Source organism: Patella vulgata, chromosome 5, assembly GCF_932274485.2.
Source record: "Patella vulgata chromosome 5, xgPatVulg1.2, whole genome shotgun sequence".
NCBI lineage: Eukaryota > Metazoa > Mollusca > Gastropoda > Patellidae > Patella > Patella vulgata.
Window position 1 is genome coordinate 79,451,578 of NC_065883.2, and position 288,358 is coordinate 79,739,935.

General features: G+C 35.7%; 7 protein-coding genes and 1 long non-coding RNA gene across 11 annotated transcripts; 4 read left to right on the forward strand and 4 right to left on the reverse strand.

Moving 5' to 3' along the window:
* Positions 1-5,330: 5,330 nt before the first annotated feature.
* LOC126822671 (ciliated left-right organizer metallopeptidase) lies at positions 5,331-31,547 on the reverse strand. The gene is made up of 17 exons (XM_050551676.2): positions 30,729-31,547; positions 27,710-27,788; positions 26,246-26,300; positions 25,347-25,496; positions 23,567-23,698; positions 23,053-23,131; positions 21,734-21,885; positions 20,542-20,613; positions 19,461-19,563; positions 17,335-17,401; positions 16,377-16,470; positions 14,720-14,818; positions 12,296-12,424; positions 11,042-11,165; positions 9,921-10,130; positions 8,797-8,929; positions 5,331-7,665 (listed from the first exon to the last, which is right to left on the reverse strand). The coding sequence occupies exons 1-17, from the start codon at positions 31,030-31,032 to the stop codon at positions 7,350-7,352; spliced, it is 2,298 nt and encodes a 765-aa protein (XP_050407633.2). The 5' UTR covers positions 31,033-31,547; the 3' UTR covers positions 5,331-7,349.
* A 213-nt stretch (positions 31,548-31,760) lies between these two features.
* LOC126822674 (THUMP domain-containing protein 2) lies at positions 31,761-38,834 on the forward strand. Of its 3 annotated transcripts, none has more exons than XM_056100843.1 (10): positions 31,761-31,989; positions 32,741-32,885; positions 33,743-34,005; positions 34,839-34,916; positions 35,073-35,125; positions 35,409-35,496; positions 36,281-36,352; positions 36,492-36,600; positions 37,275-37,395; positions 37,933-38,834. In XM_056100843.1, the coding sequence occupies exons 3-10, from the start codon at positions 33,892-33,894 to the stop codon at positions 38,786-38,788; spliced, it is 1,491 nt and encodes a 496-aa protein (XP_055956818.1). In that variant the 5' UTR covers positions 31,761-31,989; positions 32,741-32,885; positions 33,743-33,891; the 3' UTR covers positions 38,789-38,834. The 3 variants fall into 3 exon arrangements, with proteins under 3 accessions (XP_055956818.1, XP_050407644.2, XP_050407645.2); XM_050551687.2 differs by having other exon boundaries at positions 31,761-31,963; XM_050551688.2 differs by lacking the exon at positions 35,073-35,125 and having other exon boundaries at positions 31,761-31,963.
* A 683-nt stretch (positions 38,835-39,517) lies between these two features.
* On the reverse strand, positions 39,518-53,508 carry LOC126822682 (L-2-hydroxyglutarate dehydrogenase, mitochondrial). The gene is made up of 9 exons (XM_050551707.2): positions 53,367-53,508; positions 49,224-49,351; positions 48,727-48,878; positions 46,625-46,756; positions 45,773-45,967; positions 44,586-44,753; positions 43,349-43,506; positions 42,583-42,714; positions 39,518-42,217 (listed from the first exon to the last, which is right to left on the reverse strand). Exons 1-9 carry the CDS (start codon positions 53,495-53,497, stop codon positions 42,022-42,024), a joined length of 1,392 nt encoding a protein of 463 aa, XP_050407664.1. The 5' UTR covers positions 53,498-53,508; the 3' UTR covers positions 39,518-42,021.
* Positions 44,749-46,035, forward strand: LOC130012852 (uncharacterized). The gene is made up of 2 exons (XR_008788107.1): positions 44,749-44,970; positions 45,479-46,035. It is a non-coding gene; the product is annotated as an uncharacterized LOC130012852 (long non-coding RNA).
* On the forward strand, positions 53,290-241,157 carry LOC126822672 (E3 ubiquitin-protein ligase TRIM9). The gene is made up of 8 exons (XM_050551677.2): positions 53,290-54,408; positions 149,428-149,523; positions 172,731-172,964; positions 201,432-201,588; positions 223,535-223,674; positions 231,087-231,225; positions 233,078-233,302; positions 234,368-241,157. The coding sequence occupies exons 1-8, from the start codon at positions 53,449-53,451 to the stop codon at positions 234,673-234,675; spliced, it is 2,259 nt and encodes a 752-aa protein (XP_050407634.1). The 5' UTR covers positions 53,290-53,448; the 3' UTR covers positions 234,676-241,157.
* Positions 241,158-243,162: 2,005 nt separating this feature from the next.
* LOC126821392 (radial spoke head protein 4 homolog A) lies at positions 243,163-251,126 on the reverse strand. Its single transcript, XM_050549803.2, has 10 exons — positions 250,820-251,126; positions 249,862-250,051; positions 248,917-249,192; positions 248,436-248,493; positions 247,436-247,549; positions 246,702-246,799; positions 246,052-246,193; positions 245,415-245,524; positions 244,677-244,936; positions 243,163-244,124 (listed from the first exon to the last, which is right to left on the reverse strand). Exons 1-10 carry the CDS (start codon positions 250,963-250,965, stop codon positions 243,893-243,895), a joined length of 1,626 nt encoding a protein of 541 aa, XP_050405760.1. The 5' UTR covers positions 250,966-251,126; the 3' UTR covers positions 243,163-243,892.
* Positions 251,127-251,190: 64 nt separating this feature from the next.
* Positions 251,191-264,370, forward strand: LOC126820922 (scaffold protein salvador). 2 transcript variants are annotated; one of them, XR_008788317.1, is made up of 8 exons: positions 251,191-251,805; positions 253,070-253,588; positions 255,482-255,949; positions 257,139-257,328; positions 258,523-258,695; positions 259,268-259,329; positions 260,228-261,893; positions 261,942-264,370. XR_008788317.1 is itself a non-coding variant. In XM_050549104.2 (7 exons), the coding sequence occupies exons 1-7, from the start codon at positions 251,700-251,702 to the stop codon at positions 260,414-260,416; spliced, it is 1,707 nt and encodes a 568-aa protein (XP_050405061.1). In that variant the 5' UTR covers positions 251,191-251,699; the 3' UTR covers positions 260,417-264,370. The 2 variants fall into 2 exon arrangements, 1 of the variants encoding a protein (XP_050405061.1); XM_050549104.2 differs by having other exon boundaries at positions 260,228-264,370.
* A 9,705-nt stretch (positions 264,371-274,075) lies between these two features.
* LOC126820921 (coiled-coil domain-containing protein 42 homolog) lies at positions 274,076-284,794 on the reverse strand. Its single transcript, XM_050549102.2, has 8 exons — positions 284,607-284,794; positions 283,051-283,270; positions 280,442-280,599; positions 279,822-279,904; positions 278,703-278,812; positions 277,776-277,946; positions 276,393-276,515; positions 274,076-275,180 (listed from the first exon to the last, which is right to left on the reverse strand). The coding sequence occupies exons 1-8, from the start codon at positions 284,681-284,683 to the stop codon at positions 275,043-275,045; spliced, it is 1,080 nt and encodes a 359-aa protein (XP_050405059.2). The 5' UTR covers positions 284,684-284,794; the 3' UTR covers positions 274,076-275,042.
* Between the last annotated feature and the right edge of the window lie 3,564 nt (positions 284,795-288,358).

The following is a 288,358-nucleotide window of genomic DNA, read 5'->3' on the forward strand; positions in this document are numbered from 1 at the left end:
TATCTCAATAAAATGATATGAAATGGGGTTTAACGTCCTACTGTTCTGCTCCTATGCTGGGCTAATGAAGACGGGCATACGCCATACAGTGTGCTACGAGGGAAATTTTGCCCGGGCAGCGGCACTACGGCCTATTCTTATATTGAATTCCAACTGTCAAGGGATCTTTTACGTTCTGCTCCAAACTGGGCTAATGAAGACGGGCATACACCATACAGTGTGCAATGAGGGAAATTTTGCCCGGGTAGCTGCACTATCGCCTACTCTTATAGCGAATTCCAACTGTCAAAGGATCTTTTACGTGCATTCCAATGTATACACATTTCATCTCATCCAAAGGACTAGACAGCTGTCCTTGTCAGGCCCTCCGTTCTGCATCACTGAAAAGGGGGAAACACACCGGAAAATATGGATGAACTTTCTCGGCCAATGCAGGGATCGAACACCCGACCTCCAGGATAGCGAGCCAGCGTCTTACCCACTTAGCCACGTGATCCCCCTCTCTCCATCTAAATGGTCAAGTTAGTTATTATAAAAATATAATTATATATATAAAACCACAGGTGTATAGTAAGAGTGATAGGTGTAAAACACAGGTGTAGTAAGAGTGATAGATGTAAAAACACAGGTGTAGTAAGAGTGAAATCTAAAGGATTTATCCTCCGAGAGGTCTTCCAGTATTTTATGAAGGAATTTTGGCGAACAGTGGCGCTATGGCCTGCTCTTTTTTCGAATCCCACCTGAATTATAGATGTAAAACCACAGGTGCAGTAAGAGTGATAGGTATAAAAACACAGGTGTAGTAAGAGTGAAATCTAAAGGATTTATTAATAATGACTAGCACCAATTTCTACAAAAAAAGGTTAAATTTTATACGGTAAAATATTCCAGGTATAAACATGTAAACAAACAAACATGGTTTATAACATAACAAACTACAATCACATGGACTTGTAACATTATATCAATTAATCAAACAGTTGATTACTGAAACAAAGGACAACTGCACAGTCCTTCGGATGGTACGAAAAACCGAGGTCCCGTGTAATAATTGGCATGCACGTAAAAGATATAAGAGTTGGCCATAGTGCCGCTGCGGCGTTGAGATGTACTTGACACAAACCTAGTCAGTTCGGGACTAACACATAGTTCAATTTTATTTCAACAATTCGCTTGTGCCTCGGTGTCTTTAGCAGTGGGAGGAAACCGAAGGATTCTGAGAAAACCCACGACGTTGGACAGGCGACCGACCCTACTCCTTGTACGGTACAAGCTGGGAATCAGAACTCTGACACTTGACTCAATCACAGACCTTATGATGCAACGCACACGCTAACCATTCAACCCCCACCCCCTTAAATAACGTAGCATGGGTGACAGATAGCCTAATGTCATGTGCTTTCAAATCTTATTGTATATCATTGAGTCAACCTCACAGCTGTGATTTCGTCCAGTCTTCATCGATTTCCATCTGTCAAGGGTCCCTTAAGTGCACACCAACGCACACAGGACCTCAATTTTTCATCCCATCCAAACGACCAGACACTGTTCCTGGCGAAAACTCTATCTATATCATTTCCGACCAATGCATACAGTTTTTCGTCCCATCCGAACTGCCAGACACTGTTCCTGACTAGAACTCTATCTATTTCATTCCCAACCAACGCACCAACCAACCTATCCAAGACGAACATCGGAGTTCCAACTGACCAATGTAAAACAATTGTTTGACAAATTGACGATGATATCAATCACAATAAGTCGGAGATAAAAATAACTTGCATAAATATACATATAATAATAATAATCTGAAATATCTAATAAATAAATAAATTAATAAATAAATACTAGATAAACACTAAAACATTTAATATCATTTGGCAAAAGGTGCAAAAATATTGCAGGACAGGTGTCCTCTCAATCCCTCTGAAAAATTCTAAAACCCTCTGAAAAACGTAAATGCTGGGTTGGGCAATTCTTCTGGTCACAAGTGCAGTCACGAACGTTCATCAACATAAAGCATGGCTCAAGACTGTTCAACAGCGTAGCCAATTCAATGAAATGGGGCTTTATGGCATGTCAACTCAGGGCCTGTTTCTGATCCAACAAAGCTATAACAGTTTCTAGATGGAACAGGCTTTTTGATACAAGTGAGCTAGAAACTAATATAAAAGCACTATTGACATATAGAAAAAGTCAACATGTTATTATAAATAAACTATGAATATTGTTATAAATAAACTATGAATATGAGAACAATCACTTATTGAACAAGGTTTATAATATAAATGAGCTCTAATCTAATAAAGCACTTCTGACATTAGAAAGATTCAACGTGTTTTTATAAATAGACTATAACATCTCCATATTATTTTATGTGCAATAATATTTTAAAACTACAAAACATAACAATACATATTACAGCATGGATACCAGAAAAACAAAAATCTAAACTCAACTCTGGTGGGTAAGGTTGCAGTGACCGGACCTAAGGATACTGTTCAAGGGGTCATCAACTGTGAAGTAATCATAATGCAGTTAAAAATTACAACAGAACTTAAAAGAGACGAATATGTTAGTTACATTCACGATAAGAATTAGTTATTTTTCTTTGTATAATTTAGGTGGGAGGTCGTAGAACAAATCAGATATTTATAAAGTTGACTAAAATTTATAAACATATTACCCGTGCTTATTGCATATCTAAACTGATTTGATTTTCATATAGCGAGGATATAGATATATAAATACATAGAACAAAAAATTAATGCCTTATTGTTACTGATGGAGTTAAATCATACCATATCATCATGGTTATCGACAGGTACACACATGTTGAATTCTATTTTAATTTGATTAAAATACACATCTATATAACTTTCATGGCCTCTACTACATGAAGATCCGACCAGTTGTAGTGGGAGGTCGCATCAGAGGTCATACGAGCAGCTTTTGACCCTATGACATCAGACTTTTGATAAACCAATCAGCGTTGATGTTTCTATTGAGATTCCCACAGTTCTGTGCACAGCACGCCAAGAACTCGATGCAATAGACCATTGCATTGGCTAATCCCTCATCAACAAGAGATCGGGATATATAACAACTCTTCCAGATCCTGGCTGTAGTGAAGACAATTAAAACGAGGAAATTTTGAACTATAAAAAAAGAAACGAAATAGGATCTGTGTTTTAATCAGATATAATATTTCACAAACTATGACAGACAAGTGCCACAAAAATCTGGTATTATCTTTATGTGAAAACTGATGACAATACCTATCTACCTGCGTTTATGACTCTTAAAATAGGATATTTATGAATTAGAAATGAAATGGGTTTTAATGTTTAATAATGTCCTTCACCAACCGGGCTAATGAAGATGCTGGTTGCTAATGGAGATCTTTTGTCTGGGACAGAATCCAGTACCTTCTGGTTAGTGAGCCAGTGATTAAAACATAACAACCCTAAATCCATGGAAACGGATGGTAACTAACACACTGAGTCACCATGACAACCCTAAATCCATGGAAACGGATGGCAACTAACAGACTGAGTCACCATGACAACCCTAAATCCATGGAAACGGATGGTAACTAACAGACTGAGTCACCATGACAACCCTAAATCCATGGAAACGGATGACAACTAACACACTGATTCACCATGACAACCTTAAATCCATGGAAACGGATGGTAACTAACACACTGATTCACCATGACAACCCTAAATCCATGGAAATGGATGGTAACTAACACACTGAGTCACCATGACAACCCTAAATACATAGGATGATTTTATAAAAATAATCTACTGGTATCTTTAAGATATTTTTCAAACGTGCTTTGTACTTGTTGTGATATGAATATTATGATATGACCTTTAACCTGGAAGTATATACACCTCCCTGCTAAAACTACTCACTGTACATGAACAGCATTACTAGCCAAATGCGAATAAAAATACAAATTTCCATCTTTGCCAATTCAGAAAAATTCCATGTATTCCGATGGAATGATCTTTAAATCTTAGTCGTTTTAAAATTAGAATCACACAAATACAAAATCCCACAAATGACCAACCAGTCTATAGGGTTACAACGGACTGATCAACCAGCCTATTGGGTTACAACCGATTGATCAACCAGTCTATAGGGTAACAACCGACTGATCAACCAGTCTATAGGGTTACAACCGACTGATCAACCAGCCTATAGGGTTACAACCGATTGATCAACCAGTCTATAAGGTTACAACCGACTGATCAACCAGCCTATAGGGTTACAACCGATTGATCAACAAGTCTATAGGGTTACAACCAACTGATCAACCAGGCTATAGGGTTAGAACCGACTGATTAACCAGCCTATAGGGTTACAACCAACTAACAAACCAGCCTATAGGGTTACAATGAGGGCTTTCATTTTAAAAGTTTGCCAGTCTGTCAATATTGTAAGTTATTTTATTTACCCCATATTAGCCAGATATTTGTATCCAATTATTTCAATATACTTTTAAGTGTTTTATAAACAGAAGACCTATAAGTTTAACTATATTTAATTTGTTTTAAGCATAAAAAATAAGGGTTTAGACTATGAAATTTGTATCGTGAGACTGTCTGATGGACAGACCGGCCAGAGACTCCATCTGTCCAATCACTAAGCGAATTTCATCTCATCCGCTCAATCGAACCTGTTCTAGTCTCATGCTACAGCCAATCAAATTACAGGAATTTATATAATCATAATTATAACATAATATCATAAGCATAACATCATTGTTATAACATCAAAATCATAACATTATCAGCATATAACATAATTATAACATCATAATTATAACATTATCATACCTATAGCATCATTACTATAACATCATAATTATATCATAATCATAACATTATCAGCATATAACATAATTATAACATCATAATTATAACATTATCATACCTATAGCATCATTATTATAACATCATAATTATATCATAATCATAACATTATCAGCATATAACATAATTATAACATCAAAATTATAACATTATTATACTTATAACATCATAATTATAACATCATAATTATAACATCATAACATTATCATAATTATAACATCATACTTATAACATCATAATTATAACATTATAACATCATAATTATAACATCATCAGCATAATATCATAACATTATCATAATTATAACATCATAAGCATAACATCATAACATTATCATAATTATAACATCATAATTATAACATTATAAATAAAACATCATAATTATAACATTATAAATAAAACATCATAATAATTTTACACATCATAAAATCATAATTAGAACATCATAATTAGAACATCATAATTAGAACATCATAACATCATAATTATAACATCATAATTTCAAATCACATCACGGATATTGACTTCATGTTTTGGAACCCACGTATAAATCACTCAGTCTAAACCCAGCTTTAGTACAAATATTTCATTTCAACTTGAATAAAATTCTAAACTAGACTAATATTATTTACAGATTATTTCTCAAATTGAGAATAAATATATTTATAAACAACAAACAAATGAAAGTTTAAAACCCTTTCAAACAATACTCCGAGATCTTAAAATGATAAAAAGAAAAGGAAAATACATATATGTTAAAAAGATCACATATACTTTAATCTAATATATTTTACAGGGAATATACAAATATGATACAAATCACTCTGTTTATTATTTCTGATATATAGTATATCTCACAGTGATATTTTCTACTATTTTCATAGACATCTAACAGTGATAAATTCTACTCTTGTCATAGACATCTGGGCCATTTTAATCTCACAGTGAGAAATTCCATTGTGATAAATTCTACTATTTTCATAGATATCTGAACCATTAATATCTTACAGTGATAAATTCCGATGTCATAGACATCTGGGCCATTTTAAAATATCTCACTGTGATAAATTCTCCTGTTGTCATAGACATCTGGGCCATATATATCTGACAGTGAGAAATTCCACTGTTGTCATTGAAATCAGGGCCATATACATCTGACAGTGATTAATTCAACTCTTGTCATAGACATCTGGGCCATTAATATCTCACAGTGATAAATTCTACTCTTGTTATAGACATCTGGGTCATTTTGAAATATCTCACTGTGATAAATTCTCCTATTGTCATAGACATCTGGGCCATTAATATCTCACAGTGATAAATTCTACTCTTGTTAGAGACATCTGGGCCATTTTGAAATATCTCACTGTGATAAATTCTCCTGTTGTCATAGACATTTGGGTCATTTTGAAATATCTCACTGTGATAAATTCACCTCTTGTCATAGACATCTGGGCCATATACATCTGACAGTGAGGAATTCCACTGTTGTCATAGATATCTGGGCCATTTTAAAATATCTCACTGTGATAAATTCTCCTATTGTCATAGACATCTTGGCAATTAATATCTCACAGTGATAAAGACCACTCTTGTCATAGACATCTGGGCCATTAACATCTCACAGTGATAAAGTCCACTGTTGTCATAGACATCTGGGCCATTAATATCTCACAGTGAGAAATTCTCCTATTGTCATAGACATCTGGGCCATTAATATCTCACAGTGATAAAGTCCACTGTTGTCATAGACATCTGGGCCATTAACATCTCACTGTGATAAATTCCACTCTTGTCATAGACATCTGGGCCATTTTGAAACATCTCACAGTGAGAAATTCCACTCTTGTCAGCGATTTACACATCTATATCAATATTTCATATGAGAACATTAAAACATGTCCACGTATGATCTCAATGTCACAGATGTCTGTATTCACATTCAAACCACGCAAGTTGCATAAAAATTACAAACTTCCCAAAATCACAATTTTTCAGAAGGGATAGCAAATGACCAAGATGTTCATTAGCTTCTACAAACCACAAAAATACTTTTACCAAAGTAAGGATTTTAGATTAACCATAAATATCAACTGGGACGAGTTTCACAAAAATTTCTAACTTTGAGAAGAGATAAAAAATGACTACATGTATATATTAGGTTCTCTTTTTCACTTCTGATACAAACTTTCATGACACTTCAAAAATACTTTCATCAAAGTAATAGGTATTATAGATATCTTTTCTGTAAATTTCTAAATAAATTGTTTGTATGAAAACATAGACTAAACCTATCTTTATATGTATCTTTCTAAACAAAAGTATAATTTTTAAAAGAATTGAAATGAAAATCGGAGATATCTTTGATACAAAAACAATATGCATTTCTGATCACCTTAAAACAAAAGAGATCTCCGAAACATTTGATATTCAGCCAACATTTAATCATAGCACCGATTAAATCAAACAAGGACCTCTATAGCTTGGCTATCATCTATCTCCATAGGAATAAACTCCTGGCTCTCTTCTATCGACGGCATCGATGATGCTCCAAGAGCACGATTTTTTCTGTAAGGACTTGGTCTGGGCGTGGCCGGGGACGCGGAAACTGACGATATGTCCGGACTAATCATTATATCTGTCGTCTTCTTGTTGATTAATAAAAACACAGAAATAGCCAGCGCGATAAAAACTATAGATCCTACTATTGTTCCTATTAATATATCACTCTTTAAACCATGGCCGGGATTATACACTTTCTTCTCATTTAACCATATACTGAAAATATAGAACACTCATTTAAAAATATAGAACACCTATTTAACCATATACTGAAAATATAGAACACCCATTTAACCATATTCTGAAAATATAGAACACTCAATTAATCATATACTGAAAATATAGGACACCCATTTAACCATATGTAAACTGAAAAAAAAACAACACTCATTTAACCATATACTGAAAATATAGAACACTCATTTAATCATAAATGGAAAATATAGAACACCCATTTAACCATATAATGAAAATATAGAACCCTATTAAACCATACACTGAAAATGTAGAACATTCATTTAACCATAAAATGAAAATATAGAACACTCATTTAACCATATACTAAAAATATAGAACACTCATTTAACCATATACTGAAAATATAGAACACCTATTTAACCATATATTCGAAATATAGAACACTCAATTAACTATATACTGAAAATATAGAACACCTATTTAACCATATATTGGAAATATGAAATGATATGAAATGGGGTTTAACATCCTACTGTTCTGCTCCTATACTGGGCTAATGAAGACGGGCATACTCCATACAGTGTGCTATGAGGGAAATTTTGCCCGGGCAGCGGTACTATCGCCTACTCTTTTATTGAATTCCAACTGCCAGGGGATCTTTTACGTGCATACTAATATATACACAAGATCTCGGTTTTTCGTCTCATCCAAAGGACTAGACAGCTGTCCTTGTTAGGCCCTCCATCCTACATCACTGACAAGGGGAAACCACACCAGAAAATCTGGATGAACTTTCTCGGTCAATGCAATATTGGAAATATAGAACACTCAATTAACCATAAAATGAAAATATAAAACACCCATTTAACCATATAACGAAAATATAGAACACCCATTTAACCATAACATGAAAATATAAAACACCCATTTAACCATATAATGAAAATATAGAACACCCATTTAACCATATACTGAACATACAGAACCATAATTTAACCATATACTGAAAATATAGAACACCCATTTAACCATATATTGAAAATATAGAAAATCTAATTTTATGTCAAATTAACAGAACGAAAGACCGGCCAGATTAAATTGAAAATTATATGTGGAACACATAACAAACCAGAAAAAAGGGGGTCTTACCTAATTTCAGATCTATTTGAGATTCCATTTGCATAAAAAGTGGAATTCTTTCCATCAGCTTCAACATGAACCCAGAATCTACCGTTGAGAACAACCATCTCGAGTTGATATTCTATATCTTCAGAACTCACATCTACAAAATCAAATGAAGTTTAACATCTTACTGTTCTACGCCGACTGAACTAATGAAAACAGGCATACGCCATACAGTGTGCTATGAGTGAAATTTTGCCCACTACGGCCTACTTTTATTTTGATTTCAAAATGTACTGTACACAGGACCTCAGTTTTCTGTCCCATTCAAATGACCATACCTTGCCCCTTGCTAGACACTCTGTCCTACACTGCTGAACTTATTCGTTCTACACAGGGATCGAACGTGGGACCTCCAAGTTAGCAAGCCAACATCTCACTCACTGATCCACCACGTCTCTAACGCCCACCCATGTCAGTACGCCCACCCATGCCCATTAAGGTACACACATAAAGCATTAAATGAAAGGACAATCCAACAGTCAATAAATAGATGATACTCATTTATCAACTGCACGTTTCTTTATACAAAGGAATCAACCTGATTAAAGTACAGTTCTATATTTCGTTTCGTTTATTTATACTTTCGATGACCTCCACTGCATGAAGATCTAACCGATTGTAGTGGAAGGTCGCATCTGAGGTCCTACAAGCCATAACAGACAATTTCATTGGCTAATCTCTCACATCAACCAGAACACGGGTTATATAACAACTCTTCCAGATCCTAGTGTAGTAAAGACAATCAGATTGTAAAGCCAGCAGCAATCTGAATTTTTTATCACATCATCAACAGGTTATTGAGGTATCGTAATTACCACATCTCATCATTCACACTCGATCAGAATCAGATATATCATGTTCCAAAGAATCAACAACAAAAAAAAATGAGCGTTATCGAATTTAGTCAAGACTTCACTTAGTAAACATCCATAAGAAGTTTCAACATTCTACCTCATTTAAAAGCAGAGTTATTGTTTACCAAAAAGTGTGATGGCCAGACAGACAGGTCGACCGACCGACTGACAAACAGACCAACCCATTTCAACAGTCCCCTGCTTTCTCTAAAAGGCAAGGGATTATAAACTTACTATTTAATACATTGGGTGGATGAAGCCAGAATGTAACAGTGTTATTTTCAGGGTCAGCTGAAAAGTTCTGGATTCTGTCTCTTGACACGGGAATCACAGATATAACTTTACGAATGAAGGAAGCTTCAAACTGGGAACGGAATGTTGGATCCATAAGTTGTGTCAGGTTGTCTTGTGAAAAGAAGATTTTTATTGGTATGGCTTCGAAGTCTGAAAACACAAAAACCATAACCAAATATTGAATTATTCTATACTGTATAAGTATGTTATTCTATTTATTTAGAATTTTTTTCAGAAAAAAAGGTTTTAATTAAGAATAAGAGAAAGAGAGGGAGAGAAATGGAGTTTAATGTCCACTTGCCACACACTAGGTCATTTCGGGACTAACATATGGTTCAATTTATTTCAATAATTCACTTGCACGTAGGTGTCTTTAGCTGTGGGAGGAAACCAGAGGACAGTGAGGTTTGTCACGAACAAGCTGGGAATCGAAACCACTAGACTCAATGACACATCTTGTAATCTAATGTGCAATATGTGTTAACCATTCAGCCCCCTCCCCCTCCCTTATAAATAAACATATTGGCAAAAGATTAAACTATGATAAGAACACTCTCCACTTCTCACCTGCCTTTTGGGACCAGGAACAGGGCCCTAAGCACTGCTCTTCATTTTCTTGTTGGGTAATGAGTTCAATATTATTTGTTGATTAACAAGTCAATTAACTTGTCAGCTATAATAACATTAATTAGCGCTTAACAATAATTTTGATAATCCAGTAAAAATACTGGATCATGTATTCTGTGTATAGTAACCTGTATATATTTACCTGTGTATAGTAGATTGTTTATTATATATTTACCTGTATGTAGTAGATAGTGTATTATATATTTACCTGTATGTAGTAGATAGTGTATTATATATTTACCTGTGTATTGTAGATAGTGTATATGTAGTAGATTGTGTATTATATATTTACCTGTATGTAGTAGATAGTGTATTATATATTTACCTGTGTATTGTAGATAGTGTATTATATATTTACCTGTATGTAGTAGATTGTGTATTATATATCTACCTGTATGTAGTAGACAGAGGTAGATTGTGTATTATATATTTACCTGGATCACGGATTCGGTGTGTAGTAGATTGTGTATGAGCTGCTGTTGATGTTACTAGTTGATCTTGAGAACACAGGATATGAGGATTAGTTGGACATATTATACTACCACTGTAACCTGTAATCTATATCAAATATACAATAACAAAATATACAATATCTTATAATATAGAATGATATACAATTTCTTATATATAGTATATTATACAATATCTTATAATATAGAATGATGATATACAATTTCTTATATATAGTATATTATACAATATCTTATAATATAGAATGATGATATACAATATACAATTTCTTATAATATAGAATGATGTACAATATATATAACCTATACCATATAATATACATAATACAATATCTTTATATAGTATAATATACAATATTTACACGTATATAACCTATACAATATCTTATAATATACAAGATATATAATTGCCTTTAATACAAGGAGAGAGAAAAGTTATACATCCGTTCAAAATTTACTAGATCAGTTCTGTTTACAAATCTTGACAGAGTGGCACAGTGAAAATGAAATGGGGTTTAACTTCCCACTGTTCTGCTCCCATCGGGGCTAATGAAGTCATGCAGTCAGCTTGGACAGCAATTGAATTCCAATTATCAGGGATTCTTCTATGTGACTGCCATTTTTTTGTCCCATCCAAATGACTAGATGATGTTCCTTACAAGGCAATCCGGCCTACACTCTGACATTTTAAATGAAAGCCCTGCACCAAATTCACCAGGGGGGTTGGATGGCCGAATGGTTAGCATGTGCGTGCTATATCATAAGGCCTGTCATTGAGTCAACTGGCATGGTTTCGAATCCCCGGTTGTACGTGACAAGGAGTAGGGTGGCCTGTCCAGCCTCGTGGGTTTTCTCCTGGTCCTCCGGTTTCCTCCCACTGAGGGGGTGTTAACGCCCACTCAACACAAACTAGGTCATTTCGGGACTAACATATGGTTTAGTTTTATTCCAATAATTCGCGCATAGGGGTCTTTAGCAGTGGGAGGAAACCGGAGGACCCGGAGAAAACCCACGAGGTTGGACAGGCAACTCTACTCCTTGCCACGTACAACCGGGGATTCGAAACCACCCCAGTTGACTCAATGACAGGCTTTATGGTACAGCGTGCACGTGTTAACCATTCAGCCATCCAACCCCCCTTGTTTATATGGAGATATAAATATAATTTGTTTATTGATTATACAGAGATATAAATATATAATATAAGGAGTTACTCACCTGTATAGTACTTCCAGGTAAACAATCTATCCAATCAGATTTCCTCAATTTAATTTGAACATGACCAGCACGTTTACATCTATGTTCGTAACATCGACCAACGGATTGAATTTCACTCGTATTTAAATACTACAAACAAAAAATAAAAACATGTAACATTTTTATCATCTGGAAATGCGGCAATACTATATACCGGAAAACACCGGAATACAAACGGAAAACATAGTATGGCCCCTGGAAATGTTACAAGATGCCAGTATCAGGAATCAACATAGAATGTCCACACCACATGTACGAACGACGAATATAAAACACATAAAATTTTAACATCTGAAAATGCGACAAGATGATGGCGTGAAAATCAAAGTTTGAAACCTCTGACATTGAATACACACACCATGTGAATTAAAGAGGAATACTCCAGAGTAAGGATAATACACAAATGTTTCACTCTGACAGTCAATGATCATCATTAATGAAGGAATTTGAATCAAAGCATCCTCTGAACATGACAGAAATAATGATTTTTCATTAGCGTTCTTTTCCCAAAATATGTAAAACACATTTTGTTACTTGCAATTTTCAGACAGTATCTACGCTATGTACGGTACTCAAATGAATCATTTAAAATCTAATCACGAACACAAAATAACAATACCAATTGCTTGGATGAAAATCAGAACCAGTGACTGCCAGGCAGGATATGCCCACATTTTGAAAGAGATAGATAGAGAACAAGCTAAACAAAAAGTGATTTTTCGTACAATCAAGTGCCATAATTCAGCCAGTTACGATCTGATATGCACGAATATCGACAGGAACCAAGACCTGTGGGTTATGAAGATATATTTCAAGTTTCATCAAAATCGGATCAAAATTGTGACTTCTAGAGGGTTCACAACCTTAATATACCATATTTTTTACACTATTTTGTCCGGCAGTTTTGGTCTGATTTTCACAAAATTCAAACACAGCCATCATTAGGGTGTAATGGTGATATATTCAAACGTTTTTTTACCTCTAGAGTGACCACAAGCTAAAAACGCGATTTTTCGTACAATCAAGGGCCATAATTTAGGAAGTTACAATCCGATATGCACAAATTTTGAAAGGAACCAAGATCTTTGGGTTATAAAAATGTATTTCAAGTTTCATCAAAATCGGATCAAAATTAGGACCTCATTAGGGTGTAACGGTGATATATTCAAACATTTTTTTAAATCGGATAAAAATTGTTACCTCTAGAGTGACCACAAGCTAAAAACGCGATTTTGCGTACAATCAAGGGCCATAATTCAGGAAGTTATGATCCGATATGCGCAAATTTTGAAAGAAACCAAGATCTTTGGGTTATAAAAATGTATATTAAGTTTCAAGAAAATCGGATCAAAATTAGGACCTCTAGAGTGTACACAACCTTGATATACCATATTTGTACACTATTTGCGAACGAGGGGCGTCCATTTGAACTCAAGCGTCATTACAATGTAACGGGGATATATTCAAATGCTTTTTTAAATCGGATAATAATTGTGACCTCTAAAGGTACCACAAGCTAAAAACCCAATTCTTCGTACAATCAGGGGCCATAATTCAAGAAGTTACGATCCAATATGCGCAAATATCACATACTAGCAGGATACCCGGCTTCGCTCGGGGGTCATAACTCCGAAACCGGAAGTGGTAGACTAACGCCACCTGGCCTATGTTACTCCCCGGTCCGAGCTAACCCTATACCCCAAATTTCAGACTCGGGGCAGACCTAGTGTAGCCGCCAACCCCGAACAGACAGACAGACAGACAAACGACAGTCACAAATATATATATAGATAGATAGCCAAGATCTTTGGGTTATAAACATGCAATTCAAGTTTCATCAAATTCAGATGAAAATTGTGACCTCTAGAGTGTGCATAAGCTAAAAATGTGATTTTTCGTACAATCAGGGGCCATAATCTGTTATGGTACAATATATGGAAGACAGACCTAAATTTTAACTTTTGTCAAAATCAAATAAAAATTGTGACCTGTAGAGTGCCCACAAACAAATTGTCGACGGACGGACAGAGGCGACGACAATATACGTCTGCTCGTGAGAGATATTGGGAACCTAACATAAACCCTCAGATCATAATCAGGTAATGTTAAAATTGTTTACCTCATAAAATAGGGGATCACGTGGCTAAGTGGGTAGGACGCTGACTCGCTAGCCTGGAGGCCCTCCATTTTGCAAAACTGACAAGGGGAAACCACGTTGGAAAATCAGGATGAACTATCTCGACCAATGCAGGGATCGAACACCCGACCTCCAGGCTAGCAAGCCAGCGTCTTAACCACCTAGCCATCATGACCCCTGATTCCCTAAATACTGACCAGAGACTTTAGGCTAGGGTTAGGGTTAGGGTTTAATGTCAAATTATTTACCTTAGGAAAAAGACTAGAAACAAAACATCTACTTGATTCGGAAAATGTTTCTCCATAATCATTTGAATATCTGACACCAAACTTTTTAAAACATTGGTCCTGAAAAAATTATCAAGCTTACAGAATTATCCACTTTCAAAATAATACAGTTCTTAAGACTTAAACATACATTATGCAAGAGGTAAATCTGTCTATTGCAGGTCTTTCTTTAGGCCTGAAATGTTATCTAAATTATTAATTAGACATTAATTAACTTATCCAGACCATAATCAACTCTAGATGGCATCGCTAGCCTGCGATCTTAAGTGGATTGTGATCCGATTTACTGTATAACTTTCCTTCTCGATTAAACGATTAAATGGATAACCGAGACTATGCTGTTTAACGTACTGACTTTAGTAATGATGACCGAGGCTAGGCAGAAATTTCATTCGCTTAGTTCTCAGTTCATAGTTGATATATTTGAATGAAATTTTTAGCAAATTGCCTTTACGTTATCTAGTTTTTATTTATTATAGTGAGAACTGCCAACTTTTTATCTAATCTCCCATAATGTATCTTTAAAGATTTAGGTCAGTGAATTATTGAAACATGTAATTCCTTAAGGCAGGACACTACCTTATAAAACACTCTGTATAGATTGATCTGTCAAATTTTGATATCAGCTAAAATTGCCCAAAATAGTTAAAATTTGTTGATTTTTCAAGTCGTGTCCAGCCTTTATATTATATAGTGTTAAATATTTAGTCATTTGTATAGGTAAATCAAATTTTTAACTTTTAATTTGCTTTTTTCCGTACTCAATTTTTCACCCATTTCAGGTCTTAGAAAATCAAATTCTCAAAATCTATGAGAGATAATGGTCTTATCTTTGGAATACGATTAGTGCTATAGCTACTGTTTGCAATAAGGTGATTTTCAAAGTGTTTGTTATACATTTGGACATTTTATTGTACAAAATCCTTTTAGTGGTGTGTTCGGCCACACCCACTTGTTTTATGTGGGATGCATAATGTTCTTTATTAACTTTCAAATAGTAAAATTTATGCCTTATTGCACTCTTTGATGCCTATATATGTTATTCCAAATCACAAATAGTTTGTTTCAATAAAATTGTTGAAGATTTTGATTTCCTAACATAGCCACCGTGAATATATAAAAAAATCCAATATGGCCACCATTTCCATGACAACAAATAAACATTTTGCGCTCAAATTATCAAATCTGATTTTGGACATCATATACTAATATTACACTAAATGGCAAGTTTCTGTTATCAATGTAAAATTCTTAGGTAGTGTCCTGCCTTAAATAATTTTCAGGATATTTCAGTCCAATTTTCACGATTTTCGAACCCAACTATTTATGCAATTCCTACTAAGTTGTTCTATGTGAATCCTAACGAGTGCACCTTATTTTTTCGTGGCTGGAGAATTCTTGAAATGGTTCCACTCATACCTGTGATGTGGGTGTATATTATCTGTAGCTACCTGTGTTTTACTTGATGTATATAATCAACTTACCAGTGTTGAGGGTGTATATAATCAACTTACCTGTGATGAGGGTGTATACAATGTTGTTACCTGTGATGAGGGTGTATACAATGTTGTTACCTGTGATGAGGGTGTGTTTTACTTGAAGTAATTAATCAACTTACCTGTGATGAGGGTGTATATATTCTACATGGTTTAATATGAGTATCTGTCCTACAAACACCTTTATCTAATCCCATATAATCACATCCATTACCACTGAAAATATACCAATAAACATATACCTGAATATGGATTACTCAAATATATATATATATATATACCTGACTAATTAATTACTCAACACCTTTTGAGAAACTAAACAGTTATAAACCCAACACTATCACCTCGGTGGAAGCGGACGTAAAATACAACTAACTCATCATCATATCTAAGAACAGTTTTCCAACAATAGTTTGAAACTAAACATTAAATACAGAAACTCCTGCTAAAACAGGATACCTGAGTTACCTCAGTTACCTGAGTTGTAGTGATAGACTCGCCAATAGAAATGAATCAAAGTAAAATGAGATTTAACGTCCTACTGTTCTGCTCCGACTGGGCTAATAAAGATGGGTATATGCCATACAGTGTGCTATGAGGGAAGTTTTGCTCCGACAATGGCGCTACGGCCTACTGTCAGGGGTTATTTTACATGTACACCAATGCGTACCTCGTTTTTTTCATCCTATCTATCGTGGACCAGTGAGTGACAAGAGGTACTCGAAGGTATCCAATTCGTACATAGGATCTCGGTTTTTCATTCTAGCCATCGTGCAACATTGTCAAGAGCTACTCAAAGGTATCCAATGCGTAAATAGGATCTCGGTTTTTCATCCTATTTATCGTGGACCACTGACAAGAGCTACTCAAAGGTATCCAATGCGTACACAGGACCTTGTTTTTTCATCCGATCTATCGTGCACCAGTGACAAGAGGTACTTGATGGTATCCAGAAAAATATATTTTTTAAACACTTGTAACAAATATATAATAATCCATATGAAATTTGTCTGCGATACACGACAAAGAATAAATGTTTTTTTTGCTAAATATCAAGGATAAAATAATATATTTATTTACCTTCCTTGACAGAAGAATTCTCTTTGACTACCACAGTATTCTTTTAAACCAAATTTACAACCTTGTCCTGAAGAAATCAATCAAACTTTAAATGAAATGAAATGAAATGAAATGGGGTTAACGTCCTACTGTTCTGCTCCTAAACTGGGCTAATGAAGACGGGCATATGCCATACAGTGTGCTATGAGGGAAATTTTGCCCGGGCAGCGGCACTATTGCCTACTCTTGTATCGAATTCCAACTGCCAAGGGATCTTTTACGTGCATTCCAATGTATACACGGGACCTCAGTTTTTTGTATTATCCGAAGGACTAGACAGCTGTCCTTGTCAGGCCCTCCGTCCTACATCACTGAAAACTGTAAATAACGTAGATAAACATACATTATGTTAGATTAAGATAAAGAGCTGGTCATTCTTGCTATAATAGTTCAAAAATAGACTGCGAAATATGTATATATTGAAAATTTCATTCAAATTTACTCTGGGGGGATCACGGTGGCTAAGCCGGTAAGACGCTGGCTCGCTAGCCTGGAGGTCGGGTGTTCGATCCCTGCATTGGCCGAGAAAGTTCATCCAGATTTTCCAGCGTGGTTTCCCCTTGTCAGGACTGAGGGCCTGACAAGGACAGCTGTGTAGTCGTTCGGATGGGACGAAAAACCGAGGTCCCATGTACACATTGGCATGCACGTAAAAGATCCCTTTTCAGTTGGAATTCGGTATAAGAGTAGGCCATAGGGCCGCTGCCCGGCACAATTTCACTCATAGCACACTGTATGGCGTATGCCCGCCTTCATTAGCCCAGTATAGGAGCAGAACAGTAGGATGTTAAACCCCATTTCTTGTCATTTCATTTCTTTATTTTGGGCGAAGTTATCAGTTTGAAGATGTAGCGTAGATCGTTTAATAGTGGAGTAACAGTTCTTGAGACAACCAAGACTTAACCTTGATTATCCATTTAATAGTGGAGTAACAGTTCTTGAGACAATCAAGACTTAGCCTTGATTATCCATTTAATAGTGGAGTAACAGTTCTTGAGACAACCAAGACTTAACCTTGATTATCCATTTAATAGTGGAGTAACAGTTCTTGAGACAATCAAGACTTAGCCTTGATTATCCATTTAATAGTGGAGTAACAGTTCTTGAGACAACCAAGACTTAGCCTGGATTATCCATTTAACGTTAATTCTTTAAATCTCGTGGGAGTTTAAATCCATTTAAATCTCAGCCATCCGATGGTCTAGAGAGTTGATTATAGGCCTGTCATGTTAACAAATGTTTAAATAATAATTTCAGGCCTAAATAAAGACCTGCAATAGGCAGATTTAGCTCTTGTAATAATAGTAAATATCATAATTTGCAGATTAGAGATCTCCTTTCTATGTATTGTTCTTACTGAGATATAGAGAGAACAATGGGGTTTAAAACTACTGAACACAGACTAAGTCATTTTGGGACTAACATATGGTAGACTTTTATTTCAACAATTCGCTTCCGTATACAGGTACTATTAGTAGTAGGAGGTAACCGGATGACCCAGATAAATCTCAAAGTGTGGGCACAAAAAGATGCCACTTGATTCACATCTTCAATAGAAGGAAGGATCTCACTGTAACTCTGTACGCCTTATCAAGGCTTTCACGTAATACCCTCCATATTTTGGTACTAATTTCGATTGGGTACTCAACCAGCTGGGGAGCCTATCAGATTCCTCGGTCATCACGGATACCAAGTCTCATGCTTTACAGCTAAATTGTCTACCTGTGATAATCTAGTTGCAAAGTTCAAGGCTTGTTCAATGTCAAGGTTTCCGTGGAGTTCACCATGTTTGATTTGAGTCTGTCACAACCTCTGATTGGACGCCACTGTTCGTGTGTTTTCGGTAATGGGAGATAACATAGCTATAAGGTCGGGAATTTCAGACCAGTCTAGCAACATCTAGATGTTATAAAAGCCGTGGTCGTTGCTTCAGGAACATGCTCGACTCAATGATTTAAAGCTCTCACTATTAACATTCTGCTTCATCCATCGACCCACCCCCACCCCCACCCCCACCCGGCCCCGCTTTTTAACAGAAGAAATTGATACCAATAGAAGAACTACAGAATAAAAAGATTTAATTTTACCTTTCCCCCAGAGAAAACGATCAGCTTGACTATAATCTACTTTATACCATCCTGAATCTTCAAATACAGCTAGAGTTATCTCATCTATATAGGTTAGGTGTGGCTAGAATTATAATATATATATATATACAGCTAGAGTAAGGTAAGAATTTGATTCAAGGAAATGAAATGAAATGAAATGGGGTTTAACGTCCTACTGTTCTGCTCCGAACTGGGCTAATGAAGACGGTCATACGCTATACAGTGTGCTATGAGGGAAATTGTGCCTGGACAGCGGCACTACGGCCTACTCTTATATCAAATTCCAACTGTCAAAGGATCTTTTACATGCATGTCAATGTATACACGGGACCTCGGTTTTTCGTCCCATCCGAATAACTAGACAGCTGTCCTTGTCAGGCCCTCCGTCCTGCATCACTGACAAGGCAGAACCATGCCGGAAAATCTGGATGAACTTTCTCGACCAATGCAGAGATCGAACATCCGACCTCCAGGCTAGCGAGCCAGTGTCTTACCCACTTAGCCACCGTAACCTCTTGACTCAAGTAGAATTGAACAAGAGCTTAATGCATTACGTTTTGAGTCTTATAACTGAGAAACAGTGCTCAGGTTATGAGAATATATACGATTTTGCAGCGACTGACATTTTTGGTCACAAAGGGTTTTGACTCTGATCAGTTACCTTTTATTAGCACCAGTTTACACATATTTAACCTCTTGACACTGTGGCCATAGAGGTTTTTAACGCTAACCAGTTACCTATTAATTAGAGAGGGGGAGAAATGGCGTTTAACATCCGCTCAACACAAACTGGGTCATTTCGGGATAAACATAAGGTTAAATATTATTTCCATAATTTGCAGTGCGAGGAAACCGGAGGACTCAGAGAAAACCCACGAGGTACGACAGGCAACACTACTCCTTGCCACGTACAACCGGGGAATCAAAACCACGCAAGTTGACTCAATGACAGACCTTATGATACTGCACACAGGTGCTAATCAATCGGCCATCCAACCACCCTTCTTCTGTGAACGAAACGTCGGTCTACCCTTGACATTAAAAATCTAAAAGATATTACCTGTATACTCTGTGACATCATCAACGAACCGTGCATTATCCTGGAGTCCCAGTGAGATGTGATGATGTCATTCTGTAAAACAAAATATAATAAAAACTTTATTCCCAATGAGATCTATCTTCAATAGAAGGCAAGATCTCGCTTAAACTACTTACATCTTATCAAGGCCTTTGCGTAATACCCTGCATATTTCGGCACTAATTTCGATTGGGTACAAGCCCAACTTGTGAGCCTATCAGATTCCTCGATTGTCGCGCTTTCAAGCTAAAATGTCTACCTGTGATAATTGAGTTGCAAAGTTCAAGGTTCATTCAATGTCAAGGTTTTCGTAGAGGTCGCGATGTCACAACCTCTGATTGGACGCTACTGCTCAAGTGTCTGTAGATATCGTAGCTATAAGTTCGGGAATTGTGAAGTAAACAAGCAACGTCCAGATGTTTCAGGAACATGAGTGAGATGTGATTACTGACATCTTATTCTGTAAATAATAATCTAATATTTTCAATAAGAAGAATATCTAACAAAGTAGGAAGCCGAGTTGACTCGGTGAACGGGAGGTCTTGTGTTCGTTCGATCCTGGTGTTGTCAGAGATCGTTCATCATGTTTTTCCTGCATTGTTCCACCCTTGTCAGTGGTGCTGGACGGAGTAGCTGGCACGGAACAACATACAGAAACTGGGCTAATGAAGATGGACATACATCATGAAGTGAGCTATGAGTGAAATTTTACCCAGACAGCGGCACTACAGTCTACTCTTATATCAAATTCCAACTGTCAAGGGTACGCCGATGTGTACGCATGGGACCTTAGTTTTTTGTTCCATCTGAGTGACTAGACAGATGTCCTTGTCAGGCCCTCCGTCCTGCACTGATTAGCCAAACCTAGGCTTATTTCAAAAGCTATGCACTATGGGTTAATCCCATATCCTATCTCTTGGCCATTTAACGGGATAAAAGACCCAAGCTATGCACCATGGGTTAATACCGTATGCTATCTCTCTGCCACTTAACGAGGTAAAAGACCCAAGCGATGCACCATGGGTTAATCCCATCTCGGCCATTTAACGAGGTAAAAGACCCAAGCTATGCACCATGGGTTAATCCCATCTCAGACGTTTAAGGAGGTAAAAGATCCAAGCTATGCACCATGGGTTAATACCGTATCCTATAACGAGGTAAAAGACGTACTAACTTTTGAATCCATGGGACCACCATAAATAGCCTCTGTCATACAAGCGAAGTGTTGTTGTGTTTTTTGTTTAACAGATGGAGTAGTCAGTCTAGTAACACCATCGACAGGTCGTAAAACTGGTTGAGACCGGGTTGGACAGTTTGTACCGTCTGCTGTAAATATATAAAAACAAATAATTTAATTGACAGTAAAAAAGTAAAAAAACAACAAGCACATGTACCAAGCATGACAACATCACAGCCATCTTGGGGGTTGGATGGCCGAATGGTTAGCACGTGCGTGCTGTATCATAGAGCCAGAGTCAACTGGCGTGGTTTCGAATCCCCGGTTGTGCGTGACAAGGAGTAGGGTCGCCTGTCCAACCTCGTGGGTTTTCTCTGGGTCCTCCGGTTTCCTCCCACTGCTAAAGACCCCTACGCGCAAGCGAATTATTGAAATAAAATTGAACCATGTGTTAGTCCCGAAATGACTTAGTTTGTGTCGAGTGGATGTTAAACCCCATTTCTCTCTCACTCTCACAGCCATCTTGGTAATGTGACATCATCCCAATTATTCAATGAACTAGCATGTTAAGTTTAGTGTCCATTGTACTTGAATTCGCGGAGTCTTGGACTTTTTGGAAGAGAGAGAGAGAGAAATGGGGTTTAACGTCCACTCGACACAAACTAGGTCATTTCCGGACTAACATATGGTTGAATTTTATTTCAATAATTCGGCCATCCAACCCCCCCTTTTTGGAAGAGCGTCACCTAAAAATAACAAGAAGATAGGTAGCACTAGGTCTTGCATTCTCTCTATCCCAGTAGTATCGTTGCGTTGTACTGGGTCCATCCACAGGGTCTTAACGAATTCAAATTACCTGCCCTTGATTGTAGCTTAATTCTACGAACCAATCAAAAAAACAGTTTACGGTACATACCAGTCTTAGCGGCATTATTTATGTTCACCACAATAATCTTAGTTGCAATAAAATACCAGTTACTTTTCTTAACCCACTCGATTGGTCGATAAAAATAGGAGAAGTATCAAGGGCGGTTAATTAGTATATGTGTCTCCTCCATGGATGGAGCCAGAGGTTAGTGGAGTAGAACAGAACGATATCACTGAGGATTCCGTGAACAATTTCTTGGAGCAAAAATCTTTCTAACTATCAGATTATTTGATCGTAAAATAGTCAAATTTGACAAGCAGTTACAAGATTTAATAAATTTTTATAATTATGAAATGAAATGATGTTAAATGGCAGGGCCTGCAGTTTGGTGCAGTTTGTCATCGTGAAAGGTATTCTATCACTACAGACCATTAAAAACATTAAATACCTGATTTCGAGCAATCTTTAAATTCTGTAAACATCGTTTTTGAAAATCCTAAAGCATGGAACATTTCATGTAAAGCAGTCTGTGAAAAAAAAGAAAAATATTATATTTTATAGCACTACAGTGTATAACATCTATAATTCAATGATGGACCTTATGATCTAAAAATCACATGGTAAGACCCTCCTACAAATGAGAGAGAGTGAGAGAGAGAGAGAGAGAGAGATTCTGTCACAAACTAGGTTATTTCGGGACTGTGGTTCAATTTTATTTAAAAAATTTGCCTGTGCGCAGGGGTCTTTAGCAGTGAAAGGAGGGTTGGACAGGCGACCCTACTCCTTGTCACGTACAACCAGCCAATCGAAACCACGGCAGCTGACTCAATGACAGACCTTATGATACAACGCGCACATGTTAACCATTCGGCCATCAAATCCCCCTTAGAAAGAAAATAAAACGATTTCTTATAATCCGATCGTGTATTTCATTAAATGTGATAAAATATTAAAAATCTTACTATGTACAGGTGGTCTTGTGTGTATTCTTTTGATTGTTTTAACGTAGCTGGACAAAAATTAACAACTCCTGCTATTGGTCGGCCATTTTGGTCCACTTGACAATTAGCAGCGTATCCATATACCACTCGATCCTGTAATAAGTTATAACAACAATATTTAGAGTCGCATTAGCGTTGCGCTGCAATCAATCTGATTAGAACACAGATCTATATTTCGTTTCGTTTTTATAATTTTTTTCGATGGCCTACACTACACGAAGATCTGACCTGTTGTAGTGGAAGGTCATCTCAGGGGTCAAACGAATGGCTTTTGACCCTATGACGTCAGACATTTGATTAACCAATCAACGTTGATGTTTCCACCCACAGTTCTGTGCATCGCACACCAAGATCTCGCTGCAACAGATCGCTTCATTGGCTAATCCTTCACAGTAACTAGAACGCAGGTTATATAACAACTCTTCCAGATCCTATTGTAGTAAAGACAAGTAAATCGATATTTTGAACTATAAAAACAAAATGAAATATGATCTTTGTTTTTTCATGTTATTCGGCAACTTAGATCTTAAATATGATGAAAGCTCAATCTCTCAATGGAATGCTTCAATTACATTCAGAATTTATAAAGATATGGTGAATAAAAAAGTTTGAGTATACAGGTGACAATTCTATGGATTACAATTACTGCTTATTACTGAGCGACGTTTCGGCTAGGCTTCTTTAGTCTTTATCAAGCAATTTTGAATCTTACCACATTCTCTAAAGACGATATAAACAAACATCCACAACATGGGGGTGCTCAATTCACAGTAGACGATATAAACAACCATCCACAACATGGGGATGCTCAATTCACAGTCCAGAATGTCCCGAATTGACAGAAATGCAATCGAGTAATGCGGAATTCAGTCATGTCACACTTCTGTCAGTCCTGACCACAGAAATGAAATGAAATGAAATGATGTTTAACCTGGGCTAATGAAGACGGGCATACGCCATACGGTGTGCTATGAGGGAAATTTTGCCCGGGCAGCGGTGCTACGGCTTACTCTTATATCAAATTCCAACTGCCAAGGGATCTTTTACATGCACGCCAATGTGTACACGGGACCTCGGTTTTTCGTCCCATCAGAACGACTAGACAGCTGTCCTTGTCAGGCCCTCCGTCCTGCATCACTGACAAGGGAAAACCAAGCCGGAAAATGGGGATAAACTTTCTCGGCCAATGCAGGGATCGAACACCCGACCTCCAGGCTAGCGAGCCAGCGTCTTACCCACTTAGCCACGTGATCCCCTCCTGACCACAGAGGAGGTGTGAGTGGAATCGTGACGTAATTAAACACAACGAATATATTTCAGCTGTCATGGTTGGTTGAGATCTTTTCTTCTGCAGTCGATGCATGAGTTGTAGCGACAAATCACCCTTTTTACTCGATTGTCACTTTTTTGGGATTGAGAGAATTCAATTCCGGAACGTTCAATCGAGTATCCCCCTTGTAAATATTGGATAAAATCTTTTGATGGGCCTCTTTATAATCCAATTGTATCAAAGTCGGGAGATTATTTTGAATTTCGTTTTTTTAATTTTAAAAATGTTAAATAATCTCTCTTACTATTATTAGCGTGGATAAAACCATGGAAAATCTGATGGTGTAAAAAGATAAACCATGGAAATTCGGATAGTGTAAAAAGATAAACCACTGAAAATCTGATATTGTCAAAAGGATGCAAATGAAAATAAGCAGCTGAGAAAAATATTTTTTCATTTGTATATACTTACACCACGTTGACAAGTAGTCGTGGTTTGTGATGTGATATAAAGAATAAAATCAGCGTCTTGTACACCAACACCCTGTTCATAAACTTCATAGGTAGCTGATATATTAGATCGATCATATAGATTAAAACCCTCTAGATGTACCATAGGTATCTATAATATACAAAATATACAGATTAAAACCCTCTAGATGTACCATAGGTATCTATAATATACAATATACACAGATTAAAACCCTCTAGATGTACCATAGGTATCTATAATATACAATATACAGATTAAAACACTCTAGATGTACCATAGGTATCTATAATATACAATATACACAGATTAAAACCCTCTAGATGTACCATAGGTATCTATAATATATAATATACAGATTAAAACCCTCCAGATGTACCATAGGTATCTATAATATATAATATATAGATTAAAACCCTCTAGATGTACCATAGGTATCTATAATATATAATATATAGATTAAAACACTCTAGATGTACCATAGGTATATATAATATACTATATACACATATTAAAACACTCTAGATGTACCATAGGTATCTATAATATATAATATACAGATTAAAACCCTCTAGATGTACCATAGGTATCTATAATATACAGATTAAAACCCTCTAGATGTACCATAGGTATCTATAATATACAGATTAAAACCCTCTAGATGTACCATAGGTATCTATAATATACAGATTAAAACACTCTAGATGTACCATAGGTATCTATAATATACAATATACAGATTAAAACCCTCTAGATGTACCATAGGTATCTATAATACATAATATATACAGATTATATATACATACCTTGTACTTCTAAATGTCATTTACAGAAGTGATACAAACATACAACAATCACCATGACAATAAAATAAAACTTACTCTAAAATGTTCCAAACAATATTCTCCTCTATATCCTTTTTTCATCTTATAACATCTGTAAACAATAAAATATATGATCATTTCGAGACTAACATATGGTTCAATTTTATTTCAGTAATTGGCTTGCTTGTAGGAGTCTTTAGCAGTGGGAGGAAACCGGGATTAAGAAAAACCCTTGATAATTACAAAATTTTGAAAGTGGAATCTATAAAAGCAATGTCTGTCTAGATGGATCAATTCCATTCGTTGTTGATAAAGATATGATTGACCGAGAAAGTTCATCTGGATTTTCCGACGTGGTATCCCCTTGTCAGTGGTGCAGAACGGAGGGCCTGACAAGGACAGCTGTCTAGTCCTTCGGATGAGACAAAAAACTGAGGTCACGTGTATAAATTGGAATGCATGTAAAAGATCCCTTGGCAGTTGGAATTCGATATAAGAGTAGGCGATAGTGCCGCTGTCTGGGCAAAATTTCCCTCCTAGCACACTGTATGGTGTATGCCCGTCTTCATTAGCCCAGTTCAGAGCAGAACAGTAGGACGTTAAACCCAATTTCATTTTATTTTATTTCATTATAAAGATATGAGGAATTGAAAATTGATCAATCCTCGGTATGCAGGATATGGTCAAAACTAGCAAGCACCATCTAACCAGTATAATATTCGCTTAAATCTCTTGAAAAGTCTCTTTTAATCCAACCGATTCCAAGTTGGAGGGGCGCCTGTCCAATCTCGTGGGTTTTCTCCGGGTCCACCGGTTTCCTCCCACTGCTAAAGACCCCTATGCGCAAGCGAATTATTGAAATAAAATTAAACCATATGTTAGTCCCGAAATGACCTAGTTTATGTCAAGTGAACGTTAAACTCCATTTCTCTCTCTCTCTTTCAGTTTTAATGCAACCGTTTCCAAGTTGGAGGATAATCTACTGATAATATGTTAATTCTGTTTTCTTTAATTAAATTGTAAATAATCAACATGGGTAGATATTATTGAAATTGATACAAATATACATGTTATCAGCAAGCCTGGAAATAAGGCACCTGTCTGTCACAGACAATGTCAGGCACAGATTCAGGCTTTATCAGGGCCCTTATTCACGAAAACTTAAACTAAGATACAATCAAAATTTTAAGAAATACTGCAATTCGATTGGCTGACCAGTAAAATCAATTTGCATATATCCAATGAAGTTGTAGTATTTCTTAAAATTTCGGCCCAGGCACTAAACCTCTGGTACCTGTCATTTTGTCCGGCACTGATTTGTCTTTTTTATTGACATTATTAATACATGTCCAGCACTAAGTTGAAAATGTCAGGTACTATTTCATTAGTGTCTGACATTTTGTCAGATGCATCTAAAACCGTTATTTCCAGGCCTGATTATCAGTAAAATATTTCAGCCTCAGAATTAGCTCATAGTTAGCATCTGTTTCACCTTCGAAAAGTCAGGCCTGGGATAATTACCTGTTTTTATTTGGTCCTTCTTTCCACATCAATAAACAAGCTGATCTCTTTAATACCAAATTACCTTTTACAGGTAAAACTGAAGAAAAAAAATATTATTGTTTAATTAATAATCTCAACATAAATTAAAGGAAAGGGTGTTTAAATTTAAACTTCCTATGTTTTGGCACCAACTGGGCTAATATAGACAGACATATGCCATGAAGGAAATTTTGCCTGAGCAGCAGCATTTGTCTGCTGTTTATTGAATTCTAACTGTCAAGGGTTCTTTAACATGCACGCCAACTAATACACACACAAGGCCTTAGGTTTCATTCTATGCGAACAACTGATGAATGAAAGAGAGAGATAGAAAAATAAGGGAGAGTTTACCATCCACTCGACACTTCTTAGGTCCTTTCAGGACTAATATATGGTTCAATTTTATTCACATTTGCTTGCGCATAGGGATGTTTATCAGAAAACCCAAGAGGTTGAACAGACGACCCAACTCCTTGTCACGTACATGCTAGAAAACGAAACCACACCAGTCAGGTCACTCACATGTTTGGAACTAAGGCATCTTGCACCAATTCAGACTTTGTAAGGCACCGACAGCCCGTCTAATGATGTCATTTAGCTGGCACAGATTTGTGTGTTTTCTGATATCCTCAATACATCAGGTTTAAAATGCCAGAAATTTGTAACCTATAGTTCAATAATTTGTCAAATAAGTTTACATGTACGGTAGACTATAACTAAATTCATTATTTAATTAAAAGACTGCACCCATACAATTAAAAGACTGCACCCATACAATTAAGTAAATCTGTAGTTCACTGGAACAGCTCCGTAATTTGATTTGAAAATTTCAGACCAAGGAAATAAAATGGACTATTTAGTCACATTTTGGACTTTAAATTTCTACATTCTCAAAACCACAATTATTCCTGATGCCCGGTGAAATCTTCGCCTACCCCTTTAATATTTTTAATGGATGTCATTTACATATTCGATTCAATGAAAATGATAAATTGTTTACTGTTTTTGATGCATTTTGAGATTTCTGGATCAATATTTACTTCCATTATCTGTTTGTTTATTTTGAGACTACCATTATTTGAGTTCATTGAATTAATTAAAGTTAGTCAATATTTTATGAAGAGACAAAAAGCTGATTATATTCTATTAGTTTTAATTGACATCGTATAAATGAAAACGAAAAAAATCAATTCAAGTAGCCTGGGAATAACAGTGGCGGACCCAGGGTTTATTCCAGGGGGGGTGACTAAAAGAGGTCAGGGGCGAAGCGCAATCGACCAAAGGAGGGAGCACTAGAAGGGGGGGGGGCATAGGGTGTCCAAAGGGGTTAAAACTATTTTGTGCTATCTGAGGTATCTTCTGGGCAATAGTTCTCAAAGAAATAAAGTGAAAACCCCAAAAACTTGTCCGATTTTGCGTGTTTTAAATCTCTCAGAGGGGGTGAGTCACCCCCCTGGATCCGCCACTGAATAAAGCTCCTGTCACAGACACTGTAGGCTCAAATAGTCAAATTTAAAAAATGAAATGGAGTTTAACGTCCTACTGCTCTGCTCAGAACTGGGCTATAAGTGTGCTATGAGGGAAATTTTGCCCGGACAGCAGCACTACGGCCTACTCTTATATCGAATTCCAACTGTCAAGGGATCTTTTACGTGCAAGCCAATGTGTACATGGGACCTCGTTTTTTTTTTTTGTCGCATCCGAACAACTAGACAGCTGTCCTTGTCAGGCGCCCCATCCTGCATCACTGACAAGGGGGAATCATGCCGGAAAATCTGGATGAACTTTCTCGGCCAATGCAGGGATGGAACACCGGATCTCCAGGCTAGCAAGCCAGGGTCTTACCCACTCAGCCACCATGACCCCCTGCTCAAATTTAGGCAATAGCTTTGATTACGTGTGGTTGAGATAAGCATTCTGAACTGTTCCTGGCCGTGATAAAAAATTAAGAAATTGCATCATTTACGAATTTGATTATTTTGTTGACACATGATTTTTAATTGTGGTCTAACACCACCTGCTTAAATAACGATAAGAGTTATGCCCCTTTATTTTGGGTAAAATAACCAATAACCAATCTCGATACCGTGCCTGGCATGTTAAATATGGAACTCTTCCAAGTAAAGTTACTTTCAGCCACGGGGAGGGGGAAGTACGAAAATTTAACCGTGTACCGGGCCGAGATAACCTCACTTCAGTGGTCAAGATTGGCATGGTTATTTTTTACCCATTTCGTTCCTAGCACGCTATGTCATACACAATCCCTTTTGGTGTCACAGATTCGTCTCTTGTCAGTGTTTATAATACATTTCGGACTTAAAGTTCATAATAGCAGGTATGGCCTACTTCATTAGTGTCGTACATTGTGGCGGGCAGGCCTACACAGTGGCGGATTAAGCTCCACCAAGGCCTGAGGCGGCAGTTGCTGGAGGGCCTATTTAGTTTTTAAATAGGGCCTATTTAAAATGGCGTAGGCCTAATTAATTTCGGGTCAGGGCCTTTGTTGATTCCCGTTGGGCCTAAACCCAACCCCCCTAACATTCATTGTCTATGCGTTTTTAATCGTATCAGACAAGTCTAAAATTTTTTTTTTTACAAAATCTTTGGGCCTGAGGCTGCAGCCTCATCAGCCTCACTGATAATCCGCTACTGGGCCTACAACTAATATCAGTCGTTCCATTCCTGCAAAAACATGCAGCCTTGAAACAATACAAACTGGGTAATTTCAAGACAAAAATATGGTTCAGTTTTATCTCAATTACAAACTTTGCGAAAACCCTTGGGGCTAGACAGGCAACACTAGTCCTTGACAAATACACTCTAGGAATCGCAAACTACGCCAGTTGACTCAATGGCAGACTTTATGATCTAATTAGCAGTATTCCTAAACAGCATGCATTAAACCATTTGGCCCCCCACCCCCTCAAACCTCCACCCACAACCTTGATTTCTTGAAGAACTATTCCAATTAAAAAAGTTTTAGTTTGTCTAACCATACCTGACAAGAGTTTTTTAATTTTTCCGTTGGCTTTATTAATGGCTTCTTTCACCGATGTTTTGTTTTCATTCGATAATTCAAAACTTAATTCAAATATTGGATGAATCCGTAAAGGTTTATAAAAGTTTTGCGGCACACGTTTACTTCTGGCTGATTTCACGTCACCATAATTAACGTCTTTTGTAATTAATGCTGGCTTCGGTAGCTCGTCATGAACACATTGCGGAGTAATATTCGGAATGAACTGCACCAGAAAAATTAAATAAAGATAGAGATATGCCATAGTCGTTAATATCTTTGCCATCACACGTCACTGAGTGAATTTGTTTCAGGATATTGTTGTAGTAATTGTTCATGAGATGAGGATTTTCTTTCGTTAAAATCATATTGTTTTCTCATTGATGCTTTATGAATAAAATCACGAAGAAATTCTGAAATATTGCACGTCGATGTTAACCAGTGCATTTATGTCAGAACGAACTGATATTGGTAATAAGATCCTAAGAGCTTATGTTATAGTAATTGTAAACATTGAAGTTAATGTCTGCCGACATAATCCGAATTTTAGCAGATTTTTTGGTGATGAATATTCCCATGTGGACACCAAATCCTCCATAAAACAGCTATATCTGTGTTATGTGACTCTCTAATATCTTAAAGAACTCTCCTAAATGGAACAACATCACTAAACCGTGTCTTGGATACTCCTTTCAGAATGTTAATCGCAAGTTCAGAAATTCTGCCAAAATGTGGAACTGATTCCTGTGTTAAGTTCCTGCAAGTCTTGTACCAGGTGGCGCTGTTATGTTTCTCGCAAAATGCTCCTCACTACTCATGTGTTTATCTCATAGTTTAAATAATTAAATTCGATGATGCATTCACTGAATTATGATTGATTTGATATAATTCTGCAAATAGATATTATCGAACACGTCATATCGAGTTTAAAATATAATAATGAATTCTTAAATAGAGTTATTCCCCTTTAACCATTTTGTTATTTAATTTTGCTCTCCAACGTAGAAGATCGAATTGGTTGGTAAACGAAAGTAGATCAGAGATAACCAGAAAAGTTTCTTAAGGAAATTGCAAAGTAGTAATGATATTATCCTGAACTGTTTTGCTTATATATGTTAAAAAGAAAAAAGATGTCTTTGTCATTTATCTGCACGGCTGGTCGTGGGACGGAGAAATTTGTGGAAGAAGAATTGAGAACAAAATTTAATTGTGTTGACGTAATAAATATTAAAGGACAATCTTGGTGCCTGTCATTATAAAATATGTGATAGAGCTGGTTAAACACATTCCAAATATAATTTTAACACAGAGATCATTGCTACGATAGCTGAGTAATACAGGTTTCCTGAATCGGAAGTGACGAACGGCAAAGGAAAACACGAGTCATCCCTCTATATAACTGACTGATGTGATGAGTAATAACAGATCCATGGCCAAATTTCTGCTCTCTAATAATTCCTTCAAAGACCAGGAAACCTGTATTACTCAGCTATCGTAGCAATGATCTCTGTGTTAAAATTATATTTGGAACGTGTTTAATTAGTTCTATCACATATGTGATAATGACTGACACCAATATTGCCCTTTAATTTACTTACCTTACAGTATTTACACCCTTTTCTTATTTTATTATATTCATTATCATGCCAAGACCCCTCTAGGCATTATGTCATAGAGACTGTTTTCCAAAGTAATTTGCAGTTTCCGACTAGACCTTATATATGGCTCAGACTAGTCGGACAGTAGGCCTAAGCTGTGTTGGTTGTAGTCAAAGTAATAGGCCTATATAGGCTAAATTAGAATAAATCATGGTTCACAGTTTTCCATCAAACTGCAAATCAGAAGGACTTTTTTTTATTTATCAACATCAGATTATAAAAAATATATTATTTATGTTATCTTTCTATATAACCTTTTAAAATATCTGATGGTAAAATATATTTCTATATTACAGTTAAAAATATCTGATGGTAAAATATATTTCTATATTACAGTTAAAAACATCCGATGGTAAAATATATTTTGATGTTAGAAATGAACAGGACATACAACTTGATGATCTGTTAAATTTAAAAAGTATAGAAAGGATTTTCATCAAAATAAATAATTTTAAAACCAGTAGATTACCGTACGGAAAAGGTGAGTGAGATCTGATGTATTAGTAGTAGTAGGCCTACCAATGGGCTTTAGTAGTTATATGATTGTATTCTGTTTAAAATTCTATTTAGAGCCACGGTGGCTCGATGAAAAGGGTGCTGTCTTACTAACCAGGTGGTCCAGGCTTCATCCCGGGTTCGATTCCGATGTAACTTGAGAACGTTCCAATGCAGGAGCAAGGAAGAGTGTCATGTCATTTGGATCGAACAAAAAATCAAAATCACTTGAGTGCTTATGAATCCTTTGCTTATGACTATATTGTGAAAGATGAGTCTCTCAAATGAATATCAGTTCAAAAATGGTTAAATTCCGTTAAATATTTACAAAGATATGATACATCAATTTTCCCAACATTCTACCGACGTTGTAAACAAGTCAGGTGAGCCTCTTTTCAGTATCACTGAATCCAAACCAGGAGGTTATCAATCGGTGATCTTTTGTTTTCTTAACTAAAGTTTCCAACTGCCAAGGAATCCTTTATGAGCACGCCAATGTATACACGGGACCTCAGTATTTTGTCCCATCTGAACAACTAGACAGCTGTACTTGTCATGCCCTCCGTGCTGCACCACTGACAAGGGGAAATAACGTTGGAAAATCCCGATGAACTTTCTCGGCCAATGCAGGGATCGAACATTCGACTTCCAGGAGAGCGAGCCAGCGTCTTACCCACTTATCCACCGTGGGTACATATTAGTGTGGATTAAGCGTTGAAAGAAATTAGTTATTTTCTAAAAAAATTTCTCGTGAGGATGAGAGACTCTAATGATATAGATTTAAGTAAACGGAGCTTTGAAAAATGAAATCAATCTAAAACCAGATTTCATGATTTTTTTTAGGTAAAGGCCAGTTTTTGAATGCGTTAAAGAGAAGATTAGTGAAGAAAGACAAACTTCTAAAATCTTTACAGACATTTACAAAGCTTCACAGAGGATTGAAAACACGAACAGATTCCCTTGAACCAGCCCCTAAAAAATGTAAATTACATATGACATCATCTCCGTCTGTGTTGGATGAAGACAGGCAACATGAGGACGGAAGTATAAGTTTTCGAATTTGTTGTAAACTTTCTGGTCAGATATGTGGATTAATAACATCTCAGGTTAGTCAACGTTCTTGATTAAATATTCTGAACTTTTATGCACCAACTAAGCTAATGCCATTGCATGGAAATTTAGCCCTGGTAGTGGTCTTCCGCCAAATTGTCAAGGGATCTTTTACGTGCAAACTAACTAATATATAAGTGGGCCCTCAGACTAAAAGATCCTGAGAAACTATCTCGGCTAATTTCAGGATTGGCGTTTAGTCATACTGATTATTGAGAAAGAACCTCACTCACTGAACCACCTGTTCAAAGAATTGGTAAATTTGTTATTAAAGTTTGTGTCAAGGGTTGGATTTAAAGTTCCATGAAACAGGTGCCCTTTATATAGTGTTAGATATTGTTTATCGTTTTTAAAATATATTTTAGTTGGTTAAATTTCATTGTAAATCTGTCTAGTGTTGGATAGCCTTCCCAGGTATATTTCATGATGCGATTAGTTTCATTCTTACAGAAACACTGCAGGCTTAAGTGAGATTGTTGTTGTTGTTCTTAGTGTTTAACGTTCGATTCCACCAAATGTGTTATCTTAGCGCATTCGCAGGGGTCGTTTCTGTGGGAGGACACAGAGTAAACCCATGAGGTTGAGAAGGCGCCCCTATCTCCAAGCCACATACGCTCACACCAGATATCGAAACCACAACCGCAAGACAGAGGTGACCGGACCAGTGAGATTGTGCAACTGTTCCCTTTATTTTGCCCTTTGGGACTAGAAAACATTTGAAGTTTTAGGCGGATTGGATTGGATAATGATGAGATTTAATCCCAAAGGGTTGCTACCCTCTTTGTATAGTTTGGTAAAGTTTTGTTATATTTTTATTTTTTACATGTAGGAAGTAAATATTGAGTTGGGGAAACATATTACAAAGATAACTGGTTGGAAAGTAGATTTAACATCACCATTATTAGAGGTAATAATACTTGTTATATTCTAACAGATTATTAATTACATGTTTATTGTTAAGTGTTTTTGAGAAGGCTTTTTGGAAATGACGCTTTATAAAAATTTTATATTCAAACATTTATACAGATAACAGTCCATATAAATAACAGTCCATATTTTACAGGTAACAGTTCATATGAATGATGAAGTTGTTGTAACAGGTGTACCTGTTATAAGGTAATATATATAGATATGTATGTCATCAGATGGTTTTTAAAATTTGGTATGGTAATTTGAAAGATAAGATAGATGAGGAATATTTTTGATTTACAAATCTCTCTGGTTGTCTGCCCTTATTGATCAGTTAATATGAATATTAATCTGAGTCCTGACCTATTGGTTATTTCTAGATGAAATGGGGTTTAATATCCACCTGTACAGACTGGGGTAAAGAAGGCGGGAGCTGGGTTACTATGGTTATAAATATTGTAAATAGCAATTTCATCTTTTTTTTTTTCAGTATACCGATATCGAAGAGAAGTTATATTTTACACCATGGTTTACGATCTACTGTAGCTTGGATAATGTCTCACCTGGCCGATATACAGGTAAAGTGATAAAATAGATGTATTATTTACACTAGCTTGGGTTTAATGTCCCCTTCCATCAAGGATAATATCGCACACAAGAAATGAAATAAAATGGGGTTTAACTTCCCGTTCTGCTCCGAACTGGGATAATGAAGACGGGCATACGCCATACAGTGTGCTATAAGGGAAATTTTGCACTATGGCCTACATCCCATCTGAACGACTAGACAGCTGTCCTTGTCAGGCCCTCCGTCGTGCATCACTGACAAGGGGGAACGTCTTACCCGCCTAGCCACCGTAACCCCTCGCACACAAGGGAAATATTATTAATACTATACTATTTTGATACTGGGTTGCACTCGAAACACTTCCTGGAATAAAACTACTCTTATTCTCATAAAGTCATGTCAAATTTTGTTGCTTGGGGAATCTTACCTATTTAGAAAGGTATCAGAACGATTAAAATGTCTGACAAACCTGTTGATGCACTCGATCGGTTACATCAACTCATTTCCTATATGTGCTTTAATTTTATATTTAGAATCTTTTTAACCAATTCTATCATATATATACAATTCATGGATGGTGGTATTGATGTATTATGAGATGGCTAATTGTCTAAATACATGTTACCACTCTGTACTTCAGTAGGTTTTCTCCTGGTTGTGCGGTTTCCTCCCACTGCTAAAGACCCCTACGCACAAGCAACCATATGTTAGTCCCGAAATGACCTAGTTTGTGTCGAGAACTTGATTAGAATTCAAATTGATATATTGATAATATACTAATTTGTTTGTTTTAGTTTAATGATGTAGTGGTTGATCCAATGTGTGGTAAATCTACGATATTAATAGAAGCTGTTAAATTACAACCTGTAAGTATTAGATATTATATGTAATGGTATTTATAGGGAGGTGTATATAGGATGTAATGTGTTATATATTTATAGAAAGGTGTATATATAGGATGTAATGCTGTGTTATATAGGATGTAATGCTGTATTATATTTATAGGGAGGTGTATATATAGGATGTGATAAAGACAAACAACAATTACGATATTCTATATTAAACCAACAACATGCTGGAGTAGATATCAACTTTTTACATACAGATACTTTACGTAAGTTTAAACTGGTATCCTTGATGGGAGCCAACAGAAACCAAATGGGGTTTGGGTGTAACATATATATACTTTGTGAATGGGACCCTGATGTCTTTTTGGATTCTAATTTATTGAAAAGTCATGTCAAAAAAAGACAACTGTCTTCCTTTATGCAGTTTTAATGAAAAACTGTAGTTCGCATTATATGTCCAGTTTTTTCCTGAACATCTTTGAATCTTAAAGATACATTATGGGAGATTAGATAAAGAGCTGGCAGTTCTCACTATAATAGTTAAAAACTAGATACTGTAAAGGCAATTTGCTGAAAATTTCAGTCAAATTGATTCACTATGAACTGAGATTTTAGCGATTGAATTTTCCGCCTAGCCTCGATCATCATTACTAAAGTCGGTAGGATATAGAAGCTAGTCTTGATTATCCATTTAATAATTAAATTATGAATGGAAGTCGAACAGCAAATCGGAAACCTAATCCAATAAACATCGCAGACTAGCAATGCCATCGAGAGTTAATTATGGTCTGGATAAGTTAATTAATGTCTAATTAATAATCTATATAACATTTCAGGCCTAAAGGAAGACCTGCAATAGACAGATTTAGCTCTTGCATAATGTATGTTTAAGGAAATATTGTCGTATTATATTAGCTGATAAAATGTTTTTTTTTTCTAGATCTACCATTAATAGATGAGAGTGTTGATAAAATCGTGTGTGATGCTCCATTTGGTCAAAAACATAAAACAGACGAAGAAATTAGAACATTTTATATAAAATTATTACAGCAAATTTATAGGTGAGTAAAAATGTTTAACACATGCAAGTGTTGTGGTTTATACCCCGCTTATACGTGACAAGGAGAAGAGTCGCCTGTCCTATCTAGTGGGTTTTCTTCGGGTCCTCCTGTTTCCTCCCACTCCTAAAGACCCCAACGTGCAAGCGAATTAATGAAATAAAATTGAATCGTATGTTAGTCCCAAAATGACCTAGTTTGCCCCAGCGTCCACCAAGCGAATTAATGAAATAAAATTGAACCATATGTTAATCCCAAAATGACCTAGTTGGTGTGGAGTGGACGTTAAACCCCATTTCTTTCTCTCTCCTTGTCAGTGGTGCAGGACGGCAGTCTAGCCGACAAGAAAAAATGTATACAAGTAGTATGGGAATACCCTGTCAATTGACGATCGTAACAAGATTATGGCGTATAGGAGCTGACAGGGCAATTCACTTCATTCCATTTTGTTAGCAGAGGAACCAAATTGACAATAGTTTCATTCATAACACTTGACTAGACAGAAACAGATTGAATATATATGAGTTTTTAATTTTTCAGGGTTTTAAAAGTTGGCGGTAAAATGGTTCTATTGACGAGTTCGCGTCTACGATTTCACGTTTTACAAAAATTAAAACAACCTCACAAAGATATAGTACCGAACATTCAACCCACCATTACTCATTGTGATAATATACAAGAAGATATTCCAGAAACATTTAGTAAGAAAGGGATTCAAGATTTAAAACAACCCCGCAACGAAATAATATCGAACATTCAACAAGTGGCTACTCATAACGATAAAATACAAAAAGATATTCCAGAAATATTTAGTAAGAATGAAATTCAAAGTTGCGTGGGGAATTTTTTGGAGACTAAACATCACCGTCCAATTACAGAAAGCTTGCCTGACGACAATTCATTGAAAACATCTGTAGAAAAGTCATCTATAATTCCTAGTGAAAACGGTAGTTTGGTTGATAATAGTGAAGTACCGGTAATTATTCCTTCTAAAAGTGAATCTGTTTATACGAGTACATCTTTAGCACCAGATATACAACGTAGAGAAAAACATGTGTCTATTACATCAAACGTCTGTGACGACAATTATAGTGAAAATGAAAGTAGAAATGATAGCCATTGCTTAGCAACAAAAATACAACACAAAGAAGAACATGTGGCTATTACATCAATGTGTGCAATAGATGAAGGGTTTGACAAAAGTAAAAATGAAAGTAGAAATGATAGCCAGTGCATCGATCCAAAAATAGAACACATGGATAAACATGTTACATCAAAGTGTGAAATAGCTGAAAGTGAAAGTAGAAATGATCGCCAGTTATTACATTATGTAGAGGATCATTATATAAAGTTAGGTGAAACACACGCTTATATTAATGTTGCGGTTAAACTTTGATATTTTTCGTATTTTAGGTCTAATAAAAGACAATTTATCCCAAGTAGCTCTAGGGGTCTTTAGCAGTGGGAGGAAACCGGAGGACCCGGACAAAACCCACGAGGTTGGACAGACGACCCTTCACCTTGTCACGTACACCCAGGGAATTGAGAGAGAGAGAGAGAAATGGGGTTTAACGTCCACTCGACACAAACTAGGTCATTTCGGGACTAACATATGGTTTAATTTTATTTCAATAATTCGCTTGCGCGTAGGGGTCTTTAGCAGTGGGAGGAAACCGGAGGACCCGGAGAAAACCCACGAGGTTGGACAGGCGACACTACTCCTTGCCACGTACAACCGGGGATTCAAACCACGCCAGTCGACTCAATGACAGACTTTATGATACAGCGCGCACGTGCTAACCATTCGACCATCCACATCCCCGCCAGACAAGGAACAGTATCTAATCAATGGGATGGGATGAAAAAGTTGGTGCGCATGTAAAACAAAGAACCATTGACAGCTTCCATTCAAAGTAAACAGTAAACCATACAGCCCCTGTCCAGACAAAATATCCCTCATAGCACAGTGCATGGTGTAGGCCTGTCTTCATTATCCCACTGCATGGTGTAGGCCGGTCTTCTATAGCCTAGTCAGTGCCGAACAGTAAGAAATTAAACACCATTTCATTGTATTTCCACTTTGAATCAATATGTCGTAATTAAATCAAGTACAATATTATATTTGTAATAATCAATTTTAATCAGGTAAATCAATAACAATCAATAAATCAATAACAATATATAAAAATCAACATATATATAGTACAATATCTACTATTAATATATTATGGCAGGTTTCCTTATAAGGTAGAGAACTCATCATGGCCCCCCAAATAAGGTTATATTGCAGAAGAACTTTTGGATTTAAGACCAGTCATTTATTCCCTATTGCCTTCAATGTTCAATCCATAATGACATTTCTTAGTACATAACATATTTTCTTACATTTCGATGATCTGAAATGTTTATAACCACAAAGAGTTTAACATATCACCTGATATAAATATTGCAAGTGGTTGATCCATTTTGATTTTTTTTCTATACCAGCTGAAAGGCATCTATAGGTCAAGACCCTGTTATCACAGGTGATTTCCCTAATAAATGTCTGTTTATTTCTTTCCACCTCAAACATTATGAATATTTATCAAAGCCAGACCGAAAATATAAATTACCATTCAAAATATAAATTACCATTCAAAATATAAATTACTTTGCAAAAGGTGGCTAAGAAAGGTTCTCTATAGTAAACAGATGATCTACATTCGTTGGTAATCAATACAAGTGGAACAGTTTTAGACGATTGTGTAAAATATAGATATAATTTTAAATGTGGTATTTTCCCTGATCAGTTTTATACTTGTCCATATCAGTTTTACCTATAATGTAAATAAGATTTGCTATGACACACTTGTAGCCTGTGTAATATTAGTTTTACCTAATTTGTTATGACATACATGTACCTGTCTTTTAAGAATCCATATAGAAATTCTCATCCACAGTGGCACTTTCCCTTGATCTCGAGCGCGGCACGAATATTGCTTAACATATTATTAGGCAGTGCTTACTATGAAGCCGTGTGATGAGTCACGTAGGCTATTAGTCTCTATTATCCAGAAAAATATTCTACGAATATGTTGAAGACTAGTTTCTGGGTGACCGAGACTAGTACGCACCCAGCAAAATAACAAAAAGGGGAGGTGCTACCAATAGCTATATGAGCAGAAATTCTAACGTATTTGTAGGCGTCAATCATTCTGCTGTGTTGCCTATAATGCCTGTCACTCTGTCGTGACTATGAAAGAGTGGTTTTCGCTGAAGTTAGCTGTGCCTGTTTACAAGTGATTTAACTATTTCGAAAGTTCTACATTCATTTGCTGCCGTATAAACGAAGACACGTAATTCTAAAGGAATATTATGGTTGTGAATTTGATGCCGAAGCAGGATCGGCAAGCTTTCATTCAACATATCACGAAAATGCTTAATTTTGTAGGACATTTACTGACATAAATTTGAATGCCGTACGGGAATTAAGTGTGAAAAATAGCGAGGTCACCAATTTTTATTACGTACGGGATTTGAATATTTTGTTGACATGTGGTTTTTAATTGTGGTATGAATTTAATACTGTACGGGAATTAAATATGAAAAATAGCGAGGTTCACCTATTTTTATTACGTACGGGATTTGAATATTTTGACATGTGACTTTTAATTGTGGTACGAATTCGTCTGCTTAAATAACGATAAGAGTTATGCCCCTTTATTTTCGGTAAAATGTCCGACAAGTAAAATTTTGAAATCCCATCACTGACCTGTAGCCTGTAATGTAAATAAGATTTGTTATGAAACACCTGTAGCCGATGCTGCCTGTAACACAATTTGCCCTATTTGGAGTTGAGATATAAACATAAAAAAAATAGCCTGTTATTTTTATTCAACGTCAATACCTTAAAATAAATTAAATCTTATTTTTATCATAATTTCAATCAAGAATATTTTTGGAGGGCTTCAAATGTTTATGGATAATTCATTAATTGCATTCCCTTGTCAGTGGTGCAGGACAGAGGGCCTGACAAAGACAGCTGTCTAGTCGTTCGGATGGGACGAAAAACATAGGTTCTGTGTATTCATTGGCATGTGCGTAAAAGATCCCTTAAAAGAGTAGGCCATGGTGCCACTGCCCGGACAAAATTTCCCTCATAGCACACTGTATGGCGTATGCCCGTCTTCATTAGCCCAGTCGGAGCAGAACAGTAGGACATTAAACCCCCATTTCATTTCATTTCAGTAATTGCATATTATTAAAAACTGATTCTATCTTATCATCATTTAACTTTATTATGCAATCTTTTCTAAATCACTTGCTCTATAAATTATGACATGATATACAAAAATTACACTGTCATTCATTCTTGAAATTTTATATGTTTATATTCATCAATTGCATTTTATAAAAATAAATCCTATCTTATTCTCATCATCATTTAGCTTTATTTTACCTTCTATTTTTAATCATTTACCCTATAGATGATGACACGATATACAATTATTACCCTGTCATCCAGTCGTTACATGATATTTATGTATACAAAATAATCTGATGTTTATATGGATATAAGGTTCGGAGACTGGCCGAAATACCTTCCCGATAAATCCCACAAAATGTCTTCCTATTGATTTCGTCCAATCATCATAAAGAAAACTGTTGTTGAGCTTTATCAGCCACCATTTTGGCTATTGATAATGAAGATGTTGCCGCGGGAGATGGAGCGTTACGAATGTGTAAAATACGAGTTCCTATATCACCCTCTCCGCTATCAAACACAAAATCTTCTACCAAGTTACCCTCTCTATCTAACGCCTGGGCTCGTACTCCTGTTGGACCCCTGAAATTAAAAAATAAACACTGAAATCAAGGCAAAAGGTCTTATTTAACAAACTCTACAAATACAATTGGTCTTATATATAGGACTCAGTCATATTTATAGAACTCTAGGTCTTATTTATGAGACTCTAGGTCATTGTTATAGGACTCTTATGTCATATTTATAGGACTCCAGGTCATATTTTAGGACTCCAGGTCATATTTATAGGACTCTAGGTCATATTTATAGACTCCGGGTCATATTTATAGGACTCTGGGTCATATTTATGAGACTCTACGTCATAGTTAAGGGACTCTAGGTCACAGTCATAGGACTCTAGGTCATTGTTATGAGCCAAACCTTGAAGAGTTGAACATGTGACTCACTTTATAACATCCGCTCTGTTTAAACTAGGAACGTATTTCTGTAGTTTTTTAACTTGAGCACCATAAAATATACCATTATACATTTCACCCATACCATAAAATAAATGACGAAAGGCTAATTTTCTTAAACCCCTGAAAGAAAACATACAATTGGTTTTCAACACTAGAGGAAGATAATTTGATCAGGATTTGAAATCGGGATGTTTAAATTCAAATTTCTAATGACTTAAATATTTTTTCTGGTAAAATGCAATGCAATGGGCTTTATTACAGCCAATGAAGATATACACCATGCTAGATTCCATGAGGGAAAGTGTTCCCTTACAGTTCCTGTGTTCTGTTAGAATATTTGAAGAGTCCAGGGGAAGAAAGATCTAAGTTACATTTTTGTCTTTCAGCCAATTTAAGGTCAAATAAATACGATGGACTTGTATTTGTCCAGCAGGCCATTTCAGAAGGGCCTTGGTTTGATGTGACCCCGATTGTTTTTACCGGAAATTGATTGTTCCACGGAAAGCTTATACAATTTGCTACCCGATACCGCCATTAACTGGGGTTCGTTGAAAATGTGACTTAGATCGTTCTTCCCCGGGGGCTCTTCATTTGTGGTACGGCGTTTTTAGAAAGAAGTTATGTTTGTCAATGTAAAAATTATTTGATACTTCAGCCAATTTAGTGACCTGAATGTGCATCAAATTATTTGTTGTTAAAATATTTTAAAACCCGAGTAACTCACGTAAAATATTTTAAAACCTGAGTAACTCACCTAAAAGCCAAGGCATCATATAAATCTTTTATACTAAAATCAGTGTAGGAATATCCTTCTCTTTTAAACGCTAAAACAGCATTAGGACCTAACCACACACTTCCATCCATACGTGGTGTAAAATGAATACCGAGAAATGGAAATCTTGGATCTGGGACCTGCCGAGAAAAAAAAACAACATAATTAATTCATGTGGATGTACGTCAAATTTCTGTAAGATTAAAGATAGTAGTATAAATCTAAGGACAGGATACTAGGGTTAGGGAGATATTTTATGCTTCTGTTCTATTATAAGTTCATTATTTCCATTATCTGCTTTCAATCATTTACAAGATAAATCATTTACCCACATTTGTTGGGAGATCAAGTGGGTAAGACGCTGGCTCGCTAGCCTGGAGGTTGGGTGTTCGATCCCTGCATTGGCCGAGAAAGTTCATCCCGATTTTCCGGCGTGGTTTCCCCTTGTCAGTGATGCAGGACTGATGAGACGAAAAACCGAGGTCCCGTGTATACATTGGAATGCACGTAAAAGACCCCTTGGCAGTTGGAATTCGATAGAGTAGGCGATAGTGCCGCTGCCCGGGCAAAATTTCTCTCATAGCACACTGTATGGCGTATTCCTGTTTTCATTAGCCCAGTATAGGAGCAGAACAGTAGGACGTTAAACCCCATTTCATTTCATTTCCCACATTTGTTTCCCATTCCTAGATTCATTATTTACCAAAATTAATCATTTCCAGGATTAATCATTTACCAGATGAATCAGATACCCACACTGTTTCGCTGTACCCAGACTAATCATTTACCCACATTAATCATTTATCAATGCCTCAATTAACCATTTACTAATACATGCATTAATCATTTTCTCATACCTAAAATAATCATTTACTCACATAAACCATTTACCCATGATAATCATTTGCCCATACCTAAATTAACCATTTACCCATGATAATCATTTACTCATGATAATCATTTACTCAGGTACCCATAATAATCATATCATTTGCCTATACCTAAATTAATCATTTAACCATTGTAATCATTCACCTACGTTGATTATCCTGTACCTAAATTATTCATTTACCCAAATTAATCATTTACCCACACCATGATAAATCATTTACCCGGATTAATCATTTATATATATTAAACATTTCAGCTTTCACTGGAGTCAAAATCTCTAATTACACAACATACTGGTCCTAATTTAAAACAATGTATGTGTACTTACTGGATAGATATTGCCACGAACAAGATTACTCTTCTCAGGTTTCAACATTAAATATTCTCCACGGAACGGAACTACTTTAGGCTCCGGATTACAACCTGATTTCTCTGCTATTCGGTCTGCTTGTAATCCTGCACATGTTACAACATATTTACAGTTGACTTGCTGACTCTAAACACAAAAAAAAATTAACATATAACACGATACGAGAAGAGGGACGGCAACAATCCCTTATCAGGTTGACTAAAGCTGGACAGGCTGATACATCTGTGTGAATACTGGATCAAGAAAGAGATGCCGGCGGGTACAGCAATTGTCGAGGTGGTTTTCTCAAGAAAAATAAAAGTTTTTCTTGTCATATCAACACATTTCTTACAGTAATTTTGAGGTAAGCAAATTAATTTAATTATCAAAGATGAGAAGGACAACAACAGACTTAAAATTCTAATGTCATACAGGGGAGGGGGGGACAGGTGGCCGAATGGTTAACGCCATACGGGGGAGGGGGGGACAGGTGGCCGAATGGTTAACACAGGCTCGTTGCATCAGGTCTGTCATTGAGCCAAGTGGCATGTTTTGATTCCCCGCTTGTACATGACAAGGAGTCGGGTCGCCTGTCCAACCTCGTGAGTTTTCTCCGGTTCAGCCTGTTTCCTCCCACTACTAAAGACCCCTACGCGCAAGAAAATTATTGAAATACAATTGAACCATATGTTAGTCCCGAAATGACCTTGTTAGTGTCGATTGGTCGTTAAACCCCATCGCTCTCAACCCTCTTCTTCTCTTTCTCCCTCAAAAGCCATCCTTTGGCCTTAAAGATGACTGCAAATGTTTAAACCATGACATTTTTTGGCCCCTTACAAAGGATAATAATATTTGTATCTTTCTATTTACAGTTTGAGAAGCTATGGGGGAACTACAGTCTACTCTTATATTGAATTTCAACTGCCAAGGGATCTTTTACGTGCACACCAATGTGTACATGTTTTTCGCCAAATCCGAACATCTATACGTTATGCCAGGCCATCTGTTCTGCACCACTGACCAGGTGGCACCACCCCAAAAAATCCTGATGAGCTTTCTCGGCCAACACAGGTTCGAACACGGGACCCCCAGGTCTAGCGAGCTGATGTTCTACTCACTGAGCCACTGCGACTCCCAACAAGATTAACATCTAAACCTTTGATTACCTGCTGTCCTCCTGTTATAGTAACTGGATAATCTAGACTAGTATTATCACCACTTTCTTTTACAGTGCCGAACTTTGATGCCTCGAAATTAGTGTAGATTTGACCTCCGTGGTTTTTAAACGATTCACCGTAATGTTTCGTAACAACACCCCAATCAACTATACCAGTATGAGGGGAGTGTATGGCTTTTAATCCCTGAAAAAAAAAAAAAGTATTGATAATTTCATAAACAACTTTTAAAGAGATATTATACAAAACCTAAATTTTCCTTTTGTGTTTTTCTGGCTTCAAATATATATATACCATCAATTAGAAAATGAAATGAAATGGAGTTTAACGTCCTACTGTTCTGCTCCTATGCTGGGCTAATGAAGACGGGCATACGCCATACAGCGTGCTATGAGGGAAATTTTGCCCGGGCAGCGGCACTATCGCCTACTCTTATATCGAATTCCAACTGCCAAGGGATCTTTTACGTGCATTCCAATGTATACACGGGACCTCGGTTTTTCATCTCATCTGAAGGACTAGACAGCTGTCCTTGTCAGGCCCTCCATCCTGCATCACTGACAGGGGGAAACCACGCCGGAAAATCTGGATGAACTTTCTCGACCAATGCAGGGATCAAACACCCGACCTCCAGGCTAGCGAGCCAGCGTCTTACCCACTTAGCCACGTGATCCCCCCATCAATTAGATATTTATTGACAAGTCTATAATCAGCTCTCTAGATCATCTGACAGCTCAACATATTGGGTTGGCTCCCACTGATATAAAACCATCTAAAAAAAAAAGTATTTGTGTGAATGGTAGGCTAATTAAATAATTTAATAAAAAAAACAAAAAAACTTACCACACAATTGGGTTCAATATTTTTTATTTCATCAGGTCCAACCATTTTTAAATCTTTAACACCATTTTCTAAACCTCTTTCATATAATTTATCTAATCTAGGAATTTCATCAGGAGTTACAGCCACTATTAGCTACAAAAATAAATAAATGTTTACCATATACATCTACTCACAATCTGATTAAAATACAGATCTATTTTTCGTTTTGTTTTTTTTATACTTTCGATGGCCTACACTACATGAAGATCTGACGGGTTGTGACGATAGGTCGCATCAGAGGTCATACGAGTGGCTTTTGACCCTATGACGTCAGACATTGATTAATCAATCAGGGTTGGATTACCCACAGTTTCATGCAAAACACACCTAAGGCTCGCCGTAATAGCTAATTGGCTAATAGCTCACATCATTGAGAACACGTCGATGATAACAACTCTTCCAGATCCTAGTGTAGTAATGACAAGTAAAACTAAATTTTGAAGTATAAAAACGAAATGAAATAGGATCTGTGTTTTATCAGATTGATCTACTCAGTGAACCAAAGGGAATTCCCAATGACCAAGTCAGTAGGATTACATATAAACAACACAAGACAACACCGGACACAGGAATTTTTGCAGGAGGGGGTTTGCCAGTTTCCTGAGACAATGTATCCCCCCCCCTTCCCGCATGGTCTCTATGGTCATTTTGGCGTATATACATACACATTGAGAATTTTAAACAGAGAAATTCAACACTTCGTTTGATGTCAATTTTTATTATGAATTAATACAATGACTTTTTCATTCAATTTCATGGATGCAAAGCATTAATTGAGATATCACATAATGTCTATATCATTATCTCCGTGCTTTGAGTGCCCATCCTGTCCCACATCTGACGATAAAGGATAAAGCACACGGCCCAAGAAACTTTTCTCATAAAAAGTACTGATTTACAAAAAAATTTATGTAGCTGGATCCGCCCCTGGGATGCCACTGTTGAGAATCAAACCTGCGGCCTCATTCATTGAATCCATACACCTTTACTCAGTCAGCCAAATGGGAATTCCCCACAACCAAGTCAGTAGGAAACAGGACTTTTATTTTGAATTTCAACTGTCAAGAGTTTCTCTTCGTGCAGGCCAAAGTGTACACTGACATGATCTCGTTTTTTTTCACACCATCCTAATAAATATTCGAATCCCTGGTTGTACGTGACAAGGAGTAGGGTCACCAGCCAACCTTGTGGGTTTTCTCCGGGTCCTCCGGTTTCCTCCTCCCACTGCTAAAGACCCCTATGCACAAGCGAATCATTAAAATAAAATTAAACCATGTGTTGGTCCCGGAATGACCTAGTTTGTTTCGAGTGGACGTTAAACCCCATTTCTCTCTCTCTCTCCTAATAAATAGACACAGTTCCTTGCCAGGCCCTTAACCTTCCACCACTGACAAGGACGAAACGACATCTTGATCGTAACGCAGTACCTCACTCACTGAGCCACCCGTACGTAACTAACGTACGAAAATTAATTGGTGGCTAGCTTTTTTTTCGCACGTATACAGTGAATGGCCATTTTGCTCAGTAATCCCAGCCAGAATTTGGCTATTTTCTAAATTTGCGTTAAAGTTTAAAATAATAAAATTTGTTTTAGAACTGAAACACATTAACTATTAGTCAATCTCAACGCTAAAAACATCAACAGAATTGATTGTGTATATCTGAAATAGACCCGACCGACGCACAAAATAGTGCAATATGGCGGCCTCTATGAACAACCCTTGCAGACGCTGTCATTGAAGACAACGTCAATTCTATGAGTTGTTGATGTTATTTTTGTGAAAAATCATTGGAAGAAGAGAGAACATGTTGGGACTGTACGAATTATATAGTTTTTATGGGTGCAACGGACACAATGCTGAAGATAAACCTATTGTTTACAATGTTGACCTCATGACCCATTGACGTCAATGTCATGACCTGTGATGTGTAGATCACGTGATACGGATATCATGGCTATTGACTGTGTCTGAGATACTTCTCCGCAGGTAGCGTGTCTCAGATGTTCAGAATGTGAGCCACCATAGCTCCTTTGTGGATGTATAAAAATAGTTCCAACTCACCTTTCCGCATTTATTATATGGTACATTATGTTTATCACAGTATTCATACGCCAAATTTAATCCCTCGACACATAATTTAGCTTTTAACGATCCGGGTGTATAATACATGCCCGCATGTATTACTCCACTGTTTCGTCCACTCTGGTGGAAAGCTGAAAACGAAAAACAAAATGGTTTCTCTCAGACAGAATGCAATGGAATGGAAATGAGTTTTAATATCACTCCAGCAAAATTATTCAGTTTAATGCTGCAAGGAAAAAAAACCTGTTTTTCTGAGACAGAATAGAATTGAGTTTAACGCCATGTCAACATAAGGTCTAACACAATATTATTATTTAAGATTATCTGGTAACCTGTGTATTGCAAAAAGGGAGAATTTTGCCCGCACAGTGGCACTTCTGCTCATCGTAATGTCTCTCTCTCACTCTCTCTCTCTCTCTGTTTCTCTCTTAATATGGGAGATAACTCTTCCGGTCTTATTGACAAGTTGTACATACCCAGTGTATCCTCTTTCTCCACCACAGCAAAGGTTAAATTAGGATGTCTGGTTATTAATTCTCTAGCTGTTGCCATACCAACAATACCCCCACCAACAATAACTATATCATAATTACCACTGGTGGCACTGAAATGTTAAAATAATATCTCTAGTCCAGTTGACTTTCATTTAGAATTGGTCATGGGCTCGCTCCCGGTGTTGGCTGAGAAACTTCATCAGGATTTTCCGGCGTGGTTTCTCCTTGTCAGTGGTGCAGGGTGGAGGACACGTAAAAGATCCCTTGGCAGATGGAATTCGATATTAGAGCTGGCCGGCTAAAATTTCCCTCATAGCACACTGTATAGTGAATGCCCGTCTTCATTAGCCCAGTCAGAGCAGAACAGTAGGACGTTAAACCCCATTCCCTTCAGACATCAACTCTGTGCAATTTGTGGGTATATTCTATTACTTGGTATGAAATGAGATGGCTTTATCGACTAACTTTACGGTACCAACTAGATTATTGAAGATGTCAAGACAGTGTGCTACGAGGTTAATTCTACCAAGGCAGCAACACTACAACCTACTCACTGATAGGATTCTGTAACATTCTACCAACATGCCATCCTCGAAATCCCTAGTGGTCTCCTTCTGTTCCCCTTCAAAAAACCCTGGGTTCATCAATGAGGGAGACACATATTCAAATTATCTGCCCTTGATGATTGTGCTATTTTTATCTACCAATCAAAAAGTTTGTTAAATACATAAAAACTGACATAAAACATTTTCCCCATCCAAAAGTTGTTTTAGGACATCTTTTTGTGTGCACGTCGCTTCTCTTATATTAAATTTCTTGTAAACGTCTGATAATCGAGTGAATAACCCGCCATATTATTGTGTAAACGTCTGATAATCGAGTGAATAACCCGCCATATTATTGTGTAAACGTCTGATAATCGAGTGAATAACCCGCCATATTATTGTGTAAACGTCTCATATCGAGTGAATAACCCGCCATATTATTGTGAACATAAACAATGGGGCTAAGACTGGTTTTTAATCTGTTTTTTGATTGGTTCCTAGAATCAAGCTGCGATCAAGGGTAGATAATTTAAATATGTGTCTCCCCCATGGATGAACCCAGGGTATGGCCGAGTAGAACGGAATCAGACCATTGGGGATACACAAGCTGCCAACATGCACATTGCACCTACGACAGATACGGGACCTGGGTTTTCATCCCTGCATATCAACGTTTTTCTTTGCCAGGTCCGTGGCTTACCTGACCAAGTGCACTAGATTGATCCTCCCCCTGTGCAAGATTATCCCAGAGTTAATGTGATATTAGAATTCCGTAATCATTAAATAAGGGTTTTATCTTTTGAGTCAACTGGCGTGGTTTTGATTCCCTGGTTGTACGTGACAAGGAGTAGGGGCCCCTGTCCAACCTCATGGGTTTTCTCCGAATCCTCTTGTTTCCTCCCCCTGCTAAAGACCCCTACGCGCAAGCGAATTATTGAAATAAAATTGAACCATAGGTTAGTCCCGAAATAACCCAGTTTTTGTTGAGTGGTCTTTTAACCCCATTTCTCTCTTTGTCTCTCTTTCACCATTATAAAATTAAAAGGATTTTTTTCAGTGATCACTGTTTGGTGAAAGTGGATGTTAATCTACACCCTAAGTCAATTTACAACTTTTGCCACAAAAGATTGTTTTTGAGTTATAACTTTCCATTGCAGATACAAGATAAACCCTAAAATATGATATGTAATGAGTGGGGGGGGGATATAGATACACGTAGACATGAAATCTTTCATCGTCATACTTCATACCGGCCATTAAAACTAACTTTACATTACTACATCGTAATATCTGATTACATCGCATAACTTCTACACGACAAAATAAATAAAATTACCCACAATTATTGTACTTTTCTTAACTTTATCTCGCTAAAACATCCACGATCGTATTTCTTATAAAAACTCACTTGTCTTCGAAAATCTCTCGCAGGCCGTCTTATCCTAATATCTTGTTTTATTTATATTGAAAATAAATAATAAAATAGAAATGAATACATCTCTATCTGGTTCCATTACTTTCTCGAGATTTTATTTTTTCATTTCTTTCATTAACTTCTCGATATTTATTTAATAAATAATCTAAGGGTTGGATAAAACTATTAAAATTTTTAATGTGGGTGCTTAAGTTTCCTGTATGAAGCCAAAATTTCAAACAAAAGCAGCTTTGATGAAATGAGATGTAAACAGGAAAAAATAATTTCCTCAAGGTATATGGGCGTACAATTTTCACATTTCACTGTTCCAACTTTACAAATCATAACGTTAAGTCGACAATACCAAAATGAAATGGGGTTTAACGTCCTACTGTTCTCAGTGTTCTGCTCCTAACCTGGGCTAATGAAGATGGGACGACAATACCAATCGTGCATTTTATGGACTATATGCAATTCTACTTGGTTTAAAGATACATTATGGGAGATTAGATAAAGAGCTGGGAGTTCTCACTATAATAGTTTAAAACTAGATAATGTAAAGGGAATTTGCTAAAAATTTTAGTGATTAGGGGTTTTTGTCGCTATGGAGAACCCAGGGCTGATTGAGATAGCATTGGGCTGTAGCATATGCTATATATAAAGGGACTTTATATTGTAATATAATATGCAGAAATATTAAAACACATATCATCATATTATGTACGTTTGGTATATGTATAACCAGGGTTCCGTGTACACATTGGTGTTCACGTAAAAGAACCCTTGACAGTTGGAATTTGATATAAGAGTAGGCCATAGTGCCGCTGCCCGGGCAAAATTTCCCTCATAGCACACTGTATGGTGTATGCCCGTCTTCATTAACCCAGTCGGAGCAGAACAGTAGGACGTTAAACCTCATTTCATTTCATTTCCCATTAATTACTGTGTTAATTTTATCCCAATTTGAAGGATATAATTTGCTATAATCCCTAGTTTTAAATACTCAAGACCTCTGTAGACCCATCGACCCTAAATAGGCTGGCTACTCTCTGTAGGATGTTTCAGCATGGACTTTATAATGTATTATAAGGTCCATGGTTTCGGCTACCAACATATATAAATCTAACCCCAGCAGGACCAGTTAGCACATTTCTAGCCGGGGGTTTAGATGGCTGAATGGTTAGCGCATGCACACTGTATCATAAGGTCTGTCATTTTGTCAACTGGCGTGGTTTCGATTCCCTGGTTGTACACGACAAGGAGTAGGATCGCCTGTCCAACATTGTGGGTTTTCTCCGGGTCCTCTGGTTCCCTCCCACTGCTAAAGATCCCTATGCCTAAGCGAATTATTGAAATAAAATTGAACCATGTTAGCCCCGAAATGACCTAGTTTTGTGTCGAGTGGACGTTAAACCACATTCCTCTCTCTCTCTCACATTTCTAACCTTTTTGACAAAAACCTCAGTCCACCAGGCAATAAATATCTTAAGTTGTTTCAAACAATATTATTCATTAAATAAGATAAGAATATGTTTTTCAAGCTCTCTTAAAACTTCAGATTAAACAAATCATAAAAGTTTGAAATTATCTAAATAAAAAGATCAAGCCATTATAAGCAATAAGATAGTAAATGGCAGATTTACCTCTCATAAAAAAAAATTTCCGACACATGTCAACATTTGTGTCGTCAAAAAGTGGTTTTTAACACAGGTAAATAAATATTGGTTTATAAAAACCCAATATTTACTTTTTAGACAAAGGAAAAAAAAACCCAGATAGTCAGCTGATGACAAACTTTAGATGACAAGCTTTATATTTATTTATGAATGTACTTATATCTAGAGAAGTTTACAAACTGACAAAAACAGAAGCCATTTTATATCAATTGATAAGGTTAAAGTATTATACGTGACGTTTAAACTTTGTTTTTAATAACATCTTAATTAGACTGACAAGTGGAATTGGACACTTTTAGACGAGGGAGAACCACAAGCTCCGCCCCCTGGTAGAACGTGCCACTGTTTGTCAACAATACGAGACAATCGCTCAGCCAATCAAATCGCGGGAAATCCTACACCGGCTGCAATGTAGAAATAATGTGAACTTGCTTGCCACTCGAGTTTTTGTCGAGTTGACATGAGGTTAGTGTATTAGCGTGTGCATTACCTGTTTGTGAACGTGTTCTTGGAGTATATTTGTGTGGAACATGCCGATACTTTGTTGTAATCAGGCCTAACTGATCGCAAAGATGGAATCGAAGGACGGAGCAGTCGAAACACACTTGCCGATGAAGCCATTGCTCTCCAATTTTAACACCGCGAGATTCTCACTCTCAGCGAGATTACCTAGTCGCTCGCTCAGTGAACCGGCTTCTTTGAACGGTGCGAAAACTCCAGAAAAACGGAATTCTTCAGGATCTGCTATGGAGGAGGAATTAAAATGCCCGGTATGTCGGAGATGGTACTGCAAACCGCTTTTGCTTCCGTGTACACATTCTATTTGTACTGCATGCGCGGTTGCGGGACAGGAACCCTCACAGAGTTTGGTTCCTCATCCCGTATCCGACGAGGGTCAAGCAAATGGTCCCGTTATCCAGGATGCGGATAATTATCCAGAAATTGACAAATTAAGTATGGTCAGTGAAGCGGACAGTGGAGTCGTGTGTAATAGTCGACCAAATAGTTATCTGGGAACACCGAGTGTGTCAAATATATTCACCTCCTCGGCCCTTCAGAGCTGCCCCTACGGATTGCGGTGCCCCGTGTGTAATAAGATTGTACTATTGGATGATTTCGGGGCCCTGTCTCTACCAACAAATAAGGTCCTGGAGGCAATAGTGGAGAAATATACTCAAAACAAACAACCGAAAAAGCTGGAAATTAAATGCGAATTGTGCGTTAATGGGGCCGATATTGCGACAGCAATGTGCGAACAATGTGAGGTCTTTTATTGTGATACATGTCGCGATAATTGTCACCCTTCTCGGGGTTCCCTGGCTAAACACAATCTAGTGGACCCGACCCAAGGCAAAAATATTCTACAATCAAAAAGGAAAAGAAAGGAAGCTAAATGTAAAGAACATTCAGAAGAATTATTGAGTATGTTTTGCGTGGGATGTAAAATACCCGTTTGTTATGTATGTTCTCAGGATGGTCGCCATATAAATCATGATGTACAGTCTCTTAGTGCGATGTGTAAAGCACAGAAGGTAAGCCTATATTTTATACATAGGAGAGATGGAGTGGATGAATGAATGGGTGAATGAATAGCACACTAACCTTCCTAATATAGCATTGGCATAGATGTAACAGGAATGGAAAGATTGGATAGATGAATGAAGAAATGAATGGATGAATGAAGAAATGAATGGATGAATGAAGAAATGAATGGATGAAAGAAGAAATGAATGGATTAATGAAGAAATGAATGGATGAATGAAGAAATGAATGGATGAATGAAGAAATGAATGGATGAATAAAGGAATGAGGGAAGGAATGAATGACCACATAATGAAATGGATGGATGAATGAAGAAATAAATGGATGAATGAAGACATGAATGGATGAATGAAGACATGAATGGATGAATGAAGAAATAAATGGATGAATGAATGGATTAATGAATGGATGGATAGATGAATGAATGAAGAAATGAATGGATAAATGAAGAAATGAATAGATAAATGAAGAAATGAATGGATAAATGAAGAAATGAATGGATAAATGAAGAAATGAATGGATGAATGAATGGATGAATAACAAAATAGGCAAGCTTTATTTATATAGGATAGACCAAAGAAAAATAACAATGGAGAGATTGTGGAATTTGAGAAGGAATGAAACCCCTTGAATGAATGAATGAATAAATGAATGAATGAACCATCAAGAACTAGAAATATGAAAAGACAAATGAAAATTATCTAAAACAAGATAAAAAAAAATTACCACCATGAAATGGCTGGATGAATGAAAGGAATGAATTGAGTGAAAATTATTTTGTTCTTTTAATCTCTATAATCACCTGTCTAAAATAGATCAGGGTTGATTGACAGCTCTGTTAACGAGATAACTGATTAATTGATTAATAATTCAGAGTTATTAAATAAATAATTAACAGGCAAACACTCGATCAATTTTACTCCCAACCATGCACTTATGTACCTAATATGCTATTTACTATAATAGGCCTACCCCCCCCCCCCCCAAATTGTACAGGGCAACAATACAATAATAGGCCTAACCTTACATGCACAGGGCAACTTACAATACAATCATAGGCATATCCTTACATACACAGGGCAACAATACCTTCATAGACATATCCTTACATGCACAGGGCAACCATACAATCATAGATCTACCCTTACATACACAGGGCAACAAAACAATAAATAATAGGCCTAACCTTACATGCACAGGGCAACAATAAAATAATAGGCCTATCCTTACATACATGTACACAGGGCAACAAAACAATAATAGGTCTACCCTCATTCACATACACAGGGCAACAAAACAATAATAGGTCTACCCTTATTCACATAAGAGCAACAATACAATCATAAGCAGAGTAGGCAGTGAATTAATTTAAAAACACAACTACAAACACTAAGGGTACAGAACCAATTAAAAATGCTTTCTAATACACCAGTACATGGATCCTGACAAGAAGTTTGGAACAATATCGAAATTCTATTCTATAATGGGAAAGAATTGATTATGTTGTTGGAAGTAGAAAAGATTAGGAGGGCTGTGTGCCAGTGTATGAGTAGTACTGTATCTGGAGAATTGCATGCACCATATTTTTACATGTACAATGTAACTGACTAGCTATGGCTGATGTATTGGATATTCAGCTGTGTGTTATCCTAGAGCTGAAAGCTGTCGACTTAAATAGCTTCTAAAACCGTTAGCTGTAATACAGGGATCTGTGGCATGCTGCTAAGACTCTAATCTCTTTAACACAAAATATTACATTGTAGATAGAAATGGATGAAACATTAAACTTCATACTTTCTCACATACGCTATTCGTTTTTTGGGGGTTTTTTTCTCTCGCTGTCGGTAATAAAGAAAATTGGCCTAATGAATTCAGCATTTGGTGAATTGCAAGCAAACTGAGTTTTTGAACCCCTTTTCCTCACTCTTTAATACATTAACACATTATTATTAAACTTTAAACACAATTTCTTAGAAATCCCTTTTTTAAAGATACAGGTTATACTTAATTAGTATATTCAGGAAAACCACACCACATACAACAAATAAATAGTAGCCCAGAAGAAAAAGATGACAAAAAAAGTGTAATCAAAGTAATGGCTGGATTTGAGGGGATGTTCAATCCTCTGTAGCGTTATATTATTTGTTAATAATATCTTTAACATGGTTTCAAACTTCTTTACTCAAAATACAGGTGCATATGATTTCATGAAAAATCTGATAGGTAATTTTGAGAAAAGGCAAATATAAATTGTGGTATATTAGATATACCACAGATAATTTTACAATATGATTTCTTTGATAAACCACCACAGTATGAAAAATATGACAGGGTTTTACAATAATGCACAGAATTGTGGTTTAAACATGCAATATTCAGTATTTTGATGCATGGCATGATAGAAAGCATGGTATATTAGATATACCACAGATAGTTTTGCATAATGCAACAGACTGGATGTTTTGAAGAGAGGTAATATTTAAACAAGTTATCAATATTATTCATAGATGCAAGTGTGCAATATCAAATATAACCCATGATTGATCAGTTTTTAATAGGATCATAAATGATTGATACAGGGTGGTGTAGATGCTAGCTGTTATCGGGTTATATATCACAATAAACTCACTGAGGCAGCTGAGCTATGGTATATGCAATAACTACCAGATAATAAAAATATGGCCTATTGGTAATTCATCCAGGGCTGTTGTTCATTGATTTGAGAGAGAAATGGGGTTTAATGTACACTCAACACAAACTAGGTCATTACGAGACTAACATAGATTGTTTTGGGTGTTAAGGATCTTTGGATTTGTAAAGAAGATTGAAAACACAGTGTAAAGAATTTTGATGTTCTAATGAAAAATCATAATCCAGGAAATTGTGTAATTAAAACATAGGGCTAAAAATACAGTAACACATCATAGTAGTTAGATACATATTAAAGATATAAAATACAGTGGAACAAGTTTAGGTGGCTATTTATTAATCAATACCCTGAAGGATAGAAGATAAAATGGGCGTGGTCATTGAGATATACATAATAGATAGATATACAGAGAGCATTCTATTGTTCATATCTATATACATGTATTGATAGAATAAACATCCAGTGATAATATTGATAGAATAATCATCCAGTGATAATAAGTTCATAAATAATAGACAATAACAATCAAGGTGTGTTTTGTCCTCACCATAAAGATGAATAGTTGCGTTAATTGACCAAAAGAAAAGTTATTAATGGAAGTCAATTCTGATCATTTACTTCACAGTATGAAATAGATGTAGATAATTGTCTTTTAATTGATTTCAATAAATAGTCAAAAACATGTTATTCACGGTTTCTAGGCGAAATTAAACAATCCATAAAGAAAACTTGATTTTTGAAGTCAGAGGGTACCAAAAATAAAAAATACCAATAAATAAGTACTGTTGAAAAATGGCGAAACATGTTATTTATTGGTTTCTTAGAAGAAATTGTTGAAACATGTTATTTACTGGTTTCCTAGAAGAAATTAAACAATGCAGTGATGCTATACATTAATGAAAACTGTTGATTTGAAGTCAAAAGGGTACCATATTAATCGTACTAATAATGGAAAAAATAATGAATAAGTACCCTTATGAAAATGGTATGTTATAAGGGTTACTGAATAGATATATTTTTTTTAAACAAAGATATAAAAAAATAAGATATTAGCATGAAAAGGGTTACTTTGTCTGCAATATCACCTCGGTGGAAGCGGACGTAAAATACAACTAACACACACACAAAAGGGTTACTGAGTTGAATTTTGCATATGTATAGCGAACCCAGTGCTGAATCAATATTTTTTAAAACATTAATGCCAACAGCCATAGAGATCTAAAATTAACAGTGACTAGCGACTCGATGGTAACGTGCCAGTATTCCAAGGTAATTTGTAAAACTGTAGAAAGAAATCCATTCTCATGAATACAAGTTGTTTTATTGGCAATAATTAGCTGGTGTTGCCTCCTATAATCTTGGTTGGTTTAACTTAAATTTATGGCTTCACTCATGACAGTTTCTCTGCTTTCAAAGTTAATTTTCTTGCAACTAGCCAACCTAAGAAATATTGCATTTCGAAACACCCCTTTTTCTCTTCAAAACACAGAAACACTTATAGAAATGTGTGCATTCTTTTTTGTGCTGATGGGAGAATTAATTTAAAATATGTACCTCTATCGGACTTGTTGATAAATTGGAAAATGTACATCTATATATGTAATGATTTGGATATTATCACAGAAAATATATGGATTTTAAGATTGAATAGGTTAATTTTGAAAAGAACATTTATTTAGGAAAGATCACAAATTCTATCGGAACTTTCTGACCAAAATATCTATATCTGTTAATTTCATTGCGGTGTATATTCTGCAAGATGTCTTTGTTGTAGTTTTATACCAACTTGACGAAAGCCTACTTAATTTGATGTACAACACGATGGCTTGATATCTACATCTAATTGTTTTTCGACTAGTTAGCCAGGCGCCAGTCGTAATCTACCTTGACGACTGAATGGCTACCTGAACACACCTTGTACCTTTAATATGTGACTAAATAATTTAAACCATTTCACCTTTAAACACCCCTACCTGTGGTCAATACAGGTGAATGTTTGACCACTACATTTACCTAAAACATTGTATCAACACCTTACTTAATGAGATAATTTAACTCCTCAAAAGACATCTTTACCTAACAGATTATCACCTGCCCCTCAGGGGAAGCCTGTCTAGACTAGGAGGCTCGGATGAATATGAAATGGGAGGTTACCTGGGCATCGAAACATAATTAAGAATGAGTCAAATGGCATGGTTAAATGGAATTTCAAAAAGAGGGTTTTTTACTTGATAATATAAACTGGGTAATATCACTACATAATTCTATATTTGGAAAATGAAATTTCTGTTTGATACTAGCTGGCATACACAATTAGACGAGCCTGCAGTGTACAAAGCTGTAATATACATGAATTTACAGTAGTATTAGTACACATTGTATTCTGTATATTGGTATAAGTATACATGCAATACACAATACCATGTATACACCAATACTGTACATTAGACTAATACATGATAGTGTATACTCCAATATTACACATTAGACCAATACACAATACTGTAAACACCAATACTGTATTCATAATAACACAACTTTATGGATTTACAACTTCTTAGTTTATTACATGCAACGTTTCAATACTCTTACAGGTATCTTTATCAAGCAATGGTAAAGATAAAGATACCTGTAAGAGTATTGAAACGTTGCATGTAATAAACTAAGAAGTAGTAAATCCATAAAGTTGTGTTATTATGAATATTGTACCTCTACTTCTAAATGTCATTCAAGGAATATACCAATACTGTACATTGTTAACTAATACACAGTGTTAGTTACTAAACAATAGCCTTACCAAACACAGGTTGTTTACAGTTTTAATAAGGAACTATGGATATTACTGAATATAGCCTACAGGAACCCTAGAAGATACAGGGTAGAATACATAAATAAACTTCTGTGTTCAAAGTTTAAAGGTTTTAACACAAATATAACAAAGACTTCTAGTAAAAATAAAACAAAGTTAAAGATTTTGTTAGAAGAAACTGTACAGTTTAAACATTTTCAACACATTTAGCTATTAACCTTATATTGGCTTAGTTAAAAATGGGGGGTTGGATGGCCGAATGGTTAGCACGCGCGCTGTATCATACGGTCTGTCATTGAGTCAATTGGCGGGGTTTCGATTCCCCGGTTGTACGTGACCAGGAGTAGGGTCGCCTGTCCAACCTCCTGGGTTTTCTCCGGGTCCTCCGGTTTCCTCCCACTGCTAAAGACTCCTACGCGCAAGCAAATTATTGAAATAAAATTGAACCATGTGTTAGTCCCGAAATGACCTATTTTGTGTCGAGTGGACGTTAAACCCCATCTCTCTCTCTTATTTAAAAAAGAATGAAGAACTAGAATAAGTATACAACACAACACATAAATAAATATGTGAACAATATGTAAACAATATGTAAACAATTTGTTTACCTGTATAAATAAAGAAAACAAGGTGTGTATTAACTGGTAGTATATATAGTTTATAGGTATTTATATCTACCTGTAGTATACAATAGGTATAGGTATATCGTAGCTGACAGGTATATCGTAGCTGACAGGTATATTGTAGACATATTTATATTGATGGGCTTACAATACAAACATAGGTATATATCATAAATATGATTGATTAGCAATGTGAACATAAAGTGTCTGCTTTGATTCTTTAACTAATGGTCTCTAGTTTTTCAGATGGGATAAAAAAAAAACATAGGTATATACAAGCATACATACATAAATATATGATTGATTAACAATATGTCACCGTTATAATCTGTCTTCTTCTTTAACTAACAGTGTCTAGTCACTCGGATGGGATAATAAAAACACAGGTATATCATAAATTTGATAGATTAATGACATGTCACAGGTATAATATAATATTATACTACCTGTCATTCAGTCTTTCGTCAAGACTGGCAGGGTTTCGAATCCCCGGTTGTACGTGACAAGGAGTAGGGTCGCCTGTCAAACCTCGTGGGTTTTCTCCGGGTCCTCCGGTTTCCTCCCACTACTAAAGACCCCTACGCGCAAGCGAATTATGTAAATAAAATTAAACCATATGTTAGTCCCAAAATGACCTAGTTTGTGTCGAGTGGACGTTAAACCCCATTTCTCTCTCTCTCTCTCTTTCGTCAAGCAAGGTGAGTGTGATTTTAGAATTAGGATTATCCAATTGTCCTCCCCGTCACACTGCACTCGTAGAAATATTAGACATGTACTGCACATTTGTTTCATAATCTGGGTCTAGTTGTTCGGATGGGATGAAAAAAAAGGATCACATGTACACCTTGTCGTGAATATAAACGAACCCTTGAAACAACAATAAATTTAACCCCATTCCATATGATTCTGAAACCAAACTGTGTGCCAGAGACAGTACATGTATATTTTCCCAAAATGTACCTTTTTTCCACTGGATGATTTTGTTTTTGAAGCAGTAACATTTCTCTGTAAGATCATTTCTGAGTTGACTTGACACATGAATGTTTTTTGTGTATTTTCTTTCTATACCCTATTTCTTAGAAATATGAATCTCAAAAAAAGGTTCAAAAAGAAAAAATACCCAAAAAATACATGTACATGTAGGTAGAGCCCATTGATCTTTATGGGGTAACCATGGAGAAATGTACCTATCAAATTGGCACATTTTCTTCTAAACTGGTTTCAGAATTAAAACATGCACCTTCCCTTGATAAATAATCACTCAAGAGAAAGAATATGTACCCCTGAAATGAAGAATATCAGTCCTTCATGTTTATAAAATTAGGGAGCCATAAAAAGCTCCTAATACCTTGAATATATGCAGTTTAAAAGTAAACAAAAACTGAAAGTAGTTTATTAATCTCAAGGAAAGCCGACGTGCGTCGAGAGGAGCAGGAACGAAAGCTCCCCTTAAACGTGAAGGACTGGAATATTAAAATAATATGTTCTATGTTCTTAGCCTGTAATTTAAATAAAGTCAACTTGTTTATTTTAACCGAAGGATGTCAGACATTTTCCTGCAGAGCTGTTTTCTGTGGTTGGATTCCTAGCAACATGTAAGTGTTTGTATTGGTTGCACTTCACGCTATAAGGTCATACAGTAAATATTTGTTAGATTTAATTGTGTGATACTAACACACTCAGTCCTCTTGCTAAACACTCATCAATGGCTAACCACACTAAATTACAAGTAGTGGTTGTAAATGCTGAATCTTTACTCCCTTGACCACCCTTCATTTAAGACAACTGCTGATAAATCATCAAACGAAATTCCTGGATAAACTGGACTCCCTTATCACTGGTTGATCTATATAACGGCTATTTATGTGAGCTGTAAAACAGCAGGGGGTACGATGGGTCCACATGCCGCTCTACATGTCTGAATAGGTACATGTTGTTAAAGGAATTAACCGCCACGCTTCTAGATTAATGATTTCATACCCTGACAAGATAATTCTCCTTTCCTTTGTAAGAAACCAGCAGATATAAATGAAGGTGTCTGATACAAGATCTCACATGTTTAAATTCATTGTATTTTATTGATATTAAAAATAAAAAACACCTTTATATGGTGAAGTGTAAACAGTTTTTTGTTAGACCTTAGTCCCGACATGCATTTGTTTACACAATATAATGTTCTTAATTCTGCCGATGTTGATTTTAAAAAAAGCTTTTTTCATATGAAATGTTTAAAACATGTTGAAATATAGGAGAAGTGTGAATAATATTTTGTATTTTGCAAGTCGCTTATTCCGATCATGCCTTTGTTTGTACAAACTTTTTTGTATAAAATGTCTAATACATGCTGATAATGCTCCCCCTACAATGCCCCCCCTATACACAAGTGAATTATTGAAATAAATGTGTAGCATTTGTAAGTTCTGAAATGAACTGGCTTGTATTTGTTAAACAATAAACCCCATTTCTCTCTCTCGTTTTAATACATGTTGAAAAGGTGTGAAAGAAGATATTTTAATTTATTACATCCTGAAAAAGCAAGAGCCGTTAACAATATTTATATTTAAAATTGCACAATATATCTATTCTTGCAGGGCGTAAGTTGGGTTAGATGGCCGAATGGTTAGCATGTGTACACTGTATCATAAGGTCTGTCATTGAGTCTACTAGCATCATTGGTTTCAAATCCCCAGTTGTACAATGAGTAGGATCGCCTGTCCAACGTCGTGAGTTTTTGTCCGGGTTCTCCAGTTTCCTCCCACTGCTAAAGACCCCTACGCGCAAGCTAATTATTGAAAAAAAATTGAACCATATGTTAGTCCCAAAAGGACCTAGTTTGTGTCGAGTGGAGGTTAAACCCCATCTCTCTCTCTCTCTCTCTCTCTCTCTCTGGGCAGAATTAACATTAGAATGTACTTTAATTCATTATTTAACATTTAATTAAGAAAAAAAACTCCAATATCCGTGGTAGATGTAACTAATCTCCTTAGAAAATAAAACTCATCACACAGTAAGTAACCTCCCGTCTAGCATTCAATCAAATTAAAAAGATACGTCAATGATAATCACGGACTTAAAAACCTTCACACTTCATAAACCTTTTAACAAAATCATATTGTTGGAGAAATAATGAAACACAATTTCTTTTATTAAACATTGATAGTATTAACTTTATTATATTGAAATAATACAATGAATGTTGATAGTATTAACTTTATTATATTGAAATAATACAATGAATGTTTGTAGACTATTTTTATAAAATGAAATGGCGTGGGGGGGGGGGGGGGTAACATCCTACCTTTCTGCACCGAAGATGGTTAATAAAGAAATGAAGTGCAATGAAATGGGCGGTTTATCGTCCTACTGTTCTGCTCCTAAACTGGGCTAATGAAGACGGGCATACGCCATACAGTGTGCTATGAGGGAAATTTTGCCCGGGCAGCGGCACTACGGCCTACTCTTATACCAAGGGATCTTTTACGTGCACGCCATTGTGTACACGGGACCTCGGTTTTTCATCCCATCCGAACGACTAGACAGCTGTCCTTGTCAGCCCCCTCCGTCCTGCATCACTGACAAGGGGAAACCACGCTGGAAAATCTGGATGAACTTTCTCGGCCAATGTAGGGATTGAACACGCGATAGTGGCTCTCCACCCGACCTCCAGGCTAGCGAGCCAGCGTCTTACCCACTTAGCCACCGTGACCCCCTGGCTAATAAAGACAGGATGATATTTGTACCATAAAGATAGATGAATAATAGATGTTATACATGAAGAGTGGTTAGTATATTGGAATGTCTTGAAACCTGATAAAATGTAGTGGTCAGTATCATACTGGTCAGTATAGTATAACACTGGTCAGGATGGACTCTATAATATAAACACAACATCTTGATTTAATATAAAACTGTAAAACATGGTTACAATCTTCGTACTCTGACTATACACCGGTTCAATGTCAGCTCCAGGCTCATCTAGTAGTAAACATTTACTAAGTATCTATCCACCATTTCTCCAGAACCTCCTCCACAGATTTCCTTTATAAAAAAATGCCCAATATATTTATTCAACAGTGTGGATTATCATCCATTTTAGCTCACATTCTGATTTCTATGTTGAGGGACCCCTGAACCTGAATTGCCCAAAGTCTAACCATCTTCATTACCCCCTCATGGAGGCAGAAAAATGGGATGTTTAACCCCATTCCGTTTCCCTAAGTATAATATAAATCCAGTCCCTTGGGATGAGATGATACACCAGAAAATTTCTACAGGATAAAAATGTACGAAATATAAATGGGTGTAGCTAAGAAGAATGTAAATGTAGGTACAAGACTTACATAGGAAACATGTGGCCAATGTACATTGTTGTTATAAAGTGTTCAAATCAATGGACATCAAAGGGTTAATGAAGTGTAATAAGAGATTAACCCTTTAGGTACTATCAAGTGTGAAATGTGTATAGATGTTAAAATGTTGTATCAATTAAATCGGTGAAAGTGTTGAGTTGTAATTAAAGGAAGTGAAGTATGGTGGTAAACCCATATCTATAAAAGTAGGGTTAATTAAAAGGGCGTTGAACATGAAGTACGATACTTTATTTTAAGGGTTTCCTAATCTTTTAAACTTTAATAGTTTCAAAATCAAGGTAATTAAATTAAAGTGAGGTGTGACAAATTAGTTGTAAACTAATAAAACTAATTATTAAGACATTGGACATGAAATAAGATATTTTAAGGGGTTTTTTAATCCTTTAGGGAGAGTTAAAAAGGTTCAAATTAAGGGTTTAGATTTACACAAATCGTCAAGCTGGGAATAAGTACTTAATTGCCAGTGGTCACATCAAATGATGATACTATTCAAATTTTTAAGACTTAATAAACCACAGTAAAATTTACTTCAATATTTAACGGTCAATTAATTAAAAAGAAAAATCAGCATCACTAATAGATATTCTCTTTATTTGAATTCAGTAAAATTAAAAAGACAGTAGAGACATTTCCAACATTTCAACTTCTTTTACGACTTCCAGTGATAAGAAATAGGATAGGATTGAGCAAATATATGGTAGGCTACTCCACTGGGATAGGATTTCCAGTGATAAGAAAAATCTTGGATAGAATTGAGCAAATATATAGTAAACTACTCCACTGGGGTAGGATTTCCAGTGATAACAAATATCTTGAATAGAATTGGGCAAATATATGATACTCTACTGGGATAGGATTAAACAATCTACTGGGATAGGATTTAACAAATATAAATTGATATTTTCACACTATGTATAAAATATGATTAATCCAGTGTATACTGTATTATATTTACTGCTGATAAAACTTGATGATGATTCCCTCATGTCTTCATTAAAACATTCTGTTATCACAGTTCAACTTCTCTCTTTTCATTTTATACCTGAGATTTTTTTACCCAGGTGACCTGTTATTACACCTTATATATAAAAAGAAACTAACGAGATTTGATGTACGTCTTTCAGGTGTTATTCCACGCATAGCTGCACCTAACTAACATAAAAACCAGCTTCGTTTCTTGTCTGTACGTTTAGAGTTCCGAGACCTTGCTTTTAATTCTTCAATGTTTTGGTGTTTTTTATTTTATAACCAGATTTTTTCACACAGGTGACCCGTTTGGTTATTACACCTTTTGACGCTAAAAGAAAAAAACCTAACGAACTTTGAGATGATCTTCTCAGGTGCTCAACACACATCGATGCACCAAATCACACAAAAAAAACCTCAAGAACAACAGCCTTGTATCGAGTCTTTGTTTGCTTGATTTCCGAGGCTTGATTTAAATTTTAAGCTCGTTTTTGTTGCGTATGTAGACATTAATGGATTATAAAGTGTGTGCATGTGTGTGTTTATGTACGTTACCTGACTAGCATATTTGTGATGCGTTTCACACTAATGCACATGTTAATGGTGTCTTACAACATATTGCATGTGCATTTCAAAACCAACATTAACGAGTTTATAATGGATTAGCAAATTTTTGTATAATACTAATTTCGTATGGTAATAACACCCATTAGTACATAGAATCACTTGCCTTTCAATTTTCATTTTACTTCAAAGAGTCCCACAATTTCTTTATTTAAAACTAAAGGACCTACCGATGTTTCATGATATGTTCAGATTAGTTATATACAGATCTTCATTTTGTTTTTCATTAAAGATGAAAAGTTTTGAAATTTTCTCCTAATTCTTCACATAATTTAATTCACATTTTCTCACTTCAAAGTTGCCCCACTTAGAAACCAGCATGACTCAGAATTTACACAAAAAATTCCTCCATGGCTGATTTGTGGTGAAGGAAAACAAAATATGGAGAGTTAAAGGGATTTTTGCGGCCCTTTGAATGAAAGCTGTTAGGAAATGGGGTGTTTAATTTGTATAAGTCTTGACTTGAAGTAGGGTTAGGGAGCTGGAAGGGTGAATGAATGAAATAACGTCAGCCCCAGGGTTAGAATAAAATATTTAATCTACTAACATCTCAAAGTATGCTCATCACCTATCGTGCTTTGATGTGAACAAATGTTATTTTGAAAACCAATGAATCCAAGAATAAATGTTTTCAACCATTGTTTTCAAGAAGTAGGGTATTTGTAAGATTTGATAAGATTGTAGATGACCATCAATTAAGATGGTTGGTTTTTACAAATTAATAAGAATTTTTCTACTTAAAACATGGTGAAGACAACAAGAGGTACAGTTTGATGATCGTGTGTACACATGTTTCATACCAGGAGTGTAAGCAGGAGATATTTTATCTGGCGCCGAGAGTCTGACTGAGTTCATGGTTTTCACATTGACTCTACCGACTGATACCCCCCTTCTATAAACTATACACTATTGACTAATGCTCTAACTTTATATCAGTATACTGTGACCCCTAGCATCCCTGCATGACCTTCACAGTATCCCCTTACCTCAACTTAAACCTAACAGTAAAATAAACCACAGACCTTCTCTCGTTTTACAAATAAAAAAATAACTTTTTCTCTCCGTGTTATGTGTTTAAGCCGTGCCATTGTTTTTGGAGAGTATTTTTAGATGATGTCATAGAAGTTGAATCAACAGGAGTGTGGCGTTGTGTTTTAAGATTATCTTCGATGGTTTCACTTCATACCACATGTAAAAACAGTGTTGGGGACTTTAAGTTTAAATCAGACTTTTCCTCCCCATAGCTGTTATGATGAAAAAAGTAAAAACAGAAAAATAAAATGAACTAGGCTTTAACGTCCACTCGAAACAAACTAATTTTTTTTTTTGGACTAACATATGGTTTTTAATATTATTTCAATAATTCGCTTGTGCGTAGGGGTCTTTAGCAATGTGAGGAAATCGGAGGACTCGGAGAAAACCCACAAGGTTGGACAGGCGACCCTACTCCTTGTCACTTACTATTATAGCAAGAATGGCTAGATCTTTATCTAAATCTTACATAAATTATCTTTAATTTATCAGTTTGAGTCGATTTTTACCGTGGATTAAGACAGAACGAAATAAGACATTGTCGCAAAAATTTGAATGACGATGAGCAGATTTAAGTGTCATATTTAGGACATACATGATGATTTAATGAAATTAGATATGTTCACATACTGATCCGATCACTTGTCATGAGATTAAATTATTCATGAAACTTGAAATAAAGGAAGGACGATTCTGATGGAGTTTTACACCTTTGAGCAAGCTGGTTATATCAAATTAACTTTCTATTGAATTATCACCTCCTTAAAGATTAATTAACGTTCCGTCCGGCGGACATGTTGTTTTAACTTTGTCAATTCCTGTAGGATGTTTTCGATAGTGGGGGAAATTTAAGTACATTTGTCGGACATGTGTGTAGATCTGTGTCTGTTTGTATGTATGTGCATCATGTATGTTTATCATCAAGTGTGCACGCACGTCTGTGATCAACAGACCAGCAATGATTTACAAATGTATAGGGTCAATATCTTGCACCTTGATCGTCGTCGTTTCATAGATTAATGATCACAAGATTGAATTTCCGCGTATCTGAAAGGATTTGAGTGCAGTATCGTTTTTCAATCAATGTATTTGGACGGAACACAGACGTTCGTAGACGACCTTCAGCTGATCAATGGATGAAATAAGATAAAACAATGGCTACTAATGGCCTGTTTTATTTCTTTTTTAAAGGAGAACCAACTAAGGTAATCACGAAAATAAGCTGCTACTTGGATAAGGCGTAATTTCTGTCTGTGGCTGAGCATGATGAATTTATGAACAAAATTAATTTTACAACATGTGACATTCTCTGCGGACAATGTCAGCTTTGACTTTCGTGAAATATTTTGCTGGACCTATTATTAATACGAGTGAATCTAAGCTTGGAGCTTATCCAACATTGATAATGTGCTTTTGGTATTTTAATTCAATGTTAAATGATCAATCTGAGTCTATTTAATTTTAAATTATCAATCGGGGCCCTTATTCACGAAAACTTAAACTAAGTTACAACCGAAATTTTAAGAAATACTGCAACTTCATTGGATATATGCAAATTGATTTTAATGGTCAGCCAATCGAATTGCAGTATTTCTTAAAATTTCGATTGTATCTTAGTTTAAGTTTTCGTGAATAAGGGCCCTGAGTTTATTTAATGATATTTTAACCCTAAATTATTCCAATGGCATTTATTAATTAAACTAAAGATATACAGGTGACAATTCTGTGGAATACAATTTTACTTTTTATTACTGAGCGACGTTTCGACTTTGCTTGATAATGACAAGAAAAGCCTAGTCAAAACGTTACTCGGTAATTAAAAGTAGTAATTGTATTCCATAGAATTGTATATGAACTGGTGAAAAATGAGATAGTGACTTTAAACCTCATTCATTCTATTTTATTCCAAGATTGATCTTTCGTTCAGACCTGTCTCTTTGTCATATTCATTATGAATTCTCAATTTTCTTGCCCATTGATTTTTCAGAACGGTTCTGAAATATATAGAAATGTTTTCCGTTTCAATGGCATAGAATTGTGAAAAGTTTTGTAAATATAGACTGGAAAGTTTTTATAAATAGAGACCTCCCAAGTCTTAACAAAAAGACACAGCAATAGTATAAATAAAACGTATCGATCTTTAGACTTCTATGTTCGTATATATATAAACGTTTTTATTGATAAGCATTTATATACCATGGTTTATAAGTCTTTGTCTTATTATCCTCGATAGATTTTTACGGTTCATGTGATGGATGAGGAGTTAACAATTATTTTATTGTATTATTTAACTTGTTCATAAAGTACATTTTACTTCTGATTTTATATTCACATGTACTCAGGTTTATTCTGGTGTATTTAAGTGTACATACAGGTTTATTCTGGTGCAGTCATAAAAGTATTTGTTTTAAATAGATAAAGTCGGACATTGTACCATATTTACTGTTATTAAATGGAATTAAAATATTTCTTTTTCATCCGATCCAAATGACTACACAGCTTTAATTGTCAGTCCCACCATCCAGCATCTCTGACAAGGGGGAACCACGCCGGAAAATCTGAATGAACTTTCTCGGCCAATGTAGGGATCAAACACCCGACCTCCAGGCTTGCAAGCCAGCATCTTACCGACTTAGCCACCGTGATCCCCAGCTGATGATACATGGATATAATCACAACAAGCCAGAGCCACCTGTGAATTTCGCTGAAATCTTTTGATTGGCCTCATTTTAATCCAATTTAATCGAAGCCAAGGGATTATGAACAGCTGATATTTACGATGATGTCGGCATTAAATAATCAATTTGAGGAATAATTTAAAGCGAGAATTTCATATTTTCTAAGAAATTCAAAACATAATTATTTCTATGTCTTTTGCTCAATAGGTTGTCAACTCACTATTATACGATCATAGGTATCATTATCATTATAAAATCATTCACACAGGAAATAATTACACAATTACCTCCCTTGTTTTCCTATTTACCCCATGGAATAGCTATCTTCAAACGTTTGAATTTGAAGTTGAAAATTATATTTTTGCCAATTTCTCGACTGGCAATAGTGAATTATAGGATTAATAGGATTATTCTTTAACAAGGTAGGACTGTTTATAGATACCATCTATTTTAAGGCTTTATTTTAATAAATTTTAGAAATATAACTTAAAAATATAAAATTGTAACTTTAACAGGACTTATAAGTGGTGAAAGAATTAGATACTGTTTTAAAAAAATGGAAATGATGACCAGCAGCTGTAAGACATGCAATTCTGTTTTTATCATGGTTATATCACTGGATTGAAATATTCACAAAAACTATCAGGTTACAAGAATTTATTAAATTTCATTTTGCATTTCATTACACATCAGACTATAAACGATTTAAATTTAGCATGCTAAATGTAGCTATCACTGGCTTGTGAAGATGTACATACATGTATAGTGAATGATACCGGTAATTAATATTAATTTACCTGGCTTGTGAAGATGTACATACATGTATAGTGAATGATAATTATTAACATTAATTTCCTTGGCTTGGGAAGATGTACATGTACATGCTAATTAACGTCCAATACCCATTCAGCATCAATACTCTTTTCATTTCAGGATTTCATATCATCTAAAATATGATCTCCTCATCTAAAATTCTTTAATTAAACTATTTTAATTAACATGAACGTATTAAACCTCCCACTAAAATCGACTAGTGTTGTAGCAACAATTGAATCCATAATAAAACCGTATCTTGTCTTCAGCGTCAACATTTGTTCATTTGAAATGTGATCCGAAGTTCTATAACGATGCAGAAAACTTTAATGATGGGTTGTCATTATACATGCCGAGATCACGACTCATAGAATTATCGGCCGTGTCAATTTATTCAAGCGGTTAAAAGTCATTACTCTTTATTTACTGCAGAATGCGTGGTTATTAAAGTATCGTTAAGTTTAAAGTGTTTGTTCCGTCGATGCTGGTATAAAGATGGATGACTGTTTTATTTGTTAAAACGTTGTTGATCAATCAATGTAAGTCGGTCACTATTAAACGATAGATGGACTCGTAAGTCATGAACGAGAGATATATATCGTAAAAATAAACATGAAGAAAAACAAACAGTTAAATCACAGGCATGTGATAAAATACTGGACGAATCGACTCCAGCGAAGTCATGATCTACGTTATTCAATAATGTAATGGAAATGTTAAAAGTATCCAAAAATAAAAAAAATAGCCATGTTAGAAAGTAATTGAAATGTATTTTCAAATTATTTTTTTTTAAATCCTGAACAAGTTGCTTGAAAATGATAACTAGAAGAAAGATGTGAAAGGAAATAACAAAAAAAAAAGGTTACTTCTGTCCAAAGTAAATCAATTTGTGTACAATTTAATGTGAATTAAGCCATGAAAAATTAAATATTCTCCAAAAAAGGCACAATCTTGATTGACTTCATTAAAATAGGGCGAAATTTGCATAAAATATGAATGATATGAGGAAACTAGATATTCAATGATCTACAATGAAAATGAATAAATGTTTATCTTTGTGTATGACCTACATGTATTATAAAACAATAGCCCATTTGATAAATCCGAGCCTATTATCTTTAATATTTATCAATTGATCTTTACAACATGTGTATTTCTAGTTTTATTATCAGTAGAAAATGCAGGTTAGTTCTCCTTTCTTAATCACATGTTTATTTTTAAATCAGGTAGTCAAGCCCTGTTCAAACTTGTCAATAGAAAATGGAGGTTAATTCTCCTGTCTTAATAATCAAGCCCTGTTCGCACTTGTCAGGGGAAATGGCTGTGGGATAGACAAAAAACAGTCTGCCTATTCATTCAAATGGGAGAAGAAACTAAAATGCTTTGTACAGAATTTGGGTGTACAGAAAAGATTTTCTGATGCACCTGTACGTACCTGTATAGGTGAAAAGATTTTGTGATACGTTTATAGATATAGGTGAAATTTGAAGAAGAGTAGAAGGACATGTCACTGCCTGGGCTAGATTCTCTTCTACACTGTATATTGCACACACTAAGCCAAATCATCCATATATATCAAGAGATAAAATTCTATACTGTTCTAATATACGATTAAAATTCATTAAAGATACATTATGGGAGATTAGATAAAGACCTGGCAGTTCTCACTATAATAGATAAAATAAAGGGAATTTGCTGAAAATTTCAGTCAAATTGATCCACTCTGAACCGAGATTTCAGCGATTGAATTTTCGGCTTAGCCTCGATCATCATTACTAAAGTCGGTACGATAAAAAACATAGTCTCGATTATCCATTTCATGATTAAATCATGAATGGAAGTTGAACCTAATCCAATAAACATAGCAGGCTAACGATGACATCAAGAGTTGATTATGGTCTTGATAGTTTATTAATGTCTAATTAATAATTTAGATAACATTTCAGCACACGTTGGGGTTTTAAGGGTATCCAACTCCTACAGAAAATCCCTTCATTATTGAACTTGTATTTTCACATATTAGGGGTTTTATGGATATTCAGCTATGACAGAAAATCCCTTCAATATGATGAAAGTAGATATTTTTGAACAAATTATTTCCCATTTGTTTATGTATAATTCTAGGTAAATATTTATATTCTCTTTAATTCTGTGACAGATCGAATAATGATATTTATTGTGTAACTTAATAGAAATGTAAAATTGATTATTTTTATAACAAAAACATCTTGTATAATATAAATATTTATTGATTCTTTACTGTACATGTAAATGGTATTATTGTAATTCTATTAGTTTAAACAGACATTAACACTTTCCCCAATGGTATTAGTTTAAAGAAACATTAACACTTTCACCAATGGTATACAATTTAAAGAGACATTAACACTTTCTCCAATGGTATTAGTTTAACGTTATACTCCTCTGCTCTGACTGGGCTAATGAAGACAAGCATTCGCCATACAGTATGCTATGAGGGAAATTTTGCCTGGAAAGTGGCACCTGCTCTTATATCGAATTCCATCTGCTAAGGGATCTTTTACATGCACACCAATGTGTAAATGGGACCTTGGTTTTTCGTCCCTTCCAAACGACGATACATTGTCCCTTGCCAGGCCCTCTGTCCTGCATCAATGACATGATTTCAAGAAAAACATAATCCATGTACCTGTCACAGGTGGGAACTCGAGAACCATGACTCAGACTAGAGTCTGACTTTAACTCGCACCAAAGCCCCATTTTGCAACTGGACTTAAAATATTTATTGATAGATTCTATGCAGAATTCTTCCTCCTGACACTCTTTGTCCAGTGTCGTTAATTAGAAATATTTTTTAACCGATCGGCAAGCTCTACTTTAAAATAACACGGCTTAATATTATTTATACCATTGTGGCTTACAGTCTACAGAAACAAACCTTTTAGGCGACAAACATGTCATATATGTGTCATTACACCAAATCTCGCATTCGCAATTTGAATGAGTCAAGCGATTTACATAAGATTCTCGCTCTCTAGTACAAAAGGTTGGAAGAACTGATTTTAATTTTTAAAAAAGTCTACGAAAATAAACCATCTTGGCAACAAAAATGTCAGATGTCAGTCAATCTGCAGAAATTCAATAAGATCAGTGAATCACCTGAAATTCATATATCTCTGATTCTTATAATTAATTTTTTCGAACAATATCAAATTTAATCATCACTAAGATGTCAGGGTGGATCAAGAGGGGGGGGGGCTCAGCTACATAAATTTTTTTGTAAAACAACCTTTTTTATGAGAAAAGTGTCATAATTGTGCTTTATCCTTTATCGTTCGATGGTGGGACGGGATGGGCACTCAAAGCGTGAGATAATGATATAGACATATGTGATATCACAATTAATGCTTTGCATCAATAAAACTGAATCACAATGTCATCGTATTAATTCATAATAAAAATTGATGTCAAACAGGATGTTGGATTTCTCTGTTTAAATAGCTCAATGTGTATGTATATACGCCAAAATGACGATAGAGACCATGTATTTCTCAAAAAATTTCAAGCCGAGGGGGGGGGGAATACATTTTCTCAGGAACCTGGCAAACCCCCTCCTGCAAAAATTCCTGGATCCGCCCCTGGATGCGTATGTAAAACATTATTTAAAGGGACATTAGGTAAGATTAGATAAAAAGATGACAGTTAAAAAATAACTTAGTGAAAGATACATTATGTAAGATTTAGATAAAGAACTAACCATTCTTGCTGTAATAGTTCGAAAGAAGATGATGTAAAATGAATAATTTGAAAATTTCATTCAAATTACTCTATTGCAAGCGAAGATATTAGCCTTTGAAGGTTTGACAGACGTGTGCAATAATTTCAACCACCGTACTGGTTGATCGAAGCTAAGTCTCGGTCCTCCATATTTGATTAAATCAAAGTATCGCTGAACCATTCTAATCTATTTAATATCGGAGAAATCTGATGTCATCGAGAGTTGTTTAAGGCTTGGATCAGTTAATTAATGTCTAATTAAATACTTTAGAAAACATTTCAGGCCTAAAGAAAGACCTGCAATAGGCAGATTTATCTCTTGCATAATGTATGTTTAATATGATTAATACAATGACATCATTATTAATGAAACGAGAATATGCTGAAATTTCAGTCACACCAGAAAACGTATTTAAATCTACTTAATATCAGAGCCATTTGATGGCATCGAGAGTTGATTATTGTCTTGGTAAGTTAATTAATGTCTAAATAACAATTTATATAACATTTCAGGTCTAAAGAAATACTTGCAATACATGTAGGCATTTTTACTCTGCAATACTCATTGTCTCCAAATATGTCCGAAAATTCACGGCAGAATCATGTTGCTCAAATACTACATTAAAAAGAAACCTTTTTAGTTAGTGGCTAAGTGGGTAAGACGTTGACTCGCTAGCCTGGAGATAGTGTGTTCAATCCCTGCATTGGCTGAGAAAGTTCATCGAGATTTTCCGATGTGGTTTCTCTTTGTCCATGGTGCAGGAAGGAGGGCCTGTCAAGCACAGCTGTCTAGACATTCGGATGTGACGAAAAACCAAGCTCCCGTGTATACATTGGTGTGTACGTACAAGATCCCTTGGCAGTTGGAATTTTAAGAGTAGGCCATAGTGCCGCTGCCCTGGAAAAAATTTCCCTCGTAGCACACTGTATGGCTTATGCCCGTCCTCATTAGCCCAGTCGGAGCAGAACAGTAGGACGTTAAACCACGTTTCATTTCGTTTTTCATTTGCCTTTCTAGTTACAAATGTTCTGATTATCATTTCATAGATAGTAAAACAAAAAAGTAAATTTGGTGGAATCACTCCAGTTTTATTACACTGTTTTTGTTATTTTTAAGACCCAAGTGTGTTTTTGTAAAGTTTTTTTTATGTGTTTTGTGCCATCAACAAGTACAGACCAACGTACCCAATCCCCTTCAATTTATTACTCATTCCTGTCTTCAACCATGGCTCTAAATCGACGGGTATGTTTTCTTTTATCCAGTCTCCTAGCACAATTACACATTACCTGCTAAAACTGTTCTTCATTGATTGGAGAGCTGTTCTATGACAGATGGTTATAGCCGGGGCTGGACATGACATTATAATCCAAAAGCCGTTCTTTTACCAATAACCATGGTGCCAGACTGACGGACAATCTTTAATGGCGTTCATCAGTTTCATATCTAGAGGTTAAAGTGTTGAAATAAGTAGCTTTGATGTGTTAGAAAGATAAAAGAGATTATTGGTTACAGCTTGACTTGGGGGAAATATTCTTAGTCATAATTCTTGTCATATTTTAGTGTAAGAGCAGGTTCTTTTCTAGCCATAGTTCTTATCAAGGTATCTTAAGTTATTGATGTTTTTAAATTGAGGTATCTTATGTCATGCTAGTTCTATTCTAGACACAGTTCTTATCATGATCAGTAGTAGAAAGTTTCACAAGTCAGAGATCTTTCTAAATTCTTAAAAGCATGGACTTTAATATTCAAACGACTTAATTGTTTTACAGTTGTGTGAACATAATTTAGGTGTTGATTTGTGAACGTAACTTAGGTGTTAAGTTGTGTGAATGTAACTTAGGTGTTAAGTTGTGTGAACGTAACTTAGGTGTTAAGTTGTGTGAACTGAACTTAGGTGCATGTAAAAATGGTTTTGCCTCTCCGAAACAAAATAATTTTGGACTTGTGTAAATTAATCTCCTGTACAACAACAAGATGGTTTCTCTATCAGCAATTAGATTAATTCAAATCTTTTATTGGAATAAACAAAATTATTCACAGACGAATCTATTTGTTGAAATTTTAATCCAGTAATATTACTAACACGCGCGTACGCGCTGCCATACGCTCGTATATTCCCCACATGCATGCTGAGATATGGACGGCACATGCACGCACTTGCATGCTGACATTTAATTATATAAAAATCTAACACCTGGATTTGAAACATTTCTTCTTAATTTACTGGGTTATTGTTTATATATTGAAGGTATATTCCCGCTGGGGGGTGTCTAATTTAAAATTAAGTAAACATGGAAAAGGTGTGATGACTATATAATAGTTAGCAGACAAACTGATGTAAGATGTTTAGGTCTATCATACTTATAAATTACTTACAGATTTAATATACATATTTACACTGGTATACCTTTAATCAGTAGCCACGGTGACTGGTATACCTTCAGTATATATACCTCATGTACTAGTATACATGTACATGAGTGAGAGAGAAATGGAATATAACGTCCACTCAACACAAAGTAGGTCATTTTGGGACTAACATATGGTTCATGAGATAGGGTTTTTACGTCCATTCGACACAAACAAGGTCATTTCGGGACTAACATATGGTTTAATTTTATTTCAATAATTCGCTTGCGCATGGGGTTCTTTAGCAGTGGGAGGATCCAGAGAAAACCCACGAGGTTTTTACGTCCATTCGACACAAACTAGGTCATTTCGGGACTAACATATGGTTTAATTTTATTTCAATAATTCGCTTGCGCATGGGGTTCTTTAGCAGTGGGAGGATCCAGAGAAAACCCACGAGGTTGGACAGGCGACCCGCAGATTTTCATTAGTCCAGTTCGGAGCAGGACGTTAGGACGTTAAACCCAATTTCATTTCATTTCGGTCTTCATTAGCAAGTCGGAGCAGGATGTTACGACGTTAAACCAGATTTTATTTGTGTATAGATTAAAGCAAGACTTGTATGGATCGGTGTTTGAAGGTCAGAATTAAACATGTAAGGGAGATAATTGATCACGTCGTCTGTTTAAGCCGTGTGTGTGTTTTAAAGGGATTTAGGGATCAGTTGATATGTAAAAACAACATTTATCTTTTAATGCACTCAGACTCTGTTCGTCCATAGATGGAGTCATTACGCCTATTCCGATTGGATTAAATTGTCACAAGTACTCATTTGGTTCCATTAGATCAATATCGTGACATTGGAACAGGAAGTACATGGCTGACAATGCCACTCTACGCGGTTATTTACTACCATTGATTCTCTTCAAATCACTTTCACATGTTTCTATAAAAACTAATTATAGTCCAAACAACACCTTATACAATCGACTTTAAAAAAAACCCCTTCAGACTTTCTTTTAAAGGGATGAATCTGATGTGTTTTAATGTATGACTCTCTTTTAAAAGGGATGAATCTGATGTGTTTTAATGTATGACTCTCTTTTAAAAGGGATGAATCTCATGTGTTTTAATGTATGACTCTCTTTTAAAAGGGATGAATCTCATGTGTTTTAATGTATGACTTTCTTTTAAAGGGATGAATCTCATGTGTTTTAATGTATGACTCTCTTTTAAAGGGATGAATCTCATGTGTTTTAATGTATGACTTTCTTTTAAAGGGATGAATCTCATGTGTTTTAATGTATGACTTTCTTTTAAAGGGATGAATCTCATGTGTTTTAATGTATGACTCTCACAAATGATGATAGGTTTTGTTTGTCTTGTTGGGGTTTTTAAATCCAGCGACTTAGATATGTTGCGTTTCTGTTTACCCGTCTTTATTAGCCCAGTTGGTGCAGAAAAGTAGGACGTTAAACCCTGATTTCATTTCCTGTATTGGAATATAAAACATTTTGATACATGTATTTTGATGTGGTTTATTTTCGATGTATACAAATATTTGATACACAAACTGCAGTTGTACGTGCAGTGTATGCTGAATATTAATGTTTTTTTCCAAGATACCAAAAGTAAGCGTATTTTCAAACCTCAACTCGCAGGCTACATGTTTCTTTAATGATCACCTATCCCGTCAAAAGTCAAAACCTAGTAACTCACTTTTTTATCAAAATTGAGTTAGGACCAAATTTGTAGTTATTAGGGTATGTGCTTCCTGTTGTTGTACTAGATATTCCAATCTTTTGATTTTGTAAGCAGTTACACCCATGACACAACCTAGCAACTTCATTCATTTGCCTAGTATACCACAGCAAAACCTAGTAACTCAATAGTCAAATCAATGGATGAGCTGGGGTTTAATATTCATTTATTACGTTTTCCTTTGTTTTCTCAAAATAAGAAAAAAGTGAGTTACTAGGTTTTGTCTTTTGACGGGAGACCTATCCCAACCTTTGTTTTATATAATTTAACAAGTAAGGTCTAAAACAAAAGAAAATGTTGAGTTTTTTTTTCACACACTTAACATAAAATCCCCAAATAAAAACAATAGACAGGGTCTTTCAGTACAAACATTCCCCTCCGGAAATTTGTGTCCCTTAAAGAATGCGTTTAAAATGCAGAGAGGGTCACGAGAGACGACCATGTTTGTTTAACTGATTCGAAACAATCCACTTGTCTCTGCTACAAGTTTCAAAAATATCAACCTTCATCCAAGACTGGCAACATTAATATCAGTTCTTTTGTATTCTCATAGAAATGTGTCTGGACGTTCATTATCCCTGGGTATTCTCCGTCGTCAAACAATATTAAATTTATTAATGTATTCTATGACCCTTTTAACTCTTCTTTCGGACTTCCGTTTGAATTGACTTTGTTGTAGTATTGAGTTGATTGAACGACAACGCAGGGGTTTTATTTATTGAGACTCTATTGTATAAAAAGCTGTACAGACAGTGTATTATATGCTCAGAGCTTTTAGTAGATTTCCCTATAATTATCATAAGAATAGGGGACTAATTAAAGGCCCTTTCACCTATTCTATAGCAGGGGTTATCTATTGAAATATGGTGAATTTCACATTGTATCAATATTTACTGTTATTCTTAGTCCAAAAGGATATTCTTCCCTTCTTGGAATATTTAACGTTAAATAAATATGCAATGTTGAAATAATTCGCGTAAATTAGCTGCAGAAATATTTATTTAAATCCACCAGCTGTATCGATACATGATGTGTTCGTATTGTATCCGAAATGCAAGCTTTTGTTCGTCTTTGGTTTGACTAATATTAGATCAAGACAATTTGGCTGTTTGCTGTTGTATTTTTTTAAGGAACAGCTGAAGATCTCTACTCTAACTCCAATACAAATCAAATGTTGAGGTGGCAAGAATAAAAATGAAGAGCCCAGGGGAAGAACGATCTAAGTCACATTTTTGTCTTTTCGCATAAAACGCAAAACAGACTTTTGGACGAGAATGTTTAACATGAACAGAACAACGAGTGGGTTTAATTACAACTTCAAAATGATGTTTAATACGAATCATAATTACCAGTACAACTGACTTCAACTTTTCAGCCAAATTAAGGTCAAATAAATAAGATGGACTTGTATTTGTCCGGAAGGCCATTCCAGAAGGACCTTGGTTTGATGTGACTCCGATCGTTTTTATACCTGAAATTGATTGTTCCACAAAAAGCTTATACAATTTGCTACCAGATGCCGCCATCAACTGGGGTTCTTCCCCAGGACTCTTCAAATATAATTCAGACAAGTTTTGTTGAATGATTGTCATCAACGAAAAATTAAAGATTCTGTCACGACTAAAAGCAAGCATCTTTAATAACCAATTAAGAAAATAATCACAATCACTTAATTTTGAAGAAAATGACATATTTTCAGAATTCAAAACCATCTTCTTTTCAATTCTATGATTTTTATCAGGAGGTTGGGTGGGGGAGGGGGCAAGCAAATGGCAAGCAAATTATTGAAATAGTATCAAACCATATGTTAGTTCCGATATGACCAGGTTTATATCGAGTGGACGCTAAACCCCATTTCTCTCTCTTACCAGTAATTGTCAACTCTAAAAAGAGATAAACGCAAAATTCTGTAAATTTTTAATTGATATTACAAAAAAAAAATATGTTGGCGGCTTTTGTATGTCTACTTTAAATTTATAGATGCTCATTAGAGATAATGATAATTTTAACAGATCATCTTTGTTGAATCTTTTATTTTATTAATATTTATCGTTTGTTTTTTAGAATTCAATAATGAATGAAATGTAATGTGGGTTTAATGTTCTACTGGACTTATGAAGACAAGATGTCAATTTATTTTCCTTATTTGGCTTGTCTTTTTAAGTGGATATAAGAGAAGCCTATCTGATCGAATGTTGAATTTAACAGATTCGCAATCTGTATTATCCCTCTAAGTGGTTTGAGAGGTGTCAACTATTAATCTCTTTAAACCTTAGGTAGAATTCAAGGCTTATCACCATAGAAACAGTTTATGATTGACAGGTGAGAGGAGAGAAGTAGGTGTCAATCTTAATTATCGTGTCTAATCACACTCGTATCTTGATAATATCAGGATTTAAAATCAACAACAACCTCTCGTTCTCGCCTTCTGTATTTATATAATAGATTTAAAATGATAAGATGGCATCACACATCCGTCTCCACGACAACCAGGGACAGAATCCCACCCTTTAGTTGCCAGGTTTCCATCATCAGTAACAATCAAGCACCAGTTTCTGTTACTTCTATAGCTCAGATATCCATACATATGTTTAGTTATCTTGAAGATATTCCTGGATTTAACAACCTAGGATTTCAATGGTTGACCAAACTGACTTCTATCAACTTCATTGACTGAATTAATAATTTAACGTGTGGAGAAACAAACAACAAGAAAATTACGGAAACAAACTTTTCTTTAAATATTGAAAAGATAATCCTATGTGTTATGAAAGAAAAATACATTAAAATTTAAGGCATGTTATTGCATGTTCAGTTCGGACGGAAAACCGATTTGCCCATGTCCTGGCTGGCATACACAAATGAGAAATCTTGACAGAATTTATTAAACCCCGCTGTTCCGGTAAAATTCTCCCTTATAGCACACTACATGGTGTAGTAGGACATTAAACCCATTTCATTTCAATCATTAAGGCATGATTAAAAAAACGTGCGATATGCATCACTGTAACCCAGGTATCATTTAATCTTGTGTATCTAGCACTAATTTCTTTCACATTCGTTTAATATTCAATCTTTGTTTAAAAATTTGTAATAACTGTTTAAAATCACCATAAATACACAAAATTAAACGATACCTGGGTTACAGTGCATGGTGTTTGCCGTTCTTCGTAAGCTTAGTATGTGCAAAAGTAGAAGGTGAAACCAGATTAAATTAAATTCATTATTGTATGATAAAAAAACACATGGTCAATATCAATGAAACCAAATGATTCAACAAAGATGGTCTGTTAAAATTATCATTGTCCGTAATGAGCATCTGTAAACTGAAAGTAGAGATCCAGGCAGCGTAGACCCCTGTGATGTTTACATGTAGGAAGTAACAGACCCCTGTGATGAACAAGTGGATAGTTCTACTCCTGACCAATGGATACTCTGGCTTCCTGTATCTAATACAAACAAATATTTAAACAATTAGGGATACAGATTTATTAGTTTACAATCAGGGGGTTAGGACCACTGCGGTGAAAGCCTGTGTTCACTTGTCCTTTTATTTGCTACATCATCCTTGTTTGTTGGTGTCTTGTCTTTACTTCCTGATATGCTAATTAGGAGACAGGTGATGAGTGTTTGATTATCCCCTAATATGTAATTCCTTCAAGGACCTGCTGTGGGAATTTAAATTAAATAACTGCCTCAAGTTTAAATTTTACGGTTCACTGAACTGTTCCTCAGGATATAGCCTACACCATAATGTCATTCCTCATGGAATCCACTGGGGATAATTAAATTGAATCAAAGTTTGAATTTTATGGTTCACTGAACTCAATCATGAAATGAAGATCTCCACACTCTATTGGATCGATCTACGTCTCAAAGGATTTCAAAGTTTTTAATTTTATGGATATATAATCGCAGGCATTCTGTTTTTTATTCAAGATTTAAATATGCTATCCATGTTTTGAAGCTTTCAATATTTTATTTGAGATTGGTCCTCATTAAATTAAAAACACTTATATGGATATACTACTTCTGAATTTATTAACATGCTACGTTTCGATACACATACAGATATCGTTATCAAGCAAATGTATGTGTATCGAAACGTAGGATGTTAATAAATTCAGAAGTAGTATACCCATATAAGTGTTTTTAATTTGGGAAATCTACCTCTATATGTCTTATAAGGAATAAATGGTTCTTTTGTTTGATAAAAGGGGGGGGGGGTTGGATGGCTGAATGGTAAGCGTGCGCGCGCTGAATCATAAAGTCTGTCATTGAGTCGACTGGCGTGGTTTCGAATCCCCGGTTGTACGTGGCAAGGAGCAGGGTCGCCTGTCCAACCTCGTGGGTTTTCTCCGGGTCCTCCGGTTTCCTCCCACTGCTAAAGACCCCTACGCGCAAGCGAATTATGTAAATAAAATTAAACCATATGTTAGTCCCGAAATGACCTAGTTTGTGTCGAGTGGACGTTAAACCCCATTTCTCTCTCTCTCTCTTATAAGGATTATGTCCTCAATAAATATTAAATTGATAATAGTCCACAATATAAAGTCAAATAGACTTCCAGACTTTGGTTAAAAGCAGTTTTATCAAAAAGCATATTGGCCCAAGCAATCCTTATGTTAGTTATGGCCATCTAAAATTCCTTGGACCATGTCATTCTTTTAGAATGTCAGTCATCTGCTGAAGAATAAGTTGTTTCTATGCACAAACATTTGTGTCAGGATGGCATTTAAATCATCTAAACAACAATATTTAGGTCATATTTTTGTAACAATTGTAAGGACAATGACTGTTAGCCTTCTGGAAGATTGAAGCTGATTATGGCTTAAGGGCTGAAAGGGAATTCCATTAACTTATCTTTGGTCATTCCCCATGATTTAGCTCATGTTATAAATCAAGCTTGGTATTATCTATGGTATGATGTCATCCAAGAACCCACACATATACAAGCATTTCACAAGTTTCTATCAGGAATTTTAGAATTTCCTCGTTTCATGCGGCTCAGTTTGATATCAACAGCTATCGTGAAATAATTTCATTATGTGCTGGTCGAAGTAGGTATTTGTTATTATGTCAGATTGAAAAGCGAATTAGATTTTATCTTAATTATTTGTAGATATCGGTGTTTAAATTATATCATATGTCGGTCTTGCCGTTTGTAGTTATCGTCAAATTGACGCCAGATTGAAAGATTCTTAAATATTATGAATTTCTAAATACAATATTTTATTTGAGGAATGATTTCCTATGACTAAGATATCTTAAGAATTCACCTCGGGTATGCAAAGTAAAATTATTTGAAGAAACAGGTAAAAAGCAACATTTTTAATTTTTCTGGTTATGTTCTTTACTCTATAGAAAACAGATGCTGGTTGGGTGAACTGCTATTTCATTTTTATCCAAAACACAGCAAAAATTTGTATACAAATGAGAAATGATACCATTTGTTCTAGAATGATAAAAATTTCTCTGCCAGTGTATAAGCGTGGAGGGGGGGGGGGGGGGTTGGCACTAGCCACTAGTTTCAAAATGTTTGGGAGGGATTTCAGTATATATCTGCTCTTAAAATGTATCTCAGAATCTACAGTCAAAATCTGTCAAAACATCTATGGTCAGAATAGAATCTATAGTCAAAATGTATCAAAATCCTAGAATCTAGAGTCAGAATAGAATCTGTAGTCAAAATGTATCAAAATTATAGAATCTAGAGTCAGAATAGAATCAAAATGTTTAACATATATTTTAACATTCTATCTATAAAAGGGTCCAATGATTGAGTTGGCTGTTTACAATAATAGTTCCAAGATTTTACTATAAAATTTAATTATGAAGGAACATACATGTAGCGATGACTAAAATGAAATTGGTAGAAATTTATTTATTTTCCACATGAGCTGAAACAAGAAACAGAAGGAGGTTGAAAGTCTTTTCTGTATCTTTAAGTTGATTTCCCTGCTGACTTTAATAAAACAAACCATCTATAACCTCTAGCTACTAGAAATATCCGCAGGGTCTAAACCACTATACTTGGGTTGAATGAATGATGGATTGTTCAAACAAGTTCAATAATTTTCACGTTATCTTTATAAACATTGTCCAGTCTTATGTCTACATGTACACAATGATGTTCGGTCATGCATTAAAAAGCTCTTGTGTTCCTTAGTGATAGGAGACAATAGGGATGTTAATAACTCCCACAGTTCAGTTCGGTTTTACACGGCAATCAATTGATACAACAATACATATCATTATACAAGATATAGACGCTATAGAGAAAGGGTTTGAAGGGGTAGACAGACTCCCTGCTAATAGGCAGGCGCCAGTCATTAAACCGCTCCACCCCTAGGGATCAAGTGACAGTCCTAAGGGATGTAAGGTTTCTATTGATAATGGGAGGCCTTTAGGGGACAATGGCGGCAATATGAGTTAATAACATGACATCCCCATCAGGGATCATACGAGATCAGCAAGAACCCGTAAAAAAGACGTCAATCTTGTGTTGCCCCGTCTGCTTGTAGCACCTGTCAAACATGTCGCCAATGTGACTCTGGGTGTGACTAGGGTCCTGTGTTTAACTAATAGGGTTATTGTAATGGATGACTGCTGTTAGTCTCTAGTATACAGGATAGTCTATTAAACGCCTGTATAACAAATGGCTTCTTTTTAAGGTCAGACAATAAAAAGGATCTGTAACAAATAGGGCTTTAAAAATCCCAAGTGTTAAGAACGACCCCGCTGGGTTATTAAGATACTTCTAAGTTATTATATTCCAGTAAAAAGTTGACAGTGCAAAGGTGCCTTTATCAACCCCTAAAAAGATCAAAAGTGACAGGGTATTATTAGATTTTTGTAATGATTTTAGAGAAAGAGAGAGAGAGAGAGTTCAAATTAGGTCATTTTGGAACTAACACGTGGTTTAATGTTATCTCAATAATTCGCTTAAGTGTAGGGGTCTTTAGCAGTGGGAAGAAACCAGAGGACCCGGAGAGAGAGAGAGTGAGTGTTTAACGTCCACTCGACATAGACTAGGTCATTTTGGGACTAACACATGGTTCAATTTTATTTCAATAATTTGCTTGCACGTAGGGATCTTTAGCAGTGGGAGGAAACCGGAGGACCCAGAAAACCCACGAGGTTGGACAGGCGACCCTACCCCTTGTCATGTACAACCAGGGAATTGAAACCAAGCCAGTTCACTCAATGACAGCCATTATGATACAGTGCGCACGTGCTAACAATTCGGCCATCCAACCCCCCAGTGTAAATGTACCTTTGAACTAAAATTAAAATGTTTTAATATCCTTTGAAATAGAACAACTCCAGAATGTATAGTAATGATATTTTCTCATGTTGGCAGTTATAAGAGTAGGCTGTAGCGCCGCTGTCCAGACAAAATTTCCCTCCTAGCACACTGTAGGGAGTATGTCTGTCTTTATTAGACCAATCGGAGTAGAACAGTAGGACGGTTAAACCCTATTTCATTTCATTTCATACTTTCAATAGTATCTGATTTTACAGAATTCTCTTTTATTTTTCTGTTCAAGGACAACGGTTTCTAGAGAAAAGCGCCCACTACTTCCTGTTTTTCTCAATCGTCCATAATTTTGTTGAGTTTTTTATGTTCAGATCATTTCCTTGTTGGTTACTGAACAATAAACGCTTGTCAGTGATTGGTAGGTTGTTGTGTTTAAACCAGTTACGAGCATGGCTTGGAATAAAACACACTGACGTAATAAAGATATATTGAAATTCTCTCACAGCCCTGGAGCAAAACTTGTTACAACTTTAGAAATCACCAATTTTCAATTATTCCATGTGAAATAAAGTTCACCACAGGATATCGTCTACATTTCTGCTGTTTTTACGTTAAAATCGCGAGAACGAACAAGGATGTAAATTAACTTACATCTAAATGTAAGAAAATTTGATTAAAATACAGGTCTAGATTTCGTTTTTTTTATACTTTCGATGGTCTATGCTACATGAAGATCTGACAACTTGTACTGGGAGGTCATGTCAGGGGACATATGAGCGGCTCTTGATCCTATGACGTCAAACATTTGATTAACCAATCAGTATTGATGTTTCTAGTGGATTACCCACAGTTCCGTGCACCACATGCCAAAAGCTCGTTGTAACAGATCGTTACATTGACTAATCCCTCACATCATCCGGAACGCGTTTATATAAAAACTCTTCCCGTTCCTAGTGTTGTAAAGACAAATAAAATGAAATTTTGAATTATCAGTGACGAAACGGAATAGGATCTGTGTTTTAATCAGATGGGTTGTAATGGAAAGTCTATGTATAGAACCCAGCGGAATTATTCATGATAGATTGTGTCAGTGACATTGCCACAAATGGTTATATGAAAGTTCTATTATTTTCTTTTTTTGACAAAATATCACTGCCATTTCAAAGTTCATTTTTCAAACGTGACGAGTAGGTTCGCCTGTCCATACTCATGGGTTTTCTCTGGGTCCTCCAGTTTCCCCCCACTGCTAAAGACCCATACATGCAAGCGAATTATTGAAATAAAATTGAACCATATGTTAGTCCCAAAAGGACTTAGTTTGTGCCCAGTGGACGTTAAACCCTCTCTCTCTCTCTCTCTCTCTCTCTCTCTCTCTCTCTCTCTCAAAACGTAAAATACATTTATAAAGATGAATGGTAATTTGATGATTTTGAAATTGGCTTCGTTTACTTCCTAAATCACTTCATAATTTTTGTCGGGTAACTTTAAGTTTTTGTGTGGATGACAATAGGTTCTAAAAGTAGACCAAGCTGTCCCAATTGAACGAATATTTCAGGTTTCACACTCGCTATTGTGTCCTAATAATTTGAACAGGATATAGCAGTTTGTAAAGGGATAGATATAGATTTTTACAGAAAAAAACGGGAAACGTGACACAGTTTGTCGATAAAAATAGACATATGTATTAAGGGCTGTAGGTTTTCTATAGAATAATTTAAAGGGGTTTGTAACACCCGATAGAAACGATGAATAGGGATTGTAATTAAAGTATAAAAAGCGGTGATTAAACATGTATTGACTGGAGCACCATCTGGTGAGAAAAAAGGGTCACTAATCATTAAACAGGTCAGAAGGTGATAAGAAGGAGGTTTTATTAAGATAAAGGGAGGGTTTATTGAATACAAATCACCTGATATACTCTATGAAAGATGGTCAGGTTTCAAGCTGTAATGTGAATTTGAGGATAAAATTGACAGATATGTTGATGTGTGTTTGGAGTTGACCATCTGGTGCGAGTGACCTGTCGTGTTGGCTAGGTTACTAGTGGACATAGACAGTAGGTCGTTGGTCATTTTCTCGTATTCATCAAGGTTCTGTCTGGTTATTTGATGTGTTTGTTGTTAATTCCAGGTGTTTATGACAGACGGTTGTTATTATGTAATGTTTTTATTTATAAATGTAAAGATCTGTACCAGTTTACTTGTTCTAGTCTGGAATGACTGACAGAGATTGAAACCTGACACTTAATTTATGTGTCATAAAATTAGAATTTCAATGAATTTAACATCAAAATCACTATAAATACAGTTAAATTCATAAAATACATTTACCAAATTGGGATAATCCTAAAAGTTTATATAGCTTTTTACCAAATTGGGATAATGTTAAAAGTTTATATAGCTTTTAAGTGTAAAAACACTTGAAAATATATTTGAAAATTAGCATAATGCTAAAAACACTTAAAAAGTTGCAACAATAATGCTAAAAATTATCATATTTCTTGGAACAGATATCTTGCTAAGACGAATTAGATGATATCAAATGGAAACATTTTGAATTGAAAGCCCTGTTTGACCTGCTGTATTAAAGAAGATAACACAAGAGTAAATATCATTATAACAACAAAATAGCGGGGTAATTTTACGGGTGACTGACTGCCCTTTAAGTATCTATAATAGCTTTTCTGCTATGCTTCAGTCGAGTTAAGGATTTTTCCGTTGCAGTTTGTGAAAGTTACAGAGACAAAACAAACATATCATTCCCATGAAAATCATCACCAAAATAACAATATCTCTTACAGCAAAAATACAGAAATGGAGTCATAACAAACGATACGATAAGAAATAATAATAGAATATGGGAGTCAAAACACATCAAAGTCTTTCAGTTAACTCGTAAAATTTGTCATTAAATTGATGGAAAGTTGGTTTAAAAGGTAGAAGAGTCTAACCATGGTTAAACCCACCATCTCTCGACATGATCTATAAGCCCAATACCTGGTTTCGAATCCCTGGTTGTACGTGACAAGGAGTAGGAAATGAAATGAAATGGGGTTTAATGTCCTACTGTTTTGCTCCGAACTGGGCTAATGAAGACGGGCATACGCCATACAGTGTGCTATGAGGGAAATTTTGCCCGGACAGCGGCACTACGGCCTACTCTTATATCGAATTCCAACTGTCAAGGGATCTTTTACGTGCACGCCACTGTATACACGGGACCTCAGTTTTGCGTCTCATCCAAATGACTAGACAGCTGTCCTTGTCAGGCCCTCCGTCTGGCATCACTGACAAGGGGGAACCACGCCGGAAAATCTGGATGAACTTTCTCGGCCAATGCAGGGATCGAACAGACAAGGAGTAGGGTCACCTGTTCAACCTCGTGGGTTTTCTCCGGGTCCTCCGGTTTCCTCCCACTGCTAAAGACCCCTACGCGCATGCGAATTATTGAAATAAAATTAAAACCATATGTTAGTCCCGAAATGATCTAGTTTGTGTCGAGTGGACGTTAAACCGCTTTTTCTCTCTCTCTCTCTCTCTCTATAAGCCCAATCCAAGTTTTAAGACTGAAATACAAGTTTGTTTCATTCTAATATGTATATATATTTGTATATTGCTAAGATCATTTTCATCTTTCCAGTCATTAATAAGTTTTTTAAAACTCCATCCATCTATATTAGCCCGGTCGGAGCAGAACAGTACGGTAGGAGGTTAAACCCCATTTTGTTTCATTTTTAAGATTGAAATATGAGTTTTTTTCTTCATTCTTACATGTAGTTGTTTATATTAAAGATACATTATGGGAGATTAGATAAAGAGCTGGCAGTTCTCACTATAATAGTTAAAAACTAGATAATGTAAAGGCAATTTGCGGAGAATGGTGCTGGGGAAATGGTATTAATATACAGTACAAAACACAAATACTCTTTAGGGTTTTAATTCCTGTCAACACAATACTATTGTTATTTTGAGACTAACATGTTGATGTATATTTTTAACATCAGATGTACATCGGAAGGTTGGATAATTTTGCCCTAACAGTGGTATTTCTGACTTTCGGCTATCAGAGTCTCTTTTATATGAGGATGAAGTTGACAGATGTTTAGCTGTAATTATTATATAATTGTCTGGGTATGTTTCTTGTTGTTATGACAACACATAACCACGTAACTATTCCCTCAAAGCAATACAAGGGGTTTAAATAACTGTTTTGACGAAGGTCTGTTCATTGTTTTAGAGATTACCTGAGTTTACCATTTACTTACGACAGGTGTAAATATTACCTTTAGGTGTAAACATTACCGCAAACTGTAAATACTTTGTACCTATGATACCATAGGTATTTTGGCAACAGTTTTTAAAAGCTTCAAGCAAAAAACTCGGAAATATTTTCAGCTAATTTTATCTGGGTATGTGCAGCAATTATCTGCATTGTTCAAGTTTTTGAAACGGGTGGTCGAAAGATTTGCCGATCTGATTTCTAAAACATGGTAAGCTGAACCAACTTCTGTCGATGTAGGTGTATAAAGCAGCAATTTGCAATCAATACGTCGTACATTCATTGAGAAAATAAAGGTATATTTTCTTTCCAGCTCTCTGTGAGTTATCAATTTATAACTTCTTACGTTGTAGACCTACCCTCTCCCTTGGGGGTGGGGAGCCACGATCGCGTGTTCGATCCCTACATTGGCCGAGACAGTTCATCAGGATTTTCTGGTGTGGTTTTCACTTGTCAGTGGTGCAGAACGCAGAGTCTGACAAGGACAGCTGTCTAGTTGTTTGCATGGGACGAAAAACTGAGGTCCTGTATATACATTGGCGTGCACGTAAAAGATCCCTGGCAGTTTGAATTCAATATAAGAGTAGGCCATAGTGCCGCTGCCCGGGCAAATTTTTCTCTAATAGCACACTGTATTGCGTATGCCCGTCTTCATTAGCCCAGTTTAGGAGCAAAACAGTAGGACGTTAAAGCCCATTTCATTTCATTTCATTTCTTTGTGGTGGGGGGAAGGGCAGAGGGGTGAGTGGCGATGAGGGGGTTGAATGGTCTAACACATGCTTTTTAGCTCAAAAGATCTGTCATTGGCTAAAGAGGCTTGGTTTCAAGTCAACACTTGTAAGTAGAAAAAAATTCTCTATTTTAAGTTCAGGTTGATTTTGATCTGGTTTGTAAGTTAGAAGGACTGGAAAGAGAAATAGTTTAGTTAAAAATACTGCAAAGATCTGATTTACATGGGTTTTTACCGGGTGTTTTGTTTTTGTCTCGTTTCAAGCGTAGGTAAAGATTATATTCAAGTTTTACGATGCTTTTATCGTAGTTGCCTCGTGTCAGTAAAATTACACTTGTTTACTTGCTACAAGAAAAAAACCTGTAAACTTTTTAAAATAGTTCACTGAAGAATATGTGAAATGTCATCTGACTTAGTTTTGTATAAAATATATAGTTGCCAAGATTGAATAAATAGTTTTAGAAAGGTTTGGGTGATTTGTGAGACGTTCCTTTCCGTGTGAATAACCTTCTAGTTAAATAAAGAATCTGAATATACAATATTGTAATAATCATGTAATTGATTTTATAGTGCACCAGAAATTAAAAGAGCTAAATCGCTAATATTTGGGACCTAGAAACTGACAAAAAGGGGTTGCAGTGCATATAATAATGTAATATGAATGTATATAAACTGATTTACATTCAATCGTTTCCGTTTTTACTGTAATTTCTAATCAGTTATGTTTGGCGAAATATGCCAGAAGTCTCATGTGAATGGCAATCTTTAGCGTCTGGTTTTTCCAGTATACACCGATGGTATTTATTGCGCATGCTCTCCAGATAAGAATATAGTGTCACCATTTGACGTGACTTGTGGAATATGTCTAGCCCTGTTCTTTGAGTCCCTTGTTCCAAATGACGCTGAAATGCATTATGGTACACGATTTGTGTACCAATGGTAAAATGTTTATTTTGTCTTGAATATTGGATATCAAAAGCCCATCTTTTCCCTGTAAGATCACAAGACCAATGTTGATTTGAATTGACAAATAATTTGTGTTTTCAATGTCGAAGATTTTTGATGATATTGAGTTAGAGACTTAGCTACTTTAACCATTGACTAGCAACATCTTGATCATTTGTGGCATTTATCCTCTTCATCATCATATACCATTATAAATATAAGAATCATCATCATAAGATAGCAACATATTAATATATCATCATCATCATCATCATTGTATAGTATAGCAGCATGTAGATCATAAGCTAGTGACATCAACACCAATCATCATTGACTAGCAACATCTCTATCATAACCTATATCATCATCATTGACTAGTGACATCTCCATCCTTAGCTAGAATCATCACCATCATCAGCTAGAAAATTCATCATCATAAGCAATAATCATCATCATCATCCACATCATCATTGACTAGTGACATCTTTATTATAAGCTAGCAACATATTGAGTGACATCATCATATACCTTTCATCATTCATTTGTCCATCATTCATTGTCCATCATTCATTGTCCATCATTCATTTGTCCATCATTCATTGTCCATCGTTCATTTGTCCATCATTCATTTGTCCATCATTCATTGTCCATCATTTTTCCATCATTCATTGTCCATCATTCATCATTCATTGTCCATCACTCATCATTCATTTGTCCATACATGTAGCTCTCTGCAATTTAGAGACTAGAGCATATAATCATTTCTCCTTCTTTCTATCAAAATAACAACAAAGAAACTACACTGTGAGGCATTGCCATTGTTTTGGCCTCACTCCACTTTCACTCTAATCCTGTTAATGATTAGAAATATTGTTTCTGAGCTTCATATTTTTTCACCCCAGACCTCACGCCAAACTTGACACTGGCTCCACCACAGACCCTCCCCCCCCCCCCCCCCGACACAAATTGCTAAACACGCCCCTGAATTGTAAAGTTAAATGGTATTTTGTCTATTAAACAATATATTTGTCAGGGTAATCTGTAATGTCAGTTAGCGGCTAGATATTTGCTTCCTTTATATCTCGGGGCTAATAAATCTTATTAATGCGTCTAGCCTTTTAAAAAAGATATGGCAGTAAAAAAAATAGTGGGAGAATATCTGTTAAAGCACAGTCGTTCATAGACAAAAGGTAGAAAGGGAATACATGAGCTATAGCCTTTTAAAAAAGATATGGCAGTAAAAAAAAGTGGTGATTTGTTGTAGACTTGGTTGTGAGAATATCATTTATAGACAAATGGTAGAAAGGGAATACGTGAGCTATAGCCTTTTAAAAAAGATATGGCAGTAGAAAAAATATGGGGATGTGTTGTAGACTTGGCTGTAAAAGCACAATCATTCATAGACAAATGGTGAAGAGGAAATAAGAGTCGGACCGCTATCTTTGTTATGAAATTTAATCTGGTGTCCGTTATAGTCTGTAAAGTTATTCAATAACTATGGTAATATAAAATAGAAGATATATTGTCTTGGGTCCAGACAACCCTTAATTGATTTAAGAATCACTCGGACTCTTTCCAATTATCGTAATGTTTTTATAGTTGTGTTTCTAAACGCGGACCATTTATCCTTCTTCGTTTTATATCAACTAATAAGGTCTGTTAGAAACAGACGGAACTCACAGACATGTTAAAAAAAAAAAGGTTAATTTAAAATCCCTACAAAATACAGAGATATTTGGAAATCTGTTAAGAAGTGAATTATCCAATGAATTTTGCCAACTTTACAGTAAAAAAAGTTAATTTTACGTAGACAAGTGAAATGGGTTTAGATTGATTTATACGTTGAAGGAAATAGTTTCATCTACTTTTCATTAGTTGAAAGATTTGTAATAACTCTTCACCAATTGCTACAGTAATACTGTAACCTTTGACCTTATAAAACAGTAAATTTTGATGTGAATTCAAAGAAGTTCCTCATTACTAGAAGATTTTTAAAGATTTGTTATTGATAGAGACATTTATTCACTTTGACCTTGGGGTTGGATGCCCGAATGCTTAATGCATGCGTGTTGTATCATAAGGTCTGTCATTGAGTCAACTGGCGTGGTTTTGATTCCCCTTTTGAATGAGAGAAAGAGAGAAAGAGAGAGAGAGGGAGAAATGGGGTCTTTAGCAGTGGGAGTAAACCGGAGGACCCAGAAAAAAAACCCACGGGGTTTGACAGACGACCCTAATCCTTGTCACGTACAACCGGGGAATCGAAACCACGCCAGTTGACTCAATGACAGACCTTATAATACAGCGCGCACGTGCTAACCATTCGGCCATCCAACCCCTCCGTAATAGCATTAAATTCCAATCTGACTTCATCCACTTACAGATATATCTTGTACTTACACAGACTGTTTAATAAGATTCCACCAAACCAACTAGTCCCGATATCAGTTAATCCACTCTCATTATCTTACATCTCTAATGACCTTCTCTATAAAACTCCGTCTAATTTCTATCAAGATAGACCCACCGCCCACAGGTATAACCTTTACAAGACCACTAGTTACCTTCGATTCCATGGTGCCATGATATTATCTAACCCATGGCACCAAACTAACAAGATTCTATCAAGCCTATTATCAGTGCCTGTCCTCCAGTTGTTAACTCTAATAGCTTGATATGTCCTCGGGCGTTACATTTATATAAAACCCAGTTTATATCTCAACATTTACTTCAACTTACTGTCGTAGTTCTAGTTAGAAAATATATTTAGACAGTAAATCTGAGAAGCAGTTATATTTGGTATAGGGGGTTGGATGGCCGAATGGTTTGCATGTGCGCGCTGTATCATAAGGTCTGTCATTGAGTCAAATGGTGTGGTTTCGGATCCCCTGGTTGTACGTGACAAGGAGTAGGGTCGCCTGTCCAACCTTGTAGGTTTCTTCCCACTGCTAAAGACACCTATCTGCAAGCGAATTATTGAAATAAAATTGAACCATATGTTAGTCCCAAAATGACCTAGTGTTGAGTGAACGTTAAACCCCATTTCTCTCTCTCTCTCTCAATTGAAATATGACAGAAATATTTTGTAATACTAAAAATTCTAGTAACAATATTAGCAGGTACATGAACTTTGAGACCTGTAGTCAAAGGTGAACCTGTGAAAAAATGACAAAACACAAAACAAGAGTGCGACCCTTACCCTTGCATGTATTTTAAACTGTTTGGGAACCCTATATGTGTTGGTTCAAGAAAGTTCCTTGGAATTTCCGACATGGTTTCCACTTGTCAGTGGTGAAGGACAAGCAACAATGTCTAGTCATTCGGATGGGAAAAACAACTGAGGGTTCTTGTATATGATTGGCAGTATTTTACAGATTCTCAGTTAATTGGACATCAAAATAAAAGAACAATGTTATGGTCATAGGACACTACATGGTGTATACCTGTCTTCGATTAGCTCAGTCAGTGTAGAAAAGCGAAACTTTAAACTCAATTTTATTTCATTTAATTCTAATAACTGTCAGTGATGATGGAATACATGAATTGTAACGAATATTTCTATGGTGCTATTACAATAGTAAAATAAGATTTCATGTCTGTGATGGTATAACTGTCTGGGATTGTTACCGTGGTGCTAGATGTTACTAGAATGGCGAAACAAGATTTCATGAAATAACTGTCTGGGATTTCGACAGAATGCTGTGATTGTTACCGTGGTGCTAGATGTTACTATGAAATAACCCCCGAGGGTCAGAGTTATAATAACGATAGAAACCGAACCAACAGTTTTTATACCAATTAGTTGACTAACTTGACTATTTTCTTTCCTCTATATTTCTCCCCGGAGCAAAAACATCATGTGATTGTTGAGTCTAGATTGTCCGTGCTTTTCTTACGCTATTACTTATCTAACCCTACACTAGCGCCCTCTATAAACAAGTGTCAAATCGTAGTGTATATATAGTTAGTAGAAATAATATACACTGATCTTTACGACCAGAGATTTTATATCTAACGCTACCCAGAGATTAAACCATCTCGTTGTTTACAGCTTCTTGTGGAAATCTTACACATCTAAAAGTTATCGTTTATAACTAACAGGTAGTCTTCAACAACTCCAGGGGGGTTGGATGGCTGAATGGTTAGCATGCGCGCGCTGTATCATAAAGTCTGTCATTGAGTTGACTGGCGTGGTTTCGAATCCCTGGTTGTACGTGACAAGGAGTAGGGTCGCCTATCCAACCTCGTGGGTTTTCTCCGGGTCCTCCAGTTTCCTCCCACTGCTAAAGACCCCTACGTGCAAGCGAGTTGTTGAAATAAAATTAAACCATATGTTAGTCCCGAAATGACCTAGTTTGTGTCGAGTGGACGTTAAACCCCATTTCTCGCTTTCTCTCTCTCAACAACTCCAGTTCACTTGGCAATTTTTTATAAAACAATTTGTATCTTATTTTCAATTTGATAGATATGATAATAAAATTTAATTCATTTTATCAGAAAATGCTGGTGGATGAATGGGGTGCTTTACAATAATTTTACAATGTATTTTTGAGGAGAGCCGCAAAAAGCTCCTCTTAGTCAACAAATTGAAAAAATCGCTCCCCTAAAAAAGCACTCCAAGTTTCGAAAAGACGAGTGATTTAGAAATTAAGGAGAGTGATCTGATATTAAGAAGGGTGATTAGTTGTGTGTATAGGAAATGGTTCTGAAGATCAATAACTGCATGTTAAGTGGATCATTCCTGGATTCATAAATGATAATAAACCCCCAATGACTTTGTAAAGGAGAGCGATATTCAATTTTAAGGAGAGGGGGAAAAAGCTCCCCTCGGTCGACATTCAGGTGAGCTGCAGGCACTTAAGAGCAATCGCTCGCCTTAAAAAACAATGACTGAATAAACCCCTTCTCAATCAGTGGTTAACCATTTTGCCTGTGGTTAAATAAAATGTCTTTTTCTCTTATAAAAAAAATATTACATCCAATTCTTATCTGATATAATTTTCTATTCTGTTTGGTAATAAAAGATATATGGTAATAACAAATTAATTTGATAATTTAATTTAATGTTGCGTGAGATAGGATGGACGTGGAGAGTGGGAGGGAGCTTTACAATAACCCACACTTAAAACATAATAAAACATAAACCTAAAAATAAATTTCAAACAATTAAATTTTAAAACATCTACAATTACATTAAAACAGTTATTCTTATTGATTTAAAAAAAACTAGCATATTACTCTGTACATTTCCTAAATAGAAACAGGCATTTTCTCTTTGAAAAAAGAAATATTACGACCATGTTAATAATTGGAAGTCATCTTGAGAGAATTAACTTGCAGTGTCAAATCATTACCAGTTTCTGTAACAGTATTACTACCCAACTCTTGGGTGTAATATATAAGGCACTGTAACAGTATTACTATGTAACCCTTGGGTGTAATATATAAAACCCTCAGCTATCAGTTTAATACATGAATCTGTATTCAATGTAAACCTGGAACCTATGATATACAGGGCACTCGGTTTATATATGACATTAGACATTTAAACCCCTTTTACACTGCAATAATGGAGCCTACAATAAATTGAGTATAACATTTAAGGCAAAAGGCTTCTAACTTCACAGTTTTAAATCCATTTACACTGCAATAATGGAACTGGACTCAATTGGAACCTGGAGCCTACAATAAATTAGGTATAACATATAAGGGAAAAGGCTTCTAACTTCAGTTTTAAATCCATTTACACTACAATAATGGAAAAATGAAATAGGTCTTAATTTCTTCGACCATCTTGGAACTGTAATCACTTTATTCACGAAAACTTCAATACAAATATTTTAATAATTCAGTCTTTTGATTGGCTAAAATCTTAATACAAATGTCTGCTGATTGGCTAAAATCTTAATACAAATCTCAGCTCTAAACCAATGAAAAGCCTGCAGTTCTAAAATATTTCAGTTTAAGTCCGAACTTGGAACAAGTATGGTCCGGTAGCTACGTTAATTTGACTTAAAAACATCCAGAGGAGGCGAAGCCAGTGTAAATGGGTAAGATTCTTTCAACTTTATCAGGGCCAGTATTGAACTCCAAACCTTTGGGGGGTTGGATGACCGAATGGTTAGCACGTGCGTGCTGTATCATACGGCCTGTCATTGAGTCAACTGGCGTGGTTTCGAATCCCCGGTTATACGTGACAAGGAGTAGGGTCGCCTGTCCAACCTTGTGGGTTTTGTCTGGGTCTTCCGGTTTCCTCCCACTGCTAAAGACCCCTACGCGCAAGCGAATTATTGAAATAAAATTAAACCATATGTTAGTCCCAAAATGACCTGTTTTGTGTCGAGTGGACGTTAAACCCCATTTCTCTCACTCTGTCTACTTTGTGAAAATGTATTATTTCCTGAAGAATGTGACAATGTGAAGACCTAGTTAGACCAACATGTAAATATATTTCTATAAATATACTATCTACAAATAAAGCTTCACATGTCTTACACAACAACAACATGTGTTACGCGGCGATCTCTTTCATTGAAATATTTCCATCCACAGCTTTATGACAATTTTGACGTTTTAAAAATCTGCAGATGTATTAATTTGAAACTCAAACGAATAAATCCTGTTTATTCATCATCAAGGGACAGCCTTTTTAAGCTTTTAACAAATGCATCATCTTTTTGAGTGCCACACGTGCGATGCTTTCTGTAAACGTGCAACTTCCTGTCATGCAAACGACTGTTAGCTCGAGGGAAATAAAGTATTCAGGAATTTTTTTTTTTGAGTCTTGGGATTCTCAAAAGAGGAATACTCTACGAGAATTCTTCAGGCATTTTTCCTTTTTTGTGGAAAATATTAGATATTATGGGATGTTTATTTTGCGTGAAATTTTGACGGCTTACATGCTCATCAAGATGCAATTAAAGGCAACCAGTTATGCGATAAATCCAGCTAATTTACTTTAACTTGTGAAACAACGAGATGATTTTTTAGCTCGTTAGAAGTATATTGTCTCTTCTGACAACATTTAAAAAAATAATATAAAAAATATGCAGAATTATCTTTTAACAATGTACATGAAGATCGACAACCGAGAAGACAGACAGACTATAAGTCTGGAGATTGGCGCTAGACCAAATCACTCTTATACACCATGTTCACTAGCTAGAACATGACAAATTGCCCAAAAAATTGGAACTTGGAATTGAAGAAATGTGCATTATTGACAGTTTTATTGAAAGCGTGAGGACTGCTTCAGACATACATGTATCATTGATATTGTTAGAGAATTCTTGTCTAGTTTGTGTGGGATGATACCTTGTAATAGGCTATGTGGGAATGATTACCACGTCAAATAGCGTGGTAGGGAAGCTCTTGGGTAAGGGCAGAGAGAGAGAGAATCTGGTCAGATAAACGATGGGGGTAGGGGTAACCGCCAAGACCTCTAATATTTGACTCTTATATAAAAAGAGAGAGAGAAATGAGGTTTAACGACCACACAAACTAGGTCATTTTGGGACTAACACATGGTTCAATTTTATTTCATTAATTTGCTTTCACGTAGGGGTCTTTAGCAGTAGGAGGAAACTGGAGGACCCGGAGAAAATCAACAAGGTTTCACAGGCGACCCTACTCCTTGTCACATACAAGCGGGGAATCGAAACTGGGTAAGAGACAAATATAAATAAATGAAATGGTGGGGGTGGGGGGTATCGATGACCTTCTAACACTACGATTATATTTTGACTTTTATATGAGGCTGTCAAGGAACATTGTATAGTTGTTCGGATGGGATGAAAAACCAAAGTCCTGTGTATGTATTGGAATGCAAGTAAAAGATTCCTTGGTAATTGGAATTCGATATAAGTATATCCTGTAATTTGCACTCCACTGATCACTGACTGTTCAAACAGGGTACTTGTGTTGACATTCCCCGGTTGTACGTGACAAGGAGTAGGGTCGCCTGTCCAACCTCGTGGGTTTTCTCCGGGTCCTCTGGTTTCCTCCCACTACTAAAGACTCCCACGTGCAAGCGAATTAGTGAAATAAAAATTAAACCATATGTTAGTCCAAAAATGACCTAGTTTGTGTTGAGTGGACGTTAAACCCCATTTCTCTCTTTCTAAATGGATAAAAAACAACCAGTTTAATAATTTACGATGTTTCAGCCATTGGGTAAATTAGACAAGACAGCTAGTGTAGAGGTTGATGTGCCGACTATCAACTGAAACACATCAGACTGTTCCACATCATTTGTTTTATTACCATACCTTGTTTAATATGCATGAGATATTACAGTCACGAGATATCAGTTGGTTCTAATACCAGATCAGATCAATGACTGGGACAGGGGAATCCAGGAAGGGAACAGGTGGGATACAGGACTCGGGTAAAGGATTCAGGACAAGGATGGAGGAGTGGGATAGGCAGCGGGTAGATTCGGGACGAGGGGATTCGGGATGAGGGGATTCGGGACATGGATGGGACAATGTAATACTGGGACTGGGGGATTCAGTGGGGGGGGACTGGGGGATTTAGGATGGGGACTAGGGATTTCAGGACTGGCAAAGATTGGTTCAGGACTGGCATAGGTGGGTTCATGACTGGGACTGGGGGATTCAGTGGGGGGGGACTGGGGGATTTAGGATGGGGACTAGGGATTTCAGGACTGGCAAAGATTGGTTCAGGACTGGCATAGGTGGGTTCAGGACTGGGACTGGGGGATTTAGGACTGGGGGTTCAGGATTGGGAGGGGTGGGGGCATCAGGACTGGGAGAGTCTGATCTAGAGAGATACAATGGATAGGATGCTTTGCTTTGTTTGCTGGGGGTGGGGATCTCTATAATTCTCATGAATGGAACTGGATGTACATGTATACTGCTGGTAGAACAGAGACAGGTTATTCTGGTCTATTCGTGAGAACTACTACTAGTTCTAATACTAATAGTAGAACAACAACAGAGACTGGATACCCTGGTCTATAGTACATGCATTTGTATCTCGTTAGTAAATGTAAGAATACCATAGTAACATGTAGTAATTGGTGTTGACGGCACGTGATTGGGTTCATTTCCATCACAAAATACAATTGACTCTTGAAAACAGTTCGCTTCATTTGTAGTCTGTTGTGTGGATAATATAATTCTAAGGGAATACCAATTGACTTCAGTACTCTAGCTGCCAACTTTAACATTCCAATAGTAATCACACCAGACATTTTTTTTTTTTTTTTTTTATTCCTCGGTTCAAGTGCATTTCTGCACGGAATTAGCTCATCTGATGTACATTTTATTCTCCCAGCATTTTCTTGATGAGGTGTAAATTTGACCAAGCCTGCATGCAAATATATCTGGAGGTATGAATTTCAGACAAAAACAAAATGCAAGTTGCAGGATAAGTAAAATATATCTGAGCTGCGATCAATGATACATCAAAGTGCACCTTGTGATAATTAATGCCTTTTTCTTTATTTTCCATTGTAATTCATAACAAAAGGTTGAATTAAATATATAAAAACTACCATAATAAGTCAATCAGCTTTTTATTCAACAGAATGTCCATATTGTCAAATGACAGCAATGAATTATGTAGCTCGTAAATATTTGAAAACAATTTCTGGCTTTATGTGATAACCAATATTATATTAGCGCCACTTGCACGGAGGATGTTTGCATAGAGTCTATAAATTATGCAATCAATTACAGAGTTTAGAGGACTGCAAACAAAACATGTAGTTTATGTGGAACCAATTTAATCTTTTGTGTAAAATCTCAAGCAGAATAGAAAATTTATGTGGCTGCAATACAGAGTTTAAAGGACTACAAACAGAACAATTTATGTGGATCCAATCTTTTGTGTAAAATCTCAGGGAATTGTGTTCTAGTTCTTATGATCTGTCATTGCATCTAATGTTGTGGTTTTGAATGCAGGTTTACATGGGTTGCCTAGTAGGTTGAGTGGCCGAAGCTTCTTTAGATCATTCATATGGTCTGTCATTGCATCTAATGTTGTGGTTTTGAATGCAGGTTTACATGGGTTGCCTAGTAGGTTGAGTGGCCGAAGCTTCTTTAGATCATTCATATGATCTGTCATTGAGTCTAATGTTGTGGTTTTGAATGCAGGTTTACATGGGTTGCCTAGTAGGTTGAGTGGCCGAAGCTTCTTTAGATCATTCATATGATCTGTCATTGAGTCTAATGTTGTGGTTTTGAATGCAGGTTTACATGGGTTGCCTAGTAGGTTGAGTGGCCGAAGCTTCTTTAGATCATTCATATGATCTGTCATTGCATCTAATCATGTGGTTTTAAACGCAGGCTTACATGGGTTGTCAAGTAGGTTGTGTGGCCGAAGGGTCTAATGTGCCTGCTTTAGATGATAAGATTTGTCATTAAGTCAAATGTATGGAACCATGTATGTCATCGTGGTTTCATCCTGGCTGTTCGGGTTCCTCCCACTAATAAAAGATCGCAGTGTGCAAGCAAATTGTTGAAATAAAGATATACAATATGTTAGTTTGAAGTTTGCTCTCTCTCTCTCTCCCTCTCCTCCTGTTATTCCCAAAATGTGGAGGTTAACTTATTCCCTAAATATGCTGTGTCCTCTAATAAACGCTAGTACTTCAAAATAAGTCTGTTAGAAACCATATTGAAACCTACCAGTGTTCTAGTTACCTCCAGGGTTTATTAACGCGGAGAATGTGACATTCTGTTCCTAGTTACAGTTGGCGTATCAAACTATCAATAACTTAATATTTTCAATCTGTGTTTTCTTTATATCCTTTCCTTTATTTGACTCCATGTTCCTATTTCTAACCAATCACAGATGTCGACCGATCATGTGACCGTCTGGACGTCATCTTCTCGTCTGTCATGTCATCCATTTGGTTATTTCATCGCAGGTTTTTGTGTTTATTATATCAATATTGACCGAATCTTATTGCAGCTGTGACTCGATATAATCTTCCATTTCCCGTATTTCTTATGAAATAAAATATTTTATTCCAGAATCACAATGACAATAATCTATTCCATATTTCTTTCTCGCAAAAATAGAAATGGAAGGAGATTTTTATAGCATGTCAAATTTTTTCTTTAATGTTGTATTTGGTTTGGAATTTAAGGAGAGCATGCAATGACATTTTTTTGATTTCTACACCTATCAGAATCTGTCAATTATCACTTCTGTTTGAGTGGAGAGGGAAATGAAATGAAATGGAGTTTAACGTCCTACTGTTCTGCACAGACTGTGCTAATGAAGATGGGCAAAAGCCATACATAGTGCTTGAAGGAAATTTTGCCCAGACAGTGGCGCTACAGCCTACTCCAACTGCCAAGGGATCTTTTACATGCATGCCAATGTGTACATAGGACATCATTTATTTTGTCTCATCCGAAGGACTAGACAGCTGTCAGACCCTCCGTCCTGCACCATTGACAAGGGGAAATCACACTGGAAACTCCTGATGAACTGTCTTGACTAACACTGAGAGTGGAGAAGGGACTAGACAATAAGGTCTGCCATATTTTAAACGATCCTATACTTGTCTATAACCTCATGAATTATCTCTGGGTCCTCCAGACAAAGACACAAAGGCAATTTTATCTGAATTAATATGTACGATATGTTAGTTTCAAAATAACCTCTCACTGATATGAGTAAGCATATCCTGTCAAGCACATGAAACCTGTCACTACTTGCAATTAAAAGAAGGAACATTTTTACGATTGAAACTTCATATTTATGACTGTCTCTGGCTAAATGAGACATCATGAGACAGACAGCTAAATGAAGTGACTGCTGCATGGGTCTATATTTACTTCCTAAATCTCTCTGGCTCGCTAGCCTGGAGGTCGGGTGTTCGATCCCTTCATTGGCCGAGAAAGTTCATCCAGATTTTCCAGCGTGGTTCCCCTTGTCAATGATGCAGGACGGAGGGCCTGACAAGGACAGCTGTCTAGTCTTTCCGATGGGACACATTGGCGTGCACGTAAAAGATCCCCTGGCAGTTGGAATTCGATATAAGAGTAGGCGATAGTGCCGCTGCCAGGGCAAAATTTCCCTCATAGCACACTGTATGGCGTATGCCCGTCTTCATTAGCCCAGGTTAGGAGCAGAACAGTAGGACGTTAAACCCCATTTCATTTCATTTATTTCCTAAATCTCTATACAACTGAAGTAATTTCATTTCCAGTCCCCATGTTTAATTCTAAATCTTCATAGCTCAATGAAAGACATCCTCGCCTACAGAACACATAATCAAGTTGACAAAATTACATGGTGACCTCCCCTCTCAGTAGGGTTCTTCGTCTAATATTCACCAGAGTTCCTCCTTTATTATTGGTAAACGTATCGAATATCCTAACATGCGTTTATTTGTCATGTTCTTGTGATTTAAACCAACAGTTGTAATAATCATTAAAACGTGTTTATTTGTCTAATAATTGACGAGACACCAGTCATTCAAATTTTGGAATCCTTTTTTTTCTGTGTCTGTGTTTAAGATATTATATATTTAAAGAGTCCATGGCAATCTGGGAGTTCGGATGAATGAATGAATGAATTCAACAGGGTGTGATGTTGTAGTGGGATAATGAAGACGAGCATACAGCATGCTACATGTATGCGGTCAATTGTGTCTGGACAGAAATTGAATTCCAAGTGTAAGGGTTCATTTACATGCACCCTAGGGTGTACACAGGTTTTTCGTGCCATCCGAAGGACTTGCCAGCAATCCATAGAAAAACAATTTCATAATACGCAGGATTTGAATACACAGTTAAATTCAGTGGTGCAGGCTCGAGGGCCTGACAAGGAACAATGTTTAGTCGTTTGCATCGGACAAAAAGTCAAGGTCCTGTTGATACATTGACATGCTTGTAGAAAATCCAATTGTATTTACGATTCAGTGAAGATTAGGTTGAACTAATGCTGTTTGGGCAAAATTCTCCTCGTAGCACACTTCATGGCATATGTCTGTCTTCATATGTCTGCTTTTTGCAAAGAACTAAGACTTAAAACCCCACTTCATTTCTTAAAAATGACTAGATGTTGATAGAGTGACGAACTAAATAAATGGAACGGAAATAAAATCTGCTGTTGGTAATGAGACTGATTTCATCTCAGGTCCCTTATTGTATTGGTGAATATGACAAGGTTCCTTTAACTAAGTAGATAATGGTGTGGATTTAGTCATAGTTCCTCTCGGGTCCTTTATTGTATTGGTAAAAGTGATAATGTCCCTTTAACTGGTCGATATGGTGTTAATTTAGTCCTAGTTATAATTGGAAATGCAAGCACCGAATCAACAGATTCCTTTATAAAATTAGGATTGAATTCTATTTTCTTAAACCGTTGGAGAAAGCAAAGGTTGTACAAACAACGCCATTAGTGAGAAGATCTGGAATTTTTTCTTCCAACCAGTGATCTGTCATACTTCAGGTTTTTTTTGTTGGAGAACCATTAATCCAGGGTGTGATTATCCAGTTACCATTGTGCTGAATACAATACATCCTTTTTTTCCGGGCTGAATACCAACATTTGATATCTTTACTCAAAGAATTTTTTTTTTGTTTTCTTGAAATTTATTTTGGAATGTAGAAGAAAATGGTGTTGGGATTCATTGGCTTTCTTGAGCTTTTATTCTTGGAATTAATTTTAAAAATCTGTAGAAATGGATTTTAATCGATTTGGTACGAAGTTGTAGTTTTTAAAGTTGTAATTAATATTCAATAAGCTGAACCCATTAGTCACTATATGAGGACATTAGTCAATCTGTTCGAACATCAGTCAATCTGTCATGACTTCAGTCACTGTATTAGGACATTAGTCATTATTTTAGGACATCATTTTAGGACATCAGTCACTGTGTGAGGTAGGGAAGAGTTAGTTAACTATTAATAAGCTGAATAAGATTTAACATTTCTCTGACTGATACCTGTCAAAAGAACTTCTATATATAAGTCTATACACTTGATCCTATTCTATATAAAGGAATGAGATAATTTAAAGGTAGATCAATTAACACCTGAGATTAAAACTCACTGACCTGGATCTCCACCAACTATAATATAGTAATAACTGGTTGACACTTGTTACATTAATTATGTGATGGCAGTAATTACCTGTCCGTTACGCCAGGTAACTCTATCAATACTTTAATAGGACTATATATATATATAAAATATGTGGTTTTAGAAAGAAAAAAATAATCTCATCTTAGCTAGCGCTTTCACCCACTATGGGGGTCATCAGGCATATATCTACTTTATCTTCTGTAGTACTAGAACAGATTACTCCTTACTGCTTAAGAAAGAGAGAGAGAGAGAAAAATGGGGTTCAACGTCCACTGAACACAAACTAAGTTATTTTGGGACTAACATATGGTTCAATTTTATTTCAATCATTTTCTTGCGTGTAGGGGTCTTTAGCAGTGTGTGGGGGGGGGGATCCGGAGGACCCATAGAAAATCCACGAGGTTGGACACATGAGTACACAACCCTAATCCTTGTAACGTGCAACCAGGGAATCAAAACCATGCCAGTTGGCTCAATGAAAGACCTTATGATACAATGTGCATGTGCTAACCATTCTGCCATCCAGAGAGGTTTTGTTATAAAACTGGCTGGAGTCCTGTTATACCTGATATTATTGATATTAACACCTGCATTGTAGTGTCCCACCTTACAATGTGGTCCCAATCTACCCACCTTACAATGTGGTCCCAATCTATCCACCTTATAATGTCATCCCAATCTACCCACCTTATAATGTCATCCCAATCTACCCACCTTATAATGTGGTCCCAATCTACCCACCTTACAATGTGGCCCCAATCTACCCACCTTACAATGTGGTCCCAATCTATCCACCTTATAATGTCATCCCAATCTACCCACCTTATAATGCCATCCCAATCTACCCACCTTATAATGTCATCCCAATCTACCCACCTTATAATGTCATCCCAATCTGCCCACCTTATAATGTGGTCCCAATCTATCCACCTTATAATGTCATCCCAATCTACCCACCTTATAATGTCATCCCAATCTACCCACCTTATAATGTTGTCCCAATCTACCCACCTTATAATGTCATCCCAATCTACCCACCTTATAATGTAGTCCCAATCTACCCACCTTATAATGTCATCCCAATCTACTACTACGAAATTATCATCTGAAACAAGAAAATAGGAACCAGTGAAACATATTGTAATAGTTCTTCCAAGAGTTTGAAATTAAACAAAATTCTTTGAGTTGTCTGTTTTTGTAAATCAATTCCTGATTCATCAGGTAATCGCTAATCATGATATTTCATGATTCACGAAACCACATTATGGCAGGAGTGAAGATTTTACATGATTTTTTTTTCTATTGATTTAACACAAATTATGTAGTAGTGACAGGCTCAGATTAACTGTGTCTCGGCAAGCTTTCGCACTTTTTGTTGGCTTTGTCAAATTTTAAGATTTTCTCAAAGATTTCAACTTGTGGCAATGCCGCAATGTCTCCCGTCTCTCAGATTCCGTTGATTTGAAATGAAGAGCGTAAATTTAAACAGATATCCTGGTCAATCCTGGACATGTGAGACTTTGTCATGTCATGTGATACACATCGTTTAATCTCCTCTGATCAAGAACGCGATTGATTAATGAGTTAGCGAAGCCGTTTAATCACCGGTCCGACAATAGTTATAGGGTTTTAATAACTTTCTCTGTCAAATTCCAAATCTGGTCATTTTGGTAATTGTCGTTTCGCAGATTCTGATGGAGTCATTTCTTGATTACCATACCGAGACCCGAATCATGTTCCGATTCAGCTAGCGCTTTGATAATATTCATATAATAATAACAGACATGACAGTTTTAATTTGATGAATGTTAGTGGTGCAGGGGCTATGCCATCTGTTGCATTTCAAACAAAACTATTGGATAATGATCAGATAATTAAAAACAAAAAGACCATCTTTAATAGAAGCATAGGAATGCTGTCTCTTGAGTAGAAGTCGGAGGTCGTTTTGCGGAAAATCTGCCACTGTTAATTATGTGACTTCATTTATTACATGTTGATGATGAAATGTGGTCGACAGATTCTCAGTTATCAGATGTCTGGAAGATCAGATATTGGCGAGAATCCTTTTATCGTTCCCCTGTCCAGTTCTCGTCCGCGAGCTACAAACGATGACTCAGTTATTTGTTTTTAATTGGATAATGTCGAGTGTGTTGAAATGATGGCCCTCTCTCAGCTTCAGACGCGCAATAGACTAAAAGAATGTGACAATTGAGACTTGAACAATTTGTCGCTAATTCGGAAACTAAAAACATCCTGTTATTTAAGAGGATGCTAATGTTCTAAAACTTTGCGTTGAAACAGTAATTAAACTTCTCCGGCACCTTTTAATGGATACTGAATTAAACCTTGCTGCGAAAACAGATGCTCAGAATTTAAAACCTAATTACCCAAACATCCAAGAAAGCTCAGAATCGCTAAAATAAAAAACAAAATGGCCTAAATGTGTAACCAATTTGAACCATTATTACAAAAAAAATTTTGTTATAATAAAATTCTCGAATGAGTTAATTTGGAAGATGATGAAAAAATTATTTGAAAACTGTTCACAAATGTGTTTGAAAAATATTCTCAAAGCACCTTAAAAAAATATCACAAAATTTCCATGTAATTTTACTTTCAGAAGAATTGAATCGTGTGTTTAGAGACATTCATATCGCTGTTTAATTCACGTTTCAAACATTTTTATACTCATTCTTGATAAATTGGCTTTTAAGATCATCTTCTGGTGATAATTTGCCGTTATTTTCTTTTGCTTCTGCTATTTTTTGTTGCATGTGTGTGCATGCATGCGTGATGTGATGTGCATGTCAGTAGCAATATGTGAATAGTGTTAACGTGTGTGTAGGAATACGGTGATGTGAACAAGCTGAGTGAATAATAGGTTTGTAATATTGAATCGTAGAACTGTTTACCATTTGCCAGAAGTCGTGGCATGATTTGAACGAACAACGCAATAGAAAAAACGGCTCTCCTGCAATTATTATAAACATGCAGAAAAGGAAATGCTTTATTTCTAGTTGAAATCAAATCGTTTATTTCAAGCTTTCGTGAATTACTGATAACTGTTATAGTGTTAGATTATCCAGTCCTCTGTAAACAAGCTCAATAGACATGAACATCTAGTATTTTATCTTGATTTATCTTTGAGATGGTTAAATTGCATTAAAAAAAACATTGGTTGTCTTTTAATTTAGAATCAAATGTATGAAATCATTTCCGACATTTTCTCCAAAAGCTATAACTCTAACGCAAAATTGTTCATTGCGTAGACTTGATTATCCAATCTTGACAAGTACAATGTCGTCTGAACACAAAGTGCATTTGAAAATTTTTGTTTTTAAAATTTGAAATAAAGTGTACAAAATTATTTCCAAGATTTTCTCAAAAACTACCTCAAAAGGAATTTTATTTCTTCTATCATTAATTGGTTAGACTTGATTATCCAATCTTAACCTGTACAAAGATTTTCTCCCAAAGCGATCCTCAAATGCAAAAATGTTCCGTTTGTCATTATTTAGACTTGATTATCCAATCTTGACAGGTACAGTGTACAGATACAAAGCGAAACCGTTATTAATCTTTATTATAAGTGTTGTTCCTGCTATGTAGTAAATCGCGTAGAATTGTGAATCATCTAATAATGGTACTAAATCGTAAAGTGTCACTTAGTTCTGAGTACCAATAACTTAATGAGCTGATATTAACTATTGATACCGTTTATAATGGTATTAAGTACGCTTGTCCGTTAAAACTAGTCAAATGCTAGTTTCCTTACAAATTATCGTAAATTTGCAAACACCATTTTATTTGATAGGCTTTTAGTAGCTGTTATATTATTCTCTTTATTAAAGGACTTGTTACACTTATCTTCAATGTTAATCAGTGATCATTGTTGAAATCTCTCGTCATTGTTGATAATTAAACATTTAATATTCACATATTATTTACAAAAACTTATCATTGTCCGTTAGTACTGGTTTCTTTACAAATGATCGTAAATTTCAAACTACATTTTATTTGATTGGCTTTTAGTAGTTGTGTCATTCGCATTGAGTTTAGGACTTAAATGATACAAATGATACAGAGAGAGAGAGAGGAGAGAAGGAGGATGGGTGGAAAGGGGGAGATGGGGTTTAACGTCACTCAAAACAAACTAGGTACTATCGGGACTAACATATGGTCCAATTTTATTTCAATGATTCACTTGCACGTAGGGGGTCTTTAGTTGTAGGAGGTTCCAGAGAAAACCTACTCCTTGTCACCTACAAACGGGGATTCGAAACTGCGCCAGATGGCGGAATGACAGACCTATCATTAAAAGTTCTATAGTCAATAAGTTTGTTTCAGATTCCAATTTACTGCTGGTTGTTCTGAGTTTGATATTAATTGATTTTGATCTTGTACTAGTTGTACATCGAACTGCGCTGAGTTTGATATTAATTGATTTGGATCTTGTACTAGTTGTAAATGGAACTGCTAAAAAGGCTTTTCTCTCTCTCTTTCATCAGTTTACACATAACCTTTTGTTTTGGTCGTTTCAAACAGTTTAAAAATCGAACTACATGTAGTAACAAAGGCTTTAGATTTGTTGTTGACTCCATGATGTAGTAAGGTTTTTGAACGTGTAATACAGTGTAATTTAACAGGAAGCCCGAGGGAATTAATAGTTATTTATGTCAACATCAAAAAACCGATACAGTTGTGGTCTGATATCAGTGTTTGATGATAAATCCCTTTTTATGTTTCTTTGAATCTTTTTAAGTTTCTGTACGCATTTTATGGACTTTTTTCGTGGAATCCCGATCATTGGCTTCTAATCTGCTGCATCAATTGCCTTTGACCATTCCAAGCTATCCGATGATAGAGACAATTGCTTTATAATTTTCTAAGAGTACCAACGGCATAAAATGATCTTGCATGTGTCATTCTTAACCTTTGACCAGCGTCTTTGATTTCATCGTTTGGTAATTTGACTAAATTGAACGTAGAGTCACCGATAGTGTTTGCTGCTGTATAGCTATTTAGCCCCGTGTGATTGGCCGAGGGGACTATAATTGTCGAAAGTTTATAGTAATGTCAGTTGATTAGCGTTGAGAAATATAATTGTTTTTAGTCGTTGGTACTAACATAATTACAGTGTGAATAATTGATGAAGAAGATGGGAAGAAGTAGATAAACTTCGACCTCGAAGATCGGAGAAAAAACAAAATGGTATCCAGAAGCCAATTTGAAGAAAGATGAACTTTAACCTGAAAACGATGACTGTACAGCAGAAAAAGCAGTGTTCAGTAGTTTTTATGAGATTAGATCTGAGAAATGCCAGATTGTCCACAAAAAGTACATTTGAAAGAAATACATGGAGGTTTCTATGTGGGTCCATTGATTAATGTAGGTGTGCCTTATAGTGAGGGGGGGTTAGATGGCTTAATTGTTAGCGTGCGCGCGCTGCATCATAAAGTCTGTCATTGAGTCGACTGGCGTGGTTTCGAATCCCCGGTTGTACGTGACAAGGAGTAGGGTCGCCTGTCCAACCTCGTGGGTTTTCTCCGGGTCCTCCGGTTTCCTCCCACTGCTAAAGACCCCTACGCGCAAGCGAATTATTGAAATAAAATTAAACCATGTTAGTCCCGAAATGACCTAATTTGTGTCGAGTGGACGTTAAACCCCATTTCTCTCTCTCTTATAGTGAGTCCTGGAAGATTGGGTGACCTGGTGGTGTAATGCATACAATACATCTCAAGGCAAGTTGTCTAAGCAATTAGTGGTTTTAATTCTCTTACGTGGAGTAGGGTTGCCTGCCTAACCTCTCGTCGTTTAGATGTGATGAAAAACCTGAGGTCCCATGTACACATTTGCGTACACGTAAAAGATCCCCTGGCAGTTGGAATTTGATTTAAGAGTTGGCCATAGTGCCGCTGTCTGGGCAAAATTTCCGTCAGTCGGAGCAGAACAGTAGGATGTTAAACCCCATTTCATTTCACTTCTATCACTTTTAAAAAAAAAAAACAACCCCCAAAATCTGTCACTCTCCCTAGTGCGTAGGTGTATTGAGTAGTGGGAAGAAGTGTAAAACTGGGAGAAAACCTACGAGGATAAACATTCAGATGACTCTACACTTTGTCACATACAAATCGACGACCAAAACCATGCATCTTGACTTGATGGCAGACCTTATGACCTAAAGTACATGTGTTACACCACTCGTAAGACGCTGGCTCGCTAGCCTTGAGGTCGGGTGTTTGATCCCTGCATTGGCAGAGAAAGTTCATCCCGATCTTTCAGCGTGGTTTCCCCCGTGTCAGTGATGCAGAATGGAGGGCCTGACAAGGACAGCTGTCTAGTCGTTCGGATGGGACGAAAAACCGAGGTCCCATGTACACGTTGGAGTGCACGTAAAAAGATCCCTTGGCAGTTGGAATTCGATATAAGAGTAGGCCGTAGCGCCGCTGCCCGGGCAAAATTTCCCTCATAGCACACTGTATGGCCTATGCCCGTCTTCATTAGCCCAGGTTAGGAGCAGAACAGTAGGACGTTAAACCCCATTTCATTTCATTTCATTTCCCAACCTTGCTACACATCACACTGAACAAAGGTTAGGGTTCAGATTAGTCTTAACAAAATTCGATAGACAGATTCTAAATTCAATTGATATAGAAATATTATATAACATAATAATGTTTTGGTAATTTTATATAAGCTCCATCTTAAATAAAAAGTCTTGTAGAACCCTATACTCTCAGAAAAAACATCTACTAAAATTTCCAGCCATTGACTTACAACTTGGAAAACGTGCCTTTTCTTATGCTGATCCTTTTCTATGGAATAGACTACCACAATCAATGAAACAATTACTGTCTGTGGGCCATTTTAAATCTCAAATCAAAACATTCTTATTTCAAAACCCTGATCTGTAAATAATCAGTGAATATAAAAAAACCAACAGCGCCTTAGAAACTGTCTTCTTCAGTATTAACGCGCTTTATAAATGACGATATAATTATGAAACAAATCACCATATTTGATTTAGATCATATTTGAATAATCTGAACGCTGTTTACGCCATTTTTATCGTTAAAATATTTGTGTGATGTTTTTAATGACTAATAAATGGCTGACATTTAACAGAATGCTGGGTAATTGACTCTCTTACTCTGGAGGTGACAGTTTAATCCAATAAGGGGTACTTTGAACACATTTGCGTAAAAATTTACATCTTACAGAATTGCTGTTTTTAATCAAATTTCTCGCGAAGAGACACTTGTGACATGTTGGGTCCGATAATCACTGAGAGGGGATAATGGAAACATTTGATGACATTTTATCATGGATAGCGCGCGATTGAAAATCCCTTGAGAACGAGTTTGGAGACTTGTGTAGTTGTCAAACCTTCCTCTCCATCAATCACTCCGTGAAAAACGAAGCAGACGGCATCGTCGGTTGACCGATGGTGCCCCCTATCAGTGCTCCCGAAACCTCGTGGTTACTCATTCTATGACTCATTGTCTTTAAAGACTCGTAAAATATTTACGGAAGGAACTGTCAGTCTCGGGACGTTAAAAAACCACTTGATGGATTGTAACTTGTTGCTGGCCGTGGTGCAGGGACGTCAAAAAAACACCAAGCATGATGAATGATGATGTGTTAGAGGATCTTTAAAAAAATATTTTGATGGAGAAAAAATGAGATTGTCTTTCTTGATATCAAATGCAGACAGGCATGAAATAGTTTTGCAGCTCTGACAATTTATTAAGATAAGATGGATTATCAGAGGTTTGATAAACAATATTGTCGTTAATTTGCAAGAATAAAAAAAAGATTGCTAACTACATTTATGGGATATTACAAAAACATAAAAGAATTTGAAACAGTTGGGTCTGTGTCAGAGAAAAATTTCTGTTAATTTCAAAGAATATAACAAAAATTTAAACTACGTGAATTCTTCAAATGAGAAATTGTATTACAATCACACCAAAGACATAAAACGAACTGATATGTTCTGCTCCAACTGGGCTAATAAAGATGGGAGACATTTAAACATTTAACTCTCAGTGGTAAGGGTTGTTGGTAGGGCCGTGCCTGAGGAAGGGTAAGGGTTAATGGTAGGGTCGTGTCTGTGGAAGGGTAAAGGTTGTTGGTAGGGCCGTGCCTGAGGAAGGGTAAGGGTTATTGGTAGGGTCGTGCCTGTGGAAGGGTAAAAGTTGTTGGTAGGGCCGTGCCCGAAAAAGGTTAGGGTTATTGGTGGGTTCGTGCCTGTGGAAGGGTAAGGGTTGTTGGTAGGGTCGTGCCTGTGGAAGGGTAAGGGTTATTGGTAGGGTCGTGCCTGTGGAAGGGTAAGGGTTGTTGGTAGGGTCGTGCCTATGAAAGGGTAAGGGTTGTTGATAGGGCTGTGCCTGTGAAGGTTAAGGGTTATTGGTAGGGCTTCATAAGTCCCAAAGTTTCTGGTCGGCCCATGCCAGGATTCACGACTATCCAATCAAAATTCTCCAACATTGCATAGAACACATAGCAATAGTAATAAAAATTACAATAGATTTGTAGTTTCTGCTCGGTCCACATGAGGATTTACGACTGTCCAGCCATAATTCTCCGACATCACATTGTCTAGCCATAGAAATAAAATTTAGCATAGGTTTGTCTGAAAAGGACCAAGTGTTGATGATACCCGCAGCCACCATTCTCATGTATTTTGATAGTTCCCACAGGTAATAGATTATTGTTGTGATTAGACAATCGCGTTTCCCCTGACAACGCATGATTTATTAGAGTAACCCAAATATGTATTGCATGCATAAAATGTATGACCAGATTGACTAGAAAGCCATTCCCTTAAAATGGTGGACAATGGAAGTGATGCCTCATGGGGTTAAGAGATCGAATCACACGCTGTATGTGTACATTTCTTAATAGAATGACCAGATTGCTGGGTTTTTTAAAGTAGAAATTCATTCCCTAAAATGGTGGACGATAAAAGAATGCATCATGGGATTGAATTACGCACTATATGTGTACATGTCTTAATCGAATTAACTCCGTAAACACCAGACGATGATTCTACGATTTTAGACCTTAGCGACGGTCAAACGTTTGATGAGGAACGAAAAACAAACATGATCGCTATCAATGACACATTCCTTTTATTTAATCCTAGCCAATCAGATTAGGGCTTTGGTTGAGGGGAAAAACATGTGACTAATATTTGATGATGGATAGAATTGATCGTAATTTATTTTGAAAGTAAATTAAGTTTGCGACGTGATCCCTCAGCTTTATTTGAAGTCATGTTTTCTATAATTCCCAGAGATTTCATCAATGTCTGTTCTGTTTTTTTTAGATTATTTCTTTGGTGATTAAAATGAAGTTTTAGAATTTCGGAACTTTTCCATACTAGGAACTGATTCCGAACACCCAGTCATCCTCTTCTTCTGCTTGGGGAGACGCTCTTTAAAAAAAAAAAAATAGCTTTTTCAATTCGAGTGCGATCAACAAAAAATTTGACATGTTCGTTTTTGAATAACTGTGGATTGATTGAAGGGTTTTGATTTTGATTTGGTTTCGTAATTTCAACCTGGCTGTCGAGTGGATGTTAAACCCCCATTTCTCTCTCTCTCTCTTTCAACCTGGCTGTGACGATGTCATGGTTCGTTGTTGGTTAAAATAGTGTGTAGATTTGTAGTGGCATCATGGATTGGATATTAAATACCAGCAGCTATTTTAATGCCCCCAATAACCTACAAAAGTATAAATATGCGATAACCCTTGTCGACTGCTCAGATGATTTAAATGCTTGGCCACTTATCTTGGAAGTAGTTAATCCCATCTGTTATGACAGCTCAGTCTCAGTAAATAACAGGCAGGAAAAGGTCCACAGTCGTCTAGACCCTGTTTGGTACTATGCAGGGGCCTGTTTCACGAAATTTTATCTAAGATAAAATCCAAATTTAAGTAATTTGATTGGATAATATTAGACTGATTTTAGTGCTTAGCCTATCAAAATTGAAGTATCTATTAAAATTTGGATTTTTATCTTAGTTAAAATTTCGTGAAACAGGCCCCTGGTCTGGAAATAACGGTTTTAGATGTTCCTAACAAGATGAAATAATACCCGATATTTTCAACTAAGTGCCAGACATGTATTAATAATATCAATAAAAAAGACAAATCAGTGCTGGGGAAATGACAGGCACCAGAGTTTTCGTGCCTGACAAAGCCTGAATCTGTGCCTGACATTGTCTGTGACCGGTGCCTTATTTTCAGGCTTGGACTATGGTTTAAAAATCTAAAATAATCTGTTATAAAGTGATAGCGTGGCTCTTTAAATCTATCACTATAAGAGTCATGTAACTGATATCTCAGTAATATTAAAAGAGGCTATAAAATGATAGATAGTTTAATAGTTAGAGGTATATCAACAATAAAACTGTCTCCGGATTTCATAATCTGATACTCGAACATCTAGACAGTCAGACATTGGAGGGTGTGATTGATCATATTATTCATTTAAAAGTCTCAATATCGGGGCGTGTTTTCATATGGTTAAAGTCAACTCGTGGAATATCTGGGTGTGTTATTTGTATTGTTAAAGTCGATGTCTCCCTATTCTGTGTTATTATTATGTCTAATTCATCCAATCGATCGTTTGTCATGTATTAAAACCCCCGGTCAATATCTCATCACATGTCGACAGGTTTCATATTTCTCAGATAAAAGCCAACCCTGGACAAATATTCACGAAGAATAGATCTCGGACTCGCGTCTGAAAATAATAAGTTCATAAGTTTGTTAGTTTTGTTAAACAAGGAGTATCCAATGAGGAGGAGTTGGCGCCTCACCAATTGTAAACTTTTAAAGCTTTATGGCCTCAGGTTGTTTTTTGACTCCTGGGCTATTCAAATATTTGATGACCTCTGACCCTAGTGGTCACCTCTCGCCTTGACTAATTGTTGTTTAGAAGTACATGTGGTCTGTCCCCATCTGCCATTTCAGAATTAAAACCTTTTGAATTGACCACTAATAGGGACACTTACTTGAAACAAAATCACACAATTTTTAGGGCAATGAAAAGGATATTTATTGTAAAAAGGAAAACTTTGACCATCTGCTTTATAGATTTATTTTCAGGTTTAATTGTCACACTTTGGTCAATGAATTCATACGGACTGACTTTCCAACAGACTCGTTAAAACCCTAGGTGGGGCTGGTGGATCTTTAGCCTCAGTCATGATATGTATTCCATAGTTTAAAAATTTGTCTGTACATGATCAGGTGTAAGATGGCCTGTCTAACCCCTCCCTCTCTCTCTCTCTCTCTCACACACACATTAATAGCCAATAGCCAGACTGTGGTCATAAAAAATAAAAAAGATACGGAAATCTGCACGATGCATCAGAAACTTAATATATACAATGCGTACATTGGTTATCGATCCACGTAAATAGCCATTACGTAAGATTAAGATCTCCAACCATAAAAATAAGACTTAAGCCGGGTAAACACAATAAAAACCTTGATGTATATCATAAGAAAGAATTTATGAAGCATATAGATAAAGGTGTAGGTTGTTATTACAATAATAAAAACAATTTTATCGTCAAATTTTACAAAACTATTATTTTAAAAGATGAGTTTTAAGACGTATATTTTCCATGTCAATTCTATTTCTGATGATAAAACAAGTTTTACGATTGGTTATAACTATTTTTTATAATGATATATATATGATCATTAGACCATTTTATTGTTCAATGGTTTTTGAGCTGAATTGATCATGATGACCTGTGAATGTGTAAGCTACATTGTTGTCTGTGGATGTGTAAACTTCCGAAATCTATGTCCAGAACATGGTGGTGGCGGCAAGATCTTCAAGAAGGCGGCCCCTCCCATGGGGATAAACAGTCTGCTTTTATGGGTTGTCATTTTCAATATTCAATTAAAATTATAGAGATGAACTTTCATCACATATCACATGTTACATAGACCTTTGTAATCTGTTTCATGTGATCGTTTTGAGGGCTTGACCTGTCCTTGATCAAAGAAGTAACACACAACTTTTAGTGCTCCATGGGGGTGCTCTAGACGGTCTAGCACTTTCATATGGTCAAGCTTTGGACAAGAAGCAGCTAAAGATGAAGAGAAGCGCGTGCTTCAAGATGATATACTGAGATGAGTTTTATCATCCCCCAGTATGTTCAGTTATCGTATATACTACATATAAACAACCCGTGTAGAATTAGATGAAACCAATTTATCAGCAGGGTTAGAATTTATTATTGGTTAGAAGTTGCAGGTGGGCAGATTAAATCTCCACATAAAACATTGATAAACATCCAACAATTGTCTTCCAATGTTCTTATCTATAGTCAACATGTTTTGTGCACAAACAGGAAAGGTCTTCAAGAAACAAATTAAAAATGGGGTTTAACGTCCTACTTTTCTGCTCCGACTGGGCTAATGAAGACAGGCATACGCGATACAGTGTGCTATGAGGGAAATTTTGCCCCGACATCGGCACTACGGCCTACTCATACATTGAATTCCAATTGTCAAGGGATATTTTACGTGCACGCCAATGTGTACACAAGACCTCGGTTTTTCATCCCATCCGAATGACTAGACAGCTATCCTGCATCACTGACAAAGGAGAACCATGCCGGAAAATCTGGATGAACTTTCTCGGCCAATGCAGGAATTGAACATCCGACCTCCAGACTAGCGAGCCAGCGTCTTACCCACTTAGCCACCGCTTGAATAGAAATAATGGGGTTAATTAATATCATATAATCACAAGACTTTCATCCGTTTGATACTAACATATATTTTGTTTAGTCACATGTGCAATGGTAGGTCGGAGAATTTGGCCTTAACAGCCAATCACTAATTAAACTAATTTTTCGAAACAGAAATTTAATTGTATAGAGCTTATCCCATCATGTATCGCAAGAAAACACCAAATCAACATGTTTTAACGTCGTGAAGTACACATCTGCCAATTGAAGTATCCCTTTCTACACACTGTTCGATCTTTTTCATTATCATTCAGTTGTATTTCTTTTCAATATAGTGTGAAGTAGGTATTAGCCCACTGAAGAATCCAGCCCTTTTCAATTTTCAGTGTTTATTAATCAGTCAGCAGTATGTCCCTTTCAATATGAATGTTAAGTAGCCCACTGAATGTCTCTTTACACCTTTCAATCTTGTATTGTTATTGGGCGGCATTTCTCTTTAATGTCATATTAATTAAGAATATCAATAATCATTGTATGTCGTTTCATAAACTCGTTGAAATAGCCATTCGTATTAAATATGCTTTAAATCTGTCGGTACACACGTTCGTACAATAGAACAAATGATTGGATTGGTCGGTTTAATAGATACTTCAGACATGCTGTCTCCATCAAACCACTTTCGTCCAATCACTGCCCACTTGTCGTATTGTTATTAAACACTGAATTCAATCCGCTGTCAATATCTAATAAAACTCTACACATACACAGAGAAAATCCTTACACAATAAATCCAGCCTCGGGCTAGAATAATCGTGGCGACACTCAAGTATTGGTGTATGACAAACTGTAAAATTAAAACATGGCAGAATTTACATTTGAGAATTTGATCTTTAAATATTGAACGGGAAATATATTTGCGATCGATAAATCTTTTTGAATATGATATATGAAGTGTAAAAAAACATTTATCGTATATGAATTTGTATTTAACGACTTTAAAAGCAGTTATTGAATGGAACTGTTATTGAACTTTATATAGAAATTTATAGATTTATTTAAATATAGCAAATGCCATTAATAGCCTGATTGGTTCTTGAATGCAATCTTTTTGTGAAACGATTGTGTCAATGCGATAATAGTAAGCGATGGGTGGGGGTGGTTCGAGTAAATGTTTTAAAGTGTGTGCATTAGGCCATAAGGTCTGTCATTGAAGTCAAGTTACATGGTTATCGATTCCTAGCTTGTACATGACAAGGAGCATACATGTAGGTCCTCATCTGTCAAGTCTTATGGGTTTTCTTCTGGTCTTTCGGTTTCCTCCTTGTCAGTGATGCAGGACAGAGGGCCTGATTAGGACAGCAGTCTAGTCGTTTGGATGGGATGAAAAACCGAGGTCCTGTGTACATATTGGCGTGCACGTAAAAGATTCCTTGACAGTTGGAATTCGATGCAAGAGTAGGCCACAGTGCTGCTGTCCGGGCAAAATTTCCCTCATAGCACACTGTATGGTGTATGCCCGTCTTCATTAGCCCGGTTCGGAGCAGAAGAGTAGAACGTTAAACCCCATTTCATTTCATTTTTTGGTTTTGTCCCACTGCTAAAGACCCCAAGTGGACGTTTAACCCTGTTTCTCTCTATTTTTATAGATTAGAATCGAATGAATAATGGTGGACGGGCCTGGAAATAACGGTTTTAGATGTACCTGACAAATTGTCAGGCACTAACAGTACCTGACATTTTCAACTTAGTGCCGGACATGTATTAATAATATCAATAAAAAAAAACAATCAGTGTCGGAAAAAATGACAGGCACCAGAGGTTTAGTGCCTGATAAAGCCTGAATCTGTGCCTGACATTGTCTGTGACAGGTGCCTTATTTCCAGGTTTGATGGTAGAGTAGGCTAATAAATAAACTGGTCAGGATATATTGTAGACTTGTTATAATTGATGTCAGATCTCTCTCTCTCTCTCTCTCTCTCTCTCTCTCAGTGATGATAACAGAATTACTATCTCTACTTGATCAATTAATTCCAATAAAAACACCAGATGAACCTGTAGATCAATGAACCTATTGATCAATTGATTCCAATAAAAACACCAGATTAACCTGTAGATCAATGAACCTATTGATCAATTGATTCCAATAAAAACACCAGATGAACCTGTAGATCAATGAACCTATTGATCAATTGATTCCAATAAAAACACCAGATGAACCTATAGATCAATAATTGATACACAGATTTAAATCTACTTCAGACGTAATAATTAATTTTTAAACTTCGAATCCTTTATTCTATTCTCTGTGTTATTGATGATTGGAGGAATATAATTTAATCTTTATTTGATCAGCGAGGTCTGATGCAGATCAATATATACAGAATCATTATCTGATCCTGGTTTAGACTCTTATACTAATCACCACTGTATTTCTCCTACTGCTAACACTGTAACCCAGGTATCGTTTAATCTTGTGTGGGGAGTTGGATGGCTGAATGGTTAGCGTGCGCGCGCTGTATCATAAAGTCTGTCATTGAGTCGACTGGCGTGGTTTCGAATCCCCGGTTGTACGTGGCAAGGAGTAGGGTCGCCTGTCCAACCTCGTGGGTTTTCTCCGGGGCCTCCGGTTTCCTCCCACTGCTAAAGACCCCTACGCGCAAGCGAATTATGTAAATAAAATTAAACCATATGTTAGTCCCGAAATGACCTAGTTTGTGTCGAGTGGACGTTAAACCCCATTTCTCTCTCTCTCTCTTTAATCTTGTGTATCTAGCACTAATTTCTTTCACATTCGTTTAATATCAAATCTTTGTTTAAAAATTTGTAAAAATTCTTTAAAATCACCAAAAATCATCTAATTTGTACATGTGTCCAGTTTAAAGCTGACTGATTAATTTTGATAATGAGTATCCAATTTACAAGTATTTAATTTCCTGATCACTGTTCAAAAATTAATCATTATACAGCATTAATCAATTGGGTTGTTTATTTTTTTAACAATGATTGAGAAATTAAACACTTGTAAATTGGACACTCTTTATCAAAATTGAATGGTCCACTTTAAACTGGACAGAAGTACAAATTAAATGATTTATGGTGATTTTAAACAGTTTTTACCAATTTTTGAACAAAGATTGGATATTAAAGGTATGTGAAAGAAATTAGTGCTAGATACACAAGATTAAACGATACCTGGGTTACAGTGTAAAGACCCCTACGTACAAGCGAATTATTCAAATAAGATTGAACCATATGTTAGTTCCAAAATGACCTAGTTTGTGTTGAGTGGACTTTAAACACCATTTCTCTCTCTCTCCACCAGCAAAGAAATGAATGAAATGAAATGTGGTTTATCGTTCTACTGCTCTGCTCCTAAAATGGGCTAATGAATACAGGCATACGCCATACAGTGTGCTATGAGGGAAATTTTGCCTGGCAGCAACAAAATGGTCTACTTTTATATCGAATTCAAACTGCCAAGGGATCTCTCTCTCTCTCTCTCTCTCTCTCTCTCCAATTGGACCATAGATATAAGAATGATTAAACTCTACTCCACTTGTTGAATTACCGTATCTAACATAAAATCATTCACATTATTATTAAATCTCGAGAGAGTCTTCATCGAGAAGATTTCAGACAAGTAGATAGGACTTCCTCGCATGTCTACCTCGCTGCTGCGTGACATATTCAGTCAATACATTCATGAAGTAAGTTGGAGTAATTTGGTGTGAAAAATAGACACCTTGGCCATTCCTTTGTCAAGTAAATTACAACCTTCTAGATAACGGCACACAAGCAGCGTCAAATGGTACCACGCGGACTATCATCAATAAAAATTAGATATGGTAATTATTGCGATTATTGTTTCTATTATCGAGTCGTTAGCGCGTTATCAGTGATATATTAGAACCATGATATACTGTGGTATACGGGAATAGAACCATGATGTACTGTGGTATACGGTGAATAGAACCATGATACACCTCAACAACCAACAGAATAGTTTATATCTAAATAATAAAATCTCAATAAAGACATCAACAGTGTTGATTAAAACAAATTTATTCTTAATTTAGCCGACTAGTTGAGCTAAAATAAAACTAGGAAAAGATAAGAAGGTGAAGACTCGTGGATTATTTACGATCCAATAAAAATTAAACTTGAAAGATTTGAGAGAGAGAAAAAAATATGGAGGAAAGATTTATTTTTGATACCAATTTCTAAAATATCTTAAATACTTTACCTGGGTAGTCACCTATAGGATAAATAATTTTATTCAAATTTGTGATTCACCACTCTCCTGGTTTATCTGCAACTTAAGCTGTTTTGGATTGTCATATGGTGGTAACATCACGGGTCAGGTTTCTTCTTTTCAGCAACAACTTCAACCCGTTTTGAATAGTTGTGGAGAGAGAGAGAGAGAGAGAAATGGGGTTTAACGTCCACTCGAGAAAAACTAGATCATTTCGGTTCAATTTTATTTTTATAATTTGTTTTCGCGTAGGGGTCTTTAGCAGTGGGAGGAAACTGGAGAACCCGGAGAAAACCAACGAGGTTAGACAGGCGATCCTACTCCTTGTCACGTACAAGCGGGGAATCGAAACTGCGCCAGTTGACTCAATGACAGACCTTATGATACAGCATGCACGTGCAAACCATTTGGCCTTCAAACCCCCGAATAGTTGTGTAGTAATGGTACTGAATTCTCGATGGGAATTTCCCTGGTTTCAAGTCAGGTTTCTACTTGTTAAGAGTAGGGCCTGAAAGGATGACAAGTACAGTGCTGTCGAGTCATTAGGAGGGTACCGGGAAAAAACTTTCAACCCTTTATTCGTTGGCATATTCAATAAAGAACCCTTGACGACAGTTGGACTTTGATGTGAAGTAGACAGAAAGACGACTGTCCAGGGAAAACATTTATTTCTTTCGTATTGCAAAAATCTAATAATGCAAAAAGATCTGAGGGAAAGAAAAAAAACACATAGCTGAAAGACATGGCATATATATAGGTCTATCTTTCATGTAGCAGGAGCTCCGTATCAATAATATATACTTCTAACTTTTGTGTAGCAGTTATTCGCAAACATTTAATATACGTGGAACCAGTCTGTCGGAAGTAAAGAAATGGTAATTTACTTGCTTGATGTAAAAATTTATCACACATTTCTGCTTCCTCGCCTTTATTAAAATGTAAAGCGTAAATTTCTCTTCAAGATGGCCACCTTGTGAAGAATAGAAGGTGAATTAACTCATGATTGGGTTACAGCTGTAGGTTAAATTGATAAAAATTTACGATCTTCCAGGCACAATCCTGGAAGGTACTGAAAGGGAAATTACGTTTTATACGATTATCCCTATTGATTGTTCTTCTTGTAAATTAAATTCTCGCTTCCACGTAAATCATTGCCTCCTTGTAAATTGTTAAATAACCTCCTTCGAACGTCTATATTTAGCTGTAGGTAATGTAATTTAACGAAGAGTTTAGCAAAAGAAACTAGCTCGTTCTGACAATGTCAACAGCATTATTTAATACTTCTGTGGCTTGTTTCTCCGACATTTCCGAAACCAGATACAGTAAGTCTTGGCAATCTTTGTTCCATGAAAAAACGATTATCCTCATCAATGTAATCATATATATTGTTAAAGAGAGTGAGAACTACACAACTAGGTTATTTTGGGACTAACATATGGTTCAGTTTTATTTCAGTAATTCACTTGTGCATATGGATCTTTAGCAATGACTGTGTCCAGCTAAAGCTCAAAGCATGACATTCTAGACAAGGTCATCCCAACGTTCTTACACTGTCTATGTTAGCCAACACGTTTATGAAACATTATAATCATTGGAGTGCATAACTTTGTAAAATGGCGGGCCTATAACTTTACTCACTAAACCCAAACAGAAATATCAATTACTCATAACTTTATTTACCATCTGTATTGTTTATTGTATTAGTAATAACTCGTATTAACATGTTTCAATAACTTCACTGTTTATAGTTTATTGTTCTGTTATAATGAAAACTGTAGAATATTATTTTAGTAAGGTATACCTTATAACTTAAACCTCTTATATTTAATGAGATATTGTTTTGGAAATGATTGAACCGCATTGCCAATAATTTTTTTATAATGGGTGGAAAGTTTAAAATATTTTTTTTCTGAAATCAGTCAGTAAATTTGTCTTCCATGATAACCGGAATTCTAGAGATATTCCCTTGATCTGATACATCTATATATATTGTTTGAAATGTCTGTGTGTCGACGGTTTGTCTTGGCGTGATTTTATATGTGTGGTGCAGCCCTTCTTTCTATTGTAAGAATATTAATTCATAATATTTTATGATGGCAAAGTTTAAAGTATTATTTTCTCATATCAGTTTGTAAACTTTTTCTCAAAGAAAACTGAGATTCTCGAGTTAGTTTGGGTAATTTATATCATCAGGAAATATTTAAGACCCATTTGAACAACAATGGTGAATTATTTTGGATATGTTTTAGTGCAGTCAAGTAAGTCAACACTTCTGTTTCTATGTTTTTATAGCAGGAGGATCAAATTCAATCTACTCCATGACCGGGTCAATACACAGAAAGAGACGAATTGATGACACAGCATTTTATTTACTGGATAAAATACAAACAAAGGAAACGATACACTAAACAAAGACATTGGAAAGATACAAATAATTATTTACAAAAATGAAGAGTTATTTATAAACAACAAGATATTCAACTAACAGAGCAATGGTTATTTACAAGCTGCAAGATATTCAGCTAACAAGTCAGCATGATTAAGTTTAAATATAAAAAACTGGCTGAATATCATGCGTGAAAAACTTGGCAATAACTGTAAGCTGCAACAAGCTGCAAGATATTCAGCTAACAGGTCAGCATGTTTAAGTTTAAATATAAAAAACTGGCCGAATAACATGCATGTAAAACAGGGCAATAACTGAACAGCCCTTCTTAAAGTTCAACAAACGGTTAGTTATACAAGTTTGCCCCTGTCTTCGTCGTTGTTGAAGGTCTTCGTCGTTGTTGTTGGTCTTCGTCTGGATGTTTGTAGAGTGTTTGGGTTAAGAATATATTCCTCGTTAATTCAGGAGATTTCTAGACTTTAAGACACATATCATAGGTTTCTATCAATATTGATGGGTATATTCCAGTCGGGGAGTTTAGTTATTTCTTTCAGAAACTTTAAAGATGCTTCATGTAAAAGCTAAATATTCCAGATCTGACTTTCGGAGAGTGAGAGAGAGAAATGGGGTTTAACATCCACTCGATACTAACTAGGTCATTTCGGGACTAACATGGTTCATTTTTATTTTCATAATTCGCTTGCACGTAGGGGTCTTTAGCAGTGGGAGGAAACCAGAGGACCCAGAGAAAACCCACGAGGTTGGACAGGCGACCCTACTCTTTGTCACGTACAACCGGGGAATCGAAACCTCTTTCTTTCGGCCTCAAATGTAAATTATTAATTATAAATTACCCAAAAACATTTATTCACATGACAAACCCATAATCAACTATAAGGTTTGTCATTGAGTCAACTTTCGTGGTTTCGAATCACCGGTCGTACATGACAAGGAGTAGGGCCGCCTGTCCAACCTCGTGGGTTTTCTCCGGGTCCTCCTGTTTCCTCCCACTTCTAAAGACCCCTACGCGCAAGCAAATTATTGAAATAAACTTGAACCATATGTTAGTCCCGAAATGACCTAGTTTGTGTTGAGTGGACGTTAAACCCCATTTCTCTCTCTCTCTCTCTCTCTCTCTCTCCATAATCAACTCTCTAGACCAACAGATGGTTTTCATTGTGAAAGAAATGAAACAGGACTGCCATTTAATGATTTAATTTAAAAATAGATAATTGAAACTTTGTTTATTATCATAACAACGGTAGCAATGAAAATCGAAACTAAGCTATTCTTCAAACAGTCATAAGTTTGCTCAGAAAAAAAGTAATTTGACTAAAATTTTCAAATATATTCCTTGATCATTATCTATTTTTAAACTACTCGTATCTTTCATATGCAATAAATCTTTAGTGCAGAACAGTAGGACGTTAAACCAAATTTCATTTCATTATAAATCTGAGCAACAGAAATGTAAAAGTGAAATGTTCCTAACAGGTACTTGAAGATATAATTAATTATCCATGATAATATTTTATCAGAGAGAAGCTATTTCAAGATGGTTACAAAATCTCAAATATTTTATTATCATCATTTTAATAGGTAGATAGACCCAAAACAAGGTTTTAAATTGTTTATCAAATACTTTCTCCTCATTTACGGTTTTACACAATTGTTGTTCTATCTCGATCATAATTGAAGACGTCATTGATATATTTTAAATTGTCATTATCTCTGAATGTTGAAGTAGGTGGCGCCTGGATCCATGTACAGATTATTATGGTTTAGAGATAAGGCGACAACCGTTGGTGCAGTGATATGCACTAAAAGATGCAGACGCGTTATTTCTACGCGTCGCTATCTGTACAGAGATTACAAACCACTGGTTCCTTAATTAAGTCTACTTTTAATCACTCTCAATCACGCCTACGTTTGATAGGAGGCATTCATTAGGGATCTGGTATCTTTATCTGGGTTCACATTGGGATAAGGTATTCGATCTGAATCACATTGGGAACAGGTATTTGATCTGAATCACATTGGGAACAGGTATTTAATCTGAATCACATTGGTAACAGGTATTTGATCTGAATCACATTAGGAACAGGTATTTGATCTGAATCACATTGATAGGTTTCCATCTAGTATAAATCTGTTGTATGTGATTGCCATAAATGTACATTATTCCTTTGAAAAGATGAAATTACTGCTTAAAATGAAACCCGTACACAAACAGATATAATATTAGTGAAATCTTATATTGCAGACATTCCATGTAAATTAAGCCTGTTTAGACAATAAGGTTAAATTGGTTTAAAAACATTGGTACCCGTTAAATCTGTTTAACTTTTGCATCTGAACGCAAAGGTGGTGACAAAGGTCAAAATATCTATTTAGAAACTTTTTCCAGATGAGTGTGTAAAATCTAATCCGCATCTTAACAATCTTTTACAATTTCCGAAACAAAACAACAAGAATTCAAGCGTGTAATTACATCAAAGACAGCTTATATTTTATAGGGTATTAATAAGTTAAGTAGAAAATCTTGTCATGTTAAAAAGTTAATTGGAGATAAAAGATTTATAGGATTTCATCAATATTGAATATCAGGCACTTGTGTTGCGTCGAAGATACAAGGAGATCTCAGATGTACAGATTTCAATGATTAAATTTATACATCAACTTAAAGGTTTTATTTAGGGAAAAAATTCTTTGATATGTAATCTGCTTGAAATAAATTTACATAAGAGTGACTGAGTTTTATATGTTATAGGATTTTAATCTGATTAGAATAGAATAGAATTGGGATGGTGGAGTGGGTGGCCAAATGGACTTAAGGACTAGCGCTTAAGATCAAAAGGTCTGTCATTGAGCCAAGTGGTGTAGTTTCGATTCCCAGCTTGCATGTGGCAAGAAGAAGCGTCGCCTGTCCATCCTTGTGGGTTTTCTCTGGGGCTTCCAGTTTGCTCCCACTTCTAAAGACTCCTATATGCAACTGAATTATTGAAATAAAATTGAACCATATGTTAGTCCCAAAATGACCAAGTTTGTGTCGAGTGGATATTAAACCACATTTTACAGGAAATTTCAATCTTATAAGAATATGGAATAAAATGTTTAGGTTTTAGGGTGGGGGTGTGATGGTGATATTTTTATAACCTGTTAGAACAGATAATACTACTTGGTGTATATAGAATAACTCCACATGGTGAATTAATTATAACGATTCTCATCTCTTCTATAAAACACGTTACAGCCATATATTTAATATCTTTACATTGTCAGAAACCTGTCTTGAAACAAGGCATGGATTTCAGCTTGTCTTTTAAATAATTAAATTTTATAAATTTTACATGTTAATATATTCTAGTAGTCAGTAAATAAACCTGTATGTTTATATTTATATAATCCAATAACCACTGCAATCTTCATTAGATTATTATTGGTGTTGAACAGGTTAAACCCACATTTTATTTTATTTCCAATTCCCAATAGATCTCCTTGACAACATATTCATATATTCCAATAGCCACTCCCATCATGATTAGTCCAGTCTGTCCAGAAAAATAGTATGTTAAAGCGATAATTTCATATTTTTAAGTTATATTTTTAAAATTTATTAAAATAAAGACTTAAAATAGATGGTATCTATAAACAGTCCTACCTTGTTAAAGCATAATCCTATTAATCCTATAATTCACTATTGCCAGTTGAGAAATTGGTAAAAATATCATTTTCCTCTTCAAATTCAAACGTTTGAAAAAAGCTACTCCATGGTGGAGAATAGAAAACAAGGGAGGTAATTGGGAGGCAATTGTGTTATTATTTCCGGTGTAAATGAGGTTTAAGTGTGAGAATGATACCTATGATCGTATAATAGTGAGTTGACAACCTATTGAGCAAAAGACATAGAAATAATTATGGTTTGACTTTCTTAGAAAATATGAAATTATAACTTTAAACCCCATTTTTTTTCATTTTAGCCAATGTGGCTCAGTATGGCGTATGTCCGTCTTCATTAGCCCAGTTGGTGCAGGAAAGTAGGACGTTGAATCCCATTTCTTTTCGTTTCCAATAGCCACTAGATCTACTTGGCAACATATTTTTTCAATCTAGAGAATGTACTAAAAACCACAACATGACGGTTCTGACTAATTTACTATATTTCTACCTGTAGTTGTAGATTTATCGTACCTGTAATTAACTCAGGTGTATATATAATTAGATTATAGTAGATTTACAACAGGTGTGAATTATTTATCTCATGTTTATATAGGTAAAATATATATCAACAAACCTCGTCAATCGTTTATCATCCATCATAAATACTAACAGGTTATAATACGAATTAGTTTCGGCCAAACAAATGTAAAATACTAACAGGTTATAACAAGAATTGGTTTCGGTCAAACGAATGTAATTTTCAGTTCTTCCGAGGTCTTGTAATATTTGTAATGTTTCTAATATTTCAAATTTGGAACTAAAAGGTTTTGAACAGTTAGTGCAACCAATTATTTCTGGGTTTTTTATTAGTCTTTTTCCTGAAGAAAATAAGAAGCAAAATTTTTACAGTTGTTCCATTCCCAAAAATCCATTTCAGTTTTTCGTCCTATCCAACTATATATATTGTCACTTATCACGCGCTCCGTCCTAAACCACGGCGAAAAATCCTGATGAACTTTCTCTCAGCTAACACGGGGGATGAAATCCGGAAGAGCAGTAAATGAAATTGGTCTGGCCTTAATGGCGTAAAAACAGGTTAAGAGCAGATTGATTATAATGAACAGATGTGTACAAGCTAATTAAACAGAAAATTAACAAATTAAAGAACTAATAGGTTGTTTATTTAGAAATAATTAAAATCGTGTAAATACGTAACTAGATATAAATATTGTATAAGGCTTGCATGTAAACAACGGCACCAGTATATACCATGATGCATCTAAACACCACAACATCCTACCAGCTTGTGATGAAGTGAGTAAAGTCATGTACCATGATGCATCTAAACACCACAACATCCTACCATGTAGCTTGTGGTGAAGTAAGTACAGTCATGTAGCCAGTTACACACATATTGTGTATATTACATTGGCATGCATGTAAAAGACCCCTTAACTACTGGAAAAAATAGTTACTCCCACCTGGCCACAGGGTGCATTTTAAGTAAAAGATTGGGTTGAGTCTTGCTTGCTGACTCTGAATAGGCCAGGGTTTGGGTATAATTTCTTCATTTTAGATGATGTGTATAGCAGCATCTCCATCAAATCCTGAATAGGCCAGGGTTTGGGTATAATTTCTTCATTTTAGATGATGTGTATAGCAGCATCTCCATCAAATCCTGAATAGGCCAGGGTTTGGGTATAATTTCTTCATTTTAGATGATGTGTATAGCAGCATCTCCATCAAATCCTGAATAGGCCAGGGTTTGGGTATAATTTCTTCATTTTAGATGATGTGTATAGCAGCATCTCCATCAAATCCAGAAGAGAGAGAGACAAGGTATTGTTCAAACATCCATTTTATTAAACGGAAACGAAGAGCGATGCACTCCCTAGTCTCGATTTAAAAGACTCTAATTATAAACTAACTGCACTGCTTGGCTGGAACAGGAATGCATGACATTCGCAGTTGAAGTATATCCGTTAGATTTGGAATATAAAATAGTCATATATTACCAATAGTAACAATAACGTACATTGAATTGCATATACTTGTCTTCCATATTCCTGTTATTCATTGCGAAGTCAAAACTATCGTTATGTTTGGTGGTATTATAAGGTGTCATACTTTCTCTATTGGGAACATCTGATGACACTGCACATTTATTCAGGAAGTAGTCGTAGCCAATGATCTGTATTGTATTCTGGAGATGATGGCCCATCAAAAAATTGATTTACAGCAAGAGATAGATGGAAGATTGTCTACAATCAAAATGATATGTAATATTTTGTAAAGTGATAACATAAGAAACAATTTAAAGTCAAGTGTAAGTCAAGATTTGTTTTTTTAAAAACAATCAGTTTGAGATAGATCATGAGTTAAAAGCTTTTATCTAAATCAACAACTTGAAGTAAAGTCGTAGAAATACGTCCTAATATAAAATCATATGTAAAGCATTGAATCTAGAAGTGTATCGTTAGCATATGTGCACAGTAACCTTTTAGCGCTTACCATTTCATGAAAACCACCCATATCCTCAACCAGTTTGTATATTTTATAGGCGGAATAGTAGAAATTTATCGACCACACATTTAAATAAACATTTGTAATGTCATGTCATAAAGTAGCACCAATGATATGTCAATCTTAATATAGCGAAAAGTTCGTAGGAACGAGAGAAATTGTGGAATGAAAATATAGAATAGAAAACGGCATCGATAACGTGTCAATGTTTTTGCAGGAGCCATCACGAAAAAAAAGTTAGAAATAACGATAAAACAAATAAAGAATATATCGCATATGTTTGGCTTGCAACAAGTGTTAGTTTTATCATAGGTTTCTTATCCTGTTAAAAGTTTAAGTTCATGCAAAATTGTTCAGAAGAAATTAACGTTTAAAATTCTTTTTCTAGGAGGACATTTATATACGTTTGTTATTTCGTGGACGCTCATCACATACATCCCTTGGTCTTCCTTCTTTTACTTGTCAATGTCCCAGACTCAAAGCTGGAAGAGGCCTGTACGTTCAGTTTTGTGTTTATGGTTTCGGAACTCAATTTTTACTCAAATTTGAGCTGACTGTCTTCCGATTAATTCACAAGAAAACTTTGGAGCCTTTTGAATTCGTGGAACAGTTTTGTGTTGTGGGTAGGATCTCTAGGAATGGAATTTTTACCCAAGCTTAAATTGACAGTCTTCCTTTTAATTTCTGAGAATACTTCCCGATCAGTTTCACTATGACCTTCTTGTCTATTTCATACTAAAACAGTGGATTCCAACCGTTTTTCCTGGCAGACACCTCGTAGACCCCTCATAGACCCCTCTGAATTCGTTGAACTGAGATTGAGAAACACTGTAATAAAGAACGAGTCAAAATATTTCGACATTTAAAAAATAAATTACAAAAAGTCTGAGAAAAATCATGTGTTTAACACTATTAGTTTTATAAATAAGAAAAACAAATATTTCACTTTTTTTTTTGTATTGCATCTGGATTCCAGAAACGACCCTCTCTGTTTGAGCATTATTCAATAACGGTAATCTTTTGTTAAAGAAAATGTCAGACTTGTTGTCACGCAGTGTTTTTAGCAGACGGACAAGTGGATAAATGAATCAGATTTCATTTTATTCTTTTATGTGGTTAAGGTTATCAGACAGAAGTGTGGAATGTCTTTATAAAGACAAATAATGTCTGGAGATTACAATGTGCAAATGAGAGGAAGAACAAGTGAACATGGAGGCAGACCACCATTAATTTCCCCATTGACTTCAATGTTAATTCTGGCCTCTTTTCCCACCTCCAACTTTTCCCCCAATTTTCGTTGGGCTGAATGCTTTTCACTACAGACAGAGGAACAAATGGTCATGTCTTTGCACTAAAACTTGTATGAGGTTGACCACCAAAATTTTGAGATACACAAACTTGAAGAAGCATACTAAAAACATGTAACTGGTTGCCGTACATATCACCGTAGCCAACCTGATAACCCTGTTATCCTTCCGCCTCAAAATCATGAATATTTACCAAAACCTGGCAGAAAATGTTTATTCAAACCATCTTCGTCCATTCTAGACCAAAAAATCAACACAAATGGGCATGCAAAAGGGGTGAAAAGAGAGAGAGAGAATTGCTATAAATAGACGAACTACAATTCCTGGGTACCGAGATGGTGAAATTTAATGGTGGTCTGCCTCCACATGAAGTACATCTAAATTGCCTAAGACACTTCAGTTTCTTGATCTAAAAAAGACAATAAATGATGGCTGCACAGCTAAACACAGACAAAACAAACCCTACAGTAATAAATGTTTTTCAAATGTTTCTTTCATTTTGTAATTCCTATTTTATAATTTGATAACCTCCGTTTTACTGTATATGTCACACATGTGCGTAGAGGTCTTTAGCAGTGGGAGGAAACTGGAGGACCCAGAGAAAACTCGCGAGGTTGGACAGACGACCCTACTTGTCATGTACAACCGGGCGAATCAAAACCGCGCTAGCTGACTCAATGACGGATATTATGATACAGCGCGCACACACTAACCATTCGACCATCAAACCTCCCTTTCCAACAAGAACTATTCACTTCAATATTTGACCTCAAGAATTTAAACCATAGGCATACGGGGAACTTTTTGACTGGGGGGGGGGGGGCGGTGGTGGTTGATGCCCCAAAAATGTAGTTAGGTTCTTAGTATGTTACATAATAATAATAAATTCGCTGTTAAATTGGACACATTCAAGAACACAATATCTTTTTTTTTATACAACTTTTACAAAATACAATTGTGTCCCCAAATTTTCCCAGCATTTGGTGCCCAAAATGGGGGGGGGGGGCAGGCGCCCCCCCTGCACCCCCCCTGCACCCCCAGCTCGTACGCCTATGATTTAAACCCCCTAATTTTTTAACTTGACAGATTCCACGTAAATTTTATTCCGTGCTGACATCCCTCCCGGGTTTTAACGTCACATCTTTGAAGAATAAAAGATGATGGGGGAAGATTGTATCAACATTTCCCTGAAGCAACCCGCCTAACCCTAACATATAAACAAACCACCCAGTCTCACATGAAATGCACACGCACACATCATCACAAACTATCCTCAACATGCAACATGTGGCCGTTGATGACTTAAAGATTTCCTGTTGACTAGGTCCCTAGGGTAAATATTTCTATATAGGGTTCAACGCTTCCGTTAAACCCAGCACTTTAAGGTCTTTAAAGGTCGGAATAAACAGTTTGATTTTTAAATTAGATTCAATTCATATAAGCCTCATTGTGCCAGAAGGCCAATAACGAGTTCCTTTTTGAAATTTATCAAAAATAGGGGTCGAAAAGTTTGCATTTGATAGTATTCTAGGCAATTAAAAAATCCTTGTTACATGTAGATACAATTTTGCTGAGATCAGAATTTAAAAAACATGTCAGATAAGGTTTTGAGCTTGATGCTCATGGATAGAGATATGTGTCAGTGGATATTGTAGTCCTTATAACATCATGGTCAGAAATCCAGAAACTCAGGTTTTAAGGTGTTTAAATCAGGTTTATGAAGGTTTTTAAATTGTTAAATTAGTTCATTGGTTCAATCATTAACATATTTAAAAGACATTATAGCATTTATTTAAAATCTTTGAATATCATTCATGGATTGTTAATCCCTTGATAACTACAATCTCATGAAAGTTAAATCTCAAACGGAATATCAGTCAAAAAATGGTTCAATTCCATTCCGTATTTAACGTTGTGGGTTTTCTCCATGTCATCCGGGTCCTCCGGTTCACTCTACTGCTAAAGACCCCTACGTGCAAGCGAATTATTGAAATAAAATTAAACCATATGTTAGTCCTGCCTGAAATGACCTAGTTTGTGTCGAGTGGACATTAAACCCCATCTCTTTCTCTCTCTTTCTCTCTCTCTCTCCAAAGATATTGTGAATAGAACAATGAGATTATCTACCAGTGATAATCTCATTTTGTTTTCTTAATTAAATATTAATTTCATTTCAGCTTGGATTAAAAAAGTCATGGATTATTTAACATATGTTTATAAATAGCTGATGAGATACATAATATAACTTTTCAGATGAAATATTTCAATCAAGATCTTTAAAATCAGCATTTTATCTTCTTCCTATGTCTGTAGCCACTTAATGTTTAAATCTGATGATTGACACTCTTAAAAGACATGATGATTTTAGTTAAAACACTGTTTAAGTGATGTATTTACATGTTTAAATTGAAAGGTGAACCATCGTGTTGATATATGGCAATCAAGATCACTTATATTTATTTAGATTTTTAATTAAATTTGTTCTAAATGCAAACTTTGATCTCTCAAAATGGAGAATGTTTCTTTAGGTGTCTGAGAAATTGTGATTAAAAATCGTCATACAACCAGCTGTGTGCAAAGTGCTTCCATATACAATGACAAGGCAAGGGGAAGGTAATTTGCAACCACATGGATAAAAGCGATCGAAAGACGAGAATTACATTAAACACCATTTTTTTCCAAAACGATTAAAATGTCACACCAAGTTTAAATTGTTAAAAATTGTCTTTTTGCTGTAACAATAATAGCTGTGAGCTTGATTTACAGAATGGTTTAAAAACTTCTGTGAGTTTTTGTGCACTTGGTTTAAAGAATAATCAAATGAATTTCGAGGAGAGAGAGAGAGAGAGAGAGAGAAACACATGGTTCAATTTTATTTTGATAATTTACTTGCGCATAGGGGTCTTTAGCAGTGGGAGGAAACCGGAGGACCCGGAGAAAACCAACGAGGTTGGATCGGCAACCCTTCTCCTTGTCACGTACAACCAGAGAATCGAAACCACACCAGTTGACTCAATGACATCCTGTATGATACAGCGCACACATGCTAACTATTTTTCGGCCATCCAACCCCCCCACCCCCCTATTTTTGAGGAAGAGACAGGACCATGTGGTATTAATCATACAGTGATTATCATGATTTGGGAAAGCCTCTGTGATGTACTGGTCCACAATCACATTCATAATGGTAGTTTGTTTTTTGTCTGTTTTATGAAAATGTTGAATCTGAGTGGATTAATTTACAGAACTGCTAAAATGATAAAAATTGAAAAGAATAGATAAAAGCTAGGATGGTAGATGGAGAGCAGAACAATATGATCCTTGTTTTAAAAATCTGATTTCCGCCCTAATCATTTCATACTTGGCCGACAAAAACCTGTTAAATTCATTTTAAACTTTTGAATTTTTTTTAACGGAAGCTCAAAGGTCTTATTAAAATGTTATGTTTTTGCAGAACACAAGAGATTCTTTTTAGACAACATTTTTCTCACCATTTTTAAGAGAAAATTGTAATTATTTTCGCAAGTTTGTGTGTGATCTGGTCGTAAAAAATGACATTAATGGCCAAGTTGACTTTTTAATCTTAATTTCGTACCAATTATTGCCGAGTTTAAAAATATATTTCAACTTGAGATAAACTGTGAGGTGAAAGAGGTTAAAAACTTGCGGAGATTTTGCAAATAAATCTCAAGATAATTAGGTTTTTGATGACTTCTTTTCAGGATGATTGTAACATCCTTTAAAGATAGATGCAGAATCGGAACAACAGAGATTAAATTTACAAAATCAAAGGAAAAATTTGTGATTAAAATTTGTTTGACTTTAGAATTCAAACATGAGAATCTCCCCACTTCTTTTTTTTTTAAAACAGAAATATTTGAATTTAAAAGAGAATATATTAGATTCAGATTCTGCCTACATCATATTTGGAAATTTTTTTTTAATTAGATAAATTATTTAATACCTTTGATAAAACAGCAACTAAAACGGTCCAAAATGTTACAGGGGGATTGGATGGCCGAATGGTTAGCACGTGCACACTGTATCATAAAGTCTGTCATTGAGTCGACTGGCGTGGTTTCGAATCCCCGATTGTATGTGACAAGGAGTAGGGTCGTCTGTCCAGCCTCGGGGGTTTTTCTCTGGGACCTCTGGTTTCCTTCCACTTTTTGAAATAAAATTGAACCACGTGTTGGTCCCGAAATGACCTAGTTTGTGTCGAGTGGACGTTAAACCCCATTTCTCTCAAAATGTCACAAGGCAATGGGTGTGGGGGAGGGGGGGGAGGGGTGGTTAGATGTCTGTACTATAAATATCACAAGGCAATGGGTGTGGGGAGGTTGGATGTCTGTATTATAAATGGAAACTGGTCATGAAAATTCTCAAGATTCTTCTCAGTCCTTGATGGAATTCTGTTCAAGAGTCCAGAGCTCTTACCGCTTGACTACCATGACTTCCTGTTCAAGAGTCGAGAGCACTTACCACTTAAGGATCGTGCTCTTACCGCTTGACGATCGTGGCCTCCTATTCAAGAATCCAGAACTCTGATCGCTTGACGATCATGGCTTTCTATTCAAGAGTCCAGAGCTCTTACCGCTTGACGATCGTGGCCTCCTATTCAAGAATCCAGAGCTCTTACCGCTTGACGATCGTGCCTGCTACTCAAGACTCCAGAGCTCTTACATTTACCGCTTGACTATCATGACATACTATTCTTAGTGGACCATCATGTTTATGTAGCAGTGATGTAAATATATATGGTGTGCTATGTGATTGCTTGTACATGTATATCTGGGGACACCTGGATTGTTAGGTCATTTGATTGCTTGCAATATCTGGGGACATCTGGATTGTTAGGTCATGTGATTGTTCGTATATCTGGGGACATCTGAATTGTTAGGTCATGTGTTTAAATGTATTTCCTTCTTTGGGGAATTCCCTTTTGGATTATTCCTTTGGGGTGTATGGCTTCCATACCTTGCATCACAAGTTTGATACTCAACAGGAGCATCTTGTCACCGGCATTATATGGATTATCATTCTAATATACCAGCAAGTCGTTCAGGTTAGTAGGCCTTCATCTATTAAAGATATCATTATACAGACCCTTTTAATGGATCCTGTTAAAGAAATACCACCCAGCGTTGCAGTATTCAAACATATCATAAAAATCTTTAAATCCATGAAAATTAAGGAATTAAATGAGAGATAGGAAGGCACTGGCCGTGAATTTGAGATAAATTTAATTACATCTCCCTGTCTTATCTTCCCTACTGTGAAAAACCTGACTCTCTTTCAACAAGATATTTGGCACTTGGCAAATGGCTGCCATCTTAACTAGGGATTGGTTGCTAAGGTGGAGGGATATTGGAGTGCAGTCAGCCATTTCTTGTTGTCAGGTGCGAGATAAAAAGGACATTTTATGTTTTATTAATGAACAATTAGTATGGGGGTTGTATGGGCTATTTTTATTTATCAACTTCGGGGTGTTTATTACGGGTAATATAAAGAATCCTCTGTCAAATCTCCCCAAATGTCTGCCAAGTTTGTAATGAGATTTGAATCTGCTCCTGATTATACTTGTAGATCTTCGTCTTCCATTAATTAAATAAATAATTAACGTGCTTCAACACCTTGTAATATAGATAACATACAAAACTACAATTAGATAAATAAAATGAAATAAAATGAGGTTTAACGTCCTACTGTTCTGCTCCGAAATGGGCTAATGAAGACGGGCATAGGCCCACGAAATACAATGTTCTATGAGGGAAATTTTACCTGGACAGCAACACTATGACCTACTCTTATGTCGAATTCCAACTGCCAGGAGATCTTTTACGTACACTAGACAGGCCATTTGCAAGACAGGCCATTTGCAATTAGGCAAAGCTCTGGGTATTACACTTAAAAACATGGATGGACCTGGAGTTTAAAAACGAACGATACGCTGACACCCAAAAGAGTGGGCGCTTTAGAGCATAAGGCGTACACCCAAACTAGATGATCTACCATGATCGTGTTAAGTGGTCAAATGAGATCGCTTTAGATCATAAGGTCTGTCATTGAGTCAAGTGGTGTGGTTTCAATTCCTCACTTGTACGTGAATTCTTTAGGTCTACCCACATGTTCTATGACAATGCCCACTCAACCATCATCGGATCATTAAGCATTGGACCTACAGCAAGCACTCGAGTTAAAACTCACACCTTCAGAGGCAAATCGTGTTGATTACAGAAAACAAATTTATAAGCAATTTGCATGTAATTACAACTGCCTAATTCTTACACCAGTTTGATGCCAACTGATAGGGTCTGTTAGTTTGTTCACCAACAAGGTTGACATGTCTGCAAGTCGTTTTCATGTTTTTTTCCGTCTAGTGTACAACAAGTGTTTATCGAAGTTCCTGTGTAAAATAAATAATTGATTTTATAACTTCCAAAATCCATCTTTCTGGTTTATCTCACTTGTTATGTTTATATATCATTTTGTTTTTATTATTTCTAACATCTTAGTGTGTATTAAATACCGTATTTTATCCAATAAAATATCCACGATTGATTTTAAATATTATAACAGTTTTATCCAATAAAATATCCACAATTCATGTTAAATATTAAAACAGTTTTGTAGTTAGGATATTCTTCCCAGACATGAGAACCTTGATAGTTGACAGAATAAAGTTTCTAGTTTTTTGGATGGGATTGAAAAATCGAGCTTCTGTGTACATGTTGGAGTGCCTGTAAAAGAAAAAATAGTATTTAAAAGTTGCAATTTGACAAAGAGTAGATGGAAATACCACTGCCTTGGCAAATCCCCCTCATAAATGTAGCTCACTAAATGTCATATGCCTGTCTTCATTTGCCCAGTTGGTGGAGAATGGACAGTAAATGGATATTTCATCGATAGCAGCCATTGCTTATCGCCTTAGAAAATATTATTACAAATAGAAAATGATCTTAGAATAAGTATGGTAGATTGATTGACTTAACATCTAATGTTTGACACCAAATTCAAACCTTTTTTGGGGATCACGTGGCTAAGTGGGTAAGACGCTAGCTCGCTAGCCTGGAGGTCGGGTATTCGATCCCTGCATTAGCCGAGAAAGTTCATCCAGATTTTCCGGTGTGCACGTAAAAGATCCCTTGGCAGTTGGAATTCGATATAAGAGTAGGCTGTAGTGCCGCTGTCCGGGCAAAATTTCCCTCATAGCACACTGTATGGCGTATGCCCGTCTTCATTAGCCCAGGTTAGGAGCAGAACAGTAGGACATTAAACTCCATTTCATTTCATTTCAAACCTTTTTTAAAAATAGATTGTTCATTAATCCATTTCAAACAATGTCTGAATGTATTTTTGTAATTTTTATTAAAACTACGTACAAAAATATCTGCACTGAAGAATATGTGATGAGCATATTTTTTCCATTTGTTAATTCTGTAAATCGGCTTGGAGAGTTAAAGACCTGTGCGTATGCTAGAATCCTATTTTGATTGGTTAAAACACCCCGGGGTATATAGCGTAAAGTAAGCGATTGCATGATGGTAGCAATTGACAAGATACTAATCTTAATTTATAATGATAGCTTGTCAACCCAGTTCCACTGATAACATGGATAGACAGATGGAGGAATAAATATACCAAATGGAATAAATGAACTGTGCTGTTCTGTGGTTTATTTTCTATTTTGCTTGTTGAGTTGTCCATTAATGATGAGAGAGAGAGAGAGAGAGAGAGAGAGAGAGAAAATATATGAATTGGCATATAGCAGGTGCTTTTGTTTTAACTCCTTTAAAAAGTGGTTTCTATTCTATCTGTTCCTCCATTTTTACTGGTATGGGTCTGAATAAAATATCTGCTTTAATTTGTACAAATCATTTTTTTTATTTGAGCAAACTGACAAATTTTCTCTTATTAACAAATAATTGTATTTGATTATCGCTGAAAATGGCATCAAAACAATGGAATTTTATTAATCTCCTTTTCCTGAATTTTGACAACCAAATAATTCAGACCTTTTGCATTTCGCAGTCTATGCAAATAATTGTATTTGAACTTTCACAAATTTGTGTGACCAAATAAATTCAAACCTTTATTCCATTTCCCCACCTATATCAGACTTCCGTGAAACGATATTAATCAGTAATTCTGTTGGCAGACAGACTGATTGGTAGTAAATCGTAAACTTTGTGAATGGATGACCGAGAATTAAATCAATCAATATGAAAACGAAACGTTTAACATGTGGAGAAATGAGAGGATGAGTAATAATTTGTTGGTTGTAGAAGAAGTTTAGTCACTCTGATTAATCGACGAAGCTCCGTTTATAGCTGGACATCGATCTCCACAGATCTGACTTAATCCAATCAAATTAATTAGTTGATCCCCTACCAGACTGTTCTGTCTATCCAATGTCTGTGAATTATTGGTTACTAAATCACGTCTTGTTTGGTGCAATTATTTTTACTCTACAGTCATGTACAGAAAACTTGTTGTGTAATTTGGTTTTGAACAATAGTAGTTACAAATGTCTCTGTTTCTGTACAATGTTCCGACAAAATTAATGAAATGAAATGAGTTTAATGTCTTACTGTTCTGCTCCAACTGGTAGGCTGAAAAAACACAACACTACTGAAGTGTAAGGAAATGAAATGGAGTTTAATGTCTTACTGCTCTGCTCCAACTGGGCTAATGAAAACGAGTATACGCCATACAATGGTGCTATGAGTGATCGTACATTTTACAATCAAAGTTCATGTTGGCGATGTTCTATCCACTCCATTCATTCAGCTATTCCGCCAATCGTCTCGAACAAGCAAGACCCCTTTTATACTTGGCCCGAGACGTGATCATACAGGCCCATTATCAAAGTATAAATGTAACATAGAATATGTTCTATATTGTCTATAAAACCCAGTAATATAGAATTAGAATATGTTCTATATTAGTGTCAAACTGTCACTTCACCTCATATTAAAACATAAATTGACTTTTATAGATGTGATCTATACAAGATGTGGTAAAAACCCATCTGTCAGATCGAGATTTGGGGATCATCATCCCCGTATGGCCACATATTAATATATACTGTAGTAGAAACGATATAGTATTTTAGTTGTATATAAAACAGGTGTAGGGATTGTAGGATATGTACATGAGGTTTTTACTTGTAGTATTTCCTATGTTTTTATTGTATATTTAGGAGAATAATCAGACCGTTATTTACGAGTTCTGGTTGACTTACAGACACATGGTGTGGTCTTCTATGTGGTCAACAGGTTGTGGAACTCATACAGTAGAATGTTTGGAGAGAACACAGATCTACTGGCATGTCCTTGGTCACTGCTACTCTTTTAAACATACATTATTGCAGGTCTTTCTTTAGGCCTGAAATGTTATATAAATTAATAATTAGACATTTATTAACATGACAAGACCATAATCAACCCTCGATGGCATCGCTAGCCTGCAATATAAATAGATTTAAATACGTTTCGTGGTTGATGCAGTTACCATAGAAATGGATTATCAAGACTTTATTTATTATTGTAAAAACCGTTGAAATGACAATTGAGGCTAGACTATAATTGTATTGCCGATATTTAGGCTCAGGGTGAAGTAATTTGACTAAAATTTTCAACATATTCTGTTTTCATTATCTATTTTTCAACTATTATATCGAGAACTGTCAGCTCTTTATCTAATCTAAGCTAATGCCCCTTTAAGGGAATGTTGCTGTTCTCTCTCACATTTCCCATTGTTTGGGCCTATTTTCATTGTTTGGGCCTGTTTTAATTGTTTGGGTCTGTTGGGCCTGTTTTAATTGCTTGGGCCTGTTGGGCCTGTTTTAATTGCTTGGGCCTGTTTTAATTGTTTGGGTCTGTTTGGGCCTGTTTTAATTGCTTGGGCCTGTTGGGCCTGTTTTAATTGCTTGGGCCTGTTTTAATAAGATTGAACAAGATTATCTACTGTTGATCTTTCAGTTCTAATTTCTTAATTTAAATGTTGAATAATCAACATAAGAACAGTTTAACATGGATCGATCAAGACATGAAAAAAATAAATCCTGTCCGAGAAATTCAAATAGGGATCAGCGACTTTGATAATTAACTTCAGTTTAAATGACATTGGATAATCCATTCATGAATCTAGTCTGCGATTCATGCACATCTATGGAGTGAGCTAGAAGCGAATTCCACACGACCAAGTCAATAGGAAGTATTTATATTAAATTCCAGACATCATGAGAATAAATCTATATACAGCCCCAGACATATGAATAGTCTCACACGTATACCGGTATACATCCCTATTATATATATAGAAACAAAATTTATTTTTTGTTCTTTATTTGTGCATAATCTTTTATATCTTTTTACATAGATCGCATTTGGTTTATTTCTTAGTTTTCATATCTATTACATCCGTGATTCAACTAGTATCCAAGAAAGGTTTTTTTAGGCTAAAAAATTTCTTTTGGTAATCTGAACTTTTCTGATAAAATACAATAAAACCAAGTGGCTTGATTAATAGGTTTTAGAACTAGTAACATCCAATTGATATCCAAGAAATAGTTTTTAGCTTTAAGAGTTACTGTTGGTAATCTGAACTTTTCAGATAAAACCGACAATAAAAGCAAGTGGTTTGAATAATTTGTCTGAGAAGCTGCTCCAGGTAAACAGCCAGGTATTCACCCAGTTAAACGGAACGAGATGAAGTTTGATCTTTTATACGCTATCTGGAATCACCAGATATCTGTGTTAATGGAATGTTTGTCATGTTTACGTTTAGAACAATAAAAAGAATCACATGATGTAAACAAATGGTATACGAGGACGTATCATTCCTTTTTCTCCTTCATAAACCAACTCTTACAAATTTTATCGTTTCTTTCGCAAGTACCAAATTCTCGGCACTAGTTTGTGCTACTACAAAAATGATAGCATATGTCAATCTTTTCAACATTTCAATTTACTGGAACCATTTTTTTATAGTAAGTTATTCGGCGCTGTTAATGTAATTACTGAATTCTTCCGTGGAAATATTCACATAACCAAACTAAAGCTCTGATGCTATTTCTAACTTGTAAATATATCGGCGTAAGAAAGGATTTAATTCATGTTTATGTAATTAATTCTATTTTTGGTGCTTGTATGCACCGTTTCACAATCCTTCATTCTCTTGATTCTCCTCCTGTAAAATACATCTGTTCATGTTGGATATGCGTTGCTTTTTTTTACTTTCTCTATCAGATTGTGCTCAAGTGTTGAGAATCTGAAAGAATTCCAATCTTTTTATCTTCAAATCTTCTGTTTAGATTTAAAATTCTTGAAAACCCATGAAATTTTAGACTAAATGATTCCATTTATACAATGTCTAATTTACATTTGAGACCATTTGTTCCTTTTGGAGTTACATGAGATTAATAAGAATTAAGTTAGATTAATGAGAAGTACACCATTAATTAAACTTTAAGAAATAGGTTGCCACTGCAGGGATGCAATATTAAATGACCTCTGAACTCCTATTAATGAACTTTAACCTGTAAAGAAAGCAGTGATACAGATATTAATGGCTACCCTGCCATTTTACATCAATAACTAAATGTCTTATCAAACTGGTGTGTTATCTCAGTTTCGCCGTGTTATCTCATGGTGTTACACTCAAGAGTTATCTCTTAACGCTAATCATTATGGTTAAATAGCCTCACTCTCCTCGTTTATCAGCCGTGTTACTACACGCTGGGCTAATCAGCTAAATCCTCTACATAGTGTAATATTCCATCTCCTCATGTACTAACAGCCTTTCAAGTGTTGCCATTAAATGTTTTGGAAGCTTAAGGTAACTAATCAAAGCTCCTTCTATCATGGTGCCTTTTACTAAAATAAAATGAGATAGAATTTAATCTCCTACTTTTCTGCACTGACTGGGCTAATGAAGCTGGACATACAGTGAAATGAAATATTAGTTCCGAAATGTCCTAGTTTGTGTCGAGTGGACGTTAAACCCCATTTCTCTCTCTCTCTCTCTATATCACCATGAAAAATAAATATCTATATTTCTGGTTTCTCTAGTGTGAATTTACTTTGTTGAAACTGCCGATGATTATAGGTTAAGTTAAGACAGGTAGGGTTAGATATTCAGAATATTATTACCACTGTTTTCATCTAGCAGACGCACAAAACAGATGGCAATAGTCAAATCATATAGACTCGACAGCTTACTAATGTCGTAACAACCAACGAGAAACCCATCATTCTACCCATAAATACACCTAGAACTGTCTGAAATGGCGTTGAATTCCTAACTTGTGAGTGAGTTCACTGTTAAAAAAACAATACGAGTTGTAGCTAATTCCCATTTCAACCCCTCAATCAGTTATTTCCCCGAATTAGTTTATCTTTGTTAAAACTTTTGGCATTGATTTCACGGAGGATAAATACCTCTCCACATATTTAACATGACTTTCATGGTCGTTGATAGAACACCGGAATTCCTTCTTCAATCAACAATTTTAAAGGGATCAGACCACAATATCTAAATAAATAGGCTCAATACAGCTCAGTGAAAGTTTTAATAATTTTAAAGGGATCAGACCACAATATCTAAATAAATAGGCTCAATACAGCTCAGTGAAAGTTTGAATAATTTTAAAGGGATCAGACCACAATATCTAAATAAATATGCTCACTACAGCTCAGTGAAAGTTTGAATAATTTTAAAGGGATCAGACTACAATATCTAAATATATAGGCTCAATACAGCTCAGTGAAAGTTTGAATAATTTTAAAGGGATCAGACCACAATATCTAAATAAATAAGCTCACTACAGCTCAGTGAAAGTTTGAATAATTTTAAAGGGATCAGACCACAATATCTAAATATATAAGCTCAATACAGCTCAGTGAAAGTTTGAAAAATTTGTTGGCATTCATGCACTGTTTATTCTGGCTGTTGTGTTGAGCAGTTCTCTAACATTAATTTTCATCATGGTTACCTTTTTGTCAGTTGTGTCGGACAGGGTGCCTGGCATAGAGCAGTGCCCTGTTGCTTGGATGAGACGAAAAAGCAATTTCCCCTCATAGTACACTGCATGAGGTACAAGACAAAAAGCATGTCGATCATCATTAGCCAGGTTTGTGCAGAAACCTTATTTCATTTCATTTTAAGGATCTCTTACTTCAATCTGATTAAAACACGGATCCTATTTCATTTAGTTTTTTATCGTTCAATATTTCATTTTACTTGTCTTTACTACACTAGGATCTGGAAGATTTCTTAACATTGACGTGTTCTGGATGATGCTAGGGATTAGCCATTGAAACGGTCAGTTACGGCGAACTTTTGGCGTAATCCACTAGAAACATCAATGCGGATTGGTTAATCAAATCTCCTACGTCGTAGGGTCAAAAGCCGCTCATATGACCTCTGATGCGACCTCCCAGTACAACTGGTCAGATCTTCATGTAGTAGAGGTCATCGAAAGTATAAAAAAACGAAACGAAATATAAATCTGTATTATAATCAGATTGCTCCAACTTCAATCATTTTATGAAAGCCAATATTGGTTTAAAGTCTAGCATGTGTGTACTCCTTTAAATTGTAAAACCAATTTTCATCGACTTAAGCCTTAAGGGAATTTCGACAAAATAAATAAACTGGCCACTTGCACAGAGCCAGGCAGGTTTAGTGCCTATCAAAACAAACCACGAGGAAAATTAAATCTGGTTTATTTATTATTGAAGTCAATGAAGCGGAAACATAGCGGGGGTAAAATAATCAGCCAAGTCCTCAATTTCTGTTTATTTCCTCAGTTTCAGTTGTAATCAGCCTCGTAATTACAACGAAAAATGAGAAATTTATTCAAAGGGGTGTTTTTTTTGCGATGAAGACATATTTATTATTTTGCGATATATTTTCAGGGAGCATCTTGGGATGTGTTAAGTTTTAGGTAAATGATATGCATAGTATCTTATAAACATGTGGTTTTATCAAAACGTATCATAGGATCGTAGTTTAACGTCTCCGCAACACAATTATCTATTTTAAGACAACAAAAATTTTATTTTTATTTTTTCTATGGTTACCTGTGGTCACCTGTGATAAATGCTAGGGTGAAGAATTTTGCCTAGACAGCTGTTTTTGTGCCTAATGTGGAGAACTTTGCCTAGACAGTTGTTTTATTTCTCGCTCCTCTTCATAGAATTCCGTCAAGGGTTCTTTAACGTGCACCCCAATGTGTACACATGTGGACCATGACTTTTCATTTCGTCAGAATGTCAAAACACACTTTCTTTGTCAGTCTGGCATTCACTGCCCATTACAAGGGTGAATCATCATTAAAGTACAGTCGGAGTACACCATAGTACATAGTTTTACAAATTTGTTTTATTTTTATCCGAAAGGTTTGTCATCTCAAGATTTATCCAGTATTCTGTTGGGAGGGGGATTCCCACCATGATCAATCATGATGTCTATTTAAGTCCATTGTGTGCTGTATCGTATAACATGTATGCCAACCATTTTACTTTAAAAATGTTTCAGGCTTTGGTCATTTAAAAAAACTAGAAAAAGCTAAGATACCAAGCCAAACCAGGCTATCTGTGACAACAAATTTCAAACCCAGGACTTCTTGATGTCTGTTTAAGGTTATTGCGTGCTGTATTGTAATGGTTAGACTATGGTCATTTAAAAAAAACTATTAAAAAATACAAAGATACCAAACCAAACCAGAGAGAGAGGGAGAGATGGGGTTTAACGTCCACTCAACACAAACTAGGTCATTTCAGGACTAACATATGATATGGTTTAATTTTATTTCAATAATTCGCTTGCACGTAGGGGTCTTTAGTAGTGGGAGGAAACTGGAGGACCTGGAGAAAACCCACAAGGTTGGACAGGCGACAAGCCAAACCAGTTATCAAGGCTAACTGTCACAACCCAGACATTTTATCCATGGACCTACAGGACCGCGTAACCATGATTCGTACCACTTGCCATGTGAATTCAACTTCAATAATTTATAATAAAGTAGAACATCTAACCCAAAGTTTTTTTTAAAAAAAACTTGAAACACAATATTTTGATAAACCACATATTGCACCATCTCACAATCTACACAAATCTCAACATAAATATTTTATAAATATTTCCTGAAAAACTCTTCCAACCTATATTTTGATTAAATCTCGTGCACTACAGCAATAAACACATGGAATTTATATAATCGGGGAGGAGGTTAACCATGGCTTTAATCTGACAATATTTATACGCACTTGAACGAGAAATAATTCCATGTGGTGAGCGAAATAGTTTGTGGGTTGTTTTCATCTAAAGCTAACTGATTGTTTATCGTTGAACAATTTTGAAATGTATTTCCATTTTATGCATGGTTTCAATCCCCGGTTGTACGTGACAAGGAGTAGGGTCGCCTGTCCAAACTCGTGGGTTTTCTCCGGGTCCTCCGGTTTCCTCCCACTGCTAAAGACCCCTATGCGCAAACGAATTATTGAAATAAAATTAAACCATATGTTAGTCCCGAAATGACCTAGTTTGTGTTGAGTGGATGTTAAACCCCATTTCTCTCTCTCTTTCTCTCTCCATTTTATGCAAAAGAATGAGTACACAATGTCTGCTGTAAGAGGTTGATATATAATTATGTGTATAGATGGGTGTATGTCTTTGTCTACTGGTATGTGTAAAGATGGGTGTATGTCTCATGTATGTGTATGTCTCATGACATGTGTATAAATGGGTGTATGTCTCATGATGTGTATAGATGGGTGTATGTCTCATGTATGTGTATGTCTCATCTTTATGTGTATAGATGGGTGTATGTCTCATGACATGTGTATGGGTGGGTGTATGTCTCATGACGTGTATAGATGGGTGTATGTCTCATGACGTGTATAGATGGGTGTATGCTTCATGATGTGTATAGATTTGTGTATAGATGGGTGTATGCCTCATGATGTGTATAGATGGGTGTATGTTTCATTAAATGTGTATACCTGGATGTATGTTTCATAGATGGGTGTTTTATTAAACCCTGTAAGGTATAAAGTGTATGTCTCATGGATATGAAACCATAGGCGTACGAGTTGGGGGGGCTGGGGGGGGGGGGGGGGGCGACCGTCCCCCCATTTTGGGCACCAAATGCTGTGAAAATTTTGGCACACAGTTGTATAAAAAATATTGTGTTCTTGAATGTGTCCAATTTAACAGCGAATTTATTATTATTATGTAACATACTAAGAACCTAACTACATTTTTGGGGCACCAACCACCACCACCCCCCCCTAGTCAAAAATTTCCCCGTACGCCTATGTATGAAACAGTTATATCTTGAATATGATTGTAACTTTAGTTAATCTCGTTTATTAAATATAATCTGTCATATTTATTCAATATTTAACAATAATTTAAATTTTGTTTTCTATTGTTTCAGAATGAACTCTCACAGAATCTACAAACACTGTCGGAGAAAGCCAAGTCAGGTACAGAATTTATACAGAGATTGAAAGCCATGGCAGAAAAAATAAATGTAAGTTTTTATATTTTTGTTGGTCAACATAATCACCATAATCATTATCATCATAATCATCAACACCATCATCATCATAGAAATTTCCAGACATAAATCTCATAAAATATATCAAGAGGCCAGAACCCATTTCTTTGATTTTGTTATCTCAAGAAAATTAAAATGAAATTAGACATGCTGTAATTATAGAAATCATTTAAGATAGAAAACATTTCTATAGAATATTTATTAAAGATGAACAACAATTACATGTCAATCAGTTTCAATATTTGATCTGATAACTTTAAACATAAAACTGAACAAATATTTGTAAAAATGTTGTGTTCATTGAAGAGAGAGAGAGTGAGAGAGAGAGAGAGAGTGAGAGAGAGAGGAGAGAGAGCGAGAGAGTATAACGTCCACCTGACACAAACTAACATTGGTTCAATTTTATTTCAATAATTAGCTTGCGCGTAGGGATCTTTAGCAGTTTGAGGAGACCAGACAAATCCACGAGATTGGACAGGTGACCCTACTTCTTGTCACATACAACCGGGAAATCGAAACCACGCCAGTTGACTCATGGACAGACTTTATGATACAGCGTGCACACGCTAACCATGTTAGCAGAGACGTAAAACAAAAGCCCGTTCACGAGTTTTAGTTTTTACTGTAGGAATATGAAGTAAGTTTTTATCAGCGGGTTCATACATAGTTTATACAGTGTTAAAAGTTCATTAAGATACTGTGGGGAGCAGCCATTATTTAGACAATTAAAAGTTAAAATTCCAATCTTAAAATGAATTTGTTGATAAACTGGTAGCCAATGAAAGTTTTGAAGTACTGGAGTAATGTGTTCAGATTGTTTTAAGAGACAACTTGTCTGTGCAGTGGTGTTTTGGCCAAATTCCAACTGGTTTGGTTTTCTTTGATTGTATTATAGCTGTGTAAATCATGATTATTGACAGTAAAGTTATATTAAAGTGTTCAGATGGATGCATCCATAAAAGCAGTATTTCCATTCAGTGTGTATATGGTAGAAAAAAAAAGAAGTTTTGTTTGGTCCAATGGCAGAGGCCTCCTGCTTAAAGGTCGATGATTTGCTGTGCTTGGTCCAATGGCAGGGGTACGATCGCCCTCCCATCTCCCGCTTAAAGGACATTGATTAATTAAATCAGTTATTGGGTGTAAAAACAATTTTGGTGGCTAAAAGGTTGCCAAACTAAATTAAACTACCCCCTACCCCATCCTTAAATACTACTATAAAAGAACTCTGAAGATCCTTATTTATATACCTGTTGTTGTTTTTGACAATCAGAATTCTACAGGTGATAAAAATAGATTAATAAACCCACTAATCCTAGAGATGTTTATATCTGACCTTTTATTCTAATATCTTCTCTCAAACCTTAATTACTGCCTATCAGGAGTTTGAAGGGATTTTTCAGTCTCCATGGTATAATTACTGTCTAATCGAGACCTGTGAGAGATTGTCCATTCCCCTGGAAGCTAGGGGGATTACGTCATGTTACAAAGAGCTGACAAGACAAGAAAGGTTACAGAGCTTACAAATAGATAATCACCAAGGTTGCATCTACTCATGTAAACTTACTTCCAGACTTCTAAAGGCCAAGACTTAGATCTTTGTTTGGTTTTATCAACATCATAAACTCAGTGTTATTGGAATGTTTTTCATTGTGAATATCAGTAGATATTATAAAAGAGGGGAACTATTTTGATCTCCTAGGAATCTAAAATTTTAAATCCTTCAGTCAACCATCTAAGGCTCTCTGGAAAGGGTTTATTTGCCTTATTGTTACACGTCTACAAGGGTTTACAGCTTATAGTAAAACTGTTGAATGTTGACAGGAAATATACAAGAAACTTCTAGTATATAAAGAAATCTAGTCTTCTATCATGAAATTATAGGCCTGGCAAGGATGAGCAATCTAGTCCTTCAGATGGAACAAAAAAGGTCATGCACATAAAGGAACCCTTGGCAGTTGAAATTCAAAGAATATTAGATAGAAATTTGAAATTTCCCTCAGAGTACATTGCATTTTGTATGTCCGTCTTCATAAGCCTGGTAGGGGATCACGTGGCTAAGTGAGTAAGACGCTGGCTCTCTAGCCTGGAGGTCGGGTGTTCGATCCCTGCATTGGCCGAGAAAGTTCATCCAGATTTTCCGGCGTGGTTCACCCTTGTCAGTGATGCAGGACGGAGGGCCTGACAAGGACAGCTGTCTAGTCGTTCGGATGAGACAAAAAACCGAGGTCCCGTGTATACATTAGAATGCACGTAAAAGATCCCTTGGCAGTTGGAATTTGATATAAGAGTAGGCGATAGTGCCGCTGCCCGCGCAAAATTTCCCTCATAGCACACTGTATGGCTTATGCCCGTCTTCATTAGCCCAGCATAAGAGCAGAACAGTAGGACGTTAAACCCCATTTCATTTCATTTCATTTCATTTCATAAGCCTGGTTGGTGCAGAAAAGTCGGACGTTAAATCAGATTTCATTTCGTTTCTCATGAAACCAGATATCACATGATTCTGCTGTATTGGTCTGATTGATATTTTTGATGGTTGAAGTAAGAAAGTACATGAGAAAAGCATTTATAAATTTATGATTAATAAAAGTTTCTATATATACATAATATATAAACGGTCGCCTGTCCAACCTCGTGGGTTTTCTCCGGGTCCTCCGGTTTCCTCCTTCTGCTAAAGACCCCTACGCGTAAGCGAATTATTGAAATAAAATTAAACCATGTGTTAGTCCCGAAATGACCTAGTTTGTGTTGAGTGGAGGTTAAACCCTCTCTCTCTCTCTCTCTCAGAATATGTCAAGACAACATTGTTTATACATTGTAACATTTTATAACTTTTATAAAAGTTCCAAGTACTCCTACACCTTTCTGCGATATATACGTTATTGTTTATAAGATGTCATAACCTAAGTTCCTACCTAGTCCTACCTGTCTGCGATATATACGTTATAGATATATAGACAGCAGTGTTTATAAGACGTCATAACAACAGGTAGATTATACCTGATTGATAGTTTGTCATTAACCTGTCATAACATACAGGTAACTTCAATCTTAATACTCTTTCTATTTAAAGAATCATCTAATACTCTTATTCATCAAAACATAGAGTTTAATATCTTAGTTTATCTATCGAGGCAGCTTCGCTACAACCGCTCTTATTTCTTTCCAACCTCAGGAGATCTTTATTGTGCTGCTAATGGTGAGAGAGAGAGAGAGAAATGGGGTTTAACGTCCACTCGACACAAACCAGGTCATTTCGGGACTAACATATGTTTTTTTTAAATTTTTATTTCAATAATTAGCTTGCGCGTAGGGGTCTTTAGCAGTGGGAGGAAACCGGAGGACCCGGAGAAAACCCACGAGGTTGGACAGGCGACCCTACTTGTCACGTACAACCGGGGATTCGAAACCACGCCAGTCGACTCATTGACAGACTTTATGACACAGCGCGCGCACGCTAACCATTCAGCCATCCAACCCCCCGCTGCTAATGGTATAATACAGGTTCTTGGGGTTTTTTTTTTGTCCCATCCGAAAGATTAGAAAGATTTTAATATGTTACATGTATTTTGAGATGTTGGGTCTTAATGTTACCTGATTCAGTGTATTTTAAAATGTTAGTTTTTTTTGTCCAATCTGAAAGATTAGAAGGGTTTTAATATGTTAGCTAGTTACATGTATTTTGAGATGTTGGGACTGTGAAATATTAGCTAATTCTGCATATTTTTAAGTGTTGGGACTGTGAAATGTTAGCTAATTCTGTGTATTTTTAAGTGTTGGAACTATGATATGTTACCCAATTCTGTGTATTTTAAAATGTAGGTGCTTTAATATGCTTGCTAATTCTACGTATTTTTAAGTGTTAGGTCGTTGATATGTTACCCAATTCTGTGTATTTTAAAATGTAGGGTATTTTGAAGTTTTACCTAATTCTGTGTATTTTAAAATGTTGGGTCTTTAATATGTTAGCTAGTTAAGTGTATTTTGAAGTGTTACCTAGTTCTGTCTATTTTGAAGTGTTATATATATATATAATATTTAGATGTAACATATGTACCTCATTACGTTATAATAATACATGTAATTACAGTTTTAACAGTCGGTGCAATTCTTGGCAGGGAAACAAAAAATGGAATAGAACACATTTACTACTAATTATTTCTAAAATGGAATCCTCGGGTGAAGAGATATCAGACTGTAGTATCATCATTGTAAATCATTCAAAGTTGTCATCATTATTCATCATTGTAATCATCATCATTGTAATCATCATGATTTCTCATTGTAAACAGTGACCATCATTGTAATGATTATTCATCATTGTAAACCCTATCCATCATTGCCAACATCATTATCAATCATTGTAATCATTCACCATTAATTATTCTAATCATTATCACCAATCATTGTAATCATCAACATTCACCATTCACTATTACAATCATCATCATTTATCATTGTAATTAACAACAATATCATGGTCACCATAATATTTTTGTATACTAATACTTTTACTTGTACACCAGTAATACCGTTCTGAAAACAACTATTAATATTATCATAATTCTTAATTTTATGATCACATGGCATCATCAGCATCATCAACATCAACATCATCAGCATCATCAGCATCATCAACATCATCAATATCAGTATCATCAACATCATCAGCATCATCATCATCAACATCATCAACATCAGCATCATCATCATCAACATCAGTATCATCAGCAACGTGGTCCACACCCTTGTCTGTCATTCCTCATCTTTACTGTGGTTTAAGCTGGTTATGTTATCATCATTATGTTTGCTGGGTTTAAATTCCATGTGCATTACATGTGCAGAGAAACAGACATTAGGCATTATATAAACAGATATAATTGTTGGATGAATCTTAAAATAACACATCACAAATTTATTCTGTATCAAACTACCATTTACAGGAAGCATAAATCTGTGATAGGAAATTTAACTTGCAACAAAATACAATCTAGACGCTATACAGGTGCACGCACTATTTCCTATAAAACATCACTACCCCATTATTCTATGTCTGACATGCGATGCACATGCACATGGTTCAAACACACATAAAAATAGACACAACATTAAAGCAAAGCACTGGAGAACAATTACAGAAAAAATTCTGCCATTTTATTTGGCAAACATATGTTTGTTTTATTCTTGAAGCTCATGCGAATACGTTTTGTGTATTTTTTAAAAGAGAAAACACAAAAACATTCAGAGATAAAATGGTTTAAACAGAAAGGAATCGAGCCATGCACTGCAAATGGCTGTGTTAAAAAGTTCATATGTTGTATTTGTACTGCATAATGGGAACATCCACAATGTTTATAGCATTTGATACCTTTGTGATAAAATCTGATAGAATTATATCAAATGTTGGCGTGTAGTTCATCTTTTAATTGTTGAGTCACTGTATAGTCATTCGGATAGGACAAAAAAAACAAGATCCTGTGTACACATTGACGTGCACGTAAAAGAACCCTTGACAGTTGGAATTCGATATAAGAAGGCTACAGTCCTGCTGACTGGGCAAAATTTCCCTAATAGCACACTGTATGCAGTATGCCCGTCTTCATTAGCCCAGTCGTAGCAGAACAGTAGGACGCTAAACCTTATTTTCTTTTTTCTTGGCTATTTAATAATTTAAGGAAATAACTGTTAAATACATATTTTTAATCGAAGTGACCAGGAAATAAATATTTATTAAAACTGTCAGACATACATTTTAAGATTTATAACACAGATAATTGAAAGGTAATAACGTTCCACAAAACCGTCTTTGATTTAAAATTTAGAAATTACTTCCTACACAAAATGTCATTTTTCGCAAATAAGTGAAAATTTATTTACGATGAAAACAAATTTAATGACATCATAACTTGTTCATCTCATTTTAATCATATTAAAGTTTATATTTAGAATTATAATATGATATTTGACAGGTGAGACGAAACCTACGTGTAACCTCCTGATGGAGAAACCATGTATTAGACGTAGAAATGTGGTTTTAACGATACAACATATCTAGATGTTTGTTTTAATCGTTTTTATACAAATTGAACCATATCTTGATAAAAATTGACCTCAGAGATTTTTTATAAAACATTCATTTTAGATATTGGTGCTGGAAACTTGATAACTTTGGATAGAAATAAAATTCATCTTGGTAAATGAAGTGTGCTGTGAGTTCCGCATATGCTAAAATATAAAAATGAAAAATCTCACAGTCGTACTCCTAAAATGATTAGAAACATCCTTATAATATTTTCTCTTTGCTAGAGAAATCCACTGGTTGATGTGGTCTATTCCCTCAATAAATCAGACAGTCTGGATGTTAAAATGTTTCAATATTCCTGCTTTTTGCTAGAGAAATCCACTGGTTGGTGTGGTTAATATTTTGGATAAGCCTAATCAAGTACTATTCAATACATACAGACATTTAGATTCCTGAATGGTCATATGATATTTATATAAGTAATTAACAACATTAACAATAATGGTAATCTAGAGACCAATCTGACCTGGGAGTAGAATCAATACAATATATCATTTTATCATTTAACAACATATTTACCATCATAAAACCGTGAAAAGAGAGGCAGAATCTGAACATGAGACAGAGAGAGAGAGAGAGAGAGAGATTAACATCTACTCAACACAAACTAGGTCAATATGGGACTGACATATGGTACAATGTTATTTCAGTAATCTGATTTCGTTACTAGGGTCTTTAGCATTAGGTGGAAACCGAAGGACCCAGAGAAAACCCGCGAGGTTGGGTTGGCTAGTATAGACTTGTGATAGAAACAAAGCCACTTGACTCAATGACAGATCTTAGGATCTAAAGTGTTAGACCATTCTTATCATAGCTTCTACGTGACAAGGAGTAGGGTCGCCTGTCCAACCTCATGGGTTTTCTCTGGGTCCTTGGGTTTCCTCCCACTGCTAAAGACCCCTACACACAAGCGAATTATTGAAAAAAAAAAATTGAACCATGTGTTAGTCCCGAAATGACCTAGTTTGTGTCGAGTGGACATAAAACCCCATTTCTCTCTCTCTCTAATCATAGCTTCTATTCCCTTCATGTATTCTCCCAGGTTGGGGTTATCTCTGTATTGAGACCATGGTAAGATTATGTCTGCCTCTTATATTAAAAATGGACAGATTCTTAAAAATAATATCAAAATTTTAATGTTGGAATTAGTCTAGGGAAAACCCTGCCACGACCAAGTTATAGGGTACATGAAATGAGAGAAAATAGTGATTTGGGCTAAAAGAAAAAGTATGGTTGGTTTGGTAACCATAAACACAAGTACAGTATTTTTTGTTCTGGCATAACAAAGAATTAGTAAATGAATTTGGTGATAATTGTATATTAGAGACCACAATGATAAGACTAGTCTGTATTTGGTGATGATTGTATATTAGAGATGACAATGATAATATTAGTCTGTATTTTTAAACTGGTATTAAACTGGACAAAGGTTCTAATATTAAACTCATGTTTGACAGTAATCTAGTTACACGGCCTGTAGGCAGGACAATTGTCTCAAGGCCACCAATCATTCGTGGCTAATTTTTACACTGAATTACTTGCAATTTGAACTTTATAATGTAGAAGGCGACAGCGTGTCTAGCAGGTTTGTTATAATTCTATCATATTAGTCGTGGATTATCGCTCCACGATTAATGTTTCACCTTCGGCTATAAAACAGTGTCTGTCTGTCAATAAGAGACTATGCTGATAACGTCTGCGAGCCTTTCGTTCATTCAATAATTGGTTCTTTTCAATCGTTCAAACATGACAGACCTATTAGATTTTTCCAGGATACAGCTTTCAGTTTTTAATATTAGCAGTCTTCATTATTAAAACAAGTCAACATATTTTTCTATGTGTGAATTATTTATTAATGATTGTGCTATTGTCCGTGGAAAATCGGGGGGTTTGGATGGCTGAATGGTTAGCATGTGCGCGCTGTATCATAAGGCCTGTCATTGAGTCAACTGGCATGGTTTCAATTCCTTGGTTGTATGTGGGTTTTCTCCGGGTCCTCCGGTTTCCTCCTACTGCTAAAGAACCCTACGCGCAGGCGAATAATGGAAATAAAATTGAACCATATGTTAGTCCTGAAATGACCTAGTTTGTGTCGAGTGTATGTTAAACCCCCTCTCTCTCTCTCTCTCTCTCTCTCTCTCCCCCCCTCTCTCTCTCTCTCTCTCTCTCTCTCTCTCTCTTCTCTCTCTCTCTATCTCACACTCTCACTCTCTCTCTCTCCTCTCTCTCTCTCTCTCTCTCTCTCTCTCTCTCCCTCTCTCTCTCTCTCTCTCTCTCTCTCTCTCTCTCTCTCTCTATCTCACACTCTCACTCTCTCTCTCTCCCTCTCTCTCTCTCTCTCTCTCTCTCTCTCTCTCTCTCTCTCTCTCTCTCTCTCTCTCTCCCTCTCTCTCTCTCTCTCTCGTTTATTATTAATGATTGTGCTATTGTCCATAGAAAAACTTTTTTTGTTATGCAATCATCATTAACCAGCGTTTAATCAATATGTTTCATTATGGCCGTTTGTGAATGAAATATGGCGTAATGTTTATTGTCTGTATTCTCACAATCGCTTCTCGTTGACTTACAATTCATTTCACCTGGTTTAACAATTTATCGTGTCTAATAAAACCAAATGAAAAGATGTACTTTTAATACATGAATATAACTGTCTTAGTGACATGAAATAAAATGGGGGTTTAACGACCTACTGTTCTGCTCCAACTGGGCTAGTGGACATGGGCATACGTCATACAGTGTGCTATGAGGGAAATTTTGCCCGGACGACGGCGCTACAGCCTTCTCTTATATCGAATTCCAACTGCCAAAGAATCTTTTTCGTGCACACAAATGTGTACACGGGACCTCAGATTTCGTTCCATTCGAACAAGTAGACATCTGTCCTTGTCAGGCCCTTTGTCCGACATCACTGACAAGAGGAAACCACGCCAGAAAATCCTGATGCACTTTCTCGGCCAATGCAGGGATCGAACACGCGACCTCCAGGCTAGCGAGCCAGCATCTTACTCACTCAGTCACCATGGCTCCCTCTTAGGACGTAGAAAATGCTGTGACATTGTCCTTTCAGATTTTACGTCTCTCAAACACTTTTCTGTTAAATTAATATTGGCATGCACACCCTAAAAAATGAGAGGGACCATAGCTGATTGAAAAGGTTCACATAGCTTTATTCAGTGACAAGTGCCATGTATGACACAGGGTATGACTATTTTGTCAAGACCACTGGATACCACTTTTCAATTGAGAGAGGGAAATGGATTTTAACGCCCACTCAACTAAAATTACCTAATTTCGGGACTGACATATGGTTTAGTTTTATTTCAATGATTCGCTAGCGTGTAGGGGGTCTTTAGTTCTCATTTCGGTATTGATCAGCATGAACTTAAAAAAATTAAAACTCTGACCTGACAAAAGATTTATGGTGTAATTGTTACAAGGTTATTGATTGGCTTAGGTGGCAGATGTAATTCTATATAAGCCAATAATTGGACCAGTGTGAAATAAAAATGTCATTTCATGACAACTGATAAAGGATCATGATGATTATCTTGAATCCTGTAGATTTGTTTAAAGGTTGCCACGGTGATTCAGTAACTAGGAAGTCACAGGTTCGATCCTGAAGATTTTCTAGTCTGGTTTCCTCTTGTCAGTGGTACAGGACAGAGTGGTGTCCCCTTGTCAACGAATTATTGAAATGAAATTGAACTACATGTTAGTCCCGAAATGACCTAATTTGTGTTGAGAGGAGGTTAATCTCTCTCTCTCTCTCTCTCTCTCTCTCTCTCTCTCTCTCTTTCTCTCTTTTTCTCTTTTTTTCAAATTCTCTGTCTCTGAAATTAGATTAAGTCCAATTTTCCCTTAAACATGATTTCCCTTTTAATCTGGAATCTGTCAAGAATAAAAACAAGAATTGTTCACATTATTGTCATCAAGTGGAATACGAGGAGCTTCATTTCACTGATAATATTTCTATGAATACCAAAGTTATATATTTTTTTCTATTATTGATTTTGATTCCGTGCTTTATGGCTTCCCATCGGACTTTATTTTAATCAAATTCCTGTTTATCAACAGATTTTAAGTGTTAATATTATTATGAAGCTAGTTACGCTACCGCCAAAAAAAGTGCAACGTTGCTTTTTGAGAGGAAATAAGATTTCCGTATGCAGAAATTAGAAGGGAATCAATAAAATTATAGCGACACGATATCATGGAATACGAAACAATTTGTTATTAATAGATCAAACAGCTTGAATAAACATAGAATTCACAGTCCCTGACAAGATCAGCGTGCATCCGAGAATAAAAAGTTTAAAATAATGTGTCGCATGCTGTCAGAACACAAAACAATGCTTTTACATCCTTGGCATTCTGTTTGGTTTTAAAAAAAAATGTCGGGTTCGTGGGAAAACAAACTTGATGAAATAAAATATCGGAACTATGGCTATTTCTTAAACAAATAGAATCGTTGAGCTGGAATTATAAAATAGTATCATGGGAGTTCAAGTTTTTCTAGAAGCTTGAAATCAAAGATGAAGTTTTATATAACTAAAAAATGGATAAAAGAAAATCAATACAAAAACTTTGATGGAAGTGATTTGTAACGTACGATTTAAATAATTCTAAATCAATATCTATTGCTATGAGCAGACAAAAATTAATTTAGGACTCATTTATAGCATTAGTAGCATTAATAAAATGTTAGCATTGATTTCTTGCTTAAAAATAATTAAGATGTCTTATCTGTTGTAATTGGAGAAGGATAGATCAGAGAAGGTCTAGCGCATATGATGGGCTAGGGTTAGGGTTAGGACTAGGGGTAGGGTTACCCCTAGCCCTAGCCCTGTTTACATCTCGAGACCTTAACAAAATCTGCCGCCCCAAACCCTTACCCTAACCCACAATCCACATATTATGATGTCATATGTGCTAGATCATCTCCAGTTTAGCTTCTCCGTGGTGATTAGGATTTTGAATTTCAGCATTTTTAATCCTGATTCTTACTTGTCAGTACAGAATCTGCTCGGCTGACAAAGAATATTGTGTCTAGTAAGATGGATGGGACAAAAATTAAACTAGGGTTCTCTGTAAAAATTGGTAGTGCATGTAATAGACCCCTTGTCAGTCGGAATTCACATAAGGCGAAATGCCACTGCCTTAGAAAAATTCTCCAATCTCAGAACAAACTCTCTCATAGAAAATGTGATATGTAATTATTCTCAAGTTAACTCATTCCACTCACCCTCTCCGCATCTGTATCCCCCCCCCCCCCCCCGAGTACGATGTTTATTATCGCATGCTATCACAGCCGACACTATTTACATATTATTGTAAAAGGATATATGTCACGACTTAATCCACAATGACATGACAGCAGTTTGACTGTCACATGGTATAGACGAGGTCAATTAATCGACTGTATACGCGACCTGTCCGCATGTCGAGATGCTATTAAGATGCATGAAGAGGGAATATAGAATCTCGTATATCACGGTTAATATGACAGTCAGTGAATATATTTACAATAACCACTAAATTTTGGTTTAATAAATAGTTAGAGTAATCTCCCTTAAGACTAATAGCCGTCACTCAGACATATCAATATCGAATATATACGCAACTTAATGCGGACATGTGATACAAATACATTCATTTGCAGGAAGGAGAAATAATTTGAATACAAATGAAATATTTGTCATGTTTATTTGTGGTCCAGACAGAAGAATACCAAAAATCGAATCAAATGAATTGGGGTTTAACGTCCTACTGTTCTGCTCCGAACTGGGTTAATAAAGACGGGCATACGCCATAAAGTGTGCTATGAGGGAAATTTTGCCCGGACAGCGGTACTGCGGCCTACTCATATATCGAATTTCAAGGGATCTTTTACGTGCACGCCAATGTGTACACGGGACCTCAGTTTTCTGTCCCATCCGAACGACTAGACAGCTGTCCTTGTCAGGCCCCCTGTCCTGCATCACTGAAAACCTGGATGAACTTTCTCGGCCGATGCAGGGATCGAACACCAGACCTCCAGGCTAGTGAGGCCCCCCCCCCCCACAAAATAAGAAAATCAAATGACAGTAGTACCAGTGTTGTGGGGGGAGGGGGGGACCCAAGATACACGCAAATGAAATCGATAAGACAAACCTCTGGACATTTTTGCAAGAAATAAACAACAAATATCAAATCAAGTGAAAAGAGTAAGTTACTCCGTTTTCCTCCCACTGCTAAAGACCCTTACGCGCAAGTGAATTATTGAAACAAATTAAACCATATGTTAGTCCCGAAATGACCTAGTTTGTGTTGAGTGGATGTTAAACCCCATTTCTCTCTTTCTCTTTCTCTCTATGTTGGTGTTTTATTTTCTCATGTGCAAGGTAACATCTATCTATAATTGGAAATAATTGGTTTTAGATAAGAGCCTGATGTGTGGTATTTAATCATCAGCGCACTACACACGGCAGTTATAATCAACTGGATAACCTTTCATACTACATAATGACATAGATAAGATTGTCCAGTTACCCCACAGACAGTAGAGATAAAGTTATATTTTGTAAAGGATCAAAGAGGGAATGTCTGGTAGTGAATTATAGATGTTGGAATGAAAGATGTTAAAAATGGTTTGAATCTGACTCTTCTTCTTAATGTGTTGATGTATATAGTTTTATTTAATGACCCAGGGGTCAGATGGACCGATCTTTAACCCTTCAACTTGTCAACAGTATCTTCAAAAAACCAGCACATAATCTTTTTTATACCACATTATAAACCACCTGAATCTTCAAGCTCTAGAACCATATTCCACCAAGAATGCTTAATGCTAGGTTTTCTTAAAAATTCCATATGAAAAAAAAAAGATTCTATTTTTATGTCCCATCCGAATGACTATACAATGTCCAGTGCCAGGCCCACCGTCCTGCATGGAGGAACCATGTTGGATAATCCTGATGAATTTTCTCAGTCAACACCCGGATCAGACACGGGAGCTCCAGATTACTGAGCCAGCACCTCATGCACTGAGCCATCGCGGTTCTCGGTTTGTTTTGCCGTCTGGGGGTCACGTGGGTAAGACACTGGCTCGCTAGCCTGGAGATCGGGTGTTCGATCCCTGCATTGGCCGAGAAAGTTCATCCCGATTTTCCAGCGTGGTTTCCCCTTGTCAGTGATGCAGGACGGAGGGCCTGGCAAGGACAGCTGTCTAGTCATTCGGATGGGAGGAAAAACCGAGGTCCCATGTACAGTTGCAATTCAATATAAGAGTAGGCCATAGCGCCGCTGCCCGGGCAAAATTTCCCTCATAGCACACTGTATGGGTATGCCCGTCTTCATTAGCCCAGTCGGAGCAGAACAGTAGGACGTTAAACCCCATTTCATTGCTATCATGGAGGTCACGGGTTTGCTCCCGGTGTTGGCCAAGAAAGTTCATCAGGATTTTCCGGCACGGTTTCCCCTTGTCAGTGATGCAGGAAGGAGTGAATGACAAGGACAGCCGTCTAGTCCTTCGGATGATACAAAAACATGAGGTTTGTTTACACATTGGCGTGTACGTAACAGATGCCCGTCTTCATTAGCCCAGTCGGAGCAGAACAGTAGAACGTTAAACCCCATTTCATTTTTGTATGTCAAGATATAAAAGTAGCATTGACTCAGTACCAGAGTTTATAGGTGGGTTGGATGGCCGAATGGTTAGTGTGTGAGCGCTGTATCATAAGGTCTGTCATTGAGTCAAGTGGCGTGGTTTCGATTGTCCAGTTGTACATGACAAGGAGTAGGGTCATCTGTCCAACCTCGTGGGGTTTCTCCGGGTCCTCCTGTTTCCTCCCACTGCTGAAGACCCCTATGCACAAGCGAATTATTGAAATAAAATTAAACCATATGTTAGTCCCGAAATGACTTAGTTTGTGTTGAGTTGATGTTGAACCCCATCTCTCTCTCCCTCTCTCTCTCTCTCTCTCTCTCTCTCTCTCTCCCTCTCATATCAATTATTTATAACCATTGACAGAAATTATTTCCACACCTTGCACACTTTGTTTTACAGTGTTCAATTTGTCTAAAATGATGAAAAACAGAATTGAATTCTCAAAAAACTAATTTTGTATCAGAGAATCTTTCCATCTAGAAAATAAAATAAAAACTGTTTGAAATTGGCAATGAAAGGTTTTCTATATAACCAGCAAGGAAACCATCATGAAACTTAACGTACTTAAAAATGAGTAATGCGAGAGTTACGTTAGTTTTATTACTGATTTAATGACAATCGTGAGTGACTGGTCTTTGTCTTCATCTGATAACAAAAGACTGGTTAATCAGATTAGAGTAAAATACCCATGAATATCTGACATACCATAGATAGATCGTCCAGCTGATAAAAAAACAATATTTAGGTTAGTAGTAGGAAAAACAATTTGTTGTTAATCCTGGATGTCAGAGTGGATTTAGATAAATGGCTGGATATCGGGGAGTATTTTCTGGTTGAGTAGTGAGAAGTACGATCGTGTTAGTAGTGTGGTGATTATCTGCGTACAGGTGAAGCGATCAGATTCTCTCCGTTGAAATATTTCAACATCAACGTTTCTTACTGTAATAATCTTCTTCAGCTTCAGAACTCACCATCTCGGTTTCATGAATAGAGTAATGAATAATTTGATCCAAGTCTAAACTATGGATATAATAGAGAATGATTTGATCCAAGTCTAAACTATGGATATAATAGAGAATGGTTTGATGCAAGTCTCAACTTTGAATATAGTAGTCTAGAGAATGATTTGATCCAAGTCTAAATAATGAATATATTAAGCTAATCCGTTCAGATAGCAAAGATTAGAGTGAGTTAGAATTTATTTATAGTATTTCTTACAGCGGCGGACTAGTGAACCTGCGGACCAGCGAACCCCTCTCAATTTTTTAAAGATGTTTTTTTTTGCATTTTGATGACAAAGTTAAGCTAGCTTACTAAAACCACCTAGCGGGGAACCAGGGTGGTTTAGTGAATAAAAGATTAGGGTCCCGTGTTCGCTCCCAGTGTTGGCAGAGAAAGTTCATCAGGGTTGTCAGACATGGTTCCCCCATGTCAGTTTTGTGGGAGGGAGGGAGGGCCTGACAAGGTACAACTGATATCATGATGTCATCAGGTCTATTAGTAAAAGATGAAAGCTACTCGGATCAGGGGCCAGTGTAACAAGACACATGATAGAAGTTCTAAAACAACCTTAGCCAGTATCTAGTAAAAGAGAAGAGCAAATCTACAAGTTAACCTCTTCCGTGTTAGGATTAAAAGTTACATACCTGCGGCAGAACTATATAAATGGTGGAGACCAGTGTAACAAGACTGTGTTAGAAACTGGAGTACAACAATAATTAATAAAGAGAGGGAGAGAGAGAGAGAGAGAGAAATGGGGTTTAACGTCCACTCGACACAAACTATGACATATGGTTTAATTTTATTTCAATAATTCGCTTGCGCATAGGGGCCTTTAGCAGTAGGAGGAAACCAGAGGACCCGTAGAAAACCCACGAGGTTGGACAGGCGACCCTACTCCTTGTCACGTACAACCGAGGATTCGAAACTACGCCAGTCGACTAAATGACAGACTTTATGATACAGCGCGCGCACGCTAACCATTCAGCCATCCAACCCCCCCAATAATTAATAAAACCATTTCATTTCAATTTTCATAAAGTAAAGTAGTAGATAAGTCCATGGTACTCGAGGGTTTCGTTACTGTTTTGTTGGTGGGATTAACGTTGATGGACTCGATTCTATAGGATTCGATAGACTTCACCTCTAGAGATCGGAGCCTAACGCACGATTAATCAACCTCTGATTATTTCCACAAGGAGAATTCATTAACGCTTGTGTGAAACCCACCCATTGTATATTCTACGGCCAGTTTCACATTCTAATAACTTTATTATTATCGTGTCTGATTCCACGACAATCACCGGCCCAGACACAGGTCGTATTATTGTACCACGAATCGCGATCATTATTCTAAGAGTATATAGATAAAGTCGTAAATAATTATCTATTATTACAAATCAATCAATATTGAAGCTGATCAGTATCGATAGAATACTGAATAGACTGATATTCCTCGTTTCGATCTATGTTATTTTCTTGTGTATAATTTATTGCACGGTAAGAATGGCATGGATCGAATTAATCTAATGTCATGATTGGTTTGATGGATGTGGTTATAAATAGATGACCGTTGAAAAGCTCAGCAATATTCCTCGCAAAAACAAATAAACATTGATTAGGTATCTCTAGTGGTCATTAGCATGGAGAGTTTTAGAAATGGACAAATATACGGTCTGGGGTGGACTGTGAAATATAACGGCCTAAATCTGAGGAAAATAATGATCTCTGATTGGGGTGCAGGAAAAGTGATTAAGCTAGTTTCATTTTCTCATCATGTCACTATTCTTCACCTCTCACATGTCTCCAGTATAGGCCTGATAAGGACAGCTGTCTAGATGTTCGGATGGTACGAAAAACCGAGGCCCTGTGTACACATTGGCGTGCACGTAACAGATCCGTTGGCAGTTGGAATTCAATATAAGAGTAGGCCGTAGCGCCGCTGCCCGGGCAAAATTTCCCTCATAGCACACTGTATGGCGTATGCCTGTCTTCATTAGCACAGGTTAGGAGCAGAACAGTAGGACGTTAAACCCCATTTCATTTCATTTTCGTCTCCAGTATATTTGAAAACTCTAATTTTTCAATTGGAATAGGCTACCACTATATATAATGTTTGTTAACATGCCATTATCAAGAGATTGTACGGCCATTGAATGTATATATTACAGTAATGAGCGCTATATTATAATTAACTTAAACTAAAAGGAGCTAAATCGCTAATATTTGGGACCTAGAAATTGACACAAAGCGGTCGCAAAGCATACAATAATGTAATATGAAGGTATATAAATTGATTTACATTCAATCGTTTCTGTTTTTACTGTAATTTCTAATCAGTTAGGTTCGGCGACATACGCCAGTATTCTCAATCGAATTTCAATCTCTAGCGTCTGGTTTTTCCAGTCTACGCCGATAGTATTTATTGGGCATGCTCTCCAGATAAGAATATAGCGTCACCGTTTGACATGACTTGTGGAATATGCCTAGCCTCGTTTTTCAAGTCCCTTATTACACATAGCGCCGAAACGCATTATGGTACACGATTCGTGTACCAATGGTAAAAATGTTTATTTTGTCTTAAATATTTTCCCGGTAAGATCACAACATCAATGTTGATTTAAACCGACAAATAAATCGTGTTTTCAATGTCGAAGATTTTGGATGATATTGAGTTAGAGACTTAGCTACTTTAAAAGCATTTATTCAAGGAGATTGCAAGTACCAAAGCTTAAACTGTTAGATTTTCTAAATTAATATAAATATTTATCAATTAGTATGTTATTAATAACTGATTAATGTTGATAAATTATACTGAATTGTATAAATAGATTAATTGAACACTGCTTTGAAGTAATAAAACATAATATTTCACAAACTATGACAGACAAGTGCCACAAAAATCTGGTATTATCTTTAGGTGAAAACAAATTATTCCAACTTGTTAAACTTATTGACACTTCAAGTTCTTCCAATACTCAAACTTTCTGAACAAAAATCAGTTTTTTTTAGTTAACTTATGTTTAAAAAAAAATCAAAATAGCTTTGATAACCCAAGTTTACATAAATTCCTAAAGTAAATAATTCTGATAAAAATATTCTGTTTAACTTTTAGATTGTTAATTACTTTATGGCTTTGATTATTGAATACACGTCTCATTCAATCATTTTTAAAGAGATTTGTGTCAAATTTTTAATTATTTCTCTAACATTATGAGTCAATATGTCAATTTTTGTCCAATGTTTAGGAAGGAGATGACGTTTTAATTTGAGCCAATGAAAAAAACTGTAACTCTTGTTTTTATTGCCCTTGCTTATTTAATATTCATAAAAAACGAGCCTGTTAACTGTCTATGATTATGACATGTGACGTTTAAACGACCCAATAAATGACGTTGTTGTATTTGTTTTAATCTCCCAAGCCTACTCGGCTTTTTAAGATTAATCTGAGAATCGTATCATCCATGTCCTTGCTAGATTAGACGCCACCATATGTTGCAATCAATTTATTATTTCAATTTTTAATCATACCATTTTCATAAAAACCCTTTTGATTATTTGCTTAAACTTTGAAACCATTGTTTTAGAAATAATTTATTTTCTGGTAAAAATAGGTTAACCAGTGTAGAAATAATTCTACTGTTTGTTTAGAGGTTATTGCCGCTATATTCACCCGACAACTTTTTATATTCATTGAAATCGGATCCGTTTCGTTCAACAATGTGACCAACTGTTTCATTGTGGTATCAATGATTCTGTTCGTTTAATCAACCCCAGCATCAATTGTATTAAGAAATGCGCGTACGTTTGATGTCATCAATACTGTTGTATGTGAAACAGGAAATAATAATGATGTAATGTTTCCACTTGAGTTATTTCTGATTCGGTTGAGTTCCCAAAATAATAATACATCATACCAGTACTAAAATTAATATTGTTTTTCTTTTGTTTGAATTGTTATAGCGCTGTAAGAGAAGCGTTTTATCCTGGACATTTTTATTTTTAATGAAATAAGTGCATTTCCTAATAAATGTACATTAGACATGATAATGAAATTGATATTTTTTCTAAATTTGTAATTACATCTGGTGCTATTCCACGCATTAATTGTCTTGGGGTTACGAGGAGCCGCTGTGGCTTAGCGATTGAGGTGGGATTTCTCAGCATGGGTTCCACATACTAAACTTATGCTGTTTATCCACAATTAGCTCCGTGTGAGAACAGACACTAATCTAATTGATCGACATTTTAAGTCCTAAATCGACGATTTTAGTTTCAAATACTTGAGAATTTTGAGAACTATTTATTCTGCTTTTTTTTAAATGGAATTGAATTGGTTTATTTAGTCTTTGTGTGTATAAAACATGTGAAACGGAATAGAGCCACATTACAAAACAGTGGTGCAGGACAGAATGGGTTTTTCCGTGTTAGTGGTGCAGGACAGAATGGGTTTTCCCCTTGTTAGTGGTGCAGGACAGAATGGGTTTCCCCCTTGTTAGTGGTGCAGGACAGAATGGGTTTTCCCCTTGTTAGTGGTGCAGGACAGAATGGGTTTTCCCCTTGTTAGTGGTGCAGGACAGAATGGGTTTCCCCCTTGTTAGTGGTGTAGGACAGAATGGGTTTCCCCCTTGTTAGTGGTGTAGGACAGAATGGGTTTCCCCTTGTTAGTGGTGTAGGACAGAATGGGTTTCCCCCTTGTTAGTGGTGTAGGACAGAATGGGTTTTCCCTTGTTAGTGGTGTAGGACAGAATGGGTTTCCCCTTGTTAGTGGTGTAGGACAGAATGGGTTTCCCCCTTGTTAGTGGTGTAGGACAGAATGGGTTTTCCCTTGTTAGTGGTGTAGGACAGAATGGGTTTCCCCCTTGTTAGTGGTGTGGGACAGAGGACCTGGCATGATACAGTGTCTAGGTCTTCAAATGGGATGAAAACCCAAGGTTCTGTGAACGTAAAGGATCCCTCGGCAGTTGGATCTTGATAAAGAGTTGGTGAAAACACTGCCGTCACTTTTTTAGAACGGCGAAAATCCCTAATGTTTAAATTTACCTGTGGCAGGGAACATTGACATTCGGGATTGTTTTATACATATGGAAAGGATATGGTGAAATAATTATTTGCTTTATTTAAAATATTTATGAAGCTTTTCTGGTGAGCTTTAAGGCAACCATTCCGCCCATCTGCCAAAGCAGCAACTGAACTCGGGTGAGTCGATAAGCTCGTCTTAGCTCTAAGACTCAGTCTCTCTTATAACAGAAAACACTAGGTCTTAAATGTACCTTCAATTAAACAGTAGGTAAAATTGATACAAACATAAGGAAATGGATCTCGTCATTATATACGGAGTTTTATATACCACATGGTATTGTCTTGAATCAGCCATTTACAAAATCGCATTGTCAATAACATGTGGGATTCATTAAGTCTGTAATTAAACACAACAAATACGTGCTTATAACGTAAATATATCAATAACATGGGGGAGTTCAGTGCACCTAAGAAATTATATGATAAAATATAGTCTAAACTTGATGGAAGTCATGGTGCACCTTGTCACATTAAAGTCATAGAACACTTTTATTGTCACATAGATTCCTCACAATACAAAATGGCAGTTGATTGAATCAGTGGTAGTAATTGAGTAATTTAAGTTGTCTAGACTCCTAATTAAAAAAATACATATTAAATCAATCAATGCATATGGTAGCTTTAATTTTTTAACATGATATTTCAATTAGTCCAATTTATACTGTTTACAGTTCTCAAATATTAAATATATCATTTCAAATAACGCTGAAACAAAGAACATAAAATAAAATATAATATCTGAGGATTATCATTTCAAAACAATTCTGACAGAAAAAGAAGCCTTTTTGACAGGAAAGTTGACATAATGGTCCAAGATGTCTTCATGTAGGTGATGACACAGCTTGCACATATGCAAATTGATGATACATATGGTTTGTTAGAAATAAAATTTTCTCGATGATACATATGGTTTGTTAGAAATAAAATTTTCTCTAAGTCCTCCGGTTTCCTACCACAGCTAAAAACCCATACGTACACGCCCAAGAAATATTGAAAAACATTGAACCATATGTTAGTATCATAATGACCTAGTACCGTATGTGTCGAGTGGTTGTTAAACCCCATTTCTCTTTCTTTCACTCTCGCTATGTCCGAACTTGGTATAGGTGTTTATTAGGTGAATATCTTGACTGAGGGTGATGATGAAAATTTTCTGCTTATGTTAAGCAGAGATAAGCAGTTTAATTTGTCCGTGTTTTAGGACATGACAACTCTGAGTCTTGAGTGTGTAATTTCATTATATCAATATCTTGACTGAATTCGATAATAAACATTTTCATCTCAGGTTGAACAAGCATTATGCAAGAGCTAAATCTGCCTATTGCAGGTCTTTCTTTAGGCCTGAAATGTTATCAAAACTATTAATTAGACATTTATTAACAAAACAAGACCATAATCGACTCTCGATGGCATCGGATACTCGAGATTTTAACTAGATTGAAACGGTTCGCCATTTAAAAATTTAATTTAAAAATGGGAAAGCGAGGCTAAGTCCCAATTATACCAGTGCCCTGGTTACCACTGCGCACACATCTTGTCAAAACTACAAACAATGATAACTTGGCTGAGAATGAAGTAATTTGAATGAAATTTTCAATATTTTCTTTTTTCATCGTCTATTTTTTATTTATTATAGCAAGAATGACCAACTCTTTATCAAACTCTTAACTAATGTATCTTTAAGCAGAGATAAACAATTCGATTGCCCGATGCTTTACAAAATGATAAATAGGTGTCATCTATTTATTTTGGGATTGAGGCAGGGGACATCAGCCTCATTGTTGGCTTGTTTTAAAACATTTCGAACTGCTCTGAAAGACTTGCGATTTAAAGTGACATGAGCATGGTTAAAGTTCAATTCTAGCTATATTTGTCTGTGTTGAATTGCGTAGGCTACATCGGTTCTTCAGACAATGGCTGACAGTTATAGTACTTCAAACACTAAAGTGTTGCACTCCAGACAAATAGACGTCAGTGATAATTATCTGTCCCTTCCCTCTTGACTCCCCTTTCTCTTCCTTCAATCCTAGAGAACAAGGAACGATTGATTATCTAACGTGGTACTAAAATTAACTTTTTGTTTCAAGAGGCCTGGAAACATTTTACACCATAAATTAAATCGTTAATCGGACTCCGAGAACAGATATAATTATCGTAATTAACGAATTTCTTGTTATCACATGGTATTATGTCACGGTAAAAAGTTACTAATGTGACAATTTTATCAATAATTCCAGATTGCAGATTTTTTTTAGTTGTTGTTAATTAGAATTGATTAACAGGCTGGTTTTAAAAGCATTCATATTGTACAAAAGAATTTCGGAAATAAAAAGTTAATTTTGAGATATAAAAAGATAAGAATTGATTTTTAGTTTTTCTTGCATATTGGGTTTTATTCCTCGGTACCTCTAGTGTAAAAAGAATTTCGGAAAGGTAAAAGTGAATTCTGAGAGATAAATTATATATGTATTATTGTGCTAATAATATAATAATTTTGATTATGAGTTATTCCTGGTATCTTGGGTTATATTCCTGGTATCTTGGGTTATATTCCAGGTATCTTGGGTTATATTCCTGGTATCTTGGGTTATATTCCAGGTATCTTGGGTTATATTCCTGGTATCTTGGGTTATATTCCTGGTATCTTGGTATCTTGGGTTATATTCCTGGTATCTTGGGTTATATTCCTGTATCTTGGGTTACATTGATGGCATCTTGGGTTATTTTCCTGAGTATTTCTTCACCTGGAAAATGGAACAATCCATACATATGTATGTCATAAATTGACCTATACATACTTTTTAAGCAGCATGATGTCATCACCGTGGTAACCATTCCTGACACTGTCCATACGTACAGTAGTTACATATGACATAACCTGGAATATTTTATAGAAATAAAATATTAATTCAAATATAGGCAGATGTTTCAAGTACTTAAAAGGCCTTTTGATTTTGACTATATTGGGCCATGTAGGCCTACCTCAATGATTCTTAAATATATAAATGTTTCAAATACGACTTATACTGTAGATATAAGAATTGACTGAATTTATTGGATACTAATATACTTCAGAACTTCATCAAGTGTTGCATGGATTCATTTCGTTGCTTATAAGTCGATTTTTTTAATAAAATTATATTCTTTTAATGTCATGTACCTCTAGACTTCACCAAACATTACCGTAACATCATTTCATGTCGTTGCATAACGAGCAAATTTTCTTTTAACAAATTTTTGATTGAATTATATTCTTTTTATATTATTCGAGTCATATACCTCAGGTCTTCACAAAACATTACAAGAATTCATCGATTGATTTTTCTGTTAACATATTTTTAATCAAATTATGTTTTTTTTGTATTTTTGCAGGGCAACTGTTCAGAATTTGAAGCAACAGTAATTGCTCAGTGTGATGCGTTAATTGAACGAATCAAACTACGGAAGATAGAACTACTCGCTAGCGTGAAAGAAGAAAAAGACATGAAGACAATGACTATGAAAGAACAAGTGTCTGATTGTACAGGACTACTACAGAGAACGACTGGGTTGTTACAGTTCTGTATTGAAGTTTTAAAAGAGAGTAATCCCTCATCGTTTCTACAGGTTAGTCTTTTCTCCTGTATACCCAACTACACACAAATACACCCAAATACACACAAATACACACAAATACACCCAAATACACACAGATACACACAAATACATCCAAATACATCCAAATTTCTCAATACACACCCAAATACACACAAATACACACAAATACATCCAAATTTCTCAATACACACCCAAATACACCCAAATGTCTCTATATGCACCCAAATGTTTCTATATACACCCAAATACACCTAAATTTCTCAATACACACCTAAATTTCTCAATACACACCTAAATTTCTCAATACACAATACACACCTAAATTTCTCAATACACACCCAAACTCACCCAAGTAGCCTAGAGTGCCACATTACGAGCACTAGCTGGCCGGTCACCTCTGACGTGCAGTCGTGGTTGCGATCCTTAGTGTGAGCATACGTGGCTTAGAGATAGGGACGACTTCTCAACCTTTTCCTCTGACAGGAATGACCCCTACACATGCGCTCAGATAACCCCCCAAAAAAGACAACTTGTCTGCGATATATATCATCTTTGGTCGAAGCGGACTTTTAACACATTAGATGTTGGACAATTTTTATTGAATGTTGATCCTTGCAGCCATTAGAACCAGGTGTTTATCATTGGTGTTTCGAACCAGGTGTTTATCGTTGATGTTTCGAACCAGGTGTTTATCGCTGGTGTTTATCTAATCATGTTTTTTAATCCCTGTGAACCAATGATTAATCTAACGAATATTACAACAACCATAACACAATTAACACAACATCACTCAAAATTAACAGATTTTGAAATCATAATAAATTGAAATTCCATTATCTGACAACTCCAGGGATTTTATCAAAAAAATTTAATTGGAAAAAATAAAAATTTGGTTGCATAACTTGATTAATCTCCGAAGACCTTTTGGGTAGAGAAGTGATTATTTCTTCTAGATGGTTTTATTGGTCTGTAATTATCCCCCGTTCTGTAATCAATGGCCGACGATCAAGGACAAAGCCACAAGAATTTTATTGTTCCATTTTTTTTAATCAAGATAATGATATAAATGATAAAACCAGGACATCGTCGAGAACGAGCATATCGTGCAACATTTCCACGACTTCTGTCTTTGTTTGCGACCTCCGTGTGACGAAGGTAGGAGAGATGATTGTAATTACGAATGTCAGCGACGTGCGGACTTGACAAATACAATCATCGACACAACGTCACCCTTCTTTACCTTTAGCTCTAAAAGAGTTCCGAGTAATATTTGTCTTTTTCTCGAGGGACAGCCTTAATTCAATTACATCCACACTGGTGACAAAAAAATTGACAACGTTTCAAGTGACTGACTACTTTGATTATAGGATGTGGGGTGGATATTGTTCGCCTGTCAGATTGACGAACACTTTTAGTCCTAGTGTCAAATAACACCGAAACTATCGTTAGAATAAAAAATCTTCTTAAATTCCCATAAGAATTGAATGTGATATAATCAATTTACGATATTACATATTACATGCAATGGATAATTTATAGAAAGATATTCATCTACAACCCGGGGATCACGTGGCTAAGTGGGTAAGACGCTAGCTCGCTAGCCTGGAGGTCGGGTGTTCGATCCCTGCATTGGCCGAGAAAGTTCATCCAGATTTTCCGGCGTGGTTCTCCCTTGTCAGTGATGCAGGACGGAGGGGCTGACAAGGAAAGCTGTCTAGTCGTTCGGATGGGACGAAAAACCGAGGTCCCGTGTACACATTGGCGTGCACGTAAAAGATCCCTTGGCAGTTGGAATTCGATATAAGAGTAGGTTGTAGTGCCGCTGTCCGGGCAAAATTTCCCTCATAGCACACTGTATGGCGTATGCCCGTCTTCATTAGCCCAGGTTAGGAGCAGAACAGTAGGACATTAAACCCCATTTCATTTCATTTCATTTCATCTACAACCCCTAACCTTTAGACCCTGTTCCCACCGAATTAAACACCTCAGCTAATTTGATTGCAGTGGCTCAGTGAGTAAGATGTTGGTTCAGTAACCTGGAGATCCCAGTTCGATTTCAAATGTCATAAATATAAGCCGAACCACAAAGGCAGGGCTTCGATAACTACTGGGTAGGAGGTTCTGGGTTCAATATCGGTGTTGATCGAGAAAGTTTGTCGGGATTGACAATTTAATAATAATTAAATCCAAACTTCACAGATTTTAACATTTTGTCGTGGACGTTATCAAGTGAAATTAAATGATGGGCGAACGCCCTTAAATGATGGGCTAGTACCCTTAAATGATGAGCTAGTACCCTTAAATGATGAGCTAGTACCCTTAAATGATGAGCTAGCACCCTTAAATGATGAGCTAGCACCCTTAAATGACAAACTGAAAACACCTCTAATGTTTTATAAGAAATAAACAAACTCGGTGTACTTCACTATTTTATTACGTATATAACCTAAAGAATGTAAACTTCCACCTGAGTTCACCAGTCTAACTATGATTTAATCAAAATGATCCAATTAATTATACAAAGTTTAATTAATTACACTAATTAATCCAAGACATATGGTAGGGTTGGAGCACGGGGATGACCTTATCTTCTCAACCGTCACCCATAAATTATTTAAACCAATTAACCCAAACATGAAAATAATTTGATGAAATGAAATTGAAATAAAAGCATTTTTAAAAACTTATTCAGTTTTTTTGTTTCTAAGTGCTGTGTTACGTGTACTCCGTGCACTGAACTGCCTACAATATGTCGGTTGAGAAAATTGTCTTATAGTTCAAATCATGTTAGAATAATTTCCCTTGTTAATGAAAGTGGGGGAGGGGAGGGGTCGGGGTTAGAATAATTTCCCTCCTTAATGAGAGAGGGGGAGGGGACGGGGGGTTAGAATAATTTCCCTTGTTAATAAGAGGGGGGGGGGGTAGAATAATTTCCCTTCTTAATAAGAGGGGGGGGGTAGAATAATTTCCCTTGTTAATAAGAGAGGGGGGGTAGAATAATTTCCCTTGTTAATAAGAGAGGGGGGGTAGAATAATTTCCCTTGTTAATGAGAGAGGGAGAGGGAGGGAGGGTGAGGGGGGTAGGTCAATTCAACAACATACATGTAAACACAGTCATTTCAGGACTAAGATATTGTATATCATATATGTTTTCAATAATTTGACTAACTAACCTATGTACACTTTTATTTCTATATTGTGTATGTACTCTTTCCAATTTCTATATTGTGTATGTACTCTTTCCAATTTCTATATTGTGTATGTACTCTTTCCAATGTTTATGCTATTTTCCGACTCTCGTACGTTACATTATGATAGGATTGTCCCTATTGAGTCCACGATACGTTCGGATACGTTGGGATACGTTTCGGTACGATCAACACGATTACTACAAATGACCTCAATATATGATAAGACCTGATAGGATCACCACGATTTCAATCGTAGCACAAATCATGACAGTGGAAACCTAGCATTACATAATAGCTGATCAGTGGAAACCTAGCATTACATAATAGCTGATTGTTCAAATTGAAATATTTTGTTTTTTTAATTGTAAATTGTCATTAATAAATAATTAATGGAAATAACTGATTAATAACATTGCCACCATTTTTATTTACAAGAATTTCAACTGATTAATTTTGGTGACGTTATGTTATATTCCAACCGGTAGTCATAACTGCTGGAGCAATCTGATTTCCTTAATAGCAGTAGAAATCAGTCTGAAACTCAACTTTCTCGATTTGTGAATAGGGTTGAGTGTATAATTCTCTCTGTTTTAACTTAAACCTGGTCACATACAATCAACTGGTTCTAGTGCCTCGTATAAATAAACACACCAATCACTACCATATATATAAATGTTCTCGGCACGGAGAGCGAGAGAGTATATACGCTACGCTTCATCTTTATAACTCCCTCGAGTAAAACTGACCACTCTAGTAATTAGCAGACATGTTTTCTTAACTGTAAAATAATTAACAAACCCTAATTAAATGACAGATTAAGTGCTCTCGTGGGATATACGATATATACCACACATTCTCTCATGGTATACGAAGCAATAATACCCAGTGAGTGTTAATATATATCAAGTCCCCTGTGGTATATGACAGTTGATAATGCACAGCTGAGATTGATAATAATTAAATATCACTGTTTATAAATTAATTAATGGAATATATCGAGACAAAAATATTGATGATTCCCCCCCAAAATAGAATATAATATAGTTGAATGATTTTTAGGGTGTCTTAACACAATCTGTTGAGGTTTTTTTCATTAAAATAACTGCATTTTTCAGAAAATATTAAATTTCTCACGGCTTAAGCCTCGCTAATATGTACCCTGATTGATTATTTAACATTTAATTAAGAAAAACTCAAAATACCAATGCTAGATAATATCCTGGCTTGAATTCAATCGGATCACACCCATCAATTTAGTTCACACCAAATAAACATGGTGGATGTTACAGAGATTCAACTTACATGATATTGGATGTTGCAGTAGTTTTTCAGGGTTTCTTTATTACTTGGGGGGGGGGGGGGGTCATGGTTGCTAAGTGGGTAAGATGGTGGCTCGCTAGCCTGGAGGTCGGGTGTTCGATCCCTGCATTTGCCGAGAAAGCTCATCCAGATTTTCCAGCGTGATACCTCCTTGTCAGTGATGCATGATGGAGGGCCTGACAAGGACAGCTGTATAGTTGTTCCGATGGGATGAAAAACCGAGGTCCCGTGTACACATTGGCATGCACGTAAAAGATCCCTTGACAGTTGGAATTCGATGTAAGATTAGGCCTTAGGGCCACTGTCCAGGCAACATTTTCCCCATAGCACACTGTATGGCGTATGCCTGTCTTCATTAGCCCAGGGTAGGAGCAGAACAGTAGGACGTTAAACCCCATTTCATTTCCACTACTCGCAAGCAAATGATTGAAATAAAATTGAACCATGTGTTAGTCCCGAAATGACCTAGTTTGTGTCGAGTGGACATTAATCCCCATTTCTCTCTCTCTCTCTCTCTCTCTCTCTCTCTCTCTCTCTCTCCATTTCGTTTCTTTATTATTCAGAGCCTTTAATAAAAGACATTGAATGATTTAATGTGCATCTTCCATATAAGGAAAAATATGGTAGGTCATTTTGTGACTAACATATACATTTACCTTAAAGTTTAAATTTAACGATTCAATGTGCATTTCCCGTATAAAGAAAAATATGGTCGATCACACCATATTTAAAGTTTAAATTGAACGATTCAATGTGCATCTTCCATATAAGGAAAAATATGGTTGGACACACCATATTTAAAGTTTAAATTGAACGATTCAATGTGCATCTCCCATATAAGGAAAAATATGGTCGGTCACACCATATTTAAAGTTTAAATTGAACGATTCAATGTGCATCTCCCGTATAAGGAAAAATATGGTCGGTCACACCATATTTAAAGTTTAAATTGAACGATTCAATGTGCATCTCCCATATAAGGAAAAATATGGTCGGTCACACCATATTTAAAGTTTAAATTGAACGATTCAATGTGCACCTTCCATATAAGGAAAAATATGGTAGGTCATTTTGTGACTAACATATACAATTACCTTAAAGTTTAAATTGAACGATTCAATGTGCATCTCCCATATAAGGAAAAATATGGTCGGTCACACCATATTTAAAGTTTAAATTGAACGATTCAATGTGCATCTCCCATATAAAGAAAAATATGGTCGATCACACCATATTTAAAGTTTAAAATGAACGATTCAATGTGCATCTTCCATATAAGGAAAAATATGGTTGGTCACACCATATTTAAAGTTTAAATTGAACGATTCAATGTGCATCTCCCATATAAGGAAAAATATGGTCGGTCACACCATATTTAAAGTTTAAATTGAACGATTCAATGTGCATCTCCCGTATAAGGAAAAATATGGTCGGTCACACCATATTTAAAGTTTAAATTGAACGATTCAATGTGCATCTCCCATATAAGGAAAAATATGGTCGGTCACTCCATATTTAAAGTTTAAATTGAACGATTCAATGTGCATCTCCCATATAAGTAAAAATATGGTAGGTCATTTTGTGACTAACATATACATTTACCTTAAAGTTTAAATTTAACGATTCAATGTGCATCTCCCATATAAAGAAAAATATGGTCGATCACACCATATTTAAAGTTTAAATTGAACGATTCAATGTGCATCTTCCATATAAGGAAAAATATGGTTGGTCACACCATATTTAAAGTTTAAATTGAACGATTCAATGTGCATCTCCCATATAAGGAAAAATATGGTCGGTCACACCATATTTAGCTTACTTTGTTTCTTTGTTAAAGTTTAAATTACGTTGACTTGACAACTATGTGAAAAGTGACATTGATAGGTTTATGTTATACCGTCATGAACAAGTTAGATCTTCGACCAGGATAAAATGTTTTAAACAGTCTACTTGACATATCATCAAATGTTTCAAACAGTTTACTCGATGTATCCTCAAATCTTGGAAATCCCAGTGTTAATCTTATTTCACTCTTGAAGTGTCATGGAGTAGATTCGTGTGTAAAACCATTTATTTATTCATTAAGTGTCCAGACTGACCAGGATAGGTTTTATATTGACCAGGATAGGTTTTATATTGACCAGAATAAACAGCCATGATGTATTCAATTGGGCTAATATAGACAATCCTCTTGACCCTTAGTTTCAATTGATCTTCACCAACTACTGGAGCCACAGTGGCTCAGGGAGTAAAACTGGAAATCTCAGGTTCCCTACCACACGATACCCTGGTTATATCATAAGGTCTGTCATTGAGTCAACTGGCATGGTTTCAATTCCCCAGTTGTGCATGGCACGGAGTAGGGTCGCCTGTGCAACCTTGTGGGTTTTCTCCGAGTTCTTCTGTTTCCTCCCACTGCTAAAGGCCCCTACGCGCAAGTGAATTATTGAAATAAAATTGAACCGTATGTTAGTCCCGAAATGATCTAGTTTGTGTCTAGTGGACTTTAACCCCCCCCCCCCTTCTCTCTCTCTATGTATGGATTTATTACTTGTATATTCTTGTATTTATTACTTGTATATTCTTGTATTTATTACTTGTATATTCTTGTATTTATTAACTTGATAATTTAATAGAGTGGACGTTAAACCCCATATACTATTGTATATTCTTGTATTTATTAACTTGATAATTTGTGTCGAGTGGACGTTAAACCCCATATACTATTGTATATTCTTGTATTTATTAACTTGATAATTTAATAGAGTGGACGTTAAACCCCATATACTATTGTATATTCTTGTATTTATTAACTTGATAATTTAATAGAGGTCAAATGTTAAATCCAAACATTTGGTTAGTTTGGTCCCGGAATCAGCAAATTAAATCTCTGGCAATGTCAGGAATCAGATTGTTTAAACAAAGCCTTGGACATTACTCTCTCTCTCCCCCCCCCCTCTCTCTCTCTCTCTCCCCCCCCCTCCCACTGTTGGCTAGAAAGTCCCTCAGGATTGCCCCTTTGAGGGTCTGACAAGGAATGGTATCTAGTCCTTTATATGGGATGAAAAATCAAAGAATAAAAAAAGGATGTTAAAACCCCATTTCATTTGATTTCACCAACTAATTTGAAACACTTGAAATATGAAAGTAGTGGGTGTAAAGTTAAGGTAATTAGTTTGCGGACATCGTTAAAATTGTTGATATAAAAGTGTTGATATAGCAAATTGTTATAATGAGATTTATTCAACAGACAGCAGCCAATGAAAACAGGACGAGATACATCTGTTCCTGTTCCGTCAAACATCGTCTGTAACCACCAGACTTAAACCAGAAATAAAATTCATCAAAATAAAATCTGATATTTCCTGATTTATTCAGATTAAAATAACCACTTAGATAATTTACAGGTGTATTTACAGGTATGATGTATTAACAGGTATCTCAGGTGTATTCTACTAGATGTGTAGGTGTAGTGGATTATATTCTGATAATTTTATGACCGTCTTGACCTAATTTGCATGCAGAAGATGAAAGTAAAAAGTGGCTAGCAAATGAGTAAAATACAGTCAAATATTTGCTGCCATTTTTTGTTTTGGGTCCATTAAAAGAGCTCTCCTGTACCTCTCTCGGTCGGTCGTTATTTCCCTGCCCTCTGAATTGAGTGGGATTTATGAGTCCATTTAGTTCACTCCACAAATCCTCTCCTCTTCCAATCTCCTCTTCCCTATCATCTCCCCCTTTCCACCCATCCTCCTTCTCTCTCTCTCTCTCTCTCTCTCCTTTCATCTCCCTCTACTCTAACCCCTTTCATCTCCCTCTACTCTAACCCCCCCACACTCTTCATCCAAATAAATAGTATAAAAACATCCTCCCTCTCTCTCTCTCTCTCTCCCTCTCTCTCTCTCTCTCTCTATCTCTCTACCCCCTTTCATCTCCCTCTTTCCTTCCCTCCCTCCCCACTCTCCTCTCACCCTCCCAACCCCCTCATCCAAAGCTCCAAACAAATAGTATAAAAACAACCACATCCACTCACCTTCTGTAAAAGTTCATTACCACCATAAAAACCAAGGTGTATATTTATAAAAACAGATATATTCATCAACATGATTCTTTTTTAAAACAATTCTTATCATGAAATAATTAAAAACCTACTTTGTTTAAATCAGTACAATCATTATATAGAATCCATTAATCTCTTCAAAACACTTGTGTGTACATGTTTTTAATGGCTGTATGTCAACGATTAACAATCAAATACTGATCTGCACTTGACATAACTTGAAACTCACTCTAAACAAACTTAAAGATGCAGTATGTTAGAAATAAATCTGTCCAGTGATAATCACCAATCTACCCTACATCTTGTCAAAACTTCAAACATTGATAACTTAACTCACAATAAAGTCTTGTCAAAACCTCAAACAGTGATACCTTTACTCACAATAAAGTAATTGGAATGAAATTTTCAATATATTCAGTTTGCATTATCTATTTTTGATCTGTTATAGCAAGAATGGCCAGCTCTTTATCTAAATCTTACATAATGTATCTTTAAACTTTCTGTGAAAGAACCCATGTTTTTATTTTCCAGTGATAAATTCATTTTTAAGTACCCTGTGTGGCATTTTTATCCAGACATTTGAAATACATGTAGCATCGTCTGCGCGATATGAGTAGGATATATCGGTATATGTACCGTCTCACCCACCACGATTACTAGTTCGCCTTCTATAAAGATGGAGTGATTTTGTCCCATGTTTTTTTTTATCTTGAAAACTTTAGATCACCTGTTCTGATGTAAAAGTCAGATCCATGTATTATTGTCAAAAAAATTTAAAAGAGTCTTTAAGAAATTTCAAAATGTACAACATTTTGTTTTGTTGTCTCTTGGAGTATCTGACTTATAAGTAGGCATAAAAATAAAAAAAAATTGTGGTCTTTTACTTTTACTTCACTTTGGTTGGTTCCACATGCAATGGAAGATTATAGTGAAATATTGAAATTGTCCAAAAAAATATACCAAAAATAAAATGCTGAATCCGTAGGGAGAAATTGATAAGAACCCTTTCTGATAAGAAGCCCTGAATTCAGTGGAAGGGCCCCACTGAGTGTGGATTCCAGTATCCTAACCATTAATCCACCTCTCTCTAAAATCACCAAAATATGCTTAGAGAGACAATATGAATTTGAACATGGAGTTAGATAATTACTAGAATTATAGCCCTTGATCTTTTGAAGTTAATTTAAATATTTTGAACATTCTCATTGTTATTCAAACATCAGATTTACTTGAGATCCTTTTTTGTATCAAAGAGACAAATTAGTCCGTTAAATTTTAATAATTTCTTTTAAAGTTATTGCCTTTGGCAATATTGTAGATTTTTGTGAATATTCCAATTTTGAGATTTTCTGATATTGCCTGACATTCTGAATCATAGAAAAAAAGATCTGCCAAGCACAACTGTCATTATGACTATTGTTAGACTTGTTTAAAATTTCCTAAATAAAAAATGTATTTCAATATTTTATTGTGCGTGTACTTCTGTACATTTCATCAAAGAATTTTCTGATGATAAAAGATTGTGTTGGTTTTTTTAGGGAATCAGATACAGTAGCACAGTTTTGTCTCAGAGGTATCCAGATTACTGTGATAAATTTATCACATAAAAACGTCATTCTTTGTTCTTTTTGAAATATTTTCGAGTCAAAGAACATTATAAAATCTTAGTAAATAAATGAAATGATTCCGTGCATGTCACAATTTTTCATGTTATGAGATATTTTTTTTTTTACGATGTAGGAAGTAGGAGATACAAGTATATAATATAAAAAGATAAGTTATTACGAATATTGGAAGCATTTTCTACTTTGTAATAGAATTTAGTTGCGATAAACATGGAGCTTTATTTCTCTGATATATGGTGACAAAAATGGAACTAGCACAAAGAGATTAATTTTGTAAATACTTGATAATTTGGTACAAGTTTAAAATAAAGTATACCTTTTTATAGACTGTGGGAAATTTTGTATACAGGTACTGTGGCAAATTTTGTATACAGGTACTGTAGCAAATTTAGTATACAGTTGAAAGTTTTGTATACATTTTTGTATACTGTGGGGAATTTTGTCTGCTCTGTTTTAAGTGGACTGATTTAAAATTTATTGGAGAAAGTTTTGAAAATTGTCTTTAAGTTGGGTTTTAAAGTAAATTGTCTTAAAGTTGGGTTTTATAGTAAATTGTCTTTTAGTTGGGTTTTATAGTAAATTGTCTTTAAAGTGGGTTTTATAGTAAATTGTCTTAAAGTTGGGTTTTATAGTAAATTGTCTTTAAGTTGGGTTTAGTTTTGAAATAATTTTTTTCTAAATAACTTTCTGTCCATTTAAATTCTCTGATGATTACTCGATGATTATTTTCCCGAGAAATTTCAAATATGTTTCAATCCCATAAATTCACTTTGAATTATTTATTAGGTTAAGATTAAAACAAGAGTTTAGTATAAATATTTGTCTATTTTATTACCATGGTTTTTGTCTTGTATGTGTGCGGCCGTCTTTCAATTTCTAAACTTTTTTATTTTTTATTTTGACGGGTTTTGCAGACGTGTGTAAAAGTCGTATCATCACTTTGTGAAGAACAGGAAAAAAAATGGAAATATGTTGACTCCACCCGATGATAAAATATAAATCTTAAAGCTAAATAGAAAAATTGCGATGAAATAAAAAAATATAATTCCAGCCGAATTTAGATATAAACTCCTCGTAAATATGACATAAACAATAATAAATATGGGAGTGTGACCCTCGTATCGTACAAATTGATGTGTTTTTGTAATCGCTCATCTTTTGAAGGTAAAATGATTTAGAAAAATAAATGGTGTTTATATCAAAAAGTTAGGTAGGATTGTAAAAAATTGTTTTTTTGTAGACATTTGGTTGTAATATTATGGCAGAAGTTTTTCTGTTAGAATGAAATAAGTAGGATAATTGGTGGTTTATAGTACTAGGTCATATTTAGATCTGATAATTAGGATAAAGATTATTCATGCTGCCGTGCCCCGGATGTGAATCCTGTTTATACTTGGCTGCCATAACTGATCCGTTCTCAAAATCAATAAATTTAAAAAAAATCACCTGTTTACATTTCTCTATAATAACTGGTCTCGGAACCGTACCAGATACGCTAAATATAGAAATCTTCACAGAAAATTTAATTTCAGTCCCAAACTTCCTATGCAAATTACCTGGATGAAAACAATTATGGCGGCTGATTTTGTTTTGTTTTGTTTTGTTATTGAGGGTACGAAAGAAATCAAGAAGGAATCAAATCAACTCTCTCTTCGGTTGTCCATACACTTCCTCTTCCTCAGGCCACCATTTTCACAGAACTATCATGGTTCATTGGAGGCATGTACAATAACCGTACTGAGAACCGTTCTTAGACCGGACATGGTTTACTTTATGAAAATTTAACTGTGCTCTACGGAGAACGGTTCCGAGACCACAACACTACTTAGTGGTCCAAATTGGAATGGCTCTCTCTCTCTCTCTCTTTCTCTCTCTCTCTGGGGGAGTGGGGGGGTGGATGGCTGAATGGTTTGCGCATGCAAGCTGTATCATAAGGTCTGTCATTGATTCCCTGGTTGTACGTGACAAGGAGTAGGATCACCTGTCTAACCTTGTGGGTTTTCTCTGGTTTCCTTGCACTGCTAAAGATACATATGCACCAGCAAATTATTGAAATAAAATTGAACCATATGTTAGTCCCGAAATGACCTAGTTTGTGTACAATGGAGGTTAAACCCCATCTCTCTCTCTCTGTCTCTCTCTCTGTCTCTCTCTCTGTCTCTCTCTCTTCCTGTCTCTCTCTCTCTCTCTGTCTCTCTCTCTCTCTCTCCCTGTCTCTCTCTCCCTCTATCTCTCTGTCTCTCTCTCTCTGTCTCTCTCTCTCTGTCTCTCTCTCTGTCTCTCTCTCTCTCCCTGTCTCTCTCTGTCTCTCTCTCTCCCTGTCTCTCTCTCTCTCTCTCTCTCTCTCTCTCTCTCTCTCTCTATCTCTCTCTCTGTCTCTCTCTCTCCCTGTCTCTCTCTGTCTTTATCTCTCTCTCTCTGTCAGCTGAATTTAAAGGAAGGTATCCGACAGTTGACAGTATTATTGTGTTTAATCAGCCATGTGACAGCATGTAAATAACCTGCCTGAGATAGAAAATAATTCTCTTTTCTCAAATATATCTTCTTCCCTTCCAGCTAACTAACCACAAGTGTACAAATATTTAGTTTCTATCACTTCAAGTGGTCAGTTAGCCTGTCTCCCATCATCTGTCCTCCCACTGTGAGGTCCTATTAGTTCATCCAGCCATCTATATCCCTCTAGGGATGTATGTCTTGTTTATCCAGTGTACACAGATAGAGAAACTCGATCCACGATTTGTCAAAGTAACATAAAGAGTTAAATTGGATCTCGATTTCCGTGATTCTTGCCTTCAACCCAATTTAATGATTTCGATCGACTCCTCTACCTGGTTTGTTATGATTATAAACTTCACGATCGTTCTAATTTGTTTTTCTTCCGCGTTTATTTTGTGAGTAAACGATTTGAGTTCCTCTCCATGTTTTCAACCTCATTCTAGAAATAACGAAACTCAAGACCAAGCGGATTCACTTTCGCGATTCTGTCAAAATTGATCCAGGAACCCTTTTCCCTGTCTGTAAGTTTTGAGTGATGGCTACATGTGATTGAAATTGACCGCAGTGCCCGGCAACTGTTTCCACCTATAATAAATGTTATTCTTGTGGAATTAAGACTACAAAGCCCCCCACATAACACTGACAGCTAAATCAAGACTATAGTAAAGTTATCAAGTGCTATGTTGTTTTGATGTTGGTAACAAAAGATGCGCTAACACCAGTTGAAATATTATGATAAGATTCCGTAAAAGAAAATTAAAAAAAGCTCAGATATGCAGGTTGCAGTTGTTGGAGAAAATTCTACAATGTAAACTGTCGCGTAAACTGTGTCTAATATTTATAAGATAAAAAGCCGCGGAGCCAGGGGTGGGTGGGGTTTTATTTTCTTTCATGACAGTCAACAGCTGTTGATGGGACTATAAATAGATTGTTAGTCTATTTTTAGTAATTGATAAATATGCTGAAGCTTATAGACAAAGGGATAAACTCTGTTACATAAAGAAACCTTACATAGTTAGGGTTAGGGGTAGGGGTTAGGGATAAACTATTACATAAGGAAACCTTACATGGTTATGTGTATAGACGAATAATAAACTGTACATAGAAAGGCGTAGGATCCCCCCCCCCCCAATATTCGGTGAACCGTCCATTTCTCTCTCGGGCAATGTATTTCCGTTTTTTGGGGATCTTTTACGGTTTGAATACTATAATACTTAAGACCTCGCGCAATAACATTTGTAGAAAACTCGGTTTATTTAATGATTGATTCATTCTGAAAATCAGGGTGACAAAGAAATTTATCAGGCAAATAGCCTCAGCCCATATGTCTACTTTAAGTCAAGATCATCAAGGTATTTACATGAAGAATCTTTGATGTACATTATTAAGAGTATAATTTTAATGATGTTTGATGAAAACTGTGAATTATCTGCTCCATCTGCTGCATGTCGGCCATTAGCAAACACGGTAACATTATATTAACATTGATTAAACGTATATCATGCAAATATTAAAAGGTGTTCAAACATTATACTTGGTTTATACACAAAATATTGGCCCACTTTATTGATTCTGATGAATTATGGAAATAAACATTGTACCATATGTTAGTCCCCAAATGACATAGTTTGTATGGAGTTGACGTTAAACCCCATTTCTCTCTCCCCTTCAACATGCTTTCCTCCCCACTGTTAAATATATATATGTGTGCAAGCAAATTATTGAAAAATATATATTTTAGTCCCAAAATGACATAGTATGTGTTGAGTGGACATCATTGAACCCCCCCTCCCCCCCCCCAACACCCCCATTAACGTAATTATATAATATAACGTGTAAATATTGATATTAATTGTTTTTTAATGAACAATAACTGACTTTATCTACAGTAAGCTATGTTTTTTTTTTTAAAACAATATTTAAACATATTAAGTAATTAACTTGTCACTTTAACTAATTACTGGTAAAAGAAAATGAAATTATTTTAGAATATTTGATAAAAAGTTTGTCTGGAGTTAGAAAGTCTGGCTGAGATAAAAGATGAGACGATGAATTTGTTAAAAATATAAACTTGATATAAGGTTAAAAGAGACACCTGAATGATTTACCGGATATATCAAAGGTGTACTAAATGTGCGTTATTTTAATTCACTTTTGAGAATCAGGAACCCTAAAAAAGATTTTATGGAAAAGATAGAAAATGAAATAATATGCCAAGCAGTTTGCCTAGACAGTGGGGTTGTTTCTGCTTAATCTACTTAAAATGAATCAATCATTAACTAAAACAAGTTTTCCACCAAAGCTGTAATGGTTGTTTATCATGTTGTAAAATGTTATTGCTCCTACACCTGGGGATCACGTGGCTAAGTGGGTAAGAAGCTGGCTCGCTAGCCTGGAGGTCGGGTGTTCGATCCCTGCATTGGCCGAGAAAGTTCATTCAGATTTTCCGGCGTGGTTTCCCCTTGTCAGTGATGCAGGACGGAGAGCCTGACAAGGACAGCTGTCTAGTTGTTCAGATGGGATAAAAAACCGAGGTCCCGTGTACACATTGGCGAGCACGTAAAAGATCCCTTGGCAGTTGGAATTCTATATAAGAGTAGGCCGTAGCGCCGCTGCCCGGGCAAAATTTCCCTCATAGCACACTGTATGGCGTTTGCCCATCTTCATTAGCCCAGGGTAGGAGCAGAACAGTAGGACGTTAAACCCTATTTCACTTCATTTCATTTTATTTGCTCCTACGTCCTATTAAGAAATTCTGACATGATATTTAAATACTGATGTTATAGTAGTAAGATGAATGTTTATAAAGATTAATTAAGGTATTATCAGTTTACCTGTCAGTTTACCTGTCATCAAATCTTACATCATCCAGGTAAAATGAAAGAAGAAAATATTTTTTTTTGTAGATTAGAAAATAACATAAGGTGATATGAGGTTTAACAGACTACAAGCTGATTAAAATACAGATCTATATTTCATTTCGTTTTTTTATACGTTCAATGGCCTACACTACATAAAGATCTGACTAGTTGTAGTGGGAGGTTGCATCAGAGGTCATACGAGCGGCTTTTAGCCCTATGACATCAGACATTTAATTAACCAATCAGCATTGATGTTACTAGTGGATTACCCACAGTTCCGTGTAAAACATGCCTAAAGCTTGTCGTAACAGACCATTAAATTAGCTTTTCCCTCACATCATCCAGAACGCCAGTAATATAACAACTCTTTCAGATCCTAGTGTAGTAAAGACAAGTAAAATGAAATTTTGAACTATAAAAAACAAAACAAAATAGGATCTGTGTTTTAATCAGATTGAACAGACTACATTCCAGCCCCAAAGCATGCTCTGTACAGTGTACTATTAGGGGTATTTTTGCACAGCCAACCTCATTCTTCTCCCGGCTCTCCCTCATTTCTCTAGCTACCTTTCAGAAACCAAACATTCATAGGGGACATTTACTATTTACGGAAACCAAACGTTGTGTTTTCCACATCAATGGATCTAAAAAAACAAGTGGGCAGTACGGCGCAAACCTTTGTGACTTCCAGTGTGATAAGTTGATTCTAATCAGTGCATTTAAGAAACAAAAAAAGCCAAGTTATTCCTGCCATGTTTTCAACTTATATGGATCTAAAAAAAAAGAAATAGGACATTACGTTGCAAACCTTTGTAACTTCCAATGTGATAAGTTGATTCCAATCAGTGCATTTAAAAAAAAACGAAAAAAAATTATTGAGTTATTGATATGATGGGTTTTTTTTCAAGTGTTTCAGAAAAAATTTATCAATTCTGATTTTACAAGAAACCCTAGAGAGCAGTAGTGGTATTTATAAAGTTCTTCATATTAATCATATTCACGCTATCATATAAAGACAAATTATTCTTGATAAAAATATTAAAAAACAAACTCTTTATCTTTCTTAATGTCTTGCTTTAGTCAGGGGCAGATAATCAGATGACATTTCCTGATAATTTGCACCCTGGGACCCTGATTTTGGCGCCAAATGTTCTGTGGGGAATTATTGAAGAGTATTTGTTTAAAGTGGGATGCATACTGCGTGCATCACAGAATGCTTGTGAATGTGGTGCATCATGGTATATCTCATACTAGCCTTTTAAACTCGATATCTTTAACAAAAAGAAGAAATCAACCTCATGTCTGCTTTTGCACGTCTGCCTTTCCCCTCTGCCGACAGTCTTGTGTCTACCTTCTCTGTTTGTGTTCTCCTCACAGTTTTGTTAGAAAAAGATAAACGCCTTACACTTGGAGCTCGGAGCCAGGGTGTCTGAAGCCAGTTCAAAGCTGTTGAGATTTCGACTACTATGAAAACATGAGTGGAGTAACGAGATGTAAGGAATATGGTAAAGAAAATTAAACACAGACAGAAAACACATCGGAGATACGATGAGAGAAAAAAATAAACAATATACATGATACACTTTTAAACTAGCGGGGATGGTACTCATATTAAATTATCTACTACTTTGTAATAGGTTCTTTAAGTTTGTGATTTTATCTAGTGACGTAAGTGGCGCTCCATAATAGTGGCACCAGATAAAGCTGATAGGTAAAAAGGAGATAGGTAAAAAGGGTTAGGTTAGGGTGTCGACTACTTTGTAATGGGTTTCCTTTAAGTTTGTGATTTTATCTAGTGATGTAAGTGGCACTCCGTAATAGTGGCACCAGAAAAAGCTGATAGGTATAAGGGTTAGGTTAGGGTGTCGACTACTTTGTAATGGGTTTCCTTTAAGTTTGTGATTTTATCTAGTGACGTAAGTGATGCTCATAGTGGCACCGGAAAAAGCTGATAGGTAAAAAGGAGATAGATAGAAAGGGTTAGGTTAGGGTGTCGATTTTACCTGTGCCATTATTACCTAAATTCAGCATAGGTAGGATTACCAAACAGGAGATTGGTAGAAAGGATTAGGGTTGCTTTTATTGTATGTGTTGATTTTACCTGTTTTGGACGTAAATGACTAAACAAACCATTTTCCAATTGCTCAAAATAAAACAGTAAATAAAATCATTTGTTTTTGAAACCTTGATTACGTAAGAATGTATTTAGGTACATAGAGAAAATTCCTTAGAGGAACATGCCCCAAAATGCTCTCCTAGTATACTTGCACCTTAGTTCAGGGATCAGACCACTCACTTTAGATATAAGATTTGCTGGCCCTGATAAACTGAGATGAAATTTGATCTGAAATGATTTTATGAGTTGATGAAATGAAGGCAATACAAGGATGTAGAGAATCTGTTAACATTCGTATCATTCAATAGAAACATAATAATAGCTTTGTTGGCAACAAAAATACATATATCATTTACCAGGCTCTCATTCTACAGTATGACCTGTCCGACATATTTACCATGATATAACTACTCTATTTCTTTTAATCCTGGATGGCCGAGTAGTTAGCGCGTGCGTGGTGTATCATAAGGTCTGTCATTGAGTCAACTGGCGTTCTTTCTATTTCCCGGTTGTGCGTTACAAGGAGTAGGGTCGCCAGAGCAACCTCGTGGTTTTTTTATCCGGGTCCTCCAGTTTCCTCCCACTGCTAAAGATCCCTACGTGCAAGCAAATTATTGAAATAAAATTGAACCATATGTTAGTCCCAAAATGACCTAGTTTGTGTCGTGTGGACATTAAGCCCCATCTCTCTCTCTCTCTCTCTCTCTCTTTAAGGGAAGGATATTGGATGTGCTCTGTCCATCTCTCTGTCTATATCTGTCCATCTATCCGTTGTGTTCCAGTTCTGTATACGGAACATAGGCCCTATCTAATCAACTCTTCAAGAAATCTTTTTGAAACTCTGTACACACATCAATCTGTTATAGTATTTGTGCCTTTTGCAATTTTGACATTTCTTGAAAACAAAATTGATTTAATTTTTGGTATACAAATGACCAGGGATGTAGACGAGTGTTCAGTGTTAATGTGGAAATCTGATTAAAATACAGATCTATATTTCGTTTCGTTTTTTATACTTTCAATGGCCTACACTACATGAAGATCTGACAAGTTATAGCTATAGGTCACGTCAGGGGTAAAAAGACCGACTTATGACCCTATGACATCAGACATTTGATTAACCAATCAGCATTGATGTTACTAGTGGATTACCCACAGTTCCGTGAAAAACATGCCTTAAGCTCGCCGTAACAGACCGTTTTATTGGCTTATCCCTGACACCATTCAGAACACGAGTTAAATAACAACTCTTCCAGATCCAAGTGTAGTAAAGACAAGTAAAACGAAATTTTGAACTATAAAAACGAAATAGGATCTGTGTTTTAACCATATTGTGTCATGTGGGTGATTGGATTGATGATGTAATATTGAAAACATCCACATGTAGTTCATATTATGGTATAGATGCTGCCGCTGCCTTGTCCAAATCAGGAAGGAGTCTATAAGTGTTAATAATATGAAACATATAGAAACTCCAGGATGGGAGTGCACATGATGCCAAGTTCAACATTACATGCTGTTCAGATTAACGTAGAAATCAGATAAAATATGTTTAGATACGCCACCATGTGATTATACATGATCCCACGTTTAACATTATATCTGTTTATTCCCTTGTAAAATAGAATCATACTAGATATCAGCAGTGATACAGATTTTATTATTTGTAGAATCAGTCAAGAAGTATCTTTTTGATTCAAGATAGTTAATATAATAATTTTCTAAGCCCTCGGACAATTTAGGGGATCATGGTGACTAAGTGGGTAAGGCGCTGGTTCGCTAGCCTGGAGGTCGGGTGTGCGATCCCTGCATTGGCCGAGAAAGTCCATCCAGATTTTCCGGCGTGACAAGGACAGCTGTCTAGTCGTTCACATAAAAGATCCCTTGACAGTTGGAATTCGATATAAGAGTAGGCCATAGCGCTGCTGCCCGGGCAAAATTTCCCTCATAGCACACTGCATAGCGTATGCCCGTATTCATTAGCCCAGTATATAGGAGCAGAACAGTAGGACGTTAAACCCCAATATCATTTCATTTCATTTCATTTCGGACAATTTATATATAACCTGAAGATTACACAGGACTACAATAATTATTTATTACTGAGCAATTCAATTGTCTGTTATCAGGCAATGACTATTTATTATGAGTGACTAGGGTTCTATTGTTTTTATCAAGCAATGACTGTTTATTATGAGTGACTATTGTTTTTATCAAGCAATGACTGTTTATTATGAGTGACTATTGTTTTTATCAAGCAATGACTGTTTATTATGAGTGACTATTGTTTTTATCAAGCAATGACTGTTTATTATGAGTGACTATTGTTTTTATCAAGCAATGACTGTTTATTATGTGTGACTATTGTTTTTATCAAGCAATGACTGTTTATTATGAGTGACTATTGTTTTTATCAAGCAATGACTGTTTATTATGAGTGACTATTGTTTTTATCAAACAATGATATTCTATAGAATTGTATCCAGTGTATTTCTAGTTCAGTTATTAAAGACCATTAAATCTATTTAGGTGAAAGATATTGTCCAAGCCTAATAAATTTTCAGGATGAGTAATTTAATTGATCTTTGTCAATTACAACTTGAGATCTAATTGTACCCAGTCATTAGCTTTAACGAAATGATCCTCGAAGACAGGCCATAGAAAAACAGGACAAAATATCAGTCACCAATGAACTAGTACTTTATATCTTTAGCTTTGTGTATTAAAAAGGACAATATAAACATTACAAATTGATAAATCTGTGCCCTAAGTGGTTGTATTGGCCAGTATCTGATTATCTAGCCTGGATTCCCATAGTCAGTGGTGCAGGAGGGAGGGAAGACCTGGTACGGAAAAAACTGCCTAGTTTTTAGGATGGTATCAAAAATACAAATTTGTAAAAGATTACTTGGCAGTTGGAATATGAAATAAGAGTAGGCCATAACGCCACTGCCTGGACAAAATTATCCCCACAGTACCCTGCATTGGGTATGCTTGTTTGGTGGCGTTAAAAGGTATAAGCCATTACCCCCCCTCCATTTGATTTCATGTAGTTTCATTTCGCTCTCATTGCAAATCTATGTGTAAAATATATGAAACGTGTGTAATCTGTTATCCCCCCCCCCTCGCTATTTCATGTAATTTTATTTCGCTCTCATTGCAAATCTATGTGTAAAATATATGAAACGTGTTTAATCTGTAATCCCCCCCCCCCCCTCGCTATTTCATGTAATTTTATTTCGCTCTCATTGCAAATCTATGTGTAAAATATATGAAACATGTGTAATCTGTAATCCCCCCCCCCCCCCTCGCTATTTCATGTAATTTTATTTCGCTCTCATTGCAAATCTATGTGTAAAATATATGAAATGTGTGTAATCTGTAATCCCCCCTCGCTATTTCATGTAATTTTATTTCGCTCTCATTGCAAATCTATGTGTAAAATATATGAAATGTGTGTAATCTGTAATCACCCGCCCCCCCCCCCCCCCCCCCCCGCTATTTCATGTAATTTTATTTCGTTCTGTGTGAAAACCGTACATAAAACATGCAAAATCATGGATTAATGAACCTTGTTACACATGGCGCTGTAACATACGTAAATTGGCGGGACTACAAAATAAATATCTCCTACACAAACTGTAATCCCCCCCCCCCCCCCACGCTATTTCATGTAATTTTATTTCGCTCTGTGTGAAAATCTGTACATAAAACATACAAAAACATGAATTATTGAACCTTGTTACACATGACGCTGTAACATACGTAAATTGACGGGAATACAAAATAAATATCTCCTACACAAACTATTTCATCTGATTTATTTTACACCGAACGAGAATTATAATCCTCCATCAAAATCAATATCAGCACAAACCTTTCATTGTCAGTTTTTTTATGAATGGAATTGTATAATAGGGGATTACTTTTTTATGTGTGTCAGTTGATGGGTCAAAGTGATTTGGCATGTCGATGTAATAACATTAGGTATTAATGTTCTGCAAGTTTTTTTTTCATGCTCTGCTGATAAAAAATGATAATTTGAAATCTGCCAGGTGCCGTTAAGCTGCTGTTTGTACGTATTATTGGGTTTTAGTTGGGGTAACAGTTGCTACTACATTCTCTATATCACTTCACCGACATGCTCATCAAGATATTTCTATTTTTGAAATCTTTGATATGATGAAAAAAAAACCACGCAAATTAGCAGTGTTAAGAAACGGTTTTTTTTAACTGGAATCATGAAAGAGCGATAAGGACGTAACTCATATTTTTTATTTTTCTTTTGAGAATATATTTTTAAAATGTCTTTTTTTGCAAGTGTTAAACTCTAACAAGCGTGAAACCTGAATGATATATACCGATAATTCTAAGAAGCGTGAAACCGGAATGATATATACGGATATTAATAAATGAGGGGCTTGTGTTTAAACTTGTAAAAATGAATATCATTTAAATACTACATGAACGATGGTGTGTCTTTTTACAGAAAATAAATGGAAGTTTTACGTATTAGACGAGTTTCTTTGATCGTGTACATGCCCAACGTTCACAAGGTCATGACATAAAGATATGAGAAATTAAAGGATAATATATTGAAATTATCAGTGAAATGACTGGGCAATAAACTCTGTAACACTTTTAGAAGGAAACATTATACCCCAGCAAAAAGGATATATTGAAATTATCAGTGAAATGACTGGACAATAAACTCTGTAACACTTTAAATATTTTGGTCTTTGGGAACACAACTATAGGAACCGTTATACCTCGGCAAAAAGGATATATTGAAATTACCAGTGAAATGACTGGACAATAACCTCTGTAACACTTAAAATATTTTGGTCTTTTGGAACACAACTATAGGAAATGTTATACCCCGGCAAAAAGATACCCCTCTGGTGAACTCCCTCGAAAGCAGATGCCTCTAGACCACCACTTGGCTACTCAAGCCTCCTGAGGATGTTCAGAAGTCTACACGTGCACAAAAGGCGTTTTGTCGACGAGCTTAATTTAAAACGATCCGGCCAGCAGGTGTAAATATTGTTTTTAAAACGATCTGGCCAGCAGGTGTAAATATTGAACAATTACCTGATTCACACATTTATTAAAAATTCAGAACGGAATCAAAGACGTTTCAGATGATCTTTGAAATCCGAGCCTGGAATACGAACTGATATGATATTCTTTGATATTAAAACATCTGTGTTTAAAGTATTAAAGAGTAGAGTATTTAGTGAAGGAAACAGTCGACTAGTCGAACATCCCGGGCACCAGGTCAAGGGGGGGATAATTCAGGTAATTAGGCACGGAGATAGGATCAGGTGAAGGAACATTTCTTTGTGACAGGTTGAACCGGTGCGGAAATGTGTGTTTGTAAAACTTGAACACCTTTCATATTATATAAACATCTTAGTTTTAAGTCTTGATCCTCTAATCAACATCGTATCTTGTACGTACTTTATCCTGTGTATAAACTCCTTGACTACAGGATGAAATATATCTCTAGTCTTCTAACCGCAAGCATCAAAAGAACAACGGACTCGCTGATATTACTGTAATAAGAGGAAAGGTTTATTGATGAAGTCAAGATAATAATATATATTTTATATTAACATCTTGGGTTATATTTAGAAGAATAGAAGTTACTTTTCACAGAGAGAGAGAGAGAGATGGGGTTTAATGTCCACTCGACACAAACTAGGTCATTTCGGGACTAACATTTGGTTTTTAATTTTATTTACATAATTCGCTTGCGCGTAGGGGTCTTTAGCAGTGGGAGGAAACCAGAGGCCCCGGAGAAAACCCACGAGGTTGGACAGTCATTGAGTCAACTGGCGTGGTTTCGATTCCGACGGTAGTACATGACAAGAAGGGTCGCCTGTTTAACCTTGTGTGTTTGCTCCGAGACCTCCGGTTTCCTCCCATTACTAAAGACCCCTACGCACACACGAATTATTGAAATAAAGTTGAACTATATGTTAGTCCCCAAATAACCTAGTTTGTGTCAAATGGATGTTACCCTCCTCTCTCTCTCTCTTTTTTTTTCTCTCTCTCTCTCTCTCTCTCTCTCTCTCTAAATTTGAAAAGTTATGCAACTAGGTGCCTGTGTAAATAAGACAATGAAAATGTGCCCTGTTCATATCTAAGGTTAAAACACACCATCTTTATACAGGAATTATGGTTTAGAAAGTGTTCTAGTTAAATTATAAACCATCATCAATTAAGAAATAAAAGAAGTTTATTTTAAATGATGTGTTAAGAAACCCATAAACTTTGGGGATTTCAAATTGCAATATCCATCTTTCAAAAATGATTGTAGACTTTTTTTTAAATGGATATCATATTCATCATAAATCATTACAACATTCCACGCAATTTACATCTCTTAAATTCTCATCAAAACTTAATCATGCAGAATAAAATACTGGTATACGAAAATTGAAATCAACTTTTCTACAACAATTTAACTAAGTTCACACCAATTTCAAGTTCATGTTATTCAGGAACACCCTATAAAGGGGAAATAAGTCCTATATCAGCCAGAATAATTTGTCGCCATTAATCATCTTTTTATCACACTAATTGTTGACTATATTAATTTAGAAATTCTTACGGTTTAAGATCAGGTACTTAATATTAACGAATAATATCCCCTGTTTATCTCTCTACAATGTTGATTACTGTCAAAGCCCAGATTAAACGAAGTCGGGCCCTGGACCAGACTAGAATCACGGATTCCCCTGACCACTATGAAAAGATTATAATTAGCATACAAGCGATCGCCTATGTCATGGGTTTTGACCAATCATAGAGAAGGTTGAGGAATCGCAGACTCACCCATCGCACCTCTAGACCGATAAGTGGAACTTAGTAGTTTTTTTCTCTTTTTACCATAAACCTTGGAGCCCTGGGCCTGGGACCATTTGGCCCACGCCTAAGCTGGAAATGCTTACTGTAAATATATCGATAGCGAATCAATTCAAGAATTAAGAGTTTTCATATATTATATTTAAGAAAGATTCAGTTAAGATATAGACGGCCATTATATCACGGAATCAACATTTATTTTTATAATTTATAAACTTCCTATTTCTTGGTGAGAAAAAACAACTATCTGCTGCTCCTCTCGAAAACCTTTAGATTTGGAAATTCTGAAGTTCTGAAATTTTGAACAACACAACTTTCAAGAGACTCAAGTGATTATTTATCTATCATGGACTCTAAAAACTAAAAAGGAAATTGCTTTGGCCTAAATAGTTTTGGTTATTAGGAATATTTTTAATGTTAAATCTACTTTAGAAATTTATGTATATAAATTAATGAAGCAAATAATATATTTTCTAGCAATTTATCGTAAAATCGCTTAAAGACAGGGTGTAATCAAGGAGTGTTTTTTCTTTATAAAAAATTAATTATTAATGTGAAAATATAGTAAATCTTTGATATACATTTTCTGGCAATTTATCGCAAAGTGTCTCGAATTTAATTTTTATTACGAGCGTCTATGAAACATTTTAAAAATATTTTGAGTAGATTTTGAATATGTTACACCTATTTAATCAGTAAAGATGATGAGATTAAGAGATAAGATATTTTTTCTACTAATGAAGCCGTATTTTTTTTTTCTAGTCAAGATATGTTTTTATTGACGATTGGTGTAGCGTGGAGGAGAAATATGTTTTTCTAGTAGTTAGTAGACGTACGGTAAATTGACAGTAAAAACTAACACTCCTCGTCTGCCGCAATAATTACCTTCATACTCAAAATCACAGAGATTTTAAATAACGAGAAATATCAGGGATTTTTTGCAGGATTTTTTTTTTCTGCTGACAGCTGTGTAAGATCTATTTTAGTTGGGTTGTAAACGTAGACTTCATGTCAATATGAGGATATTACTCCTTATAAAACTATTCAACTAGTATCGATATAACTCCTTATAAAACTATTCAACTCGTATCAATATCATATAACTCCTTATAAAACTATTCAACTAGTATCGATATAACTCCTTATAAAACTATTCAACTCGTATCAATATCATATAACTCCTTATAAAACTATTCAACTTGTATTAATATCATATAACTCCTTATAAAACTATTCAACTCATATCAATATCATATAACTCCTTATAAAACTCATATCAATATCATATAACTCCTTATAAAACTCATATCAATATCATATAACTCCTTATAAAACTCATATCAATATCATATAACTCCTTATAAAAACTCATATCAATATCATATAACTCCTTATAAAACTCATATCAATATCATATAACTCCTTATAAAACTCATATCAATATCATATAACTCCTTATAAAAACTCATATCAATATCATATAACTCCTTATAAAACTCATATCAATATCATATAACTCCTTATAAAACTCATATCAATATCATATAACTCCTTATAAAACTCATATCAATATCATATAACTCCTTATAAAACTCATATCAATATCATATAACTCCTTATAAAACTCATATCAATATCATATAACTCCTTATAAAACTCATATCAATATCATATAACTCCTTATAAAACTCATATCAATATCATATAACTCCTTATAAAACTCATATCAATTCTGTGAGTTGCAGCGGCTGAGTGAGAAGGTCCTGGGTTTGATCCTTTTGCTCTCCAAGATAATTCCCAGGATTCTCCAGCGTGTATTCCCTTTGTCAGTGGTGCTGGAAGAAGGGCCTGACAGGAAAAATACCTTAGGTCCCATTGTAAGCAAGATTGTTCTTTGGACAATAAAATTGGTCATGGATTGATGGACTTTGATTTTTGACATGACATGACAATTCTAATATGGCTGTGATGATGTTTTGGACCATTAAACAGTTGTATTTGCTGGCTGGGGGTGGGGGGTGGATGGCCGAATGGTTAGCACGTGCGCTGTATCATAAGGTCTGTCATTGAATCAACTGCCGTGGTTTCGATTCCCCAGTTGTACGTGATAAGGAGTAGGGTTGCCTGTTTAGTCAGTGACTGACTGTATAAATAAAATTTATGTCAGTGGACTTGTATTTCAGTGGATTACTACACAAGAAATATAACTTGGGTTACATTTCTGGGTAGTAATCCACTCAATCTAGAGTGATCCGTCAACATATATATGTGACAATTATCTAAATATTTCCATCAGATCTGGTAAATATCGGAACTTGTTACATCACTATAGATTAGGGCACTCTCTAAATAGGGTTCAAGAGACTTTACGCAACGTTATCGTAACCCCCCCCAAAAAAACATGAATTATACTGATTTATTATACAAAACAATATTTGTATCTTTATTTAAATAATATATCCATAATGAGATACTGGTTTTATGATAATGGCCGTTTAAACAGCTCCATCTAGACTACTCCTCACAATTTTTACAAATCCTAAAAAATATTGTCACTGTTGAAAGAATCATTTTGACGTCCTGCGGAGCGAGATGTGAGACTCCTAGTTCAAGCGAATCACAGAAACTCGACCACGATTTGAAACACATGGTCTCATTACAGCATGGACAATTTAAACACGTAATTAGGTAAAAAGTATACGCTTAATAATGCTCGTTGATTGGTTTACCTTCCACTGGTGCCATGTGTTTGTTATTGTAGAAAAGGGAGATAAATATGTTGAAGACGTTATAAATACCACTGATGATTTAATCGTATGTTAATGTCATATTATACCTATATTATTACGTATACCGCGGTTATTATTGCGTATACCACGGTTACTAATGATACTAATGATGACTGTACACTTATGTTGGGTCATAAATCTCACTAATTAGTTCCAATAATTTTGTTAAGATGTTTATTGTTAGTGATTCAAGTTTAATATGACACCAGTCATAGATAACGTGATACTATTTATTATATACAGTAGTAAAAGTTAGAGTTCGTCTGTTATACTTCGATATTGTGGAAGCAAGAGTTAAAATTCATCTCATACAGTACTAATGACTAGAGTTTGTCTACAATACTTCACTATTGTGAAAACAGGCGTTAAACGTACATTATAAAAAAGCTAAATCTGCCGATTGCAGGGCTTTCTTTTGGCTTCAAATTTATATAAATTATTATTTAAGCATTTATTCACATGACAAACCAATAATCAACTCTCTAGAGCTTCGGTTGGCCGAGATTGAAACGGATTTGAACACCTACGAGATTTAAAAATTTAATGATACAATGGATAATCGAGACTTAGTCTTGATTTTCCAGTACTGCTGTTATGATGATAATCAATCTACCCTTCATCTTGTCCAAACTATAAACAACCCAACTTCACTTAGAATAAAGTAATTTGAATGAACTTTTGAATATGTCCATTTTTCATTATCTGTTTTTAAACTATTATAGTGAGAACTGTCAGCTCTATATATAATGGCATCTTTGACTAAACAACGTGCAATACAAATAACACAGAACACAACAAACAACACAAATAACACAGAAAAACAGCACACAACAAACAATACAGCACGATTTTTTACAATTATATATGTACTGGTACAGAGAATACCACATCCAGCTATATTTCTTAAATATAAGGTCTGGTGTGGTTTCAATTCCCTGCTTGTACATGACAAGGAGTAAGGTCGCCTGTCCAACCTAATGGTTTTCCTCGGGTCCTCCGGTTTCCTACCACAGCTAAAGACCCCTACGCTCAAGCGAATTATTGAAGTAATATTAAACCATATGTTAGTCCCGAAATGATCTAGGTTGTGTTGAGTGGACGTTAAACCACATCTCTCTCAATCTCTCTTCATTTTCTTCTTTCAGATCTCGACTGGTTTAATAGCAAGAGTCGCCCAAGCTGATTGTAATTTTAATAAAGAAATGGAACTCGCTCCCCGCGTGTCACCGGAGTTTGAGCTAACACTCGATAACACACCATCTATCAGATCAATAGAAAATATGAACTTCTTCCAAATGAAAGGTAAGTCCACATTTAAATAACATTTCAAATACTAGAGATAATGAATATTCTAGCCAGAATTATTTTAGAAATGTCTGTAGGGTAAAGACTCTATAATCGGAAATTGCATAATTTAGAAGTTTTTGCAGTATAGAAGAAATTGTATGTAAATGGGGGGAGGAGGAGGGGAGGAGGAGGGGAGGGGGGGTAAAGATGTACCAGTATGTGTGACATGTTTGGGATGAGATACTCAATATGGTCTTACTTCAAATGACAATTCTGCTATGAAGAAATATTACTTGTTTAATAGGCCTTTTGTAATTAAACATATTAAAACAAGGAACAATATATGTATAGATTTGGGGGGTGGATGGCCAAATGGTTAGCATGTCCGCGCTGTATCATACGGTCTGTCATTGAGTCAACTGGCAGGGTTTCGATTCCCTAGTTGTACGTGACAAGGAGTAGGGTCGCCTGTCCAACCCTGTGGGTTTTCTCTGGGTCCTCCAGTTTCCTCCCACTGCTAAAGACCACTACGCTCAAGTGAATTATTCAAATAAAATTAAACAATATGTTAGTCCCAAAATGACCTAGTTTGTGTCGAGTGGACGTTAAACCCCATATACTATTGTATATTCTTGTATTTATTAACTTGATAATTTAATAGAGGTCAAATGTTAAATCCATTGGTCCCGGAATCAGCAAATTAAATGTCTGGCAATGTCAGGAATCAGATTGTTTAAACAAAGCCTTGTATTTTAAATTAAAGGATAATTTAGGGGTCTGTGTGATTGATTGATATCACCATGGCATAGAGAGAGAGAGGAAAAGGAGATTTTATAAGGAAGGACAAATTAACCAATTGTTATCTGTTTAGTTCTATTGTCATTCTAGCTGTCCATCAGATTTAACCAAACCGGTTTTTGTCTTTTACGATTTTTGGCATTTGAACATTTAATCTGAAAATTTCCATAACATAACCAAGAACAATTTCAAGGATATTAGTCAACAGCTTTTTCAAACAAAAAAAACAAAAAACATAATAAACACAAAACCATTGTCTTAAATAGTTTTTATTTTACAAGAATTAGTAAACTGTACTTAAAAATATATGATTTCATATTATATTACCAGAGATTGGTGAACTATACTTACCAATGACTTGGTCCTAATTAAATAGTTTTATTTTAAATATTATCTTTAAGTTCATATTATTTCTAGAAACTGGTGAACTTTATTTTTTATATAATAACAAGAATTGGTGACCAGTACTTAAAAATAGCTCAGTTCTATATAATTTTTATTTTTAATATTACTTGCATTAGTGAAATATTCTGAAAAATTTAATATTACTTGTAACCAGAAACTGGTGACTTTTATTTTTTATATTTTAACAAGAATTAGGGAACTTTACTTAAAAATAGCTAAGTCGTATATAATTTTTATTTTAAATATTACAAGTATAATATATGTTATTAGAACCCAGTGAACTGTACTAGAAGTCTATCTCCTATACCACTACTATGTGGATCTGTCCTGACAGATTCTAGTTTTAATTCCTCATTCTTAGACTATCACTTTCATCATGATCATGATAGCAGCAGATGCCACTCAAAGATCACGCAAAGTAAAGAATTCCAACGCTTCAAATTTAAAGACTTTTTTACTGCCGAACAGGAACATAAGAATTGTCTCAATCAGTCCAGATTTGTCAAAAACGTCAGCAATCTGTCAAGAAATTATGATACATGATGTAACTATGTCACGGTTCACGACTAACAAGCCTCGTTTCTCTCAAAAACTTGTGAATAAATCGACTCCTAAATCTTCAGCCGAAACAGAGATAGGCATCAAGAGCCTTTAATTTATGATTTCATCAAGTTTAAGGACTCGTTGGGTTCGGTTTTTAATGGTCGAGTGACGGAAGGGAGATAGATATCTGTTGTTATCATTAGATGTTTTTCACACTTTTACACAACTGGTTTCTCTGACAGTTTTTTTTTTTAAAACAAAAAGTGCAAAAGAGTTCAAGTTGGTACTTTTTTCATTTCTGTTGATTTTGAACAGCTTTTTTTATTTGGTTTCACTTGACAAGTACGTAATTCCATAAAATTACATCTTCAATAGACCTAGGGAAGTTCAACAATTCAACATTACAAATGTTTTATTTAATTTTAAACAAAAGGATATAACTGTTGTATTTTTATTGATGTTTTTATAAATTTGACTGAGTTTATTTCAGATTGTTTGTAAGGTTATGGATTTGTCAATTTTTAATGCTATTTTATCTGCTGTATCAGCGTACTCTTACAACTCAGTATAAAAAATACAAATTATTTATTTCTTGAAAAAAGAATATTGTTATTCATATTTTCGAGGTTATTCCAATTTTACAATATATTTGGAAATTATTTACTGTAACAGACCAATTCCAATTTTACAATATATTTGGAAATTATTAAATGTAACAGACCAATTCCAATTTTACAATATATTTGGAAATTATTAAATGTAACAGACCAATTCCAATTTTACAATATATTTGGAAATTATTTACTGTAACAGACCAATTCTAATTTTACAATCTCAGAACTCTTATTGTTAGTAGAATTCCTTTCTAACAGGTTTCGAATCCCTGGTTGTACGTGACAAGGATTAGGGTCACCTGTCCAACCTCGTTGTTTTTCTTCGGGTCCTCCGGTTTCCTCCCACTGCTAAAGACCCCTATGCGCAAGCGAATTATTGAAATAAAATTAAACCATATGTTAGTCCCGAAATGACCTAGTTTGTGTCGAGTAGACGTTAAACCCCATTTCTATCTCTCTACCTTTCTAACTATTATATTACAACAGTTGCTTCTCTAAAGGAATATCAGTCAATTCTGTCCGTATTTACAAAGATATGATAAATTGAAATTTTTTTCCAACTTTCTGTATCCCCTTGCAGACAACATATATTCATTTGACATACATCTTTTTAATTTGATTGAAGCCAGGAGATGTTTTAATTTTGTCTTAGTAATCTGATATGTATGTTTGTTTGTGATTTTTATGTATTGAGTCTTGTCTGTAGATTTGTTTTGTGTAATTGTGTGTAGTGCAGTCCTCCTGCACTTACTATTAAAGCAGCTAAGTCCGTAACTGAATATCATCCAAAATCTTCGACATTAAAAACCCAAATTTTTTTGCAATTTAAATCAGCATTGGTGTTGTGAGCTTACCTGGAAAAGATGGGCTTCTGATATCGAATATTTAAGACAAAATAAACATTTTACCATTGGTACACGAATCGTGTACCATAATGTGTTTCAGCGCCATTTGTAACAAGGTGCTCAAAGAATGAGGCTAGACATATTCCACAAATCATGTCAAACGGTGATATCATATTCTTATTTGGAGAGCATGCACAATAAATAATATCGGTGATGACTGGAATAACCAGACGCTAGAAACTGACTTGCGGCTGAGACTTCTGGCGTATTTCGCCGAACATAACTGATGACAATTCACAGTAAAACGGACACGATTGAATGTAAAACAGTTTATATAAATTCATATTACATTACTATATGTGTTGCGACTCATTTGTGGCAATTTCTAGGTCCAAAATATTAGTGATTTAACTCCTTTAAGTAAAGAATATGGATGCAATTTTATCATGGATTAAGCCGTGGAAAGCAGACATTGTCTGAAAGATACAAACACTTTAAGATTCCATCTTTGAAGGGACTTGAATGTATGAATAAATATCACATCTAAAGACTATCTTTATTATTAAAGAGATATTTATCCGATTTGTGATTCTGGCAGAGTTTTTAAAGAAGGGTATTCTCAGTAGTTGGCTCTTGAAGTTGTCAAACAGACCTCAGTGTTATAGTTAGCCTTGAAATCTCAAGTAGGAAGGTCATATTGTCAAGTATCAAGGTCATCGATTGATTGTGGGAAGTCCAGTCATTAAGACATATGAATATATACATGTCAATCATATCTGAAGCTTTGAACATCACACATGGTAAATCTTTACAAGGGATTAAGTTTTATCATGGTGTAAACTGTCTGTCGACATGTCTGTCATACTCATCAGGTGAAGGTGGACAAAGAAAATATGAAATGACAGGACTCGTTTTATCCATGTGAAAGTAGGAAAAACAACCAAATTGTCTAGAAAAACGACCAACTTTTCAAGAAAGAGAGAGAGAGAAAAATGGGGTTTAATGTCCACTCGACACAAACTAGGTCATTTCGTGACTAACATATGGTTCAATTTTATCCCCGGTTGTACATGACAAGGAGTAGGGTTGCCTGTCCAACCTCGTGGGTTTTGTACGTGACCTGGAGTAGGGTTGCCTGTCCAACCCTGTGGGTTTTTTTCCCTGTCCTCCGGTTTTCTCCCACTGCTAAAGACCCCTACGCGCAAACGAATTATTGAAATAAAATTAAACCATATGTTAGTCCCGAAATGACCTAGTTTGTGTCGAGTGGACGTTAAACCCCATTTCTCTCTCTCTCTACAAAAATATGTTAGGTAGATAAGGATGGCAGATTTGGCCAGTTATCCTTTTTAGCAGTGACTAGTTTCGTTCTAATTGAACTCTTCCGACTGATTTATCTCACTTGGTGAGTTTCTTTATATACTGTCTTGAAACCCTGGTCAGATTTCACCGGGGTTTGAGTTTTGGTGGGGTTTACCAGGGTTTCTAATACCAGGGTTTGGGATTTTACCAGTGTTTTGAGGATTTTACAGGGATTTTACCGGGGTTTTACCAAGGTTTTGAGGATTTTACCAAGGTTTTGAGGATTTTACCGGGGTTTTAAAGATTTTACTGGGGTTTGGGATCTTACCGGGATTTACAAAAAAGCCTGTACCGAGGTTTAGGAAAAGGCGAGGTTACAAAAATATGTTATTTTTACCTGAAAACGTCATTTTTTGCCCAAAAGTCTTACCACAATTCCCCCTTGATCTTCAGCCTGATCCCACCCAAATTTATATCTGATTGGTGCAATGGATTTTCAAAGCCAAAACTTTTCCATGCTGGATTTTTTAGTTTCCTCATTACTCAAGAAATGAGTTTAATTGTGTCATGGTGACATGAGACGCCAATTTTTATTATTTCCCTAACAAGGAAACCTGATTGTTTTTATTTGTGACAGAATGGGAAGTAGGGTGTTCCCGCGACTGCTCATGGCTGACAATTAAACTCTAATGAAATAAATTAAAGACGGTTTGAGGAGGACAGTTTGTGAGAATTAAAATCCTATAGATCAGTGCCAGAGACCAGGGAGTATTTTATCTGTCAAATTACTAATTTTAACTTTCAACATGTAAATTACATTTCGTAAGATTATCAACCACAAGAACTTCCAACTTTCATTCATCACGCCATTTTATGGAATTGTTTTGGCGCCAAGATTCTGTATTTCTGTTGACATCTCGGCTGACGCTCATTTCATTGTCTTCAAATCTTAACTCGTTAATTCGTAACGAGCCCCAAACAAAGAAAATGGCAGCTGGAATCACAGTCTCGGCTTGGAAAAAAGATTTGCTGGAAGCCAAACTTTTAATCTCATCGTAATCAATTTGAGTTATCAGAGAAAGTGATGAAATTTGCGAAGAAATTTGGATGAATTTCAAATTCGATGTTTAACTATCAGTGTTGACTATGAATTAGTCGGCCTCCAGCTCATTGTCTTTTGAATATTTCTTTTGCTTTTCTTGGAGAATTTGAAATTCTTGGCAGATTTAAAGTTTTATAATGAACCTGAGATCGGACTTGTGTTTAGGTTTAGATCAAGTTGATTGACAGAGTGTTGATTCACTTGTAACAAATATTTCACATGATATTGAATTTGAAAGAATTGACCCCTTAAGAATAGTCTTAAGGCCGGACTTTAGACAAGGCCATGGAGGTCAGGTGCCCTATAGTCATCGCTCCTTAAAATTAAGATATTTTTAAGAACCAATCTGTTCATTTGAGTTAGAATTTTGACTTTTAAAGAATTGACTTCAGATTCCTGATTCTGCGAGTGAGTAAACACATGGCCATGAATGTCAGGTGTTGTATTCAAGAAAACTGAAAACCAAGATACTTTAAAAATCCATCTGGGGCCTGTTTCACGAAATTTTAACTAAGATAAAATCCAAATTTTAATAATTTGATTGGATAATGTTAGATTGATTTTGAAGTATCAACTAAAATTTGGATTTTATCTTTAGTTAAAATTTCGAGAAACAGGGCCCTGATTATTAACTAAGAGCTAAAATTTGCACAAGGATTTTAGATATCTGCCAATAAAAATACTGTATTAACTAAGAGCTAAAATTTGCACAAGGATTTTAGATATCTGCCAATAAAAATACTGTATTCTTAAAATATTTTAAGTTTTCTTGAAGAAGGCTACTTCGACAATGGTTTTTGGTTTTATGTATTCAGTGAAAAATTGAATACTGCAGCAGAGATGAATGGTATCAATTCCACATATATATGAGATGTGATACCAGGGTTCTAGAAAATAAAATATTGATTAGGATTTTAACTAATGGACAATTGAAACTAAACAATGTGGTATCGGGTGTTCTAGAAAATAATGCATTCTCTGTCTCAAGCATGATCTCTTTGTCACTACTCGTAACCTAAAAACGACAATAATATATACCGGAAAACCCCGGAAAACACCATTTTATACTGAATATCGGAAAACACCGGAAAAACACTAAATACCGGAAAACACACTAAATACCAGAAAATACCCTAAATAGGTAACCCGGAGACTAGCACCCTAAATAGGTAACCGGGAGCCTGGTCCTCTGTGTGCCTGGGTTAGGGTTAGGGTTAGGGTTTGTTTCCGGTTTATAGTATAGCTCTTCTCTGGGTTACCTATTTAGGGTATTTTCCGGTATTTAGTGTGTTTTCTGGTAGTGTTTTTTCGGTGTTTTCTGGTATTCAGTATAACATGGTGTTTTCCGGTAGTTTTCTGGTTGTTTTCCGGTGTTTTTCGGTATTTTCCGGTATATAGTATAGCCCCCTAAAAAGAGTCATGGTTTGAATTTAGATTCATTAAATCAATGGATATTTGAATGTAATCTATTCTCCACACAATGTCTGCATCCTGTTATTCTGTTTCAAAACTTGAAATTTTTATTGGCATAATAATTACTGACCCGAGACAATATCCGCTGCTAAATACATTAACAGGAGGTTTATTCTAATTAACTCACTTAGATGAAACCCGAGGAATATTTGGTCATCTTGTGGGAAGAATTGACCATATGTTGGTGTCAGTCAGTGGTCATTAGAAGTTAATCAGTGTCCAGTAGACTAATTAATGATCAGACGTTTCAGGCGGGTGAATTGATAGAATGGTCAACTGTGGTCATTTAATGTCTGGTAATAAGGGACTAATCAGAAATCTCTGGTAATAAGAGACTAATATCAGAAATGTCTTACATAGGATAAGACATTAAGGTGTGTAGAACAGACAGGGCTGTGGTTTTGGGAGACATTTTGGAATGAAAATGACTGATTGATGGTGGCCTTTCTATTTAATTGAACCAGAGCTAACATATTGTTATCATTTCGGACAAATTATATTCCTAACAATATATCTTTGAGAAGGGTTGGATTGTCAAATGGTTAGCGCGTGTCAGTTGTATCATAAGGTCTGTCATTGAGTCAACTGCCGTGGTTTCGATTCCCTGTTTGTAAATACGTGACAAGGAGTAGGATCGCCTGTCCAACCTTGTGGGTTTTCTTTGGGTCCTCTGGTTTCCTCTCAGGGCTAAAGACCCTACGTGCTAAAGTGGTTATTGCAATGCAAAAGCCGAAATAATTGGTATAGAAGTGTTATCTATTGCTCTAGAAAGAATAAGCATATGCAGCCTTGTGCATGACAGTTTAGATGCAAACTGAAAAGAAACACTAACAGATGTCATGTACAATGTAGCATAGCATCATAAAATCGATAGAAAGGGAGCCACTGTGTCCCAGTGAATAAGGTGCTGGCTTACTAACCCGGGAGATCCAAGGTTTGGCTGAGAGAGTTCCGTGCGATATTTCCCTTATAAGTTGTACAGGAAGCAGGACCTGGCAATCAAAAAGCATTGTCACTCGGATGGGATGAAAACCAGGGTTCACCTGTAAATTCATTGGCGTGTACATAAAAAGGTTCCTTGGCCGTTGGAATTTGAAATTAGATTTGAAATGCAACATTGCTGTCCGGACAAAATTTATCTTGTAGACGACTGTATGTTATATCCCTCTTCATTAGTTTAGTTGGGGCAAAAAACAATCCACAGAGGCCTTGAAAAAATCAGTTTTGTGTGGGGGTGGGTGGGGTGGGGTGGGGTGGGGTGGTGTGGCATGCTTTATAAGGTCCTGATTCGGTACGCATGTTTTTGGAGACTTTTTAACACAGGGGTTATGTTTAAATCTGGCACTAAATTTTAGGTCTTTAAACTTGATAGATTGAACTTGATAGATTTTAGCTAACAAATTTACGATGCATATGACCGTATCAATCAGTTATAGGAAGAGAATTGATTCTAATGTTTCACCAAACTTTCATCAACTGGTGCCATAATTAGCTTTTAACGGCAACCAACCAACCAACCAACCAACCAAACAGCTTTTCCTTTGACACTAAAGTTGAAATCTCTGTGGGTTAGTTTTTCTATATAGTGGTTCAATTCCCAACTGTAATATATATTCCTTTTGTAAATACTAGAAGCGTTGAGGCATGCTCAGTTACTTTACTCTATTTATTTGTGAATTAGCAGCGCCCCACTCAATGCCAGGAATGGTTCTTGACGATTTAATTGTCCGTCAGGATCGGGTTTGATTGTTTTTTCAACACGGATGATTTCTTTTCAGGCTCCTGTTCAAACAAATCTTTATTTTGTGAACAAATGATGCTTGTATTTTGTCTCTCATGCCCCTAACATCAAAGTCATGTTTCTTATAGCAATTAAGTAATTTAGCTTGTCTGCTTCTGTGAAATTCCCACCATTTTAAACTCTAAATTTGATGATGGTAACAGGACGTCAAGTTTCATGTACTGGTGACCCAAGGATGATAAATCGTTAAAAGACTTTTGACAAATTTGTAGAAATGGAAGTCGTTTGGTGACCTGTGAATATGTGAATTAAGTTAGTGGTAATCATAATACCCTCATTACATGATATTTAGGGTCGGTGTTCATCCCCTGTCAGTTGTTGCTGGTAGCTTTTCCAGATTTCTAAACATCTTTTGATTAGTGAAGTACATTTTACCAGATTCAGACTTCAATTATAAAATAATAAAGGTTGACATTTCTACTTTCTGTGTATGCTATTCTCTTATTCTCAGATCAAAAAGAACATTTAATGTTTATGAAGCTAAGGTCGACACTTGGAAACAAAGAGTTCTGAAGATGAGTTTTTGTCTGTTAAAGACAAAACATGCTTAGATCAGTTTTAGATTTATTCTGTTCACTTATAACAAAAGAAAACAGATTTTTTTTGTTCAGATTTTTTTTCTACTCAAATTTTCTTCTGATCTCTGATCTATAGAGAGAGAGAGAGAGAGAGAGAGAGAGAGAGAGAGAAATGGGGTTTAACATCCACTCAACACAAACTAAGTCTTTTCGGGACTAACACATGATTCAATTTTATTTTTATAATTCGCTTGCGCGTAGGGGTCTTTAGCAGTGAGAATAAATAAACCGAAGGACCCGGAGAAAACCCACGATGTTGGACAGGCGACCTTACTCTTTGTCACGTACAACCGGGGATTCGAAACAACGCCAGTTGACTCAATGACAGACCTTATGATACAACGCGCACGTGCTAAACATTCGACCATTCCCCCCCCCCTCTGATCTATAATACCTGTTTATTAATAATAATGGCCTGTTCCCCATTTGGTTGTGATTTGTATTTCTGCTGAAATATAGGTGACAGCATTTATTCTGTACAATTAGTAAATATATCTCATTTTACTTTTTCCATTCTTTATTACACAATTTTGGAGGTTGGATGTCCGAATGATTAACACGTGCGCGCTGTATCATAGGTCTGTCATTGAGTCAACTGGCGTGGTTACTATTCTCCGGTTGTACGTGACAAGGAGTAGTGTCGCCTGTCCTACATCGTGGGGTTTCTTCAGGTCCTCCAGTTTCCTCCCACTGCTAAGCGTGAGTGAATTATTGAAATAAAATTGAACCATATGTTAGTCCCAAAGTGACCTTTATTACACAAGTTAACAAAATTTAATAAAATAGGCCAAGTACCAATATTTTGTCATTGTTATACTTGACGCCAGAGTATAGTTAGACTGGAGTGATCAAGGCTAACTATCTGTAAGAGATTCAAGTAAAGTACCAATATTTTGACATGGTTTAAATCATATCATGTCAGTCTTGACAAAAGAGTATAGTTAGACTTGACAAAAGAGTATAGTATATGTTGGACTTGAGCAATCAAGACTACCCATCTTTAAGTTGTATTAGTAAAGTACGAATATTTTGACATGATTTATATCAGACTTGACAACAGAGTATAGTTAACAGTACATCTGGTTTATACTAAATTAATTAATACAATCACTCGATCTTTAGTACCAAACATTCATTATCTTGTTAGTAGTCTCCCCTTATAATTCTCTCTAGGGACTTCTGGCCGAGTCTTTTGATCTAAAACTGTGAAATAAATATCTGGCTTCCATCAGATAGTCGAAGTAGTTTTATCTCTTGTAAGTTTCATAAACTCTTATAACGGTGCCATTTCATTTTTATAAAGTATGATTTGGTCTGCCTTGGTGCATCATAGTCTGAATTACGTGAGATTTAAGTCTACATGGCTAATTATTGAAAGAGAAATATCATGCCTTGTTTGAGAAAATCACAAATGTAAAAAACGATTTAAGTTAATTCATTTTTAGGACATGTATTCAATACACAGTTATAGTGTTTGAATTGTCTTTATTAAAGATCCCTAGGCAGTAACATTCATTTAAGATCCCTAGACAGTAACATTCATTGAAGATCCCTAGACAGTAACATTCATTAAAGATCCCTAGGCAGTAACATTCATTAAAGATCCCTCGACAGTAACATTCATTGAAGATCCCTAGCCAATAACATTCATTAAAGATCCCTAGACAGTAACATTCATTAAAGATCCCTAGCCAATAACATTCATTAAAGATCCCTAGGCAGTAACATTCATTAAAGATCCCTAGGCAGTAACATTCATTAAAGATCCCTAGACAGTAACATTGAAGATCCCTAGCCAATAACATTCATTGAAGATCCCTAGCCAATAACATTCATTAAAGATCCCTAGGCAGTAACATTCATTGAAGATTCCTAGCCAGTAACATTCATTTAAGATCGCAGGGCAGAAGAACATTAAAATGTGTTCATTTCCTGCTCATTGGAAACCCAGTACTAAAAAACTCTGGGAAATTAATTTGCTGAAAAATAAAAAAAAAATAACAATTGAGATGTTAACTTTTCAAGCTTTATCGTTAAATCCAGACCGACGTGTGAAATGGGTTTTGAGAGCGTCACAATATTTAATGATATTAAAAGATCACCATTATCGGAAGGCAATTATCAAACAAACTCATAAATTACCGTGGAGAATTAAAACAAACCCATGAATTATTTTAGAGATTTAAAACAGATATTACGTTGTTGATTAGCTCTGAGAATTAAAAGACACGGAGAGAGCAGTGAAAAAATAAGTCACTATGACTGGACCAATGTAACCTGAACTCTTTATTAGATACAGATCGAGGGCCTGACAAGGAAAGCTGTCTAGTCGTTCGGATGAGACGAAAAAACGAGGTCCTGAGTACACATTGGCGTGTACGTAAAAGTAAAAGATCCCTTGGCAGTTGGAATTCGATATAAGAGTAGGCCGTAGCGCCGCTGCCCGCGCAAAATTTCCCTCATAGCACACTGTATGGCGTATGCCCGTCTTCATTAGCCCAGGTTAGGAGCAGAACAGTAGGACGTTAAACCCCATTTCATTTCATAGATACAGAATTCAACACGACTGTCTAGGGTTAGGGTTAGGGTACAGTACACCATTATCTTCAAGAATTACTGCAAGAATACAAACAAATGCAACCCACTTTAATCGAAAATGTACAAGGCTTCAAACAATGTGATTAAAACACAGATCCTATTTCATCTCATTTTTTTTAGTTCAAAATTGCGTTTTACTTGTCTTTACTACACAAGGATCGGGAAGAGTTGTTATATAACAGTCGTTCTAGTTGATGTGAGGAATTAGCCAATGAAATGGTCTGTTACGCTGCGTTCTTGGCGTGCTCTGCACAGAACTGTGGGTAAACCCCTTGAAACTTCAACGCTGATTGATTAATCAATGTCTGGCGTTATAGGGTCAAAAGCCCTGACACAACCTCCCAGTACAACTGGTCAGATCTTCATGTAGTGTAGGCCATCGAAAGTATAAAAAAACAAAATGAAATATAGATCTATATTTTAATCAGATTGGGCTTCAAATAGTTTGCAAATAGGCTTTTCTCTACTCCTTTAAGTTGTGGGTTTCTCTGGGTCTATGGTTTTCCCCCACTGCTACACCTGGTAAATTATTAAAATTAAAGATCTCTCTCTCTCTCTCTATAACACTAACCCTCCCACCCTCTAATATTCAACTCAGTTGTCATTAAAATCTATTTCTCTCTCTTATTTTGAAATCTTTGGAGCATACGAGCATATAATCCAGGGACTGGATATTTATAACTGACTGAATATCTATACCAGTGACTAGTAATAAACCTACATTCCTGTACAGATAAAGAACCAATTTCTACAAACTTTTATTTCTAAACCAAAACACAACTCGTACATAAAACGAAATGGTTAAGATGCCAGTCGGGCCTGGAGATTTATAATGTCTGTAAACCAGGAACCACTTAACCTGTATCCACTTCACAGATATATATACAGGTAGAATTGTATTGTTAATTATAGATGGCTACCTGTAAACGCTAACCAGCTCTCTTAAACAATTAATTCTTACTGATCCCTCTACTCTTATCCTTTTAAAACCTCTCGAACATACAGTGCTACCTGTAAACGCTAACAATCTCTCTTAAACAATCAATTCTTAGAGTTCCCCTTAGCCTTTTAAAACCTCTCGAACATACAGCGCTAGGCTACCTGTAACGGCTAACCGCTGCTCGTAGCCTTCTATAATCACAGTGCAACCTGTAAACGCTAAACAGCTCTCTTAAACAATCAATTCTTACAGATCCCCTGCTCTTAGCCTTTTATTACCACTTGAACATACAGAATCACAGAGAATTGTTGAAGTAACAGATTAAACGATAAATACTATCTGACAAATTTATCAATTAACTTTGTAGCACGAGTCTTCTGGCCAGATTTCAGACTGCTTTCATTCTGAAATATGGTGAAATTCCTGACAAAAACTTCCCCATTCACTGAAAAGTCGAGAAGAAAAAAATTTATGATCGCAAATTACCCAGATGACTTTTGATCTTCTTGATTATTTTAAAAAATGGCCGGTATTTTGTCAGTCTTGTTACCAAGGGAGACAAGAAGATATAATCAGCACAGTCTATATTACCAAGACGTCTGCTCAGACAAAAATAAACGATTCATATCAAAGAAGACAATTTCTGGCATCCAGAAAAATTGCGACAAGCTTGGCACCTCAAGTTTATTTGATGTGTGGAGAGATTGACACGAATCTCGAGGTTTTAAAAGATTTTATTCCAGTAAAAACATAAAAGACAAAGAAAATATTTGGATTTTTGACAATTTTGGATGTTGAATATTTTTGTTGCTATGGATGTTTTTTTTTTCATAATTTCATTATGTTGTGAAGTTTTATGGCCTTAAAAATGACTACGAGATGAAAAACTGGTAAATTTGAACGGAGTTTATAACGTTATGATGTTATTGCTTACAACTTTGAACAGATGTTGAATGTGATGAGAAGCGGAGGTTATTACCATGGACCTTATAATACATTTATTATAAGGTCCATGGTAATTACCTTAACAATGGTACATTCAAATTTCTGATCATCATTGGAGGAATTTTAAATCCCTTACTAATTACAGTATTGTGAATGTTGATGGTATCAGTCCAAAAATGATTCAATATCCTTCAGTATTTACAAAGATATGATGCCATAATTTGTTTTAACTGGAGTCTTTCTCTCTCCCTCTCTCTCTGTCTCTGTCTCTCTCTCTCCCTCTCTCTGTCTCTCTCTCCCTCTCTCTCTGTCTCTGTCTCTCTCTCTCCCTCTCCCTCTCTCTGTCTCTCTCTCCCTCTCTCTGTCTCTGTCTCTCTCTCTGTCTCTGTCTCTCTCTCTCCCTCTCTCTGTCTCTGTCTCTCTCTCCCTCTGTCTCTCTCTCGTCCTCTCTCTGTCTCTGTCTCTCTCTCTCCCTCTCTCTGTCTCTGTCTCTCTCTCTCCCTCTCTCTGTCTCTGTCTCTCTCTCCCTCTGTCTCTCTCTCTCCCTCTCTCTGTCTCTGTCTCTCTGTCTCTCTCTCCCTCTCTCTCTGTCTCTGTCTCTCTCTCTCCCTCTCTCTGTCTCTGTCTCTCTCTCCCTCTCTCTGTCTCTGTCTCTCTCTCTCCCTCTCTCTGTCTCTGTCTCTCTCTCTCCCTCTCTCTGTCTCTGTCTCTCTCTCCCTCTCTCTCTGTCTCTGTCTCTCTCTCTCCCTCTCTCTGTCTCTGTCTCTCTCTCCCTCTCTCTGTCTCTGTCTCTCTCTCTCCCTCTCTCTGTCTCTGTCTCTCTCTCTCCCTCTCTCTGTCTCTGTCTCTCTCTCCCCCTCTCTCTCTCTCCCTCTCTCTCTGTCTCTCTCTCTCTCTGTCTCTCACATACTGGTATATCAAAGAATTTGGCAACCAAGGGTAAAACTAAAAAGGCTTTTCTATGAAAACCATAATGAATCTACCTTGAGAGAGTTAGATGGAAAGCCTACATCCGTATACCTCTCCTAAAAATGAGCTATACATGAGAGATGTCATGCCCAAGACAGAGTATGCTTATTGTTTTCTAGAACACTAGATACAACTTCCCATTCAAGTAGCTGCATCTCATTTCAAAAGACTTTTAGTTCTAATTTCATAAATAAATGTATATAACCATGTTTTTCATTTTGACATATACATTCAAAATTCTTTCACCGTTGGTGTTATTGTTGGCGTCAGGCCCAGGACTTTGTTTGAACTAGACAGGAAAGACTATAATGCAGATATTGTGTTATAAAAAACGTTGCTACATGTTACTAATGGTCAAAAAAAACATGGCAACCAGCGAACATGGCAACGTAAAACAAAAAACGTGGCTGTAGGCTGTCAGTCAGGACATGAAATAACGCTTATATTAATAGATATGTAAATATTCGTCTTTATGGACGGAGTCTTATCTAAATAAATCATATTCCTCTCCCTAAATTAAACCGCGATCCACTTTCAACTGTTTTGTTTTCTTAACACATTTTTGTTACTCTCTACCTGGGAAAATACCATTAGAATTCTTGTCATGGTTTATTGAAAAACAATACCTATACTACTAGGGCTGTTCTTGTAAAACAATACCTATACTACTAGAGCTGTTGTTGATTTCAGTGTCGAGTGACCGGGTTGAATTTCGTTCAAATTGTCTGTTCCAAGCGCAACTCAAAACAGAATTAAGAAACATGAATTATTGAAATAAAATTGTACTAATGTTAATGGTTGGACCGCCGAATGACAACTTTTCTTGTTAGCTCCACATGGTCACCTCTGACTAGTGGAAACCAGGTTTCTTTCTAGAACAACTGATCTCACTTCCTTTCTATTTAAATTTTTCAAGCAGTAATAAACAACATGGAGTGTGTACAAGGCAGGACATGCTTTAATTACTATTACTAGAACATCTGATCTCACTTCTCAAGTTCACAAGGCTAAGACATTTGTGTAAGAAGTTTACAAGGCTAAGACATTTGTGTAAGAAGTTTACAAGGCTAAGACATTTGTGTTGAAAAGTTTACAAGGTTAAGACATTTGTGTTGAAAAGTTTAATTACAAGGCTAAGACATTTGTTTTGAAAAGTTCACAGAAATAATTGTTAGCTCTTTACGAAATTTGGTATTCGTGTTGAAAAGTTTACAAGGCTAAGATATTTGTTTTGAAAAGTTCACAGAAATAATTGTTAGCTCTTTACGAAATTTGAAACTTACTGCTCAGAGATATTTGCTAATCTGGATTAATGCAATAGATTGGGATGCAAGGTCAAGATAATTTAATTTAAGTTCTTCAGCCTCGTGATGTTTGTTTAAAATTTCACAACTAAAAAAATTTGTATCTATAACTTACAATCAGAAGAACCAAGTATTTTTTGTTTTTTATAAATTTGTTTTTTTCCCAAAGAAATCAAATATAATAAGTGTTCTCAAAGATCTAAAGTTCAAATTGATGTGTCCTAAGATATGATTTTATTGAACTTTTGTTATTTTGAACTATAGTAAAAGTTCATTTGATTTATTTTAACAGAAGTGTCTTCTCTTTTCATCCCCCTTCCTTGTTTTTTTTATTCTGTACAAACCACTGAAGCATGGATCGTTTTATCAGCCATGACTTCCCCCGCATAGAATACATGCGTATGTTTTTATACCTATAGACGAGGCCTCAAGGGGCAGATCACTCTGTTAACATCAATATTAGTTTTAGATTTCTTTTAAAAATAGTTTGTAGTTGTGGTCTGTCTGTGTAATTAATGATTAGAGAGATTTTTGCTGTATGGTTTGTAAGTTTAATATCTACCTGGGGACATTTTTATAAATTGTTATTCTACACTTTGGTTCCTATTCAATCCCCAGCTCCAAGTTATGTGTAGGTCTCTTATCAAACTACTTGTCTATTGAGAAGATAAAAAACTCATTTATCCTCCCTGTGTTGTTTTATAGTGGTTTGTTTTTGTTTCCCATGGCGACAGTTTTCAACTTGTTGAGAAAAAAGACAGGTTGTAGTGTTTGTGGTAATTTTCTGGCCGAGGGAGGAAGTCGCTGATCGTAGGTTTATCAAATGTGGTATATTATACCCAAAACACTAATCATATCATTACTAAAGTTCAAATTTCTACAACTGTTCAAACTTGGCGTACTTCCACTTATTGGAAATAAAATGGGGTTTAAAGGAGCTAAGTCTCTAACTCAATATCATCAAAAATCTTCGACATTGAAAACATGAATTATTTGTCAATTCAAATCAACATTGGTCTTGTGATCTTACAGGGAAAAGATGGGCTTCTGATATCCAATATTTAAGAAAAAATAAACATTTTACCATTGGTACACGAATCGTGTACCATAATGCGTTTCAGTGCCATTTGGAACAAGGGACTCAAAGAACAGGGCTAGACATATTCCACAAGTCACGTCAAATGGTGACGCTATATTCTTATCTGGAGAGCATGCGCAATAAATACCATCGGTGTAGACTGGAAAAAACAGACGCTAAAGATTGCCATTCACATGAGACTTCGGGCGTATTTCGCCGAATATAACTGATTAGAAATTAGAGTAAAAACAGAAACGATTGAATGTAAATCAGTTTATATACATTCATATTACATTATTATATGCGTTTTTGTCAATTTCTAGGTCCCATATATTAGCGATTTAGCTCCTTTAAAAAGTACTACTTTTCTGAAGCAACCAGTTATTGGAACCAGACAACTTTTTATTTCAGGAACCATAGTGGATCAATGAGTAAGATGTTGACTCGTTAACCCGAAGGTTCCGTGCTCGATTTCTGTGTTGGCCCAGAAAGTTCATCGGGTTCTTGCTATAATAATTCAAAAATAGATAATACAAAATGAATATATTGAAAATTTCATTGAAATTACTTTATTGTGAGCGAAGATATTAGCCTTTGAAGGTTTGACAAGATGTGTGCACTGTTTGTAATCACTGTACTAGTTGTTCGAGTCTTAGCCTCGCCTCACCATTTTTAAATTAAATCATAAAATGGTCAAACTGTTCTAATCCACTTAAAATCGGACCTATACCATGTCATCAAGGCTTGATTATGGTCTGGATAAGTTAATTAATGTCTAATTAATAATTAATTAATGTCTAATTAATAATTAAGATAACATTTAAGACCTAAAGAAAGACGTGCAATAGACAGATTTAGCTCTTGCATAATGTATGTTTAAATAATTATCTAAGTGACGTCCAAAATATAGATAACTAGAAGAATGCCCGGCTTTGCTCGGGGGTCATAACTCCGAAACCGGAAGTGGTAGACTAACGTCACCTGGCCTATGTTACTCCCCGGTCCGAGCTACCCCTATACCCCAAATTTCAGACTCGGGGCAGACCTAGTGTAGCCCCCAACCCCGAACAGACATCAAACGACAGTCACAAATATTAGTATCTAGATATATGATAGATAAAGACAGGAATTTTCAATAAAATAACTGAATTATCAACTAATTGTTGGGCTAAATATTCCACCCAAACATAGACCAGTCTGGGATATAATCTGGGATATCTGGCCCGAAAATACAGACTACTAGGCAAAATAATCTACCCAAACAGAGATCAGTCTGGGACATAATCACAGTCTTCGATATCTGGCCCAACAAATATCTTACTTCCTACAGACTCCTTCATTTAATTAAGTGATTTAAAAAATTTATAAAAACAGATATTTTAAATGTTTTTTTTTTTCTATTTTGGCAATCAGATGGGATCATAGGTAAGTATTATACAATAAAACCAGAATTGCATTGTGGGCATCTTGGTAGTTCAAAATTCGTTTTTAGTTTGAGCTTTATTTTTTTGAGTTTTTCAACGTTTTTGTTTTTAGTTGTTTTGATGTTAGATTTTAGTTCAGATGTTAATTACTCTTGTCACTGCTGGCCATATCCTAGGTTTTGATACAACACGGGAATTGGTCAAACAATTAATTAAACCATGCCTCTTATCCTATAAATTTGGGGTTGTCCTAAAAAAGGGTAATTTTGTGCCCTAGCACCAGCATCTAGCAGTAGACTAACTTTTTAGCCACTACAGACGTTAAATGGGTTTTACCGGGTTAAAAATGTCTTTGTCTGAAAGATTACATACCCGATAGTTTTATGCCATTCAGGACTGCAGGAACCAATAGGGAACAAGTTTTATTCTAATCAAGGAAACATTTTCTGGAGGTCCTGCCCCAAGATCTGTTTTAATGAAATAATTTGTTAGAAACAACCAAAAATGACTACTTTTGTAATAAAAATTGTACAATGGAATTTTTACTTGACAGAACTTAAATAAATTACCTTAACAACCGGTCCCCTTTAAGCATTAATAAGTGGACCCTGGTCTTGTCATAGAAACATTAATATATGCATGTTGTTAAAGTTTTTGCTGTTGTCTGTTGTATTATTTGTCTCTATTTGCTATTAACTAGCTGTCCAGCTTTTAATTATTTTTGACTTGTTGTTTTGTGTGTTTATTTTACTAAAAAAAAAACCCAGCTGCACTTTTAAAGCTTTTTGAAACTGAGTTATTTGTGTGTATAAAACTGAGTTAGTGGTGTATATATAACTGAGTTAGTTGTGTATGTATAACTGAGTTAGTTGTGTACACATAACTGAGTTGTGTATATAACTGAGTTAGTTTTGTGTATACAACTGGGTTAGTTGTGTGTATATAACTGAGTTAGTTGTATTTATAAAACTGAGTTAGTTGTGTGTATATAACTGAGTTAGTTGTGTATATAACTGAGTTAGTTGTATGTATAAAACTGAGTTAGTTGTGTGTATATAACTGAATTAGTTGTATATATAACTGAGTTAGTTGTGTGTATATAACTGAGTTAGTTGTATGTATACAACTGAGTTAGTTGTGTATATATAACTGAGTTAGTTGTTTGTATATAACTGAGTTAATTGTATGTATACAACTGAGTGAGTTGTGTGTATAAAACTGGGTTAGTTGTGTGTATAAAACTGAGTTAGTTTTGTGTATACAACTGAGTTAGTTGTGTGCATAAAACTGAGTAGTTGTGTGTATAAAACTGAGTTAGTTTTGTGTATAAAACTGAGTTAGTTGTGTGTATATAACTGAGTTAGTTGTTTGTGTATAACTGAGTTAGTTTTGTATATATAACTGAGTTGTGTATATAACTGAGTTAGTTTTGTGTATACAACTGAGTTAGTTGTATGCATAAAACTGAGTTAGTTGTTTGTATAAAACTGAGTTAGTTGTGTGTATACAACTGAGTTAGTTGTATGTATACAAATGAGTTAGTTGTGTGTATAAAACTGAGTTAGTTGTGTATAAAACTGAGTTAGTTTTGTATATAATGTAAGGCCAGCCAAGTCGTTTGAATGGAACAAAATCCATGCCTGTTCAAGAACTCTTGACAGATGGAATTCCATATAAAAGTAGGCCATAGAGCCACTGTCTGGGCATAATTTCCCTCATAGCACACTGTATGACGTATGCCTGTCGTCATTAGCCCAGTCGGAGCAGAACAGTAGGACGTTAAACTCCAATTCATTCATCTCCTTGTACGATGAACTCATGAGAGACTACATGTGTTATGAATTTCACAGAGAAAGTCATTGGTTTGGCCTAACTGATAATCATCAAATGACATACTTTCTCAATTTCATTTTCTGAAATTTTATTAAATTTCTTCTTGCTATTGCTTCAGGCTTCAAGGTCGTCAGTATAACAAGCAATACATTAAAAAATATCAATTGAGTTTTTATTCCTTGTAATTTGATGGGAATTGTTGCCTTGAGTTGTTCAAGTGAGAATTTCACAAGAGTTTTTTTTGTATGGACTTGGCAAGACTTACGCCTTCAGGAAGTCTTTTCAAGGTCTTTAACAAGAAAAGCGAAGCAACAAAAATTTAATATTTCCAAGTTGAAATTATTTTTTCTTTGTGACAAACTCAAGGAAATGAGTTTTCAATTTTGTGAATTTCTAGATCAGATTTAGATTCATGTGAACAATGAGAATTAAACTACAAATTGAGGTACCGTCGTGGTATGTCATTATTCTCGACAAAAACGTCCAGTTATTGTTATAGTAACTGTAATTGGTTTGTTAAAACAAGTAGCTAGCGAGATGTTTCATTTGTTGTCTTTAGTAATTTCAAATAAAACATATAATGAAATGGTGTTTAATTTTATAAAGGTAATTAATTAATGCCCACTGTTAATTTACCTTTAATCCTTGAACCTATTCTGGGGGTTGGAAAACCGAATGGTTAACATGTGCGCGTTAACATGTCATTGAGTCAGCTGATGTGGTTTCGAATCCCCAGTTGTACATGAAAGGAGTAGGGTCGCATGTCCAACCTCGTGGGTTTTCTCCGGGTCCTCCGGTTTCCTCCCATTACTAAAGACCCCCATGTGCAAGCGAATTATTGATACAAAATTAAACCATATGTTAGTCCCGAAATGATCTAGTTTGTGTGTGTGTCTCCCTCTTGAACCTATTCATTAGGTCACACAGGTATTTATATAACTTGAAGGACCAACATATGGACACCTTCTGAACCTCATGGCTCCAGGTACTCCGGTTTCCTGCCACAGGAAAGACCCGTGCACGTGCTCTAAGCATAATATGGCGTGGTTCCCCATGTCAGTGATGCAGGACGGAGGGCCTGACAAGGACAGCTGTTTAGTTATTCGGATGAGACGAAAAACCAAGGTCCCGTGTACACATTGGCGTGCACGTAAAAGATCTCTTGACAGTTGGAATTCGATATAAGAGTAGGGCGTAGTGCCGCTGTCAGGTCAAAATTTCCCTCATAGCACACTGTATGGCGTATGCCTGTCTTCATTAGCCCAGTTGGAGCAGAACAGTAGGACGTTAAACCTCATTTCATTTCATTTCATTTCTAAGCATAATAAGATAAAACAACCTATCGGTGAAAGCGGACGTTACACACTAATAGATCAAGAAACATTGAGTTTTATATTTTATGATTTCAGCTCCTGGTCAACCTAGTATCATCCCGGAAGAATGTAGTGCAGAGAATAACAGTGTTACGATTGCCTGGCAGCCATATTCTAATAGTGTGGTTGAAGCGTACACGTTAGAATTAGATGATGGAAACGGTGGTGATTTCAGGGTAAGTTATTAATAATAAGGAGATGTTATTTATAGCCCGTTCAAACCTGCAAGTTGAATTGGTTTAAAATCCATGGCGATCGTTAAACCATCTGAAGACAAAGGTGGGGCAAATAAACCAACTTAAAAAATCCATCTCTCTACCTGTCATTGAATCCCCGGTTGTACGCCTGTCCAACCTCGTGGGTTTTCTATGGGTCCTCTGGTCTCCTCCCACTGCTAAAGACCCCTATGTGCAAGCGAATTATTAAAATAAAATTGAACCATATATGTTAGTCCTGAAATGACCTAGTTTGTGTTGAGTGTATGTTAAACCCCCTCTCTCTCTCTCTCTCTCTCTCTCTCTCTCTCTCTCCATCTCTCTCTCTCTCTCTCTCTCTGACTTAAGATAGTTAAGCCTCTGTGAATGGGATATTAGTTGTATTGAACTGTTGAGATGATGAGATAGTGGTGTAGTATGAGGAATTGGTAAAAGTGTGAGTGTGGAGTAAATATTACATTACCAGTATTTAAATTTTAGGAAGACTGGGGAAAAGATGCAGTTTACTGCAAGATAAACTCCAAAACAGCTTTATTTTAGTTGATTAGGTCAATGTCACAAGGAGGGGGTGGTAAGCCACTTATCCTAGATACCCCACTGGAAGTTGGCAAGTCATAAATTAATTTATTACATGAAGTAATTATTGATTGTGTCCAGTTTAATGTATAAAACATATTTATAAAGTCCTTCATCCAACTCTGTTTCTGGCACATTGTGATTTACCTCAGGAGCATCAAATCGTTTTGTTTATGGGACCTGAGGTTGACCTACTGGTAATCAAACCATAAATTAATAGTGCTGTATAGTCCGTTGGTCGGCAGACTTGTGTCTGTGTCCATGTTATACTATAATGATTTAGACGTGGTTTCCCCTTGTCAGTGGTGCATGAACGGAGGGCCTGACAAGGACAGCTGACTAGTCCTTCGGATGAGACAAAATACCGAGGTCACGTGTATATATTGGAATGCACGTAAAAGATCCCCTGGCAGTTGGAATTCTATAGTGCCGCTGCCCGGGCAAAATTTCCCTCATATCACACTGTATGGCATATGGCCGTCTTCATTAGCCCATCCGGTATAGGAGCAGAACAGTAGGACGTTAAACCCCATTTCATTGTATTTCTGAATGATTTAAACATTTGTTGATTTGTATGTAGGGTTTATAAAATCCACTTTCACTGGGGTTGATATCGCAGACAATGATTTAAACATCTGATGTCCAGTAAAATAGTTGTATATAACCAGTAATAAATTACTATCAACTTTACCCTATATCTAACGACCCATGGGATATAATTTATAACAGATTATTACATAATCTTCTCCTCAGCTGTCCAAACCTTGTGGGTTTACTACAGGATTGTCAGTTTCCTTCGTGGTAGTGAATTATCATCATACAATAGTACCGTATGTTAGTCTTGAAATGACCTAGTTTATGTTGAGTGGACGTTAAACACTACTTCTCTCTCTGTATTAATGAGAAGGAGTTGGGTCACCGGTTCAACCTCACAGGGTTTCTCTGAATCTCCGGCTTCCTCCCAAAGGTAAAGACCCCTACACACAAGCGAATTGTTGAAATAAAATTGAACCATATGTTAGTCCCAAAATGACCTAGTTTGTGTTGAGTGGACATTAAACTCCTCTCTCTCTCTCTCTCTCTCTCTCTCTCTGTGTGTTAAAAACAGAAAAAGTTTGTCACATTCATCATAACATGATTGTAATATGATTCATGTAATTATTACTGTAAAAAAATATCTATTTCAAATTTATCACAAACTATATCAATAATATGAAGTGGAGACTGACGTGAAGCGAACCCATTTAATGTTAAATCCATCCATAATTCAATAATTAATTGAAAGAAAACAAACAAAACCTTTGTACAATGACAATTAAACTCATTTATTATGAAAACATTTTGTTTTTTTGCTGACAAATCATTTTTTTTGTTATTAATGTTCCAGTGATAAGATAATCGTAGTGATTGCATTTATTATAATTTTTATAATTTTTATAATTTTTTTATTGACAAATCACGTTTATAATGTGCTGAGATTACAGAATAAAGGACATTTGGAATAATGATGAATTTTCAATGTATAAAAATTATGTTGTTTTTTTTCTTGATTCGTTTGAATTTTAAAATAGATGGGACAAAGATTTCATTTCATTAATATTCAAAATTGACAAATGTCATTCCGTGATATTTTAAATCTTATGGAGATGTTGTTATCTATAACAAAAACAAGAGACTGGTTATTCAAGGCTCTGTGCTAATCTTATCGAGATGTTGTTATCTATAACAAAAACAAGAGACTGGTTATTCAAGGCTATGTGCTAATTAAGAAAGTTAGCGACATATTGCAGGACCTTTTAATAAAGAATAAAACACTAAAAAATAAAAATGAAATGAAATGTTGTTTTTTTTTTTATGTCCTACTGTTCTGTATCAACTGGGTTAATGAAGACGGACATATGTCATACAATGTGCTATGAGGGACATTTTGCCCTGACAGTGGCGCTGTAGCCTTCTCTTATTCTGATTTCCAACTATCGAGTGGATTTCTGAGGGGGGGGGGGTGGATGGCCGAATGGTTAGCATGCGCGGGCTGTATCATACGGTCTGTCATTGAGTTAACTGGCGGGGTTTCGATTCCCCGGTTGTACGTGACAAGGAGTAGGGTCGCCTGTCCAACCTTGTGGGTTTTCTCTGGGTCCTCTGGTTTCCTCCCACTGCTAAAGACCCCTACGCGCAAGCGCATTATTGAAATAAAATTGAACCATGTGTTAGTCCCGAAATGACCTACTTTGTGTCGAGTGAACGTTAAACCCCATTTATCTCTCTCTCTGGATTTCTGAGTTCATTTGAGTACAAACTGATTCATTTTGTTTTGAATTTTATTGTATTATTAAAATTAAATACAGATACCAATGAAAATCTCTTTAAAATCAGAACTTTTTTTTAATTCATCAGTTTTATTTTAATTTACATAATATATATGTTAATAATTAAGAAGGGCCACAGCAGATTGAGGAGATGTTTGTTTGTTTTTATCGATCAAATAATCTGAACTTGATTTTAATCAATCAGTTTAGATTTACATAGATTATATGTTAATAATCGAGTGGGGCCACCGCAGATCGCAGTCTAAAGTATAGATAGAGAAGATATTGATCAGATAATTATTCTAATATTCTGTATATTAACATTAAATATGTTAATAGAAACATCTAACATGGAAACATCTATATTAAACAGCTTTAGTTGAAATAAAACTTTTCTACAGCAACAGGGCGGTTCAATTCATCATATGATGCATATAGGGATGTCAAGGTGTGGCAATATCTAGAGCAGATTGTCCTAATAGTTTTACATACATGTAAATATATTAACAAAATATCTCCTTGATAAAATTATTTTAATAGATGAATGATAATTGTTTCTTATAAGGTAGTTGATTATTGTAAAATTAAAATAAATAAAATATGGAATTGTTTTTAACTGACCAGATAGATTAAGATAAATAAATGATTGTATTAGGTAATAAATAATGTCAATACATGAAATGGGATTTAAAGTCTGCTTTTCTGTATAAAAATACATAACAGTTGGTAGTATTAGTCGAATATATCTATATATCACCTAAACATATTTTAAATTGTTAATTAAGAAAATCGTAATATTAGGCGAATAAATCTTTATATACCCAATACATATTTTAAATTGTTGATTAAGGAAATGGTAGGATTAGGCGAGTAGATCTATATATATCACCTATAAATATGTCAAATTGTTAATTAACAAAATCTCATAGTATTTGGCGAATATATCTATATATACCCAATACATATTTGAGATTGTTGATTAAGGAAATATAGTAAAAAGAAAAAAAAAAAAATTCCACGAGACAAAGTAAATAAGTAATCTTCAGAAAGCTTTCAATAAAAAAAATAAAACAATTTGTACCCAGCTTGCGACAGACTGACTGACGGACTGGTTGATAGTTTAATAAAACATGAAAAACGAGTAAAAAATTGTTTGTTTTTTGTCTTGGTTTTCAAGTCATTAAGAGTTATTGTTTTAACAATCAGTCTTAGTGCCGATTCCTGATTTTGATGACCCATGAGTCAGAATTGGCGCCAACGTTCTGTCCGTCTGCTCTGACAGGGGCTCGAAATTACTTCTGCTCATTTTTTGTATCTGGTTTAACAATAGCATCTAATTTCTTGTCTGTCGCGGTCGGTGGAGCAGAAAAAATCAACGAGAAAAATTGGGTTGAAGATGTTTTAGATTTGAAGAAAGAAAAGAGAGTGAAAGAAATTGTAATGTTAAGACACGATACGACTTTGTCCACAGACAACAAATGAGGGGTTAAAATTAAAAGAATCATCCCTAAAATCAGTAATTCAATAAAAATTAAACAAATTGGATTAACTTGCTTGAAAGCTCTTTAGTTTGATTAATTTCCTCCCTCCTTTTAACCCTTAATGGTGTGTAGATTCATTCAATAGATATTCATTGTTACCATAAATTATCAGGGGGAGGAAAGGCCAGATTGGGCACAGCATGCTCTTAGGTTGTTACAGGCTGTTCTTGGCCGAATGTTTGATGATAAATGGCTAATGTCCGACCAGGAATGGCTAAATGACAATTAGATTGAAGATAAACGAGTCCAGTGAAGAGTTGGTGCGTCAGGCGTAAATCAGAATTCTGTTTTCCTAATCTAGAATTTTATTTTAAATATGAAGAATAGTTTCTGACCAGACGTCTGTGTTGATTATTATGATATTTGATATGATGACTTCTGTCACAGGCAGACAAATCTCTGATTTATACATTAAGTCATCAAACAAATTGAAAAATTAGAAATATTTTAAAAACTTTTAACTTGTGGGTATAGACATAAATACTCTTAATTGTCTTTCAGGGGTGTAGTGACCCCTATTTTTGCATGGGGGCAAAAACATTTTATTATTGTATCATTTTGGTTGTCCGGGTTATCATTCAAATTGAAAACTTAGAACTATTTATGAAATCTTTTAAGTTGTGGGTAAACAGACAAATACTTCTAAAGGTATGGTGATTGCTGAATTAGCATGAGCAATAATATTCCAGGGTACAAAAACCCAATTTTTATATCCTTAGGGAGTCGTTGGATTGTCTGGATTGGATTGTATAGATCCTATATATGCTACAGTATATGCTGAATAATATTGAAACTATGTGATTTTTTCCGTTTAAGATATGGCACAAAAACTCTCACGTGATTAAATTCTTGTTTGGCAATATTAAACTGATGTCTCTATGATTAATGATTGTTGGCAGTAGGTAGAGAGAAATGGGGTTTAATATCCAATCGACACAAAGTAGTTCATTTCGGGACTAACATATGGTTCACTATTTAGCTTGAACATAGGGCGCTTTAGCAGTGGGAGGAAAATGAAGTTAGAGAGAGAGAAATGGGATTTACATCCACTCGACACAAATTAAGTCATTTCAAGACTAACACATGGTTCAATTTTATTTCAATAATTCGCTTGCGCGTAGGGGTCTTTAGCAGCAGTGGGAGGAAACCGGAGGACCCGTAGAAAACCCACGAGGTTGGACAGGCGACCCTACTCCTTGTCACGTACAACCTGGGAATCAAAACCCCACCAGTTGACTCAATGATAGACCGTATGATACAACGCACACGTGCTAACCATTCAGCCATCCAACCCCACAGGAAAATGAAGGACCCGGAGTAAACCCACATGGTTGGACAGGTGACCTTACTCCTTGTCAAGTACCAGTGGGGAATTGACACGATGACAAACCTTCTGATCTAAATTCTAAATTGTCATCCAACCGCACACATCAAATAAAATTCACAAAGAGGTGTGGCTATTTTAAAATATGCACTTGTCTTTTAATTTTACGATATAATAGCAGCTATGTGCACGGCTAATAAGGTAATCTTGTAACAGAAAAAAAAGAATCGTTTAAAATTAAAATTAAAATAAAAGGATCATGTGATTGAATTATCGTGTAATTCTGCCGGTTGGCTGATTATACAAAGTGATTTAGAGTAGAAGGTCGGCTAATTACATTTAGATAAATTAAATCTTGGAGTATTAAAATACAGACACCATTGTTTGTACGGATACCTGTTCTATTTAATTACTCTAATTATCCACAAATAAATTAACACGGCGTTCAATTAAAACTATAAAATTTACGCTTCATTTGAGAAAAATAATCCCCAAAATCATCCCCAATTTTTTTATGTCTCCTTATGGTTGAATAATGTCGTCATTAGGCAAAATGAAATGAAGAACAAAAGAGGGAAAGTTAAGGGTTTTTAGGTGCAACTATTCCAGGGGTTAGAAGGGGTTTTTAGGTGCAACTATTCCAAGGGGTCGGGTGTGTTGCAGAAATAGAAATAATTATTTGTTATTTATGTGTGCATAAACTGGTAAAGCAAGAAAATATTTTTGCCAAAATAGTTCAGTGGCATGATGAGGATTTAGATTATGTGATTACCACAACAGATGCAGAGGTGCCAGAACGTGGCCCATGGGAAGCACAACTATGCAGAGGTGCATGAAAGTGGCCCATGACTGTGGAGGCTCACCTTGAACTTGTTGTGTAGAAGACCATAATAAATGTCCACATTATAATCATTAGAACATCTGATACCACTTCTGATGTATTTAGGAAGTTCATATATCTGACAGTTTTCCTTGTTATTTTCCATTTCTACATTGGGATACCTGAGTGGTATAGGAATATATGATGCAATGTCTTAAAATACAGACAGACAGAATCCAGCATGTGTGTCCAGAAAGAGAGAGAAATGGGGTTTAAGGTCATTTCGGAACTAACACATGGTTCAATTTTATTTAAATAATTTGCTTACGCGTAGGGGTCTTTAGCACTGGGAGGAAACCGGAGGACTCGGAGAAAACCCACGAGGTTGGATAGGCAACCCTACTCCTTGTCACGTACAACCGGGGAATCAAAACCACGCCAGTTGACTCAAAGACAGACCTTATGATACAACGCGCACATGCTAACCATTTGGCTATCCCACCCCCATGTGTGTCGAATACTTCATTTAAATAATGTACGATTGGGACGTTACCTGTACATTATTTGAAATAATGGTACACCAATATTAAAGGATGACATCACATCTGTATTTTAATATCGTTTAAAACAACCAAAATACCGGTAATGTACAATTTGCAAGTTACCTGTACCTTTATTTGCAAGTTACCTGTACCTTTATTTGCAAGTTACCTGTAGATGATTTGAAATAATGGTACGCCAATATTAAAGGATGGCGACGTCACATCTGTATTATGATTTGAATGATTATTTCTATTTTTCAGGTTGTTTACGTTGGAAGAGAAACAATATGTACTGTTGATGGCCTCCATTTTAATAGTATTTATAATGCTAGGGTTAAAGGTCACAATCATGCCGGGGAGAGTCCCTACAGTGAAATCGTCTCGTTACAAACTGCTGAAGGTAAATATAACTCTTACTTTTCTGCACCGACTGGGCTAATGAAGATGGGCTTACAATATACAGTGTGCTATGAGGGAAATTTTGCCAAGGCAGCGGTGCTACGACCTACTCTTATATCGAATTCCAACTGTCACAAGTTCTTTAACATATTTTAATCAACAATGTTTAAATTGACCTCTAATTATGAAAGCCATTGTCATACCTGGTTTCGGAGCCACCAAGGTTCAGTAAGTAAGGCACTGGCTCATCGACCAGTACCCGGGTGATCAGGTTAGGGGTCTTTCGCAGTGGAGATAAATAAAATTGAACCATATGTTAGTCCCAAAATGATCTAGTTTGTGTTGAATGAGCGTTAAACCCCATATCTCTCTCTCTTTAATCTAAACAATGTTTCTAGGCTTTTAACTTGATTATTGTTTGTAGACCTGCAAATTCATCAATAATTCTCTAGGAATGAAAAATTGTGTCACTGCATGAAGTTCCTCCATTATAACATTTCATTAATTTACATAAAATTTAACGAGAAGATTTGGGTCTTTACCCTAAAACAATCAACTCCTCTCAATTCTTCGTGAATATTCCAAGACGTCTGTCAGCTACTTTCACAAATTTCTTTTGTTACGTCCAAAAACTGTGGCGCCAAATTTTATCAGGAATAATAGGACTAACAATTGCCATTAAATTAGAATTTAGTTGCCAGTCTCTTTATTGTTAAAGATTTTATGGAGGAAATTAGAAATTGTCGTAAGATCTAGCGAAGGGAATTATAATTGTATTAAGAAAGTGGTGAATTGTTGTCGCGTTGTTGTACGGAGAGTTTAATCCTATCAGTTGTGTTTATCGATAACAATGGTATCAGATGGTTTAGTAATGAAGTAGCCATTGTTTAAATACAATAATGAATCTTAGCTAGACCTCTCTCCTCAACTATTTACACTGGCTGGACATTGTCAATTTGTAACGAGACCTCTCCTGTACTGTTTACATTGACTAGAACCAAGTCCAGACCCACCAAATTGATATCTGTTAGATTATTCTTATTCAATAGATATATAAAGTCTCAAGTCTGGAAATAAAAACGGCATTCTCTCGCCAGGGCTCTCTTTTCGACAATATTTGACAAACTGGCTGAAGAATTTATTGTGATATTAAACCTACAATGTATTTTCTTAAGTCATATGTTTAAAATTAAAATTCGAGAATGATTCCTATGGTAGTGAGTTTACAACCTATTTTATGTTTAAAGTTAAAGATCTAAAATGATTCCTATGGTAGTGAGTTGACAACCTATTTTATGTTTAAAGTTAAAGTTCTAGAATAATTTCTATGATTGTGTAGTAGTGAGTTGACAACCTATTCAGTAACAGATATAGAAATAATTATGTTTTCACTTTCTTAGAAAATGTGAAATTATCTCTTTAAAGAATTTAATCTTATTTTTTATCTGTGAAAAAGCTTAAAACTATATTTCATGTAGTTCACAGCTATTCGTGTGACTCAGGCAGTTTGAGTCACTAGAAGGAGCCAGCGTTTTGACTAGTTAGAGAGAGTCAGTGGTTTGAGCCACTAGAGATAGATGTAAATTTAAATCTTTTCTGTTGGTCGAGGTGCCAAAAAACCCCTAAAAAACCAATAACCCCTAACAGATTTGAAGAAATGTACACAATTAGCTGCTGCCTTGGCAATATTATCTTTTGTGTTTTGTGCACAGAAAATATAGAATAGAATATAACAATTGTTAAACTGTACTTCAGTGATGAATCAGAATCACTGAAGTATTTTGTTGTACGTTGTCGAAACATTAACATCTTTTCTGTACAATTATTTAATGGAATAAAACTTTATTTTACAGTTGCCTGGTTCACCTTTGACCCTATCACAACTCATCAAGATATAATCTTTGCGAACAATAACCAGAGTATCACATGTAATAGCTTCGATCATCGTGTGGCACTCGGCAGTGTAGGATTCTCCAAGGGTATACATTACTGGGAGGTTCATATAGATCGTTATGACAGTCACACGGATCCATCTATTGGTATCGCAAGATTTGATGTTGATAAAAACCAAATGCTAGGTAAGTCTACGGTCACGATGATCACAAAGCTCAGCTGTAAAAAACATTTTGATTTATATAAAAATAAATGGATTAATAGAGTGATTTGACAACATTTTGATTTATATAGAAAAAATTGTATTAATAGAGTGATTGATTAGTTCTATGCGATTTGATTTGATTTGATTTGACGACAATTTTCAATTAAAGAAAGGAAGTATGGAAATGGGTATATCTGTCTGTTGCATATTTTTAAATACAATCACTCGGTCTAAACTGAGTTGATATATTGAGATAATCTATTTGAGTAGAGTGATGAAACTTGGCCCCAAGTTCACAAAGCATTCTCAGACTTATTAAGTTAAGAATTTACTCAACTTTCAATCACTGTTTATGAGAAATATCTTTGATCCAGAAACACCAAAATTTGCATATAGTTTCTTATTAATGTATTTGATATATTAAAACAACAAAAGTTTTATAAAGGGCTATATTTTAGTGCAATTAAGGCAGACAATTTTGAGTAAATTCTTAACTTAAGTCTGAGAATCCTTTGTGTATAGTTTGAGATCCTGGATACTTTGACCTAGTTATATAAGGAACATTTTAATTTGTTGATGCCATGTTTAAAGATAGATTGTAAAAGCATTTAAGGTGTGTCATCTATTTAATTTGGGATTGAGGCGGGGAGACACTGGCCTCGCGGATACTTGTTATAGAGGCCAGGGAACACCGTCCTCTCTGTTGTCTTGTTATTGAGGGAAGGGGGGACATTGGCCTCAATGTTGACTTGTCGTTGAGGTGGGGGGGGGGACACCAACCTCACTGTTGGCTTGTCGTTGAGGTGGTGGGACACCAACCTCACTGTTGGCTTGTTATTGAGGGAGGGGTTGGGGGGGACACCAACCTCACTATTGGCTTTTTATTGAGGTGGGGGTGGGGGGGCACCCGCCTCACTGTTGGCTTGTTATTGAGGCCAAGGGACACTAGGGTTGGGTTGGGACACCTGGTGCACCGTTGGCTTGTTTTTGAGGCCAGGGGACACTAGGGTTGGCTTGTTTATATATTTGTGTTTATTTATTGTAGGTAAAGATGATAAAGCTTGGAGTATGTACATCGACAATCAACGAAGTTGGTTTATAAATCGGGACGAACATACAAATCGTACAAATGGTGGAATCAACCCAGGCAGCGTTATCGGCATGTTATTAGACTTAAATCAACACACACTCAGTTATTTTATAAATGACCAGCCACATGGACCAATCGCATTCACCGATTTACATGGAGTCTTCTTCCCAGCTGTCAGCATCAATCGTAATGTCCAAGTAACGTTACGATCCGGTCTCGAACCACCAGTCGAAAGCGAGGGAAGTGAAAGTGATGAAGAATAATTTATTATAATATATAATCTCATTTAAATAAATTAATATTTTAATTTAGGCACGTCTCTAATTTATGTAGGCAATAAAGAGAAAATAGTTTAGTTTTCTATCATTTTTTTGTAAGTTTCAATGTTTATTTTAGCTGATTTTTGTAAGGGCGACCTTTGGCTGTCAATTATAGTCAGTCAGGACTATCATTAGAACCAGCAATATGGCGGTGCCAATGTCAGTTGTAATGTCTGCCATATTTTCTAGTATTTACTCATTTTGGGGACTTTTTTAGAATTAAGTAGCATCTACAGACCAGCCTAATAATAGTTGGTACAAAATGCTATTCGTTTGTAGATACTCGGACCATATTATGACAATCGAAGCAACCAAAGGTCCCTCAAAGCTTTTAAGATAATTATTATACCATGAACTCAAGGTCATTGTATATTGTCTCATTAACAACTACCTCAACAATAACATCATACTCAGAACAACATTGGTCTGTATCCACAAGAGTTGTTTAAAGATTTTGAGACAGGGGTTTTAATTCAGTCTATTTCACCAGTCATTATCTGACCAGTGATTTAGAGACAGGGCTTTTAATTTAATTCAGTTCATTTCACCAGTCATTATCTGACCAGTAAATAAAACGTCTACCTCTGGAAAATTATTCAATAATTAAATTTATAAACTTTTATTTAAGATATGGAATACAGGATTCAATTTGTGGTATTTTTCTCTTCATGTTTGGTTTGTTACCAGCAAGAAATAATACAAAATTATTTCAGGAATAGATTTGTATCTGGAACATGGCTGGCACAATGGTTTCTGATTGATATATTACATTAAATGATCTGTAGCACTTCCTTAAAAGAGTAAAAGGAGTTTGGCCAACTACAGGATTCAATTTGTGGTATTTTTCTCTTCATGTTTGGTTTGTTAGCAGCAAACATGGCTGGCAAGATGGTTTCTGATTGATATAATGTTATATTAAATGATCCGTAGCACTTCCTAAAAAGAGTAAAAGGAGTTTGTCCAACTACTACCATGGTTGTTACACAGTCTGTATGTTTAATAGAAAGGGAGCCACTGTGGCTAAGTGGGTAAGATGCTGGCTCACTAGCCTGTAGGTCACATGTTCGATCCCTGCATTGGGCGAGATAGTGCATCAGGATTTTCCAGCGTGGTTTCCCCAGGCCAATGATGCATGCCGGACGGCCTGACAAAGACAGCTGTCTATTCGTTTGGATGGGACGAAAAACCGAGGTCCCGTGTACACATTGGCATGCATGTAAAAGATCCACTAGCAGTTGTCGGGGCAAAATTTTCCTTATAGCACACTCTATGGCGTATGCCCGTCTTCATTAGCCCAGTCGGAGCAGAACAGTAGGACGTTAAACCCCATTTCATTTTATAGATAAACAACAGAAGAAAAATCACAATTAAGACAAAAGTTGGTCAGACTCTCTCTATATACAGTCGAACAAAGAAGTTACTGGATCACAGAGTGACATGAATTAATATCCAATTAAACGGGCATTATTTAAAAACTAAATCTGACGATTGCAGGTTTTTCTTTGACCTTAAATGTTATATAAATTATTAATTAGACATTTATTAACATGAGAAGACCATTTCATCAGATGGCTCTGATTTTAAGTAGATTAGAATGGTTCGGCCATTTAATGATTGAATTTAAAAATGGAGAAGCAGTACTAAGACTTGAATAACCAGTACGGTGGTTACGATCAATGCACACATCTTGTCAAAACTACAACTATTGATAAATTTGCTCAAAATAAAGTAATAAGAATGAAATTTTCAATATATCTATTTTTGAAATAATGTAGTAAGAATGGTCAGCGCTTTATTTAAATCTTACATAATGCCCCTTTAATTTTAAAAATGATTTGTTTTAATTTTAAAAATGATTTGTTATTATATACAATGAAATCAGTATAAAGGCAGGAATATCGTAACTTTATACAAGAGAATAATATACTCTTGGTATTTTTATACTCATTATAATAATTACAATTATTCACCATCGCTCAGGTTTATAAAATAGACCAATTAAAATGCTCCAATCTATCACAGGGGTTTGATACATGGATACAGGTAGGCAAGCGTTATAGGTGGAATATAATTAATGACTACGAAGAAACACAATGTCATCTGACCTATCTAATTGTCAGTGTACATGCAGATCTCGAGTTGTTGGTTCTTTCTTTAGTTAACCAAATTGTGTGATTGAAGAACTTGTTAATTGTATGAAGCCCCTGTGATGTGTGACATTCACTGCCATATATTGTTCTATACACCTCAAGTTGTGGACATTAAATGTAACAACACAGTGTCTTGTGGTCCTCGGGTGCAGGTATTATTCAGGTACATAGTTTCCATCTCATCTGATCTGAGGAATATACGACGTCTCAGCCACGTTTAAACTTTTAAGACAGGAACGTGTTGCGTTCACTTCACACGTACTATAAGCCAAACCAGTTTAATGATTCTGACCTCTTCGCTCGGAGGTTAGAGTTAACTACGCATGGTTAGCTTCATATTCTTTATCTTGTTCGTGCACGCTTTCAATAACAGTGGCACTGCATGACGCTGTTCAGATGACCAAGATGAGCCAGTTTATAATAAAAAGCCTTCTCGAAGACAAGTCGCGAGCTGGGTTTTTTAAACTGGTTTATTTGCCCCATATTTGCTTTCAGACGACAAAGTTAAACTGGTTTAATGATCCCTGTTTTTTTTTAAACCAGTTCAACTTAAGCATCTGAATGGGCTATTATCGACCATTTACATTTTAAACCCTGTGAGTGGATGGGTAAGTTGTGGACTGCAATACACTGTTTTATCCCAGAGGCTTTAATGTTGTTACGACAGTCCTGAACGAACTCACTGTATCACGTGACACAGTTGCTCCATATAAAAATCTAACTTACTTTTATTTTTTTTTTTTTTAGTTCTGTATTTTATTTTATAAAAGTGCCTTTGTTAATATCAACGTGAAGTATTTATTAAAAAAGTTTTTTTTGTATGTGTGTGTGGTCATTTTCAAATATTTGTGTGAATTTAGAAAATGAAATGATGTGACATGATCGTAATAAATTAAGTAAAAAGTAAAATTATTTAGTATTTGTGTATATTAATCACTTGACAATTAGATTTTTTGAAAGAATTGTAAATTACTAGTCATACATTGTAAATAGCCTTTATTATATCGTGTCGTTAAACTCAGTGCTATAGAAGTTGAAATAGATCTTGCTAAGGCCAAAACAATATAATTTTTAGTTCGTCAGGGTTGTGATGAGTAAAAATATCAACTGTAGAAATAGATTTTGATGGATGATTTTGTTAAACTCAGTGCTGATTTATTTTTAATAATGGTACTTACTGTAATACATTTTGTTGCAGTATTGTGATCAGGCCGTACAATTTTATAGTTAGACTTTCAGGGTTTTCATGAATAAACAACAACCGGAGAAATAGATTTTAATGGATTATTTTGTTAGACTTGATACTATATGGAAGTTTCGACAAGCATTTACTATTTTTAGAGGAAGATATTGTAAATCAAATTTTGAGGCTGTCTTGAAATGTATCTTGATTAAAGCCAAATCAGTTTGATTTTAGTCCTGGGTTTATGGGTTTCATGAACAATGTTTTGTTTCAAATTTAAAACCTCTGAGTAGAGTAACCAAGTATTTTTTATTTTATTTTTGTTCCTCCCAAGAATTGGAAAGTAAAATTTTAAGAAATATTTCTGAAGAACAAAACTTTAAATAAAGGAACTGATCATATTAAAAAAAATTTGTAATCTTGAAATATATGGATTGAAACAATCGTTTTACAATTCTCACTTTGAATGTGAAATTATTTGAAGTTATTTAAATTCCCACCATGTAAAATGTTGGAATTCTAAAACCTCTGAAGTTCTACTTGTATATTAAGATTCATTTTTAAATAGCCTGTACATTGGAAATAAGCTCTGGAGATATAATATGAATTATGAAGATTAAATGAAACTTGGAATAAGATTGTTATTTGTGTATTTTCTAGAGATATTGTATAAATAGATTGATGATGCTATAAATAGATTGATGATGCTATAAATAGATTGATGATGCTATAAATAGATTGATGTTTTAAAGTTAAAGATGATGTATATATTTTTAAGTAGATCTAGATTTGATGGTGGGGTTGACATGACAACAGTTTTTATAATATCATCATTTCATTTGTTTAAATATGTAATAAACCTAGAAAATGAGGGACGCTTTAACTTGTGACGCAGATTGTGTTCGTGTTTTTTTAAAGGTCTGGGGCCTTATTTAGGAAAATTTAAACTAATTTAAGTATGCTGCCTTTTCATTGGTTGAGAGTTAAAATCCTAGCCAATGAAAAGGTTGCTTTCATGAATTAAGGCTCCTGGTGATTATTTCTCTTGTAATCATAAACTGGGATATTGGTGCCGTGATCTTATTAATATCTTATTACTGGAGATTACGAGTTTTGTGACTTTTTTTGAGTCATGTTTTGTAATTTCAATATTTTGCATCAAATCTTGAGTTACTTGCAGCATTAACACGTAGTAAAAATGATCTATCAAGTCTGGAATTCACATTTTGACCCTTGTTCACTAAAAACACAATTCTTTTAAAACTGGATTTACATAGGATTATTAAAATTAAAAAAACGTTAAGTCTTTATGAATAAGACAATAAATCCGGCTCTAGATTTCAAAATCTAAGCCAATCAAAGCTCAATTCTTTTAAAATCAGCAACCGCCATTATTAAATGATGTTTGCCCGTCTCCATTAACCTCAATCGGTAGGACATTAAAACCCATTTGATTTGAAATTAAAACAGTTTGTGTCTTTAAGGATAAATCTAAACGTTAGCTAATGAAATGGTAGAATAACGTGAAAATATCGTAGTTTATGATTTTTGGAGAAATAATCGCATGTTTTTAGTGCTATAAATAGTTTGTCATGGTATATAGAATGTATATTTATAAGTTTTATTTGATGTTCACCTCGGATTGTACTTAAATGTCATATATGTCTTCAGGCCTAAAGTGTGCAGCAAATATTTTAAATTAATTTTGACCAATGAAATTATGTTTTTATAATATGAATTAAGGTAGTTTTCCATATATGCACTTTCCCGCTTATTTTCTTCTGTTACATGTAAACAGTCCCATTACATTTAAAATTAGACCGACTTTTTCGCCGGGGAAAAACGCATAGATGGAAAACAGGCCTTAGACTGTATTTGAGTCTTAAATCATTTGGTTTTGCTAACTGTCCTTAAATGCCAGGCTGTCAAAACGTTTTCATACTTTGATTAATCATAATTTAGTATTTAAAACTTGGCTATTGTAATGTATGGCATAAATTTAATTGTAAATATATGAACAATGATTTAGTGAGCAAAGATTACAAATTTTATTATTAATTATTTATATTTACAATTTTGTAAACTTTTTGTGAAATCTGCCCCTCCCCATCCCCTGTTTTCAATTTAATGAAATTAAAATGAATGATGAAGATATGAAAGGAAATGGAGTATATTCGTTCTAGCACTTGAGCTCCAACTCTTTCAAATAACATCCACGTTATATCTGTCTTTGTATCATTGGTAAATGTAAACATTTTATTTTGAGTCAACTGGTGTGGTTTCGATTCCCTGCTTGTACATGACAAGGAGTAGGGTCGTCTGTCCAACCTGGTGGCATTTAGGTCCTCCGGTTTCCTCCCCCTACACGCAAGAGAATTAATGAAATAAAATTGAACCATATGTTAGCCCTGAAATGACCTAGTTTGTGTTGAGTGGTTGTTAAACCCCATTACAAAATACTAAACTGGACATAATTTGAGTTAACCCTTGAGTACTGGGCTGCCCAAAACCTCAAATCCTGCTGGTGCTTCGTACTATCGAAAGCCTGTTTTCAATGTAGGCCTACATGTTTCAGCGCCGTTTCCATTGGCTACATGGAAACAGTCCCATTCCTTTTAAAATTAGACAGACTTCTTCACTGTGGAAAAAGTGTAAATGGAAAACAAGCCGTGGACTATTTAAGGATTGTGAACTATTTTTGTAACTTGGATAGTTTGAAGGAGTAGCCTATATTATTAGGGAGCAGTAATTTTAAAATGAGCTGTAAAAGTGATGAGTTTTTCTATAGTTTTATCGGGGTGTTAGAGGGTTAATGGATTGATAACATATTACTAATTTAATATCTAAAAATCATGAGCAATTCAGTATTGCTACAATATATGACCCTTCACCCTGATGATAGATTTTGGTTGTTTTAAAGCTTTATGTGAAGTCAGTATATATGTGATTTTAACCAGTATGTAATGACCTTTGACCTTTACATGTAATATTTAACAATATTGGTTGTCGTTTTTTTTAAAAATAAAATGACAAACGATTTTTTATCATGCCATGCATCTTTTTTTTTTCTTCGTGCAATCAATAAAAAAATATATAATGAAATAAATAGTTTAGTTTTTTTTTTTTTCTTTCTTTGGACTCGTTTGTTGCTAGGAAACAGGAATTATGATCAGAATCAAACTGGTCTTACAGATGTCTTAGAAATGAAATGGGGTTTAACGTCCTACTGTTCTGCTCCGACTGGGCTAATAAAGACAGGCATACGCCATACAATGTGCTATGAGGAAACTTTTGCCCGGGCAGCGGCACTATGGCCTACTCTTACATCGAATTCCAACTGCCATGGGATCTTTTACGTGCACGCCAATGTATACACGGTACCTCGGTTTTCCGTCTCATCCGAATGACTAGACAGCTGTCCTTTGTCAGGCCTTTCGTCCTGCATCACTAACAAGGGGAAACCACCTTGGAAAATCCTGATGAACTTTCTCGACCAATGCAGGGAACAAACACGCGACTTGCAGGCTAGCGAGCCAGCGTTTCTTACCCACTTTGTCACCATGGCTGCTAGATGAGTTTAGAGAGAGGGAGAGAAATGGGGTTTAAATCCTCTCAACTCAGACTAGATCATTTCGGGACTAACATGGTTTAATTTTATTTCAATAATTCGCTTGTGCGTATGGGTCTTTAGCAGTAGGAGGAAACCGGAAGACCCACATGGTTGGACAGGCAACCCTACTCCTTGTCACGTACAACCAGGGATTCGAAATCACGCCAGTTGACTCAGTGACAGGCCTTATGGTACAGCGCATGTGCTAACCATTTGACCATCTAACCCCCTAAATGAGTTTATACTTGATAGTAAAGATCACCGGTCTACATCACAGTGATCAATGGAATGAGGTTTAAGGAACTATCGCAAAAAAAATTCAACCGAAGGCATATGTTCATATTGACATATTATTTCCGCCTACTGTTCTTCCAAGTCTAATCCCTGGATGTATGTGACATGGAGTAGGGTCGCCTGTCCAACCTCTTGGGTTTTCTGCGGGTCCTCCGGTTTCTTCCCACTGCTAAAGACCTCTACGCGCAAGTCCAACTGTCAAGGTTTTTTTATTATACAATTGGTTTCTCCTACAATCTAAACGACTAGGCACGCTTACCGTATAAGCCCCGACAAGTGAAGGATGGACTTGAAAAATTCCATGCCAGGAACATTCTAATCGAATACCATGGCCTCCCACAAAGACTTTAATCTATTTGGAACTACAAATCAGGAAACAAACCAATTTAAAAAAACAGGTGATACGATTATCCCATTTATTTGGATTGAGACTCCAATGAAATCCCAAGAAAAGCATGTCCCGAGTCTGCAATAATAGCTTAAATAGTCCCATTGAAATTATTTTGACAACCAACGAAAGGCTTTGTTAATCACGAAGTTGGATCTCGATACGACCAATCACAATCTGTACAATACTGAATGCATCAAGTTTTTGGCTCAGTGAGTTCAGTGCTGGCTCACTAACTAGTTGGTTCGACCCTGGTGTTGCCGTATAAAGTTTTGCATTGAATTGACATTGGATTATCCGTCCTTCAATCAGTGGGTGTTAATCGACAAGCAATCACCAATCAATTATCCAGGAGCATAAAACACGTGCCGGTCTTTGTTGATTACCCCTATAATTTGATAATCTCTTGTAAAAAGAGAGCGTTTGGCATTTGGTTTGAGTTTCTTGTAAACCTCTGCAGATTCCGGCACTCTACATCTAGTACTTCTGGCATAATACTTACGGTATTGTGTCAATTGAGTATTCCGACATGCTGTCTAATCCAGCATTGTATCGATCCCGTACGATGTCGGAATTGACTGAGTCCACTGTAATTGTTTTTTCTCCGTCATGACATCTGGGGTTGCATATTTTAAGCCATTATTTCCGGAGTCATGCAAAATAAATTGGTAAGAAATACCCAGAAGCCAACAATCAAATTCCTGGCATCACCACTTAAATAGCAGGCAGATAAAAAAGCAACCAGAAACCATCCCAGCATCATCACCAAAAATGGGCAGATAAAAAAAAAAAAATCACCAGAAACTGACTATAAAATTGTACATTTTTTATTTTATTTGACAATAAATAACCTATTATATATTATACACTCTGATAATGAAACAATGTCTACCACGTATCACAGACCAGTTAGTTTCATACAAATGAACGATTTTATTTCTCTGACAAAAACATGTTAAGATCTGTCCCAATCCTGAGCATAAAATTTCCTTTTAGGAGCCTTGTTCCAAAAGAAATAATTTATGAAAGCAGTCTTTTCATTGGCCAAAAGCTAAATTTAACCTAGTAATTAAATTATCAACCAATGAAAAAACTGCTTCTTTAAAACATCTTTGTTTACGTTATCATGAATGCGAGTTCTGAATGAGTTCGACATTTTCGAGTTTAGTTGGGAAGTACGTAAAGAATACAGTCATTAGAATAAATATTACAAGTTTCATTTGCAACGACTGTATATATACAATAAATATTTCAATATTTACAAAGAGATAATGCTTCAACAGATAATAATGCTGTCGGATTTAAATATAAGAATTAAAACAAACCCTGAATCCAAATTTTACAAGAAAGTATTTAAATTTATATAAAAATTAAAATATCTTTGAATTATTTCTGTCATGTTATGTACAATATTTCCTTATCAATTGCTTTAAAACAAAAATTGTCCTCAAAATTATTACAAAGTTGATATGAAAGGCAAATGGATGAAATTTAAATGACTGATCAAAGATGCTGCTCAATCCAAATCCCCCTTTTTAATTATCCTCTTCGTCTTCTTCTTCTTCTGCGTCTTCCATTTCCTCTGCGGCTTCGGCAGCTTCCTGTTGTGCAGCTCGTAACGCGGCCTCTTCTTCGGGTGTGGGATCTTCGTATTCTGTAATTTCTGGTCCACTGGGGAATTCTTCCTGAACGGGGGGAGGTGGAACTGGACTGAAGGTATCCTGAGCATATTTGTGTCCGTAGCCAATGTAAATGTTCTCGAATTTCCTGGAGAAATCAAATGGAAAAGAATTGTAAAGTTTTGTATAGAGTTAATTTATAAATGAGTATCTTTGTAAAAACAGGGATTTGCTGTTTTGACAAGTCAGGAAAATTTGTTTATTTGGAAGATTATCATGGATAAAGTCAACGATCGTTTGGCATTTTTCGAGCAATATTTAAAATTTCATGGTTGAATCTATTATTCAAATAGATTATTAAATATTTTAATATAAAAAAAAAAAAATCCAAAAATCAGTGATAGGTAATCTCCCAGATCACAACTTAAAAAAAAGGCTGAATATTGCTAATTTTTCAATTCATCATTCGTCGCATTTCTGGCGAACTGACGAATCGGATATATTTAAGTATTGAGAATTATGGGTTATATAACTCTTCCAGATCCTAGTGTTGTGAAATTTTGAACTATAAAAAATGAAACGATACAGGATCTGTGTTGAATCATGTCAATCAGCTGAATCATGTCAATCAGCTGAATCATGTCAATCAGCTGAATCATGTGAATTTGATGGAGCATAAATCTCAGTATCTTCAACTTACTTTTCAATGGCAAATGCATGAGCTCCTGGCCACAAGTTCGAGTGCATCACGGAGATAGAATATTGTGGAATAAGATTAGAGGAGAGTTTGGGTGTCCATGGTGACATGCCGCCGATCTCGTCATCCTCAGCAATGGGTGTGAGAAGTGGTGGTCCGACCTCGGGTTCGGGTTCATCTGGTTCTTCTCTTTCCTCTTCTTCATCTTCATCCTCGTAATCATCCTCAGATTTCTGGACTGGATTCCACCAGGTGCATCGACCCTACAATACAACATTTAAATAAACCAGTTGATTCCACGGACATGACTTGAAATAACGATTCTAGTCAGGCATTATTGAACTAGTACCTTGACATTTTATAATTGTCCCGAAAACATGTATTAATCACATCCAGAAAAACAATATGCCTGACAAAATGACAGCCACCAGAAGGGTTGTGTCTGAATTTGTGCCAGATAATTTCTATGACAGGTGCCTTATTTGCATCTCAAACCTAGCTGGAAATTGAAATAAGAGTAGGTCATAGTGCTGCTCCAGCAAAATTCCATTTAATTCATTGTTGGTGCAAAATCATAGGACATTAAACCCCATTTCAAATCAATAAAGATTCTTTATTAAATGTATGGTAGAATGTTTTTTTGGTTTTTTTTTTTAAGGATGGCCCGATAAAGAATGTTTATTAAACGTTTACCTGTGTTTTTAAGGATAGACAGACAAAGAATGTATATTAAACGTTTACCTGTGGTAGAATGTGTTGAACATGATGAACCCAGTTGGTCAAAAGAGGGTCAACTAAATCACGAACAGAAATACCCTCAAAGTCTAAATTCTCTACAAAATGATCACGAGCTGTAAAATAAAATTAAATTCTTGATTAAACAAGATGAAAACTGTTCCGTATTTAGAATCATCAGTGATTATAAAGCATACAACACATGTAGAGGGAGACAAATCCTTTTAATTAAGATATCTTCAAATTATCCTCTATGGATACAGACCACTCTGTTACATTTAAATATATGGTGGACAGATGCAAGTTTACAAGTTCCAGTTTGTGTATTATCTTAAAATGTCTATGATGAAACTCATACATGCTTTGTTCAACCAAACGATAATTTGGGAAAACATGAGAAATGAGTAAGGTCAATGAGAAAATGTTTTGCAGTTTAGTGATCTGTGGCCATATCATCAAAATATTAAAATAATTACCGTTATCATATTTATTTGTACAGATAAAACAACAATCTTTCTTACATAATTTAATCCTAATATCTTTTTCGCTTAGCACAAATGTACAAGGTTTATAAACCCTAACCAATTAGCAGCTATTTAATCTCTGTTGTTAAAAACTTTGGTGTAATAAATGGAAAACATACCTTCTCCTTCTTCTTCTTCCTCCTCTTCTTCATCAAACTGATAGAAACCTAGAGGTGAGATGTGGGTTCCGGCGCTAATACGGGCAATCTGGGCTCGGAGATAATTAGATTCATTACCAATAAATGGTGGATAACATACAACCTGAAATATAACATCAATATAATAATAGATGTCACGGATCATCATTAACCACTAACAAACAACAATCATGAATATCACTACGAGAAAACATTCCCTTGTTTTTATTCATTCTTTACTTTATAAAAACATGGTAATGCACAGACTTTTTCTCGTTTTCTCTTATCTAGTGACAATCAATTATTGTTTTCAATTGTCAGATATCCTCCCACTTTTGTCTTTCGAAGGAATTATTAGTGAACAGAAATTCGCCCATGTATCTGTTATCACTCGTCACTTCGGTCAGTTATATAGAAGGATAACACGTTTTTCTTTTGCATTCATCACTTCCGTTTCTTGAAAGCTTCATAAGGCATTTATCGTAGCAATGATCTCTGTGTTAAAATTATATTTGGAACGTGTTTAACCAGTTCTATGACACATGTGATAATGACCGACACCTAATATTGTCCTTTAACATGTGATAATGTCTGACACCAATATTGTCCTTTAATATGTAAATAAAACTTACCGGAGCATCTAATCGACCTGTGAAGAATTTTTTTATTTTTCTGGCACCAGATATTTGAGTTGGTGTAACGGCTGGCAGTTTAATCCATGGTTTACCAGCTGTAAATATCAAAAATAAATTCTATTACATATGAAATTTTAGACCAACTGAGCTAAAAAATTTAAATGGAGTTTAACATCCTACTTTCTGAACAAACCCTGGGCTAATGAAAACAGATATGCCATTCAGCGGGCTACAGAAAGTTTGATGGCCAATGGCACTACATCCTAAATTTTTATTTCAAATTTTACCACCAGGGGAATGTTAATGTGCATCCAATGGTATAGGTGGGACCTGTTTGTTTTGCCTCATCTGAATGACACGGCAACATTAAATACAACACTCTAATGATTGTTTTATAATTATAAATAATTGGAGGATGAAGAGAGAAATGGGGTTTAACATCCACTCGACACAAACTAGGTCATTTCGGGACTAACATATGGTTTAATTTTATTTCAATAATTCGCTTGCTTGTAGGGGTCTTTAGCAGTGGGAGGAAACTGGAGGACCCGGGGGAAAACCCACGCGGTTGGACAGGCCATGAGGCTGGACAGGTGACCCTACTCCTTGTCACGTACCACTATGGAATCGAAACCCTGCCAGTTGACTCAGTGACAGGCCTTATGATACAGCACGCAGGTGCTAACCATTCGGCCATCCAACCCCCCTAAATAATTGGAGGAACTACTTACGTTCATTACAGACGAAATACGTTTTTTTATTGACACCCGTTCTATTATCTTCTTTAGGTGGTGAGGCAGGTGCTTTAAATTCTGGTTTAGGGAAATCATCTTCTTCTGTTTCCTCTGATAAAATACAAAATAAAACATGAATTAAAACAAGAAGACTGAGTCGTCAACGTACCCCATACTTGAAGACCGAGGTTTCATACCCCATACTTGAAGACCGAGGTTTCATACCCCATACTTGAAGACCGAGGTTTCATACCCCATACTTGAAGACCGAGGTTTCATACCCCATACTTGAAGACCGAGGTTTCATACCCCATACTTGAAGACCGAGGTTTCATACCCCATACTTGAAGACCGAGGTTTCATACCCCATACTTGAAGACCGAGGTTTATGTGCGTACCGCGTATCATAGAGATACTTTGAACGTTTTATGATAGAACTCTATATGTTGTTGTTGATCAAAGATACAATATGTAAGATTAGATTAAGAGTCGGAAGTTCGCACTATAAAAGATAAAAACTAGATGATGTAAATGGATTATGCTGAAAATTTCAATCACATTGCTTTACTCTAAACCGAGAAAACCTTATTTTAAAATCTCTGTAGCCTCGATTGTCATTGTTACTGCTTTCACGATAATTAACAAAGTCTCGATTATCCATTTTTGTGTTTAATCATCAACAGATGTTGAACAGCAGATCAGATTCAAATCCCAAAGAAAATCAGACACATAAGATGGCATCGAGAGTTGATTATGGCCTGGATAAGTTAATAAATATCTAATTAATAATTTAGATAACATTTCAGGCCTAAAGAAAGACCTGCAATAGACAGATTTATCTCTTGCATAATGTATGTTTTATAATTAAATTTTTTGTTTATTTATCTTTTATATAATATTCATCCTTTTATTTGCCTGTTCTTCAATGCCTTTAAAACTTTTAATTTTAATAAAATATTGTTTTTTACAAAATAAAATGTTTTATGGTAAAACTGACCTTCTTCGCCTTCATCAGCCTCATCTTTTTCAGTAGAATCTTCCTCATTTGGTTCTTCCTACAAAATAAATGTCCTTTATTAAATTCACAAAACAGAAATGTTTTAAATGACTCAATTGTTAATTAAATGATTCTATAGAAGACAAATGCTGTTTATTACTGTGTTACGTTTCGACTAGTCTTTACCAAGCAATATGAGAAATGATCGGACAATAATCTATTTCTGATCATTCAAATGTTACATTTGTTTTATTAAGAATCCAGGTATAGAGAATACAGGTATTGAGAATACAGGTATTGAGAATACAGGTATTGAGAATACAGGTATTGAGAATACAGGTATTGAGAATACAGGTATTAAGAACAGCTATTTTTTCTTTGAGAGATAGATTTTTTTACCTTTTTTTAAAGAAGTTTATTTGACCTGATAATCACTTTTTTTCCAGTGTATCAATTTAAACATGGTATCCATTTTACTTACCTCTTCTTCTTCCTCCTCTTCTTCATCCCCCTCACGATATTCAACTTCTGCTACGTAGTAATTCTGTTCTGTTCCTAAAATCTTGCCCCAAAATCGCACATGTTGTAATGGATGATTATCTACAAGATTTTTCAACGCTAACCAAACTCTGATAACTTCCTCTCTATTCAAACCAATAGCAGCTTGTTCAAAATAAAAACATAATTCCATTAAATTAGGTAATGGTGTCTCTACTTCTTCATCTGGCTGAGCTTCATCTTCTTCTCCTTCACCTTTCTACAATAAAAATAGATCAGTCCGGTTAAAAATGGATCAGTCCGGTTAAAAATGGATCAGCCCGTTAAAAATTAGTCCGATTAAAAATGGATCAGTCCAGTTAAAAATGGATCAGTCCGATTAAAGTCTGGTTAAAAATGGTTCATGTACAAAATTTTTGAAACAACTTTTTATCAGAGTTTTTTTTTTATAATCAAACTTTACTGTTTAAAACAAGGTCTATTTGATTCTTAACAAACTCTAAAGGAGAATAATAACAATTAATTATTCCATTATTTTTTTTTTATATTAACATTGAATATTAAAATTTCTGTTTAGATCGACTTTGAACTACTTTAAAGACTATTCAAATTCGAGAGTTCAATTTGTAGTACTATCAGACTTCCTTGTTGTGTTTGTTTACATCGTGATCGTAATATATAACACTACAGGTTAAATAGTTCCTACAATTTTATTGTTATTTGGTATCTACCAACCAGAGGTCAATAAACAGATAGAATTTGATGGATATTTTGACAATGATTAGGATTTTACCAAAATATAACTGTTTTTTATATATAAATATATCATTCACGTTCATTAAGTACGTTGATTTGACTCTTATAGAAAGAGTGAAGCAACATTTTTTTCAAAGACCCAATATTGTCTTAAGGACATAATATGACTTACTGAGAAAAGTTTTTTCTGTAACTGGGCTAGTGCTACTTCTGTAGATTTATCAAGTTTATCTTGAACTGTGTCCGTATCGGATGTAAATTTAGATCTTTTCGTATCTTTGCTAATATCTTCAATAACATCAGCAACATTATCAGGTCTCTCATCTAAAACTCTTGTTAAAACTCGAGATAAATGATCATAGCTGAAAATATTAAAGAAACAATCATTTATTTATTTTGTTTTTTTCTTCATGCAAGCTTGGTATTTTTGTCAATGTTTATAATGGTTCATCAGAGTATCAAGAATCGGTAGTAACCTGACTTTAAAGCCCAGTAACTATAAATAGGCTACTGTACTTAGATCAAGTCTAATACCAAATCCAAATGAGCCGATGTGATTAAATTAGGCCAGATAAATAAAAAAACTTAGTTTGTGATTATCTCAATGCTCAAACGTCCAGAAATTATATCTGATTCAACACTGACAACAACAGCTATGTTTTTCTTTATTTCTATTTAATTGATGTTCAACACCAAGTTAATTAAAAGGTAATATCTTATTAAAATGTGAAAAAAGTCTGTTTTTACTTTTGTTTAAAAAAAGTCATATGTTAAGAAGGAGATGTATTCTAGAGACTAGCCTAACTGCTTGGATTTTCGATAAGCATATCACTGACACGGTTTCATAAGTCTGTCAAAATAGGCCTAATGCCTAATAGTAATGATTTCATCTCTCTGTATCTGTGGGTATACAGCGCAGGGTCCTGCTGTACATATTGTGCGCCGGAAAAGAGTGCAGCTCTAGTAGCTCTGGAAGCTCTGGAGTGTGAGAGTTTCTTTGAAGCTCCCAACAGTGCCGACAGTGGTGCAATGCGTGTCATTTAATTAAATTGGCTAACTAGTCCAACAACATCTAGTAGAATCAACTAGATATGTTTGTCAGTGTGTTTTTATAACAATCCATAACTTACAGATTTATTCCTGTGTTCGTGCTTGCTGTGAGAAGATAAGATTTGGCTTTGATAAATTCGTTTTCTTTCGTACTGATCGGTGCAGAACCTTCTGTTGGTGGAGTGCTCGGCTTCGATCCTGCCTCGTTTTGTTGTGTCGAAGACATTTTTACAGCTTCCTACCTTCTCCTGTTGATAAATAAACAGCTTTGCTAGTTTTTTACGGACGGTGTACCTTTTCTAGTGTATTTCTTGTTGCTTTAATCTACATTTGTTTTATTCGGCTCAATAAACGGTTTCCCTGGTGTGCTGTTGCTAAGGTAAACACAAAAACAACGCTGAAAACATCACTTCCGCTCTATAACGGCAAATAATCGTGACGTAGTACACATGCGGGTGCGAGAAGCCATTTCCTGCAAAGTTAATAAAAGTTTTAATCATCGAATTTTCTACCGTAATTCGAGTTATTTCCGTTATTTCGAGGTCATATTTGATGGTTTGTTATGTAGCCATTTCTAATCTACTTGAGTGGATATAAATTAGATGATTTTATTGTGATTACTTTCAATGACAGCACTGTTGATTACTAAACTTATAGGCCTAAATATAAAATATAGATCTTTACCTGCTAGTATTAGTCACAGATTTATACAGATTATCAATTTGTTAATGTGTGCCGTGAATGATGGATTTATTTGAAAGATGTACAACAGTCCATCTTGAATCTGAAATATTTAATAAGAATAAATTATGTGTCAAGTGACATGTGAAGACCCTCCCAAGAGTTCAAGTTTTCAGACGGACAACAAATCCAGACCAAATGTGAATTAAAGATAATGACATGGTTTCACTGATACTCTGATCATTAAGTTTGTATAAATAATAACTGTTGGCTTTAAAAATGGATAAAAAGCGAATGTTGTCAAATTCCAAGAAGAAAGATTCAGGATTAAATGAGGGAATTGCTGGTCGATATATTAAAAGAGACACACCTCCGATGCTACGCAGTAAGTTTGACATCTATACAATTGTTATAATGACATACCAGTACCTGAAATGTCTGGAAATAAGGCACCAGTCACTGATATTGTCAGGTCCAAGTTTATCAGGTAGAATACCTAGCTGTGGTGCCCTTACAAATTTGTCTATATTCTGTATTTTTACCGGATACCTTGGGGGGTTGGATGGCCAAATGGTTAGCACGTGCACTCTGTATCATAAAGCCTGTCATTGAGTCAACTGGCGTGGTTTCGAATCCCCGGTTGTACGTGACAAGGAGTAAGGTCGCCTGTCCAACTTTCGTGGGTTTTCTCCAGGTCCTCCAGTTTCCTCCCACTGCTAAAGACCCCTACGCACAAGCGAATTATGCAAATAAAATTGAACCATATGTTAGTCCCGAAATGACCTAGTTTGTGTCGAGTGGACGTTAAACCCCATTTCTCTCTCTCTCTCTCAAAATATCAGCAAAATATCAGGTAAAGCCAGGGTTGATTCAGTGGCATTGTTTATAATGACAAAGTCAAAGGCAGATTTGAAGTGAAAATAGACCACAATAAATTAAAGAGAATAGTTTGTACTAGCCATTTACTTGCTGAGTTTGTATTGAAGAGAGAGTGACTGATTACACTATATAGTTGCAGTATTTATGAAAGGTCTGATTAAACCATTCAGGTACCAGTACTGTAGTACTGTCCTTTAGATTTGTCTGACTCTTTGCAGAATAGAGGCCTACTCTAGGCAATGGGCCCCGTGACACTTGTAAGTCAAATTGATCTTCTCTGCTAAAAGAATTATGGATATATGATTTGAAACATAGGCATACATGTACATATCCAAAACAGAAATATAGACAGTTGAACTTGAAGACACGTCAAATATGCCACTATCATTATTTTCTACCCCTATTTTATTACAACAGAGCAAATTAAATTTAGGCTGCTAAATCATAACTATTTTTTTAAAAATGACCAACAACTTTGGCGCCTCGTATTTTGGTGATAACGTAAGACAGATAAAATATCAACTCAATTTAAATAACTTCAACATAATTATATTGAAAAAACATTGCATTCAACTTCCTCCTTATCATTTTATTTTTGTTCAAGTGTGGAACATAATTGGCATGGAATTAGCCACAACTGAAAATAAAAAAATTTGGTTAGGACATTGATGGAGAAATTGTGGAGCCCTGTGCAAAAAGATGTTTATTGATTGACAAACTATATTTGCATCGTAAACATTTTTAATGTTTTTTTTAAAAATATTTTTCAGATTATCATACGCCAGTACGACCTGGTAACAGTACACCAAGACGAACAACCAGAAACCCAGCATCATACATTCCCCAACAGGTGTCTGCTACAGGAGGACAATTCGCTCCATCTATTGTCCCTTCATCTGTACGTCTTTCAAACCCAGTCAATTTACATTCGTCAGTTTCTCCCGGACCCGTGACCGACAGACAGATACATCTATATCAACAACATCATCTACAACAAATACACAACGCGAACACGGCATCACCGTTAACTCAAGGTTTACATAATCTACGTATAGCCTCTCCCGCTAACACGTGGGGTGATACCTATATTACAAGTAGTGCTCCTAGAACAGTTGGTATCGCATTCTCTCATCAAACCGGTCAATCTCCATTAATAGCTGGTACGAGCCATGGTGTCGCGTATCATCCGTCACAACACGTTGTCTCATCCACTCCACAACTCCAGATTAAACCAGAAGAAAGGGGCAATAACTCTGCTGCTAAAAACATGACAACAGCTTCTCGTGAAGGTTTGTTATAAATTTTATAAAACTATCAATTAATTTAATGTCAAGTAAAAAAAGATATTTTAGCGCCAGCGTCAACTTATTGGTAATGACAATAATGGTACATTGATGGCCTATGACCTGAAAATTCAAATTTAGATTTTATCATATAATTTGATCAAACCTAAATAAGGCCAAATTTTATTTTATTTCTTTTCTTTTAGAAATTGGCCACATGTATTAAAATACTCTTCTCAAAATTTTAGTTTTTGAAATTTTATACTTAAACATGCATTATGCAAGAGCAAAATCTGCTTATTACAAGCCTTTCTTTAGGCCTGAAATGTTATCTAAATTATCAATTAGACATTAATTAACTTATCCAGACCATAATAAACTCTCGATGTCAAGGCTAGCCTACGATGTTGGCTGGATTAGATTCCTATATGCCGCTAACGGTCGTTGATAATTAAATCAGAAAACGTGGATAATCGAGACTATGCTGTTTATATTAATGATTTTAGTAATGATGACCGAGACTATGCAAAAATTTCAACCGCTTCTTTCTCGGCTCATAGTGGATCAATTTGACTGAAATTTTCAGCAAATTACCTTTACACTATCTAGTTTTTAACTATTATAGCGAGAACTGCCATCTCTTTATCTTATCTCCCATAATGTATCTTTAATGTTGTTCAGGGCTCAACTAGCTAGTTTTAAAAACCCTGAAGGACTAAAAATACAGCCGTTTATAAAACTTTGTTGTTTAAATGTATCAAATACATGAATAAGGAATTATGTTTAAAGTTTTGTGTTTCCGGATCAAAGATAATTTTCATAAACAGTGATTGAAATTTGAGTAAATTCTCAAGTCTGAGAATGTTTTGTGAACTCGGTCCCAGATAAATCAACTGATTTAATAAAATATAGCCTAATACATAAATCTACAGTAATATATTGATACTGTCCGGGCGTTGTTTCAATATATTACACATAAAACAACTTAAAATACAGACACTATCCTACATGTACATTTCAATGAAATCCATCATGTGAGTCCAATATTTCATCTAGTTTTATATATTGTACCACTGGCACATTGCTCATACATTATTTGATGTTGCATCGGTATTTTAAGTAGACTTCTGAAATATTTTAAGAAAGCAGCCTTTTAATTAGCTGTAAGCTAAAATTTATATGGGGATTTTGGACCCAGCCAATGAAAAGACTGCATTCGTGAAATATTTTGATTTATTGTGGCCGTTATATACATGTATCATTTTGATTGGTTGTGGCCGTTATATATCATTTTGATTGGTTGTGGCCGTTATATATCATTTTGATTGGTTGTGGCCGTTATGTATCATTTTGATTGGTTGTGAGCTAAAATTTGTGATTTTTGTACCCAGCCTTTTTATTGACTGTAGTGAGCTAAAATTTGTGATTTTTGTGCCCAGCCTTTTCATTGGCTGTGAGCTGAAATTTGTGATTTTTGTACCGAGCATATTCATTGACTGTGAGCTAAAATTTGTGCGATGATTTTTAGACCCAGCCAATGAAAATCCTGCATTCTTAAAGTACATGTTAATTTAAGTTTTCATGAATGAGGCCTTTTTTCAGATTCCATTTTGTTATGCTTTATTTGGGGATTTGGTGGGCGAATGGTGTAACGTGTGCTTTAGACCATAAGGTCTGTCACTGAGTCAAGTGGAGAGGTTTTGATTCCCACGTGTATGTTGTGACAAGAAGTAGGGTCACCTTTCTAACCTCGTGGGTTTTCTCTGGGTACTCCAGTTGCTCCAGTTTCCTCTCACTGCTAAATTGAATCATATGTTAGTCTCAAAATGACCTAGTTTGTGTTGGATGGATATTAAACTCTATTACCTGTCTTTATTTATAAAAAATTTTGTTTTGAAGAAGAGAAGACGGATGGTCAGCTGTCTCATTACCATAACCAAGGTCAAGGTAATACAGAATATTCTAGTTTACAACAACATGATGATAATTACCAAATACAACAATATCATCAAGAAATACGCAATTATTACGCTCAACAAAACACAGCCGCCAACCAAACGTCTAATTTATTTAGTCTTTCATCAGATAATTCTAGCCAACCGACTTCTTCTATATCCAGTGACCGATCAAGTCAGTTATCGTCCATTGATCGCGCCACGCCAGTCATGAACTTATATCATAATTCGGAACAACGTGGCGTAATGGCGTCACCCGCAGAGCATGGTAATCAAGTTCTGGCGTTGATGTCAGGTGACCGAAGTCAGACAAATAGCACGTTTAGCGGTGATCGTGGAAATGTTGTGTATTCGGCAGCAAATCACCATGGTGATGGTATTATGTCTACTGTCTCGTCGTCCCCAGCAACAAGTATGTTTATTTTATTTTATGTATTATTATACTCTGGGTCTGATATTCAATGGGTGGCCGGGTGGTATAACCCACGCTTTAGATCATAAGGTTGTATTGATCTCCGGCTTCTACCAGACTAGGATTAGTGTTTTGCCCGCCTAACATTGTTGGTTATCCCTGTTTTTGATTCCAGGCCTCTACCAGAACTTGTTGGTTTTCTCTGGTTTCTACCAGACCTTGTCAGGGTTCCCCGGTTTCTACCAACTGCTAAAGATCCCGTCAAGGGCTTATTATTGTGATAAAGATATCCCAACAGAATAAGTGTTGATTGAAATCTTAAACACCCATCACCCCTCCTATCTCTCCCTCTTCCTCTTTCACATACAGGAGTGCACGTAAAAGATCCCCTGAATTCGATGATGAGTAGGTAGAAACTACCTGACTGATATTTGAATTCTTACATTAATAATTTGAGTGAAAAACACTAAGCTAGGATAATTGGAGAATTTTGAGAATTTCATTATTCTGCTTCTCTTTTCATATTTGTATGAACTGGAGGTCGGGTGTTCGATCCCTGCATTGTCCGAGAAAGTTCATCCAGATTTTCCAGCGTGGTTCCCCCCTTGTCAGTGATGCAGGACGGAGGACCTGACAAGGACAGCTGTCTAGTCGTTTGGATGGGACGAAAAACCGAGGTCCCGTGTATACATTGGAATGCACATAAAAGATCCCTTGACAGTTGGAATTTGATATAAGAGTAGGCCGTAGTGCCGCTGTCCGGGCAAAATTTTCCTCATAGCACGCTGTATGGCGCATGCCCGTCTTCATTAGCCCAGTATAGGAGCAGAACAGTAGGACGTTAAACCCCATTTCATTTCATTTTGTTTGTATGAAAGAGATGTAAAATGGATTAGAACAGTATAATGAAATATTACAGTAATTTTTCAACATGGTGGTCATCCAGGGTCAAGATCTGTTCTCAAAGTCGATAGTTCTCTGTTCTGTTAATGGTTAGGTGACGTGTGTAGTTTGTGGGAACGAACATCCAAGTTATTACTATTTTCAGAAATAGTACAATATTTTTTTCGACATGGTGGTCATTCAGGACAGAGATCTGTACTGAAAGTCGATAGTTCTCCGTGTCGTTAATAGTTAGGTGGTGGGTGTAGTTTGTGGGAACGGACAATCAAGTTATTACTATTTTCAGATAGTTTTGGTGGATCAGAAGAAATACCGTTACCTCCAGGCTGGTCGATTGATTGGACTTTACGAGGTAAAAAATACTATATAGACCATAATACTCAAACCACACATTGGAGTCATCCATTAGAGAAAGAAAGTTTACCCATGGGATGGGAACGAATTGAATCGAAAGAACATGGAGTATTTTACGTCAAGTAAGTTAAACAATGTTAGCTAATGAGAAATGGGGGTTAGATGGCCGAATGGTTAGCATGTGCGCGCTGTATCATAGGGTCTGTCATTGAGTCAACTGGCATGGTTTTGATTCCCTGGTTATATGTGACAGGGCGTAGTGTCGCCTGTCCAACCTCGTGGGTTTTCTCACGGTCCTCCGGTTTCCTCCCACTGCTTAAAGACCCCTACGCACAAGCGAATTATTGAAATAAATTAAAAACCATATGTTAGTGCCAAAATGACATAGTTCATGTTGAGTGGACGTTAAACCCCATTTCTCTCTAATGAGAAGTGGTATCACATGTTCTAGAGAGAGAAAGCATACCCTGTCTCATGTACAACATCTATCAATACTATATATCTAGATTAAGTGGTATCAGATGTTCTAGAAATAGTTAGCATGCCCTGTATCATGTACAACATATATCAATACTATATATCTAGACTAGGTGGTATCAGCTGTTCTAGAAAGACCAAGTATACCCTGCCTCACACATGATACCCATCACCACATATAGCTAGAGGATACCAAGTGGTATCATATGTTCTAGAGAGAGTAAGCATACTCTGTCTAATGTACAACATCTACCAATACAACAGTACTTCACAAGAAGGATAGCTATATGAACTCCCCAAATGAGAAGGGGTATCAGATTAACTTCCATCACAAGGGCTGGTTGGAAACAAACTGATGGAGAGTAGATGACTACCCACCCAAATATAGACTCAGGTGATTTGCGTGACTAGCTATTTTGGAGCGAGTTGACGAGATTTAGGAACTGTAGATTTTCTAACACATTGCAGAAAAGACAGCAGAGTTGCTCAAATTAGTTAAACAGTAGTCTACATCTGCTTCACTCTTGATTACCCAGACTCGACAGAGTATGTCTGCTTGATAAATATCTGGGTCTGGAAGTACATGTCTATAAGATTATTAATGTTCTGACCTATATCAAAAAGGTTTACCTCGTTTAACTACAATCCTACAGCTTGTGCCCACTGCCCAGGCAAAATCCTACAGCTTGTGTCCACTGCTCAGGCAAAATCCTATCTTGCATTGTACATTGTACATATATAAAAATAAAATCACCACTTTATTATATAGCCCTAGATTGCCTGCGTAATCGTTAAAATAAAATCGTTATATGTTAGCCCCATTTTATTTTATTTTTTAGCCATATATTGAAAACCGCTCAGATTCACCATCCATGTGCTCCGTCAGTACCGAGGTTTAACATGGTGTTTAATTACGATGGTCCACAAATACAACAGTTACCACAGCAACTAGAATATCAACAACCACGACAATCTAACGTACTCGTACCAGCTAATCCTTATCTTAAAGAAGGTAATTTATAAATCGTTTACTGTATCGTTATTTATATAACCTTATAAATCGTCTACTGTATCGTTATCTATACAAATGGTGGCCAACCTTACATACTATGCATTCATTTGTTTATATACAAATTCAAATTCTCCCTGTTGAATGGTTTAAAGCGTGGGCGCTGTATCATAAGGTCTGTCATTCAGTCAAGTAACATGATTTCAATTCCCCGGTTGTACGCGACAAGGAGTAGGGTTGCCTTCCAACCTCGTGGGTTTACTCCGGGTCCTCCGGTTTCTTCCCACTGCCAAAGATACACAAGTGAAATATTGAAATAAAATTGAATCATATGTTAGTCCTGAAATGACCTAGTTTTGTTGCATGGACATTTAACCCCATTTCTCTCTCTTCTTCTTGTAAGAATATGTTTATGGACATAATTATAACTAGACCTGCCAGGCAGATCTGAAAGCAGACAAGTAATATGTTAAATCCCCATTTCATTTCCCAGAAAAGTATCTTAATCAGCTACAATAAATGGAAGACCTTATAAATGATGAATCTGTCATATATTTTTTTGTATATTTTAACAGAGATACCACAGTGGTTGGTTGTTTATTCTAAAGCTCAACCAGAACATGATCATAAACTCAAGGTAGATCTTATATAGTCTTGATTACTCCAGCTCTACATGTCATATAGTCTTGATTACTCCAGCTGTACATGGCTTATATAGTCTTGATTACTCCAGCTGTACATATCTTATATAGTCTTGATTACTCCAGCTCAACATATCGTGTATAGTCTTGATTGCCCCAGCTCTACATGTCTTATATAGTCTTGATTACCCCAGCTCTACAAGTCTTATATAATCTATAAAATTCACTCTGTGGCATACATTTCATTGGCTGTCTTAAAACACCGAATTTGCTGGGTCAGGAATTATTATTAGATATACCCAGGTGTATTACACTCGCAATTATACCTGAACACATGAAATGTCTAGCCTTAAATCAGATTTTGCGTGACAATAGTAAATGTTTTTGAATTACCTCGTACAATTGACTCTGTCACATCCGACATCTGAATACTACGACATTACCTCTATAATTTGATAATCTCTTTTAAGAGAGCATTTGGTATTTGATTTTAGTTTCTCAAGTCAAATAAAGGGACCATTATAAGAATCATTATACAATGTCAAGCAGCAACTTACAGCAGATTTCGAGAAAGCTCCACGACTTACACAGAAGGGAATAATGTTATAGGGATTCGAAGCTACATTATAATAATACTTCCTGTTTTGGAAGTTACAATAATACTTCCTATTTTGAGAAAACTGAGTATTCTGACATTCTGCGTAATCCGACATATTATAACGATCCCTTACGATGTCGGATTTGACAGAGTCTACTGTATATGAAAAGAACATAATAAGATATTGATAATACTACATATGAATTTCTTTGTTAATTTAAAAAAAAAATTGTCAAATCTTCTGTTATTTGAATTAGTTCCTGTTGAGTTAATTCCACCTTTGTTTTTGGTTTCAGTGGGATTTATTTCGATTGAATGAATTAGAATATTTCGATGCGTTGATTATTCGCCTGTATAAACAGGAACTAGAACAACTTGTGATGTCATATGAGGCGTACAGGGCCGCACTAAATAGAGAGAAAGAACGACAAAAACAAGATCAGCAGCAAAAACAGTTAACGCAAAACATAGAAACAAAAGTGTGACGTGACTAAACGTATGGCAAATATTCTTGCATCAAACACGTCAAAAATAATTTTTGCGATGTGGAAGACAGCGTTACAGACTGTGGCGATAAAAATGCTGGTATGCAAATCATTTGTCACGTAAATATACGTTAGTGCTGTCATATAATGAGCTGCTCATGTCAATTTTTATCCGCAAAGAACGTAATTATTTACGTCTTCTGGTAAGTTAGTGTTCTTTTGAAGCTTTAATCTTTTTGGTACAACACGGCCATACCAATTTCAATTTGTGTTTTTTGGAATGTTTCATAGCCACTCGAATCCTGTGAACAAATTTTTGCTTAAAATATAAAAGTAAAAATTTGAAGTACTCCTTGTTTTTAAATTAGTCGTATTTTTTACCTGAAGGAATAGGAAACAAAATTTTAATCGCAATGAGAGTGAGAAAAATGGGGTTTAACAAATATGGGGACTAACATATGGTTCAATTTTATTTCATTAGTTTGCTTGTGGGTTGGGGTCTTTAACAGTGGGAGGATGTGCATGCAGGGAATCGAAACCACGCCACTCAAAGACAGACCTTCTGATACATTAACCATTCAGCCACCCACCCTCGGGATCTGAAAGGACAAGAACAGTTATCTAGTCGCTCGGATGGGACGAAAAACCGAGGTCTTATGTACACATTGGTGTCCATGTAAAAGATCCCTTGGCAGTTGGAATTCGATATAAGAGTAGGCCACAGTGCTGCTCTCTGAACAACATTTCCCTCATAGCACACTGTATGCCCGTCTTCATTATCCCAGTTTGGAGCAGAACAGTAGGACGTTAAACCACAATTTATTTGGGGATCTGAAAGAACATAAATTAAGATTGTTATGGCCTGATAGTTGTAGTTTATTGTTTGCTGATGGAATATAATTATGAGAAACATGGCTGGCCATCATAATTATTACTGTCATGATTATTGTTATTAATAATAGGCTTGTTGTAAACTAATATATATTTATGTGTGTAACGTATATCATCATTCTACAGGCCTTGTTCTACAGGCCTTGTTCTACAGGTCTTGTTATATAGGCCTAATTCTATAGGCCTTGTTCTATAGGCGGTGTTCTACAGGTTTGTTCTATAGGCTGGTTCTGCAGGCCTTGTTCTGCAGGCCATAATCTGTTCAAGATGTAAAACAAGAAAATTATGTGTCATAAATTTAATGTGGATTAAAAGAAATAGACATGGTGTCAGGTAGAAATAATAAACCGTTTACTGAATCTTGATTTGTACGAGGTTAAAACTCTTACGATGATTAAATTGCTCTCTGGGATGGTGTATGACATCAGATCTACTTTTATAGAAACATATTGAAATATTCTACCAGGATTAATAGATTCTTGCTTACGTTTTTGACCCATGGTGATGATATAATTTACAATAATATGGATAATCTCCACCGACATGTAGGATACATTTTATATTAAAATCCTATTTACCTGGACAGGTGTATCCATAAATATTGAAAACAAACTACGTCTATTTACCAGGACAGGTGTATCCATAAATATTGAAAACAAACTACGTCTATTTACCAGGACAGGTGTATCTATAAATATTGAAAACAAACTATGTGTATTTATCAACAAGCCATATTCAATATGTTACATATTTTTAATGTTTTGAAATATTAAGTGTCCATATTAGTTTTGCTTAGGTAATGAATTGGTATTGAATATTAGTCAGTGCTACACACTATAGACTTCGAGTTGGTTAGATCTAAATATTAAGGCCGGTTGCAGATTTTGTCATAGTCACGAGATGTAAACAGTGTTGGGGCATGTGATTGTTGCCGAGGATTGTGGGTTGGGGTTAGCATTTAGCCCTAGCTCTGTTTACGTCTCGTTACCGTGACAAAATCTGCAAGTGGCCTTAATATTTAGTGCTATACACTTTGAGACTTTCATGATAACTTTTGATTATAAACTAAATTATTTAAAGGTGCTGTCATTTCATTGGCTAAAAATTAAAATCTTAATACAAATGTTAGCTCTTAGCCCATGAAAAGACTACGTTGTAAAAATATTTTAATTTGTCTTTGTGAATAAAGCGCTAGGTGTCTTATTTATAAGATCTGAAACTGACATATTTAAAGATGGAGGCCTTTCATTGGATAAGATCTGATATTCTGATACAGATTTTAGCTCGTTGCTAATAGAAATGAAATGAACACCAATGTGTACACGGAACCTCGGTTTTCCGTCCCTTCCGAACGACTATTCGTTGTCCCTTGCCAGGACCTCAGTTCTGTGCCACTGACAAGGTGGAACCACGCCGGAAAATCTGGATAAACTTTCTCTATCCAATGCAGGGATCGAACACCCGACCTCCAAGTTAGAGAGCCAATAACTTACCCACCTAGCCACCATGGCCCCTCTCTTTGCTAATAGACAAACTGCATCTTTAAAACATGTCAGTTTTACAAATCAAGAATGGCTTCTATTAACAAACTACTCAAGTATATAGTGCTATTTGTATGTCTTCATTTCATGTGTGAATCAATTTTATGTGTAGTTATTGCCCCTGAAAACTCTGAAGCCACCCATCACAATGCTGCTCATGGACATATACACTCGGCAAACCTCAGCAGATTCCGTTACTCTACATTTAGCTCCGGCTGTATGATGATAAGTGATATGTACCTACGCCTATACAATTGCGATGCGGCACCGGTTTACTTTTAAAAAGAAGTTATTAAAATTGCGTCGTTCGAAGCATGAGTAGAATTTTCAGTACAAAGTTGTCCAAATTTGAAGAAAATCGGATAAACTTGAAAGAAAAACAGCTATAGACTTTGAAATATTTGTATGATAAAACATTCTTCTAAGGCGTCGTCATGGGCAACGCCGTTGGTAATCTGGGAACTTGAAAGTAGTTCTAATGGCGGATTGGTCATACAGCCGAGGCTAGATGTAGGGTACTGGAATCTGCTGAGGTTTGCCGAGTGGGACATTGCATAGTAATACTATGTTTATATTCAGATACAGCTCAATTTAAAATTGGTTACCAAGCTATTAATAAGATTTTTTAGGATTAAACTTGTTCAATTTAATTGGAGGTGCTCAATGGCCACTTTAGCTTTTAGAGTCAAGACAAAAATATTTAATTTAAAAAATTAGATAAGATTGAATGTAGGATTGTACATCGTGTAGAAGGTATGAAATTATCAGTTGTTTCATGCAGGACTGCTGTATATAACAGTGGGCATATCTCAATATATAGGGTTACCAGTATTCTTTCAATTCTTTTAGAGTTATTTCCCTTATTGAAACCTTGTAGACAAGCTGTAAGTCAAACTTTTAAAAACTTTCTAGTATGTTTTAGTGTTTATGATATAGTAATTTATGGAAATTTTTTGATATGGCAGATATATTTTTACATTCAAATCCTGGTTCCCATAGGGACATTAATGCAGTCAGTCTTGATGATTAGAGTTATTTCCCTTGTTGTTGAATCCTTATAAAACAGGCTTTAAGTTATATTTTTCGAAACTTAGTATATTTAAGTATATTAATTTTATTGTAGTTTTTGATAAAGAATTAAGCGATATTGTCCTTTTTGCGAATATCCCTAAATAGACATGGGCCTGGGGCTGTTATTAATTGCAGCCTTGACCTTTAGTAGCCTATTTGTATTAAACTAGCATACTGATCTCCTAATTTACTAGATTTAATTATTTTATTTTCTAGTACGCGTTGTTAATTATAGAATTTAATATTAGTGCAATATATTTATTATTACTGGAGTAATATGTAAAATAATGACTGATAAGACCACTAGTAGAACCATCATGTTATATGTGTTGTAGCAGGTGCTTGTTTTCCTCAAGGAATTGATTAATCAAAATATATGTGGAAAATAACACTGTAACCTGGGTATCATTTAATCTTGTGTATCTAGCACTGATTTCTTTCACATTCGTTTAATATCAAATCTATGTTTAAAAATTCGTAAAAATCATTTAAAATCATCTAATTTCTACTTGTGTCCAGTTTAAAGCTCACCATTCAATTTTGATAATTAGTGTCCAATATACAAGTGTTTAATTTCTCTATCACTGTTAGAAAATAAACAACCCAATTGATTATTGATGTATAATGATTGATTTTTGAACAGAGGTCAGGAAATTAAACACTTGTATATTGGAGACTCATTATCAAATTAATCAATCAGCCGTAAACTGGACACAAGTACAAATTAGATGATTTATGGGGATTTTAAATGATTTTTACAAATTTTTAAATATAGATTTGATATTAAACGAATGTGAAAGAAATTAGTGCTAGATACACAAGATTAAATAATACCCGGGTTACAGTGTAAAGAGATGCATATATGGCCACAAAATTGTTTAAATAGAAATTGAGACATCGGGTTAAAAAACTATGTTTTCATCATTTAGGTCAATTGTAGTTTTCGTTTAATGGGTCTTAGTAAATAATTAATCATTACCATTAAGACTTTTGGAAGATTTTTTTTAAACTTTCAAAACTTTAAAATTGGAACTAAAAGATTCAAGCACTGTTTTGGAAAATAATTTAAAGCAGTATATATTTTTGCAAAAAAAATATGCAACAAAAATTCAGATTGACGTGGTCTTGTAATATATTTTAGCTAATTGATAGACAATTTTTAAAACTATCATGTAAAAAATTATTCCAAACGCTAGTTCCATTCGTAAAATCTTGCTCTCTTTGGTGCCAGTATGTGCTATATTCTTTTTTTTTATACCTTTTTAACACTTGTATATTGGAGACTCATTATCAAATTAATCAATCAGCCGTAAACTGGACACAAGTACAAATTAGATGATTTATGGGGATTTTAAATGATTTTTACAAATTTTTAAATATAGATTTGATATTAAACGAATGTGAAAGAAATTAGTGCTAGATACACAAGATTAAATAATACCCGGGTTACAGTGTAAAGAGATGCATATATGGCCACAAAATTGTTTAAATAGAAATTGAGACATCGGGTTAAAAAACTATGTTTTCATCATTTAGGTCAATTGTAGTTTTCGTTTAATGGGTCTTAGTAAATAATTAATCATTACCATTAAGACTTTTGGAAGATTTTTTTTAAACTTTCAAAACTTTAAAATTGGAACTAAAAGATTCAAGCACTGTTTTGGAAAATAATTTAAAGCAGTATATATTTTTGCAAAAAAAATATGCAACAAAAATTCAGATTGACGTGGTCTTGTAATATATTTTAGCTAATTGATAGACAATTTTTAAAACTATCATGTAAAAAATTATTCCAAACGCTAGTTCCATTCGTAAAATCTTGCTCTCTTTGGTGCCAGTATGTGCTATATTCTTTTTTTTTATACCTTTTTAACAAATTTTTTTACATTTGAAGAGTTCAATTCCAAGACATTATATTAAAGATACATTATGGGAGATTCGTTAACGAGTTGGCAGTTCTCACTATAATAGTTAAAAACTAGATAATGTAAAGGCAATTTGGTGAAAATTTCATTCAAATTGATCCACTATGAACCAAGAACTAAAGGACTGAAATTCCCATAAGCCTAGGTCATCATTACTAAAGTCAGTACGATAAACAGCATAGTCTCGATTATCCATTTAATTGTTTAATCAAGAAGGAAAGTTATGCAGTAAATCGGCTTACAATCCACTAAAGATCGCAGGCTAGCGCTGCCATCTAGAGTTGATTATGGCCTGGATAGGTTAATTAATGTCTAATTAATACTTTAGATAACATTTCAGACCTAAAGAAAGACATGCAATAGGCAGATTTAGCTCTTGCATAATGCATGTTTAATGTAATATTAAGTTTCCCTTTCTAAAAGCCATGTTTTTTTTCCCTTGCACCTTGTCTCACTATCACCCAGTAATACATCCCACATGTGAATATTGCATGATGGGTTGTCTACATCTGTAATTAGTAGCCAAGGCCTGGGCCTCTGGGGTTGCAGCCCAATGCCTCCACAACCTAGAGGACCTCCAGAAATTATTATTAAGGCCCCAAATTGGCCCCAAGTTCACAAAGCATTCTCAGACTTAATTTAAAAATTTACTCAACTTTCAGTCACTGTTTATGAGAAATATCTTTGATCCAGAAACACAAAACTTTGCATATAGTTTCTTATTGATGTATTTGATACATTAAAACAACAAAAGTTTTATAAAGGGCTATATTTTAGTTGAAATAAGGCAAACAATTATGAGTAAATTCTTAACTTAAGTCTGAGAATGCTTTGTTAACTTGGGGCCAACTCGGCAGTGTCTATAAAGATTAAGTAAAAAGTTATTTTATTTGTGAATGGTGAATCTAAGTATAGATAATCTGAATTATTTATTTCAAAGAGGTTTTGATCGGGATACATATGAAGAGTCGAGGAAAAGAACGATCTAAGTCACATTTTTGTCTTTTCGCATAAAAGGCAAAACAGACAACGGATGGGTTTAATTACAACTTCAAAATGATGTTTAATACGAATCATAATTACCAGTACAACAACCGACTTCCACTTTTCAGCCAAATTAAGGTCAAATAAAGGGTACGATGGATGTATTTGTCCGGGAGGCCATTTCAGAAGGGCCTTGGTTTGATGTGACTCCGATCGTTTTTACCTGAAATAGATTGTTCCACAGAAAGCTTATACAATTTGTTACCAGATGGCGCCATTAACTGGGGTTCATTGAAAAAGTGACTTAGATCGTTCTTCCCCTGGGGCTCTTCATATCTATATGTAGTAAACATTGTAAAACTTTACTTTGTATCAGCTGCTGTCTGTATGCATCCATTTCATTTATTCATAACATGTAACTTGACTTTCTGGGAGCCTCACTACTATAACAGGTTTCCCATGGAACTCATAAAATTTTAATCTGACCCTGATATTTAATAATATCTGTCAGGAAATCTGCTTCAAGTTGTGTTTGAAAAGTCATATAAATTTTTTATGTTTTTCGTTTTAAGAAAGATTTAGGGTTTGAAATGAAATTCAAAATTTGTGTCTGAAAAAAAAAAATAACCCAGCATGCCATATAATGGATGGATTTGAGCTCTCTATCAATGTACATTGTTATTATCATATTTTAGACAAGAGCTCTTCATTTTTTTTTATACTTTTCTCATTTTCATTTATTTTTCACCAGTTCAATTGACCAAAATCTATTTGTTAAGGCCAGCTCAGTTTTCATCAAGGTTGCTGAGATGTAAATAAGGTTAGGGCACATGATTGTTGTTAGATTAAAGGTTAGGTCCAGGGTTCGGATTAGGGCTAGCCTTGTTTACATGTACATCTCCTGACCTTTGACCTAAGTTGAAATTGGCCTTATCAAAAAGATCTAACCTCTCAATTGAGCCAATATTGTCTCCCACTTCCTGTATCACAAATCTAGTCCGGACAAACCAGAGCTACATGTACATGTATATTACAGTGTCAAAGGTCATATGAATATTCTCTATTTCCTTAAGATTGGTTGAAAGGAAAAATGACCTTCGCTGTGTATTTGATTTTATTGTGTATTTAAAATACACAGAATGATTGAGACCATTGTTTCCCATAAGTCAATGTACAGTCGGTTACCATAGATACAATGGTTGCTAGGGTTCCTGATTGTCTGGCTGTTTGTGCAATGACTTATGGGAAATGTCTGAAACGATGCAGAGACTATATATATGGGCTGGTATGATCCAGACTATAGTTCAATAAGGCCTTTATAATAGCAGTTAATCTATAAACAATATTCTAGACGCCATATATATCATATTTCGATATTGGCATTGTGGGGATTTTTATTTTGTTTAAATTTTGAGGAGACTGGCTAGTAAATACTGGCCATTCGTTTGGATGGGACAAAAAATAGAAGTCCTCTCCTCATCTACACACTAGCAATAGCATGCACATAAAAAAAAAAACCTTGACAGTTGTAAGAGGTGCCATCTGGGCAAAAGTCTCTGTTTAATTCAATTTCAAGTCTGAAAAAAAATGGCTACAGTTAGGGGATTAAGGAAGGATAATCCGAAAGAAAATGGCCTCGATGGGGATTATTCCCCTCAGCTGGTTGAATATGCCAGATGTTAAGATATGATAGCCTTGGTTGTCAAGAAATTTATTTAGTATATGATAGACTTGGTCGTCAAGAAATTTATTTAGTATATTATGATAGACTTGGTCATCAAGATGTATTTAGAGTATTTAATTGTCAATAAAACTGTTGAATGAGCCGTTTAATTTCTAATAACTATTATTGTGATAAACTATACTTCAGATGTTTTGTTGGAACATCCAGTTATGAAATCATTCCATTTCAATAAAATATTAAAAAAAACCCCAACAATTGTTTTTATTTTTGTTGAGAGAGAGAGAGAGAGATGGAGAAAGGCAGAGAGGGAGGGAGAGAGAGAGACCCCGGGAAACCACCGCTGTTGACTCAATGACAGACCTTATGATACAGAGCACACGTGCTAACCATTTGGCCATCCAACCCCCCATTTTTGTTTAGAAATCTTAGAGATGTTGAGTGATTGTGGGCTAATGAAGACGGGCATACACCATACAGTGTGCTATAAGGGAAATTTTGCCTGGACAGCGGCACTACGGCCTACTCTTATATCGAATTCTATCTGCCAAGGGATCTTTTACGTGCACACCAATGTATACACGGGACCTCGGTTTTCCATCCCATCTGAACAACTAGACAGCTGTCCTTGTCAGGCCCTTCGTCCTACACCACTGACTATGGGGAAACCAGGTTGGAAAGTCCTGATGACCTTTCTCGGCAAATGCAGGGATCAAATACGCGACATCCAGGCTGGTGAGCCACCATCTTACCCACTTAACCACTGTCGCTCCTAGTTTCCAAATGCAGGGATCAAATACACGACCTCCAGGCTGGTGAGCCACCATCTTACCCACTGTCGCTCCTAGTTTCCACGACCTCCAGGCTGGTGAGCCACCATCTTACCCACTGTCGCTCCTAGTTTCCACGACCTCCAGGCTGGTGAGCCACCATCTTACCCACTGTCGCTCCTAGTTTCCACGACCTCCAGGCTGGTGAGCCACCATCTTACCCACTGTCGCTCCTAGTTTCCACCTCCAGACTGGTGAGCCACCATCTTACCCACTTAACCACTAAATACGCGACCTCCAGGCTGGTGAGCCACCATCTTACCCACTTAACCACTAAATACACGACCTCCAGGCTGGTGAGCCACCATCTTACCCACTGTCGCTCCTAGTTTCCAAAAGGAATATCACTTCAAATATGGTTCAATTCCTTTCAATATTTACAACAAAGAACAGGGAAGGGTTGGTGGCAGAATAGTTTAGCGCATGTGCTTTAGATCCCAAGGCCTGTTATAGAGTCATGTGATGTGGTTTTGATTCCCCACTTGTAAGTGACAAGGATTGGAACTCGTGGGTTTTCTCTGGGTCCTCCAGTTTTTTCCCACTGTTAAATGACCCGTATGTGCAAGCTCACACCAGGGATTGAAACCACGACCGCAAGCCAGAGGTGACCAGCCAGCTAGAGGTCAAAGTGCAACACCCTTGTCAACCCCACCCCCCTCCTCCTTATGACAATGAAATGAGTAGTGAAAAAAAGGTTAAAATATTTTATTGTATATACCTTTAACAATTATATTACCAGGACCGTATATAGACATAAAAACAAAATGTTTCTCCATTTGAAGTTTATAAATATTTAATTTTGTTATTACCAACACGATTCGTCTGGATTTTCAAGTTAATCAAAAACAGTAACAATTACATTATCTTGAATATCTATAAGATATGTATCGGAAATAAAACATGATTTGGAACTCACTTAATTAATATCTATAAATATATATATAAAACTATCATTAACATCAAAGTCGTCAAAACTAATAAAACTAAAATCTATCAACAAAAGTAAGATTCATACACAAAGTAACATTTTAATGAATATGAATATACAGAATTGGTGGGGGGGGGATGATCGTCAAGACCCTAGTAGTTCATAAATAGAAATTGAAAAATGATGAAAGCTACGATTGTTTGAAGTTCTGACAAGAAAAAACCTAAATTATCCCCACCGATTGATGGTTCAAGGTACCATTACTACCATAGTAAACAAAGTCTTTACTTTCAGTCCTTCAATCGCACGCCATATTATTATTTAATGCTTAATGCTGATATGACGTGAACTGTCTGAACTTCTAAATATCTGAGCCAGCCGATGGTCTAAAGATTTGATTACAGGCTTGTCTTGTGAATAAATGTCTAGAAAATAATCTATAAAACATATGATTCCCCCTCCCCTTCACTCCCCCCCCCCCAACACTCACAAAAAAAACACCTGCAGTAGACAGATTTAACACTTACATATGCATCTTTAATTATTTTTTATAGTTTATAATTCTAAATGCCACTGGAAGTATAATCCAGGTTTCCCAAACCCACAATCATTGTCCCCATAACTGAGGCTAATAAATTACTCACACAAAACAACAACAACTAGAGACAGTAAATTTTAATTGATTACTAAATGCTAGGGATATGATCATTTTGTGAAATATCTTCCAAATCCATCAGAATCACTCTTATATAAAAATAAAATTCCCAAAATACACCACAAAATCCCTGTATACCAACAATAGTCAATATGAGCACATGATCTGAGCACTTCAAACAAAATCTGGATTTTATATCATGATAATATGCTGAAGTTATTAATACACATTGTATAACATTAAAATATGAGTTCTCTATGCTGAAGTTATTAATACACAATCTATAACATTAAAATATGAGTTCTCTATGCTGAAGTTATTAATACACAATCTATAACATTAAAATATGAGTTCTCTATGCTGAAGTTTTTAATTTACAATCTATAACATTAAAATATGAGTTCTTTATGCCATAGTAATTGATACACAATGTATAACATTAAAATCCAGTAAATATATTTATCTGATACCTTATACAAAAAAACTGTATAAAAAAGGAAAAAAATATTCTGTTATTTAAATCAATAAAATTAGAAATGTACAGATATTTATTATAATTGTTTTCATAAGCAAATGATAGAGATCCGATTAATATACATCCATGTAAAATAGGCATACAATGTCCATATTGAATCTTAATTTTTCATAAATTACAGAAATCTAAAAATTATTTATTACAAAAATATTGAGAGACTTAAAAAAACATTAATAACAGAAATATTTCACAATACTTCAATTCAAAATAATTATTACAGAAATATTAAAATTATTCAAAATAATAATTATTGAAATATTTCATTATAATAATAATTACAGAAATATTAAAATACTTCAAAATAATTACAGGAAATATTTCAAAATAATAAATACAAATATTTCACAATATCTCATAACATTAATTACAGAAATAATGAAATAATTCAAAATAATAATTATAGAAATTTTAAAATACTTCATAATAATAATTACAGAATTATCGAAATACTTTATAATAATAATTAATAACAAGCAGGCAACAAGAGTATGCAATAATAATAAATACAGAAATTTTAAAATATTTCAAACTTATAGAATTATCACAATACTTTAAAATAATTATTAACAAATAACAGGCAACAGACCTATGTATATATTGTATTTATCTATATATATTTATCTACTGTGAGCAAATAGAAGATATATCATTATAATTACATGGTATATTTATAATAATACCTGTTTATAGATATAATTATATGATATATTGACAATAATACCTGTTTATAGATATAATTACATGATATATTTATAGAAATACCTGTTGATAGATACAATTACATGGTATATTGACAATAATACCTGTTTATAGAAGATATATCAATAAATTATAATTACATGATATATTGACAATAATACCTGTTTATAGATACAATTACATGGTATATTGACAATAATACCTGTTTATAGAATTGTAATTTAATGCTGGCTTCAAATTCAATAAAAATCGTTGTAGTTTTTGCTAATGATTTAGGCAATATCACAAAGAAATATGTCATTATTATGCGCTAGTCCATGTACATTAAGCATTATCAGAAATAATTTAAAATCCTAGTTTAGCTACAGAAAAGGCTGCATCTACACTGAAATGTCTAACTGAAATATTCAAATTCGATAACAATTTTCAAGGTTATTAAAATTAATCTTTTGGTGATCGTTTTTCGATGTCTGTCATAAAAATATGGAATTCGATAAAATAATGGTATGTCAACACGTTAAGTTAAAGGGATTAATTCTTACAATATAATACTGATAAAGATATAACAGCAGGGTGTTTAATTATATTTGTATAAATGTTACGATATAAATAATTCAGCTTTTCAATAATGTTAATAATATGTCACTTGTAAAATATTTGAATCAAATGAAGAACTTTCACAATAAATGGCAAAACTATAAGATTTAGTCCAACCCACCTTATTTACTTTTGTTTAAATACGTTGTCCGTGCATTAGTAAAGCTGGTTAATGCTATCTATTGGCAAGTATGCCCACAGTTTCCACAAGGGAGGTAACTCTATCCTATGAGTGAGTAAATCTACTTAATACTGTGTGTAACTATTGGCCATTTTGCCTTAGGCAGTTTGAAAATGCTTTTTTCAAAAATATGCTAGTTTTACTGAACATAATTTGACCGATGGGTCCCAAGATATCTCGGTCAATTTTGAACACAATAGGTTATGACCGGCAGATATGGCTGACTTGGAACCCGTGATGTACATATAGTTTGTACAAGGGAGGTAAGCCTGTCCTAGTTCGCATTGTGATAGGATCAATTTGTCACAGAGAAAATGTATACAATTCTAGAAAAATAGATTTAAATTTAAGAACAGATGAAATATAACTATAAAGATTCATTTTAACAACAGAAAATTTTTCAACAAATACAATTTCATTTATTTATTTATTTTTTTTTTCTAATTTATACACTACACCCTAATCTGACATAATTGCGATCAAAACCCTGTTCTTCCAGTGATAGTTTTTTATGTAAATCAATTTGTCATCTACTACTACTACAGGTTTACGCCCTCTTTCAACTAGGGAGAGAGAGAAATGGGGTTTAACGTCCGCTCGACACAAATCAGGTCAGTTTGGGACTAACACACAGTTCATTTTTATTTCAATAATTTGCTTGCGCATAGGGGGTCTTTAGCAGTGGGAGGAAACAGGAGAAGCCAGAGAAAACCCAGGCAACCCTATTCCTTGTTAGGTTCAACCGGGGAATCCTGGTAACAGAAGCAGACATGAAAGCAATTAAAGGGGAGATAAGCATTAGGTGCTGACTGGTTCATATTTGTCCACTTTGCACTGTCCTGATACAACGATTCAATGATCACCTGACCAGGGCTAAGGTGCTCCCTTGCCAAAATCCCATAAAAAAAATGACATTGTTCATGACCTACTGTTCGTACATTTCCAAGAACACACCAGAATCACTCATACACTTGGGTTTAACGTTCCCATAACTCACCACAAAACGAAGCCCGGTATTCCAACACAGACAATCTGATTGGTCAATACGATCACATGATCTGAGCACTAACTTCAAACAAAAGTATGTCAGATGTTAATTAAGTACAACAATAAACAATAATCAGACTACAACAAATAAAAATATATTTTAGGATGTTTACTTCCAAGACATCTTTAAACATACATTATACAAGAGCTAAATCTGCCTATTGCTGGTCTGAAATGTTATATTAATTATTAATTTGACATTAATTAATTTATCCAGACCATAATCAACTCTAGATGTCATCACTAGCCTCCGATATTTACTGGATTAGGTCCCTATTTGCTCCCCGTCTTCATTAGCCCAGTATAGGAGCAGAACAGTAGGACATTAAACCCCATTTCATTTCATTTCCTATTTGCTCCTCAACTTTCACTCATGATTAAATCAGGAAATGGATAATCGAGACTATGTTTTTTTACATACCGACTTTAGTAATGATAAAACACACTTATATGGATATACTACTTCTGAATTTAGTAGTATATCCATATAAGTGTGTTTTATTTTTAGTGAAATCTATTTCTATATGTCTTATAAGGATTTAGTAATGATGATCGAGGCTAGGCAAAATTTCAATAGCTAAATTCTCGGTTCAGAATGGATGAATTTGACTGAAGTTTTCAGCAAATTCCCTTTACATTATCTAGTTTTTAATTATAAAAGAGAGAACTGCTAGCTCTTTAATATCCCATAATGTATCTTTAAAATTTAAAATGAATACTGATCAAATATATGGCATTTGGAAAGGACTACTTGATTTATTTTTTCACTGTTATGTTTTAGCACAACCAATTCGTATATCACACTAAAAACTATTTATAGAATAACAATTACTGGTTTATTAACGATGATACTCTCGCCTTTATCAAGCAAATGATGATCATCAATTTGATGGTAGCTGTAGCACATATACGTCCTGGTTCGTCATTTCGTATAATTCAATCGTAGTACGATTCTGGTCAATATAACATCTTGACCGCCACAACGAAAATGAAGCACAGTAATTGTAAAACAACGGGAAAGTCACTAGAATGGTAGAATTTTCTGTGCTTTAATCAGCACATTAGGGCACTTTCACTCGGACACTTCTTGTTTGTTTTTCTTTAGAGGGCTTTGGAGAGTCTGGTTTAAAAGAGTCTATCGTAGTTCCTGTGTCTGTCTGGACAATATGTGCTACTTGTTCTCTTTCCTTCAGATGATACTGAAAAAAAAAAAAGAAAGATGAATATGAATTTGCTAAAAACAGAATATTTTGAAATTAATGGTCTACATTTGTTTTTAGTAGAAAAGTTACTTAAATCTGCAAGAGATCAACTGCATCCCCCAGAGCAAAGAGAGAGAGAGAGAGAGATGGGGGTTTAACCTCCACTCGACACAAACTAGGTCATTTCGGGACTAACATATGGTTTAATATTATTTCAATAATTCGCTTGTGCGTAGGGGTCTTTAGCGGTGGGAGGAAACCGGAGGACCTGGAGAAATCCCACGAGGTTGGACAGGCGACCCTACTCCTTGTCACGTACAACCGGGAAATTTAGCAGTGGGAGGAAACCGGAGGACCGGAGAAAACCCATGAGGTTGGGCAGGTGACCCTTACTCCTTGTCACTTACAACCTGTCACTTACAACCGGGGAATCAAAACCAGGCAAGTTGACTCAATGACAGACTTTATGGTACAGCGCACACATGCTAATCATTCAGCCATCCAACCCCCCTCCCCCAGAGCAACAGTTTTAGAAGTATCAAAAACTCAATACACTGAGATTGATTATAGAGGGCACTTAGAAGTCGTATTTCATCATTTGAGTGATTTTTAATAACAATATTATCAAAGTTGAATTTAACAAAGGAAGACTGGTCTAAAAATATACAGGTCACAATTCTATTGAATAGCAGGGTTGGGTGGCCGAATGGTTGGCGCATGCACGTTGTATCATTAGGTCTGTCATTGAGTCAACTGGCAAGGTTTCGATTCCCTGGTTGTATGTGACAAGGAGTAGGGTCACCTGTCCAACCCCGTGGGTTTTCTCCAGGTCCTTCGGTTTCCCCCACGGCTAAAGAACTAATGCAATAAAATTGAACCATATGTTAGTCCCAACAAAACAATATCTACATACATGTAATATGTACATAACAATACTTGGTTAATGCTGACCAGCCAGGGATACCCTTCTAATTACCTTGAAGGGACCCTAACTTAATTAAAGTAATGTAATTATGAGAAGACTTGTTGAAACATCGCTCAGTAATAAGCAGTAACTGTATTCTATAGAATTGTCACCTGTATATTCCAGTTCAATTACTAAATATCATTAAAACAATTGGTGTAAATATGGTTGTGTTCAGTATCTATATGTATTACCTGTAGTTTACCTTCTACAGGTAAATTAGACTAGAATATATATTGGCCTACCTCTATATGTTTCAGTTTATCATCAATGTTCACTTTATCTGCTGGTAAATCGTAACTTTTTTCTTTTCTACATTTTTCGTAGATATTATCTATAGCCATTAATGTTATACCTAACTCTGTTCTCTGTAATAAAAATATAACATACAAGGCCTTCGTTATATTAATGTTATACCTAACTCTCTACTCTGTAATAAAAATATAACATACAAGGCCTTTGTTATATTAATAGTAAGAGCAAGAGGACAAACCTGCTAACAAGACAAACAGACATTGCCAGAAATAAACAACAAATGATACATCAAGTGAATGGATCTGGGGACCAGTCACAAGCGCCTGTTATAATACAGGTTTCACAAACATAAAAAAAATAACGTAATTTACAAGAAAGAAGAAGGAAATAATGTGACTATTTTGAGACCTACATATCTTATTCTTCACTTCAATACTTAGGTGTGCAATGCAAAGAGAGAATTTAGCCTACTTTTACATGTATATCTCAATGTGTACACAGGGTGGGCCTCGGTTTTCATTCCATCCAAATGGCTAAATAGGATTTCCTTGTTAGTCCCACATGTGCCATCCCTGACACACGCTATCCCTGACAGGTGCCATCAGAGTTATGTTTAACTACTGTCAATGTGCCCTTGCTCCTACAGCTATTATCATATTACACTAGGCCATTATAAAAATCAGATATTTATTGTGAGATTACAAAGTTGAAATTCTAGTAAACAAAAAGTTGAAAGAAATGTTGTTAAATAGAACTGGGGTTAAATGATTGCTACTGTTAATTATCAAAGACTGTTAATGACAGATAACAACACCAATATCTCTTATTCGGACATCCTTGGTATCTCATGTGGTCTCATTCCGTTCTACTCCATTATACCCTGGGTTCATCCATGGGGTATTCACATATTCAAATTATCTGCCCTTGATTGTAGCTTGATTCTACAAACTAATCAAAAACCAGTTTTCAAACCAGTCTTAGCCTCATTCGGGATACCAAGGATGTTATTCAGCTGGAGAGAGAGAGAGAGAGAGAGAGAGAGAGAAATGGGGTTTACCGTCCACTTGACACAAACTAGGTCATTTCAGGACTAACATATGGTTTAATTTTATTTCAATAATTCGCTTGCGCATAGGGGTCTTTAGCAGTGGGAGGAAACCGGAGGGCTCGGAGAAAAACCCAGGAGGTTGGACAGGCGACCCTACTCCTTGTCACGTACAACCGGGGATTCGTAACCACGCCAGTCGACTCAATGACAGACTTTATGATACAGCACGCGCACGCTAACCATTCAGCCATCCAACCCCTTTATTCAGCTGGTTGATGGTGAAACTTTGGTTGGGGTGTCGGACTATCAACTATATATATCTTACCTTAAATTTCAGATTATCTTTGGTTAATAAAAAGTTTTGTTCTTTCCTCTGATTTTTTCCACTCTTTTGTTCCTCTAGAGTTTTAAGTTCTGCTAGTCGACTGTTGTACCAGAGTTTCTTCGTGTTATGTTCTTGTTTTAGTAAATCTAATTTCGCTTTTGTGGCCTCAAACTAAAACAAATCAACAATATTCTTTTTTCTTTTATAAATCAGAGCGATATATCAGGACGAGTTTTGTAAATCTGAGTGATATATCAGGACGAGTTTTGTAAATCTGAGTGATATATCAGGACGAGTTTTGTAAATCTGAGCAATATATCATGACGAGTTTTGCCATGTAAAGTTATGTGCCGCTGCCCGGGCAAAATTTCCCTCATAGCACACTGTATGAGACGTATGCCCGTCTTCATTAGTCCAGTTAAAGCAGAACAGTAGGACGTTAAACTCCATTTCATTTGTGTGAGTGTGACAGACAATGACCAGAATATGCTCCAAGTTTTACTGTGTCCCTATCAGCAACATTATTTTAGACAAAAAGATCATTTTAGAAAAGAAATGATCCTTTAAGAAAGGTGTAACATACTTAACCTCATCTCCAATTTCATTCAGATTGGAAAAGAGAGAGAGAGAAATGGGGTTTAACTTCTACTCGACACAAACTAGTTCATTTTGGGACTAACATATGGTTCAATTTTATTTCAATAATGCGCTAGCATGTAGGGATCTTTAGCAATGGGAGGGAAACCGGAGGACCCAGAGAAAACCCACGAGGATTCGTCAGACGACCCAATCCTTGTCATGTACAAGCAGGGAATTGAAACCACGCCAGTTCACTCACTAACAGACCTTATGATGGAGCGGGCACACGCTAACCATCCGGCCATCTATCCCTCCCACCCCCCTAGTAAGATTAGCGAGTATACTTACTTCATCTCCTATAGCATTCAGATTAGAGAGTAAATCTGTGTTTGCTTCATCTAATGTTCGATGTCTCATCATTAAACCTTTAACTTTATCTTCACTTGATGTAATATAATCTACAAGACAGATATCAGACATTATAATCAATCAAACCTTAAAATCAAGGCCTTTTATCAAATATTTACACTCATTGATTCACTATCCTTACTCTTCAATCCAAACTTTAAAATCAAGGCCTTTTATCAAATGTTCCACTCATTGATTCACCCATCATTACTCTTGAATCCAAACTTTAAAATCAAGGCCTATTATCAAATGTGGGGGGTTGGATGGCTGAATGGTTAGCGTGTGCGCGCTTTATCATAAAGTCTGTCATTGAGTCGACTGGCGTGGTTTCGAATCCCCGGTTGTACGTGACAAGGAGTAGGGTCGCCTGTCCAACCTCGTGGGTTTTCTCCGGGTCCTCCGGTTTCCTCCCACTGCTAAAGACCCCTATGCGCAAGCGAATTATTGAAATAAAATTAAATCATATGTTAGTCCCGAAATGACCTAGTTTGTGTCGAGTGGACGTTAAACCCCATCTCTCTCTCTCTTTTATCAAATGTTTCCACTCATTTATTCACCCATCCCTACCCTTGAATCCACCCAATCAGATTAAAACACAGATGCTATTTCGTTTCGTTTTTATAGTTCAAAATTTCATTTTACTTGTCTTCACTACACTAGGATCTGGAAGCCTTGTTATCATTGATGTGTTCTGTATGGTGTGAGGGATAAGCCAATGAAACGGTCTGTTATGGCGAGCTTTAGGCGTGTTTTGCACGGAACTGTGGGTAATCCACTAGTAATATTAATGCTGATTGGTTAATCAAATGTCTGACGTCATAAAAGCAGCTCATATGACCTCTGATGCGACCTATCACTAGAACCGGTCAGATGTCCATGTAGTGTAGGCCATCGATAGTATAAAAAAACGAAACGAAATATAGATCTGTATTGTAATCAGATTGTAATCCACCCATCTTTACCCTTGAATCCACCCATCCAAATTACATCCACAGAACATCTTTCATTCCAATATATTCATCCAATTTTAATTTTCATTCTTTTCCCTTCCATTCTTACCTTCAGGCATTGCTTCAACCACAGCTAATAAATACGTTTCATATTTTTTATATTGAGCTAATAACTTCTGTAAAGATCGATGTCTGAAAAACAAAAATAAAATAAATTTCTGTACATCAAAGGATGATTTTTTGATGATTTTCCATCACTGAGAAATAATGATTGTTCTAGAGAAGATCCTACAGAACAGTGTATTGATGTTTCATCAGTAACATGTCCGCTACTAGCAAACAATCCACTACCCATAAACTATCAGAGATAGAGAGAGAGAGAGAGAGAGAGAGAGAGAGAGATGGGGCTTAACTCCACTCGACACAAACTAGGTCATTTCGGGACTAACATATGGTTCAATTTTATTTCAATAATTCGCTTGCGTGGTGGGAGGAAACTGGAGGACCTGGAGGAAACTGACGAGGTTGGATACCCGACCCTACTCCTTGTCACGTACAACTGGGGATTCGAAACCACGCCAGTTGACTCAATGACAGGCCTTATGGTACAACGCACACGTGCAAAACATTAAGCCCCCCACCCTCACCTCTGGACAAGACAAACTACACCGATATGGCAAGAAATAAATAACAAATATAAAATCAAGTGAAATAATCGACCACACCCACCTTTGTTTTATCTGTTCCAGCTGTTCAGTGAGTATTTGTAATTCGGACTTTTTCATGGCTCGTAATCGAACTTCTTGTTGATATTTCTGTATGGCTCGTCTCTGTTTTACTTCATTTTCTTCAATAAATTTTTCAAACTTTGCCACCCTGTCCTTCATCTGTAGATATAAACAATATTATTATATTGATGATAAAAATGGTGGTACAGTAATCTCAGCTTAATGATTGGATGTTTCTAATGGGCAGGTGGTGTTTCTAATGGGCATGTGGTGTTTCTAATGGGCATGTGGTGTTTCTAATGGGCATGTGGTATTTCTAATTGGCCTGTGGTATTTCTAATGCACATGTGGTGTTGAAATGGCAACGCTTTTTAACCCTTTAGCAATTATATCCCCCCCAAAATGTCCTAAAAAGCAGGGCTCCTTATAGACCACACTACCCTGTAACATGCACAGATGTGACGCTTGCACAAATTACTAAATGGACATATATATATATATAATACGCAAATCTATTCCCATATCTTGGGCATAGGCTCCTGTAATGTAGAAAATATATAAAAAATAACATTAAAATAACTGGTCCGATTCCGATTTCTAACTTAGGGGCAAATAACTCACCTGAAACCGATTCTCTTTCAGTAGATATAATAATACCAAGGTGAGAAACGGGTTGGATTCAAATAATTGTGATCAAAGTTCACTACTCTAGATTCCGTCAACCAGTGGCAATGCTCGCTAATTTTGGCTAGGTACAAATGTAGCTACAATCGAGTCTATGATGACGCTTAAAAATCAGACCAATTATTTGATAATCTCACTTACGAAGATGAACATAACAGTCTTTAGACATTATAGGTTAGTCATAGCTTGATGATATTTTTTAAATATTTTCCACATTATAGGCACCTCTGACTGTGATCTTGGGCGGGTTTGAGTCTGTCTATATAAGGAAAACCAGTTTCAAACTGTTTTAGTCTATCCAGAGAATTATTGGTACATGTATTAATATATGACCTTTCTCTACTTTCATTCAAGGAACAGAGGTGGTCAATGTACCAAGTACTAAATGATTAATCTAAGCTGAGAACAGTTTCTAATTGTCTTTTGATCTAGGAAGATTGCCTGATCACTAATCCTGATTAATCCTGATTAAATCCAACACCCTCAGATATTAAACACTAGATTAATCTTTAGATAAGGTTTAAGGCTATCACTAGACAGTACTCTCTATTTAATCTTTAATATATCGACACACCAATTGTTAACTCCTCCGTTATAATCATATGTAACTAAGTTTACATCAAGTAGGCCTATATTGTATTCCGTGCAATCAGATTAAAACACAGATCCTATTTCATTTTGTTTTTTATAGTTCAAAATTTCTTTTTACTTGTCTTTACTACACTTGGATAAGAAAGAGTTGTTATATTACTGTCGTTCTGGTTGAAGTGAAGGATTAGCCAATGAAACGGTAAGTTACGGCGAGTTCTTGGTGTGCGATGCACGGAACTGTGGGTAAACCACTAGAAACATCAACGCTGATTGATTAATCAATGTCTGATGTCATAGGGTCAAAAGCCACTCGTATGACCCCTGACATGACCTTCCAGTACAACTGGTCAGATCTTCATGTAGTGTAGGCCATCGAAAGTATAAAAAACGAAACGAAATATAGATCTGTATTTTAATCAGATTGTAGTCTGCGATATCATTCTGTGTGGAAGTGGATGTCAAACCTCAAAATTATTAATCAGTGAAATACATTTTGATTAAATCTGATGATAGTCATTTGAATCCCTTGCAAACTAATATTGTGAAAATTGAATCTCTAAAAAAAGGGATATCTGCAGATTCAGTTCTGTTCAGTATTTTTTACAGAAGTATTGTCTGTAGACGATATGGAAACAAGCCAGTTCAATCTTTTGATGAGTCTCTTTTTAATTTTACTGAATCAGTGGAGTGTAATTATCTATTGTTGATATTTTGGTTGTCTTTTTTACTTTCTTAATAAAATGCTAAATAATCAGTTTGTGTACATTTTAGTAGAGAGAGAGAGAGAGAGAGAGAGAGAGAGAGGGGGGAGAGAGAGAGAGAGAGGGGGGAGAGAGAGAGAGAGAGAGAGAGAGAGAGAGAGGGTTTAACTCCACTCCGCACAACTAGGTCATTTAGGGACTAACATATTGTTCGATTTTATTTCAATAAATCACTTTCGCGTAGGGGTCTTTAGCAGTGGGAGTAAACCGGAGGAAGCCCACGAGGTTGGACTGGCGACCCTACTCCTTATCACCTATAACCGAGGAATCGAAACCATGCCAGTTGACTCAATAACAGACCTTACGATACAGCTCACATGTACTAACTATTCGGCCATTCAACTCCCCCCGCCCCTCCCCATCAGAAATAAACATGACCTTGATTGGTAACTGTAAAATGGAGCTACATGTATATGCACGCAACAAAGGTGGCATAGACTACTTCCCTCATTTTACGTAGGAATCTGAGCGAAATTAGTTTCTTTCTTAAGGGGGTTTCAATAGTTAATAGTTGTGCAAGTGCATGCATACATTTGTACATGTAGATTATGAGAGTCAACCCTTGAAGTCTTACCCTTTGTTGTTTTTTCTGGACTTCAATTCTTCGTTTTTCACATGCATCCATTCGTTCCTTAAACTCTCGCCGTTTGGCTTCTAATTCAGCATCCACCTTATCAGTCTCAACTTCTTGTTTTAAGAGAAGGGTTCTTTGGCGCGTGTTCGTGCTGGATTCCAGAAGACGATGCCCTGGTTCTCGTACCACTGGTATCTGTGTGATGTCATCCTCATCATCTCTACAATAAATACAATCTACATCAAATTTTTATAAATTGGAAATATTCACAGAATATCGTAGACTATAGTCAATAGCAGATTTTAAACATAATTCAAATAACGACAAAAGTCTATCCGAGGAACTGAACAGGCAAGATATATCAGACAACTTTTCCCAAACCCAAATTTACAAAGTATTTTTCTACATTGTATGAAATTCATACGTAACCTGGTGAATGCTTTATTGAGTTGTAATGCTAGTAATTATGTCAACATATCCCTTCCATCGGCGGGTGGGTGTGTGTGAGTGTGTGGGTGTGTGTGTGTGTGTTAACATTACCGTGCTGTATCATAAGGCCTGTCATTGAGTCAACTGGTGTGGTTTCGAATCCCTGGTTGTATGTGACAAGAGTGTTTCCTCCCACTGCTAAAGACCCCTACGCGCAAGCGAATGATTGAACTAAAAAATTAAACCCTATGTTAGTCGCGGAATGACCTAGTTTGTGTCGAGTGGACGTTAAACCCCATTTCTCTCTCTCTCCCTTCCATCAGTACAATATGTACCTGAATGTCAATATTACCAGCAACAGGTAAATTTCAACGTTAGTAATATCCGCCGTTTTCCATGGGTAGTCGTAACTTTCCGTCAATAAACAATCTGTGACGTCATTTTAGTTATTCTGCTCATATTCTCGTCTATATTTCTATAAGCAGAAGGACTAAAATGACGTCACAGATTGTTTACCTGTTGCAGGTAATATTGACATGTTATACTTATGAAAAGGATATGTTAACATAATTACTTGCATTTTTTAATAAATTTATGAAGATTTACCATTGACCTTTAAAATTCAATAAAACAAAAAAGTAAATCTATATTTCAATTGCAATTCATCGACCAGAAAAATCTGATAAATTATTGCAATAAATTAATTCTTAACATTTTATAAGTTGATATGATATATATTGCAGGTTGTCTAGCATCAAAGAGATAACATCAAAATCGAATGATTATTAGTTTGATATACACCTTTTAATATTTACTGCTATTTTTGGATATATCCCGTTATATTAATATAATCCAAGCACCTATTGTATCATCGCCTAGATCTGCAGTATTCTAATTCTACACAATTATAACCTATCCATTAATTTAATTTTCTAAAATATCTTTTGTCACTGTATCAATTAACTTAATTTCATAAAGAAGAACAAATCAATGTTCAACGAACGGTAAATGGTTCTGATGAATAATTGATTTGATAATTTGTCGAGTTAATCAAGCCATCAATTAATGAATTATTAACCTGGTTGTAAAGACTCAACACCTCAAATTAACCACTGATTTATCCTCACCTCGCGTGCAGCTGTGTCACGAACACATTCCGTTTTGGAGGCTCTAAGTCTAGTTTATAAGTTTTTGTCGCAGCCATTTTATCTTGTAGGTTTTTCTTTCTTTACGTGTAGGAAATTCTCTATACCTAAACCATTATGTGTAATTAGAAATAATCTCCGTAAGTCGCCATGTCTAAACAAGCTCACGTTACTCCTTAGAGATGATCACGTGATAGAAGTAGGTCATGTGACTTAACAGGTGCCCGTTATAATATGTACCGTTATATGAAACTGTGTGGAAATACGGCTAAGATTTTAAGTATATTTTTTTACACCATATTTTCAATTTAAATGGATGAAAAAATGAAGGTACATGAACATGAACATATATAGTAGTTCTATTGGATAGATTAAATGTGTTAATTATTAAATTTATTGAAAATCTAATCAAATCCACTCTCAGCTCTAATCCCTTTGTGGGACCGATTGACGTGATTCTTATTTTTTATTTCGACGTAGTTACATAAGAGTTATTGATGCAATTTAATTTCAAAAGGTAGCTAGGCTACCTGTAGAAAAAGATGTCAGATTTTTTTTCAGTTAATTAAATAAATCACGGAATTAACAAAAATCAGACATGGAATGCAAAAATGCATATCACCAAGAATTAATGAATTAGATACAGAATGAATTAATTAATTACAACAAATTTTAAATTGAAGCACCCAATGAATAAACTGAATCCAGGAATCTGCGAGTAGGCCTATAAATTAATTTAACATCCCTGTTCAAATCTTTTAATTGAGCAACGAATGAATGAAATGAGGTGGGATACGTTTAACGTCCTACTTTTCTGCGCCAACTGGACTAACGAAGACGGGAATACGCCATACAGTGTACAATGAGGGTTATTTTGCCCGAACAGAAATTAAATTCCAGCTGTCAAGGGTTCTTATATATGCACGCCAATGTCGACACAGGACCTCAGTTTTTCGTCCGATCCGAACGACTAGACGCAGCTTCTTGCCCCCCTCCCCGCCTCGTCCTCCTGCACCACTGACAAGGCGAACCACACTGGAAAATCCCTGCGGAACTTTCTCGGCCAACACCGGGATCGAAACCCGGACCACCTCGTTAGCTCGTTAGTCAGTGAACAAGCGCCTTACTCATTGAACCACCATGGCTCTTAAAGACCGAATGGATATATTAAACACCGACTGATCGAATAGATAATATGAACATCCTTGATGTTTCGTTAGTATCATATGTAATAACAAACCAGTGATATACAGGGGCGGATCCAGGTATTTTTACAGGAGGTTTGGGGGGTGCCGGTACCTGAGACAATGTATCTCTTGGTGGGGGGTGGGGGTGGGGTTGGTCTATATCGTTATTTTGGCGTATATACATACACACTGAGATTTTTTAAACAGAGAAATCCAACACCCTGTTTGACGTCAATTTTTATTATGAATTAATTCGATGACAATGCCCATCCCATCCCACCATCTAACGATAAAGGATAAAGCACACGACCGTGCTGTTTTACAATTTTTTTACGTTCACGTAGCTGACCAGGAGGGGGTTTGGCCCGCCCTCCTCTCTTGATCCGCCCCTGATATAATATATTTTCTATAACTCTGTGTATTATTATTTTTAGGTTCTGTATATTACAATCACGTGCTATCTGTGTGTAATTATTTTTCAATCGGTTGCATCTGTTAATAAATCATACCAGTCACCATCTACATGTATATCATGTTATTATTTCGCTGATAAAAATCTTGGACAGATACTCAATGTTATCATGAGTAAGTAATATTTCATATATTATAACAAATAATTATATAGAAGAACAATTACTAATTTATCTGGCCGACGGTATTGCAGGGGCGTGGTGGCACGTAGTTTTATATGAGGAATCACAATGGGTTGTTTGGGTTGTATTTCTAATTGTTTTCAAATTTGAGTGAAGTCTGTGTCACTACAGACCCTGGACTGTACAGCGCAGTGGAGGCTTACGGCTAGCCCCCGGATCCATTCAATTTTTTTTAATTGTCTGTATGTTTGTGTTTTCCTGAGTATGATGTCATGTCCGTGTATTTGTTTTTGTGTAAATTTTGTGTGGTGCAGTTTCCCTGCACTTACTATTAAGGGGCACAAATACCCACGATATGCATCGTTAGGGGGACCCGGGGGCCTTTCTCCTCCTGGAGTCGAAATTTGTTTGGGCCTTTTAAACATGGTAGAGTAGATTTGTGGTATATCTGAGCCACTGTTTGAACAGATATGGCAATTGTGTGTCAATAGTGTTGAAAGCTGCATTGAAAACTACGTGATTTTTTTTTGAAAGGGGTCGCAAAATCTCAAGGGGCGCAAAAACTTTAAACCCATGACGCAAAGCGCGTCACTGCGTCCCCTTTCCTTAGCCCCTGTACACTAGGTGTTACAGTTTATTGCGCTTTAAAGCATTGTTATAACGACATGCCTCGCCATTATAATCTATTATATGGTGGCGTGTATCAGCTATTGTTTAATAATTTATTTTTAGCTCAGTTTTTGACAGTTATTTGTTCCAGGAAAGCCGATGTTTGTGTTCGGGTTATTAATTATAGCACGTTAATACTGAAAACTGTAACATACACGATATATAATATATAGAGAAAAAGGGCAAACTACAAATTATATACAAATCAAAATTTCAAATTAAAGGAGAAATCTTTTGATTGCAAAGTTAATTGTCTAGTTTTGACATCTCCGTTAGTTTCCTGAATTCATTTCTAATACTGAACTAACTGCAACCCGTTTGTTCGTTTGTTGGAAATGCTTGAACAATAGTACAATGACATTATTAGAGACCCTGTCCATTACACCCAAATAGCAAATACATCTAAAGGGTTTTAGAATAGTAATGAAATAAAATATTCGTTTTATTCCGTATTAAAAACACACAAAAAGTTGATTTAATATTCCCCATATACTTTTTAACAATAAAACAATTAATTAATATAAGCCGCCTTGGCTTGTTTTTCTATCCTTTTCTTTATGACTTTAAATAGTGCAATTTCTTCGACACCAATATCTTTGTTTAAAGGAGCTACTTCTCCGTTCTTTGGCACATATAATAATGTTATATGAATGTATATAAGCTGATTTACATTCAATCGTTTCTGATTTTAATGTAATTTCTAATCAGTTATTTTCGGCGAAATACACGAAGAGTTCAAACTGAATGACAGTCTTTGGCGATATGTTTAGCTTCGTTTAGTCGCTTCATTACAAATGGCGATCGAAAGCATTCTTTCACGTGATTCGTATGCCAAATTCTAAATTTTCATTTTGTCTTAAATATTGGATATCAGAAGCCCAAGATAATCAACATAAAGTCCTCGACTTCGGTTATGCTAGGGTTATTTTCTTCAGTCTTTCTTTCCCCAGAATACACTCAGTCGCGTGCTTGATCCTACACAGAACACCTGGTACCCCTTCTGATTTATCTATAATTATTATTTTACGTATTTAGATACAGGTATTGTTGGAGACTGTTCAGGTTTATGTAGTTATTTACCATCTAAAAAACAACAAGCTGGCTGTAATAATTACTGTCAAGAGTCTGCTGGTGTATCTAACTTTGTTAAGGCCGCTACTCAGTAAGTTCCATAGTTCCACAGATTTTAACGCCCCACCGCCCTCAATAATTTCTATAGATTTAACGTCACACCTGGTATATCTAACTTGTTAACTACTCATTAAGTCCTGTAGAGTTACCCCCC

What these genes read in the sequence shown, in the direction of transcription:
- LOC126822682 (XM_050551707.2), bottom strand. Translation starts at nt 53,497, where the DNA reads ATGGCTTCATCGGCAAGTGTGTTTCGACTGCTCCGTCCTTCGATTCCA. An exon ending in TTCGTGGCAATATCTATCCA is followed by an intron (nt 43,507 to 44,585) that starts GTAAGTACACAT and finishes TTTTCTCGGCAG; the next exon opens with GTCCCAGATCCAAGATTTCC. An exon ending in AACAGAGCGGATGTTATAAA is followed by an intron (nt 42,218 to 42,582) that starts GTGAGTCACATG and finishes TTTTAATTTCAG; the next exon opens with GGGTCCAACAGGAGTACGAG.
- LOC126822671 (XM_050551676.2), bottom strand. Translation starts at nt 31,032, where the DNA reads ATGGCAAAGATATTAACGACTATGGCATATCTCTATCTTTATTTAATT. An exon ending in TGATGTCACAGAGTATACAG is followed by an intron (nt 19,564 to 20,541) that starts GTAATATCTTTT and finishes TTATAATTCTAG; the next exon opens with CCACACCTAACCTATATAGA. An exon ending in TCAAATAGATCTGAAATTAG is followed by an intron (nt 7,666 to 8,796) that starts GTAAGACCCCCT and finishes CTATATTTTCAG; the next exon opens with TATATGGTTAAATGAGAAGA.
- LOC126822672 (XM_050551677.2), top strand. Translation starts at nt 53,449, where the DNA reads ATGGAATCGAAGGACGGAGCAGTCGAAACACACTTGCCGATGAAGCCA. An exon ending in CGATGTGTAAAGCACAGAAG is followed by an intron (nt 54,409 to 149,427) that starts GTAAGCCTATAT and finishes CTATTGTTTCAG; the next exon opens with AATGAACTCTCACAGAATCT. An exon ending in CTCGTTACAAACTGCTGAAG is followed by an intron (nt 231,226 to 233,077) that starts GTAAATATAACT and finishes TTTATTTTACAG; the next exon opens with TTGCCTGGTTCACCTTTGAC.
- LOC126821392 (XM_050549803.2), bottom strand. Translation starts at nt 250,965, where the DNA reads ATGTCTTCGACACAACAAAACGAGGCAGGATCGAAGCCGAGCACTCCA. An exon ending in CAGGTCGATTAGATGCTCCG is followed by an intron (nt 246,194 to 246,701) that starts GTAAGTTTTATT and finishes GTTATATTTCAG; the next exon opens with GTTGTATGTTATCCACCATT. An exon ending in GGAAGAAGAAGAAGGAGAAG is followed by an intron (nt 245,525 to 246,051) that starts GTATGTTTTCCA and finishes TTTATTTTACAG; the next exon opens with CTCGTGATCATTTTGTAGAG.
- LOC126820921 (XM_050549102.2), bottom strand. Translation starts at nt 284,683, where the DNA reads ATGGCTGCGACAAAAACTTATAAACTAGACTTAGAGCCTCCAAAACGG. An exon ending in AAGATAATCTGAAATTTAAG is followed by an intron (nt 276,516 to 277,775) that starts GTAAGATATATA and finishes TTTTTATTACAG; the next exon opens with AGAACAGAGTTAGGTATAAC. An exon ending in ATAAACTGAAACATATAGAG is followed by an intron (nt 275,181 to 276,392) that starts GTAGGCCAATAT and finishes TTTTTTTTTCAG; the next exon opens with TATCATCTGAAGGAAAGAGA.
- LOC126822674 (XM_050551687.2), top strand. Translation starts at nt 31,859, where the DNA reads ATGTTAAAAAGAAAAAAGATGTCTTTGTCATTTATCTGCACGGCTGGT. An exon ending in TAGATTACCGTACGGAAAAG is followed by an intron (nt 32,886 to 33,742) that starts GTGAGTGAGATC and finishes GATTTTTTTTAG; the next exon opens with GTAAAGGCCAGTTTTTGAAT. An exon ending in ACAGGTGTACCTGTTATAAG is followed by an intron (nt 35,126 to 35,408) that starts GTAATATATATA and finishes TTTTTTTTTCAG; the next exon opens with TATACCGATATCGAAGAGAA.
- LOC126820922 (XM_050549104.2), top strand. Translation starts at nt 251,700, where the DNA reads ATGGATAAAAAGCGAATGTTGTCAAATTCCAAGAAGAAAGATTCAGGA. An exon ending in CTCGTCGTCCCCAGCAACAA is followed by an intron (nt 255,950 to 257,138) that starts GTATGTTTATTT and finishes TACTATTTTCAG; the next exon opens with ATAGTTTTGGTGGATCAGAA. An exon ending in CATGGAGTATTTTACGTCAA is followed by an intron (nt 257,329 to 258,522) that starts GTAAGTTAAACA and finishes TTTATTTTTTAG; the next exon opens with CCATATATTGAAAACCGCTC.